The 237934-nt window shown below is 28.9% G+C and overlaps 3 protein-coding genes and 1 long non-coding RNA gene across 9 annotated transcripts; 2 read left to right on the top strand and 2 right to left on the bottom strand.

The window, feature by feature from the left end:
* Positions 1-13072: 13072 nt before the first annotated feature.
* On the bottom strand, positions 13073-26219 carry LOC107438010 (constitutive coactivator of peroxisome proliferator-activated receptor gamma). Its single transcript, XM_016050166.4, has 5 exons — positions 24970-26219; positions 22155-22386; positions 21807-22066; positions 18051-18257; positions 13073-13392 (listed from the first exon to the last, which is right to left on the bottom strand). Exons 1-5 carry the CDS (start codon positions 26041-26043, stop codon positions 13270-13272), a joined length of 1896 nt encoding a protein of 631 aa, XP_015905652.1. The 5' UTR covers positions 26044-26219; the 3' UTR covers positions 13073-13269.
* A 17701-nt stretch (positions 26220-43920) lies between these two features.
* Positions 43921-206169, top strand: LOC107438011 (uncharacterized). Of its 6 annotated transcripts, none has more exons than XM_071180331.2 (13): positions 43921-44139; positions 89424-89565; positions 148424-148462; positions 167938-168054; positions 183429-183716; positions 184330-184378; positions 191344-191601; positions 194782-194836; positions 197255-197385; positions 197975-198144; positions 201459-201672; positions 202040-202922; positions 204462-206169. In XM_071180331.2, the coding sequence occupies exons 4-13, from the start codon at positions 167983-167985 to the stop codon at positions 204589-204591; spliced, it is 2250 nt and encodes a 749-aa protein (XP_071036432.2). In that variant the 5' UTR covers positions 43921-44139; positions 89424-89565; positions 148424-148462; positions 167938-167982; the 3' UTR covers positions 204592-206169. The 6 variants fall into 6 exon arrangements, with proteins under 6 accessions (XP_071036432.2, XP_071036439.2, XP_071036424.2 ...); XM_071180338.2 differs by lacking the exon at positions 89424-89565 and adding an exon at positions 46900-47160 and having other exon boundaries at positions 44001-44139; XM_071180323.2 differs by lacking the exon at positions 43921-44139 and adding an exon at positions 46936-47160.
* On the bottom strand, positions 68961-156683 carry LOC122269130 (uncharacterized). The gene is made up of 3 exons (XR_006224994.3): positions 156544-156683; positions 137170-137230; positions 68961-69097 (listed from the first exon to the last, which is right to left on the bottom strand). It is a non-coding gene; the product is annotated as an uncharacterized LOC122269130 (long non-coding RNA).
* Positions 206170-222011: 15842 nt separating the features above from the next.
* On the top strand, positions 222012-233004 carry LOC107438012 (techylectin-like protein). Its single transcript, XM_016050169.4, has 6 exons — positions 222012-222166; positions 227904-228061; positions 228153-228325; positions 228495-228600; positions 229495-229659; positions 231236-233004. Exons 1-6 carry the CDS (start codon positions 222135-222137, stop codon positions 231532-231534), a joined length of 933 nt encoding a protein of 310 aa, XP_015905655.2. The 5' UTR covers positions 222012-222134; the 3' UTR covers positions 231535-233004.
* Positions 233005-237934: the final 4930 nt, after the last annotated feature.

Below are 237934 nucleotides of genomic sequence, written 5' to 3'. Positions count from 1 at the left end.
TTAGTCCTGTCACCATGCTTTTTATGCACATTATCCTTTTCATCATTAAAATAATGTTCAAGTTAACGTAAGTGTCTGAAGTTCTGATTAGTGAGTCCAATTTTGTTAAGTCAGTCTTCAGCAAATGGAACCCTTCGTACCCTATGTACTCTTCGCAATCAGAGCACTGATGTTTTTGGATAAAGCGAGAGACAAGCAAAAGAAAAACTAGTGCAGTGGGTATGTATATTATAATTTAAGTATTTTATTTGAAAACTAACCATAATAATATCATTGCAACATACTAATTGACAAGTTTTTATTTGATTGTTCAGTTAATAATTAGAATACAAAGATAAAATCAATCACATCATAAAATCAAAATTTTTAATTGGAAAAAAAAAATTTACATCACAGATATTAGTACAAAAATACATCAAAATCCTTAAATACATTTGCCCATCTAAAATACTAAAATTATGGAAGTTGAAAGAGGTGTTTGCTGTAACAACAGAAAGTAGCCAGTAAAACTGTTTGATAATATTCTTCTGTAGAAGAAAATTAAAATTTATGAAGCACAAATCGCTGATAATTGATTTTTTGAAAACTTATGGCATTTTTAAAACGGTTTCATTGGCTTTTTTTTTATTATAATCCAAAGCATTTTTTATTTCTTAAAAATGTAACCGTAATTCTTTTAAAACTAAATATTATAACCATTGTGATAATAACACATTTATTTCACAGCCAAGCCTTTAGAAATGATACAAAACTAATTAGTTCCTTATTAAATATTTCATTAACATTCTTCTTCCCTTTTTTGTTTTAATTTGAAAAGCGTGATAGGAAATACTGATGCTTCGAAATACTGTTGCAATATTTTATAAATGTTTAGTTTTTTCAAAATTTGTTCAGTATATTGTTATTAGAAATATTATTTTTTTTTAAAGTGCTTTTTCCATTTCATGGACTTTTTACTTAAAATAATTTCATAAAGACAACGTAAAGAGTAATTAAATTATGAATTATAAGTTGTATCTAAATATAATCAGAGGTTTCAAAACTCGTCACTAGTTATAAACAGTACTAATTCAAGAAACCTTCACTCTACCACGGGACCCTAGAGTTTTGCGGAACACCATTTTGGAACCGCTGGTTTAGAAGAAAGTAAACTCATAAATACGATAAAACATTTTTAAAAAATTCAATTGAATAAACTTAACTCTTTTAGTTATTTTTATGTATTACATAAAAACTATACATTTTAAGCTTTAAGATTTCTTTTTTTTTATCATATGATATTTTTTCATTGTAGCTCTTCACATTGTAATCATGAAACAAAATGCACTAGACTCAAAATATAAGATTTATGATACATATTATTGTATATGATATACATATTAAGATATTATTAAAAATAGGTCAGTTTTATGGCACATGAGAATTATGTGCCATAAAACTGACCATTTTGGAATAAAATTTCTTATAATGTTGGATTGCAATTACAAACTCTAACCAACTATGGTAAATCCAATTATTTTTTAAATGAGCAAAAACTATCGTTCCAAGAAGGCAAACAAACAGAAAAAGAAAAAAATTGTTAAAATATTTTTTTTTAAGTGACAAAAATGTATCAAATGTTGTCCTTATAAATTCCCTGTGTCAAGAGGTTATAGAAGAAAAAAAATGAATTCCTTGTACTAACATCTCAGACTTTTGCGACTCATTGGATGCGATGTTTTATGTTTGACATTGCTTACTAAATTCCTCTATCTCTCGGTTCTGTTTTATTAAATATAAAATTATAATTATACTATTTTTGTTTAATATGAAACCACTAAGTGAAAGATTAACGTCAAATGAAAAGAAAGTTTGAATAATATAAACGAAATAATTCGCACACACTATAACAAGATTTTTGTCAGGTGTAAGGTGATGGACCCGTTGTCTTCTTGAACAACACACCGATACTTCGTTAAAAATTTATTCTATACTATCAGAGATGTCAACATTGGTATTTACGCCCATCTCAGTTTTATGGTGATATAGCGAAATAACTATAAGGTCAGCAAATTTTTTTTTAAAAATTTTCTCTGTATTCAAAATTTTATAATCTCATAATCTGAGCTTTCATTTGGTTTGATTTGTTCATAAGTTGTGGTGGTCAAATTTATTGAACCAACAATCTAATGCTAAAGCAAACATTTCGCAACTACTTTGAAAATAGAAGATAGATCTCTTAAACTATGCCTTATCTGCAGAATAGAAGCCTTCGTTTTATCCATAATACAAAATCTATATCGTACACATTGCTAATTTAATTATTTTTACATGAAATGAAATTATCTACTTTTTTTAGTGTTTAAAATAATCTGAGAAGCCATTCTAGATTATCTTTTATGCTAAAATTAAATTGCAATTTTGGAAAGAATATTGCTTTGCCAGAATGAAAGGAATTTCTCTATCTCAAATGAAATAAATAAGTAAAAATAATATTGTAAAACTGAACAACATATTTTGACATGCTAGCAGATAATTTATTTGAACAATTAAAGCGCATAGTGAGTATCTAATTCTAAATGTTTTGGCAAAATAAAGATTTCTCAAGCGAATACAATATTTGAATCTCATTTAACTGTACAACATTAGTTTATTTTGCGAAAACTTGAAATGTCGCAAATCTCAGTAGATGAAAGTGCCCATTAAGAGATACAATAATATTTTTAGTGGATATTAAATTTTTATAATTTTAGAAAGGAATAAGTTCCAAAGTGAATTTTGCGGCAAATAATTAACGAGAAACCTTAGGAAGTCTCTTCTTTCACAGCTAATTCAAAAAATTCATATTAGCACTTAGGGATTTATAGATTTTGAGAAATTAAATACCTCCAGTAAAGTAATAACAAGTCGTAATTTTTATTTTCTATTGTCAACAAATAAACTTTAAAGCTAATTTGCACAAGATTTTCAAATTGTCACTAAGAACATTCATTTTCAAGTGTAACTTAGCTAAAGCTTCAAAGATATTTTAGTACATATCAGCTAGAAAGAAGGCCATAAAGCCAGGGACAATGCCAGATTTTGGTTACATGTTTGGGTTGGCGACAAAGCGGACGCGCAGTTGTCATCACATGGTCTCTATGTCCGTTAAGTATTGTTATTTTTATTTCTGACATATTAGCGTGTCAAAAAATTAAATATATGTAAACCAAATTCCTGATTTATTTTAATAATAATAAACTTCATCATACATTGGTATTCTCTTATATCATGATACATATTTATGAATAATATTAAAAGGTTATTCATTTCTTACTTAACTCTGTTAAATTTTTGATCAAACCTACTTTTCTTAAGGCATCTGGTGCTTTTTCAACTCCTTTTGGCTGTAAGCATGTTAAAAATGAGAGATAAATTTCAATTACATTATTATATTTTCAAAACTTGAATAAAGAATTAACAGCGTTGAACTTAATCGAATAAAAACTTAGTTATTATTTTTTGTCAAATAACTTGGTCATGACAATAAATTGTAACTAATATTTTCAATGGATTTAAAGCAAGTATTACCTTGCTAAATGATCTTTTTGATACACTTATTTGAAAAGATTGCAACAAATATATTTTATTAACTATGTTTGATTAAAATGTATCTACACACATTATTGTATGTCTATTAAATTAAAAACATTGGCATGCCTACTAAAAAGGAAATCCTTAACTTAATGACAAAAATTTTAGTAAAGCTAATTTAAAAAAAGTCTTTGATTGTTAAAATGTTTGTTCTATATAAAAAAAAAAATATTGTGTTCAGTTGGGGCAAGTTTGATTATTCTTAGATTTAAGCAGTTCAATTTTTTAAAGTGTAACTCTATCAAGATTAGTTTCTAAGTTACCATATTTAGATTTATCATTGCTGAATTAGACGATAGGATGTACAATTTCATTTTGCTGACGAATTTAAAATTTGACTTCCTTTGAGGAAACTAAATATAAATATTTTAATTTATAATTAATAGAATTTATATAAGAAGTTTTTGAAATATATTAATGAATGTAACATTCGCATTATTCTATTTTTTATTAATTTTTAGAGTGGTGGCAGCAAAAGACGGAAATTTTTGAAATGTATTAATGAATTTAAAATTTGCTTCTAATTATCAGAATTTGCATTGTTTTATTCTTTATTAATTTTATTAAATGCCGGAATGGTGGCAGCATAGGACTTCAATCTTCTCAAACATGTTTCTTTCTTAGAAGCTAACACTAAATAAGCAGCAATAGTTTTCTTTTCAAATATTACTCATTATTGTTTTGTACACTATTCAATATGTGTAAGGAAGTTACTGATATGCATGCAATGTAAGTTACCAATGTAAAATGAGTCTATTTCTTTTGAAAATTGGCATATAAACTAAATAAAATGTATCCTGTTACAATACCAAAGTTTAAATAAATTATCACTGCCATAAGATATTAATTTTAATGAAAATCTTTGCATTAAGTTAATTTGCAAAAAGAAAGTACAAGCATGGCATCTTCATTCAGTTCGAGAAATGCACCAAATGTTTATGGAAGAAAATTCAGAATGCAAAATTGGAAAAACTAAATTCTTTGAGCTCCGTCCAAAGCATGTCTTGCTTAATAACAAACTTCCAAGAAATTTTTGTCTTTGAAAGTATGATAATGTTCCATCTTTCGAAATTCTTTAGAAATGTATTTTATGTTTAGAAAAAACAGATGAGTGCAAGTCTCTAGAACAAATGAGTGGAGTGTCTAGTCTATTCTCAAAAGCTCCACAGGTTAAAAACATTTAACAGATCCACCATTTAAGAGTACAAGAAGGCATACCAGAAGGATTTTTTTTTTTTTCTTTTAGTGAAAGATGTTGAAAAAGATAATGATGAATCGAAAATAAAAGCTTGGGGTTGGTATATGGTTAGATACGAGGGCATGTTATATCCTGGTGTGGTAATGTCTGTTGAGGAGCAAGAAGTTAAAGTTAATGTAATGGCTGCTGTGGGAATCTATTGTAAATGGCCAGAAAAAAAAAGAGATTAAATATTTTACCAGAAGGAAAACATGGTGAAAAGAATTGAGCCCCCTGTACTAGTTAGTAACAGAGGACTTTAAGTTTGCAGTTATGTGTGAATTAAGTGTGTTAATCAAAAGTTTCTGAATTTACTTCATCTACACATTTTCTCTTTTGCACTATGCTGTTTAAATATCTTAATTTGCATTTGTACATTATTGGAATACAAGTTTAATACAAAGTGAATTTAATAATTAAGTTACTGTAACATAATTTATCCATTTAAAAAATTATATTTTATTTAACTTTTGAAATAAAATTTTAAATCTAGGCATAAAAAATATATTTACACGTCAGAAAAATGATACATATAATCTTAATCATGTAACATTTGTATATAAGAACAGAATGTTGCCTTCAAGCATATTGCAAATTTATGCATTCCTTTTTCGGTAACGTAAGTTACCACACTAATTATAGATTTTTATGCTGTTTAAATTGAAAAATATTAATTATTTTAGGTAGATTACTTTTGGTTTTGATTGTAATTTTAAGAAATCTTTTTATTTTAATATGTGTATTAGTATTATTTGTTTGCTTCTAAGTTCTAAGTGCAATAAAGTTTATGTAAATCTAACGTAAGTTACCGTGGAATAGCCCGGTTTCATATTCACGTGATTTCCAAATCCATTATCGTTATTTATATTAACAAGATTTTAAAATCCAAGATCGTATTTGTATTCATGCGACTTTAAGATCAACTATCGTAATTCTTATAAAAAGTAAGTTTTTTTTTTCTTGAATTAGTTACTATAAAGGTGACTGTTTTTCTATCAACAATTATTAGTGCATGTAGGCATTGCAACATCAGCACAACTCGAAGAGAATATATTCAAAACTTACATTCTGTGCTTACAAAGAAAAAGTAGGATTTGTCAAAAGATGTTTGAAGATGGGCTAACTAAATTAATCACTAATCTTTTTGTGTCTGTTTTGCTATTACTACTAGAATATATGAAACCTTTCCCTACTGAAGCAACCCTCAATCACAAGCTGCATTACATACAATTTGATCTTGTTAAAGGATTTTTTCCTTGCTTTGTGAAACATGAAGCATTTGCTGCAATCGGAAATTAAATAAAAATAAGAAAAAAGGATGTAGCGAACATAAAAAATATAGCAAACAAAAGCAATAATTTAAAATGTGATTCAATTTTTCTTGGAAAAAGAGTTAATTAACTCAGTAAAAAAATCCAAGATTTAAAAAATAATGTTGCTGTTATTTATGCTGTAAAATGCAAAATTCTTATCAAATGAAAAATAATTATCTAAACACTTGCTGATTAACATGTAATTTTTCAAACTAAAATAGCAATTTTCGTCTGTTAAGGAAGGAGTTAATATATATTCTTACATCACAGTTATTGATATGTTTCACCGGGCTCTAGCTAGATTAGATTATAATGTGAACATAGTGATTCCAATTCTAATTTTTTTTTTTTCCTTTTCTAAATAATTTAAAAAGTTATGTTACTGATATATTTGCTATAAATCACACATAACAATATTAATGAAAGGAAATGGAATCTTAATGTATGTTCTCAGTAGTTTTAATTTGCTAAATCAGGCAGTTTATCACGTAATAATTGTCTCTTATGTGAACTGGAAAGAAAGAAAAATTTCTAGCTTTACTTTTTCAATTGGTAAATGGTAAGTATTGATTCAATTGGTAAATGTTAAGTATTGATGTAATCATTTGTATAATAATAAATTAGTACACAATTTTATGTCAACACATTGTTATTTATTATCTTAAATTGTCTGTAATTTATTATTGAATGATTGCACAAGCGTAAAATTTACTCGCTTGGAAATTCAGCTTTTTTGGCCAATCTCATCCCTGAATTATAAAATAGCATTAATGGAAAAATTAAAGTTCCTATTCTTCTCCCTGCAGTTTTGACTTACAAATAAAGAAAAAAATGTGTATGTAGTAAAAGTAAGAGGTAATGGTAAAATCAATTTGAGGTTTGAGAACATAACTAACCTTAAACATAAATATATTTGCTCTTCTGTCTGTTTGTCTTGTTATGAAATTGTCTGTTTAATGGACTATATTATTTGATTTAATATTTTGTTGTGAAAAGATTTAGAGTTTGAAAAATCAAGTCATCACAATTATGGACCTCCAGAAATTGGAACAGGTATATGAAATGAAATAAAAGTTATGACTTACAAGGGAGACTAGGGAAGTGTGACTTGCCAGTTTTAAAATAAACTAGTGGGATGTATGCCTTATGAGGAATAATTTTAGGGGGCAACATTCGTTTCGGCCCATAAAGGGTCCTAGGAGAGAAAAAAATAATTCAATATATAGAAAAATCGGTATTTCATTACTTCAATGTAGACTATTAGTTATTGTAATTATCTCATAGTCCAATTAATTTTGTGGTACTTTCACGTACTATATAATGCATATTTATTCTCAAAATTGATTTCGAAAATTTTATATATCTGTAGTTTTTCAGAAAAACCTGTTAGATTAATTTTAAAAAAATATGGCATCAAATTTTTTTTTCCAAAGAATTTTCCAAATTAATTGGAGTATGAGATAATTACAATAACTAATAGTCTGCATTGAAGTAATAAAATACTTATTTTTCTATATATTGAATTATTTTTTATCTCTCACAAGACCTTCTATGGGCCGAAACGAATATTGCCCCTTAAAATTATTCCTCATAAGGTACACATGCTACTAGTTTATTTCAAAATTGGCTAGTCACACTTGCCTTGTTTCCCTTATTAGAAGAAAAAAAAATATTGTTAAAATTTTGGACCCCCCTTTTTTTTTAATTCTACCAAAAACATGTGATTCAGTAGTTATTTTTTTGCAGGTTTAGGACAAACTGTGCCAGTTCCTTATGGTAAACCTGCTCCAAGTGGCATTCAAGGAAGTGTACTTTTGCACAATGAGTATCCTTTATATAATTTTTAAATCATATAATATAAATTAAACTGAACTATTAATTTTTTTCAATATCCTATCTATATAATGAATATACTGGCTCGGAAATAATTAAAACAAAATATTGTGATTGTGTTACTTATAACTAAAATCACTTGATGCTTTTATATCAGTAAGTAAATAGTCTTCCAAAAATTAATTCTAAATCAGAATGTAAAAGTGTATCTTTATTTTGACTAGCCACATTCTATTTATTAATATTAGTTTTATTGTTATCTATTTATTAGTTTATATGTATTGCATAAGTTATATATATTACATAAATTATACATATAAACCTATGTTTATATATATATATATATATATATATATATATATATATATATATATATATATATATATATATATATATGACTTGTAGATCCAACAATGAGTTAAGAGAAACAGTAAGTACCAGATAAGATTCTAAAATGTCCTATTAAATAAGCAGTTCTTACATCTAATATGATAGCTTTAAATAAAATTATTGGAGTAAAGGGTAATTGTATTCCACGTTTTTCGTACCATTCTTCCGGTTTTAAAAAATAGGAGCAGTGCATATGACTTTTCCATTGATTCAAAAGATTCTTAATCAAAATCTTGTATCTGGGGTTGCCGTAGGCAACTAAAATGCGACTATTTGCAACTATTTTCGGCTGGAGGTGACAGGCAACTTTTTTTACCTGTAAAGGCTATGAAAGCAACTATTTTCGGAAAAAAAGACTTTTCGACCCTATTACCTATGCTTTGGGTTGATAACCTGTTATCCACGAGAGCTTCAGAACACTATGAGTTTTATTTTCTTGAAAAATAAAAATTTTTGAATATTTTAAATTGCACATTGGAGTCATCACTTTTGAATGTGCTTAATTTGCAGGGATTCCATAGTATGTATGCTTTGTTTCTTGATCGCCTCTTCAACAGTTATTGCTAAGAAAGTCTACAAGGTTTTAAAACCCTGATTTTTAATACCATATTACAATGTGAGCAGTTAGAATTTGAATTATCACTTTTCACAATATATATATGCATATTTGATAAATAAATTATTGATAAAAGGGGAAAATGTTTGTAAATTTATGTTTTTTTAGTGAATTCTAGTAATTAAAAGTATTTAATTTTCTGTAAATATGCTAATTTTTTTATATGAAAATTTAGTGCTAGGACACTAACATTTATATAAAGATTATCATATTTGCCACCAACTTGGTTAAATGGATCAGGGTATGTGACAATTAAGTCATATAATAAAATTTTAGTCATATTATTGAAAAAATTTTGTTCTGGCAACGATTTTCATGCTCTATGTAACTATTTTGTTCATTTTTTTCTGTGGCAACCCTGTGCATTCCAAAGAAATATCACAGAATTCTACAATTTATGTTATGAAACCTAAGCAAACTCATGTTCCTCACATTTATTCCTTTTGAAAACAGAGTGCAAAATTGATAGAATAGATATAGAGCTTTTTAAATCTAATATATTCTTGTTTCTTAATATCGAAGATCGAGGTAATAGTAAGTTTCAACGTCCTTTTTCTATAGACCACTGTGTTTTCTGTCCGTAGATAGAAAAACTATGGTTTTACTTTCATCTTATTAAATCTGAATTAAAAAAATAATTTCTTATATATAATGTATATAAAAAGAAAATTAATATGGTTAAAAAATGACACACAAATTTTGTTATAAAAAAAGTGAAGAATGTGAACAACCGCCAATTGGCCTTTCTGGATAAAACTCAAAACTTCTGTCTTCATGTTAGAAGAATGATGTATAAAAATAGTGTTAAGGCGCAATAGATTACAGACAAACTTTCTATGATTTTTTTAGAGAAAAAATAAAGTCAATTGATATTTTAATTTAGGGTCCCTTTAATTATTTCAATATTTTATGCACCTATAGTAACAAATCTTATATGATTTAAGTATGCGATTTAAAAGATTAATTTATCATTTTGTAAAAATACTATTCATATTATAAATTATATGATGGCAGAATTATTTAAGTAGTTAATTGAGCGTTAGGAACCATATACTTTGGCAAAAATGTTTAATGACACAAATGTTTTGTTCTTTTCCACAATTATTAATTCTTTTTTTTATTTTTCAATGAGTGAAATATTGAAAACAGTTACTAATATTTATAAGCTATTAAATTTTTAAACTAAAGGGACGTTTTTTATGTATTATTTTTTTTTGTGTATATGAAATTTCCCAGTTTGGTAACTTTTACTATTTAGGTCTCTTTGATGATTTGTATTGAATTAACAATTTAATCGTTGAAATTTGAACGTAGGACTAATTATTAATTTACCTAATGTGATTTTTTGTATGTTTCTTTTCTGTTTAATTCTCAACACATCTTTGTCAAAAGTAAGTGCTAAGATAAAATGAGAATCCAATATTTTTGTTGTTAAAGAAGAGTTAAGTATTAAATTTCTTTTCCAGTTATTTTCTTGTATTTTTTCTCTCATTACAATTTCATTTTATTTCTTTATTATTTGTCTTTAAAAAATTTAAGTATAAGATATAGTTTTTTAAAATATAGTTGATTCCCTCTTTTTTTTGTTATTATTTTAAAAGTGTTGATTCTGATAAACTTTTATATTTATACTGGTGTGGCACTTTTTACAGAAAATAAGGTACCTGAGATTTTCTGAGTGCTTGTAATTTTTTTATATCTTCTCCCTGTACATTATAAAGGGTCCTACTTCTATGATAATTGCTATGTGTCTAAAATTTCTAAGTTTGTTAAAAAAAAAAAAGCTTGGGACTTATTTAGAAAAATAATATTTTTTGTTTTCACAGCTCAAAATCTAAAGCATAACAAGTTATCTTAATCATTGATGTTCATATTGCTGTTTTATCTGATTATTGTTTTACTTTTTAAAAAGTAAGATTATTTAAAATGCTAGTTTTTACAATTTAGTTGAAATGATTGATTTCACTGTATTCATGTTGAATTTACCTTTCACTTTTTTAAAAGTTTATTAGTCTTTTTTTTTTTTTTGTACATTTATGTATATTGACCTGGAAAAGTCAAGGAAATAATTAAATCTTTTCAAGCTGAACCCTGTATAAAAACCCTCTTCCCTGCACAGAGTATCACATATAGAATTCAATCTTTGCATTTTTTAAAAAAAAAAAATAATTAAAGACTTATAGTTAGTCTTCAGTAAGAACTCCCTCCGCCACAAAGTCTTGAGGCTTTCTGCTGCTACGAAAACAAGAATAGCGCATTACAGAGAGCATAGCTTATCTTCACTCTCGGGTTAGCACATTAGACCAGAGAAAGAAATCACATTTCTCTTGCCGAACCGAGTCAAAACCTGTCCTAAACAGTGACCCCATACCTCTACTTGAAATAGTTATATCTCATTACCATAGTCACCGTCACAGATCTTGGCGAATGGCTAGGGGAGTTCTTACTTTAGACAAACTATAAGAGTGTGACCATTTAGTTATGGCTGTAAATAAATAACTTTTCCCCCATCTATACAAGTTTTCAATTTGGATTACAGAAATCAATTTGGATCCTAATTACATTTATAGAGATACTTCTCCTTTTGCTGTTATTTAAAACCATTTTAATCTTTCTTTTTTATTATTTTTTCCTTCATGAACAGTAGAGCAAATAAGTGAGGATTAATTTTTCCATGTGATAAATCTTTTCTTTGAAATGCTTGATAATTCCTTAACTTTTAATAGATATATTGTGTATAATGTCAACCAAGTTAACATCAAGTATTTGTTGAGTGTTGATTTCAAATGGAAGTATTGAGTTTACTAAACAAAATTTTATGAGTACCTTAGAAGAGAGACTGTTAATTTGTTGCAGATAGTTTTATTTGTGATATTGAAAATATTATCGGGGATAATTTTTTTTTTTACAGAACTGTGATTATTCATTATTATGGTTCATTATATGTTGTTAATTTGTTGCAGCTGTCTTTTATTTGTGATATTGAAAATATTATTGGGGATAATTTATTTTTACAAAACTGTGATTGTTCATCATTCTAGTTCATTATACGTCAGTGGGAACTACTAAAATTAATTGTTCTCACACTAAAGCATATGAAAATCATATATTCCCATTTTTTAGCATTCATACAAATAAAATTTAAAAAAAAAAACACTATGGAAATCTGGTTGTATCAAAACTGCAGAATCATTAGTTTTTATAATTAGTATTTCATTATTTCAAATTTAAATATAGATAAGCTTAATTGTGTAATGTATGGTCTGTCAGTAATGCCAACTGTGCAATCAGTGAACGTTATAAGCTGAAATTCTTGTTTTATTCACACCTGTATGCTGGAGGTACTGACAGCCACTAGGTAATGAGGTCATCAAACACAGCGTCATATTACATCTTTTTTTGTCATGGTTTGTAATTTATATGTATTTTTTAAATAAGAGATAATCACTTTACTTTTTGTTATGCTGTGTTGGCATAAACATTATGTGAGAGTTTAAATATAACTGTCACTCGTACTTTAGTATTCATTACTACCGTTCTTTTCCTGTTAATTTGTGTTTTCACTATGGTCGTCTTGTATTCATCATCCTCAGTTTATGATTTAGTCCTATCACCATGCGTTTTATGCCCACTATCTTATGATTAAATTAATGTTCAAGTTAATGTAAGTGTCCGCCGACCGGCCTGTGTAGGGGGCAGGGAACTGTCCTTGCATCAAAAAGGTCCTGGGTTCGAATCCCAGGCAAGCCATGGATGTTTCTTTCTCTCTGTGTGTTCTATGTCCTTTCTCCTTTGTGTGTGAGAATGTTACCTGCCCTATAAACGGGTTGTGGTTGTGTGAATGACGTGGCGGAGGTCGAATTCCTGGCCATAGATGACGCCACTGAAAAACAGGAACAATCGCACCCCACTGCCTAAACAGGCATACGACAAAAAAAAAATTTAAGTGTCTGAAGTCCTGATTTGCATAACATTAGATCTGTCTTCAGCAAATGGAACCATATGTATTCTTCGCAGTCAGAGCGTTCATGTTTTTTGTTAAAATGAGGTGAGCCAAAAAAAACTAGTACAGTGGGTATGTCATAAGTATTTTATTTGAAAACTAAGCCATAACAATATCATTGCAACATACTAATTGACAAGTTTTCATTTGATTGTTCAGTTAATAGTTAGGATACTAAGATATAAAAAAATTATAAAAATTAACTTTCATAAAATCAAAATTTTTATTTGAAAAAAAAAAATAATAAAAAATTACAGCACAGATGTTAATATAAATAAGATACATCAAAATCCTTAAAAACATTTGCCCATCTAAAATTATGGAAGTTGAAAGGGGTGTTTGTTGTGACAACAGAAAGTAGCCAATAAAACTGCTTGATAATATTCTTCTGTAAAAGAAAATAAAAATGTATGAAAAGCAAAGTTAAGATAATTGATTTTTTTATAACTTATGGCACTTTTAAAACAGACTGTTTCATCGGCTTTCTTTTTTTATTCAATTTTCCCTCAATCTAATTTCAAATTTCAACAAGTTTATTTTTCCAGTAATTCGAAGCATTTTTTGTCTCTTATAATTGTAACTATAATTTTTTTTTAAATTTAATCTTGTAACATTGTGATAATAACACATTTGTTTCACAGCCAAGACTCTAGGACTAATACAAAACTAATTATTCCCTTTTTAAATATCTTACAACTTCTCTCAAAATTCATAACTTTTCTTAACATTCTTCTTCCCCCCTCCCTTTTTTGTATCAGAACGATTCCCACAGTACTTGAAAAAAACATTGAATTTTGTTGAAAAAAAATAAGGGGCCAGAAAACTCATTGGAATTCTGCCAGTGGGTACTTGCAAAGAGCAGTAAAAAAATAATAAATAAACTTGAGCAAGATGCAACTTCTGATAGATGCAATTTTTAATGCTCGAAGAGTGAAAAGGGGTTCAAGAAGATGCAAAAAATATTTTCTCCTAGATTTTTTACACCAGACTATTGTTCACCTCTGATGTTTAGAAAGCTGAAATTTCTAGCAAATTTTAGTTTTTCGTCTTAGTCTTAGAATGATAACTAGTGTTTCGTCGATTTAGAAATATGTTCAATTTGTTAACTTCATTATTAGGTTAATATTGTTATCCTGTGATATAATATGTGATCCTATTTATTATTTTAGTTTTTATAAGTTTCATTAGTCTATTATATTGTTTAACGTATTTTTGGAGTTCTATTTTATGCATGCAGTATTTATTAGATGATATTCATCATCCTAACATATTAGCGTATTAACTTGCTGTTGGTATTTTTAACTGTATATAAATGTTTTAATGCATATGCAATTTTATTCAATTTAGCTAGGAACTTATTTGACTTACTTCGTGTATTTCATATCATATTCATAACTTTTTACTTGATTTCATTCCTACCCTGTTATGTGATTTTATTCATACCTTTTATCTGATTCTAAACTGCTGTTTGTAGAAAATGCAACACCATGAAGGAATCATCAGAATCAAATGAAATTCGCAGCAAATGTCAATTATAGGATATTATGCAAATTAATAAAGTTTCAGAGCCATCGCGCGTGCGTGGCGCGCGCAGCGCCCTCTGAATTGATGCTGAAAGCGTATAAATAAAGTGCTGTAGCGGGACGTTGAAAATAGTCTATGATTATTTGTTAGTGGCAAACGTTTAGTGAGACCTGAGTATGCCTCCACGACGGAAGAATAAGAAATTCAAGCAACTTACGGAGTTTGAACGAGGGAGGATAATCGGCCTTCGAGAAGGAGGATTTTCCTATCGCGCAATAGCAGCTCGTATGCAGCGGAACAGTTCCACAGTGATGCGAGTTTGGAAGCAGTGGACCGACGAGCACCGAACAACTCGAAAAACAGGCACTGGACGACAGAAGGTGACGTCAGAGCGCGATGATCGACACCTGCTCCGCATGGCGGTGAATGATCGCACAGCTTCCTCCAGGCAGCTGGCAGCACATTGGTCTACTGCTACAGGTGTACAATTGTCGGCTTCGTCAATTCGTCGTCGTCTGCTGCGCCGTGGATTGCGTGCAAGGGTGCCATTATACAGGATTCCCCTCACGGCGGATCATCGACGGCTGCGTCGGCAGTGGGCTCTTGAGCACAGAGACTGGCGAGCTGATTGGCACCAAGTTGTCTTTTCAGATGAATCACGCTTCAATTTGTGGACCCATGATGGCCGTGTTCGTGTTAGACGTTATGCCGGTCAACGCTGCCTTCCTGAGTGTATTATTGAACGACATAGTGGTCGAACACCCGGAGTTATGGTCTGGGGTGTGATTTCGTATCATGGACGATCCAATTTGATACGAATTGAGGGTAATCTCAATAGCAACAGATACGTCCGTGAAGTGCTACAGCCCGAAGTCGTTCCTTTCCTTCAAGGCATCCCTGGAGCTATCTTTCAGCAGGATAATGCACGCCCACATGTTGCGCGGACTGTTAGAGACTTCTGTTCAGCACAACGCATGCAACTTCTTCCTTGGCCTGCTTATTCGCCGGATATGTCGCCTATTGAGCACGTGTGGGATATGGTTGGTCGGCGTCTCACTCGTGATCCGCGTCCTGCAGTTTCCAAAGACGAACTTTGGTTGCGCATACAAGCGATATGGAATTCTCTTCCTCAAGCAGATATTCAACATCTGTTTGACTCCATGCCACGTCGTATAGCAGCACTTATTGCAGCGCGTGGTGGCTGCACCAAATACTGATTTCGGACGCTTAATTTGTTTCTTTTGTTTTGAAAATTTCATCATTTATTTGTATCAGTACAAGTCGTTTCTGCATTAAATTTCATTTGATTCTGATGATTCTTTCATGGTGTTGCATTTTCTACAAACAGCAGTTTATTTACAAACTTATACCATTTACAAACTTATACCATTTTATCAGTTGTAATTGTACGACAAATAAAGTGTTGCATGTACTTTGTCTTTTGAACTATTTTACTATTGTTTGGCTCAGCATGTCCTCTTTTGGACTTTGTGCCACTAAACCCTACATTCAATTCATTAGTTTATTATCATATTTTTACATTTAGTTTTTGCAGCTAATTAATAAAATTAAGTTCTAGATTTCATGGATTATGAATAAACATCGTGATTCACATTAAACTGATTCTTGATTTATAGATCAGAATCCATTTAAAATGCTTTATTAATTGTGATTCAAACGAAAGTGACTAAGATTCAAACGAAAGTGACTAATGAGTCAGATATCAAATGATGCTTTAGAGTGATTTGCAAATTACTCATTGGGGTTCGTATTAAGGTGTTTTATAAATCACACAGGATTTCAATTAAAGTTATTTCTGAATCATATAACATGATGCATATTTAAGTAATTTCAGAATCATTCATCACAATTCTCATTTAAGTAGTTTACAAATCCCACATTGGGATTGGTATTAAAAGGATTTAAGAATTACACATTGTGATTCACATAACTGAGATTTAAGGATTACCACTCATAATTTTCATCAAAATTATTTATGAATCACACATAGCCAGGGCCGGATTAACCTATAGGCACACTAGGCACGTGCCTAGGGCCTACGAAATTTAGGGGCCTACGAAAAACCTGGGAGAAAAAAATTGACTTGATTGAAAAATTGAGTTGACAAAAATAATTTAGCTTTAAAAACAACAAGTGTATTCTGCACAAAATTATGAAGATACAAATAAAAATATAATATTTTTTGGTAATAAATTATTTTGCAGAATCTTATGATCTAATATATTACTCTTTTGCGATTTTTGAATTCAACGAAATCTTGTATTATGCTGTCGAATTCCAAACTACGCAAAATGTCGTATTCAATAGACATAAGTTCGAGCGATGCCAAACGATCTTGATTCATTGTTGAACGCAAATAATTTTTTATCAATTTTAATCTGGAGAAAGATCTTTCTCCTTCTGCATTTGATCCAAGAATCAACAAATATATTCTTAATGCAATTTAAACGTTAGGAAAAGTATTCACAAGTTTATCTTTAATTTTAGCCTTCAACATTTCTTGTGCAGATTTATGTTCATATAAATTTGAAAATAGTAAAAATTCATCTACAAAGTTTTTCTCTAAATCGGATGAGTAAATTTTCACCAAATTTTGCGCTTTTAGTTTAATCTCAGATTCTGACAAATTTTTATGTAATTTCCTTGTAATTCGGGTTCGATAAAACATCGATTAATGACGCTTTTTGGTCGATCCAGAAAACTGGGAAATTCAGACATCCGGGATAGCGATGGTCCCGAGCATCCCAGATAATTGGTTCTCTACTGTATAAATATTTCTTGTAATTAATCTCACTATCAATTTCACTGTTTTCTTTGCTGGTTTGTTGTTGTATTGTTGACGTGAAGTGTTTATATAGTTATCGATCGAACTAATCATAATGGTATTATCGATATCAACTGCAATATCGGCAGTATGTCGGTATTGCAGATAAAGTTCAATAAAAAAATTCGTAAATTAAAATCCATATTTATAAAAATGTAAAAAAAAAATATACAAGAAAATTTTAGCATATATTTTGAAAAGAGGGGAGGAGTAGGGGAAGGAGGGGAGGGCCCAAAAACAGCTATGCCTAGGGCCTACGAAAGGTATAATCCGGCTCTGCACATAGCTGTTCTAAATTAAGTGCTTTTCGAGTCAAAAATTACAATTTGCCTCATAATGATCACTATTCATATGAAAATTATTAGGTAATCACACATCAGAATTTAAATTAAAGTGATTTATATATCACATATTATGATTTACGTTCTGCATTCAATTTCGATTTGCAAAATGTACACTGTTACGAAAAATGTCCAGATTTTTTCTAAGGCCGACTTCGAGACCTACAATACATGTTTTACAACAATATTGCACAATTACAGTAAAATTCAATATGACTTAAAATACATTATGTTTTAAGACAAAGTTTTTCCACAAAATAGTTGGGAGTTATGTGGTTCTCTATCCATACTTTTAAATAATATATTTATATACAGCATAGTTAAAAATGAACTTACTTTTTGGTTACATATAGTATTGACATAAGGCTGTTCTTTAACTTTGATACGATAATGATGAAATAATTTCCCATCAAAAAAATGCCAAGGCATTGCAAGTGCTATTGGAAAAGGATTACCACAAACATTTATGGCCATTAAAATTGTTGTTACTCCTCTCATAAACAGGGTTGACACATTGACTGCAGTTGCATCTACCCAAGGTGCCTAAAATCAAATTGAATTCAGATTAGACATTTTTGAAATAATGTATTTGTCTTTTTATTTATGCACTTTCATAGTAGTTTGTACTTAAATTTTAAGTTCTTCACTGAAGCTGGAATATCTCCTTTTATTTGGGACACTTTTTATTTTTTGCTTTAGCCTAATTAAAATAATTTTATTATTACTTAACACACAATAGACCACTATAAAAATGAAAAGTTTTAAAAAATACTACCAGAGCCAACAATTCTATATGGAACAATGAACAATATTGTGTATTCATCAGAGTGTATACACAATATTGCATATAAAAAATTTCAAAAATTTAATTTTTGCACTGAGAAGAATAGATTGCATTGAAACCAAAATTTTAAAATACCATTAAACTGAAATGTTTAAAAAAAATATTCAAACTTTATTAAAGTTGTTTTATAATTTGTTTATAAAACAAAAATCCTTTTAATGATATTCCAACTTCAAAAAAAAAATAATTATATTGCGTTATTAATTAATTAGCGATTCTAGCAGTATTCAGAGACATTGGTAGCTCCTAAAAATCTTGCAGAATACTAACAGCTTTTACTCTAAGTCCCTAATGCTTTTTATCTTCTCAATACCATGCACTTAGTACTTCCAAACCAATATTTTTTTTTTGGTCTTTCATTAAAAAGAGATAAAACTTTCCAATGAATGAAATGAAAGAGTATCAGGTTGCTGTGGTATATATAAATACTAAAACTTTTTGTATCCACATCAATCAACAATTTTTAAAAAAAAAAATCTCATCTTGAGACAATGTTATAAGCTAATTATCATCAAAAGTGTTTATAGCAAAAATAAGTGCTTCGATCATTTTAAGAATGATGCATTCTATAGATCCAAACAGACTTTGTTGAACAGTTCCACTATGTACTAAGGGAAATTTTTTGACAGCTTACATTAGATTCATTTAATGAACATATCCTTTCATGATGGTGATTTGTTTAAGCAAAATTTTCCTTTGCATTTATTACCTAAGATTAAAACAGGATAACTAAATATAAACTTTACCGGGATTAAAAAATAAATTTCAAGGTTGTTCATTTTGAATTCAAATTAAATTTCAATATGCGGTGTATGTTTTAAACTTTTTTAATTTGGCAATAATTAATTCTATGACACTATCAGTACTTTGTAGTACCTGCTCACGACTAAACTAGGAATATTAAATACATTTATTTCAAACAACATACATATCTACAAGGGGTGATCAAATGAAAAGGTACGAAACGACGTAGAAACGTAACAGTTAAATATTTGCATATTCCGTTATGGGAGAACGTAGCGAGACATCTCGGGATGCGACTGGGATCGGAGCATGCGCGGGTGCCCGCTTGAGCAGGAGAGAGCAGAGGCTCTTATCAAAAGCGGCGTCCAAATGATGCGGCTGTCCGTATGAGGACTGGATGGCGTTTGCGTTGCAAAATTCGACGATTGAGGAGCAGCGAGTTGTTATCTGATTTCCTCGAGCACAGAAAAATGTCCTGTGAGACACTCCGACGCCTGCGCATGGGTGCAAGTCTTCCGTCCCCAGGACGGATTTCCGTCTTTCGAAAATGTCCGCGGACGGAAACAAGACTGACTTGAAGACGGAAATCGGAATTTTTTCTTTCTGTCCTTAAAAATATTTTTTAGGTCTACGTTATTGGTCTACTTTCTTATGCCCTGTTGTTATTTTGTCAAAAGACAGATGAATAAATATTTTTTGTACAGTATTTAAACTTGATGCATTATGGTAAAGCTTTCTTAGATAGTTTGCATATGTCGAGGGGGTGTTGCGTATGTTAGGTATTTCAGTCAAAAAATTTTCAGTCTTGGCCTTTTTTCCAACTTGCACCCATGCGCCTGCGCAGGTCCATCAAGAACAAAAGACCGGGGCTGCTCAAGGAGGGTGTGGTTCTGCTCCGTGATAACACGCGTCCACACGTCTCCAGACTCACACACATGGAACTGGCCAAGTTCAAGTGGGAGACGTTGGACTATACGCCCTACAATCCGGACTAGTCGTCCTGCGATTTCCATGTGTTTGGTCCACTGAAGAAACACATGAAAGGGAAGGTCTTCAACTCGGACAACATACTCAAGGACGCTGTGAAGGACTGGGTCTCGTCAAGACCACAGGAATTCTGGGAACAAGGAATCCTGCGGCTTGTTCATCAGTGGGATCGCTGTGCACAGGCCTATGGTGTATATTTTAAATAAAGTCTACATTTGTACCCACCATGTCGTTTCGTACCTTTTCATTTGATCACCCCTTTTAAGTTCATAATAAAATAACAGATTTAAAATCTTTTTTACAAGAAAGTTGCTGGAGAATTTAATATAACACAGACAACTAACAAGCATGAAATTTTATTTTATATCATAGAAATGGGTGGATTTCAAATTTTAGGCACTTGTGAATATTTTTATTAAGGCGACTATTTGCAGACAATTGTGAAAATTTTTAAACTTTTTTACAAATTGGCTACTACAAAAATCTAAAAATCTATTTGCAGTTTTTTGTATTTGTTAATCTGTTGGATTTTAATAAAAATTTGGTTATCTTAAAAAGAATGTTGCAGATGTTTGAAAGAATGGGTTTGGTTGGTGGGGATGCAAACATAAACAAAACTCAATTAAACTTAAGGTGAAAATTAATATATATATATATATATAACATAATTATCACTATTGACCAACCATTTTTTGCAATTCTTGGAAAAAAATAATATTTGGAAAAGAAAAGTTTCAGTATACTCCAATTATTTTTGATTTCATTCATTGTAATTTTTAATTTGCGAAATTTTGATTCAACATTTATTTATTTTTGGTTTGGTAAATTAAACATTGAATTAAGATTTTTATTTTATTTTTATAAATTGCAATAAAAAAAACTTATTTTAATGGTCCTGCCACACATACTATTCATATAATTAAAAATTTTTTTTTTAATGGCAGGCACTTGGGGTTTGTCCCATTGGCCACAGAACTGCTACTCTCTTCCCGTTACCCAGTGGGCACCCGTGGTGGAGCAGCGTCGCCAACGTCACACAAAGGAGAAAGGACATCCATGCCCTGAGTAGTATTCGAACCCGTGGCCAATGGCTCCGCAGTCGGACACGCTAACCACTCGGCCACCTGGTCGGCATTCATATAATTTTAATAAAACCTGTTTCAGATCGTTTTTGACATTAGAAAATTATTGAGTATCGTTCAGAAATTCTACCGGCATTTAGAAATATCAAAGTTTTTTTTTTTTTTCATTTTGAGAAGAAAAATAGTAGTTTCTGATGCTCATGATGAAGAAAATATAATAATTTATTACAGTTTTGTTAAAATTTGTGGGTGTCAGTTCAAGTAACAGTTGCGAATCTCAAGAAGTTAGTGATACCGACAAAGAAGTTGCAACGGAACCACAACCAGAGCCAACATTTCCTGATGGAGCAATGAGCAACATTCTGTATTTATCAGAGAAAGGAATTGAGAAATAGAATGACAGACTGTCAAAGGGTTTAAAAAAATTACACTAACCTGTATTTCTCTCAATTCTTCCATATCTTTAAGGGATAAGGCTTGAATGATTAATGCTGCAATATCTAATGGTTCTAGCAATATATCTGAATTCACTCCATTTATTAGGCAATTCAAAACAGAAGCTAAAACAATTAAATGCTTAGGTATATTTAGAAATGTGTCAAATTGAAATGAAAGTTCTAAAATAGAATGCAGGACCATCATTTTTTCTTCTTCAGAATACTGAAACCATAACCTTTCAACAGAGAATGGATGATCTGAAAAATTAGAAAACAAGTATTCTCAAATTTTTTATTGACTGGTGTAGCTGTAAAAGATAAATTTAAAAAGGCATTAACAAAATACCTCTCAGTCTAGGTGGAAGATTTATCGGTAATGGCTGTATATATTCTGGTTTTTCCATGGAATTCCCATGATAAGCACACCATTCCCTTATAAGAATTGGTTTCCCATCTTTTGTTAAAGTATTATCTGCAGAGCCTTGAGAAGAATAATAATTGAATAGAACTCCATAACACTTTTGTCGAATTTTACGATACACCAAAGCTGATGGGAGTCTAGATGTATCTTCGAGAACCTAAATAAGGTGTGAAATATATTTACTATATAGATGTGATTTATAAGTTTAATTTACTTAGACTCATCAGTAATTTTAACTAACTAACATTCAAAGATTTATCAAAGGGTCATAAATTTAAAATGAAGCTTTGCCTCTGTTCGCCTTACTCCAGTATAACCCAAAGAAAATTTTTTAAAAAGAGTAGTTCCACTTCCATATTAATTTTTTAGGAGTGAATTGCAAAATAGTGGAGAGGTTCAAATCAAACATTATGTTTCTAAATTACAGACACTCTGTAAGCAACAGCAATTGTTCTAAAAGAACTGCAATATAAATTATGACAAGTAGATACACTAGAATTAATATTTGCATACTTAACTAAAAAAAAAAATCACATAATTTTTATTATAATTTACAGGTTAAGTAAACTAAGATTTCTATAATATCAATACTGTAGAAGATCTTTACAATCACAAATTTAAAACTCAAGGCTTTGAGTTTTATTGAATTTTGTGCTATGTAGATCTACATACCTTTAAACTTACCAATCAAACAAGTTGAAAATGGATTAATCTTGAAATGCAATAATTTTTAAATTCAAATATTAAAAAAACCCAATATGCATCTAAATATTTATTATTCACAAAAAAAAATTAGAATTTTCTTGAGTATTAGAACTAATAACAAATCAATTTATAAACTTTTGTTTGCGTAGCTTTCTAAATTGAAATCTCATTGCAAGTAATTAAAAATGCAATGTAAAGTAAAATAAATAAATCTTGCTTAGATACAGAAATTTCTTAACTGGAAGTTACATTGTTTTTTCGCACAAAATTATTATGGTGGTTAAAGGAGAATTCCAGTTTATAGAATTTCGTTATATAGATCTACTGTAAAATGCGTAGATTTTTTTTTTTTTTTGTAATTCTTATTGCTACAGTCATTTAATAGCATATTTGAAATTTATGTCACAATTTACATTTTCATTGGTGACATGAGAAAGGCATCCTTCACAATGCAATTTCTAAACCTCATCGGATTGCTCCAAACTGAAATTTTTAGATTTTATTATACATTGAATTACAATGGCAGCTGCATTTATTGGCATTGTTACAGCAATAACAATTAATATCCTAAACTCAGCATTCATGAGAGAAGTCATTTTTGCTCTTTTTAGGTGACTGATTTATTTTCTATAAGATTATCTTAAATCAAGAAAAGAAATTGACAATTTTAACCAAAGTTTTACGAAGAATATTTTCACTCCTGGGAAAATTTTGGAGGAGCAAAACTCACACCCTGCGCATAAAACAATTGCCTAGATCAGAGGTCGCCAAAGTGGTCTATATAGACCCCCAGGGGTCTATTTAACAAAAGTGGGGGTCGATCTGAATCGAAAGGGTCGATTGGGAGTCAAAAAAAAAAATTCTTTATACGCAAATCACACATACCTAGTTAAGTATGTAAAATTTGTAATTTTTTTTATAATAGACTTAATATCAGTTTCTTTATAGAACATAAATTAATAAACGTATATTTATTCGGGTGAAACAAGTATTTACGTACCAGCGTGCAGTGGCACGAACTCTGCACTTCTTGTTTATAAGTCATATGCATATGTGCGCTTGTCCAAATGTCACATGTGACGAGCATTGACATTACAAACGCAAATATCATAAGCAGTTTCAGCTATCTTTGCAAACTGTGAACAGTGTTGAATATTTGCAGTGTCACTATTAAAACTTTTATAATTTTGGATAATTAGTTATTGTTTTATAAAAACCATTCGTTTAGTTTAGATATCAATTTTAATTATCAATACATGTAAAAAAGAAGGTAAGCAATAATAATATGGATTAGTACTGCCCGCTACAAAACTATAGCACACTTTGTATTTTTTTACGAAAATTACAAAATTTTTGAAAATATTATTATTTTAATCTGATGTGTGTCTTTAACTTTCACGTAAATTCAATCTGAACTAAGTACAAAAATAAACTAAATGTGGAGTTTTGAGGAGATTTAAGATTAAAATTGGCCAATTTTGAACCCAATATAGCGAACCTTGCAAAAAAAACCCAGGCACACCCATCTCATTGATTAAGAAGTAATAAATCTGCAGTTACTTTACTTATTATTTAATAAATATTAAGGTATTTAAATTTCCACATTAATATATTTTTCGTAAAATTATTGTTACACAATGAACTATAACTTTAATAAATGCTTAAAATCATGAAATAAATGTCGAAACACAATATCTAATAGAGTTTTATTTTAATTAACAGAAAATTAACAGAAAATTACGATGGAGATTTCGAAAAATTACATAGGGGTCGATGATCAAAAAAGTTTGGCGACCCATGGCCTAGATGCATATACTCTGGTGACCATTGAGTAGTAAGATAAACCTTCATTTCTGAATCTAGTCATGGCACTTCGGTGCCTCGAAGATTTCACTCGGTGAGAACATAATGATTGTAGTTATAACATACATAGGTTACATAAATCATTATACAAAAGTGAGATTACAAATTTGTATTATAAAAAATAATAAATATTGTGAATAAACTAGTTTAAAATAAATGTGTTAAAGATTACCTCACTAGATTCATATTCTAAATTGCACAGTAAGTTGAACACAAAGGGAGCATTTACACACTGCAGATGCTTTGATAATACTTCACCTTCTGAACTTGGCTGCAGATAAATATTGATTTTATTTGAAGGGATATTATCATATCCTATCACGTAAGACGATAAACCTAATCGAATAAGTTGCATTAAGCTTGAACTACCACAGATTCGCTTTGAAATGGAATGTAACTCTTGTTTATTATTAACATCAGCTGACCAACCTTCTTCATTAATTATAGCAGCGAGATTTTCAGCAATATCACTTATAAATATTCTCCCTATTTTGTTGTTCGATAGATACCTATGAAAATAGTTTAACTTATAAGTAGGTATAATATCATTGCCAGCTAAACAAGCAAAAAGTGGTAACTGGTTTACATCTATATGAAGATATCGAAAAGCAAAGCAATCTCGATCATAGTGAGTTGTTGTCAGAGATTCTAAGTCAAGATGTAATAGAGATAGATAGGTTTTTGTATTGTAAATAATAAAGTCTGAATCTTGGCTGAGTATTGCGAAAACATCTCTATTATTGTTAGCATATTCAACAATGGATTCATCAGCTTCACGATCGGTTTGATAAACTTCAGCCCCGAGCTCTTTGAGAGCAAATCTCGTTAAGGTACCCATGGAGGTTGGAAGTTGAAAATGTTTCTGATCCGGCTCTCTATGATTGGCATGAATATTCGAAAAAATAGATTTGATTTGTTGGTATTTGGCGACACGTCGTTTTACCCATTCTTTGCGTTTGGCAGCACAAACAGTACCATCGAAAAAAAATACTAGCCTTACGCCGATGCTTCGAAAAAGAGAAATAAATTCTTCAAGCTTTTTTATGAATTGTAGCCATTGCCCTCCATATATCCACTCTAAATTCTTCGCATACAACCGATTTATTAAAGCCATGCCATCTACAACGATCACTGGTTCACAATTGAATCTTCGTCTGTGCTCATCTGCCATACGTTGAATCGATACTGATTTACAAGCATCAGGGCATTTATTTTCAATGTAGTACTGCAATCCTATAACCCCCATTATTTTATTATAAACTAAATATTAACTTTCATGCATAATATAGTTATCTTTGAAAATGATTATCATGCTTATTTGTTTTACTACAAAATCTAAATCCCTACAAAATACTTATTTGTTTACAAAAATTTGGTTTCGGTTTGCAGTGATGGTTGATAAGTATGTCAAAGTTACAGTGAATCGATCGTTCTCATTTAAAAAAAAAAACGGGACAGATAGTAGCCGAGAGACAACAGAGCTATAGAGTTATTCCTACTGTAGTAAAACTAGTTACGCAGGTTGTTGCATCTCACCAATCACTTTCTCAAATATTATTTTTTGGAAATGTTTCAAAAGTTTGTCGGAATATTCAGTAAAACTCAACATGATAAACTTTGTTTTTGATCTATAGAAAGGTAATTTAGAGTTAAAAAGGTTATTTACCTGACTTAAATTACATTGAATACCTACTAGTTGGAACAAAGTATAAAATCAGGAGAGTACCAGGAGTCATCAGCAGAGAGAAGCGTTGAGATAGGAGATCACTATCACTGCGACGTCCCAATGATTTTACCTATTTGACAAATTTTGCTTGACTATTCAGTATAGTTAAAAAATTATCTTCTCTTATTTAACTTAAATAACACAAATAAATTTTTATGTATTTCAACTTTAGTTGACTTTTTTAATGAAAGAATTCCTTCTTTCATAATAATAATTCATTTTATTTGTACAGAATTCATTCTGCATAGGTATCGTTTTTGGATTCCATTTCTCAATTCTTATATCTTCTTCAACAAATCCAATCCCTTCCTTCCCACTGAAAATTCCATCTGTCAATCACTCGTCATGGAGCTTCTAATTACACCAATGAGCCAGTTTCATCAGAAATTGTGAAATGCCAATGACCTTATCTTCAAAAACACTCTCCCTTTCTTTATGACAAATTAAAATTCAAATAGTGCAAGAGTGAATAGGTAAATAAAGTTAGTTTAGAACTATAGGTAACGCTGCATGAAGTTAAGGAAATAATTATCAATTTAGTTATGTATTGAAAGAAAACTTGAAAAAGTCGGAAATTTAAAATTCTATTTTTCAGGAACTATTTACCCGATTTCGCTCAAATTTTGAATTTTGATGCGTAAAATTGCATATTTTAAAATTACGTAAAAAATTCGATACCTTACGATTCAAAATATTTTCTATTGTTAATTAAAGTATTAAAAATAATAAATGTGTAGTAAAATTTATTTTTTTGCATGGAATTATATTTGAATAAGCGAATTTTATAATTGTGTGCAAAAATTTTTCAACTTGCTTAAAAAGTTCTCGAGATATGGTGAAATACGAAGAAAAGAAAATTATGAGGTCCGAACTTTGTTACACTCTCCTGACCAAACTATCAGGACCATATTTTCCAGATTGAGACTTCCCATATATTGGGTGTAGGAAATCCGAATCCCCTTTTAAAAAAAGGTATGTTTATTCCGAGAAAGTACGTTTTTGTGTCTAATTTCGTAGCTTGAAATATCGTCTGCTCTAACTAATTAGCAAAGTAATCCCCTCGAACCATTAAGATTGAATTCTAGAACGTGAAGATCCAATAATTATATCAAAAGTTACTCAAGGTAGTTCGTTTTTTTTTTCTTTTTGGAGCACTGTACATAGCTCGAAAAATGTGTTTATGAAAAATTTACATAGCTTAAAATGCGTGTAGTATTTGTTTGATTCCTTTTTTGAAACTTCTTAAACGAGCGTTGTACTTTTCTTTAAAAACAACTAATGAATCAAAATAAATATGTAATTGGGATATCGGCCATTTGCATAAATCTCAGTTGCACTTGGGGCGGTTTATTAAATTTGTCTGTTTAAAAAAAAAGAAGAAGAAGAAGACCACAAGTCAATAGTCGTCTTTATAAGGCTGCCCAGGACAAAATCACTATATAATAGTGTTATTTAATTGACGTTGCAGAAATTAAGAATTTTAAAATTCACTTTATTTTTTAGAGTTCTGAATACCGACGACAACTGAAAAGTTGCATTTGCAATATATTTTGTCATGCCGATCCTGAAGTCAGGGACAAAGTGTCTTAGATTATGCTTAAGTGTTCAAAATAAACAAGAAAAAGCTAGCGGGTGATTCTTCGTTTACTGTTAAATTTAGGTTGAAAACTTAAAAAGTGTATTTTTTACGGTGTCCATTTTCGTAAACACGCTTTTCGAGCTGTATAGTTTCAGAATTATTAAATTTTATTTATTTTATATACCTTGAAAGGTCAACAAAAATTCTATTTTTTTGTTCATCTTTTTTGCAGAACAAAAACAAAATATTCTCCTTAAATTTAAAAAGAAACATAATGATTGAAAACATTTTAATTAGGAGCTCGAGGTAATTATTTATATAAACTAATATCGAGAGTTTTTCGTTTCATTTTTCGCTTTCAAATCCTGCGTTTCCCTTTCCTTTTTCATTCATGTGACGTATGTGGAACGTCAAATTAATGGGATAGTAAAAAATTATATTTTTGTTTTAGCTGCGAATTTAGTTCTCTTTTTCTTAAAAAATTTATTTATCAAATGGTTCATCACTTATTTTACATATTTAACTAAAATAATAATAATTAAATATTTAACTATTTGCATTTAAACTGAGAGTAAAACATTCCCGCAACAGCTCATTGTTGGCCAGGGGGTTTATGAAGTTTAAGCTTTCTCACTTTTTGACCAATGACAAGATTGTGGTAATTTTGTCAGCATTGCGCATAGATCGCCTTTACTTACTTGATACGCTGATACACATCGATCTGAAGCTGAGTGGACACAAGACAGCCACTTTGTATTGAATCACAGTTCTTTACAACAGATCATTGCTTTACTCACTGACCAATCACGGCTCATTTACTAGAATTATTATGCAAAAAATCGTTAAATTAGTAACATATTGGTGGAAAATAGCATAGTAAAAATAGTAGCAACAAAATAATTTTTTTATTGAAGCAAATGAATTAAATACTTATTTATGATTAAGTCAAATTAGAAATTTCCATCTGCAGAAGGATAATTTGCCTTCTCCCAAAAATATAAGATCGCGATGACCTTGGTTATCAGAACTAGGAATCATTCAGTTCTAGTACCAGAAGTCAGAGGCCGGAATAGCCTGGTCGCTAGGGCATTGGGCTTATGTCCAAGAGGTCGGGAGTTCAATCCCTGCTGACCGAAGACCTAATCTAGTAAATGGTGACGGTACACGTTAAATTCGCGCGTGACACGGTCCTTCATGTTCCCATAACAAATCAGTGCTGAATTGAAGATTAATCGATCATTGTTTCAAGTCAAAATCTGTATACATTATATGTTTCAAATTGGTGATGAATGGGATTGCCCAATAAACAGGCTGTGACGTGTGTGTGGCTTGAAGTCATATTCTTGGCCATAGATGGCGGCACTGAAAAACAAGAAACGCACCATCTGCCTTAAAATTCGTTTAATATCATTGAGTAGGCTTGCTAGTACTTGGAAAGTGGCATTTGGAACAACAACAACCAGAAGTCTTTTATACAGACATAATATGATTGAAATTATATATATCCTTGTTATTTATTGACCGCGACAAGGTGTCAGAAGGAGGAAAAGTTAAAGCCAGTGAAACATGAGTGAATTGTGTTAGGAAAGAATTCCAAACTGGCTCATCATTCCGATTCTTTGGTTCACTACGATATGAAGTTCTTTAAATTAAATTTTTTTTTATTCATTTCCTTTCAATAATACGATAAATCAGCTATCTATGTACTCTTTTGCCTGTACACACTATATGCGCTTCAACTTTCTTTTTTTACTTTCTTTCCTTAAATCGCTGGAATAAACTCTATCGGTTCGTTTAGGTTCACTTTGCACCAGCCAACTTGTCGTGGTTGAAAAATGTATGTATAGATTTTAAAAGCAAATTTCTAATAGTTTAGTAAGTGCACAGTGTGAAAAATTAAAGAACAGAACATCAAATTAACTGTTCTCATATTTTGATTTCCGCCTATTAGGATGCTATCTAGATGGTTTGCTGAGCTTTGAATATGTTAATTAAATTGGCTCATATTTACATCAACAAAAACCGGTTTTGAATTGTGCGAATAGGTTCTTTCTTTCCTGAAACAAGCAAAAAGCAGAGTTCGTTATGTAATAGAATATATTAAACCTCTTTCCTAGCTTCGGAGATCTCCTCACTATGAGGCAAATGCTTACATTGAAAACAAATCAGTTAAGAGCTAGGTTAAAAGTACCGTAAATTCCTAATAAAATAATTTTTTTCAAATATATTCATATTAAACTTTTGATATAAAAGATACAAGGATTAAAGCACCATTTCTAATTTAAATTTTATTTTGAAAATAGCTGTGAATCTCAATCAATCAATCTATCTTTCTTTCGATTTCAGTTTTAACTGCAGGTAATATAAATTTTACTCAGGTTGCATATAAGGAAAGTTAAGAAGAAATGAAATTGGTATACATAATAAGTTATTAGACGCTATTTTTATTGAAATCACATCACCAGATCCAAAATTTGCATGAAAGAAATGTTATTTTACTTGTTGCATGGAATGAAATGGGTAACTCAATCAAACAACATTCATTCCCTTTACGTAAAGACTAGAAAAACTCAACAATCATATTTTTAGAAATATGTTAGGCTATAAAATGTCGCCTTACACACACTTTATTGCCTCAAAAACGGGATTTATCCACTAGGTATATTAATATATTTCATATTGCTAAAAAAATGAAATTAGAGCATGTACAACGATTCCAAAAAGTCATCGTCTACAGAACGCATTTCAAGAAGACCGGGAAACTAAAATTCTAAATAAACTCTTATGACTTTGTTCAATATCGAAATCTTTCTTTGGAATCATAAACAATTCATCGATTACTTGATTAAAAACTCCATTCGCTTCAAAAATATACAAATTGGAAATAACAATCGACGTGTTTCAAGCTCCCAAAAATAGGCAACCATTTTCGAGACTTACCAGACATGAATGAGAAGGAACAGAAGTGAGAAATACGAGAAATCATCAATTGCAGTACATTGCTGAAATCTTGGGCAGAAATTCAATTTCGAGAATGCCAAAATTATTTTCAATAAAGCAAGAATCCAGGTCATCATGTGACTGGCATGATGCCCTGGATTCTTGTTTTATTCATATGAATGCTGATTCCTTTGTTAAAGACATTAGTTCTTCACCATCTTTTCATAACCTGCGGAAATACATTTTAGCTAGATTGGCCCCTCTCTGCCATTGTGATTTTTCTTGTTCTGTTTTCCAGCTTTTTTCTCTCATTTGGCTACTGTGGTGTTTCTAATTTTGTTTTGAATCTTTATTTCTTTTCTTTTTTCTTTGCAATTTTACGTTTTATACTTCAAATAACTTGTGTTTCTTTTCATCGAGAAAATAGTCGTCTCCTTTGAAACATCTCGACTTTTATTTCCAATTTGTATATTGCTGAGGCAAATGAAGTTTTTAATGAAGTAATATTGTACCTCTTCAGTTTCATGGGATTATTTATTTAACATTTTTATTGTAACGCTTTGCTGCGGGTTTTAGGGCAATTTTTTTAAAATTCCATTATTGATTCTATTATTGATTGCCATTCGAATAGAGTTGAGTTATTGAGATCCAAAACGCAGCTATTCCTAATAGATTTCGTGTTTACAGATTTACCTAATATATTCCGTAGCAAATTTGAGAAAAGCATTATCAGATGTGTTTTTTAAAATACAATTGTAACGCCTCATCATTCTTTGATTCCACAATTGATTGTATTATTTATTGGCATTAGAAGGGCAATGAGATATTGAGATCCACAACGCAATTATACCTAATAGATTTCGCGTTAATAGATTTATCTAACAGATTTCGTAGCAAATTCGAGATATAATATTTCGCTTTTGCTGAGTTCCTTTTTTCGCTTTGAAACATTATTATTATTTTCCGGTTGTAAGAAAGAAAAAATAAAGAAACTGCTTTTGTTATGAAATATTTTATAGCAACAAATTGCCAGTTAAACAAAATTTGGATAGTAATTTTTATTTTTTGAATCATTATTCATTTATTTATTCAATTTGATGTCGTTGTTGTTCATTTACGTTGCACTAGAGCTGTTGGCGACGGTCTAGGAAGCATCCCTGAGGATGATCCGAAGACATGCCATCACAATTTTGATCCTCTGCAGAGGGGATGGCACCCCCCCCCCAGCTTTGGTAGCCCAATGACCTGCACGTGAAGTTGAGCACTTTACGGTAGAACAGTTTAACGAAGATCAATACCGCACACCCTCGGTCCCTTCGCAGGCTGATCCAAGTGGTCACCCACCCGCACACTGACCGTAGCCGGTGATGCTTGACTTCGGTGATCTGCTGGGAACCGTGTCTTAACGATCAGTCCACTGCGGGACTTATTCAATTTGAATGAAGTTCTTTTTCTTTATAATTTAACATTAAGAAACAAGACCCTTAAAGACGGAATCCTCATTGTATTTGTTTTCTTCACGCAAACACAAGTCTCACAATCCTAAGATTTTTCCGATATCTTTCCTCTTATTTACGTTTATAATTTATAGCACAGTTTGGATAAACTTATTTAGAGTTTGTATTACAGTCAACATTTGACGCGGCATAACAGATTCCGGCATTTTTTTTTGTTTTGTCATTAAATTTTTAATTTATCTCAACTCAACCCTTAAATACTGGTAACCGACTGTTTACAAACTTAAAAAATATATTTGGATGGTCGAAAAATATATGAAGATGTCGGAGGTAGAAGATAATAATCCACATTTTTGAAGATAAACAGATTCATATTTTCAGGAAACATATTTGCTACTGCATTTTTCAAATCGGAAAAATTAGTCAATTTTTGTTATTTACAATTAATAAACATCAATTAAGTCAATGAATTAACAATAACATCAATTAAGCAAATTAAGAATAAAAGCCAATGTTAGATACAACTATTTACAGCAGGGATGTGAAATTATTAGGTGAAGTTTCCACATCTATGAAGAAAAAAAAAATCACGAATACCACGATTTCTATTTGCATCTCTGAATTGAAAATGCAAGTACGGTATAAATATATAGTTTTAGAGAAATGTAAATCGTGAAATCGCGGTTTCAACTTCAAAAATTCTTCAGATTATTGGTCGAGTTTTACGTTGTGAAAATCACAAATGCGAATTATTATAATTTTTTTTTTGAATGGCAGGCACTGAGCTTTATTCGTTTCGCCTTAGAAGATGCCTGAGGAGTTACTCATTTCGCGTTACCCAGTGGGCACCTGTGAACCAAAGTCACGGAGGCGAGTAACACTGCCCACGCCATACTGCCACAAACCCGTTCATAGGGTGGGCCACATTCACACATCGCACACAACAGAGGACAACACAAGAGAGAGAGAGCGAAACATCCATGCCCAGAGCGGGATTTGAACCCGCGGCCATTGGCTTCGTAGTCAGGCGCGCGAACTGCTCAGCCACCTGGCCGGCACAAATGCAAATTAAATTGAAATGGAAAAAAAAGGGCAGATTTCTTGCTCTTTCAAAATTATGCAGAATATTCGAAAAAAATAATAATATAAAAAAATTACTGCGGATTTTTTTTTTTTTTTTTTGTAGATTAAATTTTAAAAAAAAAGGACACTTTCCGGAGTCTTCAAAAAATATGTAGAATTCGTTTTTATTTTCGACAGATTTACTGCACGCTAGTTTTTGCTCGGATATTTTAAAAGTAAATGCTAACTTTCATAAATTAAGAGATACCATTTGTCCTTTAACATTCTTATCACTAAAACTTATCAATACATTTAAGCGTAGCGATGAAAAAGAAGAAAAAAAAAGCAAACAACTGCATATTTTCACACCAATTAAAATGGTATGCGAAAGGGCTTTTAAGTGAAACTATCATTTTTATTTTAGATAAACCTCACACGGCTGTAATATTTCGCAGATAAACTCGAGTCTGAATTTGTAAAATATTTAAAGCAATCAGTTGTTTCTCAATCAATCCTTAGTGCCCCTTTTACACATGATAATATTCGCCTGATCTTGCAAGTGCGGCACGCCTATCCTAAATATAATAACAAAACCTTAAACAATTTTTCTCCTATCACTATTACACAAAAGAGACAAATTGTCTACTTATCAAAAATGATGCCGATATTGTTTGATAGAGTAATCTGTTCTTTATAAATCGTGGGAAAGTCGAAAATGTGTTATTGGTATTCTCTTTTTATTCTTTATTTTCTGAAGTGATAAGATAGCTATACCTTTCGAAGTGTTGTTCTTATCTAAATATATTAATGAAAAACGAAATCCTAGAATGTAGTATATTTTTCTTTACGTAAGCTTACACGGGGCAGTATTTTTTTTTTAAAATTTTTATATTCAAGTTATTATCACATGCTTTCAAAGACTATCATGTTATCGAAAATTTTTACTCACATTCACATTTTCCGAGAAAGTTGAAATATCAGAAAATATTTTTCAGTAGGGCATAAAACAAAACTAGTGAAACAAAACTAACCTCTTCACTACTGAAGTGTAAAAGAATATAGCAAAAAAATGTTTTACCGTTCCAAATTTATATTTTACTGCCGTAAGTCTTAATAAAATTAACAAAATATATAATATTAGTTTGCTTCGCAAACCAAGCTCGCTTCGCTCGCTACTAACTTAGGTACATTGCAAATACACAAGATTCTAAGAATTCAAAACAGTCATTCAAATCCATATAACAACTTTTTTTTTAAAAAAAAATTACATCTTTTTGGTAAATACTAAGTCATTAAAATAAATTTGAATTCAAATAAATGACATGTAATTCGCTAAACCTATTAGAAATGTGAAAATCTTAAAGCGTAACAGCACGACTGAGACTAATTTTTCAATGAATAACTAATAACAATAATAAAACAAATAAATTCGTCAAATCAAAAATCGTCAAATAAATTTGTAATATATAAATTCGCGAAAAAAAGCGCTTTCGACAAAATACTAAAATGAAGATCTATCGTCAAAGACTACTCACTTCTGCCTAGCTTAAGGTTATTTCAGTTTCCGTTTTTAAAAGCGCTATACGTTGAGCCATCTCAGCTAGATTTGGCATGTGACATTTTCAGCTGCAATCATTGGTCGATTTTCGAGCTTTGCCATTCGGGGAGTTGTAATGAGGCTTTTTTTTGTCGCCGTGTAAGAGAAATATATATATAGATACTAGAAAGAGGCTAACAATTTTAGGTACTCATACGTGGACCTCAGTTCTTAACTAAGTAAACGAATATAAATATTTCCTTTGTTAAATTGCACTGAAAGTTGTCATATTGTTACATTATGGTATATTTTAATACAATGATAGAGTTAATAATTCTTTAGGAAAATAAATAAATTTAAAAAACACGAAGTTTTATTTAAGTACAGTGCAGTACTGCATTAAATACTACTTTCAAAACTATTTTAATTGAAAATAATAATTAAAAATAATCTAACATTGATTATAAAAAAATATTACATACTTGGGGGGGGAGGGGTAAAATTTCAAAATTATGAAGAAGAGAAACACAAAAAAGTTAAAGTTATTAAATGTATGTACCTTAATCTGAAACAATTAATTAATTTTTTATGTAATTAAAATACACATAAAAATATTACTAAAAAGATATAAAATTATAATACTATGAGATTTCACTTGACTACTACGCTGTCATAAATTTCGTTATACATAAGGCTCCTCTATTAGGAATCATTTTGAATCTTGGGGATAAATTCAATTTCAATAGTGGCAAAATTCGTTTCACCCTAATCACATCAGATATTCTTGATTTACTCAGGTATCATGTTTTGTTTTTATGAATGCCGATTTCCTTGTTAACGATATTTAGTTCCTCTCCATAATCATTAACTTCTAATTCCATACTCTAATTTAGGGGCTCTAGCTATACGTACCGAGTTACACATAAGCATAATGCACCCTGCATTTTTTTGACTGTATTATTTTTAAATATTAATTAAATATAAATTTAAATGATTCATACAAATCACAGAACTACTAGGACAAAAGAAAAAGAAATATTTTCAAAAAATACTAAATTTTATAATATTTAAAATTACGTAAGTTTTCAAGCACGTGGACTTGGCGTCATTTTTCAAAAATCACTTCTGTTTAAGTGGAATTCTACCCAAATACTCGTTCGGGATTTATTAGAATCCCCAGAAAGCTTAAACGTCTACGAATGTTTCAGTGAAGGTAAAACTGTAAATTTTCTTATAGCGTGTTTTTAAAAGCTAAGAAGCGAAGGTTCACTTATGCGAACCGAGGTAAAGAAGAGGCTAAATAACAATTTAGTTAGTTGTTATTTTACCATATTCAATCAAAACAGAACAAACATGGTATTCAAACTCTTAACGAAAAGACTCTCAAACTCTTGTTTCCACCTAATGGGGTTAAACAACCAGAATTTTATCTGCTCCTACTATACCCATAATTAATGATAATCTTGGTTGTTCTTTGAAAGCTGAAAGCTATGCCATATAATAAGAATTATGAATTTATATTATTTTTCATCATCGGATGTCTAACACAACAACGAATGCCTAATAATCTTGTAGTTATAAGTATGTGATGAGAATCTTATAAAGTCAAGTAGTTCCTTGCACATGGGCACATACTGCCCATGCTAAGCTGTCTGTGACATGATCGGATAGTGCTAAGCTGTCAAGTGATATGATCGGTTCAACGAGGGTTCAAATCCCAGCATTGACATCACTTTTTTCACCCCATTCCTTCAACACATGATGAGTTTCCAGTGCCCTGTACTTTTCAATTGAGTACAAAACACTCATTCAGGTACGAATGGCAGCACCACAGAGCTGCTTAACTCTAAAAAGCCTAATATCTCTCACGGATGATGGCACCGCATTAAAGTGGCACTAATTAAGCCACGTTCCACGGTTCACTACAGAAAACGCAACTCTACAAAAAATTAACTTCAATGCCCAGTACCAAACGAAAAGTCTAACGTAACAGAACTCTTACTTCCAGTTAAAATTCATTTTTACGGTTATCAAAGCTTACTAGTTTAAACTGGTTTCAAAACCGTATAGTTTTGTATTCACTGTTTTTTAACCATACAAGTTGCAAACGTTATCAAAACCGCAGAGGTTAAGAATTGTTCCGAACCGTAAAATTTACTGTTTATTTTGATGTACAACGTGCTGCCGGTTATTTTACCCTAATTTTAGAAAGAAAATTCTAACAGTGCAGAGGTTAATTTAAAAAAATATAATTAATAAAATGTTCTGGAATATTTCGTATTATTTAGGAAATAAATAAATAAATAACAATTATCTACACATGCTTGCAATTTGCCTGTAATTTTAATAGGAAATCGTTTCAAATCAGCAACATGGAAATTAAATGAAATTGATCTTAGTTGCACAGCTCACCGTTACAAAAATTTTACTTTAATGATTAAATGAAGTAAAGGCATTATGACACAAAAAAAAATTATTTTCCCTTTTTTTAGTTTTTTCTTAATATCGAATTCTAGATCAGGTGTCGTTAACCTTTTTACGGAGAAAGATAATTTTTTTCTCAAAAAATTACAAAATAAGTTATTCGTATCACTCTTGATTATCAAGTATTTTTAAAGTTTTTTATTTTTTTCGGATTTCGTAAAGCTGAATGGAAAAAAGCAAATGTTTTAATGATTTTTCTGCAGGGAAAATAAAATCAATTTTAGTATTGTGGTTAGAAGAAAATTTTTAAAACCATTTTTTTATTAGCTAATTTTTAAATTTACCAAACAAAGGGAAATTTTAGAAAGTTGAAGAAAAAACTTTTTAAACAAAAATACTTGTAGCAAATAGATCTTTTACATATTTTCATGTATAATAACGAGCTTTGACTGACAACGCTATGGAAATTTATAACTTAGCTATACAATACCATTTTACAGATTGAAATTCGCAGAATTTGTATGCATTAAAAAATTATAGATTTTGCACTAAAAATATGTAACATTGATTTCTAAACTGCCGTTTGTAACGTTAAACGTGTATTCTTTTCCCTTTCTTTTCCTCTTTTTTTCTTTCTTTTTTTTTCTCTTGCTTATAAAATTTAACCTTCAGCTCCAGAGAAGATGACACCAATTTTTAGAGTACATAAGTAGGAGTTCATTCATTTTAACTATATTGTTTCGCGGTCAAATATGCAAATTTAATTTCCTTTGTAGTGTTAAACGTGCATTTATATTTTTATTCATAAACTTTTTTTTTTTCTTTTCTCCTAGCTTTGGACATGTACCTAGGTCATTATGGACCCTTTACCATATAGCCCAAAGCTTGGCTACTGGTCCGGCTCCACTCCAGCCTAGGAACGAGCCCAGTCAGCAAGAAGTTATTGAAAGCAAAAATATTTACAAACTTCTAAATATAATTTTGGCATAATTTTACAAAGTGGTAAGAATGAATAAAATAGATAGAGTTGTTGACATTTTACAATTTAGATATGTTTAACTAAGCAAATATCCAGGAATTCCAATTTCTTTTTGAATGTTTATGAGATAAATTTTTTACGGTACGGTAATAGTTTAATAATTTTGTTTCTTTTTTTTTTTTAAGTAAATTTAGTTAAGGTTAATGTTCCAAAAGTACAATGAGGAATTCATAGATATCCGTGAAGTTAGAAGAGTTAGAAAATAAAATACAATAAAGAAAATAAATAAAACATAGAATAGAAGTCTTCCAAGCAGTTACAAAAGAGCCTGTAAAACTTAAGAAAACAAAACATAGCATAAGTTATTTTGAGTTAATTTTTGTTCTAGAATTGTATGTGGGGACTTGTAAAGTCTGATTTTGGATAGGATTGGGAATTATTTCGAAGATTTGAGAACAGTGAAAAAGGTTTGAAAACATATGTGAAGATAATCATTTTTTATGATTGTTGGCAATCGTTTTACGTAGATGTTGGAGATGATGAATATATGTTGGACATGTCGGAGAAGATGCTGCGTGGTTGCAGTTAATGGACATGTTGAATTCAATATTCGAGTTGTAACAGTTGATACAGTAGTTGCTGATCTCCTTGCATTGGGAGGAGTCATGTCCTTTGAAACCGCAAGCTTCACACTCACTTGTGGGGGCTGAGCAATTTGCTTGATGGTGACCAAGTTCTTGGCATTTATGGCAACGGAGGAGAAGGATTCTTTTTTTTTATAAAGCATCTGAAAAGACCTATATAGAAGGAATTTAGTTGGAGGAGTTGATCTGCAATTTTTTTGTTGACTTTAACTATTACGTGACGTTTGTTTACATCTTTTTTATGTTCGATGTCTTTAATATGTAAGATGATATCTTTGTCGTTGTCGAATTTGATTTGATCTCTTAGAGTTAGAAATAATTCTTCGATTGAGTAGAGATGAGGAACGTTGAGCATAATAAGATGTGTTAATTTTTCTCGCTTGTCCTTTATTGTTAGACCTGAATTTTGTAGTTCTGCGTTAGCCGTTTCTCTTTCATGTCTGTTGTTGAAAATTAGTTCGATGTATTTTTTGTTTTTGTGGATTTTCTTTACTTTTAGTTTCGGACAATTTTGTTGAAGTTTCGAGAGGATGAGGTCTGTGTTTTTGTCTACTGTTCCTTCTATGACTAATGGTGTAGGATGTAGTTCTTTTTCTGTAGTTGAGGAGGATTGTTCTGGATTATTTAGGTTGTTGATGTTTGATGTCGTTAAGGATGATTCGTGTTTTTCGAGGCGTTTGTTAATTTTCTCAAGTTTTTCATCAAGTGATTGAAGAAATCCTGGGATAAGATTATTTTCGACTAAACTGTCCTGTTGGTTACCGAAAAGCTCTTCAGTATTAGTTTCCGTTGAAATGGAGGTTTTGGTTGGTGAGACTTGTACTGAAGCAAATTGTTGAGACGTTAGCTTACGAAGTTTGGTGAGTGCTGATATGCAGTCAAACCTGTGTTTGGATGGGAGGTAGTATTTATTGCAATTCATGGAGACTATACTCTTTTCCAGGAACGAGATAGTAGAACATATTTCTTCTTGTCTGGTTTTCCTTAATGCCTCGGAAGAGAATTGATGGTTGTTAGGTTGTTCTCTGGTGTCGTGTAGGGGGAGAGTTACACCTAGTGACCCTTGCTGGATTTCCGAGGAAGTGGAAGACGAAGATAGGTGGAGGTTCCGTTCCTGATTTCCGAGTGTTTGCGGAATAGTGAAGGTTGGTTTCTCTTGTTGGCTGGTACTGTTACAAGCTATTGGAGATAGTGGCTGAGAATTGAGCGATACTATCGATTCTCGTTCGTTGACGTTCGAGGCATGAGAAGGTTGTCGTGCACTGTCAGGATGCGGAGGTGGTTGATTTTTTGGAGTTGGTAGAAATGTTCGAGTTCTATTGATTGATGGTTTTGGGAGATGAGATTGTGCGATGGTTAACAAGGTTGTTGGACATTCGTTATAATCATGTTGGGCTCTTGGAGTCAGTTGGTTGCTGCGGTATGAACTCCTTGTCATGATGGGGGTAGTAGGAGTCTGGTGGTTTTGAGGAAGTGGTTGGTTATGATGAAATCCCCTACTTGAAGTCTGTTGCATGCTGCGGTAATGATTAGATCCCCTTCTTGGAGTTTGTTGCATGCTGCGGTTTGGACTCCTTGTTGTTGTTGGTGAAGTTGGGGTAAGTAAGTCCTTATTTTGATTTTGCGAATTCCTTATGGGTGAATTCATTTCTTGGTTTGATTAATGTCTTGATTATTCATAAACTATTAAATTCTAAATACACGAGTGGGCGACCTTTGTGCTAAAATACAAACTAAGGTAAACAACGTTTAAGAGCACAAAAAATATTGGCCATTGCTCTAACCCCCCCTTGTGACGTCACCTTTCTCTATATATTTACCCTGTTTTCTCTCATTTCTTTCTGTTGCACTGATGAAGGTTGCCCTTTGAGCATCCGAAACAGCTGTCTGCATTTATAAATATTTTTTGTGCTCTTAAACGTTGTTTACCTTAGTTTGTATTAAATTCTAGTTAAGGCTGCCAAATCTAGAAAAACTTAAAGGTAATAAACTTCAGGGTAATAAATGGGGTGATTTTTCAAAATTATTATTCGATTAGACTTAAATAATGTTTTTTGTTAATATTAAATGATTTAAATTAATATTGAAATTGCATCTAATACCATTAAAAGTGTAGTCATATTTCTATTTACAAATCCGAGTTTTAACGGGCTTAGCCAGAAAAATTTTAACATTAGCTTCATTTTTAGGATGATGACATTCGTAGAAACTCTTTCAATTTATATTATTTCGCGGATGCAGATTCGTGAACTTAATATTTAATCTGCCCCTGGTAACGTTAAAAGTGTCATATTTTCATAGATAAACTGAGGTTTCTATTGGCATTTGTAGGAAAAGTGAAAGCTCAGCTCCAAATTATGTGGCACCATTTTATGTTACACCTCGTTATGTTACAAAAAATGCATGTTTTATGGTGCAAATTTGTAAATTTAATTTCTAAGCTGACCCTAATAACTGCAAGTCATTATTTCATTTATAAACTCCAGTTTTTACTGGTATTTCTAGAAAAATTTAAAGGTCAGGGAGTATACGACGAAACTATTAAAATATTCTAATAGCAATATTGACATACTTGTGTAAAAATGTATGTAAAATTCGAAATGAGAAATCGGAACTGATATTTACAGTAAATTTTATTTTCTTCTTCTTATTATTATTTTGCATCATTTTCCAAAGCAAAGTGTTGTAATCCAGCAGTGTGACTGAAAAAAAGAGTGATTTGAATCATGAAAAAATGAATATCTTACCATTCTGCGTTCTCTCATAGGACAGAAAATATCATATGATGTGATTATTAAAGAAACGCAAGGAAGCCCCAGATATATTTAGTTGTCATCAGTATAAAATTAAAGTCATAACAGTATATATACTTTTGTTATCTCTTTTTCGACGGTATTTACCAGTAATTTGTTTCTTTATTTTATTAGAAGGTAATCACGTAACAATATTTTATTATGTAACGTCTTATTATAAAGATGTTTAATAAGGGTTTACAAGTATTTGCATTTATTTTTATTTAAAAATATGTGTAAAACTGGGATTACTCATTGTAGTGTAAATAATGAGCATAAAATAACTATTTTAAATTCTAAAGTAGTGTTAAGACTTAACGTTTTGTACAATTGCAAAATAATCTTCTTTGTAAAAAATATTTAATGAGATTTTATAGTAACTTAAACAAAATTAAATAAAAATTTATGTGAAAAAAAAATGTTAGTGTAGGGTGCCCTTGGATAGGGCAATGAAACTCGAAACTTTCACTGTGTATAAAATTTCTATTTCCCAATTATTTTGAATTTGATTTCTTATTGTTAGAAAATCTCACTTTTAAGTCATTTTTTCCTGTTTTCTGCAAGAACATAAAAATTACTAAAAAAAAAAGAAGAATAAACAGAGGCATGATATCGTAAATTTTTGCAAATGAAAAAAGAAACAACTTTATGTAATCCATAAAGTTGTTCTTTTTTTTTCCGAGAGTAACCCAGAAAAATTATTAAGTTTAAACTTTATCCTAATAGAATTGGAAATTAAATCTATGATACTAAATATATGTTAACGTAATAAAAAAATTTGGGATTTAGGGGAGTTTTAAGACTTTTATTTTGATGTAACCATTTGTTTACCATAAAAAAAAAATGATATCGAAGCAATAGAAGGGGCTAATAATTGATGTCTTCTAGCATAAATATATTTCTGCTTTTGTCTCAGGCATTATTGCATACCTAAGCCGAAATATTTTTAAAATTTCATCCATTACTAAAACCCCTTTTCATTTTTTTTAAAACCCTTGTTTTTTTTTAAAAAAAAGAATTTTTTTTATTGCGTAGTTTTTGTAATTCAATAGTTTACATATCTACATATTCCTCTTCACTCCGAATTAAAGCATAGGGCTTCAATCATAGCTTTCCATCTCACTCTATTTGTGGCCAGATATTTTGCCTTTTTCCATGATTTTTCTACTGTTTCCAATTCCTTTACAATCGTCCTGCGCCAAGTATTTTTGGGTCTTCCTCTTTTTCTATTGCCCTGAGGGTTCCACTAAAAAACTTTTTTTACTTTAAATTTTTCAAGTTTGCGTAGAAAATGAACAATCCATTTCCATTTACTTTTTTTTCAATTTCCAGATCAATTGGTTTCTAACTCAATAGCTTAATGTTAACTAAAATTTTGAGTAAAACTTGGATATCCCAATTTAAATGCGTATGTTTCGTTCAATGGATTGTTCTTACAAAATTTAATTTTTGGTTAAGAAATTGAGGAACTATAAATTTTGATTTGAACTCACAAATGATTTTTCAAAAAGGAGTTGATCTCATTCCAATTTCTCTTTACTTAGTAATCGAATAAATACTCAACCTGCAATTCCCCCTCTTTTATCTTATGTACTCAGGTTGAAATCTCTTTACAAAAAAAATTTGGCATTTATTTTGCTGATATAGAGAAAGTAAATGGCTTTATGATCTAATTAAAAAGATGCAACAGAATTTGATTTAAAAGATTAAAACATTTTGAATAAAAAAGAGGTACGATCTTAGGCATCTCAAATTGCTTCTTTTTTTAATTTACTTAATTATTATTTTATTTTCTTACTTTTGTTATAGCAAAATGCAGTTTTAGGGACTAAATTGCTGTAATCAAAATGAGAAATATTTTTGTCACTGATTAAGAGATATCCCTCAAAGATATTTGCTGATAAGTGAATGTGGGTGATATCTTTTGACCACCCATGAGTTTTTTTTAAAGGAATTTATAGTCCGTGATGCTATTCTCCCTATGAAGTAAATATCAAGACCAGTGAGATAAGATCGAATATTTAAACTACTTATTTAAATATAAATATTTCATTGTTCGTGTACTTTTGTAGTTCTTGTTATTTTAAATTAACTTAAAATATCTTCTTGAATATATACGTATTTCTCAGATTTTTACATTTGGTCGTAATTCTTGAGATTAACTTTATTTCCTGCTCCATTTTAGAATTTGTTTGAGTAAAAGTGAGTATAGAATATTGAAGTTGTTTTTGAAGTTGTTTTAACTTCCCATGCTTTTTTATAACTATTTCTGCATAAACTAATTTGAATTGTCATTGAAACACGTTATATTGTTTTAAATTATTTAAATTAATTTAATAATAGCATTGTACAATTAAAATTATCCATAATTATGAAGTGCTATTTGAGAAAACTAAATAAATAATTTAGATTAGTAACTATTTATTTATTTGTATACTAGCTGCCTTACTAAAATGCGGCTGAAATTAAAATGTGTTTATTAAACATATGTTTCAGCTAATGTGTTTACAGTCTTTGGTCGTTATTTTTCCAAAGAAAGGTTTTTTATAGAAGAAGAACTTCTTTGATTTAAATAGTTCCTTTTTAAAATTAATTAATATATTTATTTTATGAATAATTGTAATATTTGTATCTTTATGTATTAGACTATATGTGGCGTATAATGGTAATTATGCTTTGTGAATATTCAAAATTTGCATACGATTGTAAAAATTGTATGTTCTAAAACAGTTCGACTAATACCCATTTTGACTAATTCGTCTAATAGCCCTAGTTTTCTTCAAAGATCTGAGTACGATTGTAAATAATTTGAAAATTTCTTCAATGACAATGTATTTCGCAAAACGTACAAAATTAAACAAGCACTATTTTTAAAGAATAACTACAGGTAATGTGGAGTTATACCTTGATATTTTATATCCTTTCAACCGTGAAATGTTTTTAAAAGTTCTATGACCAAAATCACAAATATTCACTTATACGATATATTAAATATAAAAGAATTTTCTTGCACTATAAGTTAGGCATCCTTTATTAAATAGAAGCATAAAAGCAAGGGTAAAAAGTGTGAATTAATAAAAAGGAAAAAAAAAGTCAAATGATTTATAATTTATTTTTAATGCTGTAGAGTACATAATATTGCAAAAATGCGCAATCAGAGATGCGATATTTTAACAAAATAACTAAATAAAATTGTCAAGCATTTGCTCCGTTATTCTAGATTGATAAAGATAAAAAGTTTAAGTGTGTTAATTTTAACTGAATTTACCCAAATTATTCTTATTATTAAAAACGAAGCTTTATGAAACAATTTTATCCTTTCGATTTATAGTCGATTGGTATATAAATGTAATTACTATGAGTATAGCTTATTATTTGGAACAAATGGGTTAACTATGAATTTTAGTCACTAACATTTTAAAAAAACTGCTCATTTATATGTTCTTTTATAAATTTGTTTTTTTTGTAACTATTGCATAAGTTTATTGAAGAATTAAAATAAATTTTAAAGTTTACTGTGCAATTAAACAAATATATAAATTAGTTGCTTAGTTAAACAAACACATAAAATTGTTGCAGATTTAAAAACATGCATAATTGTATCTTCAAAAAAAAGTAAAACTTTTCTTAAACATCTTCCTAAATTTGCAACATGCTGAACTTGCAAGAAACTATTAAATTTGCAACACACTTTAACCAATTTAAAATTTCGAATACTCATTGAGGTGAAATGTCCCCGTTGAGTGAAAAAGAGCTAATAATAAAAGAATTTTAAGTATTACTGAAGCTTATACATGGTTAAAATAAATATTGACTGTATTTTTACAAAAAAGTTTTCTTTAGTTTTTTGCGGAAATGTTCATCACTCCTTAGCTTCCTTAGACTTATAGGTGTGTAATTTAAAAATTTTTCAAACCAATTATTCACAATTTAGAAAACGCAAAGTTAAAGTAAAACAAATTGTTTTTATGTCAATATTTCACAAAAAAAAACCAGTTTGGAAAGCAAATTAAAAATGATTTAGAGATAGTGTATCTGTCAGCTATTTTATAATTTTAATACATAAAGAAAAGACATAACAATATTTATACCGGTCAGATTGTTTCTTTTTTCTTAAAATATCTTTTCGATACCTGTGGCTTTGTTTAGGGTAGAAAAGTGAACATTTTGATTGGAAAATATTTGACCGTTAAGCGTAAACCCAATCAAGCAAAAAAAAGTGTTCTAAAAAGTGTTTAAAAAATTTAAAAAAAAATTATTGCGTTTAAAGTTTTTTGACTGATAAATGTTGATGAATGAGGTGACAATGGTGAGTGAGTTTTACATTGCATAACTATATGATTTGACAACGCAACAAAATAATGAGACAGTTCAAAGATTACAATTTCTTCTTTTCTTGACAATTCTCGTTAATTCATATTTCTTTTTTTAAAGTTATAACTTTCGAAGCATAAGTCATTCAAAGTTATAACTTTAGAAGCTTAAATCAATTAAAGTTATAATTAAACAGTAACAAAGTGAATGTGTATTTTTTGCAAAATCCTTTTGATAAAATGTTTAGTTAATCATACAATGATACACTTAAAACTCAATAGGAGCAAATGTATTTTAAAATTGTTCCTGTAAAATTTGCCTAGTGTTTCTTAATAAACATTACGATATCATCCAGAAAATGGAAAGAAAATTAAAATATCTCTTATAAACACAAAGAGAAATCCTCAAACGATATTTTTTAATACTGATAAAAATATCGCAAACGATTTTTTTAGAAGGAAAACTAAGAGCATAAGTTTTAGTGTATTAATGGCAACGATAACTACAAATGAGCATAGTAATGGAACAATTTGTTTTAATTTGTTCACAGCCCCATAATGTGATAAATTTTCACCCACCACATTTAGCTACTGTTATGATTACGATAACTGTATTTACCTGCGGTCTCTCTCAACATTACAATCCTAGGTCGTGAGAAAAAGACCTGTATTGGAATGAAAAGAAGATAACACATTCGATCCCACAATGATGACAATCGAAAAAAGAAATGTTGATTCACCCGAGCTGTGCTTTTCTCACTATTCTCCATGGCAAAGTAAACTGTGCCTAAAGGATTAGTACGGATTATGCTTCGAAAATACAAATAGGATTTAATATAAAAATGTTGTTAAGAAAAATGACTAATGTCGCAGGCTTTTTCTTTATTTGCATGAGGAATACTTTTTTAAGGTAAGATTTTTATATTAATTTTAGACAAATTGAAACTTTTAACAACCGCAACTTATAAATTAAGCATACTACAGAAAATAATCTTTCACAAATTAATAGTTCATAGTAATTGTTTCTCATTTGAAAATAATATTATTATTTTTCCCCAAATAAAAACTTTCTAATTATTTACATAGATGGACAGCTTATTTTATCTAGTTTCGTATTAATGTATAAAATTTTAATACTTAAATGATTACATACTTTCTTGGAAAGAAAATACAGCCATTATTTTTATATAATAAAGCAATAGAATTTACAAATTAAAAATGCTGTATAAAATGAAAAACAATAAAATTGAAAATGCAATATTTAGATTGCATTGAATGCATAATTCTTTTAACAAAAATGCATCAAGCATATGGTGCATTTTAAAAGATATCAAGTAACCCGATTAACTATGCGTCCAGAAATACTTTCTGGTATTGGTTGAGTTTAATGAAATTTGTTATATTTTTAAAAATTTAAAAACTCCAAAACTTCCTTACTGAGAGGATTGAACAACAAGATTAGCAAAAAACCTACAAGAATCGAAATTTAAGTCATCATTCATGATATTATACTCAATCATTAAGTTCTAGAATAATTTAATTAAAGAAGCATTTCTGTTTGCGTCAACTGTAAACGTTAATTTTGCTAGATTACAGCAATGACATGCTAAAATTTTTTGATAAATTATAACTATTGTAAAGTAAAAGTTATAAGCAATGTAAGTGCAGATTTTCAAAATTTACATTTTTAATAAAAAATATTACAGAGTGTAAAGTAACTGTAAGAATGGATTCGAATTAGTTCAAATATGAATTTATAAATTTCTGAATTGAAAAGATTGATGTATGAATGAAAAGATTTTTAAATGAATTTGAGCAAATTAGTTTTGTGTGATGTAAACAATCAGAAATAAAGATTATGCATTGATTTTATTTCTTCAATTTGCTCTTATTTCTTTAATTTAAGCTTCAAATTGTTGAAATTTATTTGTTCCCAACACTTATTCAAACTGGTCGCGTCATAGCTCTCCTTTGATGCTTAAATTTGCTTCTATCGTTGCTTATCGACTGTTTGTAGCTAAATAAATGCCTTTGGAACTCTTCCACTCTAAAAAAGACTTTAAGAAATTATTTTTAAATTATTTTTATTAACCGCTTTCTAATCAGACAGAAATGTTAAATCGATTTGGGGAAACTGACTATAATGCTTAGTTCTAAAAGCTCAATAGGGGAAAAAATTTAAAACCCGGACGTTATTTCAAACTATTCTACTAAATAAAAATTTATTAGTAATTGAGTTTTACGGTAATTTTATTTTTATTCACAAATATTTATTAAAAATGCGGATATCTTAAATTAATTAAATTAGTAATTAGAAAATTACATTATGTAACATTTTTAATCTCTCCATTGGATGTTATGATTGGAATAAACTAATGTATCCAGATTTTATTGAAAAAAAATTTATACATAAAAGTTAGTTTTTAGATTTAGATATACATGGATTTAGAAATATTAGATTTAGAATAGGTAGATTTTAAAAGAAAAAAAGGAAGCTTCTAATTTAGATGTATCTCCTATCACTTTTTTATAACTGGGTTATTCTTTTATTTCCTTTCAAAGGTTTCTATAGTGAATAATTCAATACAAATAAAAGAAATGAATTATTTTAGAGAAAGAAGTAAATGTATCGAAGGTTGCGTGTCTTCTTAAAAGTAGATCATGTCTTACTTATCTATCTTACATATAGAATATCATCTATTTTTAATACTGCAATGATATTTCTCCTGTAGTAAAAGTGTTGTTATAAATACACTGTTATCTGGAAATAGAATAAAATCGAAATAGAAAAAATGGAAAATTTGCTAATTTTTTTTCAGAAAAGACACAATCTTCTTTATGCATCACAATTTAAAAATCTCATTGAAGGGAAATTTCATAATGTGATATGCTTAAGGATTTTATTATTTATTTTCAGATGTTATAGACAAAAATGTACCCAAATTTTTTTTGTTGCTTATTCTCTTCACAACTTGCCTACTTTAACGTGAGGTCAATTTCGTTTTTAGCTATTTTAACGCCCCCTCCATTTTTTACAATGCAGTATGAAACTTTTTCAAGTTATCGTTATAAAGTTTAAAAAAAAAACTTGATTGGAAGCTTTTCTTGACATAAGTAAATAGTGTATAACTTCAAACCTTTGTAAAAATTACTAGTTGAATGCTCGTTCTTTGTACGGGGTGAATAAAAAAAATAAAGTAATCAATATATCAGTATTCAACAATACTACTAAATCATGCACAAAATTAAAAGGCATGTACCGATACAATTAATAGAGATAATATAACCTTAATTTCTTTATTTATAATTACTTGTTGCCATTCTCAGATTCTTTTCGTTATTAAATTAAGCAAAACACGTTTTATGTAGTTCATCCCCTCATACTAGAGATTATTTGTATTCAGCATTACTTAACACGATGCTTTAGCTCACCGCCAGCTCATGATATTAAAAATTTATCTCTATCAAGTATTTTTTTCTTCGGTACGTTATACTTTTTCAGGAACCAATGACACTATTTTCACATAATCGGTATTAAATCTCCTCAGTATTGGTGCAGTTTTAATAATTACCAACTATATCAATATAGTGCTTTATACCTATAATAGTATATTTAGTATCTATTATTACATTACCTTTCAATATTTGATTTTAGAGCTAAATATATTCATCAGTAGCATTCCGTTAATTTTGCGTTTTAGAACATAGCTTATTTCTTCTATTTTAATATGCATATATTGTCCAAATTAATTAATGGTCAATAATAGTATGGCAATTTTTTGCGTTTCTCCAAAACGAATTTGCACGTCATCTCTATTAATTTTGCCTTTCAATATATAACTGCTTTTTTTTTTTTTTTTTAAATTTTAACTACCGTTGATTTAAAATTATTTATTTTCATGGAAACACGTATTAAAAGTATTACTATAAACAAAATAAACACATAGTTTCAGATAACTTTAAAAATACTAATTAGTGACGTAGTCCTCCGATGCTACCAAGTTAACGTTGTTAATTTTACAACAGGTGTTGAACAGTCAACCTAATTCTGGGTTTACGACTATCAATGTTCAGCTCCGTAACCTTTCAATTTTGAACCCAACCCAAAAGACAATAGAACTCATGGATCAAGCAGTGGGATAAAGTTGCCTTCAGGGGGAAATTTTTGATGGAATTAACCCGCATTTGCGTTACACGGAGGGAAAAACCACGAAAACCTTACACGGTTTGTCCAAGAGCAAGGGGATTCTAACTCATGATTCGTTTGCTATTGAGGATATTTTACGTCAGCACCGTGGTTGGTGCAAGCCGGGTGCAGAATTAGTATTAACTAGCCACCGCACGGATTCGAACCTGGGTCCCGCATTGGCAGGCAAACACTATATCCCCTGAGCCAACTTGGCTCTAACATTGTTCTGTGATATGGTTAATAAAAAATATTTCAATATTAAAATACGTGGAATAAACTTTTTTTGTTGTTAAAATAGAGCTATAAGCTAGTGAATATCACTGCTATCTTTAAACTATCTCATCCCACTCAAATGGTACGCAGTGAATTCTTCTAATATCGACAGTGACCTTCCCCGTGTTTTGAACTATTATTAGTATCCCAAATTTCCTCGCTTTCGCTCAGGTGGTTGAGATGTCTATATCGACGGACATTCATTATATAGATAGTTGAGTAAAAAAAAACAAACATCTTAAGTGAGGTATTTTTTTAATGGATTTGGTAAGTTCTTGTCTTCAGATTTATCATCTTCGATTTCATCATTAAACATCATTAAACAATCATTAAACATATGCAAATAGAAATATCTCAATTGTATAAACAGAAATATTTAACTTTCTTCTTATTCCTTGAACCGTCTCCCCAGATGTAAAAACTTCGGAGACTTTCTGAAATAATATTTATTAGTATAACTTAATCTACCTTCATACAAAATTTGATGCTGTTATAAAGCGATACACATAAATTATTAATATTTAAAAAAAATTATGCTCTTATCTTTGTGTGCACATTTATGAAAAAAGAAAATCAAATGCAATGTTTTTCGTCCTGAAAAATATGTTTAGTAATATACCTATGTTTAGTATTATACATATTGGCATATTAAATGCGCACTTTCAAAATTTTATGTGTGTTTACATTTTTGCCTCTTCAAACTGCGTGATAAAGCAACTCATCGAGTCAAACAGTCTCTTACTTTTTAAATAAACAAAAAAGTATCAAACAAACAAACCAGACTACTCTATTCGAACTTCATAATAACGGAAAACCAATACGTGGGAATGAGCGAAACATCCGAAATCACAGCCTAGTCGCTTCACTGACATGTAGAAGATACATTCAAAAGAGGAAAGAGAAGAAAAAAAAAGCAGCTGGGATCCTTTATGGGGAAATAATAACCAATTGTACGAAGTAGACAGCTTTTCTGACCACTGGACTCCATAACAACAAAATAATCTATTGAGAGACAATTATGGAATAGTACACACCTGTCATAGATAGGGGAGGGGAAAATAACAATCAATAATGACTGGTGTATTCTGATTTAATTTTTATTAGGAAGGTATTCATTAGCGGTAGGTGTCGTTTTATTGGATTGGAATTTCATTCGAAAAGGGAGTTATTCAAAAGAAACGCATTATTTGATTTTGTGTATGAAAGTTACTCATAATGTTAGAATACAATAGTCACTGAAAAAGTGGTAAAAAATATATAAAACTTTCTTTTCAAAGGTTCCATGGAAAAATAAAGAAAGAAATCTATACAATGTTCACACGTAGAATATGTAAATCTGGCGATATAGTAATTCAATGTTGTTTTTTTTTAATGTGACATTATGTCTGTTCAAAAATAATGTATTTACATAGTAAAAATCACGTTGCATTATTGGAAATATTATTTGTGTGACGATGTAAGCAAGTTTAAATGTGTACGATGAAAAAAGAATAAATAAAATGAAGAATAGTTAATTTTTTTAGTTGGTGAGTTTTCTGTTAAGGTTATCTTAGTTTTATTTGAAATTTAAAATTTTTTACGCCTTTAGCCGTAATAATAAAAGGAAGAGTTTGCGTGTTTGTCTGTGTCTGTCTCTTATAACACCAGTATCACCTGTGTTTGCGTCCTGAAATTTGGACAGTGGGTCAAAAGAGAAATTTTAGTCCCCACAATTCAGAAAATAGTTCCAAAATTTCACTTAGTTCGGGACAATCGGGTGAGACGTTTAAAAGATCGAATTTTTTCATCGGTTTAGAACCATTCTTTTTTTTAAAAAATATTTTTAAGATATCACAGGAATTTCGCTAGCTTATAGCTATATTTAATTAAAAAATGAGATTATTGCACGTTTTTTAATATTTAATTATTTTTTTATTCATCGAAAACGATGTGCTTATTTGTTTATAGTAACAATTTTGAAGAGTGATAAAGCCAAAAAATTTAAAATCATATGTAATTGAAAAAAATTATAAGTTATTTAACTGTTATTGTCTTAATTTTGATAATTCGGGCTACTGACATGATGGTAAAAGGTTCTATTTCCAAATATGCAAAAAGGGCCAGCCTTTTTAAATAAGTAGAATTTTTTTTTTAATGGCGGGCACTTGGGGATTGTCCCACTGGCCACAGGAATGCCAGAACTGCTACTCTTTTCTCGTTACCCAGTGGGCACCTGTGGCGAAGCCACGGTGGTGGAGCAGCGTCGCCCACGTCACGCAACCACAAACCCGTTTATAGGGCGGGTCACATTCACACAAAATAGAAAGGACATAGAACACAGAGAGAGAAAGAAACATTCATGCCCTGAGCAGGATTCGAACCGGTGGCCAATGGCTCCGCTGTCAGACACGCTAACAACTCGGCCACCTGATCGGCAAATAAGTAGAATTTCAAGTGCTTCGAGATCTAAAATTGTACAGTCAAAAATCAGGACAATATATAAGTATAACAAACTCATATTGCTCAAGTGCTAGTTTAAATTTTGACACTTAAATGTTAGATCGCGGTAAATTTGTAATTAAAATGTTTAGCACAACATACGATATAATTAAAAACAATATGCTAATTATCTCAACGGTACCTTTGAGAGATAATAAATAAAATTAGAAACTTCGTTAAAGTCAAACTGCACACTTATTTGCTATTATAAATTATGCAAGACAATGAGTTTCGTTTTTAAGGGTTTTTTGCCAAAACGAAAACAACTGTTGTTACGAATTTCTTGAAGCTAAAAGGATACATAGAAAGTTAAGAAATACAGAAAGCTAACAATTAAGAAAGAAAAGAATACACAGAAAGTAAGTTAAAAGAATACATTTAAAATTGTAAACAATTCATTTAATGCTAATAATAAACTTTAAAAAATAATTAGCTCAATGGCGTCGTTCAGAAACTAATAGACATCATAACCAAGTAAATAAATATTTGCATTAATAACTTAAAATCACAGGAATGGATTTACTTGGTTATGTAATTTAACAGGTAAAATCTACATTGGTGTCAAGATTAAGTAACAATTAAGCTATCACGAAAATATCTTATTCAATAATTATCGCTTTGTATAATATTCACAAGATTATCATACTCGTTACGCCTCTGTGTACTATCTGTAACCGGTGACTAACGTATTCAGGACCTGGCTTTGTTCTACTTGTTGGCGTACTTTGCTTTATGGTACCAATAACCAATAAGTACTGATTTTTTCTATAAAGTTTATGGTATTTTTATTTAAAGGATAATAATATAAAATTTTTGAATTTAAAATACATGCTCAAAGAAAAGATGTGAACATTTAATTATTATTAATAATGGTTGATATTAAAATTCTTTTGTATTAGAATTCAATAAGTTCAAATACCTTAAATATGAAATGAATGCAGTATGGACGAATAAAAATTAACATGTTTTTTTTTTTAACATTTACCACTGATAGTGAAATATAATATTTCTTTAATTTTCGATAACTTATGCTAGCCTAGACATTCGTTTTTATCACACTTTACTTCTGCCCTTTAACTATGAGTTAGGAGAACTTAAGGGATATTTAATTTTTTCTTGTGGTTTCGTCTGCTTCCGTTTTTTAAATATTTTGCAAAAATGATGTTTCCATGACATAAGGTCCATTTAATAGGTTATTTATAAAAAAATATAACAGTTGTATTATTTTTTATAACAAGTTTACTGGTGCAATTAATAAATTTAATATTATTTATTGTTATGTTTAAAACAACTAATCTATCTATCTATATAAAAATGAATGTTTGTGTGTGGGTGTGTTCTATATAGACTCCTAAACCATCCGACCTAAAGCAATGAAACTTGGCATACAGATAGTTTGAAGCACGATATTAGATTATAGATATTAGAGCATTCTGCGACGAGTAGTTCGAGCGGGATGAAGGAAAAACTAAATGAAATTTTCTGATTGGTTAAACGTTATCCATTGCTTTAAATTTAACAATTAAATTTTTCACATATCTTAAAGATAACATCAGTGATAATTCCTAGCTTATAGCTAACTAATGTGGATTAGTCACGTTAAGATTAAAGTGAAAGGATGGTATGTTTAATGTAACAGTTCTGTTACATTAAACATACCCATGTTGATGCAACCACTTTATGTTATTTTCTCTGACTCATTAATTCCCCGAAAAATGTCACTTATACGGTTATTTCATCAGGCTCTTTAATTGTGTCGGTATATGCCTTTCTGTTTAGAGCATGATTTCGTTACTTTTCTCAGTACTGATTTAGTGATTCTTTAGCTTTTTTTTTTATTCACCCCGTACGAAGCAATTTTTTTTATAAATACATATTCAATATTTTTGCCTCACAACCTTTAAACAATTTATGAATAGACAATTATGAATCTTCATTTATAGTACTTCATATATACTGTACTTCACTAAAATTTCATTTATTCTTTATTTATACTGTTAACTGATCTTGAATTGCTGTTTACGGTATTTTGCCGTTATATCACGTGAAAAAAATAGCTGAAGCAATCAATGTAATGTGGGGCCAATATCAGGTTGTTATTTATTAATTTTTTTGAAGTATAGTTGCACAGTAAATAGAATAATTTTTTAAAAATTAAGCTTCATCTGATTTTCTGTCCCATAGTGGACTACAAGTAAGACGCGGTGATCAGTAAATTACCAAAGTCAATCACCACTGGCTGCTGTCTGTTAGTGAGCGGGTGGGTGAATTTCGATCAGCCAGCGGAGGGAACGAGGGTGCTCGGTAACGGTCCTCGTTAAGCTGTTCTACCGTAAAGTGCTAGATTTCACCCACATGTCATCATTTTACCAAAATATGTTGAGTTTACAGAGGATCAAAATTGTGATGACATGTCTACGTCTCATCCTCAGTGATGACTGTCACCGATAGCCCATTGTGCATCTCTAGTGTGACGTAAATAAATTCATACTACTTACCCGACTTTCTGAATTAAAAGCACAAGTGCGAAAAAGAACATAAAAGCGTTCAAATAAAAACGTTCATTTCAAATCAGATCAAAACTTTCACAGTTTTCAGTCGTTTTAATCTATGAATAAGCTTCAAATTCCCAAAAATTGATTAACACTCCAAAAAACTTTATTTTATAATATGTTAAATCTACAACTTGGTGAGAAAAAAATGAAAACCTTCTTTACAACTACTATTATATGTTAAAAATAAATGCCACATTTCTATTTATAACTTAGAACTAGTTTCAACAGTTGGTAACATGAAAAAAAAATTTAAATTCAAATTATAAAAGATTCGGTGTGTATGAAAGTTTTTTTTTGTTTTTTCCAGATGTATTTCAAACAAGCTAGAACACCAGTTTAACAGTATATTTTTATTATATTTTTTATCCTTATCCTTTTAAATTAAAATTATCCTTAATTATCCTTTGACATTATCCTTTTTCCGTAAATTATCCTTTCAACATTAAAGTAGTTAATCCTAACAGTACGAATAAAGCTGCCTCTTTTTTGCTTCACTTAACTAATTTTTCTTTGTAACGAAAATAATTTTAAACATAAAACAGTGAATTATTATTAGAAGGTAAAAAAAAATATGAGTGTTATTCAAACCAAGTTCTTAAATTATTTAAATTTTCTTTTGTTGATAAAAGTAACATGCTACTTCAAAAAATTTTTAATTAATAAAAGCCTGTATCTTTCAATTGCTTTGATTCTTGCTAACAGGCAAGATTAAGAATCATGAATAGTGGCTATTTACTGTTTAAATGAATAATATAACAGGAAAAATGCATTAGTTAAAAACTGTGCTAATAATTTGACTCCTACAATGTGAAAGACTGGAGGACAATTAATAGTTTGGCGGATCTACTGTCGGGATTTCATCGCCTTGTTGGCGTCGCATCCGGGGAATTTCAATTGGAGTATAGCCAGCTAAGATTTCTAAAGTCATTCAGAAAAAAATGACCTCAGAGAATGAATGACTAAAAGACAGGTTATTAGAACATTTCAAAAATGTATGGTAACCATGGTAACGGTGATCAAATGTGAAAATAACAGTTTTTCTAAAAAAACGATTCATCTTTTATTTGAGAATGTGATTTTTTTATTATTAAATTTCCTTTTGGATTACAAAAACTCGAGTCCCTCGTTATCTTTATGGATATCTATATGAAAGGTAATATTTTACTTTCTATAAAATAACTTATATTTGGAAGACTGCGTTTGCAAATTCCTGGAAGTTCATTTTTGCGTTTAAGCAGTTAGCTGTGGATTTAGTTCCATGTTAAAGCTGTCGATGTTATTTCGTAGTAGCAAGCAGTTTTTTTTAAAAAGTTTTTACAAGTAACTTTAAGAAGTTTTTTAATAAAAATTGTGATTTATTGATTTTTAAATCGATTTAATATTATACTGATAAATACTGTATTCACAAATAGATTAATGATTATTCACTCGATATGATGTTACTAATTGTTATATGCACTTATATTTCTAACAACAAATTTAAAGGAGAATTTTCAGAAATGTTTCTACTAAAGAAGATCCTCTCTTATTTAGTTTTCAATTACGTAACTGATTAATCAAATAGTTAATCAAAGATCAATCAAACTTGAGTTTAACTATGAATCAACAGCATTCTTCATGAGGTTTGAGATATTTTTTAAAGTTCATCATTTTTAAATGGTTATTCTCATTTTTAGTTCTTTAATATTACAAATTATGAATGTTTTGATAATTAATGATGCATATTAATGTATTTATTTCCAAGTTAAACTAGATTACGTAGACTCTAATAACTTGACCAAATGTAAACTATAATAGTTAAAATATCGATTGATGCTGCTTTTCAAAATAGTTATCCCTGTCAGACGACAATATATGTGCTTGAGCTGCTAACCCACTTAACTTTCACACGACAATAATACGATATACTTCAACTATATTCATTCGACGTGCTGTTTGGAACGTTGATCAGTTTCAGTTTCGAACTTACAACCATGTGCTTTTAATGAAAGGTGTAATTTGGGTTTCAACCAATCATAACTACTGTTGCGTGAATATTTTTTGGATAGTTAATCAGTAGCTATAGATTTTTTTTTGTATGTCTGGTAAACATTACCTCTAGTTTGAAGAAGTGCTTTCATCAGGTCTTTTGAGTCCAAGTTAAAGTAATATTTAAGTCAATAATTCAAATGAATTATCCTTAGCCCCTACCTTTCTCTGAAATATATTTAAAATATATTAATTCCTAACTTATTTCACACTTTTCTAAACTTGAGATCCATATGAATAAAATCAACTTCAATTTTCAAATGTATATTTTTTATCAACTACTAAACACACTCCGGTCTTTTCCTTTCCAATATCTCATCCGTTCCCGTTGCTCCTTGTTTTTCTTTTAAATATTTAAAAAAAAAAAAAAAAAGAAATCTTACTTGTCGTAGAAAATTCTTTTTTTATTTGCTTTGAATTGTGTAAATATAAAGATTCAGAATAATTTTAAACAACATTCACTAATACTTTTATAAACTTTTGAGGACAACGGATACTTTAAGGAATTAGCTTTTTTCATTTAAATATGGTCCTTATAACTCCATAACATTTTAGTAATCGTTTCTCTTTTTACTGTTTTTCTTTCATTTTGTCATTTTGTTTTGCTGTCCGTGGAATATGCTCCTTAAGCTTTGGAAATTAAGAGGTAGAAGGTTCGAGTACCATCGTGTAAGGTGGAATATTTTCCTCGCTGTTGCTTCTCTTTCTGGGCCGGCATGAATCATTTGTACTGTGTTTCAATTTGATTTTAACTTGCAAGCAGATCTCGATCACTTAGGAGTAATAATCCCAGTGTTTGCATAAGCGAATAGCATGCGGGCGTTTACTTAGAACTAATAAGAGTTTTTAACTCTAAGCTTTTGAGCAACTTCATACAAATATTGCCAATTTCGGTGGAACCGATTACTCGCTAAACACAGATATCTATCTGACGATCCCGAACTCTGATGGAGAAGATTTCGTGCTTATTTACAGTCACTAAAGTTTAGTGTTTATAGGCAAACAACATAAAGATGCATTTTTTATTTTGATTTATTAAGTTTTATTTTTATTTATTATTTACGGAAAGAAGAATAATGAAAATTTTTTGAAAATTGAACCCACTGTCTGTAATGTTTCTTAATGATAGGTCCAAAGGGCAATTTGAGCATAGAAGTCACAGCTTCACTTAGAATCTTGCGACCTACTCTCTACTGTAATTCTATAATTTGGTAAAAGACTTTAGTCATGAGTCTGAAACACTCTTTCTTCCATGCACCTCCACTAATCTCTATAGTGAGTCGCGGTGGTTCAGGGGTTAAAGCGTTCAACTTCAAATTAGGTGACCCAGGTTCGAGTCCCAGCGGTGGTTGGTTGATACGAATTCTGCTCCCATCTCGCACCGACCATAGTTCTGACATAAAATATCCTCAGTGGTAGACGAATCATAGGTTAGAATATTCTTGCTATCGAGCTAACCGTGGGAGGTTTTCGTGGTTTTCCATGTAATGCAAATGCGAGTTAGTTCCAACCAAAGTCCTCCACGAAGGCTAGATTGTTCCTGGAGTTCGCTTGTCTTAGGGATATTGTTCAAAATTATAAGGTTTCGGAGTTGAATTTTGATAGTCGTAAACTCAGAATTAGGTTGACTTTTCAACACCGGTTATAAAATTAATAACGCTAACATGGCAGCATTCGAGGGATAAGTCAGTAAATTAATAATTAAAACCTATTATAAAATAAAATCTTTACGTTTTATCATTGGTATTTTTTATTATTGGTATATATTTTTTATCATTATTCATTGATGTTCCTCAGATGGCATATTAAAATTCTTGAAGATTGATTATCTGATTAATTTTAAATTTTTTCACACAGACAAAATTCATACGGAATTTTTAATTTCCCAAGTGACACTAACCTGTGATTTTTCCTGTCTATCACTACTATTTGTTAACGTCAAGAAAAGTTGATATCCGAAAAATTGATGAGTTAAAAAAAAATACGAAATTAACAAGCACGCGTAAGAAGTGCTATGAACCGGATGTGATTTCAGTAGTGAATTAAATATAAATTAATTTAATTTTAGTGAAATAAGTGATTAATGATCTCTTATTCATAAAATGTGTTAAATTACATGAAATTTTAATTCGATTCTCAGACAATAATCAATTCTACATTGAAAATGTATTAATGACTATTTTTATAAAGTTAATTCAAATTTTCTTGTAAATTGAAAAGTGTTTTTTTTAGTTATTTAATTATTGTTACGGTGTTGCTGAATTTATTATTTTCTAAAGAAATGATAAAATAATTTGTATTAGATAAAAATTTAGTTGAAAACGTCCAGCAAAAACTTTTTCAAAATAATAATTTCGTTTCGTAGTTCTTCTATGCGATCTGTTTGGTTTTTTCTAAATTTTAGAGACTTGTGAACAAATTTAAAGTGTTTTTATTTGAATGCGCAAGTTTTCACCTTAAACTTATATTTTATTAACTAGAAAAATATGAATTTTTAAATTTAAAAGATTCATCTTCTAGTCTACTATTTCTTCCGTGAGGAAAAATATGGTGTCGAATTAATCGCCAAAAGTAATTCTTGTAATCCTAAACTGCTTACAGAGCAACACGGTGAAATAAATTTGAGTTTGTTTACATTGATCATGTACACGCTAAAAATGATAGGAAAATAATTTTTTTAGTATTGTATAATCCGCGAAGAATAGTGTTTACCATTGCAATATTAAATTATTATAGATTAATTATTAATTTGTTGAATGTCAAATCTGAAGGAACATTCGTGTTTATTAGACCTAGTTAAAAATTGGTAAGCAAAATTTCGATCCTTTAAAAACTATGTTTAATAATTTGCAAAAATGTTAATTTTTCACCTTTATTGGGTAATAATGTTGGATTTAATATACTTATATTTTTATATCTTAGTGTAATTAGCTTCATAAGAGTTTGATTTATAATTACTTTTGTTCCATTTCGTGTAATTTCAAATAAATATTGTTTGATGCATTTCTAAACATTTACTATAGATTTTTAATGTAAGAAAAGGTTTAGAGATTTGTTGAATTATTTTTTTATTACTATATAAATTTCTTAAATATATTTTTTTACTGCAATATGTTCCTTACTACTTTCAACTCAACACTGAAATGTGTGCTGACCTAATTTGGCGATAGTGTCGTAATATTAGAAAATTTAATCTTTTTATGACGTAGTTAGATAAATGTAAAGTAGATATGAATTATAAATTTGAGTATCCTTAATGCACAATAATTAGTGAGAATTTATGCTGTAATCTATAATTGAATTATACATAAATGCTAAGTGAAAGTAGCATGTTATATTTTTACTGACGTCATTGCATATTATTATAAATAAGGTTTTGGAGTTAAATACCGAAAACTTTATGCTATTCGATTCATTTTTTTTAAAAATAACCTTTTTCGACTTCTTTAAAATCCTATGTCTTAATTTTAAAGCTAATTAGTTTGATATTTTTCCAATCTAACAAACCAGTTTTCTTATATAATTTAAAGGGGTTTAATAAAAAAAAAGTTTTGCATTAAAATGGAGTGTATTTGGTGAATAATTTTAACTTAAACTTTTTCAGTTAGTTACAGGTTTGATTGTAACTGTATCAGCTAAAATTTGACCAATTAACCTTAAATAGTTTGCAGCTTTTAACAATAATGATTAAACAAAATAGTTTCATTAACACATTTTAGCTAGTCTTTCACTGTCCCCATAAAGTTCATCTTATTTACAGAAGCTCGGGTTGCATTGTTACGTTGCTAGTAAAATTATTTCCTCTTTTTTACTATTTGTTTTTGCGTCAAACCAAGTTTCTAGCACCATTTGCTTTCCTTGCTTTGAGTATGAAGCGCCGTTAATGTTTTGCGTAGCATAGTCAACTCTGTTTGTTGTGCTGTTAAATTCTACATTCAGTTCAGTCTGATTAACGGTACTACCTATAACTATAATTTGCATATTTGAGGTGTTACGTAATAATTGGTCTTTGAAATTTGTCGATAAAGGAAAAAAAAAGAGTACATATCAGTGGGCACAAATTGAAGTTTGAGGGAATAAAAGTCATATGAAAAGATTAAAACCAGTTTTATTGCCTGACGAAACTTTGAGGTATTTCTAATAATCGCCTTTCAATACCTCCAGTAATCAAACAAGTTAGTACCTCCTTCCAGAGTAGTGATAAGATATATTTTGAAGGTACTTTTTTCTTTAGCATGAATAATTATTTACGATCCCAAATGGCTACGCTTTCTTAACTTCATTTTTTCGAAGAAGTTTTGCGTATTAAAGACGGTCTTCACGGAACACCATATAAATTCATGAGAAAATAAATTTTTATTTAAAGTGTCAGAATAAAAAAGTCCCTTTCTTAAATATGAAATAATAATTTTTTGTAATGAGATATATCTTTTTACTTTTGATATTATATTTGCGAGTGGGAACATAAGTAGTATAACAGTAGAACAAAGCTACAGATTTAAATTAATTTTTGATGACCCAGTTTTTTTCCCGTCAGTTTCAATTTCTAGAATTATAGAGCTCACTTACGGCTATTTATAACTAGTAATGACGCAAAACTTAATTAACACATGTAGTCAAGCCCAAAAAGTTATTTTTCTGGCTTAATTTGTATAATCGGACAGAGTTGTGGTTAGCAAAATTAAATTTTTTCTACTATAAAATCTACTCAATTTTGCAAATCTGGTACTCTGGTCGAATTATCACTTCATATTTGTGTACTGAAAATGAAAAAAAATAATATCGGATTCAAAACTAATAATGGATGCTGAGCATATGCGTCGCATCGGGGAAGGGAGGAATAGGGGGACGGGCTATCCAATTTTCCTGAATTTCAGAATTTTTCAAAATTATTAATTTCTTAAACCCCAAAATCCAAACAGCTACTTTTTTATTTTAAAGTTTAAATCCTTAAAAAGGAGTTAGGCATTTTTACAATTCAAGCAACAATTCAAGCTCAATGAAACAAAATTTATGAACAATGAAACAATTTTTCAATAAATGTAAGTATTTTAATAATTTTTTTTATTTTAGCTTTGAATTGTAAAAAGCGGCTATTTTAGTTTATGCACAATATAATTTTTTCAGTTGTAATGAAAGTTTATCAAAACTTTACATTATTGTCAAAAGTTTATTAGTATCATTTTAATATACTACTCACCAACTCCCATAGTTACCTTTGAAACATCTCTGTTTTTTTAATGTTATTTTTAAATGTCAACACTTCCTTTTTTAAAAAAAAGGATGATTTATTTACATAATATATACTAATTGTAGTGTTTTGTTAATATGTTAATCGTATCAAAATGAAGGATCACTTAGATTTGAAAAATGTTCAGTTGTATTTGAAAAAAAATTACATTGGAATACAGAATGTGTGCCATAATAAAAAGAATACGTGTAAAGTAATCTTACTTGTTAACTATGTATAACGATAACCTACAGAGGTTGGACTAAAATATGGAAATACTTTTAGACTAAACTATCTTCCTTTTAGCAGCAAATATTTTGGAAGGCTTTCCGTGGCAAAACTGTGGACACAATTTGAAAGATCATGTATGAAGTTTTTAGAAATGGCGTCTTTTTTACCCGAGCAAAATTTGGATGGAACAAAAGAAAGTTAAAACCTTTTGTCTCTTTTGAGAGCACTGTAATTTTAAAAGCATTCTTATTAATATCGCAATATTATAGAATGATTTCAAAATTGCTGATATTAAAGCTAGAAGTTTCTTCATTTTGATCAATCCAAATTTGACACGGGTAAAGAGGACATATCTAAAGGCTTCAATCTCTGAAAGCTATAAAATTGTGCCAACAGTTTTGCCATGTGAAATATTTCAAACAATTTGCTGCTGAAAGAAATATTGCTTACTTAGTATAGATTAGTTTCAAATATTTTTGCTCCCTCCCCTAAAAAAACTTATATTATATGACTGTTTAAATTGGAAACGGTTTTTGTCCCAGACTTTCATATTTTAAAAATTTCGAAACAAATTTTAGGATTTACATTTGGTAACATCTGATGTCTTCTCCACTTATTTTTTTAAGAATTTTATTTATTAAATTCTTTTTGTTGCTTTTGAAATCAAATCAAGTGTGAGCTTATAAAATGAAAATCTCGATAGATATATAAGTTTTTCTTCAATAGTAAATAAAAAAGCCATTATTTAAAGCAAAAAAAGAGTTAAAAATTCTTTAAATAAAGGTCTTAAAAATGTAATAATTCCCTAACAAATGGGAATTTCAACAAAAATTGCATTAAATTCATAAGGGAAATTAAATCTTTCAGCTTGTCAAATTTCAACTCTGTACTTGTGTCTGATTCTGCAAATTCGAATTTAAAAGTTGATAATTCTGGAACTAATAACTGAATTCTTTTTCTTAATGCATCGTACTCTTTGAGTAATTTTTTGCACGAATTGAATAATATTTTTTAATGTCGAGGTAGTTTTGTTTCATAGCAAATAACTTAAGCATGTTTTAAGCTCGAATTTTGTAATCTGATTCGTTTTAAGCCTAAATGTTTGCTTAAATTTTGAAAGATTTTTTAATATTCATATAATTATTACCGATATCCATTTCACATAAAATATAATTTTTTACTACCTAATTTGAATGTAGCGTACGTTTTTTTTTGGGGGGGGGGGAATGTATAATTAGAATGTATTCTGAACTATTTCATTTCTTTATCAAACAACTCTTGAAAATCTGGAAGACCAGATTGCTTTTTATTCTTTGGATTTATTCTTTACATTCACTTATTCCTAAAGTAAATGCCTCCTTTAGGTAACACGAAAACAAAGTTTTTATTTCGTTCTTTCTATTTTTGAACGAACTTAGTTTAAAACGTTATGTCTATTTTTTCAAAATGGCGTCGCTTGCGTTTGGTACAGAATAGCCGATTCCAGATAATGTGTCATTATGTTTAGCAGTAACACAATCCAAGCTTTGCTTCATTTTCCGGCTTGACCTTAACAAAGTAATGTCTAAAGTTTGTAACAGGCCTATAAAAACATAATTCATAGACCAGTTTTTGGTTTCATTATTTTTTTTTAACTTTATAAACTTTTATATAATATTGTTGGCTTAAACTAGTAAAGGTAACTTTTTCAATAATCTAATTTTATTTTTGACCTAAAACAGGAAATATCTGATTTTCTCTCTAGGTATCGTTAAAAAATGTAAATATAAATGCAAATTATATACAAATATAAAAAAACCCGAAGTTTGTTACAGTTTTTATTTGTTACTTTGGTTTTCTATCTGGCATTTAATTAAAAAACACAATAATAACCATACGTTTTAATCTGAAAAGGAATAAAAAGTAAAAGCGTATTCTTTCTCTAAAACTTACGTTTATTCTTTGTTCGATGAATATTAACTTCATCTGGTAACTACGCGACTGAGAGATAAACTATGGGAAACAATTCTTTGTCACAGGTGCTACTCGTGGACTTGTTTTAGTTTTCGGTAATAAAAAGGGACTAAGAAATAATGTTAACGACATTAATGATGTTGTTAACAGCATGAGATTTGAGAGAGGCTAATTTTTTCTTTCAACAGAATTCTACCCCTGCTTATTTTTTCTAATGAATATGTATAATGAATACATAAAAGTCACGCGGGATAATGGGTATGAAAGAAAGCTTTTAATTTTCTCTTTTCTAGTAATTGAATTTTCTTCTGCAGTTCGTGGTTGAATAATCGGTTTCTGATTGAACTTTTATGCACGCTTTTGATATTCTTAAAAATTGAAACAAAGATTAAAGAAGAATTTTTAAATTTTTAAGACGAATTTAGTTAATTAGTATATATTTAGTTAATATATATATATATATATATATATATATATATATATATATATATATATATATATATATATATATATATATATATATATATATATATATATATATATATATATATATATATATATATATATATATATATATATATATATATATATATATATATATATATATATGAGTGGAATGATAACACATAGCCAATCACAGAAGACTTCTGGTTAGTAACACACAAAACAGCCAATCAAAATTGAGAACGCATATATGTGAAAAGTTAATAATTTTTAATAATGCTGTCAAAAAATACAAACTGACCTCAAATAAAACTCAGAGGACTTCAATGAAATAATTAAGAAAACTCTACTATTACGTTTATAAAAAGGAAGATTTATTAACTCAACAACAAAATTATAGCATCGCCATTCCAAAAAAAAGAAAGAAAAAAAAAAAAAAACCTCACACTTGTATAAAAAGACCGAACGATTATTTATGCAAACGATTATATATGATTATTATGAACTAAACTTTATGCAAACGATTGTTTATGACGTCATTAGATAAAGTGTCATTAACGCAATATTATCCAGTGTTTATTAATAATTTTGAGTGGCAATGTAAAAAGATAGTTGTTCTAAAGTCTTATAATAAAATGTTTGTTTTGATGGAACGCAGTTATTTATTTTAGAATTCCAATATATTTTAATAGCTTTGATATAAATCGGGTAGAGTTATTGGAAGCACGAATTAACACTCTCTCAAAAAACTATTTACATTCCAAATTATCAAAATATATTGAACAGAGTTTACTTTGAAATACTTATATCTTTTATAAAAAATGGATCGCCGTGAATATCTTAGGCGATATCAACAGCGACATAGGGCTGAACATGATTTAGCTGCACAAAATTAACTGGAAAATAATCGTAGTGCTATCAATACGCGATGGCGGAATGCGCGGCGAAGAAACGTTGAAAAGTCAAGACGTTTAAATGAATACCTTGGTGTACTTACGAATACTTCTGATTGAAACTAAAATATTTTGTCAGTTGACAGTATTGAAGTTAATTGAGCAATTACTTGCAATGGTATTTGCTTTTGAAATATTACTTAGAATCAACTTATTAATATTACATGTTTTAATTTGTTTGTAATTTTTGTAAAGTTTTTTTTCCCTCAGGTTTTATTTGTTTTTAGTTTTAAATTTAATTTACTGGGGGGGGGGAGATAAAGAACCATATAGGGAGCGTCCGGCATCCTATAAGATCAACAATGATTTGAGTTATGCTCTATCACGCGTGCTTTGGATACGGAGATTAATCTCCGGCTAATGCCCTATAGTAATGTGTTAAATAATATAAGTTTATAATATTGTTTGTATTGAAATTGCGTTATATAAGTTTATAATGTTGATAATAAGTTCCTCTGACATTTTACAATCCTATCATATTCTCTCTATGTGATGTTGGTGCAGAAAAATTGCCAGCTAATCTCCAGAAAAACGACTTTAAGTTTTTTCGCGAAGCGAACGAAAATGTAATTGCGTAGCAATTATCGGGGGTTGGCGAGCGGTAGTGGGCAGGGAGCGGAACGCTCTAGTATATATATATATAAGAATAAAAACAGGTCTTAGGCATGGAAAGAGGGTACAATATTTATTTAATAATTCTAAACACGAGAGGAAAATAAGAGCAACGGTAACTATCCTCCACTCTAAAAGCGATTTTCCAGTTCGGAGTTGCCGATAGGGTTGCTTAATTGCCCGAAAAGTTATTCGTAATGGGTTACTATTTCTTTTTATTTATCTTAACGTTTGACTAATATTTTATTTTTTCATAAGATGCTATCATCTCATAGTTTTTCATCGATGAATGTAAGGGAAAAGGAAATCACAGACATTGTAGAATATTGATTGATTAATTGATATTCATTTAATTTTGTGCATTTTAAAGTCTTCATTCATCTGCAATTAAAATTCTGAACACTTCATTTCCCCATTGGTGAACTAGTATAGTGTAAAAAGGATTGATTTCTAACTCATAATATGAAATGATACTAAGAGATCAATGAATTTCATGTTGCATTTGTAAAAGGATAATTGGATAACATATATATAGGTCTAATATTTTTACAATTTTTTTGATACATAGAATCGAGTGCCTAATATTATCGAATTCATTTATGTTTTATGAGTAAAAGTAGTTCTTTTATTCATATTTACTTATCTAACATTGCTAACTAAGCAAATGAGATATCATTATCTATGTATACGCTTAATCAAAGGAGAATAAAACCAAGCTGTGTGATTTAATAGTTTAGCAGTTCAAAAATTTATAAAAGTTTCATGTTCAGAAAATAAAATATTTTGATTTCGACTTGTATCAATTTATCCAACTGACACTGTTATCTTGACAACTGAGGCAGTGCTATTTAATTATTGCAATTATTACAGTTTAATTTTTTATCCATAATCCAGTAAAATAGTCCTTTAACATAATTCTTTAGAAGAAATGAGGGCTTAATGCATGAAATGTACAATTTTTGACTTACCTTTTACTCATAAAATATTTATAACATCAAAACTATTAGATCTATCAAATCAATTCCATTTTTTTTTTGAAAATTTAGTCTAAAAACTACATAATAAATATTGTCTGACTTGCCTATACAACAATGTCTTAGAATTTTATTCTCGTAAAATTCCTTTACATTGCATTAACTTCAATTATTGTTAGGAATATCACTTTTATATGAAATACCAATTGTTTTTAACACTAGATGGCTCAAGGAGGTAATTTTGACTGCTTTTTAATATCAATTAAAAAAAAACAATGATGTTAAACGAGTATAATGACGAATTTCTTAGAATTTTGTGACTTTTTGTACAACATATAATTTTTTTATTGTTAATATTTACTAATAACTTGTTATACAACTGTAAATAATATAAAAAAGTATTAAAAATTAATTTTAAACAGATTTCTTTACACCTTAGTTATTCTTTCACAATCCAGTCTCTTTGACTGCTTTTGGGGAAGATAGGTATATACTGAATTTCAGTCTTTCTAGTGTTAAGGAAAAAATTGTTTTTTAAATACAAGAGGATATTCAATGTGATACTTACAATATATTATTGAAAAATTTAATTTAATTAAAAATTACAGGACTTATTTTGGGGCAAATTTATTGCAACATATACTGCATAAATTAAAATTTATTAATAACTAGAAAAAAAAAACATTTTATTAAAACATTATATTTTATTAAGAGCACCCATTTCATATACCCTATTATTTTTGTTTTAGGCTTTAAACGTATTTTGAATTTTAAATAATACAGGAATAAATTTAAAAAATAAAACATATAATATCAAGTGTAACATTTAGAACATTATTCATTTACATTTTTAATTTCAATCATAAGAATGATATTGCATCTCCTTCCTTCTACACTTGACAAACCATACAGGGTTTCACAAAATATCTGAAATAAAAGAAATAAATCACTATTAAGATTTAAAAAAAAATTATTAAATTTTATTAACACATTATTAGAATAACGGAGATTAAATAGCATTCATTTGAAAACAGTAAAGCCTTCAGGTATTCATCAGAAACTTATTTTAGGTTTGATAGATATTTTGATTATAGCTCTAAGATTATTCTATACACGAATGAAAAATTGGAGGTATATTTTGTTTTGTAGTTTTTATATTTGGACTGAAATTCGTTTTTAAAAAATGAATGGTATTTATAAATGAAGACTATTGAAACTGAAACTATATTGAAAAATTAGTAAGGTAAATTTACATACTTACTACCATTGTAGAAAAGTATAATATCAATAGATAAGTATAAATAATATTTAATGAAGTAATAAAGTAAAGTACCAGTGTAAATTTAAAAAAAAAAGGTAAAGTACTAATAGTTAACTTTGAATAATAATAAACAAAATATTATGCACATCATCGTTCACCAAATAAAATAGGGTATGAATATAGGAACAGATAAGAGGATTGTTAATTTGTATTTTTAAAAATTACTTCTTATATATTAGATTATCTTTTTTCAAAACTTTTGTTTTCTGAGTTTTCATATATATATATATATATATATCCACAAAAACAGTGGATTCTAATATTGCATTAATAATACAATAGTGTGAGGAGCACCAAAAAAATTGAAACGAAAATAAAATATATTAAGCAAAAAATAGGAAAAAAAAATACACAATAGAACACAAAATGTCACATATAAAGCGAGTAGCGAATTCAAATGTACTTCCACTTACCGGTACCTTACGAAAATGATTTAGATTATTTTCGTAATAAATTTGCCAGATTCAGAATATGAAAATGAAAGCGTTAATAGAAGATAGTGGTATGGATTTAATGGCCCCTTCTTACTGAAGTGCAGAACCACATTTGATTTATCAATTACCTAGGATTAGCCTGAAACTGGATATGAGCAAAGTAATAATATTATATTGGATAATTCAAAGTTTATAATTAATAAAAGTTGAATTTCAATTATATAATTTTAATTTTGGTAAATTTTAGAGAAATTAAAATTTGTTCAAATTTTTTTTTATTGAAAGTAAATTCTTCATTAAATATTAGAAGATCTTTACCCACGGATTTGACCGAATTGAATTTGCAAGTGGTAAAAATATAAATTCAGTTAAAGAAATTTTTAATGAATTTTTTAGTAATTATAACATACAATTAACACAATGATTTTATGTAGAATTTAATTACATCAGTTGGGTATCCATTGTTTTTTTTTAAACAAATTTTGAAAGAGTTTGTCGATTTGTTTTTTGAATAATTGAACATTACTGCTAATTCTTTTAATTCTATTCATTTCATTAAAATTAGTATTTAAATAAATATTTGTAGAAACATTAGAACTTTATTCAATCAGTTTATTTATATAAATTTAAAGTCGTTTCTTTTTTCGTATAAATCAACATTGCAGATATTTTTTTCTGTTTTAATACTTAAATCCAATAGATTAAAATTAATGTTATTGTCTTCATGACATTGTGAATCAATTTTAATTCCTCGGGGTAAATACTATTTAACAATATTGCATAATTTTGAAAATTAAAGATAATTGAAATATCAATATACCAAAAAACAAATTTATCATTATTAAAATTTTTTTTTCAATAAATGTTAATAATTTCTCTAAGAAACATCGAACCTAAAACTATCTAATAAAGCTCTACATTTTTTAATTATAAACTTTGAATTATCATATATATTCTTATTCTGTTTTACCTTATCCAGTATTATTACCTTAAGTACATCAAGTTTCGGGACAATCCAAGGTAACTGACGAATCAAATGTGGTTCTGTACTTCAGTAATCCATAAAATACATCTCACTATATTCTATATATGCTTTTATCTTTATATTTTGTAATCTGGCCAACTTGTTACGAAACTATTTTAAATCTTTTATGCAGGATGCCGAAAAGTGGAAGTACATTTGAATTCTCTACCTGCTTTACATGTTGCATTTTGTGTTTTATTCTGTATTTTTCATGAATTTTTATTTTCTATTTTTTGCTTGAAATGTTTTATTTCGTATTTTTTTTCGTTGCTTAATATGTTCTATTTTTGTTTAATTTTTTTGTGCTCCTCGCACTATGCTATTGATATATTTTGCTTTGGCTATATTAATAAAATTTAAAAAAACACTCTTTTTTCCCCCGGATATAATCGTGTAAGTTGACAACCTGACAACGAGAATATATCTTTTCTTTATTTTGCCTTCCTCCGGCTTTTTAATTTTTAAATACTTTTAAAAACATTTTATTTGTTAATGATTCTTCTCCTCTTCAACTCGCATATATATATATATAATATAAATTTTTTTAAATCGAATGTTAGAAGCAGTTTTATTATAAGATGTTAGTATAAAAGTAGATATATATTATTAAATACGCACTATTTAACTAAACTATCCATAAAAAAAGAAAGAAAAAGAAAATCATTTATCAACAAAGTATAAACTTTTCTCCTGAAGAGTAAACAGCATCTTCCTTCCTTCCACACTTTCCACCACACATATTTCAGAGCATTATTTGTCACTTAAATTCTCCTCTCCCGCCATATCGTTCATGACGCAATTATTTGCCGGATAACTTAATGTGCCATCTTTGTTTTTCTTCCGAAACGTGCCGCCAGTCTCGGAACTGATCTGTTCCGTTACATTTCTCAGCTCTGAGGAACACACAGCGAAAGTGTCCTACAGGGGCTGTCGTTTTTTAAGAAGAAAAGAATATGGTTGGCGATTTGCCCAGTGCTATTTTCATACTCATATCCATCGTTGTGAGTAAATTTAGAAAGGTAAGGAAAAAAAAGCAGTGGCTTTAAGCAAGCGATGAGTCGCAATGTCGCCGGTTCTACTTTTCAATGACACGTGTTTTTCAAAACAAAGAGAATTATATATATATATATATATATATATATATATATATATATATATATATATATATATATATATATATATATGCATTATACAAAAAGCTATATTAAACCATTTATGGCTTTGAATTTTCCTCAGTCAGATTTGACGTATATTTAGTTCATTTTACGAATTAGTTTTTATCATAATAAAATAAATACTTTATCATTACAAATTAAAAATTTTTCTTTAGTTCTTAGGAGATTATTCCTAAGAATTAAAAAAAAACTGTTAAATTGATGCAGATTCCGTTTAGCTTTTTTTAAAATAGTTTTATAAAACTTTCTTGCAAACAAAGCAATTAATTTATGTTTAATTGGTTATTAAAAATTATATGCATTTAGAATCTGAGGGAAAATATAGTAATTAAAATTGAAGCTTTCACAGGAAACCAGTTTTGCTAAATTGTTGAATATAGTGCTGGTAAGAAACCATGAAGAAGAAAGTGTAAATAAAAATTTTAAATTGAAACTAAGTCTTTCCAATGAATTTTTTTTGTTGTTCAAATGACATTAAATTTTATAATATGCAAGTAGAACTGTTATTAAAATTATTACAAAGTGTCTCTTTCGCTGTCCAATAGAAAAATCAACGTATGCGGCAAAAATTTCGAAATTTCGAATCTTATACATTTGGAGTCTATGTATGATAAGCAGCATATTGCAAAAATATTTTTTCTCAAAAATAAATTTTGTTCTAACAGCTTTCTGAAACGCTTTTTAAGGTTTTCATGGTATTAGCAATGAAAAGAAAATAGTTGGAAAGCCACTTTTCACGAAACGTGTCATGAAGCCCTTACTTGTTTTTTTTTTTTTTTAATTGCAAGGTAGTATTGTAAATCTTCTAAAAAAGATTATCAAGTTTTAATAAAAATAAAGAGAGACAGGAAATAAAACAAATATAGCTCTCGTATCTTAGTTGAAACTTGCTCGAAAAAGTGTTAAAGCCAGGTTTACAATAAAAGTAAAACGCAAAATAAAAAGAAATTTAGTCAATTTTTATTTATATAGTAAGGAAATTAGTAATGCGAGACTAGCGAGATTAATATTGTAGTTAAAGCAGCCTTTAAGTTTTTAAACTCAAAATAAATTTAAATATTTGCCTTTAAGTTACAATTTAGTGACATTAAATGAATTCATCACATTTTTTAATTTTTTAAAAAATTTTTTCCTCCTTACATGCGCCTTTTTATAGAGAAGCAAATATATCTGTTTGGATTTGTTCACTGCGTTTTAATTTAAGATTTTAAATGAAAAAAAAAGCTGTTAAAAGTATTTATATGTTATGTTATGTTATGTTGTTATGTGTTTGTTGTGTTTCGATAAGCTTTAAATAAAAAAGGCTGTTCTATTTAAATAGTTTAATTATTAACTTCCTATACTAGTTCGTGTTTAACAATTCGAATATAATTAAATAAAAATGTTTGATTTGAAATCAAACAGAACTGTAATTAAAGTTTGTTTAATACAAACTTTTAATTCTCTATCTTTTGAGTTTATACAAAGAGATAGATGCATTATTATTTATCTTAAAAAAAGGAGGAAAAAAAGAACTATTTTAATATTAATTTAAGAGTTTTTTTTTTTTGAATAAAATGTGTAAGCTAATATCTTTATCTAAAATATGCTCCTTCCAAAAAATTATAAGATTAAAAAAGCCTATTTTAATAAGATTTCTTTCATTTAAAAATGTTTTTATCATATCTTTTCAGTTATTTAATGGATACTTAATATAAAATTATAAAACTTAAGTTACTGATCAGAGGAAGGAGTGATCATTTAGGCAGAAATTTAAAAGATTAAGATTTGGTAATTGTGTAACAAAAGTTTTCTTTCCCATCAAATTTACATTGTAAAGTAAATACATTTGGAAAATAGTACACTATTGCGATTTTTTTTTCTTTTTCTTTTAATTTAAGTTTTTACATTTCCGAAAAAAGGTTTAGAAAGGCTTTTCTGTTAAAGTAAATATTTTTAAAATACTTTTAAAAAATTTTTATTTTTGCTAGACTCATTTATAATAAAAAAAATTATTCTTGGCAGCAAAAACAAAAAATAACTAACGCTTATTTTCATGCCAGCAGTTTTCCACCTATTCATGCGTATACTCCCATAAAATCTCCTCTAATGTTCATTTGGATATATTTCATTAAAACGAAAAAAAAATTCATCTGGCTGTTTTTTAAAGTTAAGCAGCTGTTTGAAATTAGGAGATCGCACAAATTTCAGTCTCTCGATTCCTCAGTAGCGGAAGTCCCTTGACAGACCAATGACATCAAGGCACATGTGCATCTTCGAGGGAGACGCATGTCGCCTGCCACTCAATTCACTCCCACATGCGTGGCATTGCGACACTTTTCTTATGCGAGCCACATACACGGTCAGTGTACTACCTGGATCTCGTCTTGTTTTTATATGCTCTTTCTGTATCTGTCCTCCTCTTTGTCATTCAGAAAGAGGTTCGAATGGTAAATAAATAAGTACATTCTGAGGTAGAGACAGAGAGGATTTACTACTCTTGTCTCAAATCGCTCTAAGCACCCTCAGCACTTAGTATTTTTCTGCTTTATTTACTGCAATAGAAATATATCTATTGTAATAAATCTATTGAAAAAAAATTTTTTTTGCATATTCGTAAGGTTGAAATATGTAACAAAGAAATTTTTTATTGTAGTTTGATTTGGCACATTGTAGATTTATTGTTTTTAAAGTTAGCACGAATTTCACTCTGTAAAGCGTGATTCGGAAACGGAGGCAGGCTTTATCCTTAAATTCAATATTTTTGAGCATTTCATCAAAATTAAAATTTGAATTTAAGAATATCCAGTGTGGTTGCACTTGATTTTTTTCAATTATTTTCTGAAATGCCATACTGGCAAAATGCTATGTCGTGTAATGAAAAGAGAAGTTAACCATGATGGTTTCTGAAGGTGGCGAGTAGATCAAAATACCCATTAATACACTTAACCCAACTATTAAAGGAATTATTAATTGAATTTTTTTAAAAACTTTTTATTAAGTTCAACGAATAGTATCTTTAGCTTTGCACAATAAAGAGAAAATGACATCATCAGACGTTCATTTAAAGACTCCGTTACATGTAAATTATTCTAAAATCTTAATAAGTGTAATAAGAATAAAAGGGTGAAAAATGAATAGCTTATTAAATTAATGAGTGATTAAAAGAATAAAATTAATCATTAAGTAAATGAATGTATCGAAGTAGAAAAGGAAGTAAGGAAATCAAATAAATATGCCAGTTAAAAAAGGGGAGAGTGAATCACATAATCAGTAAATAGATGAATCAGTGAATATTCAGATTGACGAATCTGTGAATTTAAGAATGGGTAAATGGATGTCTGTTGATTCATGGTTTAAAACCTGCCAATCATGTACGGAATAAAAGACATCAATTTCTCTATGAATCTAAAAAACTGCAGGGCAAAATTAATTGATGCTTAAACTGTAATAGTAACAAAAAGTTCGAAAACTTAATATTATTTTTATTTGAAACTTATGTTTATTCGAAATGGTTTCGATTCAATTCTGCAGATGCTTAGAGCACTTTGAAAACGAAAATTTCAAAGTTTAGCAAGCCATACTGAAAATCAATTCAATTACATTCAGCCGTATCAAACATTTCATTTTCAAATGCCCTAAAAGTATCAGTCTTTTACCAAACAGTGTCATTGTTTATATTTTATTGTATATCAAGATACTGTATTATAAATGTTTACAAATATAAATAATTCAAATAATTGAACAAAATTTGAATAATTTTTTGTAATATCTGTAAATAACGCTCTATTACACTTCTTTTGCAATTTTTTGAAAATTTTAACGTACATCACTTCTATTTCAAAAGCACGCAAAGTTATACTTTGCAAAGAACAAATATATATAAGTAACTTTTTCTTCTAATCACATACAATGTTAATATATTTATATTAAAAACAAAATACCTTTTGACTCATTTTTTGAAAACAAATTCTTAAGATATTTAAAACTATTCAATTTTCACGATTTATTTTGCTGTCAAGCAGGCATTTATTTCAGAAAAATGTTATAGAATGTGAAATGCATAAAAAATACTTTCGTGGAAAAGCTCAGATGTTTTACAAGCCGCTTCTGAAATTTGTAGATAAGAACTTTTGCCGATAAGAAATTTCTTAAGAATTCGTCTTTCTATTGTGCATGATTGCTTTTTACAAAATTCATGAATCTCTCTTTATCGCATCGGACCAGGAAGAGGAATTTCTTCACAAATAAAATATTTCTTAAAAAATAATTGTACTTGGTGCGAAACATTTCCTAACTATTAGTAATCTTTACTACGCGAATTTAGAGCGAAGAAGAAACTAAGGCATAAGGAAAACTGTTTCTTTTCATCGTATATTTCCCCCCCATTAAATATAATGTGTGTTGTTTAAGTATGATAAAATAGTTTTGTAGACACTGGCGTACTTTTTCATCCTTTTTCGTTTTTTTAAAAAAATGATATTGCTAATAATTCATAGAAAAAGATTGCATAAAATGTGTTAAACTACTTAGAACTTTTTTCATAACATTTGCTTTGATTTTACATTGTAATATTTCGTGTATTTGTTAGTTATTTGATAGTTTTGTTTCACAATTTGTTACGTTAAGAAGCAATCTGTTATTCACACAATCTGTTTATGTTCATGAAGTTTAACAGCCCCAATCTTTTAAAATTATTAATAGTTTTTATTGATAGCTATTCTGAACTATTTCTTTTTAATAAATGACATATTAACTAATGTATTTTTTATTTCGGAACTTTTAAATTGGGCTTTTTTTAGATAATACACTAACAAAAGGTATTAGTCGAGTGATTCTGAAAACATTAAATATTAAAAGCGTAAAATTTCCCACTTATGCATTTATAAGTAAAAAAAATCTCTTAAAGACTCTAAATCATTCAAGAATTTTCTTATAAATGCATCTGAGAGGGCAATTAATGATAAATCTCGATAAACTAAAGCTACTTTCCTATATTAGTTGATATTGAGCAAGGTAAGTAAAACTAGTTTAAAAATTTATTAATTTCAAATAACTAGTTCATTGATCTAATAGTAAATTTTAAAATGCTTGTATACTGAAATATTGACCATAGAATTATATAAAAAAATTCAATTGCTTGAACATTTTAAAGATATATAATTGAGAGTTTCGCAGAAATATTATATCATATATCAATTCATTATTAAATCATTATTATGAGATTAAAAATATATCTTTTATGCCTTTAACTCTAAATCCTTCTTAAATGTAGTTTTTTTCTCCATGATGTTATTAGAATTCAAGTATTGATATAACTTTAAAGAATCAATGACATTTTAAGTAAATTTCAAAATAAATATTAGATAATATTTAAAAATTTAGTTAGTTTACTTTTCCTCTTATTTCAGGCCATACATGTTAAAAATAACTGTTGATTAATTAATTCTATAAAACACAACGTTTTTGTAGAACTTTTTAATTTATATTTTAGAGCAATGTAATTATAATAACTTAAATGTATTATTTTAAATACTTCACACCCAAATTTGCTCAAATTTCTGATTTTTATTTTATTTATGTATTTTGCACGTTTATCTAAAAATTCATAAACAACCATACATATTTCATGCATTTAGAATATCTCTAAATTGTATTACTCTGCATCTCAGTCTTTTTCTGAAACAAGATATGTTGTGACGTTTATCGACTAGTGTTCCCTCGTAGATAAAATCTCCTGTTTTCTCTTTTTGGCATTTCCTTTTCCTTATGACTTACGAATAATTCGGAAAACAAATTACACTTGTGTAGTTTGTGACTTGCGTTTGGTGTTTCCTATCATCGTAGTGTAGACTAATTCTGCATTCACGTTTCATATAAGAAATAGTTTGAAATCAGATTTCATTTCTTTAGTCTATTTAGGGGAAAATGGAGTAAGAACGGGTAGCTAAAATTTCAAAGCCTGTTAGTTAAAATGTTCAGGTTTAATAAAGATATTCATTGTGTAGTTGTGTACAATATATCACTGTGAAAATTCTTAGATACACTACTTTTTTTTAATAATTGATTTTTTCTAGAGAAAGTCAAATAATCCTATCTGACCCCACTGGACCGAGTGCACGCGTAAACGTGATAAAAAAAATTACAAAAGTATCAGATCTTTTTATTTTGCATGACAATTTAAAGATATTATGTGCAAAGTTCACATGAGAAATAATATTCCTCCTCTGCTCTATTGCAGCTATTGTGGGCCCAGCAAAGACATTTCACATTGTATACACCTTTCTTCTTTTCTTTTACTTAGAAAATACATCATTGCAATATAGACAATCAACATCTAGTGTGTTTTTGTCATCATCATCGATAAAAACATCAATCAAAGATTTAGGTGTTTTTGATAAGACTGTTTTGTTATATTGGATCTTCAAACACTCGTCTTTTTGGTAATTTTTTTTAAAGTTTTTTTTTTTTTTTTACTTTCTGCAAAACAGTTTTATTTTCCTTGATAGCCGATTCTTTTTTTTTTATTTCTTTCACCGGATATTCTAAATCAGCTTTATATGGTGAGGGTGGTTCCCAGTCTCATCCAGACAGCAACAGCAATATTCCGTGATGATATTGATTAAATTGCATTCTGTTTAAAAGAAAATAATTATTATTTGAATATGATAAGAAATAGTTGCTTTGAAATTCCTTTAAATATTTTTTTATTTATTCATAGTTATGCTTCCTAATGAAATGTAAATTATCTTCAATGAAATAAGCTTTAGAATAAATAAGTAATTATAAATCTTGAGCCTATGTAAAATTGTTCATCTCTCAGCAGAAGAAGGCTTTATATCAACATTGACGTTGTTTACACGAAAACTCATCTTGAATGAATGAGAGCGATGAGGGAGGGAAGGAATCCGAAAGACAGTGAAAAGAACCGTTCATCTTCCATCCTCCCTAAAATGTGTAAAATCTTCGCGAAATCGAAATGAAACCGTTCCCCTTTTCTGCATGGGGCGTGAGCCCGCCTTGCAAAAACTCATAAATGAAAACAGAGGGGCCCTCTGTGCCACGTGTGTCATAAGCAGCGATTAATCATAGTTTGACCGGCTGGAATGTTAACTCCTTCTCGACTGCTATACGAGCATCTGTTGTGCGATATTGCACTGCCCATCTTCATCTTCCACGGAGGGTTTCTTTTGGGGGTAAGAGTTTTTGATGACTTCCGTAGCAGGTGATCGTAGTATAAGCTAAAGGAGAGGGCAGGTCTTTTCCCACGCCTGCAGTTTCCTTTTTCGGTATATATGGTCCTGGAAGTTCCCTTCCTAAGATGATTTTTTTTGCTTTGCTTTCTTTTTTAAAGTCCTTCTACTGTCTTCAGGATCGGGGCTTGGTTTTGATGGAAGTTCGCCTCATCTAGCGACTGCGGATGTTTCTCACGTTTTTTTGTTCTACCTACCCCCTTTCTATGTTTAATTTCAATGTTTTTTCTTTTCTTTTTCTTATCCCAGAATGAAGAAGGAAAAAAAAATATTCGAACGTTCTGCTGTCACACTCTTCACTGTGCCAGAGAAGACTTCCGTCTGAAGTCCAAGGTACGACGATCCCTCACTAGTGACTTGAGTTTTGTTATTGTCCCGTTCATTGCTTATACTTGGAATATATTTGAAATCTATTTTGATGCAATCGAGTTCCTAAGACTGATGGCTTCCGCTACATTTTTAAAAATTTAGATCGATTTTTTAAAGCTTTTTTTATGAAGGATGAACCAATTGGGGTATTTAGGATGATCAAGTGGATAGGCGAGGGTTTCCTTCTTTCCTAATATTTATTTTTTAGATAAAATTAAGGTAGGGCTGCAAAAGACACCTTAGATGATAGATATCGTCCGTCTCATTGTGCTCTTTATGTATTTCATTGTTGAGAGAACTGTTGTAAGGGCAACTGCTAAAAGGAAATTGGTATTATAAGTAAATTTCATCTAGGGCTGATAATTTTATAGAACTAATTCCATCGTCTTCGCTAAATATGCGACCATAAACTGCTTAATCAAATATCAACCAAATCTTACAAATTTATTATAAATTAAAAATATTTAATTTAACTGATTTTTTTAAAGTTATAAATCATAAAAAAATATCCGAAAATGTTGCTTATAAAAAGTTTAGTTTTATTAGGAAGTTAATGTTTTCTTTCAATTATTTTAAAAGGATGCTTTCTTAATTCAAAAAAGAAAAAAAAATGCTTTTCCTAATTGATTGTTTCATTTCTGGGACTTATTTTACACATACAAGATAGTTCTGTCTAATATAATGTAATAATGATAAACTAAAATTTGGATCTGTATTTAAAGCATTTTAAAGGTAAAATAGTAGATAACATGAAACAAGCATCAATTTAGTATAAACAAACATTTATTACCATTTTTTCACACAGTTTTTTTTTTTGTTGATACATAGACGAGTTGTTGTAACCGGGCATTAATGCGTTAAATCATGATTCGAAAAAGCATTCACAATAAAACTTAATCGAGCATGATAACAAAGTTACTACTGAAGAAAATTAACATTACAATCAAATCTTGATTAGGTGCTGATATTTTCCTAGAACTATTTCCTCTCATTCCTATTTATGTTATATTTCGATTTTTAACCAATTCTCCGCCAATTTTCAGAAAATTATGTATAAAAATAATAGATTTATATTCAAACAATATTATTTGATGTATATGGTAAGTAATGGCACTGAAAGCTTGTTTCTAAAAACTTTTTACTAGGAAGACTTTGTTTCGATATTTTCATTTAATATGCTTTTGTGAAAGGGCTTACAATAAAAGTTAATTGAAGTTTGGGAAAACTGAATTTTTAGGCTTTAAGGATAAATAAAAGTATTTAAATTCAATTTTACTCTTCCTTTTTTTTTTGGAAAACTAGAAACTTTAATCATTTGATTCTTATCATTCAAAAGGCGAAAGCAACTATACTGCGCCAAACAGAAATATTCTTATAAAATCATGAGCAAAATTAAATGGTGATTTGAGCTTAGTGTGCTGCAAAAATAAAAGGAGTAACGTAAAAACAGCACATAAAAGTACTTTAAATTTTTAAAAGTAGAATTAAGGTGATCAAACTTGCAATCTTTCTAGAGCTTAAACTAGATATGAGCATCGGGGCATTAGTTATACGATCAAAAAAATATTTTTTCATTAGTACGAAACTTTTTGCTTGCTTTAATTCTTAATCTTATTAATATAGCATATATATTTTTCGAAAAAATATGTTTTTCCTTAATTAAATTTGTTTTAATTTTGAGTATTTTATAGTTGCTTTTACATTTAATTCAGTCTATCATTGATACTCTTTGAAAACATGAACCTTATGTTGATTATCAAAAACTGAGACAATGGACTTTTAAAATGATTTTATTTGTGTGTCTTATGCTAAAAATCTATTTTTTTTTGTCTGATTTATGCATTTAAACAATACTTAATGTACAAAGTTTTAGAAGAAAAAAAAACTTGGAAAAATGCATAAAATATTAATGTTTAATTAAGAAACGGTGTTTTACGTTACACTTTTTAAAAACTTAACTCCAAGTAAGGATTAACATTTGTAATTTGCATGTATATTTTTTGAAATAAAAAAAAATTTTCCGTTAAATTTTAAGAAATTTTTAATTTAAATATTTTTTTAAAGTTAGCATGTATTTTTGAAAGCCTTTTATAAAAAACATTTGATCTAGACTTTATTTGTGACCAAAAATTTAAATAATAAAATTAGTTTTGAAAAAATTGCTGTTCATGTAAAATTAAGAAATTCTCTTAGTAAATATCTGATTTAATTTTCGATTTTTTTTCTATAAAGCTTGGTGTTTAAGGTAAAGTGTTATATAATAGTATAATTCATATAGAAATCATGTTTCTAGCATTTATAAATCTATTAAAATATTAACAATAAAGAAAAACATAATTTTTTAAAATTTAAAGGATCCATTTTCTTCTTAAAAATTGACGTGAGAGCTTAAGAAATTCCTTTTTTTTTTGCTTTATTTTTTTGTATTTAACTATTGAGTCTTTAAAATGCTCAAGTTCTGAAAAAGAAACAGAAGAGCTTTACTTTATCTAAATTCATTTGTTTAAGAAAAGAAACAATGTAAATAGTGGTTCAGCAAAAAGTTGATACTTGTAACTATTTTTATCATTTATTATATCTAAATTGATGAATGAAAAACCACTTTGGTCTACGTCCAAATGTTTTTAAAAAGAATATTTTCTTCAGACAGTCCTCCAGACAACTTAAAAAAATAACGAATTTTCTTCCCCCTCTTTTTTTAAAAAAAAATGAATGCAGAAGTAAAGTTTCAGCAACTGTATTCATGACTTCTTACAGCTAAACTTATTAAAAAAAAATCAATTACTAAAAATATCAGACAGTGAATACCAACCGAAAAATGCACATTTTTTCTTTACTTATTCCGTTTATCTTACAATATTTATATTATGTGTGAAAGCAATTATCAATTAAAACAAAAACAGCAATGAATGAGTAAATTTTTAACTTCTGCGCATAAAATGGTTAAAAATTGTATATTAAATATATATATCCTAAAAAAATCGTAAAAAGTAATTTAGGATATCAATTTAAATTTTAAATTTAAACAATGTTTATTTAAATTATTTTGATTTATATAAATTAATTTGCCAGTTTTAAAGATTTAAAAAGAACTATTATTCGAAGGCAGATTTTTGCATTGAAAAGTAAATTGTTATAATTAATTTTAAGAATCTGATTGCTGATCAGAAATTGTGTAAAAGTTCTAACTAAATATTTGTTTTAAATTTGTATTGAAGTTTTTATATTACATAGTCTTTAACTCCTTCCATTTTCGTTTATGGGTAAATCATTCAGTTCAAATTATGATACGTGAGTATATATTTTTGTAAGTCACTTTTCGTTGTGATCGAATAATTTTGTACTACAGTAACGGGGACCATGGTCCCAAAAGTGACCTCTTGCCCGTGCGGCGGTTGCAAGCAGTGACGCGTTTCTAGCACCTGGTCCTTCTCTATTGACTTTCTGTTATATTCTGCAAAAAACGTCATTAGTATTGGTGAACCACACGGGACGTATCAAACAAAACAACAGCGTGCATTGATTGATTTAGAGATATTATGCTAGATTTCTTCCTACCCCCATATTCACTTTCCACCACTCTGTTTCGTAATCGTGAACAGTCACGTCAATATTTTAGTTACTTGGAATAGGGCGATATAAATTTACAGTTGGTTGAATATAAACGTTATTTTTAACCGATATATTAATAAAATATAAGAATTAAACGTGTATCAACTTTGCATATTGTTAATTGTTAAAAGAAAAAAACTCGTTTTATTTATTTAATGTTTTGATTTCATTAAAAACAATGTTTAAAGTCACAAATAGAAAAAAAATTATTAAAAAATATACGAGTTTCATTGGTGCACTTTATCAGTTGGATAAATTATTAGTAGGATAAATAATATTTACATCCTCAACTGTAGAATTTGACCCTACTAATGAAGATATACCATTGTAGCACCGAAGCATGCATAGGTTTTTATAAAAAAAATTTCTATTTGTGATTTTAAAGGTTGTTTTTAATTAAATTTAATAGAATTACGAAGAATTACTCTTTCAATTTTAATCAAAATTTGTAAATTTAGTAAGAAATAGATAGGGCAAGTAACATAATTTATTTCAGGGCGTTAGAAGTTCTGTTATTCATTTTGTAAACCTTGCATGCAACGCAACATATCCACTTGGGTATGTTATGAAGGATCCTGGTACACAGTCGATTGGAGGAAATTTACGCCTCTGGTAATATTATGGGGATCGAGGGTTTAATCCCTATAAAGAACCAGTGCGTATGCAGAACAAGGAGATTGTTAAATTGGAATTGAAAAGCCATGTTCTCTTCAATGGAAGTAAAAGATGAAAGTTCAGTCGCTTTCCATATCGTCTGTTTAGAATCTAAATAAGTTGGAGATTATACTCTAGTCCTTAAAAGATGAGCCATGAAGATTGAATAAGTGCTTTGTCAACATGCGTGGCTGGGTTGGCGAGAACATGCCTGCAAAAATATTCAATCAATATCTTCAAAAATATTCAATATTCAATTAGAGAATAATTTATTAAATCATTAGGAAGATTTTTCAGATTTACATTAACTTCCGTACGCTCTCGTACGTAAGATTTCAAGAGATTGCGCGTTGCGCATGCGTTAGTTCTAGTACAATACCCATGCGCCCACGAAAAGTATCAAAATTACGTCAGTGAAAGTAAGAGATTGGTTATTGGTTATTGCAATTACATAAATTTTCAGGCTTGTGTGCTCAAAATAGGCTTATTAACCTTCGTCAAGTAGAAGAGGACAGATAGCACAATAGGAGAGACCGCACCAAGTAGTACCGCCTCTTCAGAAAATATCTAACTCTAAAAGAGATTTTGTAAGTTAAAAACGCTATCGTAGTGGAATATAATTTTGACTTCAACCACAAAACCAAACCGAAACAAACATTTACAATGAACGTTGACTATTTCTTTAAAGCTGTGGCATACAATTCAAAATCATTGATGCCTGATGAATATTGATTTTCTATTGATTATTTAGCTTTTTTTAAACTAAATTGTACAGTTGAAATAAGTATAATTTATAATTTTAAAATAGCGAAAATATACTTAGTTTCTTATGGAACTAGTGCAATTAGACAACCATAATATTAAACAAAAAAAAAACAATAAATTTTTTTTTATTGAGTGAACCAATGGTTATAAGATGACACAATTCATTTCTAAATTTCATCAATACGTTTCGTCAAATTCTCATTCCATGTCCATATTTTTTAAGCAGGCTTAAACAGAAAACAACTTCCTTTAACAGCTATAAACCAAGAGCTTGTAGCTTAGTCTTCGTAGCGTAAATCATGACAACATGACGTAAAAATACGTCGCAGTTGCAACATTCTTACGTACGGAAGCTAACGTAAAAGTACGAAATCTCCCTAATTAGTAAAAATAATGACGTGGCATTTTTGTTTGAAAAATTTACCAAACGAATTTTTGGGTAACTTTTTTATAGTAATGGTTAACTAATTGGTAAAATCTTCGACGAATAATTGTAAAATATTTGCTACGAAAATCTAAATATGAAGTTTTTTTTACGTTACATGAACATTTTAAATAAAATAGTTTCAAAATTAATAAAATAAAGCACGCAATTTCAGTGAAAATATGGCTATTCTATGACCATTTCTTTCTTCTTTTTTTTAAAAGTAATTTTCCAAGTAGAAAAAAAGAAGGATGTAAATATATTTGTTAACAGATATTAGGAAATTGCTTTGCTGTTAAGCACGGAGCAAAAAAGTAGAAAGGTTTCTCTTATATGCAACTTTCCTGCATTGAATTACATCGAAGAAAATGGGTTAGTGATGTGAAAAATCAAATACGTTGCTGAGTTCAAATTCGGGGTTTATGTTTTAAATGCACTTTATAGATTCAATTCTTTAGTGTGTTCAATTCTTTAGTGATATACGCAGAATGTCTCCCCAATTTTTTATGTCAACAAACACTTAATAATTAACTATGTAATTATTTAAATTTATATATATTTTTATATAATTTCGCAAATATTTTCTTATATGTTCTAATTATATCATATTTTAATTATTGAAAAATTTATAACTAGTTTCCTAGTTTAAAAATAATGAATGTATAGCGTAAATTTATTTGCATTTGAGCTAAAATTATGTAAAATATATATTGTAAGTAAGTAAACAGCAAGCAAATTTTCTTTGTTGTTTTAGGACTGGGACATCTTTTTCTCTTTTTGTTTTATATGCACATTTTAAGCACAAGGGAAAATATTGTGGAATAAACTCGGAGAGTATGATTAAGTAAGATAATACTAAGTTTCTTATACAACACTTTAAAAATAAGTTTCTAAGTTTGAGGAATTTAATGTTAAATAATGATGCTGTCTTAAGAAAGATAATAAAAGTTTAATTTGTTTAGTGATAAAAAAAAAATCAATGGTGCCTTTTTGAAACAATAAATTTGCAATAAATTATCTCTCGGGTGTAACTGCCAAAAAGTAGGCTAAAACTACAAATTTTAATTATATATATATATATATATATATATATATATATATATATATATATATATATATATATATATATATATATATATATATATAGATATAGATATAGATAGATAGATAGATAGATAATAACAAATTTATTCTTCACTTGCTTAAACCTTTTTATTTTAATTTGTCTTGTAATGTTATTTTTTCTACCGTCAGAAGAACATATAAAGAATTTCCACTTTTAGGATTTCATGCGTCAATGAAGACTATATAATTTTTTCTTAGCACCTGAAATAAATTACGATTTATTTTAAATGTTTCTCTATTTTTTATTTTTGTATTGAATAAAATACATATTTATGAATTGATATGTGCCATTAACTCCATTAAACCTATAGAAGAGTACATATGGATAGTATTTATTGCTTATAATTCGTACGAAAGTTTGATAAATTATCAATACTTGTTTTCTTTCCTCTCTTTCTAATGAAATTTGTCATATAAAAATGAAAAAAACAGGAATAAATGAAAATGAATAAAAACACTAATTACGAACCATGGAACTTAAAACTTCATAAAAGAAAATTTTTTAAAATTTTAGGTTTCTATATACACATGTACAATATGGAAAAAAAATAGAAACTGTCACGCAAACTTCGCTCAAATATTTATTTGAAGGAATTCTACCAAAAACTATAATTTATAGAGAAGTATTGTTTTTCCATATTTTAGCCAAATAGAAAAAAGTGAAGTTAGGTCTTTAAGTCCAAAATTATTATATATTTCTAAATAATATGAGTCGAATTTTGAGTTATCAAACGACGATAGCTCTTGTTTTAATTCTAGTACAAGGAATCACTATTAGCTCAGAGCTTCTATGTAAATAATATAGTTAACCTGAAAACTGAAAATTGATCATAAATTATTACTTTGAAACTTGTTATTGTATTCCTTTTATTAGTTCTAGTAAAAAAAGAAAGAAAAAAGAACTTAATAAATACATTATTCCGATTCCAAAAAATTAAACTCTTTTAGGGCTGTGACTTCCCTGGAATGAAAACGAAAACATCAAATTTATCATTATAAATCAAGGAATTAAAATTATCAAAAACTTTAATTTGGTGCTAAATGATCCACGTACGAAAATGTAAAATAGTTAAATGTTTCAAATATTCCGCTAGTACTACTAACTTAATGTAAAATTATTCCATTCCAATGTGATAATTCTTTGCAAGAATTAGTACATAAAGTATAAAAAAAGGGAAAAATAATTCAACTTAAATGTAGAACAATTAAAATGCCACCAAACGCTAGAATTTCATTCAAAATCTTTTCATTGAACACATTTAGCCCTTCTCAGAGCGGAAGGGCTTGTTTACTCCTATGTTTCTTCTTCCGATTCCTAAAAAAATATTTCCCCTTATTACTTCCGCCGCGCTGTGTGATTAGCATGCAATGCGTGCTATTGTGAATAGTATTGATTTATCAATGAGTTTTATTCTCTAGGTCAATTGTACGCAATTTTACAAACAGATTTTAAAAACCGAATTTATCTTTATAGTACGAGATACCATGCACAAAAATGCTCTACTCCTATTTGTCTTTCTAAGTATTCTAAAGATTTAATTTTTTATTTCTGTAATAATGCGATATCAATGATTGTTCGTAATTAAATAAATTTTCAAAAAGCGTAATCATAGTTCAAGAGTCAAGATGCAACTGAAGTACTAAAGGTACAATGTACAATAAAGGTAGAATGATTGTATCTGTTATTTCGTACTGTTTATTTAATTTTTATATAGTAATCTTTTTATCATTTTTCTATTAAAATATTTACTTTTTATAATTACTTTAAAAATATTTAGTAATAATTACTAAATGAAATATAATAAAACGGCATTAACTAGTTGGTAGGTTATAAGGATGTTAACTAGTTCGACTTTGACCAGTTGATCATAAATTAAATTAATTTCCAAGTGATAAATGTAGTTATTTTGTAGGTATTACATTTTGCATTTTTATTGAATACTAACGTGATAAACACTTGTTATTATTAAAAATCACACTTCAAAATTCTTTTCTAGTTAGCTGTCTTTAAAGCGTGTTATAGTCATATAAATGTTGGACTGTCCCATCAACTCAGAAGCTTATAAAGCTGTGTAAATCAAAAACATATGGCTTTTTTCTTCTTTTTATTAATTGAAGGTTGTATTAATGCATAGATTCAATAAAATGACTTTAAAACTTAAGTATTTTAAATAACGCAAGTTATAATTTAGCTAGTTCAATATATGAATAATTTTGTTAAAATTAAATTTTTCAGATACAAATTTTTTAGTGTATTATTGTGTAGACTTTGGGATAAAATTATCTAAGCTTCTTTTTATGAATTATTTTCCTTTTTTAATTCATTTTATAATTTTTTTTAACAATTGTGACCAATTTGCTACAAATAATCTTAAAAAATGCTTTATATTAGCATTTAGGTAGATCAAATGTAATATATGAGAAATTAGAAATCTTAAAAATTTTAGGTGTCTCAATTAAAACTTTTACATATAACCTAGACCAATAAAAATGTTGTAAGCCATTAATAATTTTTTAGTATATGTAATTTTCAGTCTTTATAAAGAACTAATATTAAAAAAGGCAATATTTTATAATTGCGAATTTAATAATATGCAAATTTTTCTCATTTTTTCCAAAAATTAGAAAATATTAGGAATAAATGCAAAAAATGAAATTTTACCGTGTTCATACTTTAAAAAATGCTTTAGTTAATGTTAAACACGTTAAGTAACGGAAGTAACGTTATTACAGGTTATATTTGCTTGCATTGCTATAAATTATGTTGAACTAAATATTTCGGTTGCGTGTAAAATTATTATATATTTGATTTTTATGCATGAAATTTTAAACATAGTTTAATAAATTTGCAAATTATGAATCATTTTGAGATTTTGTTTCCTAAAAATTACCAATATATAAAAATTAAAAGCCAAATGCAATTGTGATTCTTGAAATAGTTTCAAAATTAATGTTTAATGAAGAGCTGAAATTAGTTATTGTTATCTTGATTAAGTTCATTTTGTTTTATAAATTCTGGAGTTGGAATGTTTGCTTAGTGCAACTCTGCTTTGAGAATATTCAATTAAAATGTTCATAATATAGTTTTAATTCTAACAAAATTTTTTTAACTTTACAGGTCCTTTTTTGAACATTTTTTTTTCGGTTCCTCTATGGATCTAATATGAAAAAAAATTTACAATCTTCAAAACTTATTTTTTTCATACGTTATTCTCGTCATCACAATGCTTAAAGTTTACAACATAAAAAATTATCCGAAGGTAAGCTTTTACATTAATATTACCTGTTTTATAAACATGCAAAAATGATTTAACTAATTTATATATGAAAGAGATTGACTAAAAAAATAGATTCACATTACTATTAACTAAAATCAGAATTTTTATAAAGGCAGAATAAATTTCTTTTCTTTATATTCTTATGCAACCAGAATATCTCATTCTAAAAAAATAAAAAACTTCTAATCAATATTCATACATTTGTTTCTACTCATTATTGTATTATTGTATATATTTCTACTCATAAGTTTAAATTTTTAAATATGTTTTTGCATAGTAGTATCAGATGTTAGAAAATCAAACAAAAAATTACAAGAAAAGTCCTGCCTGAGTTTTTATGTTTTTCTTGTTTAACTTGAAAAATCTAATAATTTGATTGATTAATTGTATAACTAAAATAAAAACTCAAAAGAAGTTTGAAACGTTAAATAAAATGTCAAATTACTCTAAATATTTTAATTTTTGTAATATTCAAAGGAAAATATTATAAATATTATAAAATTTGTGATTATAAAATTACATTTTGAACATAAAGGAATTATTAATAAAAAATTCAACATTCCTGGCAAAAATTAATTATCCACACTGAAATGAACGAAAAATGTTCAAATCATAAAGATCAGTATTAATCACTTAAATTAGGGGGCTGCGTAAATATGCGACATGTCTTCTAGGGGAGATCAGCAGGATTAAAATTGCAAAGGAACACATGCGGAGAAATGTCATTGTACGCGGCATTGGGCGCTTCCCTATTATGACCTATTAAGAAGCACATGAAGAAGCATTTCTTAATAGGGGAAGCACCCTCGGTGGCGTATGACGACGTTTTAATGCAGTTTTAATCCAGATGATGTGCCATAATTCCCTTAGAGATTTTTCGCAACTTGTTTTATGAAACGTTTTTTTTAGCTTGTACATTTCAACGGAAATGGACTAAAATTGTTGCTTAAAAAACTATAGCTTGGAGAGTGAAACCGATTTCAGATTTAAAATTAGCGATACAAAAGTATTTAAGATCCATTAAATAACCTCATTCAGCAGAAAACAAAAAAGAATGTTCCCTATTTTATAATTAATACACACTTTGTCTTCCGAATTTGCTTAGCTGTGCTTTGATGTTTGTTTTGTATTAATAGTAATCTAATCAAAGTCGTAATGCAAGAAAAAAAGTATTTACTGCACTCATTTATTTTCATGAGAGTTGTGGTTCGTTTTAAAAAATTTAGTTTATAAATTATGCTTGAAAATCTAGTCCAATAGTTCAGAATCTTATTCGGAAAATATGCACTTCAATTATTTAAATATCATAACATAGACAGTCCTAATAAATTATTTTCGATCTTGGATTCGATGATTTTTCATAACGTTTTGAAGGGATGTAGGGAGAATAAAAAATGCATCTTTTGTCCAATTTGCTAAGCACCTAATATGAAACTGCAACAAGGTCAATGAAGTGTCATATTAAGTACAATAGTCAATGAAATGCTAAAGATGTGCAAACGGTAATGGCTTATTTCGTTATGATTTTGCAATTATAATAAAACCATTCCTTTTACTTTTAAAACATATATTTCGATTGTATGCAAAATCATAACTTAGTCTTTAATTAATATTTTTAAATTTTTAAATACATTCAGACTTTAAATTTACTCTAAACTATTTCTTTCTTTAATTTTACTGATTAAGAAATAACAATAATTTTTACTCCACCGTCATTTCTTTAAACGCCAATTTAAAATACATTAACACAATGAGCACTAAAATAATAATTCTCTTTATTGCATGATGCGAAATTAAACTTTTCCAGATAAAAACAGTCGTTTAAAGGAAGAAGCATTCTTGTTTTCTCAGAAATCGTAGGTTCCATTATCTAAGTAACTGTTTTCCTAAACGACACGCTATGATTTTTCCCAACAAAGTGAAAAAAGAAATCATTTCATAATGTTCCATATTTTTTTTTCACATTTCCGTTTTGTAGCTATTAATTTAATGGTAAAATAGATCTTTTTGCGGTTGACAGTCACGTAATGCAGTTTAGTAGAGTTCTGGCTCAGTGTGACTTTCCGCTTCGTCAGTATAGGTTGCCAAGAAATTTCGGGTCGTGTATTATACTTATCTTTGCTAACGCGGATCACGTAGAATACACCTTGGAAAAAGCCATTTACGTAAATGATGGTTAGCTTTATGGTCAAATGCGCCCAAGGTTGCCAGTGTCTGACGTGGTCAAGAAGAGTCTGGTTAACTTTTTAGAAGTAATATTTCTATGCGATAGCACTAAAAATACACTGTTGAAAATTAGGCGAAAATTACTTAATCCTTCCTTTCGGATAATCATTCATAATACCGTAAAAATTAATTGAAAAAAGAATTATGTTATAATATTAATTAATTGAAATAAGGATTATGTTATGTTAATAAAAGATTAAGTTAAAAAGTTTAATAATTGAATGATCATGTAAAATATTTTTTAATAATTACTATATTGAAAAAAAAATTAAATATAAAAAATGTACTGAATCTGAAAATTAATTTGAAGTAGTATAGTAAAAACAGGGGTTAAACTCGAAATAATCACAGTAATAATAAATTAAAAAACTATCCCCCAAAAAGCCTGATAAGTTGTTATTAGTAAGTGGTTAACAGTTATAGGACGTCGTATGTAGGGTTCTAGGGAAATGTGTGAATAGATGGGGGAAGCTTAATTATTGCTAACTAGACAAAAGAGGTATTGTCTCTAGTGTACTCTTTTACGTTGACTTTTTACGCTCTCTAGTGTACTCTTTTACGTTGACTTTTTTACGTTCTCTGGTGTACATTACGTTGACTTCTTTGCGTTCTCTAGTGTACATTACGTTAACTTCATTGCGTTCTCTAGTGTACTCTTTTACGTTGAATGAGACTAAGTTCGAGGCTATAGAATAGAAGTTTTGAGGACTTTATGCGCAAAAAGCGCGATGTTTGACGTATCGGTTTTTGTACAGATGTTGATTTTCAACTACTAATGAAAAAAAAAAGTTCTGCTGTTTTGCTCCACCGGTGTTCGCTTTTTCAGCACCCCCTCCCCTATGGTTGCTTCTTGAAATTTATAATTTTTTAAGAAAATAAAAAAAAGACGCTTTCTTTATAAAATATATAATTAATAGAACTTAATGTAAAGACATTTAATATGCTAATTGAAGCAAAGTGAACGAATAATCTACTGTTCTTACTTCAATAAAATTTAAAATTAGGAATGCAGTTAGCGTGTTACAATAAGGAGAAATAAAGGAGATGTAATTTTATACGTTAAGGATAAAAAATGATAATCTTGTATCGATGCTACAGTTCAAATCGGAAAAGGCTTTTAACTCTCAAGTCATTTATATTTTTTAAGATTTCGGTATAACTGTAACGATTTATATCTTGCAATATCTCATAACTCTCTCTTATTGTTTTTTTTATTTTATTGATAAATTTTTTAAAAATATTTTTGACATCAATTCAAGTGCAAGCTTATAAATTGAAGATCTCGTCAGAAATAAAAACAATCGATCCTTAAAGAAAAAAAGTGAAAAGAATTCGTAGATAAAACACTTAAAATTGCAATAACTTTTGTACTGATTAAAATTTCGAGAAAAAAACTATCGTTAAGTTCATAACTGAAAATTACCCTTTCAGCATGTCACATTTTTACTTTATTGCTACGTTTCAGTGGGATGTAGATCGAACCGCATGCTATTTTTTTTTATCTACAAGTTTAACTGTCAATAATTTTCGAAATTGTTTTATTTTTGTTCCATCCTATGCCTAGTACTTTTGTCTACTCACCTTCGTAATTTCAAATTTCATTGTATTATCAGTTTCGTTATCTTCATTGGCTTTCAAATTTCATAGATTTTGCACAGCAAAACAATATGTTGCGTTGAACGGGAAATGAGAAAAAATTCGAAAAAAAAGAGAGCGGGAAATCGCAATAACTTTTAAAAAAAAAATTGAATTTTTTTTTTTTTTTTTTTTTAAGTTCAGAAACGAAAATAGTTCTTTCGGAGTGCCAAATTTTAACTATGTCGTTGCATTTATGCAGCCTGCATTACGTCCTACTTATTATTTTTTGCAAAAAGTTCATCAACTAATAATTCTTGAACTAACAATCGAATGTTAAATTTTTTTATTCCATCGTACTCCCCGTGTAGTTTTCTACACAGCCCCGTAATTTCAAATTTCATTCTTATCTTGTACAGTAAAGTTTATAGTTGCAAAGCACAGTTATAGATTTTGTACAGTCTTATAGATTTTGCACAGTAAATAGCTGTAGCTCTTATGAATTTTTAATAACGAAAATTATAAAGACATGATTCGTTATAACATTCAATAACTAAATTGTTCCAAGTTTTCAGTTACCATGAAATTTGGAACGTTATATTGCAAAATATCAAAAAATCTGTCTTAAATAAGTTATTTTCGAAAATAAGTCATACACATTTCAGAAAAAATGATATTGGAAAATTAGAAATAAATATTCTTAATGTTGATCAATCGTTACTAAGCACCATCAATAAAATAAGAATAGAAAAGCAATGCAAGCCATGAAAGCTTATTATGCAAGTAAAATATTTAAATTTAATACATTTAAATTTATTGCTAGATGTTTAGAATTTGCTAAATAACAAGTAGGATCGGTATTTTACTGCTAACAGATGCTTCTCACTTTTTGAAATACGAAACAAAACTTATCCTAATATATTCTTAATGTACAGTGAGGGAAAAAAAACCACCCTGAATAACTTTTGATCTAATGATCGGATCATCATGCTCTTGAACTCATTCTTAATGATTTGAGGGGTGACCTTAAGCATGCTAATTACTTAGTGCAGATGGTATTCTATGTTGCAAAATCAGGCACAGAAACGTACTTTCTCTGAATAAACATACCTTTCTTCCTATGGATTCGGATCTCTGACCCCCAAAATAAGCGGGGTAGCCACAACCTGAGAAATTTGGTTACTGTAATTTCGTCAGGAGAGCGATCCAAAGTTTGGACCCCTTAATGTTAATTTTATTTTTTGCGTATTTCGCCATATCTCGAGAATTCTTTAAGCGAATTGAAACATTTTTGCACATTTTGCATCCCGAGATAACTCTATGCAAAAAAATAAATTTTTGTAAATATTTATTATTTCTTATTGTTTTATTAAATAATAGTCGAAAAAATTTTGAATTGTAAGGTATACAATTTTTTACATCATTTTAAACTATGTAATTTTGCATGTCAAAATACAAAATTTGAGAAAATCAGATTTTGATTAAGCTTTGATTTTGATACTTCTTTAAAACTCAACTTCGCACGAATTAATCTACCGATTTCGCTCAAATTGTATTTTGCCATGTAAAATTATTTACTTTAAAATTATGTGAAAAATTGTACTCCTTACAATTTAAAATTTTTTCGACAATTACTTAAGAAAATAATGAAAAATAATACGAACTAAAATTTATTTTTTTCCATAGTTCCCTGTTTATCCTCGGATAAACGAATTTCATGACTGTGTGCAAAAATTTTTATATTTACTTACGAAGTTCTCGAGATATGGAGAAATACGCAAAAAATAAAATCAACATTAAAGGATCCAAACTTTGGATCGCTCTCTTGATCAAACTATGGGGTCCATATTTCCCAGATTGCAGTATTATGAGAAATCCGAATCCGTTGAAAAAAAAGCATGTTTATTCAAAGAAAGTACGTTTTTGTGTCTGATTTCGTAACTTAAAGTATCGTCTGAACTAATTAGTTAGCATATTTGTGATCACCTCCTAAAGTCATTAAGAATAAGTCCTAGAACATGAAGATCTGATCATTAGGCTGAACATTGTATTGTACAAAAAAAGTTTATACATAATTTAAAAAATATGTATTTTACTACGAAATCTTTTTAAAGTTTCAGGTTCCCAGGAATAATTTAATAAATTCATTTTAAATTTGTCAATGTCAAATTTCGTGTTTTAACATTTTATATAGTCTGTTTTTTTTTCTAGTAATATTGTCTAAAAATATTTTTGGGATTGAGATTGGTTTAGAAAAAGAAATTCATTTAGTTTATTACCGAAAATTTATTTTTATTTTTAAAACAATTCTTTGTTGTGGGAAGGTAAGTGGGAGTTTGATAATTTCTCCTACTGTAATTGGTTTGTTGGAAACCTGAACTTCCTTGCTTATTAATAACTGAATTTATAAATTATGTGTTTATTCCTTTGACGCAGAATTTTCGTTAACTAGATTTTCCATACTTGTTCATTATTTTGTATTTATGTAGGACGCAGTAAAGGGAAAATATTATATTTAGCATTTTAATAATTTATTGATATGAAATACAGCATGATACAACAGTGTCTTTGCGTTACCGGTTGAATTTTTCAAACACGGCTACCTCCCAAAAAAAATAATTTTTCAAATTTGAACTTAATTATAGTTATTTAGACCTACGAAAACATTTATTCATAATTGAAACTTCTTTAATTTACGATATAAAGTATTGATAATTTTTTTAAATATGTATAACAAAATAAAATTAAATCTTTTTTTATTTTATATTTTAGTACAAATATAGTTCCGATAATCTAACCGATTTTTTTAATAACTGTCAGATTGTTTTTTATACTTGAAATATGCTAAAATATATATTAGTTTATAATCAAGAAAAATATACAAAAGAGAGACACCGGTTTTTAATCTACGTCAAAGTGTTATGACTACAAATAATTTCGATGAGAAATGATCAACTGAACGAACACAACACTCAATAGAAAATGGCACCCCATTGTTGGCTTCACTTCTTGTTCCCATTCTAACCTTTACTGTTACCCACATTTAAGTAAACAAAGTCTTTCATTTTCTTATTATTTTTTTTTCAATTATCAGCTGATAGCTGCACAAATCAAGTTGAGACAACAACTGCCCATTGACATTTGAAAAAAATAATGAAGTTGGCGGGGGTGTATTTACCATGGTCTTACATCATGTTAACTTTTTAGAGTTAACAGGATGATTTTACATGATATATTTCTAATCCTACCTGAGAAACTTCTGTTTACTGCGAAAGTGATAAAAATAACTAAACATTAAAAGTGAAAGGCGAAATGAAAAATGGAAAAATTCTTAAATGATGTGAGGTTTTAATAAACGAAACATTCTTACACTTATATTTAATAAAGTACTTGGAAACTTCAAAACAAAATTCTTTATAGTTGGTATTCAATATAAAAAAAGACTGTGCAATCAGCTGAGCGCTTTTTAGAAATGAATGCTTAAAAATAATTTGTGATAAAATTATTCCTGTGACTCCTATGGCTCCTCGAAATATGAAATATGTATCTTTAACACGTAAAAAATCAAAAATGTGATAATTTAAATAAATGTGATCAACATATTTTTTTCCCTCTTACGCACTGTAGGTATTGCGCATCGCGTGATAGGTAGCCAGCTCAATCTTACTTTCCTCTGTTTACGACGACGCAAATACTTTTCCTTCTTATGTTTAAAGAATCTTCTCAGTAGAAGATGATGGTCTTCTTCCTGTAGAAAACGGGCTTTTCGGCCGTAAATTTTATATTCCTGTTCTCTCTTATATTTTTCTGCATGACCTCCGAACGGAAGTAAGCGCAAGAAAAATGTCCCACTTTCTAGCTTGCAACGCTTACTTTTCTATTTCGGTCTCCAAAAGTGCCGACGCCCCTGCTTAGACAGAGGGGTAAGGAGAGGAAAAAGAGACTTAAAAAAGAAAAAAAAAAGGACTCTTCCACGATGACAACTTGAGACCACGTTGAGGGGGTGCAGAAATTAAAAATATAATTAAATAAATAAATAAAAGTAAAGTATCTAGCACTTCATTACCTCAAACCCTCGCCTTGATGATTATTAGTTAAAAGATTTATAATAATCGTGTCATTAAGATTAGACAAGCAGGGCGTCCCGTCTTAAATCTTCAAAGGAAAGAAGCTACGCCCTTCCGATTGGTTTTCCAGAAAAGAAATTTTGAATAGTTAAGATAGTATCCAATAGAATACTAAATATTTAAAGAATGTGGCAAGTAGTCAGTGTATAGTATATTTGGGTTGTAATATTTACTTTTATGTTGAGTTTTCGTGACCATAATGTTTCCATCAAGATTGAGGAGGTGTAATCTGCATATGATGACAGTACACACCCATACTGAATCATTGTTTCACGAAATCGAGTAAAACTCATTGATTTTTAATAGTGAGAAATTTCGCTTTTCCATGTCGTTTTTTACAGTTTAAGTACATAGTTTCAATTCATTTTATCCCCAATAATAAATTGACTTCGTGACTTTGTAATTTTGAAGTCAAAAGACAATATGAAAATTAGTACTGATTCAAACCAACATACGGACTCTTGGAAGAACATTTTTTTTATATGAGTCTGTTATTTTAACATTTCTGAAGAATTTACCTTTGCCAAATACTTATAAAAATTTCAGCCTACTCAAAAAAGACTTTTTATGTCGTCACTCTTACTAAAGGATAGAAAATATTCCTGAAATCAACCTTTTTCGGATCTATACCTCCTTCTTAAATTTAAATAACGGAAGTCAGCATCATTTATATTTATATTAGCTCATAGCTGGTTATAAACAAAACTTGCTTGTTATAGACAAATTTTACTTACTTTCTAACTGTAACAAAATCCATTTAAGTTGGATTAGTTTTTTGTAGCCACTTTCTTCTTCTTCTTCTTTACTGGCTCGACAGCTTCAAGAAGTTCTTCCTTGAGTGTGAGTTACCCGGTATTTTTGTCCCCGAAACCAGTTAATTTTTTCCTAAACCATCTAACCATCTCAAATTTAGGCTGTCAGCTGCTTACTGTCGGCAATTTTTTTCTGCATCTTCTGTTAGTCCGGGAAAACATATCTAGTTGTTTCTAATGCCAGTTGTTAGTAACAGAAAGCTTATTTGGTGAAACCAAGTGAATTTAAGGCAGGGGGTGCGTTCCTTGTTTACCAGTGGCGTCATCTATGACCAAGAATATGACTTCAGCCGTATGCACATGTCAGAGCCCGTTTTAAGGGGCGAGCCCATTCATACATTCACCCACAAAATGTGTCGAAATTACAGATCGTAATTTTTACCTGAGCCAGAGAGCGATCAATCTCCAATTCAGTACCCCCAGGAGTATTGATTTGTTACGGGAACTCGGCGGATTTTTTGACCCGACAGATTTAATATGCACCAGTCATAATTTACTACACTGAGAGTCTTCGGCAGGCGGGAATCGAACTCGTGACCACTTGGACATGGGCCCAACGCCCTACCAACCGGGTTATTCCGGTTCTACTTGTTTCTGTTTTTTTTACAAATTTTATGCTTAGCATTTTTTTTATTAATTTAAATTCAAGCATTCTCTTTTTAAAGCGGGATGAGAAAATTAAAAAGATTATAAAAACGACAGCGAATCTTTTATTCGGAAAGTTATTAAATATTAAAATAATAGATAAAATTTCGCACTTTTACGTTACGTTTCATAAGCTTCCGTAGTAAGATTTGAGTAATTAAGCAAGATCACTTGACATGCGCATGCGTCAATTTTGGTGAAATGCACATACACCCGTTATCTCCGTATACCCCCCTGGGGTGGGTCGGAGTTCAACCTTACTTACTTACACCCGTGAAAAAAAGATTTCTCTGAAAACCTTCACATTAACCGCTAAAGCAGTGGTATATCATCTTATCTTCGACCACAAAATCAAAACAAACTTTACAATGGACGTGGATGTTATGGAAGTTTAACTTCTTCCTACAAAATTTTGTAATTTAAGTAAATATATACTTTAATTTTAAATAACAAGAAAGATAAATAGCCTCTTATGCACCTACACCTATTGCAATAAGATCATAATTTAAACTAAAACCAATAATTCTTTACTTTAATACATCAACCAATTGTAAAATCGCCCAAATTATTTTAACATTTTGTAATAATAAATCTTCCATCTTCATTTTGTAATGTCGTTCATCTTTATCTATAACATGTCCAGGATGTTAATTCGACGGTACGTTAAAAAAATAATAACAATTAACAGCTATGAATATGTTACTCGTAGCTTTGAAAAACTAAGCAGTTTAAACGAAGAGATGTGTGAAATTTAAACAAATAAAGAAAAGGAAAACGCGAGTGTGCGTAGTTGCTTCAAATCTTAAGCATTGGCGCGTACAGAACCTAATGCAAATTTGCAAAATCGCAATGATTTTCAAAGTAAAATATTTCTTTTATATGGATATTTTATCCTAAAGTGAAAAGAGAAATTAGTGAGATTCCACAATGAGTTTAATTGAAAAATTACCAATAATAAATGTACTCTGTACTAGTGCGCATTATATTCCTTGTCGAATATAAAATGCTTTTTTTTAATGTACATTTTTCAGCAATTAAATAAAAAGTTACTCTGCGTTTTTTTAATGCGCAATTATTATTCAATTTCTATTTGCAATTGATTTGTCATTTCTGAGAGCATTACTCCTCATAACCTTTCAGTCTTTACAATATGTTCCCTGTCTACCAGAAATGAATTCGTCATCGTCAGAGGAATGACAAATAGAGTTGAGACAGTGAAAATGCCAACTTTCTTTTCATTCTCTTCTTCCCCTTCTTCAGCTTTTGACTTCTAGGCGAAGGCAGATGGATCGAAATTCAAAACCCAAGCTGTTGTGTACTGTCACAAATCTGACGGCGTTCTTTTCCTCCCCCTGCTCTTCCTGAAGAAAAGAATATACAACAGATAGAGTTGGTGATATTTTGGAAAGATGGATTGAGGATTTAGAAGAATTTGTTCGCCGCCTTGTGTGTGGGTGTGGGAAAAAAGATGTAACCGGGATTCAGGAGTTTACTGTGAAAGGAAAGATCTCACTTCATGGCATTCACTCAAGTTTTACCATGATTGACGAGTTTTCTGTAATTTAGTTTTTATTTGGCTAAGTGAGATATTTGCGGATGCATTGACTCACTGCTTGTATTGGTCTTTATATATGTACTAAATTATATTTATTGGCTTGAATACATTTTATTTACAGTATATATATATATATATATATATATATATATATATATATATATATATATATATATATATATATATATATATATATATATATATATATATATATATATATATATATATAGCATAATAAATAAGAACAAAAAAACACGAAGAAAATTAAGAAAAATATTTTGTGTTGGCTATATTGATGGAATATTAGAAAGCCCTCTTTTCTGCGGATATAATCGTGTGAGCTGATGAAAAGATTATATCTTTTATTTTCCGGCTTTTTAAATTTCTTTTTAAAATTTTGTTCTTTTTTTCCGGTTCTTTGCTTATTAAGTCTAATAGGATTTTTCATTTTTTCCCCTTTTTTCATTGTTCTGTAATTTTCCCTTGTTTTCTCTACATTTTGAACTATATATATATATATATATATATATATATATATATATATATATATATATATATATATATATATATATATATATATATATATATATATATATATATATATATATATATATATATATATACATACATACACACTTTTGACTTGGGTGATAGACATACATGTTCGAATTTCCTTAAACTTAGCCTTATCTCTATGATATATATATATATTTTCTAATTTCATTAACGACATTGAAAAGCCCATCAATATCAAATGCTCAGCTCCCAACCCAGAAGACAAGGGACTAATTTGATCAAGATAGCATTATTTGATTTTGTAAAAATAACTAGCAATTACGTTGTACGGAGATGAAAACCTCCCACAGATAGCCCGACGACCAGAGAATCCATGATCCGTCTACATTTGAAGATATTTTTTGCAATATACGCGTTGTGTTTGATAGTATTCGAAACCGGTCTTACGTCACATCACAATGAGTCGAGCGTTCTACCCCCTAGAACTATTCCAGATCAGCCTCTTTGACTGACAAATATCCCCAATGTTTAAATGATAATAAGCTTGAGTCTCATTTTTGCTGCGTTAACCCTGTGATTTAATAATTTTGCTCGTTTTGCAACGACAGTGATGTTTGGTTTTATTTTAATTAGTCATCCTTTTAGGTGAGATTGTCACAGTTGGGGTATTTTCCATACTCTTTTTTTTCTCTTCCTACTACTTTTCATATTTTGAATACTATTTACTATGGGAATTTATTAAACTTTTTTCCTTAATTATAAGAAAGTTTTTATATGTCTAATAAAGTATATAAATCACATGGCAGCAGTAGTAAAAACAGCAACAAAAAAAAAAACTAAAAAAACTATCAGAATGAATTTTCTTATTACGCAAAAAATAGTGTAAAAATGGAGGAAAAAAATCAACTAATCGTAGGTACATTAATAAAACTAGAAAACCTAATTTTGTTTTTTTTTATTTAAAATTATTTTTTTGATTAGTTTCGTTAATTTTAGTTTAGAAGTGCTATAACTAAAGAATTCAGCCACTAATCATACGCGTCTCCTAGCAGTAAGTGCTAAGACAAGACAACTAAAAAAAATATAGCGGAACATTCACATAAAACACTTTCTTCCGAACTGTTTTATAATTATTTAATTTTAGTATTATGCACACGATATAGAAACTTAAAGGCGTATCAAGACAAATTTATTTAAATGATGAACGGCAATCTAGCTATATGATAGAAATTTAATTCTAATGCATAAAATAAAAAATAAAGAAAACAATATAGAAATAAATAAGCAAGAAAATTTTTCAACTAAAATTGTGATACATAAGTCATAGAATTAAGTTTTTTCTATATAAAATGAACTAACCGAAGATAAATGCTAAATGATTTTTCTATATAAAATGCTCTAACTATTGTGGTATCAGTATTAAATTCATAAAAATTTATGAAAAAAAAAATATTTTATTGTTTTAAACTTTTTATTTTCCGTATTGAGAAAGCATTAGCTTTAAAGCTTACCTTCTTTCATCCGACATTGAATAATGTCACCAATGAAACTGAAAACATCATTTATTAAAAACGTAGAACCTTTGAATTACTTTACAAAATAAATACTTCGTTAAAAAATATTTGTGTCCAAAGTAAAAAATTTACATTTTTTTAATTTTTTCAGAATAGTTCCTTTTTATTTGGTAATGGAACGTAAACAAGAGTTAATGAGCTAAGAATGTTTTTTTAAAGAATAAACTAGAATATATCGATAAAAAATAAATATAATCGATTTAAAATAATGCATCGTAATTCTGTTCAATACCACTCAAGTGTGAAGTGAAGTTGATTTTTCTAATAAGGCATTTTTCTCTATTTAAATGATTTAATATTTGTATTTATAGACATATTGTTAAATAAAAGTTTCTCTAAATGCGATGTGCTTACGAATATAGTTTCAAACGAATTGATTGACAGAGGATATAAGCGCCATCGAATTTGTTACGTAGTACGTCTGCAGGTGGAGCTGACTCTGCATGCATGGTTACTGGAGCTTTCTGTCAAATTAAAGTCAGGATTTGAATGGTATTAACTACTAACACCAGATGGGGCACTAAAATATCAATACATTTAATAAATTTCATAAATAATCAGTATGTAAAAAACAGCAGATTAGTATTATCATTTCAAACATTTTTTCAGTTCATTTATAATGTGGACTTTTGTAGTTATTGTCATAAATATTTTAGTTTTTTAAATTTATTTTCAGTGTTTTAAACCTTTTTTTTTGAGTCCATATAATTAAAACAGCGTTGATATGCGTGTGTGTAATCTTATATAAATACGCAATTCGAAACCGATCCGCAACACACTAGGTGTATATACATTGAGAAACACGGTAGACCCATCTGTCTACTTCAACACTTACTGGTTCACGGGTTACATCCCAAAGAAAGAATTTTCCATAGAATTTGATAAATATTTTTTGATATGAGTAATTTGCTAAGCTACATGTATATGTGAAAATGTTATTGACCCAAATTCTTATTTATTTAATGCCCATTGACCATGGTAAATTTACCGAGCAACTGTTCATTTCCTGCAAATGTTGACTCATTGAAAATCGTATCGTAAAAGCCTACATAGATGTTTTATATCTACAGATTTCAAAGAAATCAACATTATCGTGTCTTTAGAATTTTGCATGAAGGAGATTTCATTTAACGGTCTCACGTATAGAAAACTGGAAAAAATAGTTGAACTAAATAAAATGTCTTTCATCTAATTGTTAATGAAGTAAAACTATAATTATTCAGAAGGTTAAAGTGGTTAAAAGCAATTTTTAATTGGTCTTTGAAATGTTTTTGTCAGTATTCAATAATATTTACTTTTATTTCAAACAACTTCATAGTTGTTAATTTTGTCATTTTGCTAACCGTTGCGCAGAAGAATGCCCCGAAATGCTTTTCTAAGTTCAGGTCAGTTCTTCTTGATAGCTATACTTTTTGAATATTTAGTTTAAAACAAATATTTACAGACATTTGTAGAACATTTTACAGACATTTGTAGACATTTGCAGAAGACATTTTTAGTTGTTAACAGAGTTTTTTTCCCCGAGAATGTGATAGTGAAGTTTCTAAATTTAAATTAATGATTGTTATTTGTAACCAATTCTAAAATTTCTGATAATGAAATAAAAAATTAAACAGTAGCATATATATCATCATGTTTCGTCTGAAAAAATAAATTTTTTTATGTGTTTTCAATTATAATACTTTTTTGAGATTTTTAAAGATTACTCCTAATGTTTTTTGCTTTTCTTTTCCCAAAAGTTACTTTTAAGTTCAGGCAGAACATTGTGTTGGATTATGAGGTTACATAATGAGTTCAGATCATTCACAATTTGTGACACATAATCTTTATATTGCGTACATAAATAATTAAATATCTTGTTTAAGATTTGGGCAGAGTACAGAAACGACGGAAACTTTTCTGTGAAGGAATTCGTCTCTACTAGCTAGTAATACATTTATTATAATCTCTAATCAGCTAAATATTTTAAATTTCGCTTGAAATAATTTAAAAAATTTCGCTTGAAATTGAAGTTTGTACTCAGTTTGAAATGTGTAAATTTTTAATTCTTCCTATTTTTTAGGAAAGAATTAAAATAAAGCTAAGATGCAAGCTGTTCGATTCGATATATCTTCAAGAATAGTGATATATTATTCTACAAATTGAATAAAATGTTTTATTGCCCTTAGAAAGTTGGGTTGTCCTTATTATGTTTTTCAGATACCTACCAGTTGAAAAAGTAAAAAAAAAGAAAGGAAGTGAAATAAATTTTTTTATGTATAATACAGATCTTTCTAAAATTACTGAATTTAATTTGCACAAAATTTCAATTGTAAAAATACATCAAATACTTTTTTAGCCCTATTTTGTTTTTTAATTTAGTAATCAAATAATAAATTTCTATTCATTAAAGTTAAAATAAAAAATTTCAGTTTTATTTCAGGGTGGCATTTAAATATTACAAATTTTTTTTTTAACAATTTCGAATTACCCCACTACTCCTACACCCACGTCTGTAAAAAGGAACAAACCATGGAACCCTTCCCATGCTTGTATAAGAAAGTCACTCTTCCCTTCCCCCTGGTTTGTACTTCGACTTATATTGTAGTAATTTGTTGTAATCTTATTTTAGGATTAAACTCGTTGGATGTAACTTCGCATTAAAAAAAATTTAATTCCTCTTATAAAATTCTGAGTAAAATATTCTTTAGGAATCTTCGACTTTATGTTCGAAACTCTGGAATTCCGAAACTCTTTGAAGAAATTTTTTTCTCCAATTTTTTCCTTCCTGAGTTCATATTTTTTTCCATGTATATTATTTCATTAAATTTTTTTTATTTTTTAAGAAAATTTTGGAAATAAAGGGATTTCAATGTCTTTTGTAACCATTGTTTTTGTCCTTCGTCTCTCATGTCAGCAAAAATAAGCAAATCACAGACCCTCTCTTAATCGTAAGGTGCTTACGTTACATTCGTAAGGCCTCACTTTTATTATTCTTTTGAAACTACTTAATATATATAATAATTATTCAATGTAATTTTTGATTTAATTGTAATTCGCTATCTGATCTGGGAAACAATTATTAAAAGTAAATGCAAATGTAAGATGAATAATTAAAGTTAAGTTCAAAATCAAAACATTAATAATATGTATATAATACTATAGTGTTAATAATAACATAGTTGCTTTGGTACATGTCGGAAAGATTTTTGTTAAATATTATTATTTCCTACTTACACTAGTGAATGTCGACTTTCATCATGTATTCGAAATTCATATTGCAAAAAAATTATTTTTAATCATCATTTTTTAAAATTATATTTGTGTTATCCATGCATTCTGAAGGTCTGTAATTTGATGAATGTTGATAATAACATAGTTGTTTTGGTACACGTCAGAAATATTTTTTTAAATATTCTTCTTACTTACACTAACGTATGTCGACTTTCATTATGTATTCGCAATTAATGTTGCAGAAAAAATTCTTTTTAATTGCTATTTTTTTTATTTACATTCCAACCATCAATGCAATCTAAATGTCGATATTCGTTGATGAAAATGCAAAATATTGATGACTAAAAGAAAGTTTTATTCAAATTTTAACATCGTAGCATGCTGAATATCAGCAAATGTGAGTGATATATAATGATATTTATGAAAAAGAACTTACTCAACATTAACTTTTAATGCTTTCAGATTTTAGACATTTCTTAATGTAAGTGAGAAATAGTGATACTTAACACACATTTTTGACACTCACAAAACCGTCTATGTGATTTTTAACATCCACTATCGACTGTGCTCAATTTAAGTTTTTCATATTTCAAAAAAGCCATGAAGGAGCAGCAGAGGTTGCTTGGACTAATTACTATTCAAATAAATCATAACATCTAAGGTTTATTTTGATTAACTTTCAATATTGATGGTTAATTTATTAATATGAATTTTTTAACTGTAAGAATACAAAGAGAAGAAACAAAAATTAATTTTTTACGTCTATTTTTGAGTGAGATATGTAACTTTGAACTAAAGCAGTCACGTTTCTATGCAGAATTAGTCAAAAATAATATGCTATTTGTTGCCTTCCTCACGTTAGAGTTATGATTGATGACAGATATGTGTGGAGAAAACCGGAACGAAAAGGGGGGATGATGCGATTACCTTTCAAGCAATAGTACCTACAGGAGAAGAGCATCTTCCTTTCAAGAAGCTCATTCATTTTCTCCAAGGGTATCTCAAGATAATCCGAGCCCATTCGTATCCGTCGTTTTGAAGATCTTGATACAACCATTTCTTTCACAGATGCCATTTACAAGGAGTGAAAACTCGCCAAGATGCATGGCGAGTTTTTTCCAATCACTAGTTTTTCGTAAAGACTGCAATCTTATTGTGCATGACCAAAGAAAGAGTCTTGCTAAGGCATTTCCGGTATTCAATGGCAATTAATGTTTTGGTCGTGGGGGCTTCACGGTTCGTTCTTCATGAGTGAACTGCACTGTGCCATCCTACAGAACATTCATATACTCTTATCACTTTTTTGGACGTTTGACTTGACTTACGTCATTAACACCAATCAATCTGAAAGCATCATTGATCAAAGCTCATGTGCATGGCTTCTTGAAAATAATATATCGTCGCCAAATGTTGGTTAGAATGAGCTAAGAGCAAAGCTTGACCACACTCTATGAATGAATTTTATTTTTCTTTGAATGGATTTAACTTTTTTGACTTGATTTAGGCCATTAAAAACCAATCATTCTGAAAGTATAATTTATCATTGCTCAGCGGCAAATTTTCGCACACTATTTGCCGTGAGACAATTTGTCCATGGAGGGTATAAAGCGTCGCATAGCCAATTTGCCATGAGCACGATTCGGCACGGACACAATTCGTCTCAGTGGCAGTTCGTCGCGAACACAACTCGTCGTAGTAACAGATTATCGTGAGCTTAATTTTTCGCTAGTTCAATAAAAAACATCTGTTTACGATGACAAACTTCTTGCATTGTCGTTAATTAGTATTTGTATACGATTATCAAGTACTAATATTTCAGTTAAGATTTTAAAAGGAGCAGAAGATAGCTTTTCAAATTATTATTATTTTTTTTTTTTACTGTAGTGCAAATTATTTAAAGAAACATAAAACTCAAACAATATTTATTTCATTTGCACGTCTTTCAATGATAGCTTCTTTTTCGATTGATATGCGGTTGGTTGAACATTTCAATAAAGTTTTTGTCGCAAGGAAATTAAGGAAAGTAATATAAATAAATACGATCGAAAAATTATATTTTTACCCTATGCCGTAAATTTTATTAATCAGCAAGTAGTTTCAAACGTGCAATTACTTATTATGTGCAATGCAACATATTCGCTTTCATAAACCTAGCTTAAAAACCTGAGTTCTTTTTTACTCTGATCCCTTTAAACTAGATTGTTATTTCGGTTTTTATAGTTGTAAAATTAAAGATTACTTTACAGTGGTCACAGTGCTCTGTGAAAAATTAAAATGCTGCTGCTAATTTAATTCAAAATAATATAAATTTCAAAATTATTTTAAAACCAGCAAAATATTCCATGTGGGGACCATTCAAATACCGCGTGAGTGTTTTACATACTGTTGCTACCAAGGGTAAAGAGGGATATAAGCAATGCTTTCAACTACTAAAATTTCCTGAACTTTAAATTTTTCTAATGCGAAGGAAATGTAACAAAATAAAATAACACATCAGACGTTGAAAATAAAATAACACATAAAAAAAATCGTGTTTGAATTACAAAAAAATATAGGAAAAATGGTCAAGAAGAGTGTTCATAGATGAAAAACTAAAATGATACTGCTGGTTCAAAACTTCATAAAATAAATTGGAACGTGAATTTTGTTACATCTTTTGTTTGAATTTATTCCTTAAATAAGAATGTTAAAGTAAAATTCAAAGCAATAAAGCAAAAGGGTCCTGCGATTTATTTACGCAAGCGTGGGAGACTTTGTTTGTAATTCGCTGACAATTAGGAAAGGGTCAAGAAATGCCAAAAACACACTTACGTAATATTTAAATGCCCCCTTTTTACAGTTTGCTTTTTCACAATAGCACCGTTTTAAGATTTAAAATTTAGAATCATTACCTAAAATATCTCATTTGATCCAAAAAATAGGCTATTAATATAATTCTCCTTCCTTTATTATGTATTTTGTAAAAAGCTTTAACCACTTGGTTAAGCTTTTATCTTTTAATTTAAAAATACGAAATAGCTAATAAATGATAGTAAAATATTGCGTTAAATTTCGATGGTACGACGAATTGTGGCAGTGATGAATTGTGCCCACGATGTATTTATGCAGTGACGATTTGTGAACATAACGAATTGTGGCCACAACAAATTGGCATCGATAAATTATCCTATAACAAATTGTATAAAACGAATTGACCCGACACCATGCTCAGGGGCTGTATTTCGAGAAAATATTCTATCATGCACCGAATTTTTGTTAACAATCTAGAAAAATTAAAGCTGGTTTTTGTTTTTTCGCCTTCACTTAAACACAATTTTTCACCCAGTGTTATTTAAAATGACCTTTATTATAACTCAAGGAAGGTTTTATTTTTTTAAACATACCCATTTACATTACAATAACATGAAAAATGAATCTCCTTAGTAGTTTGAACATTTTAACAAAGCTAGTTAAGCAGAGATAATTATGCTTGACTTTTAAAGATATTCTATTTACACCAAATATTGGTAAAAAAGGGAAAAGAGCAAAGCTCGATAGCACTTCATAAGTGATATTTGTTTTATACTTTTTTTAAAAACCTTTTTCATACAGTTTATGTGACTTTATTTATTATAACTCAAAAACGGCTATATTTTTAACATTGTTTACATCATTGTTAATTGTTTACGTATAATGTGAAACAAATAATTCTTCTCTATAACAAACAATTTGAAACTTCTCAACAAAAGTTTAGGGAAGTGTTTTTTTAAGAGTATTTTCGGAGAAAAATACCATGATTTTCATGTAGACACTGAGATGTTTCTGTGTTTTGGGTTGTTGTCTAGTACAAATTTTAGAAACTTGTAAAGAAAAAAAGAAAAAGAAAAGAAAAGAATATATATATGCGTATATATATATACCAAAGAGCCATTACATTATGACCACCCTCCATCTATAACAATGGGCTCGCCCAGGTTTTCATGGCATCTCGCCCAAGAACAATGTTTTCATGGGGCACATTAGGACCCATAATCCTCATAGAACAATCCCTGACGTCTGTAAGCTACTTGAACATAGTTGCAGACCAGGTTCACCCATTCATGGCAACAGTTTTTCCTGCGGGGTATATATATATATATATATATATATATATATATATATATATATATATATATATATATATATATATATATATATATATATATATATATATATATATATATATATATATATATATATATATATAAATAAAGTACCTTACTGAAGTAGGATATGACATCTTTGGGGGGGGAAATGTGACTTATCACTGTAATAATTCGCGCTCCTCTTTTAATAATTTTATCTAGTGTGTTTCTTTAAAAATTAATTATTTTTATGATTATTATAAACAGTAAGATATTTTTTTAAACTAAAACTAACTAAAAATGACTTGTACTGAAAAATTTAAAAATATGCACGTAAAAAGGAAAGTATATCTCTCACATCTTTTGACATCCTAAATCACACTATTAATTGATGTATAAGAATTATGTTAAGTTCTGTAGTCGTTCATTAGCCCGGGGTGTGGTCGAATATTAAGATTTCGTAAGATCCTCCTCCTGGATGCCTGCCAAGCGTTGAATGGAAAAGTTTATATCTTCTTGAAAGTCATAAACTGAACACCGTTCGTCCATTCAATTTTCTGAATGATGCTACCTCTAGACATAAAAAAAAGAGGAGACTCTTTAAACATTTTTTTTCTCCTTCGTTTTTCCTTTCCATCTTCTTCTTCACATTTATCTTTTTTATCACTTAAAAAGATGTGCAGAACTTCCTTTTTTCACATAGTAACTGTATGTATCGGGCTACGAATGAGCTAACTTCCGCTAGAAAGACTTATGTGTAATTAAAATTAGAAAATACGCAAATTTAGTGAATTTAAAACGCGAATTTGATCGAAAAAATGTTCCAGAAAAATATTTGAATTTTGTATGGCAGCAGGTATCCGGTTAATATAATATTCGAGTTCCTGCTATTGATTTACTGTCTTAGGTTGGCATCTGCCTTTTTTTTTTTTTTTTTTTAAGTATTTTTCAAATATAATAATGTTTTTGTTTGCTATAAAGTTTGTTAAGATAATAATGCTTAATTTTTTTCAGTAACTATTAGACTGTTTTTTTGTAATTTAAAAAATACCGAAACATATTATTACTAGCAATAGTGTGCCACAAATATAGATATAGAAAAGATACCGGTGTCAAATCTCAGTTAAAGCGGTAAATAATATGCTCCTACGTGAACCAAAACTATGAGGCATTTCGGCAGTACTCGAACTGAAAATTTATTCGTCCTAAAGTTAAGGAAGGCAGTGATACGTAAAATAATAGTAAAAATAAATGCATAGATTTCCCTTTTACGTAATAGTATAATAATAAATAACTAAATATATATACAGAAAGTTTGTAACCCTAATCGGTTTCCTTGAAAAAATTGAATTTACATGGAGAAAGCTTATTTTCAATTACAAATAGTTGTTATGCTGATGTTTTCTGCGTTTAACTAACAGACGGTAGGCATCGGGAATTAAAATTTAGTGCAATATATTAAACATAAACAAATGACTTTATGTTTGTTTATCAATAATTGCATAATCATTTATAGTTTGACACTGATGACTGGCTCTTGCTTTTGATCTTGTGTATCGCCGAGATTCGAGAAAGCTGATGTTTCACAAAATGGCATGCATGTGGATTTAAAATACCATAAATAAAATTAACCCACTTTTTCAGTATCTCACATATTTTTTATTTCGATTGCTTGTCGGTAGAATATTTCAAGAGGTCATTTAAAAAAAATTATAGAAAACCTTTTTTAGAAATTTACACAACAGTTTTAAAATAAACAGGACATTAAATTTAAAAACTCCAGGTATCTGGAATGAAATAGTTAGATACTAGCAATAAAATAATTTAGAAAATAAAAAATCATCCTAAATACTTAAGACTTAAATTATCGATTAAATGAAAATTCTGCATCAAAGGGTTAAGAGCATAAAAGTTCGTAATTGGATGATTTTGAAATTGGAGAAATTTTGGAAATCGAAATCATTTTAAAAGTAAAATTAAAACTGATCATTGTTGGTGATTGACATTTATTCTGTTGTATATGTCAGCACATATTTCAATCAGCAGCATCAAGATTGATTTAAAATTTAGACCTGTGGAGATTTTACAAATCATCAAATCAAAAAATACATTAACAGTTAACAGATCATTCAATTTAAAAAAATAATATTCTTTTTTTATTTTATTTTTCTATTGAGTGTAGATTTTTTAGACTTAGGGTTTTATAGCTTAAATGTGGTTAATAGGCTGACTTTATATACGACAATCACTTGATAAAGTTTCATTTAATAGCTTTATAAAGCTGGTAACAGACAGGGCAACATAAAAAACTACTCACCTTTGGAAAAATCCAAAACTCTTAAAGGTAATCTTTCATCTCAACATTGCTTATTTGTAATGATTATTCTTAAATACTGAATCATGAAAGCAATATTAAAATGTGGTAGTATTATTTACTGAGTAATTTTAAACATTATTATCGTTGGTAAGAGACCTGATACTTCTTTTGACAACACAAAACAATTAATCTACAGCAGGAAATTAAAAAAAAATCAAAGGTATCTTCCAGGCTTATTTAAATTTTGTAAAATTACTTTACATAACTGAAACTGGAAAAATGTAAAAAATAAATTTGACTTTGATCTTATATGCACCCTATGTTCTAGGATTGCTGTTTGTTAAGCATTTATTGAAAGTAAAGCTTTTGACAAATTTTTATATTATACGTAACTTTTCATCGTATGTATTTTTGGGAATCACAAACATCTAAGTCACCAGGCAATAAAATTTCATTAGATGAAATGTTCTGTTGTCAGACGTTAAAAAGGCATTTAAATAGAAATCCAATCAGCTCATATTAAGTAAAAGTTGTTGCTGTTGTTGTTAGATATGCCACTTGGCAATATCAGTAAGCCTGCTAAAATCAAGCGTATTTTTAAGACAGCAGATGCGCTTGTTTTTCAGTGGTACCATCTATGGCCAAGAATATGATTTTGCCACTCACATACGTCACAACACGCTTCACAGTGAAGACTCATTCACACACCTCAGAGGTACTGGTTTGTTATGGGAACTTGGAGGACTTTGTGACTCCGGCAGATTTAACATGCACCAATCACCATTTAATATACGGGGCCGAGTCCAATATCCTACCAACCAGGCTAATTAAGTAACTTGGATTAATTAAACACCTCTGCTTAATTAAGTTATTCGAATTTGCTATCATTAGCTGCATTTTTTTTCTTTTTAAAAAAATAGTTCTATTAATAAAGCAAAATCCACAATCGCCATTCTCAATGCTTCTCAATTTCCAAATCCTGATAACCAAATTCTAAATCAAGTCAAACACTATTTGAGTCATTTAATCTTTATTTTTTTTTTTCAATCTCGGAATCTATATTTAACAAATTGAATTACTGAATCTGCTAGTCTTTAACTGGATTACTATATCACTCACTTCCATTGTTATTTTGTTCATTATGCATTTAGGATATTGTTTTTAGATGGTTGTTGGGCAATGTAGTCTTTTCCATGTACCGTAAATTAGCTCTTACAAAAATTTCAGGAATTTCTTAGGTGTATTTGAGGTGTCAAGGTTGATTTGAGGTTTATTCGAAGTTGACTTCAAAAATATCCTTAAAAGTTCTGCATCCCAAGGTGTGTAGTTAAGGTGTATGAAGTTGTTTTATTCACACATGAGTTTGTTTTGAGATTGATGTCAATCTGCTTCAGAGCAACCAGCTTAGGAAAGTTGTTTTTGAGGAGTACGGATTAATTTTTCTTTACACTTCAAGCAAATACGTATATTTTAGGTGTGAATAATTTTATCTGATCTAAGCTAAAATTATTTTTGAGTTATATATGTGGTTGATTTTGTGAGGTGCAAATGAGGTTGAAATTGAGATCTATTATTGTGGTTATTTTTTTGTGCAAAACATTACCTCATTTCCCCCCCCCCCTCAGGTGTTGTTTTTTACATTTGTCAAAACAACCTCAAAAACTCCTTATATATTTGTAAGGAAGGACACCAATTTGTAAACCAACTGAAAATAATAATAATGAAAGCAAATTTAAAGATTACGTGTTAGCAACTTTTTTCCAACCAGGAAAATCTTTCCAATATCAGCAACCCTTTATTAAAATAAAAACAAAATCCGTTTATTTTTATTAGTTCATGTTTTGAACAAAATAAACACCTACCCTGATCAAAACAAACAAGGGATATTCTTTCTGTTTTCTTTAATTTTTCGCAACTACTCGTCTTACGCTTGGCTGGTCTTTGTTTCCATCCTCAGGCGATTTCTGGAAGACCCTTTTTCTTATTTTGTACGATAGAGAGAGTGAAAACGGAAAAGAGATCACCCACCCGAAGAGCCTCCCTTGCCACCAATTTCCTCCCTTTCAACGTTGCCGATCTCCCACAACTTAATTTACGGCATTGTAGTTTTTCGTCTCTTTTATTTTCTTATATTATCTTTTCTGCCTCAAAATTCACTTTCTTGGTCTAGGTGAAATACTCGGTGTGTGACCTTTGCGGTACTTAATGTTCGCCTTAAAAATACTAGGCATGGGGAAGATGAGCTTACGGTGCGAAACACTTGACTTCCTACGCTTGAGTGGGTTCTTCACGCCACACGTGAACATTTAAAAAAAATATGTTTACGTGCTTTTTTCTATACTGCCTATTTCGTTTAAAAGCACTGTTGTGAAATGGTTTGCCTTTTACTGAAATTATTATTATGATAATAATTTATTAATTTCTAGGAGGGGATGCTCCATTACGCTAATTTGCAAAATTGGTTTGCTTAGAGCAGCGGTTCCCAATTTTTTCTACTATGGAACCCTTAATGAACAACTTTCCTTCGGCGGAAGCCCAACTTGATAATTTAAATATATAAAGGCAATTATGAACGTATTAACCACTAAAAGATTGATTTATTTAAAAATATTTAATGGGAGAAATGAGGGAAAATATCCTCAGTGGTTGACAGATCATGGGTTAGAGTCCCTTTGGAGGCAGGATAACCGTAGGAGGTTTTCGTGGTTTTCCTTTCCATGTAACGCAAATGGAGGTGGGGGGATTGCCATCGAAAAGTATTCCACGAAGGCAAATTTCTCCCATTACTTGTTCTAAGAGTTCTCTTGAATTTTTAATCAAAATTAAAAGGCTACAATAAAGTTTAAAAATATAAAAAAATATCTGGCTTGCAAAAGCACGGACAAAAGAAAGAAAACATATGACGAGATAAATAAAAAAAAAATAAAGGCAAGAGATTTTATGGAACAACAGAGAGTTGTTGATTTTTAGAAGATAGTTTTTTTTATTTTATTATTATTTTATTTTTTGTTTTAGAAATTAGAGATTTATACAAACCCGTAACGATTTTTTCTACATTTTCTTTTGCAAGATTATTACTAACCCGTTACTGGTGCTTTAATTTCGTTACTGTATTTGTTGTTGTGAAATAAATGTCTCTTTTGGGTAGACTATATTTGAGGGTGTCCCTTGATTCTCGCCAAGTTGTGATCGCGGTTGATCGCCAAGCTGGGCGATGTTGAAACCCAATCGTGATTCTGATTGGTTTAGATTTTAGCGCTATTTTTAAATGTTCAACGGTATATGTAATTTCAGAGGTCCGTTTGTTCTTCGTTGGATACTGGCTGGTAAGGTTACTTTTGAATCTGGTCTATAAGATCGAAGGTATGTGGGCAGTCACAAAAAGAGATTTAAGAAAAAAATGTCACAACTAGTCCGGTTTTACAGACGCAATTTTCGATTCGTATTTCCTCGAATTTATGTGGTGATGGAAGTACACAGATTCTATTCATGATAAATTTAGACAGTATCTAACTGTTATTAGATAATTTTGTGCACCTAAATCAGAAAATATTCAAGCTTAATGAAGAAGTGAGTTTTTTTCCCCCTTTCTTTCTGCGCTTACCCAACCTTTTCTTACTGCGCCTGCTTCGATTCAAAATCCTTTTTATTGGGTTTATTAATTTTGCTTATTGCAAGTTTTGGCCGATGTTTTGTTGAAATTTTCCAATGTTTTACTGTTATATCATTATGTTTGGCCGTATTCCTGTTACCACGGTGTTTCGCGCAAATAGGAATAGCACCAAACATAAGTCGCCAATTTCGCCAAGGGTCACCCTCAAGTATATTTTTCCCTTTTTTTTGGTATTATTTGCATTTAATATTTATTATGAAGCAGTTACTGTTATTATTGTTAAAAATTTCTCATGAAAAAGGGATAAATAACAATTTATTTGTTATTTTACCATGTTCAAACGAAACAGTCAAATAACCGCAAATAAGATGGTATTCAAAATGTTAACTGTGAGAAAAACCGTTTATAAATTGCTTTCCCTTAATACGGTTAAACAACCAGAATTTTATCACACCAACTAGGCCCACCTAAGAAAGCCACTTAGTTCCTTGCAGTTTTACTGGGTACATGTTTTAGACGAAAGGGCTAATATATCAATCTCATGACCTGTAGAGGTTCCAGTAACAACGTTGACACCACAAATTTCTCTATTCCCTACAACACATGAAGGGTTTCCACTGCTCTACATTCCCAAATTTGTGACCCTGGACTATTAGAATATGATATTCTCATTCACTCACAGATAGCAGCACCATAAAACTGCTTAACTCAAAAAGTCAAAATTTACTATCTCTTGCGATAGGTGAAACAACCAGATAAACTAATTATTTCACATTCCGTGCCTCATTTGATAAAACACAACTTATCCGGAACCTAATTTCAGTTCCCATTACTTAACTAAACGCTTTACTCCAATGACCACTTAAATTTATTATTTAAGGTTTTGAAACCATGATAGAAAAAATCCGTAAAGTTAAAATATGTTTCTTACTGTAAACTTTGAGGTTAATTCAATAGACAGAGTGCTGCTCGTTATTTTACCGTAATTTTGACATGAAAATTCTAACAGTGTATAATGCTGTATTCTAATATTTTAAGGAATTCATTTTTAGCTATTTTTTTTTAATTTTCTTATTTGCTAAACGTTTTTCTTATTTTCCTTATTTTTAATATTTTTTAAAACTTATTTTCAATTAAAAAATTTAACCGAAGCTTATACTATCAGGTGGGGGAAAGTGGTGGTAAAATCAGGCACTTTTGAAACAAAGCTTAAAATTAAAGATATTAAAGTTTTTGTCTAAAATATTTTTATTGAAAATACTTACATTTGAACATTTTAGAATAAAATTATTGCAGTATTTTTATTTTTACCTGTGTGATATGTTTACAGTAATATATTTAATTAGGCTAGTATATACACCACCACTTTCCCCCATGGTGGGGGAAAGTGGTGGTAGAGCTAAAAAATGACAAATTCAAGTAATAAATTAATTGTTATTACTCTGTATGAAATAATATACTTATTTTACTTATTATTGAATATATTTATTAAAAAAGTGTACATAATTCAACTAAAAAAATAATGTCCTCGATTGTCAAAGTTTGGTTCGTTCAGTTGACGACAAATGCTGCTGTGTTCGACATAATCGTCATCATCAATTTCAGGGAATGTGTAATAATTACCTATTTTAGATTTAGTAAGATATTTTACATGGTAAAATTCATCAATATCAATGACTTGACCTATGAATTTTGAATTTTGGCGTTTGCATTTATACTCAACTTCTACCCATGAACCTTGCTTTATTTCTTTCATGTCTAGAGGCTTTTCTTTTTCATTAATCTTCATTTTATCAATAGGCTTTTTCAGTACCTTTCGTTTTTCAGATTTAAATTTACGATCTGATTCTTCTGCAGCCAGTCTTTCTAAAACTGATTCAGTTGTCAAAACTTCACCACACTTATTTTGAACTCTTTTCCTTTTTCTTGTTGAGTTTGCCATTGCTAGAACAGTATTTGCTGATGGAGGGGGTGAAAGTGTATGCAATATAGCTTTTTTCAAATCTTTTAGGGGCGAGTTAAGGAAATATTCACTTTTTTGTGTGTTTTCTTTACTGCTTCCTGGGATTTGTTCTGGGTCATTTTTTTCAGTGATTATGATACGGTGACTAATTGCATTCTTATTTAAAGGATACAAGCCAGTTCCTTTAAAACCACTTACTGCATTTTGCGGCTTCATCTTCTCAAACATTTTCTTCATCAAAAATGGAAAGGACGCTTTGGTAACATTTTGTAGTCTGCTTTCCCGATACCAGTTCTTAAGGATGTCTCTCCAGACTTTTTTCATTGGTGAAAATACACCGACGTCAAGTGGTTGCAGAGCATGACTACAGTTTGGTGGAAGGCATAAAATAATAATTTCATTATCCATAGCGAGCTTTGCAGTTTTATATGTTAAATGGCTCCCATGGCCATCATATGTGAGGAGCACAGGTTTCTTCCTTTTTTTAACATAATTTACAAAGAATGCCATCCATGATTCGAATAAGGAATCTTGCATCCAGCCTGATTCGCTAACTCCATACAAGGTTCCAGGAGGCCCACCAACTGTCCAAGATTCATAAAGATGTTGACCTTTGTACACAACAAATGGTGGGCAGTATACTCCTGTTGCGGAAACACAAAATAGAACTGTGTATGTTGCTTTTCCACAATCAGCAGATTTTAAATATGCTGTGCGTTGGTTTTTTTTTCAAAAATACTTTGGATGACCTGGAATCAGTTGACAAACCTGCTTCATCCAGATTAAAAATTCGATCAGGCTCATTTATCAAATCGTTTTCTATCAGTAATTTTTCATACAGATTAAAAAAAAATCCTGATGTTTCTTCATTCAAATCTGATGCTCTAGACTTTGTCAAAATCTCTGCTTTTCTTTTACCAAGCTCCTGTTTCCATCTTTTTTCAAACCCTCGAACCCATTCAATACCAGGCTTTCCATTTGGAAATAGCTTTTGAGCATTTTTGTTTTCAGTTAAGTAACTTTTAACTAAATTTAAAACATCCCTTCTGTCGAAAGGAAAACCACACTTGCCCAAAAATTGCAAAGCTACAACTATGCAATTTTCTTCTTCAGTAGTCAAGAAAGATTTCCTTCCTGGTCCTGCATGCGAGGGTTTTTTAATCACCCATCTTCTTACAGTTTGCTCTGGAACACTGTGTTTTTTTGCAGCAGCATACACTGAAGATCCTTTTTCAACCTCTAGCAAAGCATTTTGCAGGTCATCTTGAGTGTACTTTGGACCATCAGTTTTTTTCACATAATGCCTAGGCATTGCCAAACTGTAATAAAGAAAGATAAAATGTATTATATGCAATAAAGCAAATTAATAATATTTTCTAAACAGATTAATAATATTTTCCTAACTTACAGATAAAAAAATAACAAATAAAAAAAATAACAAATAAAAATAATTAAAACTTAAAAACTATGTTTATACTTGATGTAAAAGAATTTAATAGTTTTATTACTAAATTCTTTGAAGAAATATATTTAAAAAATATAATTGTAGAGAGAAAAACAACAATATCATACAGTTCATAATTAAGCCTAACCATACCACCACTTTACCCCACCTTAGAAAATCAACTATAAATAATTTAAATATTAATATTTTCCTTACCTTTTTACGTGAATGTGTTCCTCTGATGTTCCTCTAGAAGTCTATATAAAAATATCAGCGTTAAATAAATACAATTAGGTACTGTATGGAAGTTTGTGAGCATCACATGTAAGCAATCACATGGCAGAGAACATAAACAGTGTAATTTGAAAGCATCAATACTGTTGCCAGCTTTTTAAACTAAAATAAAAATGACTCACAATCTCAAAAATTATTTACAATACTTTTTTTAAATAAAAATGTATTAATAATAAATGAAAAGAGGAGTTTTTTAATATACCACCACTTTCCCCCATCCCACCACTTTCCCCCACCTGACCCTATGACAGTAATTAAGATCAAAAAATATTTTACAATTCTAGTTTAGAGTTCAATATGTTAAATCGTAGAAATAGATAAACTTCCTTTTTAGATTATTTTTTCCCTAATAATTCATAAAAGCAGTATGCAATACTTTACATCTTGATGATAAGTTATTGAAGAAATCAGTATAATAATATTTCAAGAATTTACTCTTTAAAATTTATATTTCCTTTAATTGAAGCTCTGTGCTAGGTAACAACACAAGTTTTAGTTTTGAGACTGCTACGAACAGACTTTTTTTTAAATCAGTAAATTAGATCTATTTTAGCATTTTATAATGATATAACAATTTTATAATTCTTCGATTTTTTTCACTAATATTTATAATATTCTACACTTAAAAAATCTGTATTGAAAAAATTTTGATTAAAAAAACTGGCTTAAAAAGATTGAGTTTAAATTTTATGGTTTATTAAAAAAAAAAACTATGGCTTAATTAAGCAAATAAAAATAGAAATCAAAAATTTAAATTCATTTCAAGATGATTTATCTTCATACAACATTATACAGATAAATTAGTATTAAATTCTTTCTCCTTATCATTAATAACCATTTGAAGTCGTTTTGGCACAAATTCAACGAAAAACTTGTGTGTATCGAAAGTTGTTTCGTCCCATTTATTATATCTTATTCAATTCGTCAACTGACTTCTCTCCTGATTTTTTTAAGTTTATTTTTCTTATTCCAGTATCATTAAGCCATTTTGTGGTTTGTTTTGAAGTTGTGAGAAACTTTCTATGTAAAAAAAAAAATCTTCGGTAATAATTTTTCTGAAGAAAAAGTAGTTTTTAAATTGTAGGTCTTAAATATACAGGGTGTTTATAAAGTCCCGGACCCATTTCGATGTTTAATAACTCATAAAATAATAAAGATAGATTAAAATTAATAACATAAATGGTTAGATAGACTCGAAAAGTTTCATGACCCTTGTCAGTTAATTTCCACGTGTGCCCCCTTCGTCGCAAGGAGAATATCAAGTCGATAGTCAATTTCCCGCCAGGTAGCGGCAAGCATGTCGGCATCCACAGAGGCTATTGCGGTTGTAATTCTGGCTTTCAGGTCATCAATGTTCGACGCGATCCTTCTGTAAACATTGTTCTTCATAAATCCCCAAGGAAAAAAGTCCAGCGGCGTTATATCAGTTGATCTGGGTGGCCAAGGAATTGGACCTCCTTGTCCAATCCATCTTCCCGGTAAATGGTCATTCAAAGAACTACGAACGATGATACCCTAATGAGGTGGTGCACCATCTTCTTGCAAAAAGACATGTGGTTAAAGCTCTTTTAGTTGTGGAAATACGAAGTTTTCCAACATGTCTAAGTATACGACTGATGAGACCGTCTTTTCTGTAAAAAAGAAAAGCCCAATGACTCGGTCGTGCATTAGTCCACACCACACATTAACCTTTGGGGAATCCCTTTATATCTCACGGTATTCATGGGGGTTTTCAGATCCCCATATGCGCACATTATGACGATTAACAATGCCAGGCCTATCGTCTGGTTCCAAACCTTAAACAATTTGAACTTTGTATGCATGCAGTCTTAATTTTTGTTTAATAACCTTGTACACCGTCGAAATTTGCATATCCAATTCTCTTGCCTCTAATCTCACAGATCTTCTAGGATTGCCTAAAAATGACTGTCTGACACGCTCAACGTCAAAATCACTTGTGCAGGGACGTCCGGAACGTTTTTTATCTGCGATACTTCCAGTTTCTACAGAATTCTTTTTCCACAACAAGATACTGCTTTTGGATGGTGGATCTTTTTGGTAAATTCTTCAGCAATTTCTCTGTGTTTGCACTATCGATTTCGTTTCTATGAAACGCCATAAAATCTGTGCTTTCTTTTGTGGTGTATGCATTCTCCTTAATATCCGCTCTAATAAAACATCACATAGAAAAGTACTACATAGAACAAACACATTTACGTAAGAGGGAACAAAAGTAAACCTAACTTTGCAATAGTTGCCAAAAACAAAAGAGAGAAAAATGCAATTAATAAGCAGACGATATTTAGACTGGAAAATGAAATTATCTGAAATTAACCACACGCGCAGACGATATTTACAAAAGTAGAAATATTCAAACCTGAAAAGGAAAGTATATGACTTATTCCATCAATAAATGCCATAAGTTTGTTTATATCTTCATTATTTTATTAGTTATTAAACTTCAAAATGGGTCCGGGAATTTATAAACACACTGTATTTTCTTAACGAGGGAGTTTTTGTGTGAAGCAAGCAGGTGAAGCTTCCTTGCAAATATATATAAATATATTATTGAATTTTATTTTTCTCGATTAATTTCAATAAAAAACATTCGCTTAATTTCTCATAACGAACCGTTAAATGCGCACTTTCTTTTTCTCTATCCTCAGAAACGATCAGAGATCACCATTGATAAAGTCATCTTTTTCTCACCGGCAATTTAACCGCATTTTGAGATATATCTGTAATTACGATTGAATCCGAAATACCCCGTTACATAAATAATCTGATCGTGGCTTACTTGGAGGTGGTGCATCTCTCTGTTCAGTGTACTGTGACAGAAATTAACGCCACAAGAGACAAGGAGAGACTTCCCAAATCGACAAATAATAGCAAGAAAATAAAGAAAGAGAAAACACACCAGAAAGACCAAAAACTCATGAGATCTTTCCCACGTGAAACCCATCACCGTTCTCAAACTCAGCATTTCTCTTTTGATTGTCATCCTTATTTCTTAGAAATCGAATGGATAAGGCGTTCTTTTGATTGAAAGTTCCACACACAAAAAAGAAATGCTTAAATATACTTTTTTTTTTGTTTGGAAAAGTTCATAAAAAAGTGTTTTGAAGAAAGTCGTTGGTGAATTGAAATTCCAAAGATTTCTATTTATAATTTGTCCCACGACTTGATCGAATGATGTGACATCCATTGTTGCTCTGTTGGATTTCTTTAAAATGCGTTGAACTTCTGTTAAACATGTTATTTTTATCTATTTTTAAGTTTCAAACTTTAAAAAAAAAACTTAATAATTTTATCATCATCAACATATAGTCTAAACCAATAGAGTTAAGAGGGAATATCCCCCTGTACTTTTTTAATAATAATAATCTTAAATAAAATTAGTTTTTAATGCTTTATTGTGTATAAAACCATGTACTAGACATAGACTAGCGATTTGAAATTTAGAAATATTAAAAAAATGATTCCGAGAATTCCAATTTCAAATCAAACGGATAAACTGAATTAAAAAATATAATAAAATAAAACATTTACAGTGCATACCTATTAAGATTATTTAATGATTTTTTAAAAGAACCATGTCTCTGCCTAGTTCGGCAAAATAAAGGGATGAAAAACAAAATCTGCTTCGAATTTAAGAGAAAACGTAGACTTCGACTGCCATTCAAGAAATTGTCTTATAAACTTTTTTATTCTTTTTAAAACTGATTCTCTGATTTGTCAATTCATTATAAGTTAATTCACTGATTTACCAATTTCCTGATTCGCTGCTTTTTTTTTACTCACACCATACATTGTTTCTTTAATCACACATTAACTATTAGGGTTAGTCTAGGTTACATGGACGCAGAGGAGAGATGGCCAGTTTAAATATCTCCAATATTTTTTAGTGATTCGTCAAAATAAAGTCACATTTTATATTGAGGTATAGAATCGATTCCAATAATCTAAGTTAAAAGCTTCTGCTTTTATGCTAATTCTAAAGATACAGTTTTGTTTCTTACGCTAAGCTATTTTGGAATTCAAGTACTTATTGTTGGACATCAGTATAATGACAACCCAAATTTTCAAATTATTCAAGAGAGTTTTTTTTATGGAAGCACCTGTGATCTCATGCAGATAGAATTTTTCATGCAATAAGATTTTTTGGTCAATTGTACTGTTATCAAGAGGAAATTCCGGAGTAATACGTATTATACGTGCAAAAATTAAGGAATAAAACATGCTTTTATTAGAAAAATAATGCATCATCGTTTATAACCAATCAAATTTTTAAATTCTGTGTTTTAACTACAAATAAACTCGATGGAAAATGATTAAATAATCAAAGGCATAATACGCAGGAAAAAAATAGCTCCTCAGTGTAGGTCTCTCTTCTTGACCCCACGCAAACCTTTGCTATTACTCACATTTATGGACACAAAGCCCTTCATTTAAAAATAAATAGTGGGACGTATTCTTACATAGCCTTATAACTCATTTTATTTGGGAAAACTTTATTTTACACAATTTATTTGATGCATTTGAGTAATTTAAATTCTTTCGATGTTACATATTTGTAGCGCTATAAACAAGATAACTAAAGTTCATAAGACACTTTTTAATTTTTAACCAGCATAACCCTTTTTATAATGTTTCTATTCATTGAATTGTTTGTACATTTACAAGATTAAACTGAAGTTTGCCTTTTCACGGAAGTCTTCGGAAGATCTATTTTGCTATTTCGAAATATTTCTGTTTTCTTCCGCAACCAAATTACAATTTTTAGAAGTTGCGTCACCATGCACCTACCTTCCCCCCTTTCTTCCTGTCGGTCGTCCCTCCATGAATGTCTGATGAGTATTCTATCGAAAATCCAGGAATAAAAAAGGGAAGCAATCGAAAAGGCTTTTGTGTGTCGTCACGCAAATCCTGGGAAATTCTGGAAAAAGTTCTCACTCCACTGTACGTTATCAAATATTTAGCCTTTGATTGCGAAAGGATTTTCATCTCCACCCTACAAGCGCAAGGTCGGTTGGGGAGTTGCCAAAATTGGGACATCTTCTAGGTTATGTCGGAGACGCTAAAATTGTAATTCTTATCTAAATACAGAAGATCGTTACCTTTATGTTAATGCTATTAAAATACATTATTATTTAGTTTCTTAAAACTATTCCCGCGAAAGATGTTTTTTTCTATTGAAGTTGTATTTACAGTAAAAATGAAATCTTATTGAAAGAGTTTTTTTAAGTTCTGCGTCAATTTGAATTAGAAAATCGAATGTATTTAAAAATGGTACTGCATTCTGTTTTCCTTATTATTTTTAAAAAAAAATTGAATTATTTAATCAATTATTGTACGGTTTTCGAAAGACAACTGATTATACATTGTTTTCCCCAGAGACAAAAAGCGGTCACTCTCTGAAAAAAGTGGTACATGTTAATTTATACCATGTGGATATTTTTTTCCTCTTGCCTATCACTTTAAAAAAGGAATGTGACAAATCCAATTATAAAATTTTATAGTATAAATATATTAAGATTAGTAGTGACCGACCTATCTCCGGAGGAGTTTTCGAATAAGGGTTTGACCCGTTGCCACGTGAGAACGAAACACTACAAAATTACAGTAAAGTAAAATTAAAACCAATTAAGATTGATACACATTAGAAAATATCACTATATCGATGACGTGTAAATTTCCAACAATAAATCAAGTATTTTAAACCATGAAGGAAAGTACAAAATAAGAATGGTTAAATGAACGCAAAATGTACCCGTTCAAGAAAAGATAGTTCAGCATCCCCAATGAGATTTATAAAATTTATTAATATATATGGGTAAACATTTTTTCTACAAAATTAATCCTATGAGTGAAACACTTGTGCTACCGCTTTTTTCTTTTTTAAAGAAATGTAACCGCTTTTTAAGAGAATGGTAGGCACAAATGGGTTAACAATATATACAGCCTCATGCTATGGCTTAATTGATTTGTATGCTTATTTTAAACTAATAGTTAGGCTAAAAATATTCTGAAGCTTAATATGAGAATTAAGCTAAATACTTAAGCTGAATTTATTGAACTAGTAATTTAATACAAAAATAATGAAGTACAGTTCAGCCACTGTAGAGACAATTGGACTTCGTAGAGTGCCTTTCAAAACAATTCAGTGTTCTTTCGAAACATCATTGGTGCGAAGTTTTTTTTTTACTCAATTGTTTTAGTTAAAAAGCATTCCTACGTAACCGCTTTCTTAACTATTAGACTCATACCATTATTTGGTTTCCAATCATCTTTGTACGGTGGGTAGACTACACTTTTGTAACAATTTAAAAGTTTATTGTTATCTTGTATGTAAAAACAGAATCGACCTAATATTTTTGTCGATTAAGTTTTGCTGCAATTAAATTTTTTTCTATGCATTAAATTTTTCCTTCTACTATTTTTTTTATTACTGTAATGGTTTATAAATGGTGGTTTGGAAAATTAATTCGAAAAATAACTAGCAACAAGAACTGATAACATTATCAATGATAAATAAATACTGTTTATTGTTTCAAATTCTGTTTGATTTTTTGTACAAACACTTAATTAAATCACTTCTCGTGTGTTTGTGAAATGTAATTATTAATATGTTCTAAAACAGCATAAAACCTCTTTAATTACTAAAAAAAATATTTTGATAGTATTGGTTCTAAATATTTAGACGAGTTTTCAATAAAAACAAATTACTCAGAATTTATCTAAAGCCGATTTTTCCCTCCTACCGATATTAAACGTTAGCGGTAGCCCTCACATTAAAGAAAAATTTCGTGGTTTAAAAATACGTTTAAATTCAGTTTCCGGTAAAAGAACTTGAAAAGAAATTATTCTTATCATGAGTGTTTGCTTCCCGGCATATAGACTGTTTTTGCAAGAAAACAATTTTACAGACGAAGATAAAATTTTTTTTAGCTAAAACTTCTAGGAAGATACCTCGATAAAGTTGCTTTATTCCAAACTTGCTCGAGTTAAATTTCGAAGCAAAATGGGAATAATAATAACTATGTATTGTACGTTATTATACCAATATGCAGTTCTTTGGAGCTAAGGAAAATGGAGAAAAAGGATTGCAAAATGGTATAGTGTAAGGAATACGAGAGTTATTATTTCCGAATTACTTTCTTCGAAAATTGAACTGTTTTATGGCTTATACCATTGGAAGAAAATATTTGTTCACTTATTCACATAAAGAATACACAAAAAAGTAGCCAAAAACATACTTTATTCTCTTTTTGTTTAAACTATACTTAGTTCTTCAATAACTCAGGCTTACAAAGATTAAGTCACGGAAAGTGCTTACAATTTAATTACTGATTTTTATATGGTTCGCATAGTTTGTTATATTTTTTTGTGTAGCTTGTATATTTTAAATAAAGTATCCAATTTTTCGAGTCACAAAAGATTTTTTATAAACTGAACTTGAATATATGGAAAGAATGTCTACTTTCAATATTCATGGGTGGGGGAAATAAACATTTATTGCTTTGGCAAGTGAGGTATTGCTTCCAATGTCTATTTTTACGCTAAATTAACTGAGGTCAAGCTCAAGTCGATCAGACAAATTATTTAGAAATTGCATAAATTTTATGTATTTTAGGTCAGTTTGTTCTGTATTAATCTATTTTACCGTCTGTCGTTGCTATCTAGACAGGTGAAGGGACTGAAGAAATATCAAGTTTAATCTCTGTAATCATATGAATGATTGTGTTTTACGTTTTAAGACTTCTGTATGCGATAAATTTTACAATTTAAAAGTTTTATATTTTAAAACTTAAATGACTGATTTTTACTGTTTTGCAAATTATTTTCTCAATTAATTCCAAATTCAGCATCGTGGATTGATGGTGCAATGTAAAAAGCTGCACTGTGGCTGTAAAGTTGCCTGAAATTATTCGTATGCAAGGAAAAAAACATGTTGAGAGTAATTTCCTGTAACAAAACAAATATCTGTACGAACCAGATATTTTCTGTACCCCGTACTGTCCCAGGAGTGACAGAAAAATTTGGCATGAAGGTAGCTGTATATAAGTTTCTAAACTTTTAATCCATCCCATGTTATGTTCATTATTTTGATAGTCATTCCACTTTTTTGCGTGATTTTTCATGATTTCTGATGTATTGAAAATCATCAAAAAAAAATTTGAAAGAATCCTTGTAGAATTTGTATTTTTTTCCATCGTTAAGATCAGACGTTCCGAAGCGGACCTTCCTAGTGTAAGGCCAACTCCTTGTCCACCATACAGCCGGTCGGCGTCTATTTCTATGCATCAAATTATTTATTGCCACTTTGATACCAAAGTTTTTTATTTTCCAAACTGAAAATGCCGGTACCCAACAGATACAATCAGTATCAATAATTACAGCCTTAATTTGTTTGCAAAAAAAAATTTATTTCTTCACGGACTTCGATGTAGTTTAACAGAAAATTTCTGTACGGAAGTTACAGAATTAGCATGTTTTTAAGCCAGTATTAGTCATAGTACATCCTGAAATTTTTTTACTATGTTTATTCCTTGAATAATGAAGATTAAAATTTAATGAAATATCTGATTACATCAATTGGATGCTTTGTGCTCATTTATTTGTCATAATCTACCTTCTGTACAAGACATGAACACGTTATTGCCGTTACCATCCATACAATTTTTTTATCACCTGATGCAATTTTTCTGCAATTTGTGCAACTGAAATCTCAATGTAAGAAAACCTGGAAGAACAAATTACTTTTCTTTTAAAATATAAACTGGTATAAAGATCAAATTCCATGGTATGATTCTTTTTGTTTTGATAACAAAACCAGCTTGTTTAGAAAGGCAGTAGCGGTTCAGTTCTCATGTAGACCAACAAAGCATTTTTTTTAGATTTCAATCACGGGAGCTTTTCCTTCTTCGTTAGGGTAGCCTGTGACAATCAGTCAATTACACGCAGAGATGATTTCTTTATTTTTCTATCCCTCTCCTCCCATGCATTATGTAATTCCACTTTTTTGTTCTGTTATTTCCCCTGCACTTTCTCTGATTCAGCGGAGTGTTATTTCATCTTTTAGTATTTTTTCTTTTGAGTACCATATATATATATATATTTATATATATATATATATTATATATATATATTATATATATATATATATATATATATATTATATATATATATATATATTATATATATATATATATTATATATATATATATATATTATATATATATATATATATATATATATATTATATATATATATATATATTATATATATATATATATATATATATATATATATATATATATATATATATATATATATATATATATATATATATATATATATATATATATATATATATATATATATATATATATATATATATATATATATATATATATATATATATATATGAAGAAAAATTACGTCTTACAGTACTGCGCGACACTTTTATAGTTTTTTTCTCCAAAACATTATACTTGTATAATTTATATATATTTATTAGTATCATAATAGAAAAGAATTAATAGAACGTCTGAAATAAATAATAAAATTAAACAAAAGAAATTAAACTGCGTTTTTCTAATGCATTTAAAACGAGAAAATATTTTTGTTTTTGCTTCTGAAATTTAAAAAGGAAAATTAAGGCACTTTTGAACTAAACTTCTCACATTGAAACATTGAAAATTCTCCTCAAGTTTTTCAAGAGTGATGTGTTCAACATTTTTCAAAAAGAAATTCCAATTTAGCAAAAAAACTCCACCTAATTTGTCCATTTGAGAAATGTGGTTCTTAAATTTTTTAAAACTTTCTTTCGTTACTTACTGCAATTTAGTTTCTAAAGAGTCCCTTTGCCTTCAGACTAACCGTGGGAGGTTTCCGTGGTTTTCCTCTCCATGTAACGCAAATGTGGATTAGTTCTATCAAGATATCCTCCACGAAGACAAATTTCTCCCAATACTTGATCCAGGAGTTCCCTTGTCTTCTAGATTGGGTTCAGAACTTTAAGCTATGATTCTCAAAATTGGATCGGCTGTTCAACGATATTTACAGAAAAAAAACCTTTTTTAAGTTTTTTGCTTGTTATTTTGTTTATATTGAGTTTATGGATATTATTTAAGCATTTGTCTAAGTGGTGTCAACTTGGAATTTATATCAGGAAGAACAATAAAGTTGGAAAAAGGAATATATGAAGACTCACATGGAGACTGGCTAATATTAGTGCTATCTTCTAATTTTTTTTTTAAAGGAAAGACGTTTCGCTGGAGAATAATTGTCTTTTCGGGATAAATTTTGCTTATAGTGGCCAGAAAATGATAACTTGTAGTATTCTTAATCATTGAGCTGCAGTTTTCATTTGATCCTTCTAGCTATTTGGAAAGGGATCGAAATTTTTATTGGTGATATATTCTACTATGCAATAAAAATGTTATAAATTATACATTTAACGATAAAGAGAATATAGAACCTTTTATTGACTTCACAGTTAAAAAAATTGACATTTCACAGTTGAAAAGATTGAACTTTTTCAAGAACTATCTGGATACCCTTGTAAAGTTAACAATTGCCATTTTTAATTCAAATCAATTCTTAACTGACATAACAGTGAATGTTTTAAAATTCAATGAGAATGACAAAAAGATATTCGAAGCCATAAAAAATGCGATTATATCAAGTCAAGAATTCATCAAGTTTTTTACATAAGAATTTTTATTATAAAATCTTAGAAGCATATATAATATCAAACATTAAATTAAGATAAAACAAATAACGTTAAAAGTTAAACATGAAATATATGTAAAAAAAAGTGCAAATAATGTCACAAATTAATATTTTTAAAGCACATTGTTTTAATTTCATTCCTATAAAACACGAGCATGACCTTCATATATTTTGATATGAAAATATTTTGGTATGATTACTAAGCGAATCACATCTGTTAAAATGGATCTCTATTTTACAATAAGAATATTTGGGGCATTTTCATATGGTAAATGCTGTTCTTACATAAGTATTTCAGACGTTAAATAAATATAAATAAATAAATTCCTTAAAACTGATAAATTCGTTATTCCGTGCCATTCAACCTTTCAATTTCATTCTTTCTTTCCTTATTAAATGAATCACTTTCAATAATTTATTTGTACCTTACTAACCTTGCCATCATTATATGCTCTGATTGATTTGCCAGACAAAAGGAATTATTAATGTAAAAATCGAATCATATGGAAGGGCGAATGTAAAATGGAAACTGAAACCATAAATCTCATCGAACATTTAATAACACACGCTCTGTTGAACATCATATACGTATACTTTCATATTTTAAGTAACTATAAAATATACTGCACTTCAACTTATTAAGTTTGTTGGGGTGTAACAGATAAAAAAGAATTTTCTTTTTTATTATTTTAATAGGTATTGATACTTTTTTGAGATTCAAAAATGTATAACTTAACTATAAAAAAAAAACTTTTATCACCAATAAAATTCTAAAACTAAATCAATAGGAAAATTTTATTAAGTATTAATAAAAATTCAATTAATAAGAGCTATTGGATAAGAGAAACTATGCCCCGGATTTTTATATAAATTCATTTTTAAAAATATTCTTGATAACTTTTTCTAAACTATAGCTTTCAGATTCAGTTAAAACTTGGCGGTTCAATGCATGATATGTTGAATTTTTATTTAGCATGCACATTCTCGTTGCTCATTGTTTCAGTTAAATTGATTTTTTACGAGTTAATTGTTATCGTTTTTTAAGTTTAATGTAGTAAATATTCGTCGCAACATTATTTCATTATTGTATATGAAATTTGTTGTTACAGTTAACTTTTCGTTTTAATAAAATACAAAATTTTAATTTTAAAGTTACAAGAAAAAAAACTAAATAATGAAATAGACATATTTACTTTTTTAAGTTTGTACTACTATTTAAATTTGAAATACATATCTCTAGAGTACATTGCTTTTTCCTACAGACGAAGATTAAATTACCTAGCACTGTGTTTTATCAAAAGTAGATATGTATTGGACAAGAATATTTGAACAACTAGATTCCAGTTCGTAACAACTTATAACAAGAGATTAATGATATGAAGTGTAATACCTTTTGACATAACGATAACATTGAATGTTGATTTTAATAGTAAGTTGTCAAGGGAATAAGCGGATATGATAAATATGTGGTCAAGAAAAGCACATGCTTTTAAAGTGCGTGGAAGGATTTTAAAAATAGTGCAAATACTTTTCCCTTGTTGGGAAGTAGACAATTTTGTCAGTTGTCTTGTACATATTGCTTCTGAAAAAGAGGTTACAATTGTGAGAAAACACGATGTTCGGAGTTTTGCTTTTTTGTAATGATACCAGAAATAAATATAAATACCCCATATTTAAACTTCTTTCATACTTCTTTCGTTAAATCAAACAGAAGGAAATATATTTCTCGAAAAAAAAATTTCGTAATAGCAGAAGGTCACTAATTTTTAACTCGTTAAAAATATACGATTTTCATATCTTTAATTTTAACGGTGACTTTGAAATTTGTCTTAATAGTAGACTGTATTCGTACTCGTTATATCAAGCTTTTACTGCATTTAAATTTTTGTGCTATAAAAGTGCTCTAATACTATATTGTACAAATTTTTATGCTAATTACATTAATTAATTATTTAATATTTTGCCATTTATGTAATATATCCTATGTATCCTAAGAAAAATTTCCTAAAACTAATGTGAGAAAATTTAAAGAAGGCGCTTTTGGTAGTAGCTCAGGTTTAAGAGATTATCAGCAACCCCAAGTTTGAAAAACTTCTTCGAAGTAAAAAAAATATTTTATGGGATGCGCTTGGAGAGTACTAAGCAGATTAAGACATTCCTCATATTTATAATGTCTAAGTGCATTTATACACCTATCTAAACAATGGGTACGCATTACAAAAGAAGAAAAACGTAGCCAATTTTCACCTGTTTCTTTGTTATGTTCTTTTGTTTTCTTTAATTTTTATATCTGTGTGTGATTGTGGGGAAAAAGATGGAATATGTTCCGGCAAGAGAAATGTTCTTTTGGCAAAGTACAAACATAGTACCAAATTGATGACAATTGTAATTGATTCAAGTATTAAGTCTGAACCTGCCAGACAATTTAATCATATTTCATTTTACAATATCTAAATAAAATTTTAAGCATATATTCAAGAGGTGTTGTAGTAATGACCATCTTGTCCAATGCTCATAATTTATGAGCATCTCCATGGAGCTTTTTTCGGGAAACATTTCATGGACAAGTTCAGCCGCAAATAAAAAAAAATGCTATCAGCTTCCAGCGCATTTTGTGCAAATCTTCACGTCAAGTTGAAAGAAATTTAAATATCTATAGCACAATAGTGTGAGCAATGAAGGTTTACACAATGCAAAAGAGTATCATTCTTTGAATACTGAGTGATTTCAAGCCGTCTGAGTTGCATTCTATGCATATCTATGTCCATTGTTGAGGACGAACAGAATTGGTGCGGGTATAGAAAGTTTGTTTCGAAGCAAATGCGTCTTCTTTGATTTACACACAACTATGCGTGCATAAATTTCCTTTTCAATGCTCCATAGTTTTTTTTTTGTTCTCGATTGTCACGTTATGATTCGATATAGATTACAGAAAAAGTAACTTTTCATCCGAAAAAAGAAAGAAAAAAAAGTTCGAACAAAGGATTCACAGTGACAACCTTAATTCAAGACTCTTTTTCTTTATTATCTTTTGAATAATCAATGAACTGTTTCATAAAATAGTGCAAAAGCTGATATTTTACTTAAGCTAATGGATAATTCTTGTCTCGCATTTTCTTTAAATGAATTAAATATCATTTTAAGTAGCTTTAAATGGGTCATAAATTGATTTTAGAAAATGATTTCAATAAAGGTTACATCTAGCTAAATTAAATTATCGACAATTTTTATTCTTTAAAAATATAATACTCATATTTTGTTTCGTAAATGTCATAGCAATTAATAGAGGATATAAACAAACTTATGACATTATTTTTTTTTTTAATTTGAAAATTGCAGGAATAACCTAATCAGGATGGGAGCATAATGCGATTCTAATAGCCGGTGCTTTTATGTTTATTTATCATTTCTGAGCTGATTATTCCTCACACTTTAGACAGAATTAGCCCGAATTTTATACGTTAAAAGGATAATACTCCTTTATATTTTGTTATTTAAATGTCTTTGCGTTTAGTAATGAATATAAGCAAACTTATGACACTAGTTTTGTTTTTTAATGTGTGAAAATTGCAGGAATAACACAAACTAGTGGGCTGCGCCCCCTGCCCGCTAACGCTCGCCAACCCCCAAAAATTGCTACGCAATCTTGCATAGTTTGCTTCGCAAATCAAGCTCGCTTCGCTCACTACTAACTTATGTACATTGCAAATGCACAAAATTCTAAGAATCCAAAACAATCATTCAAATCCATATAACAACTTTTTTTAAAAAAAATTACATCTTTTTAGTAAATACTAAGTCATTAAAATAAATTTGAATTCAAATAAAGGACATGTAATTCGTTAAACCTATTAGAAATGTGCTGTAGTATAAAATCTTAAGATAAAATTTCTAAAACTGATATCTCTTTAAAAAGGTTAAAATTTTGGCTATAATTAAGTCTATTAAAAATTGAAATACGTGAATTGCAATGGAAAAACCTGCATAAACAAATAAGTTCCAGTAAAACAAATAAATTCGTGATATAAATCAAAAATCGTCACATAAATTCGTAATATATAAATTCGTGAAAAAAGCGCTTTCGACAAAATACTAAAATAGAGATCTATCCACAAAGACTACTCACTTCTGCCTAGCTTATGCTCGCTCTGGTTATTCCAGTTTTCGTTATTAAAAGCGCTATATGTTGAGCCATCTTAGCTAGATTTGGCATGTGACATTTTTAGCGGCAATCATTGGTCGATTTTCTAGCGTTGCCATTCGGGGAGTTGTAATGAGACTTTTTTTGTCTCCGTGTACGAGAAATATATATATAGATGGCACAAAGATAAGAGTATAACAGAGATGCCAACTTGATCCGGACAGCAAATAAATATTTTAAAGTGGTAGTTTATCAATTGTGATTCTTGCTTTAATAAATTCAATTTAATAGATTTTTATCCACCACTATTTCTAAATAATTAGTAGGCTTATATAATTCACCACTTTATAGTAGTTATATCATGCTATACATTTTAAAAAGCAAGCAAAAATAGTCAAATATTTGCAAAATTCAGTTTGGAGTTATTTACCATTTTTTTAATCATTTTTCCGTGTCCGGAGCGATTGGCATCTCTGGTATAACTTTTTTTTTAAATGCAATCCTAATAGATGGTGCTTTTTCGTTTATTAGTTTATTGCTTCATTACTGAGCAGTTCATTCCTCACTTATTAAATAGAATTAGATTGAATTAATTTCGTTAAAAAGATAATACTCTATTATATTTTGTTTTGTAAATTACTTATAGCGAAAAAAAAACAGACCTTCGACATTAATTTTTTATAGCGTTAAAATTGTGGGAATAAGCTAAGTATTTTTTTAACGCGATCCTAATAAACGGTGGATTTGGGTTTATTATTTCACTACTGAACTGTTCAGTCTTCACACATTTGACAGAATCAGGAATTTTTGATAAAATAAAATTTGTTACAAGAATCCTTTTACTGAATTTTGATCAAAAACAAAATTTTTTTTTAAAAAAAATTAAAAACTTAAAAATTGTAGTAATTTGAAATTCGTATTTTGCACATAACTATGATAAACGTATTTAAAGTTCGTGAAATGAATATCTTTGAACATTTACTCATATTCCTTAAATTTTGTATTTTTTAGTTATTTTTTAAGATGTATCATAGCAAAGTAGGTGGTTTGGCTTATAACATATGATGAATCGTAAGAATGGCTAAAAATATAATAATTGTTAAAAGTCAATTCTGAAAGTTTCGTTTACATGTCAAAGTTACTCAATTTGGAGCTGGTCTCAAAAAAACTATTTTATAGAATACTCAAAGCGTATTTTATTTCTCTCAATTTATTACTCTCAAAAACTGCTTTTTTTTGGTACGCATTTTCTCAGGAATAAAAGTAAAGACAAAAAGCCTATTATTTATCTGTAATAATATTTAATAAGATAGTAATTAATTTCAATTAATATAAGATACTAGGCTAAATACCCGCTCTTTGTACGCGGAGAATAAAAAGAATACTACGTAATCGTGCACAAAACTGAAAGGCGTTTACCGACTCAATTAATAAAGCTGAGATTAATTTTCATTTTTTTAAAAAATTTATTATTTGTTTCCCATTATTTACTTAATCGAATTAAGCAAGGCACGTTTTTTGAGAGTTCATCACATTAGATTAGTGATTAAGTGACGTCTTTTTTGGCACGATGATATTACTCGCGGTGATTCATGATTGTCAAAATTTTCCACTATCAAGTAATTTCTCCGGTACATACCCCTTTCAAAGGGTCGTAAGATACTTATTTTTCCAGTATTGAGATTAAAACTACTCAGTATAAGGGCAGTTTTAATGATTACCAAATATATCAAAAAATACTTCATACCTATAGTAGTATATTTAGTCCTTATTGTATAACTTTTCAGTACTTGAGTTTTAAGCGAAATGCATTTATGAATGGTATCAAACTAAAGTAAAAATTTCAAAAACAAATAGAATTCTTATAAGACCTTGATAAGGAATTTAGAGCATTACCATTCCTCTGTCTGATTTTCAATGTACTGCTTAAACTATTTCTACTGGGTGGAAAGTAGAGGTAGAAAAAAGTTTTTTAATTCTAATTCATTAACATATCAATACAGTATCTTTCCTACCACAGGAAAAAATTTCTGAAAATCCACTGTAGAATTCTTATTAAAACTTCACCAATTACCATAATGCAGTAGTACATATTACCAAAATTAACTTAGCGTCATCCGCGCATGACGATTTTCTACGGTTCCTTTAAACGAATAAGTATTTTTATTTCATGAGTTTTTTCTTTAGCACATAGCTTATTTCTTTTATTTTAATATGCACCCATTGCCCAAATAAAATACCATTGGCATCAATAATAGTATGGCGATTTTTTATGTTTCTCTTATACGAATTAGCATTACTTTTCTATTGATTGATTTTTCCTTTCAATATATAACTAATTTCTTTAATTTCAGTTTTCATTGATTTTAAATTATTTACTTTTATATAAATATTTTTCAAAAGAATTACTATAAATAAAATGAACACGTTTAAATAACTTCAGGAATACAAATTAGGTGACATAGTCCCCCATGCTACTATGTTAACGTTGTTTATTGAATTTATATGACATAGCGAGTAAAAAATAATTAACCATTAAAGTAAGAACAATAAATTCTTTTTTATCAAATACAGCTATAAGCTAGAAAATATCCCTTATGTAATTGTCAAAATATTTGATAAAACAGAATTATATGTAGTTTAATATAAAATCAGAAAATTCCATTTCGTTTTCTGTTCATTCCGCTCGAATGGCTCATGGTAGAATGTTCTAATGTCGACAGTGACTTACCCCGTGCTTCGAACTATCAGTATTCCAAATTTCTTTGCTCTCAGTCCGATGGTTTGGGAGTCTGCAAAGGACAAACAGACATTCATTTATTAGATTTACACTTATAAAACTTTAAGTTTAACTAATAACAACTATCTATATCAGGGAAAGTTCTTCATGTTGTATATTTTGTTGACTAATAATTAAAATTATTATCTCATTTTATTACATTCACCGTGCATTTTTGAACTTCAGGTTATAAAAGTATTTTATATTGTTAAAATTTAGAACAGCCTTTCTTCATACCGATAATGAAAATTCCAACTATTATATTTAATAAAACTGTAATTAAAAAGTACTTACTCAGGCAAAAGTGTAAAAGGAAATGATTCACGAACGTGAATTATTCAAAGCTTCTTTGGTAACATTCTTGAAGAAACAGCAATTCCATCATACATTAACTCTCTAACATATGTTAAGCAATATTTTCTTAACACATAAACAAAATTCTTTCCAAATGTTTTAGCTTGCTTATTATTTTTTTGCAATGCGCCGTGAAACAAAATTCCAATAAACACTATTTTAAAGATTTCGTCATCTAAACTGATCGATTTATTGTTTGTTATGCAATGGTCTTGAAAAATGTACATACTTTCCCTATCACGTCGAAGTATTACTCATAGGAGGTCATGTTGATAAAGTATAAGATTTTAAGCCCCAAAATGGACACAAGCTTCCATTCTTGGATCTTCTAAGGCTATTTGTGTAATACAACGTAAACAATTTTCAACTTTCCGCCGATTTAGAGAAACATAATTAGCTATTGCAGTAGAGAAATTCTGAGATTTTTGCTCTTGGCGATAAAAATATGGGTGTTGAAGACAATCCACAGGCGGAGTGTTGCCGGGAACGGTAGAACTTAGATGAACGCTTGCCTAAAAAATTGCCAAGAATTCCTCCATTTAAAAAGTTTGTTCCAAAACCTTACTCAAGAATAAATATATCTTAAGTATCAAATAAATTTAAAACTCCATTGTAAGCATTTATAAATATTTTTTTCGTAATTTGTACTAACTAAAAGTAAAGGTTTGGCTTTGCACTGTTGAATTATTTATTTTTAACAATGTTAAATTATATTGCTAAATTCTGTAGTTTTTAACTCATAAGATCATATTAGTTATAGTTATTTTGAAATTATAGTTGTAGAAACTTGTTCAAGTACCCTAAAGCAAAAAAAATATAACACGATGCGAAAAATAAATAAATATATAATAAAGCCTCATTCCTTCTCAAGGCCTGATTTATTTTATTTTCTTTACTCATTTTTACAAATTTTTATTTATTTATTTTCATTATTGAAAGCATTATTTTGAACTATTTTTGGAGGTATAAAACATAATTTAACTGTATTTCTGTATTTCTATGCTATCTTGATATAATAAGAAATCTAAAAACATAAAAATTAGAACTAGATAACTAAACTGAAATCAGTTACTCCACTTATATACCACGAATTTTTTTAAAAAAAACTCGCCTATTTTTATATTTTCTTTATTTATGTCGACAACTTAGTGTAACTGAAAGGAACAAGTTTTATCAATTAATTTAAAACTTTCGTTAAAAAATAGATAGTTGAAAAAATTTAATATTTTCGATCGTTTTAGGTATAAACGTGTTACGATAACCACTATATTTCTCAAAACTAACAAAAGTATATACCCTATTCAAAGAATAATATTTAGGTTAAAATAAATTTAGAATTTTTTCCCTATGATTGACATATTCTTCAAAGTTTTATTTTTAATTTCATGCTTTAAATTTATTAATTTTATGGCAAAAATTATTTTTAACATTCTGTTTGAAGTCAAATGTTTGACAATTGGACCGCAAATATTTGTTTGTATTCCCTTCAAAGTATAGAAAACATACTTTCATGTTATCTTTTTCACTTTTTTAAAATTTGATTTTATGTTCTCATTGGTGAAAAATTTGAACACATTTTATTGAAAAGAAAAGGGGAGGCAAGAAAGTTTTCAGTAATTATTTTGTAAATTTCTGATTTTTAAATTATCTAGCTTTGTTTTATATACATATATAAAAATAATTAAGGGGCTCTTTTGAAATTTGTTGACTCAATCTGCTTTCAACTTCGATTTGAATTTTCTCCTTTTTTTATATATATAATCTTGACAAATAGTTAAGACATCAGAAGTAACAGCTTGTTTCTCACTCTCACTAAATGACTGTTGACAAAAAATACAATTTTGGCTCTACTACTCAAATGCAACAGCTTTCTTGAGAATCAGGTTGATTAAATTTCACTTGATCGTCAATTCTTGAAATTACCACCTTTTTCTAAATCCGGTGTCAAAGAGTGTTTTCTTCACTGGCAATTAAATATACAACAACAGCAATTAAGAAGCCTTTCGGCGCCTTTGCGAATCCACAATTGAGACAAGCGTCAATGTCAGTGATGTTTGATTACTTTTCCCGGTGGTTCCAATCTAGGTGTAAGCGTCTCCAGTTGTTTTGAAGACACAGATTCCTTTTTGTTTGTGATAAAACAGGGTAACGCGTTAGTTCATCGTGGGTATATAGTTTTTCTCTACCACAATGCATTAGAAGTACAATTCATTTTGGGCACAATTGGAAACGTTGTACAAAAAAAAAATTTTTTTTCCAATGAAAAGTGTATTTAGAATACTTTTTATGTGATTTCATATGGAAAACTTCACTTATAGAACTTTACTTAAACGCGATTTTCTCCATTAATAAAATTTTATCTTACTCAATTTAATTGGCAAAAACAACAACAATTAATGCCTAAGCTTGAGCACGAACTTTACATTTCTATATTAAACTATATGTAATCACCAAATCTAAGAATATACCTGACTAGTTTAAATAAGAAATTTTGTGTATTCTATCATAAAATATTAAGAGAATAGTTCATTTACCTCATTAGATCCCATTTTATAATTAAAATTTTTCAAAAGGAATTACTAAATTTTTCAAAATTGCAGACATTTTCTAAGTCTTTCAGCAGATAGTAAATGAAGATCATGCAATAAGTTTTTCCTTACAAACAATATCTTTCATGGAAATATTTTTGAAAAAACCGCGTTGAATTAGGTTTTGTGATAATCTTGTGCATTTGATTTATTGTAAGGGAAATTAATTTGTGGCATGGATTTCCTTTTGATATCTTTAAATAAAATAAAAAATGCTTTTTTTATAATTCTCACATTCTTAATATTTTTATGGACATAAATTGTGTATTCAATTTGAGGCAACACACCCTGTTCAAATTAATATTTTTAGCTCTAATCAAAGAATTGAATTAACGAATCGCCAAAGAATTGAATTAATCTGGGATATTCTGAATTCGATTGTCACTCGATGAAGTGGGAGACTATTTTTAGTGATATTGCTTAATTAAAGAATCACCATATTTGAACTTGACTCTATTAAATCAACCTATTTTTAACGTCAAACAAATTTGCATATTTCTAATACTGTAATTACGCTTAATACTTCGTAATATACTTCGAAAAAAAATAAAATTTTAATTACACGTTTTAAATTAGAAGTGTACTGAAATTACTAATTTTTCCAAAATTGATATTATTACCTTTTCATTAACATGTTCTCTTAATGAATTATACTTAAACCTTTTCAGATTTCAATGATATTAAGCGTTTATGAGTTTATTAATAAAAAAAAATGCTTGAAAATATAATTATTTGTTATGAGATCGCTTAAAATGAGTATGCATAGTTCTCCAGATTTTTTATATAGTTTAAAACATGCAAAACTTCTCCAGTGGTTAAAGACATTATAGTCCAAAATAACTCGTACATTCTAAAAGTTAACCATAGATTGTAATTATTTATCATCATAAATAATTTCGATTTTCTCAATGGGCAACAATTTATAAACAGTTTTCATAACCTAAATTTCGAAGCTTTTATTATGGACTATTGCATTTAAATTTTAATTACCTGAACTAAAACTGGCTTTAAAGTGCAAATAAAATATATATAAGTAAGATAAAAGTTTAAACTGGAAGCATTTCATTATCGAAAAATCATATCAGTTCTCGTTTTAAAAGCGCAGAAGCAGCTTCAAAATACTGACGTAAACAGTAAAAATTTTATGAACTTTGTCCATTTTTAAAACGTTGTTGATCATTAGAGTCATCTATTTCTTAAAAGTATGCGCCAGACTGCGTGTCTTCAGTTTTCTCTTCATCCAAAAAGAAAGAATCTCTTCATTACTTTGCGCAGTCGTTTCGAAAATATGTTGCTTACGTGCACCAGATGTGAATTTGGCTGTTAACACAGGAAGGCAAGAAACAGTCATCGGCCCTTCTAAATATACGGAAAAGTAAATAAAAGTCTATCCTATGTCCCTCCTAAAATATAAACGAAGTTTGTTTAATGTTTAAAGACGTATACTTGATTTTATACCTTTGGAGTAATCATCACAATGGTGCGATAGATGTATTGAAAGAATGAATTTTACATGTAGTACATTTTTTTCTCCTATCGGGTCTCATTAACTTTAAAGCCTTTATAAAAAAATCTTTATGACTGAATTAATATATAAACAAAAATGTAGATTTTCAGACCTTAAGAATTGATACTAACCCTCATAATCAATGGGAAACATAGAATAATTTTTATCATTATTACGATTAATATTATTAACACGGACGACTAAGGTATTATTTCTAATGATACAACTCTCGTTTACGACGCTAAAAAATTCCGATGCAATTCCTAAAAAATTCTGTTACACTAAAAAATTACGGAGAAAATTATCGTATAAAGTACCAGCTACTTTGGGTGCATCAACCGTAAAATCCATTTAATGCAAAATTTTATACCTTACTTTTCACAGTAATATTTATTAAATTAGAGTGATTCAATGATTTTACAGAAATATTACTGTAAAAATTACGGTGTATCAGATTTTCTTGCTTCCTAACATGTTCCGATAATTTCAAGCAAATACACGAATTTCAAGCTTCCAAACCTGCTTTATTTTCCCATTTAAAAAACAATGACTTACTTTTAATACTTTTGTTTTGAGGTATATTTTATTTTCTATTTGATAAATTGTATCTTTGTGATTTGATGTATCTACATAAGATGAAATGATTAAAAAACTATACTTGTTAAGTATTGTAAATAAAAAAGCTGTTCGAAAGCACAACACAATTAGACTTGGCGTAAATGTATTGTAAACAGCTTTTATGGTTAACGTTACTGACTATATGATCCAAGATAAACCGAAATGTTTCTGTTTGTTCGATTTCTTGCAAATAATAATAAATGTTTTTATGAAGAAAAAAATGTCGGAATTCAGGAAAAGCAGGAAAGCATTTTCTGTCCCGCGAGCATTAGTACATACTTTTCAATTTTCTCTTATGTCCTAAATCATAGATGGTGATTATTATTTTTTTTTTTAAAAAAAAACTTCATAAAAATTTCAATCCATCAGTGTGAACAAGGCAGTCCATCATCCCGTAACAGGTAAAAGATGGTTCAACTTTCATTTTCGTAACATTCCATCAGAAAATTCGCACTTGGCATATCTTCACTAGGTGAGCACTTTTCTCCGGAAAAGAATGCAAAATGTCAGGTTTATATCATTCGTACACCTTTTGTTCTATTTGGCGGGATCCGGATGTGGAGGAGATCAGCTGCTTGTGCCAGAACAGCTGCCTACCCCTTCTTCCTTGTCACCTGGCTTACACCCACATTCGGTCTCCGGGTCACAACATAGTTCTCCTATTTGGGATACCTAAATGTTTCGTTTTTTGTTTGAGGAATACATTTTAATTGTAAGAATATACGGAAAAAACAATTCTGATAAAATTACTATACTATATGGTAATATCATTTCTTGTAAAAAAATTTAAAAAAAAAACACCTAATTTATGTAAATAGAACTAAATTATACGGTATTTAAACATCTCGTTTAGTAATTTTTTCCTTCATACTGTAACGGTTTACCGAAAATTCCGGTTCTCAAAATTGCAGTTCTTATTAACACATTTTTCGAACAAAAATACCAAAATGAATAGTAACTTTAACCGAATATATAATTTTTATGCCACGAAATTATGATAAAATTACTAAATTCTACCACATTTACCAAATTTTGTAACATATTTTAAAATAATATTTTATTGCCAATTTAACAAATTCATTACCAAAGCGCTTTGGTAAAAATTACGGTGCTTTTATGTTGTTCCCATTGAGACAGAAGCACAGTAAATTCTTGCCATGTTCTAGAAGTTTTGACAATGCTACTTTTTCTTAGTGCAGTAAGTTCAGAAATATATTTTTCTATTGCATTAAATAAAACATTTAAATTTTATGTAATAGAAAAGTATTAAAAATATTTTAAAAGTGCTAGATATATAAAAATACTTTTTCGCGATAAAATTTTAATTTAATGGCTTTAAATATCAGTTATATTTGGTTATTATTACTTATACTTTGAATTATATGCTTCTGTTAGAATAATATATAACTTCAAGCTATTTGAGCATTTATTAATTTTGTTGTTCACTTATTTAATAACAATATGCATACTTTAAAGTTAATTTCCCTCACAAGACTAATTTTGTATATTGAGTATTTGAAAGTAGTGTCAAAACGAATCGCAATATACGATGCGTCCGAATAACTACTTTCTGGAGATAGGAGAGTGATTGCGAGGAGGGAGTGGTTGACTCTTAGCAATTTCGTGTTTTGTAAGAAGAAAAGGCAAACAATGACAAACGAGCAGAAGATTATCTAGGTTTTTTGGTAATAGTAAGTAAACAGGACAAGGAGTACTGTGCTCTAGTAACTTGGTGCCTAAATTTCATATTTTTGAAAGTTGTTCTAGTTATAATTGCATGTGACTTTCCAGACATATTTAACTAATATATACTATATACCAGATATATATACCAGACATATTAACTAATAATATATGTATCAGTGTCTATTTTTAAAAATTATCCTGCTTTTTAAAAATTATTTAAAATCTGACATCAAAATGATTATTTAATTTTAGGGTTAAGATTGGTAGGTTTCGAAACCAAAAATATTTATGTAAGTTTTTTAAAAAATCACTAAATCTCTGAAACACGTCATTTTTGGATCTAAACTTATTATAAAACTATATTTAATTTTCTTAAACAATTTATATTTATAAACTAAATGAATTATAAGTCAAATTGGTTAGAGTTTTTTAAACGAGCATAATCGCTTGAAATTTGGTAGTATAAAAATTTTCTGGTGTCTAATATATTTGAGTAACTTAACTCCTGTCTTTTTATGCGAAATGAATTAAATTATAGCAATTTATCTCAAAAGTGAAAGCTTACCATTAAGAAATCATAGAGCATGAGAATTCGAACAAGAGTACAAAAGTTATTCACGGAGTGCAACTTTTTTTATAAAATGTATTAATGGACAAATCGTTAAACATTCTGCGCAAAATAAAAATATTTCGATTTTTTCTAATTTTCAATTTAAATATATTTGTCAACTTCAGAAATTCTTTTAAGTATTTAATTACAAACAAATTAGCAAATATTTTCATGGAACAAAAATTTATCGAATTTTTCACTTCATTGCACTCACTTTTGTACACGAAATTAGCCCTATCTTTGCCGTGCTTACTTGAAATTGCAATTTCATTCCTTGGTTAAATAAAATTGCGATATAAGAAAGGATAGGAGGGGGGTGCTTTTTTTTAGTAACCGACTGTAAAGCAGCAGTGTATCGGAAACGCTTCAAGCGCGAATTTTTTTTTTTTTTTGAATATCAAGCAATGAACTAATGCTATTAATTCTCTTACACACATTTAAATGTGAAATTAAAAAAAAAATTTTGCAGCATAGATTATAATTTTTTATTATTTCCTATGGAAGTATTATCAATACATACAGTGCACAAAATATAAAACGTATCACCTAATTTTTGATTTAATGATCGGATCTTCGTTCTAATTCTGAGTTAACGGTAAAATTTTCTAAACGGGTAAAATTTCTGAGTTTTTTCGAGCCCTGAGGCGTACCTTTTTGTTAGATGGATTCGGATTTCTGAACCCCAAAATATAGAGGATAGCCGCAATCTGGAAGATATGGTCCGATAGTTTGGTCAAGAAAGCGGTTCAAAATTTTAACCCCCAATCTTAATTTTATTTATTTGCTTATTCCCCATACCTAGAAAGCATTTTAAGCGAATTGAGAAAGTTTTTGCCCACAATTATAAAATTCGTTTATCTAAAATTAATTCCATGTAAAAAATAACTTTTAGTAAAGATTTAAATGTTTTTTTTATTATTTTGCTTTGAATTGTATGGTATAAAATTTTTTACATAAGCTTAAAGAATTTAATTTTGCTTGGCAAAATATGAAATTTGAGGAAAATCGGTAGAATTGCTTCCGAGAAATCAGATTTTAAGTATGCGACATTTTTAAAATTCGACTTCTCAGAAACTATTCAACTGCTCACACAAAAATTTTGAATTCCGCCATTTAAAAATACATTATTTAATATTATGTTATTTAAAATGATGTAAAAATTGTATACCTTACAATTAAAAAAATTTTCGACCAATGAAATAATAAAAAATTATAAATATTTACTAAAAGTTATTTTTTGCTTGCTAATATTTTCGGATAAACTAATTTTATAATTGTGTGCAAAATTTTTTAAATTTGCTTAAAAAGTTCTCGAGATATGGCGAAGTACGCAAAAAGTAAAATTTACAATGAGGGTCCAAGTCTTGGATCTCTCTACTGATCAAACTATTAGGATTATAATTCCCAAAATGCAGCTCCCCCTTACATTTTGGAGGTCAGAAATTAGAATCCATAGAAAAAAGGGTATGTTTATTCAGACAAAGTACGTTTTGGTGTCTGATTTCGTAGCTTAAAATATTGCCCGCACTAATTAATTAGCATATTTTAGGTGGCCCTCTTAAACCAGTAAGATTGAGTCCTAGAACTTGAGCTACCGTGCCATTAGATCAAAAGTAATTCAGGGTGGTCATTTTTTGCGCTCTGTACAATTTTATATAATTCCTCTAAATATTAGCTGGGTAACTGAAATAAATGTAACTGTTTTATACTAAATTTAAGTTGATCAATAACAGAAACTTGTCATAAAGCTAAAGAATCGTCCTTACTTGTAGAAACCCGGATGAGATGACACATGCCATTCCTTCTTGTCACACTAGTATTGGTATCCACCCGGAGAAAATCCAATAATTTATTCAAATTAGTTATGGAAATTCTTTTTGAAATGTTTTGGACGAATACTCAAAGAAAATCTAACTTCTTTCCTCCTTTTTTTTATGTCTTACAAAACAGGCCATGTGAGACTTAAAGCCAGTGACAAAATGGTTTATAGTTTTACGTAAATTTTGTGCTGCCTTGTTTTATGACTTCCTTGTCGTAAATAATTTTACTGACACCACCCCCCTCTAAAAGGCAATGCTCTAACGCTTCCAGATGTACAGCTCTCAAAAATGTTTACATTGATTAAGGGCATGTGTCGCAACAACAGAACGCAATCATTTTCGCATTTGTCTCGTAATATATATTTTTCTTTAAAAAAATTGGAAATGTAAATATTTAGAATTTGAAATTATTTTTTTGAGCCGAAATTAGGTTTTAAGATGCTTAAAAATATAGTTCTGGAATAAAATTTACAAAAGAAACTCTTAACATTAAAAAGCATGCTAAAGCAAGCTAACATGCTATATTCTTCACTTAAATTTTGAACAACTTTTAGCTTTTTGCCTTTTTGTCATTTACCATTAATCTGAGATATTTATTATTTTAGTCTGAGTCGTTTATTATTGGTTATAATACTTTCACGAGATTTAAAGTTTTGCATTAAATAAAAATAATCGGTTGTTTTTATTTATTTATGGCACACTATTTAAAACACTTCACGTCTGTCAAGTCTTGAAAATGGGAGCCAAATTTTGAGCACTTGAAACATGTCGACTGTTATTTCCAATTTGTATATTATTGAAGCGAATGAAATTTTTAATCAAGTATTATTAGTTCCCATAGCTTCAGTTTCTGGTGATTATTTAGTTAATCATGACGCTAGCTTTCTTTTACAAATATGTCAGATTGAACATAGTTGATTTTTAAAATATCAATTTACCAGCACTTGAAACATGTTCACTTTTATTTCCAATTTGTATATTTTTGAAGCGAATGAAATTTTAATAACCTTATTGTTATATCTTACCATTTCAGTTTACTTGGGATTATTTATTTAATTATGGCACTAGCTTCTTTTTCAATATGTCAATTTGAACACAGAAGTTTTTTTAAGAATATCTATTCATAATTTGATATTATTATGGATCATATTACAAATTAAAACTGTCTGAAAAAAGTTTAAACTTTATATGTGTTATTTCTTAGATCTTAAGTGCAACTTCCCTTCAAATTGTTTAGAAAACTAAAACTTTACTATTGCGTAATTATACGAATTAAGCAAAATTTCAGTTTTTCAATTAAGGAAAATCCCTTTAAAGCAATTTGCATTTGCATTGCTCATAACTGTGATAAATATGCTCATAATAACTATAACAACTACAACAGACATCTTCAAATTATTATTATACATTACTTTGCAATTGAATTTAAACAAATTACTTAAGTTGAAAGCTTATTTAACCATTTGAAACTTCATTAAAATGCGTGCATTAATTAGATATTTTTTTTATTGAATTGAGTAATATGAAGCTTTTAAAATACGTGAAATAAAAAGATATATTTTCTCCGAAAGCATAGTGTGATTTAAATTATGGGTGTGTTTTTATAATTTAATTTTGCAATAACAAGGTTTATAACATATAGAAGCCAAAATTAAATGTTCTATTTAATGAATTTTAACAACATTTAGGAACTTCTTTTGCGGAAAGCTAAAATTAAAAGTTTCATTGAAATAAAATGTTGAAATTTCATTTGTGCACTAGAGATATTTTTTGCCAAAGATATTAGAAAAAAATCATTTTCAAAAGCATCTATTTGATCCAATGAATCCTATTTCATAAATCTATAAATCTTTTTTTTCTTTCAAAAATGCTGTTGTTACCGTTATTGTAAAGGGTTAATGGTGATAAAGCATTCAGATACAAAGTAACAATTTATAATTGTGGAATTATGTAAATTATGTAAACGAGTGTCACGACATTTGGAAACTACGAAATATTTAATAAGTTATTTTTACATTTTCAGGTGATATTAATGAAGTTTACTCTATTACTCTTTGGGTTGGTAAGTGACTTTATACTTATTTTAAAGTATGATTTCTAGCTAAATAGTACTTTATTGTAAATTCATAGAAAAAAAATCAAATTTTGATACACGATAATCGTGAAAAACTTTAAAACATTTTATTTTTAGGGGTAAACATTTTCAAATAAAGATATGCTTATTGTACTTTATTAAACTGAGGTATTATAACATTCTTTCAAATGCAATGTTTTGGTCTTAAATTCAATTCCTACGAACTGAATTAAGCTATTTGAATATTAAAAACCTCCTTTAGTGAGCAAATTATAATAATGTAAAAATTAACATTAAAAGTAAAACTGGAAATAGTTAAAGTAAATGAAAAACAGTAGATGAGTACAATCCATTTGTGTTTAGAGCATAGAGAATTTTTCTTTTGTGTTGCTTTTAAATTTGAACTTAGAGTGCAATAAGATATTTTCTAGCCAAATAGTTTAATTTGAAGTAAAAAACTTCCATTTTTTCTCAATTTATCAGTATTTGCTTCTATTTGTTCAATTGAACCTTAACGCACCAGTGCCGTCATATAAGCAGCATAACACTTAAACTTACTGCTTCCAATGTCGCATATATGACGGCAAAAACCAATATTTTATTATTTTGGTTGTCATTGCCATTGCTGTCATAATTTAATTTAACTATAATTAATTATTGTAATTTTACTTGGTGGGAAGTAAACTTGAAATATATCCGGACCGTTTGAATAAAATGAATAAAATAAAATGAATACTTAATTAAATTCTCGTTTAATTCTATTTGTGAAAGCTCAGCGCATCAATAACAAAAAAAATTCACCTAGTTGTAACCTTCATTCAGCTAATAAAAATTTTTTTCAGTAATTTACATTTTTTTGTTAAATTTTCAGAACTTTGGTGTGGAAAACTGAAGTTTCTATTTTTTTTAAATTTAAAGGAATTTTTTAATGTTATAGTTGTAATAAATTTCATATTTTTCATTTTTAGAAAGAGATTTCATTAGGTTTTTAAACGTATCTAACATGCATGCAATATTCATTGTTTTTATACAAAAAAAAGCAGAAAAAGAATGGGTTTTTTTTCTGTTTGATGTAAATATTTAACAAAACCGTTATCAATAAACAAGTTCCAAAATTTGTCAAAAAAGCAAAAAAGTTTAAAACTTCTAAGGGGTAAAAGAAAATTATAACTATACTTATAAATGCTTTTACTAGATTTTTCACTTTTCAAAACCAATTGAGCAGACATTTTTCGAAATAAAAAGGATTTGCTCATCAACAGTTCGTACTCGGTGTATCCTCTAACCTGTTCAACCTGTGGACGTGATATAGAACAAAATGATCTGACCTTGAAAGCGAAATAAATTCTTCCATTGTTTTAAGCGTTTAATCTTTTTTTCATTCATTTTTACTCTCAGCACAGTGCCTCATTTAGGCACGCTAATGTGTTAAAGAGGCTATATTTTAATATACAATCCCTTTCATTGTCACGAAAGGATTCATTCCTTTGTCAGTTTGTTTTGGAAATACAAGGGTACGATGAATTTCCTCTCCTTATTCTGACGATATTTCTGTACTTGATAATAATTTTTTTTTTCCTTCTTTATAAATGAGAAAACACTGACTTCTTATACCCGCCGGAAATGTCATCATTGTCCACGCTCTGTTGCAAAGCAGAACGGAACATTTTCTCTCGGTCTTTCTGAGGATTACAGTGTTTCTTACAAGCAAGTAGTTAGTAAACTGTACATCTTCCACACCCTGCTTCTCGCAATTCATGATTTTTTTTTCCTTAAGTGAAAAAAACAAAACGGTTAAAGATAATACAAGCTGAGCAGCACGAAACAGTTATTTTATATTTCTTCTTCTTTCTTTTTATCATCGAATAATAACAACTTTGCATTAGATCCCTAATTAGAATTGGACTGCATTTATATAAAGGAATAGCATCCACCAATTGAAAATACAAGTGTGAAAATATTTTTATTTCATATTTCGCAACCGTCGTTGAACATCCGACCCAACTTTATGGTTTAATATTTATTATTTTTTATTATTTTATAAGGTAATAGTCAACAAAAATTTAATTGAAAGGAATGAAATTTCTTACATCATTTTACAGAACGTAATTTTATATAGCGAAATACAAAATTTGAACGAATTCGGCCAAATAGTTCCTTATAAATTGAATTTTAAAAACATGACTTTCGTAATATTGAATTTTTCAGGAACTATTCGAACAGTTTTGCTCTAATTTAATTATTCCTTCTTATTAAATTCATCAGGGCTTTCTTAAACACTGTACTACAGAGTTAACTGACCTGCAAACCAAACTCATATTGTTAGAAATAGTGCTCCCATAGTAACTATTAATTTCTGTCTTAGTTTGCAGACATTCTTTCAAAAAGAGAGCAAAACTTGTGATTTTGAGTTTTATTTCTTTTTTATCAATATGTTAGAGAAAGATATATTTTATATCCGCCATTGAACAACCGACCCAAATTTGGGTTTACGACTACTAATGTTCAACTCCGTAGCCTTGCAATTTTGAAATAATCCAGAAGACAAGGAAACTCCTGGATTAGTACCCCAGTGGCATTGATTTGTTATGGGAACATGGAGGACTTTGTGACTCGACAGATTTAACTTGCATCCTTCACCATTTTACTTCGGCCGGCGGGGATCAAACTCACGAACTCTTGGACATGAGCCCAGCGCCCTACCGACCAGGTTATCCCGGCATTAACCACTAAGTGTGAAAATATTGTAGATAAGGTGATGAAAAAAATTTCGAAAATTTATTTAATAATTTCTTAGAAGAAGGACTTCAAAGTTGATCATTTTAACAAGGGCTAGACACATCGTTTTTCAGAAGACAGCCACATAAAGGAACATTTTTGGTCTTCGTGGGCCACAAAAGGTTCAGCTTCTCTATCAATAACCAAATAATTCTTTAGTGTGATTTAACTCACAAGTGAAAATTAAGTGTAATGGTGTTATTGATAAATTATTACTTAGTTAAATAATGATATCAATTAAATATCGATTTTTCCTAAGTCAAAGACGAAGCATGCACGCCCATTGACCTCAAAAAAGTATTTAAAATTTTGCATACTTTGCTTTTTCAAATAAACTTAAATTGCAGCAGACTTTCAACTTTCCCTGCTATAGATGCATTATTGTATTTATTGGAAAACTTAATTTTATTATTTTTTCTGCATATAAATTACTTGATCTTTAATATTTTAATAACATCTTTATTATTAAATAATCATTTATTAACATACTTTTAATAATGCAATGAAAGAATTATATTTTTTAATATGTTAAATTTGCACACCTATACAGCTTGAAATTTTAAAATTATAATTTTGGTGGTTTTCAAAGTTGAGGTAAAATAGTTTGGGAAACAGTAATAAATTTTTTTAGTTAGTTATGTTACTTTCTCTCTCCACTTTCTGGCTGACATTCAGCTAATTATTTATTGAGCATTCAGAGATAGCAGCTGTTAAATACTATATTAAACATTAGACTTCTCTTAAACTTTGATAAAAATCCCAGAGTTTTGTTATAATATTAATTTGTCAGTTTAAATTCAAATCTATCAATATAAATGTAGAAACACTGTTCTCAACCTTTTGTACAATATCTTATTTGAAAGCAATTAACCCTTTGACGAAGAATTTTATTAAACATATTTTTCATGCTTTTTACATTAATTAGTATTAACTTAGGTCAAAATAAGTAAAAAATATTATATTTAGCATTTTAATAATTCATTGTTATAAAATACAATCTGAAACACCGATGTCTTTTTCTGCATTAAAGTTAGAATCTTCCAAACTCGACTCACTCCCAAATTTGCATTGATTGGCCGTTTTTTTAGATCTAAGAGAAACAGTTATTCATCTCTAAAAGTTTCTTTTACTTAATGAATAAATTATTGATAAGTTTTTGAATATGAATGGAAAAAAAATCCAAACTATTTTTGGATATTATATTTTAGTACAAATTTAATTCCGATTATCTAACAGATTTCTTAAGTAACTATTAGACTGCTTTTCATAATTAAAAAATTCCAAAACATATTTTTTCTTGTAATTAGGGATTCAGAAAAAAATATACAAAAAGGACACCGGAGCAGCATCTGAGTCAAAGGGTCAAAAAATGTATCGATTCTAGTCTTATTGTTCAGTGCAAGACTACTTCTTTCTCAAGAATAGAATTTACTGCTATCATTGATCATAGTAATAAACGGATTATTTGAAAAAAGAAAAATTCAAGGTCTTAAACAGAAAAAATTTAATTCTTGGGCATGAGAACAGTTGCTTGTTGGAGCGTTTAAAATTTGAAGAAGCCCTAAGAACGGATGCTCTGTAGACTCATTCAACTATCTATATTCTGCATTTTTCGATTTTATCTATTTCTCCTCATGTGGACATCAGGTTACAATCTTTGATTTATACTTGATCTGTAAGAGCTACTGAAATAAAAAAAGATGGACATTGATTGATTTGCTGTATAACCTTGAAGGAGTTTAGTTCCAGTTTAAAAATAACTTCACCTGCCGAGGCAATTAAATTCACTTGAGCATAAAAAGGTTTAAAATTATTTATAAACACTGATAAAAAAGCGTGGTCCTGTATTAAATTTTACTAATTTTTAATCACGATAAAATAAATCAGGCTGATTGTTTAGTTAATAATAAATTAAGCTGTAAGTTAAAGTGAACTGAAATTAATTTCTACCATTAAAATTTTGACGACTTGGAAAATCACCATACGCATAACATAAAATTTTGATATTAAACAAAACTTGTGCTGTATACTTAAGAAGGTTAGGAAACTCTAGCGTTGAAAAAAAAGCATTGTTTACAACAGTTTTTCAGCTGGGCAAATGAATAAATCAAATTCTGAAAAATACTATTTTTTATACAACCAGTGAGCTTTATTTTTTCAGAACGTTTCAAAGCGAAACAAAGTTTAGCAGATTTATTTTGCAGATTATTTGCAGAAAGTTTAACAGATTATTAGCACCATGAATTTGTATAAAAGGGTGAAAAAGCAAACGGATTACATGAGAATGGCTAGAGTAGCAAATGAAATTTCTTAAGACTAGGAGGCTTCGCCCCCTGCTCGCTGGCTCTCGCCAACCCCCGGAACTGCCTTCGCAGTTCATAGCGCTTAAAGGATGTCTATTTTATAATTCCAATAGAAAAAAATAGTACCAATAGAACGCACAAATTATGCTTTTCAGATTGTTATGGAAGTAATTTAAGAGAGTGATTTGAGTTATTAAGAGAAATATTATTATTTTAATTTATATATTTCAAGAAGCTTCAATATCTTTAACTTGAGCAGCTCTTTGACCAAATTTTGCTCAAGTCGCATTATGTATTCGTCGGTCAATTATAACGATACTGATGTTATAATCAGTTTAGTCTACTTAAGTGTCGTAGAAAAAAATGCATTAAAATTTTTTCTCTACGCATTTTTTTTAATTAGTTGACGTAGAGCAGATACCTTTTTGATGTTGCAATGAAGGCTGAAAAATTTTATTCCAACCATGTTCTGATTCGAAAGTTAGGAATTTATTCAAAACTTCTAAGAGGGCAAAAACATATTGTATAATCTAAATAAGCTCAAAGCACAAAAGTTAATTTCCAAGAGAAATCATGAATAATATCATTGAATACCATGTAATTCTGTTTCTAGACTTGATACCCGCTTGAATTTGATTGAAAAGTTAAATCAATGGGTTTCGCAAATACGTCACATATGAAAATTTTGTCGTCTCTGATCACAACCATCCAGCTCGATGATCGCACAAATCCATCAATTTGAGAGGACGCTGATTTTGACGTATACTTCCTGCTCCAGTATGGCCCACAAATTTTCGATGCGGTTCAAATCAGGTTATTTTTCAAGCCAATCGAGATGTAAACAAGTATGGGCATAAAACATAAAACCAGTCATACATCTTCCATCCAGATTAAATTTGCTGTTGCTGCCTTGAAAACATTTAGTATCACGGAGATGTTGACTTGACTAAAAGCATTACATAATCCTCTGGAATGTTAAAGTAAACATGCTAATTCCTGTTAGAGGCTATCTCAGCAGCAAGCCCAAACCATAATAAGAAAATCATCCTCAAAGCTAAAGCATCACAGACCTATCTCCGACATTTCATGATTTTCTAGAGGGTTGCAATTTTGTCATGTGTACTTATAATCAACAAATGAACTGATATTGCCAACAAGTTAACCAAATTTAATTTTTTTATTTATTTTCTTTTACTTTTAAATCTGCAATTAAATCTGTCTTATAAATATTATTTTAAAAGTATTCTTAGAAACCAGTTTTTCGCTAAACGATTAACACAGTTATTCTTCATTATAACCTTTATTTAATTTTACTTTATAAGTGACGTTAAACAGCAAATATATATCCAAAATAGACAAATCTCCATTTTTAGTCTTGTACTATAGAGCCCAATCCAGATGACAAGGGAGTTCCAGGATCACGATCGATTTTGTGCTTGTCTTTTCTAGAAAAGTAGCCAATTGTTGTGTTACATGAAGTACAAAACCTCAGAAACTTCCAACGATTAGTTCGACCTCAAAGGGACTCTAGTCCATGATCTTTACACTTCTGGAACTTTTTTAAAATAAATCATTGGTCAGTGGATGCCCGGAGGAGGGGAGAGATGAGATAGCCATTTGCAAGAATTAAAAGGAATAACTTTATCTCCATTCTATAGTATTTATTCATGAAATATATTTTATAAGAGCAATTGAAAAAGAATCTCACACCAAGTAAAATAAGGAAATAAATTTCTTTAGAAATATTTTTTAACGTAGTGTTTTTGATAAAATTATTTTTGAAAAGTTTGAAAACTTTTGAACTAGGTCCTGTTTTGATAATCTTTCATTTCATCCGCATTTCAAGCCAGGTAATCTGTGCACATATTATGGGAAAGATCTTATCTACCATGTCTTATCTATTCATTGCAAAAGTGTTTTCGCAACTTGCATACATATTTCGAGATTTTCAAACTTCACATATCTGAATAATACTTTATCCTTTACTCATAAAAATAAAATAAAATTCGTTCGAATTATTTTCAAATAATATATATTGAGACTCGTTTATAAATTAATGTTTATTAAAAAAAATTAATATTTTAAATGCACTTTTTCTATTAAACTGTTATTGAACTATCTAGTAGCAATAAAAAGCTAATCTTTAAAATTTTATTTCTCTTAAAGACGAGTTAAATACACAAATTTATCTGTGAATAAGTATAAAATCCAGATAGTTTTTAATTGTTAATAAATAGACTAATAAAAAAATAAGCATTTTTGATAAAGTTTTTTATCTGAGTAATGAATACTTATTAATTATTATTAAATTTATTAATTATCTTATATTTATTAATTATTATTATATTTATTAATTATTATTATATTTATTAATTATTGTTATGCTTATTAATTATTATTATATTTATTAATTATTATTATACTTATTAATTATGTACAAGCTGATATTTTCTTTTCTGAGGAGAAATAAGTTCAGTAGCTGAGAGATTCAGAAGAGTAAAAATTTTACAAGGATTTATAAGGCTTAAAATGTAATGCTTCATCACTTTTGGGACAAATGTTTTAATAATTAAAGTAACTGTTAGTTTCATCAAATTGGCTATCTATTTCAATTTCTGCATAATTATGAAATTCATGTAGTGTCGCTGATATATTATCGGAAACAGCGGCTTCCCCTTCATTATTCATAGAGTCTTTCATCCGGGAGTAAACAGCCTTATTGGATGATATGATGAGAGGGGTGAGGATCTAGATCCGGTGTTCAATTTTTCCAGGGACTCTTGTAAGTTTTAGGGCTCCATTCCACACCCTTAGAGAGAGAAAAAGGAAACTTCCGAACAACCTTAAAAGAAACTTTGCTGCTCCACCTTAGAGAGGATCCGGTAGAAGTGCTTGTCTCGCCTTATTTCTGTAGACATAAAAATTTCTATCTTCCCCTCCTCACTAGTAACTCATACGCAAGCATAAAAGATCTTAAGACGAACTTACCTGAAAGGTGAGTTCTAAGGTGCGGAGCATCCTTAAACAGTACCTTCCCTACAAAACCCGCCGGTAGTCAAACCCTCCCTTTAAGGGATATTTCTATAAATTTGAGTTTTACTACACCGTCAGTCCAGATGTCTCTTTTCTTTGCCACTTGTTCCACTCAATTAGGACGTCCTTTTCTTTCTTATAAAAACGCTAGACCACGCGATGGTCGCGTGTTATGCCCCTCTCCCTTCCTCCTTGCCCATATCCTCTGGTTTCCATAGCAATACTTAAGAGGAGTTAGAAGATCGTGGACTATCACACCTGGAGAAGAGCCAAAAACTTTTCCAGGGCGTCCTTTTTCTCTTCCTAGTTTTGATGAAGGTTTGTAGTTGTATCATTGTCCTTTCCTCCCTCAAACCCCCATTTTTAAAGTTCTCCTGAAAAAAAAGGCCAATCCCAACACTAAAACGAAAGGAGAGATGAAACTGACTGTACATTATAGATGATCAGTTTTATATCTCAAGAGAAAGTTACTTTTTTATGTGCTACAATGAATGGTGTTTTTAAAAAATAGGAAAGTATTATTTCGGTAAATTTTACGATCATAAATATTTTCTTAAACGACCCACAGATGCTTTTAATTTTTATATTTAATCCAAAAACGAGAATTTCATTATTACAAAGTCTTGTTGCAATAATATTAGCGAATAATGTAATAAGATGCACTTTATGAATATTTATTTTGCAGTTGTTATAAGTAGAATGAAATAACGAATGACGAACAAATTATTATATTTTTCTCTGAGGCCGGGATAGCCTGGTTGGTAGGGCACTGGGCCCATGTCCAAGAGTTAGTGGGTTCGATCCCGGCTGACTGAAGACTCCCCGTGTAGTAAATGGTGACTGATGCACGTTAAATCTGTCGAGTCACAAAGTCCTCCATGCTCCCGTAACAAATCAATACCTCTGGGGGTACTGATCCAGGAGTTTCTTGTCTTCTGGATTGGTTCAAAATTACAAGGCTACGGAGTTGAACATTGGTAGTCGTAAACCCAAAGTTGGGCCGGCTGTTCAATGACGGATATAAAATACATATTTCTCTAACATATTAATAAAATAAAAGAGAAATAAAACTCAAAATCACAAGTTTTGCTCTCTTTTTGAAAGAATGTCTGCAAACTAAGAGAGAATTTAATAGTTACTATAAGAGCACTACTTCTAACAATTTGAGTTTGGTTTGCAGGTCAGTTGAGTCTGTAGTACAGTGTTTAAGAAAGCCCTGATGAGTTTAATAAAAACGAATAATTAAATTAGAACAAAACTGTTTAAATAGTTCCTGAAAAATTCAATATTACAAAAGTCGTGTGTTTAAAATTCAATTTATAAGGAACTATTTGACCCAATTCGTTCAAATCTTCTATTTCGCTATATAAAATTACGTTCTGTAAAATAATGTAAGGAATTTCATTTCTTTCAATTAAATTTTTTTCGACTATTACCTAATAAAATAATAAAAAATAATAAATATTTACTAAAATTTTTTTTGTGCTTATATTTATCTTTGGATAAGCGTGTTTTATAACTGTGTGCAAATATTTTTCGATTCGATAATAAAGCTCTCGAGGCGTACCAAAATACGCAAAAGTAAAATTTACATTATAGGGTCAAAGCTCTGGGTCGTTCTCCTGACCAAACTATTGGGACTACATTTCACACCTTCCATATCTTGACGGTAAGGAATCCGAATACGCCGAAAAAAAGGTATATTCACGTCATAGTGTCTGATTTCGTAGCTTAAAATATTGTTTGTACTAATTAGTTAGTATATTTCAGGACCTCCCTCTAAAAAATTAAGATTGAGTTCCATTATGTGAAGATCCGATCACTAAATCAAAAATTGTTCAAAGCGTTCTTTTTTTCTTCTTTTTTTTGCGCACTGGAAACATACAAAATAAAAAATGAATAAAAACCAACCATCTTTGACAACTCTGGGTCTAAGGATGTCTGGGTCTAAGGTCTTCAAATATACTAAATAATTCGCATATGTGACGATATTTTAAGTTACGAAATCAGACGCAAAAACGTACTTTCTCTGAATAAACATACGTTTTTATTAACGGATTCGGATTTCTAACTCCCAAAATATAGGGAATAGCCACAATCTGGGAAATTTGACTTTTTCCTGAGATAAATCATTTTCCTGAGATTCGGTTGATTAGTTCCTGAGAAATCGAATTTTAAATATGCGACTTTCTTTTAAAATTCCATTTTTCAGGAACTGTTTACACGATTTCGCTCAAATTTTGTATTTTGCCATGCAAAATTACGTACTTTAAAATGATATAAAATGTTCTATACCTTACAGTTAAGAAATTTTCCTACTATTATTTTATAAAATAATAATAAATAATAATAATAAATATATATGAAAAATTATTTTTTACACGGATAAAATTATTAATTTTAAAATTATTTTTTGGATAAGCGAATTTTATAATAGTGTGCAGAAATTTTTTCAATTTACTTAAGAGCTCGAGATATGGCAAAATCCGCAAAGTTAAATTAACATTAATAGATCCAAACTTTGGATCGCTCGGCTGACCAAACTATGAGAGCCAAATTTCTCAGATTGCGGCTACCCCGTATATTTTTTATGGTTAGAAATCCGACTCCATGGAAAAAAAGGTATGTTTATTCAGAGAAAGTACGCTTTTGTGCCTGATTTTGTAGCTTAGAATATCGTCTACACTAATTAATTAGCATGTTTGAGGTCACCCCTTCAAATCATTAAGAATGAGCCCTAAGACTTGAAGATCCGATCATTAGATCAAAAGTTATTCAGGATGTCTGTCTTTTTTCTTCTTTTTTTTTTGGTGCATAAAAAATTAAATTCAATTATTGACGTTTATTTACCTAATTTGAATAATAGGAAATATCACTTAATAAGTGCTTATTTTATAAGCTTTGAAATATTAATTAAAAGGTTTTATAAATATATATAAGAGATTATTCTACTAATATCTTCCCTCAACTATTAATAGAAATAATATACAATATCTATTCACGATCCTTTATAGATAAAATAAAAGTTTGGTAGTAATCAAATGTGTAGAATAATAATAATGTGAATACGCAAAGTGTTTTAAAATTCTTAAGCACAATTCAATATATTTTAGGATAGAACAACATTTTTAGACATAAATCAATCAAAAAATAATGCAATTTTCCTTCTAGTTTATCGACACTTTTGATCAAAGTAAAATATTTAGCAAATTTCAATGATGTTTTAAAAGGCATAGCTCTTGTTTAAGTAGTGTTTTTAATTCAATTTCTTTTGCAGGATAGTTTTTTTTAAATTTAAATTTCGTCTTAAATCATAACTGTTAGTAAGCCATTACAAGTAAAAAGTTTTAATGAGCCTTTCAATAATATATCATGAGTTAATATTTTCTTATTTTAAATATTTCAGATCCTTATTTCATATCAGGTGTATAAATTAAGGTTTGCTTTAATGACGTTGAATATTTTTTTCCAAATATTGGACAATTATATCTATTTATTAGATGAAGAAATATTTGACCGTTCCTATGAAGTTTGTTGCTTACTAAAAGAAGAACCCATTTACCTTACTTTTAATAATTTTCACATCATTTTCATTTTACTATTATAGCGCCACCTGTAAATTAAAAGGCATCAGCATGTATGTCAAATCGGGGTACATTTAACTGAAGAATCCAAATCTGCACTTAAAATTTTGAAAACTTTTAAAATTTTGAAGTTGATCCTCTCTCTTCCATAGAGACGAAGGTTTGGGAGTCTTGTTTAGTATCAGGAAATATATTTTTTAAAAATATTTCACTTTTGTATTTTAAAATGCTTCATAATATGAGATATTTGCCCATTTCCATACACTTTGGACACCCTGCATACATACAGACACGTGCAAAAGGACAAAAATATTTATTTAAAGTGCTAAAAAGAATTTTTTTAAATTTTAACAGCTTTTTTACCTTTTAATTTATTTTCTTAATCATATATAATTTACGAAAACTTTTTCCTTAAGAAGCAACAACATATCAATACCAACTGGATAAATAAAAAACTGCACGCTATATCACATGCTCAAATGAGGCCAATTTTGATTTATTAACTGAAGTTCTTACAACTAAACCAAAGGGTATAGTTACTGATGCCTGTTACATATTTTTCAGAATATTATTTTCACATAAATTTGCTTAATAGTTTGTTAAACTATATTTATGTTCAATTTAAAATAATATTGTGGATTTAACTGTAAATAAATCTCACTCCCGCAGCAGAAACATATCATATTCTTAACGCCTCATAACTTTAATTGAAGCTTTTAATGTTTTAGTTCGTTCCTGTAGTTCAACGTATCATAATGAACTATCTCTGAACGCAAAGGACCAAAACTTTCACTGAAAGAATTTTTTTGTGTAAATATAATTGTAAATTTCTGTTGCAGTGTGACAATAATTGAAAGTTAAATTATTACCTTTTATAGCGAAGATTAGTGAACACTCTTCTTCGGGCAAGAGACTCTCGATAATAGCTGTCAGATTATCTACACAAGTTGTGAGACTAGCAGAATTATTTTTTGAACTACACGAGACCATGAAACATATAAAGATTTTTGTCGAAGTCTTCTCACACAGTCATAGAGTCACTCTATAAATTAAAATAATCAATAATTAATAAATTATCACAAAAATTCCCTTCTTTCTCATTAAAATATGAAATAAAATACACTTTTTACAGTTAATATTCAAAATTTCAAACCTATTTAAAGAAAATTAAAATTTTTATTTTCATGAGCACTTTTTCGTCGATTGAGTAATTTATTTTCTTCTTCCTCTGCACTGCAGCCTTCGTGGGCCCAGTATAGATATACGTCAAGGCACAGGTAGTACCTGGTTTTACTACTTTGGAGATCCTAGATTATCGAAACGAATCAGAGCAGTGCTACTATTGGACTAAATATGTATTGTTTGTTAGTGTATGAATCTTTGATAAACACGTAATAAAATGAAATAAAAATAATTTTTATAACTTTAATGACAAATAAATGGGTATAGTTTAAAAACAAATAAGTATTAGAATGTTGACGGATTAAAGCAAACTTTCTTGCACAAGCGCCGTGAACTAATGAACAACACACATATATGGTTGGTCCTTCTTCTTGACAAGTTAAGTGTAATTCAGAATTTGTCCACTAGAAAACAAAACTAGTACTTTCAAAATCGAAGTATCCGGTTTTACCCGACTATCGAGTTTTACCTGACTTTATTATACAACAAAATCCAAATACCCTGAATACATAAAAAGGCTTGTGATAATGTTGTAAAAGTTGAATGAAATGAATTTTAGTATAAACTCTCTAGTTGGTTTAATGAGGTTCTCATTAAAAGTCTCAACGAAAAAAGTGCCTTGATTTAAAAGTTTAGGGTGATACATTTTTCAATCTAAAATTTCAATTTGTATTTTCTTCCTCATTCACGTCGTTTGAATTTCATTCTTTTGTAATGGGATACCTGCAAGTGACGTAGTTTGGGTATCTGGAACTTGATTGGTTGTTCAAGCTGGGCATTTGTGTACGTTAGCAACTGCTCTTTTTATCCTATTTCGAGTAAGCCATACCCGTCAAGTGTCGATTCTCTGAGTTCGAGTGTCAATTCTCATGGTCTATATTCTTTTACAACGGTTTCAATTATTTTGCTGTATGTCTCTGACTTAACACAAAGACAGGCATGAAGCCATTTCAAACATAAACAAACTAATTTTACATCGAAGTTGCCAGGTACACAAAACAAATATATATCATGGTATATATAAAATGCATAAACAAAAAATAAATCTAAATTAAGTGAAAGACGTAGGCGAGAAAGAATAATATTTCAACAAATTCGATGTTCGATACGGCGCTGTTATAAATTAACTTCACGTTAATTAACATCTCATTTACGTAGAGAAACTTAGCTCAAGTTTAACACTCCATTATGCTTATAAACGAGCAGCTGACGCTGACACCATAGGTCACATAAGTGAGTATCTGTGATCTTCTTCTTCTGGTAGTGCAAGTACCCAATTGTCTACATCAAGCGTATTATTTTTATTTAACGATTTGCTTGTACTTTCTTTTTTTATTTATTTACACACACACACACACACACACACACACACATATATATATATATATATATATATATATATATATATATATATATATATATATATATATATATATATATATATATTGCCAATCATATGGCATCATTGCGCGACATTGCGTGTTAGCAGGTTATTATTAATCGTCACGAAAATGAATTTCCGGTACTTAAAATTACTTTAATGACAATAATGATTGAATAATGCTTTTTTTTTCAAGCTGGATATGCTTTAAAAGAAATTTCGTAAGAATTTTAAGCTAACTCTTTATAACATAAAGGTACAATGCAGAGAAAACGAAAATCTGAATTACTTTTAGATGAATGATTGTATTTTATGCACTAATTAAATGGTTGAAAAAAAAACGAAATTTCATATGCTAATTTATTAATGCCGGCGAAATTTTAAGATACGAAATCAGACACGAAAACTTTTTTTCCTTTCGAAATATCTCATTTGCATTTTGGTACAAAAATATAAAGCATTAGAATGTTTCTCCCTCAAAAGAAGATAATTTTATTTTCCCCCTTCCCTTGAAGCGTTGAACAGCCGACACAATTCTGAGTTTACGTCTATTAATATTCAACTCCGTAGCTTTGTAATTTTGAACCCAATCCAGAAGACAAGGGAACTGCTGGATTAAGTATTGGGACAAACTAGCCTGTTTGGAAGATTTTTTAATGGAACTAACCAACATTTGCGTTACACGGAGGAAAAAAAACCACGAAAACCTTCCATGGTTAGCCCGTTGGCTAGGGGATGTGATTTGTCCCATGATTTGTCCATCACAGAGGATATTTTGCGTTAGGCAGTGGGAGCCGAGAGCATAATTCGTATCTAGCAGCCACCACTAGGATTCGAACCTGGGTCACCTCATTAGAAGACGAAAGCTCTATCCCCTGAGCTCAAAAAAAGAGGGGGATTATCTATCTGCATTCTCTAAAATTTGTTCCAATAGTTCAGTCAGATGAGCGGTCGAAATTTTAGTCAAATTTACTTTACTCGTACTTAGTCACTTATCAGGAGAAGCTGAAGCTAATCAAAATATATTTGCCCTCAATTATAAAACTCGTTCATCTAGAGTAGGGGTTGCCAAACTTTTTTGATCATCGACCCCTACATAATTTTTCGAAATCTCCATCGACCCCCATAAAAGTAATTTTCTGTTAATTAAAATAAAACTCTATTAGATACTGTGTTTGTACATTTATTTTATGATTTTGAACATTTATTAAAGTAATAGTACATAGTGTAACAATAGTTTATGAAAAATATATTAATGTTGAAATATAAATACCTTAATATTTATGAAATAGTAAGTAATTATAGGTAAGTAGAAATAATAAGTAAAGTAACTACGGATTTATTGCTTCTTAATCAATGACATGGGTGTGCCTGGTGTTTTTTTTTTTTTTTTTTCTTTTTTTTTTTTTTTTTTTTTTTTGCAAGGTTCGTTATATTATTTTCAAAATGGGTCAATTTTACTCTTAAATCCCCTCGAACTTCCACATTTAATTTATTTCTGTTCTTAGTTAAGATTGAATTTACGTGACTGAAACCGGCTTCAACCATATAGGAACTTGGAAATGCTATCATAAATGACTGAGCTATTTCGTAAAGTCTTACATATTTTTTGCATTATATTTATATTTGTCCAAAATTTGCTTATTGTTAAATTTTTAAAAAGCGTCTTTGCTTCAAATCCCCATAATAATTCAGCAAGCTCATCTTGTAGGTTGATGTCCACGTTTTCAATTTGAGCAGAAAATGGCACAATAATCCAATCAGGGATGTCAATGTTTTCCAAATCAACAAAACGCAATTTAAAATTGTCGCTCAATTTTTGAAGATTACCTGTATATATTTCCAAGTCTTCTTCTTTTATTTCTAATTGTCACATATCTGAAAAATACTGATAATCCTTCGACCAATCGACCCTTCCGGTTCGGTTCGACCCCCTGGCTCAGATCGACCCCCACTTATGTTAAATAGACCCCTGGGGGTCTATATAGACCACTTTGGCGACCTCTGATCTAGACAATGCATAATTCTATGCAAAAATAATTTTTTAAACTGATTTTATATTTTTTATCATTTACTCAATTTATATATTATTTCATGCTATCATCACATATCATTTACTGATCAAAACATTTTTTGAACTATAGGTTGCAGAAATATTTAAGAAAAATTTTTCAAATTTTGTAAAAAAAGTCCGAAATTTTATGAAAATTGTTGAAATAATTTCTAAATCAGTTTCACTTTTTGAGAAACACTCGTACAATAATTCTTTTACTGTGGAAACATTATAAAAAATATTTTTTGCGATAAATTGTCTTTAAAAAGAGAGTATGATAATTGAATGCAAACTTCATTTGTGAAGAAGGCGATCTATGCAACAAAAAGAAATCTAAAATTTTCTAAGACTCGGTTCGTTTGTGGATAAAGCGATATTGGCATCCCTTACAACTTTTCAATACATAGATATCACCATACTTCTGATATAATGATCTAACTTTGACGTATTAATATGTTAATATTTCAATAGCTTAAAATGAAGACCTTTAAGCCTGCCAATTGGTTTGTACTCCCAATGAATTATCTTATGAAAACCGAACTTATTCTTTTAAAACATTTTAGACCAAACATAGAAATTTTATAAGGAGGTATTTTCATGGAAACATTCGTTAATTGCATACATTAAGACGCAAAAAAAATTTCGCGAGTGAAAAATATTATTTTATTTGAGAAATAAAATGGTGCTTGTATGCACAATTGACCAATGAACAAACTATTTAATTAAACATTAGTTTCTTTTATAAAATTTGCTTTATCTTACTTTATTTACGGAACTTGTAACTTTAATCCAGCATATGGTTAGTCATTTCATAAAAACGTATGATTAATTTCAAATGGAATAATTATGCAGTTTCAAAATGTCGAATTTGTCAATAAGTGTTTCAACTTAAGAAAATAGAGAAGTTTAAAAATTTCTTTACAAAAAGAGTTTACTCCAATTGAGTCACTAATATTTTATACATATTTGCATAACTCTTGACAATAGCAGAAAAATAAAATATGTGAATAATATACGTCACACTGTTGATAAAATAATATTTATTGCAATGGTGCGATTGCGCACCTTTGGTCGAAAATGTGTTAAATAAACATAATTTTTTAAACAATGGCAGTACAACTGATAAATTATGTGGAGAAACCAGACACGAATTCACAGTTTCTATTATCAAATATAATCTTTTTCCCAGTGGATTCGGATTTGTGGTTCTTAAAATAAGGGAAAGGGGTTGTCGCGATTTGGAAACTTTGATCCTAATAGATTGACGAGGAAGGTAAACAGTCGAAAGTATCCTCTTAAATTTACGAAAATATAATTTCTTGCAAAAATAAATTTTAAAATTATTTAATTTAATAATGATCAGTACAATTTTGAATCGTGAGATACAGAAAGAAATTAAACGTTTTCTTAATGCTTTGGCTAATAAAAAAAAAACGAATTACATATCGGCTGAGTTATCGGTCAATAATTTTAGAGAAAAAAAAGTAAAATTTCCAATTCTGAATTTTGCCAGCATGCATTACTTCGAAAAATAAATATTTTTGCTTAAAAAGAAACTAAACTTTCATTGTTTCTTGTATTTCACGATTTATAAATATTTCAGACACATAAAAGGCATAATTTGTAAAGATCTGGGCCGATTCTTCTCTGGCGATCTGAAAATGAGAGAGCACAAATTTTCCTTATGATAAGAAAAAGAAAAAGAAATTTTTTTTTTTGATCATTGCTTAGCGAATTGATAAAAAAAATATATATGCGACCCGACACCAGTGCTCAAATAAATCATGATATTTCAAAATATACAATCAGTTTCGATTCCTATAGTTTCATATTGAAATTTCATAAAAACAAATTACACACGCTTCATATTTGATCACCTGTATGATTTCCAGATCTAAACTTCAATTAAAAACTTTAGTATACTCGTACTATATTAATGAAAAGCTATATATTTTTATTTAAAAATATTTTGATTACAATTAGTCTAATCATTAATTAAATTATTGATAAAATACTATTTAGAAACGTTGTTTCATTCCAATACATTGTGATTTTAAAGAGCTGTTCTTAAACTTTAACGGATAACTGAAGTTGTAGATATTCTCATTTTAAATCAAATTCGAAAACTTATTTTTGTATTGCTTTTAAGTTTGCATCTAGCATTGCCATCTTCACATCAAGGTATTACTTTAAAATATGCTATTATTATTACAAAATGTAAGTATTAATGTTCTACTAAAAAAAAATTTTCTTCAATTTTAAGGTTTTGAAGATTTATTATTAATAATCAGTTCTCATATAATTACAATACATGTCAATGATCCATCATTTTCCATAATATATTGATATTGTATCTTTAATCACAAGTCCTTACATAATTACGATAAATGTGCATGAACACATTTTCGATAATATAAAGGTATTAAGATGTATGTGGCCCTAGTTCTACAAAACAATCGAAAATATCTTGGCTTTTTCTCTCCATTTGGCGCCAGTATTATCCGCCAAAAAGACGCCGCGTTCGATCGCGCTTTTTCCGAATATTCACCCTCACTAGAGCGGCCACATCGGTCGTGTTGAGCGGATGTGATAAGGTTAACTTTACTCTCTATCGTTACCATGGAAACGACCAACGCGGTGCACCCCTCTGGGAGACTCCGTGCGGATGTGGCTCTTGTCGGCATCTCTACCGATTCTCTCTATGCTGGATTATCTCATTGTTGGAATGTGATGAGGCGCTCTTCTGCATCATCTTCCCTCCTCCTCACACTCACTGCATCCACCTCTCGATCCTTGTGATTATCCTCATCTCTTCTTTTCATGCCGGATTCTCAGGTGAGCCCAGTCAGCAGCAGAAGCGTTGGTGGATGCGAAACTTCACTTCTCATCTTCCGAGGGATATTTTTTTGTTCACCTTGCAGGATCGAGAAAAAAAGAAAGAAATGCACATTTTTCTTTTCCTATTGCAAATGAAAAAACGATAGATCATTAGCGATGTAGTTTTATTTAGTGATACAGTACTTTAACCAAAAAAAAAGGAAATTATTTAGTGTGTTGTTTGGATTATAAGAGAAGACAAAAAAAAACCCGATACATTTGAAAAGCTATGTGGAGAGTAATTATTACAAGGATTTCCATGTACTTCGCAGGTGATTGGTGGCGGTGATCCTCTACATTTTGTCTCGTGAGTAGGAATGGGAATCGCCCATTATACGTGCACTGCAACAGCCTTGGTAGTATGCATTGTTATGCTGTCTTTTTATAAGGTAAGTACTAACTTTTGCATTTCTAATTTATTTATGCTCTCATTTTCATCTCCCAATAAGCTGAAACCTTAAATTCCATTAGAATCAAATGAAATTTGCACTGTATTTTGATTTATAAGCATTATAACCACAAAAGCTTTCAAATATTTTTTATAAAATTTAAGATTCTTCCTGGATTAAAAAAGCCATAACGTTTCAAATAGCTATGCAACATTTAAGTGCATAATTTTAATTTTTTTCTTCAAGTGTCTTATATCGTGATTTTAATAAAAATTATTCTCAGATATATTATTCCTTATTATATTAAGAAAATGCATATGGTCTTACATTCCATTTTGCCGGTTAAAGTTTTCGAAATAGTTTTCGAAATTTTCCTATATATTAGTTAAAATCGATTAAAACGCGAATCTTTTAATCTACTTACTTTTATAGCATCATATGAAATTCTCGCTTAAATTATTTGAATAACAATTTCCCTCGAGGCCCACGATAGTTTTCAAAACTCAAAGAGATTGCAACACTGATTATTTTTGATTTTGATGAATTGTTTATTGTTTGAATTTTATGCAGTAGTGTTTAAAGCTTCTGAAAAACAATGGAATTGATTTTCATACGAAAGTCATGTTTAAAATATGTATGCATTTTCCTATAGACTTCATTTTTTGTTATGAAAATTATTAGTCTGTTTAGCTTTTTGTGATTCCCTTAAAATGTTGCTAATAATAATAATATCTAGTCAACTGATGCGCTGAAAACAACTTAAGAATAACCATTCACAAATGTTTTCTTGCCGAACATTCATTATGACGGCACATTCGGTTTAATTTTACTCTTGATAACAACATTTCTACAGACAAAGCTTGAGCTTAAGTGTCTCAATAAAATTCAATTTTAACATACAGAATAAATATTAGTTCAAACGTTTTAGTGCCTATTGAGGGACAAACATATTGACAGTTTTTTGAGCAGTTTTAAGACATTTTTTTAAGAATAGCTGAAATTTCATTTCAGCTGAAGTTGGCAAAATAATATGTAACTTTCAAACAAAAATGTTGCCAAAATTCGGTAATTTTGATAAGTGAAATTCGGTAAATGAAACTTGACAGAAACTACACCAAATTGAAGTTTTATTTACTGTTAAAACCCTCATATATATAGCAACATGATTTATTTTTCTACCTTTTCAATTCCATGCAACCATCGTAACGTCACACGCAAAGCTAATTATTCCTTAAAATTATTAATAAAAAAGTAATATTTCTATAATTTTCATGCGCTCATACTATTACATCTTCTTAACGAGCATCAATGTTTTTATGATTACTAAAAAAATTTATTGATTACGAGATCATATTCTTTCATTACTTTTTTTTCTTTTTACTTATGTGTTTCAGTAGTTGCAGTGTTCTAAATCTTGAAGTTCAAAATTAAAAATGATAAGCTAGGTTCTTAACAATAACAGATTTTTCATTTGCCTAAAAAAACATGTCAAGAATTTCAGAACACCATGTTTGGTGCTCTTTTGCTAAGTTGAATTAAGTGTGTTTATTATTTGTGATATTATGTTAACGATAGTGAAAGAGACTCTTTTAAAATAATTAAATGTGTGAAACAAATAAAGTTGAATAAGACTTTTTCTCTTTTTCCGCAATGCATTGCGTTTATACATTAAAAAAATTCCTAAAATCATTTCTTTTATCAGTATTAAAAACTTTAATTTAGCAAATTTGAGATAATGTATATTTAAAAAATACCATTTAATTAATTAAAAGGTTATGTTTGTATAAAATAAATTAACATAAAGTCTAGAATTAAGCAATTCTTTCAACTTATTTTGAACTATTCAAGTGCTGACTTTCTCTTTAATTAAGTGATTTTAATTTAATTGAAACCAGTGCATATTTTTTATGAATAAGATTTCATGAATTAGCCCTTAATAAAACGGAATAGGTAAATTACTTGAAATTGTTTTCTTAATATAAGTTCAAAATTTAAAAATAAAGATATTCTAATTAAAAAAAGATAATAATGCGAAAAATAGTTTCTTCTTTATTTTTGAGGCAATTTAAAAGTAATGAAATTTATTACTCGTTTGAAATTAAATTTTACATCAACAAAATGTGATATTTTTGAAAATGTTTTTTGTATTCCATTTTATCAAATTTAATAAGATGTATTTTGTCGGACGACTCGATTAAATTGTAAGAGTTTATATTATAATGAAATCTGTTTCAAAGATACCGAATTATCTTGTAAAAATATAAATTATTTAAATGTCCTGTTTAAAAATATTCTTTGGAATAATTGTATCATGTCTGTTACGGTAGCTTGCGACTCTTTCAATTTTTATTTTGAGAACTAAATATCTATCTTGAGGAAATTACCATAATAAAGATAAGCTTTCAGTAAATGCTAGAAATTTATTGCTTTTTATTTAGAAAGAAGAATTATTACCAAAATACCTTAAATCATCACAAAAGTGATATTAACGCTATTAAAATATTAAAACATGTTTGCTCAGAAAAAGATTCCGAACCTCGATACAAAATCAACAATCATATCAACTTGGCGACCTTCAGAATATTTTAATTTGCTATTGTGTTAATTGCAACAAAATTTTGGGACTTCGAAACTAGCCTCACATTTATGTAAAAAGTTGATTGATTCGGGATATTGCATAGTTTACAATAATGTAATTTTATCGATATTTAACACAAATTTACAGAGTTTTGCGAAGTAAAAATATCAACCTTTCATCTTTTGATTCAAATTTAACCAATTAATCGTGCAGAGTGAGCAAGAGTAAAGATAATGAAAAAATATAATAATTTGCACTTTAGAAAGGTTGGTTGCCATCCTTATTGTAACTGTAATTTTAAACTAAACAGTTGTCAAGTAGCGTCCCAAATTTTGAAAATTTTACGAAGACGAGATGTTACGATAATACTTTAAATATTTTGAAGTTTACAAACGCTAAATTTCTTCGCTTTTTTACATTTTAATAAGATATTATTAATAGTTCCCATCATCAACGATAATTTATATGACACAAATGAAAGAAAAGTAATAAGTTCATAGTTTATAAATCAAATGATTAACTTCTGATTGTTTAAACAATAGATTTAAAGGGTATTATGATTCAACGTAAAACAAAAAATTTTAGCAGATCACTCAAATTTAACGCGTTCTACGTAATGTTAAATACCAAAACAGCGTAAAAATTTAGAACAAAAAATACGTTAAATTTTCTTCAAAACTACTCGCCACTTCAATTAAAATTAAAATGATTGATCATGGCAAATTTTATTTCAGGACGCGAAAGAGTCATTTGAATTAATTAATGCTATTTTAAATTTATTACTATTATTTTATTCTCCTTTTGCCATTTGCATTATTGTTGCAACCATCACAGTGCAACCACTAGAAATGACGCTTACGAAGAAGACGTAAATAAGAAATGTACCGATTCTTTATTAGATTTGAAATACGCTTTTGCTAATCTATTTTAATTCACTATAACTTTATATGTATTCTAGAATTGCTAAACGTATTTTCTTTCCCATTGTAAAATTAGTATCAACCCTGCAAAGATAATGAGAGAAATGAAAAGAAAAAGAACTAAGTTCCAGAATGCTCATTCTAATGGAATTGATAAATGTAACATATAAATAATAACACACGTACTTCATTTTATTATTATATTTAAAAAATGCATATAACATACTTTAATTCAAAAAGGAACGGTTTTTACCGTTTCTGGGATTGTAAACGTACTGTCGCTGGTGCAGTTCCAGTTCAATTTCTTCGAACAGTTCTTTTTGTATTTAAATATTTCATGATATTATTTTTAGTTTTTTTAAGCACTGGACTTACATTATGTCATTATTATCCGTTACTTCTCAACCATTTTGGTCTTGCGACTCCAAAATGAATAAAAAGATGCGCTTATGGTCTTTGCGACCCACCTAATCGAAACTGTTTAAAAATGGAGTAGAAATTTTTGATAAGAAATGAAGGACTATTATTTATTATAAATTTATATATCATTCTTTAGACAAATCTTAGCTTGCCCTTGTTTGGGTCACGGAAGCCTTAAAAATATTAGTTCCTTAATTTCGCGCCTCCCCTTGGGAGTCTTAATTCCTAGGTTGAAAGGCGCAGATCTAATTAACATTGTTTTATACAGCATTGTTTTATGCTTTAAAAAAGTAATGGAAATCTCAAACTTTTTGGTCTAGCGAGTGACCACATAATACATAAAATAAAAAAAATTTAAAAAATAGAAATCATTACGACCCTCCTGCCCAAAACTTGTCCGATATTCTCTAAGTAAGCTTTAATATTCTCTTCTACTCCTAATTTTAATGAAGATATTTTGCGGGAAAACCTTTTGGCGCTTATATTTTACGGCGATTGACAAAATTGTTCGTAAATCACAATGATTTATTCTTACGAGTTCATTCCATCGAACATGATTTATGCTTAGCACCAAAAATATATGCAGTCAAATACTAGAGCAGATTAGTTTTGTTACTTTTATTTTTTTCTGTTTTTTGTGAAAGAAAATTAACTTAACCGGTGCATCAGTATTTTTCAGTACTAAACACATTTTCGGATGTGGTTGTTACGGCTTTTAAGTTTCGACTAGAAATAATGATAATGATGAAAGTCACTCCAATTTCATTTCCCGTTCCGTTTTGCTTACCAGCTTAAATTCTGAATGATATAAATACAAACCATTGCGTGAAACAAGCGTCAAATTTTTTTTTTAGATTCTAAAATTTGTTGAATATAAAAGTTACAATTTTAAATAAATTTAAAAGTTGTTTTTTTTACCTATAGGCTTGGTTTTTGCTCTTTGAAATATGTTGTTTCGATATTTGCGCTTTACCTTTGATCCTCAACAAGCTTTTTGGTTATTTTAGTTGATGTAGCAACAATTTTGCTATTCGGCTTTGAATTATGAGTTAATTCAATGCCATGCGTAACTATTTTTTTATGCTGGTTTCTTGAATTAATTAATTGAACTAAGTGACAGTCAATCTATTTTTCAATCGACTTCTAATTTTTTTTTCAAATGAAATTATAAAACTTCATTTAAATTAAATTTAAAATACATCTTGTAAAAATTCTAGATCAAATTACAGTATAAATTACCGGCACTTTAGGTGCATCCGTAAAATCCATTTTTACCATAAAATATCATACCATAATTTTTATAATATTTATTTCATTAAAGTGATACAGGGATTTTACCTTAATTATTACTGTAAATATCACTGCACATCAGATTTTTTATTCCATGACATGTTCCAGCTGAAATAGATTTTACGGTAAAAAGTACTGCAACCCAGAGTGCCGGGACTTTTTACCGTAATTTTTTTTTAGTGTATGCGTTTAACGCTGAAGATAAATTTAAGAATGAAATACTTAACAAATGGATTAAAGCAGAATAGTATAAGTTTTAATATCTAGAAATTTGTTTATAAATAGTAAAATTTTATGAAATCAGGAGCTATCTAGGTGATTGATCAGTTTTTGACAATCAGTTTGATGAAAAATGAATTTTGTTTCGAAAATAACAATATTTACAATACCTGTTTTATCCAAAAATCATAATAAAAAGTAAGTTCATTTCGATTGTATAGGGAAATGGCGGTACTTGGGGGGTTTTTTGACTTGCTAATTTTTACAAGTACAGTAAGTTTTTTTTTCTTAAATCTTTTTTTTTAGTTTTTTCAAAATTTCCAGAACAAATCCGCAGAAAATTATTTATAGCAAAATCAATACAATAAAATAATGAGTATCTTATTTATTTTTGTAAAAGAATATAATGCAGTTAAAATTTGAAGTCAGTCGGTGAAGATTCATTCGACTTCCCTAGCAACTCAAGACCTGTTAACCTGAAAGAAAGGCTCCGAGGTAAACGTTTTCTATACGCATGCAAAGATAAAGAGTTCCGTAAAATTTGGGATACTTCTTTTTTTGGATATTTCTTTTGATTCCAAACCTTTTCACTCGTCATTTTAAAGAATAAAGGCACTTTTTAAGCAAGAAAAATAAAAATTTCTCCAAAATCCTAGAGTGATTCTAGAAATCGGTATTTGCGGAAGCTTGCAAAAAAGTTAAATTTAATTATATCACATAGTACAAAAATATTTTACATTAATGTTTTAATTAAAGAAAGCTAAATGAATATTTCTTATTATACCATTTTTACAATTGTTTGTACAAAGAAATTAGAAGGTTATTTTGTAGTGAAACTGAGTTCCGTAAAGTAAATGTATTTATTATTTAGTCCATATAAGCTCGAAACATTACCTCATTCATTAAGCATCACCATTTCAGCTTCATAAAGCAGCTTGGGCTCTAGCTATTTTAAAACACATTCAAGTTTTGCTCTGGCTGTATTATAATCTTCTTACACATTTTAAAATCTCTTTTTATTGCAGGATAGCAATGCTGCTTTTTCTACCTTTCAAGTTATTTATTCTTATAAAATAAAAAAACGGCACAATTTTAGACAAGGAATTGTTTTCTAAAACTACCCAACTAATAATTTTGGTATGCGCATATATACCTTATATTAATCATCCAATTAACTTACTCAAAGCTTTTGACAAAATATTTATGCAAATTTAAAGCGCATATATATTACTAGAGAAAAAATATAAACTTGTGTACATTGTCAATATTTAAAAAATGCTTCTTAAAAATAATACTTCTCAACATTGCGGATATTTGGAGCTTTGCTGTGACCTTCTAAGATTTTCATTTATGCTTATTTTTTATTTGTGGTTCATTTAAAATAGAGGGAGGAGTAATATCGTATCCATATTATGAGAATGAATCTACTTGAGGACATTGAAATACGCCTTTGATAATATTTTGTGTTGTACCCCTCTCTGTAATTCTTATCTATTTTTTTCCTCTGCCACTGCTATATCTATTTTTATTCTGCTTTGCTTTTTTCGGCTTGATCTATTTTTAAACTTCATAAATTTTTTTTTTCTGCTGGTTTTAATTTGTTTACATTCGCTTTAAAAATTGGTAAGATATTAATAGACATTGAATTTAATTGGAACCTTATATTTGACATGTTAAACGAATTCTTCCCTCGCTGAAAGTTTATTTTATCTATAATTCTTTTTTTTTTTTCTCAATATAATTCTTAGCAGAAAAAAAAATGTCTTAAAACATTTGTTCGTACCTCGTTAAAGAAATGTATGGCTTTCATGCTTTAAGTGATGCTATTCCCATCTCATGATAAAATCTATAGCTACCCGTGGCATGGGAACGTCCTCCTTGCACGTGAACGAATGTTAAGAACAGGGAAAATGTTTGCTTTGGGAACCCCCAAAAAAGCTAGGTGCGATTTTTTTCCGTGACGCCCATTCAGGAAATGTCATTCCGTTGCGGGACCGGAAATACGGCATGGAGGTCCGGAACCCGGTCTTCGACACGATCAAGCCTTTTTGAGGCACGCTAATGGGTAAAAACAGTAAAATAATCACAACTTTATTAGTTGAAATTCTCGTGATTTTTAAGAGTTCGTTTATTTATTTATTCGTAGTTTCATGTTGTTTATAAAAATATAACTTTTAATCACTTTTTATTAATTTAAAGTCTAAATAAAAATGTATAAGTTTCTTTCCAGAAGTAAAAACGGCTTTTTTTATTGTTAGTTTTTTTAAAAAAATTTTTTTTTTTTGATTCATGTGGATGAGTATGTATTTATTTATCTAAATAATAACCCAAAATCGAGCTGAATTTTAGAATTTCCAACTTGGAAGCAAAAACTATGTTTCAATTGATGCGTTTATTGCTCATAAATAATACATTACATTTTAAAATTAGCTCTCTAATTTTTTATTTACATAATTTTTCAAACATCTGTAATAGTATACCTAATTTAAATTTCGTTTTTCCCATGTAAGTTTCATTTTAAATTAGCACATTTGTTATGTAAGCTGTAGTAGTTCTGTAAAAAAACTAAAACTTCATCAAAGAAATACTTCTAGCCATATCTATTGCAAAATAGAGTAATTGTAACTTTAACTTCCAAGAGGATTCATATTGGTATAATTTAATTTAACTACAATGTTTTTAATTTTTTATAAAAACCATCAAAACAAAACATTTTGTTTTAATATCGAAATTTACAAAACTTAAAACGTCTTGAAAGTTAAATTGTAAATAAACATAGCGTCGTGGTTGATTTCATCTTAAGATTCAAGAAAATTCTAAAAATTCTCTATCAAGCAATCTTTTTTGTGATTTATCTACTCTTGCGTAAAGATCTTCTGTGTACAAAATGCCAGTAAATGCAGTTTTTAAATTATATTACTGTTTTGTGTTATGTCCTTAATAGTCCGTCAGCGCGAGATTCCGTTACACAAAATTTTGTGTTTGTCAGGTTTTGTCCCATGACATTTAACCGGATCTCCTGCGATCTTTCTTATTTTTTTTTAACATTTTTAGAAACGATTAAGGATTTTTTATTTGCAAAATTTTGTTCGAAAATACTAATTGCAAATAATTAAGAGCTCATATGAGATGATAAAACTTATGGACGCGCCATATTCGCGCCTACTTAAATATCCACTAATTTATATCCATCTAATTTCTCGGATAATTAGAAATACTGTTTACAAATAATAATCAAAATCTTGATCGGAAATTCCAATGAAGTGTGTACAAATAAAAAGAGTTTAAATCGCACTTTTTTTCACAGCATACATCCTTTCAGATGAAAAAACAAGAAAAAATGTATAGTAAATACATTTTGCAGATTTATACCTGATCTTTCCTATGTGCTCATTTTACGAATTTGAGTTTAATGATGATAAATTCCTTATTTTGTTCTACCCAGTAGTCTATTAAGTTATCTGTTACCGCTGTTGTGCTATAGCTGCTAATTATACCTTTCATTTAACAATTTTTCCAAAATTGACAATTTTGCTTAAACATAATTTCTTAGTGTAATTTCCGAATAAGTTGCAGTAACATGTATGTTTAAGTAAATAACGGCAGGATGTAAGTTTAAGTACTAGTTTTAGGAATTATCACTCAGTAACAATACAATCCGCAGAAACATCGTATTGCCTAGATGGAAATCATGATGTTTTTCGTCAGAAATGATCTCCAGAGCAAGTGATGAACGTTTGGCTTATCATTATATTGCCCAAGCTCTTTATATCCCCCCCCCCTTATTTTGTCTTGCTTTGTATGCTGCCCACATTTTTATTCACCAAATGAATTTACAATTTCCAGTAAATAATTCTATACCATCGTTTACTTCCATTTGAATTTTGAAGGAGGAACGGGGGAATCCTGATGAACACATTACTTACCTACACTTGTCTTGACTTCCTCTGGCGAATTGGGGGGTAAATGTTGAAGGAAAAAATGCAAACAGAACGCACGCGAAGAATGTGGGGATCTGAATCAACTAGATACATAAGGAGAGATGGAGTGGCTGATTTCTTCTTCGTTAGTTAGGTATAGGTTTCAAAGGAGGCGTCCTCCCCCTTCTTCATGCATGGAAGTCTTGAGGAACGGATGAGGGAATCTATTGAATAGAGATTTGTGCAAGGGCGGAACTCTTCTGGAGATGGCTTCGACCTCATCTTCTCTTTTCATATTATCGTCCTTGGGGGTGTATTTAGTTCAAGGATCGTATCCCAACACACATTTTTTAACACTCCTTTGTTGGATAGGGTATTTAGTAGGTAACGTCCTGTCGAATGGTAATCTTTTTTTTATTTTTTTATTAATACCAACATTGGTTATGAAAGTGATGAGAAAAAAAATTACACGCTTGCGTCTTAATAGATAATCTGGAACGCGTGCCTCTATTTAACGGCGTGTTGGTCCCGGAAGACAAGGACATGTATACAAAAAAAGAACTCTTTAACACGTCGTTTAGGAAGATGTATGTATTGATCTGCATTGTATAGGTTTAAGCTTTTTTTTTTAATGAGTAACTAGTGCTTGACCCTGACAGCATAAAACGAGCAAATGTTTCCTGTTATGAATGTTGCTTTCATTTTTTTTTTTGTCCTTCTTAATAGTATTACCTAAATGTTATCTAAATAAATTTTGAACAACAGCAATTGGAATAAAATTTTTTGGATTGGATTTGATTTCTCCGACTGGCTACTTCTCCGTCATATAGGGGGGCACAGAAAAATGGTAAATCTCTAAGTAACGTAATTTTCGCTAACAATGATTTTTTTTTTTCACTAGCTAAAATGCATCGATACAGTAGGTCATTTATGTTTTCACAACAGAACATGTCACAAACTGTTTTCTTCTTAAGGATGTCTGCGTTCACCTATTACGGAATGCATGGTATATCACATTTTTCCGAAAATCGAAAGATCAGGACATTTTTCTATAAAAGCATGAGTAGCATGCTGTATACACGCTCTTTCATCAATTAAATACTCCTTTGTTTATTGGTGCAAATTAAGTTACTTCAAAATTTCATATTTTCTTGAATAACCATATATCTGCTGATCCGCAAAGACGTAATATAGATTAGGTGCCTACATTCTCGTCATGTGTGCATACGCTTACTAAATTGCTGTTGTAACACTTTTAAAATAGTGACAGCCAGTACATTTCAAAACAACAAGTTTGCAATGAGGCATGTTAAGTAAATACATTCAATACATAAATGATTTTTGAACTATTATAATTTCTATTGTAAAATGCATTATATTTAAAAGTGTCAATTTCTTAAAAATATTAGCGTTGCGTATTGTAAATTGATAAGTGAAAATCGAATATTGTAAAAACTGGAGGGAAAAAATTTACAGTTTCTAGCAAATTAAAAGGAAATAGTAAAATATTATTTTTTTTTAAAAAAAAAATTATACTAAGCGATTTACAAATATTTTTTTAATTAAAATCTTTCACTTAAATTCTTTGAAATTTTATTAGTCAAATTAATTTTTAATATTTCAACACCTTTATATTATTCTCTTTTTAAAAAAAAATTCATTGATGTGAACCAAGAGTAAAAGGAAAAAATAAATAAACCTATTTAAGAATATCAATATTTTGCGTAACGATTTTTTTCCCTTCTTTCAATCGTGTATTTAATCTGCAACTTTGAACAGGGCAATTGCTTTTCTAAAAAAGAAAAGTATCTAGCCATACTTCTGCTTCCGGTTGTCCATTTCCGGAGTAATTCAGAAGAATTCCGCCGGGGAAACTGTTTGGTAGGATAAAAAAAAACTACCAATTTGTCAACAAAAGCATAAGTGGTTTTTTCCGCAAAGACCCTGTGCCGTTATAGTACTTTCATTATTGAACGAGCCGCTTATTTGAAAAGCATCAATACCGTTATGGACATGAACCTATTTTCTTCCAACACCGTTAATTTTCGTCCTTACTAATCCGTACTTTAATCCCCTGATTAAAACATTTTGCTTTAAGCAAACATTAATCTATTTTCGGATATGTGTATAAAAATTTAAGTTAAGAATTTAGATAAATTTATTTTTAGGAAAATATGCCATAATAAGCGACATATTTTAACTGACTGAATAGTCCAGTTTGACTCTTTTTAGATTGTTTGTGTTTAGATCAAATAGACTTCTAATGTCATAAAGCATAATCATAATTTTTTTTTAATAAAAACATATAGACATCTATTATCGGACTCTATGAAATTCGATTTGGTTAACTAAAATATTTGAATAAAAGGAGCAATGGTTTTTCGATTAAGCATATACATTTGTTTCTTATGTAATTGAGATTCCTTTTCTGTATAAATAATAATAATAGATATGTAGAAATACTCTTGTTTTTTAAAATGAAACTGGGGAACTTTATATACCAAAGAGTACCTTTTTGCTCAAAACTACCTGAGGTTATGGGATATCAACCTAAAAATATCAACCTAAATATATAACTCTGGCCTCTTCTGTCACTTTGCTATGGAGCAACACATGAATGATTTTATGGTTCCGTACATTTCTATAGGTCTACACAGGAATAATTAAATAAACACTTAAATTTGATCGAATTACGAAAAATATAGAAATGCTCAAGACTTCCTTAACTTATTTTTTGAATTACAGGGAACGAAAAACAAAAAGGGCCAAAATCGTCTTTCTTGTGTTAATAAGTATTATCGTAATGCAAAACAAAATGAGCTTTATAAAGGAAGCCGGCATCCCTAAAAACTAAATTTTTTAAATTAGTTTTTTAAGTTAAAAAGCATTATCTCCACAAAATATATTTTATGAATTTTTTACTTGAATATGTTTATTTTATTATTGATTAATGTCGAAAAAAATTTAACGTAAAAATATATATTGAACAAATTCTTCTCAAAAAAAAGAAAAAAAAAAGTTTTATTTATTTAATTTTAAATACAAAATTTTATAAATTATTATATGATTTTTTTCCTCTTTTGGGGAATTACAATTATTTCAGTTATTGTAGAAAAAATGACGAGGATTTACAAAATTTAATCCATAGAACTTTCTTTAACCGGAGAAGCATTACAATCATTCTATAAGAATTCGTATCTTAGAGTTCATTCCTGTAAATCTTGTTTTTCTTGCAGATTTTATCGATACCTCAAACTATTACCCGATTCCATTCTCTATTTTAAAGAACTAACTCATTAAAAATTTTGTGTTTAAATTTTTCTTTGAATATTTTATAACCTTCAAAAATTTATTCCATTTTTTTTTTCTTTTTATTTATTTTTTTATGAAAAATACAAAATTTGAAAGTTCGTAATAATTTAATAACGTCAAAAAAATCTATTTTACATTAGTAAATTTAATTATTTAAAATCTTCTGAAAATGAAATGGAAACCGGGGGAATATTTAATGAGATAGCAAAAGGTTAAAAAAAAAAACATGATTTCTTTTAAACAACTAACTGAATTGGCTTATGCTACGGAATTTAAAATTTTCCTTTATTTTGTATACTTCACGACTCTGTATTGGTTGTAACTTCTCTAAAAATATAAGCTTAAAAAATAATTTTAAGAAAATTTTTACATAAAAATAAGAAAAATTCGCCTTTTCGTCAAATTTTTTTCATCGAATCGTTATCCAAATCATCGAAAAAAATTCGATTCGTTCGAAAATTAGAAATATCGAGATTAAAATTCAATTTTTAGTGAATTTTAAAGCGTTGCCTTTCCTTATCAAAACAAAAACTATAAATTAACTCACTTTGTTCCGTAACATCTCTACAAAGCTCAAAGTATGAGAAAAATTCTATTTACCTAGTACATTTTTTTAATTTCTCATTACCTGTAAGAGATCCATTTATCAGAACTTTATGTTAAAACAGAAGGCAACCAACCAGATTATTTTTCTAAAAGACTATGAGAAAACGCTGAGGTAGTTATCATAAAAAAAAGACAAAACTATGCAATGCTGAGCTCAACAACTACTAAACTTGGTCAGTTAGCCTAGAAAACTTTCTGATTAAAATGTCTTAACTAATAGAAAAATCTTCAATATAGTTTCTTCTTCAGTTTTTGTGTTTTTTTTTTTTTTTTTTTTAATTTTGTATTTGATTTCGTTTTTTTTTTTTTATTGTTATTTGCTAATTTTCTAGAAAAAAAAATTTCTATCTGTCTTATTTTTCAACTTTAGCAATTAACCGATAAATGCACCACTAGGGGCATTGGCGCTCGGTTAAATGTTGGTGCGCGTGTACTTTTTTTTATTAATATTGTTTTAAAATTTTTCTCAACCGATTTTATAAAAAAAATTTATCAATAATTAATATTTGACATTCTTTTTCTTTCTTGGTTGACCTGATAAGTAGTTAATTTTTAATGAAACCTTGCATATAATTTTATTAAAAACTAAGTTTGCAAGTTAGTTGTCCGTCATCAAATATTATTTCATCAAATTGACAAATCTTAATTGGTTAAACTAAAAAAAAAGCATCCTGAACTTCTTGAATAATAATTAAATAAACAATTATTTTTTCTTATAATGTAATAATGTAGATTCTGAGTTTGTCACATTAAGAGCAATTCTGTCACATTACAACTTAATATGCTAAATTAAATATATATCCTTTTACGGACCCCATTCTAATTTTTTAATAATCGGTAGTTAAAATATGCTTCTAATGCTTTCAGGAAGTTTCAAAGAAAAAGTAAATATCTCACTTTTGTTACTTATTTTTAGTAATGAATGATTTAAATACACGCAAAAACAATTCTCATTCCATCACATAAAATGTTTCATAAATTACTCTCATTTCTTAACTTCTTAGCAACGTAAAAGTCACGTTTGTCTTGCAAGTTAACAGATGCTTTTCTCTGAAAGACATCTTTAAAATCTTTAGAAAAACGAAACAAAAGAGATAACATCAGACATTCTCAGACCGGAAAATGAAAACTTGGAAATGAAACTTCAACTTAATTACAGTTTAATTTTTTTTTTTAAATATCCACTTGTAAAACAGGAAAAATAACTAAATAAATTATTTTTTAATAAGTATTACGATACAAATTAAAGTGTTTGCAGCTGGTAAAATGGTTAAAAAAATTAAATAAAATAAATTACTTAGGGTGCAGACATAACATACTTTAATTTAACTTACAAAAATTATAATTGTTTTAAATAAGCAAAAGAAAAGAAAATAATCTAGCTCTTGAAAAATTTAAATTTCAAACATGCGCTAAACAATTTTCGTTAAAAATCTTTTGAAGTCCGAAGAGATTTGAACGAGAATCTCTTAAAGCTGACATGTTTGAATGCTTTGCCAAATACACCGTAGATCTCGTTTTTGCAACCAACTCAAACTTAGTTCATTTCTTCCGGGTGATATATTGGGATTCTGCCAATTATTTTCTCAGTCCTTATATTAGGTACATATTACAAAGTCTCAGTACTTTTTTTAAAAGCATTTTTGAAGATAACGCCTCTTTTAATAAGTCGCTTGATCCCGACCGAACTCAACTGTCAAAGGGATGGAGATGGAGGGGGGAAATTCTAAATATGCTTTTAATCATTTTATTTAATTTTCACTACTAAATCGATGTTAGATATTTACTCTACTCGGCAGTATCCTGCGAAACGTTTAGGCTGTCACATGATCACAATTTGATAAATATAGCTCGTGATATTTTAGATTTTTTTAGTGATTTCTTTTTCTTACAAGTTTATAGCAATAGAGTCCTTTAATCACCAGTTTTTGAAATTTCTTATCTCAGTCTCTTATTTTCCTATACCAAAGCATACCAATGTATTACGCAGTATTCGTCGTCTTTCTGTTCAATTAAGTTTGCATTTCTCGAGTAAAAAATAGCTGTGGGTGTGACTATTATTGATTTTTACTACTGCTGGTGTCTTTAGGATTGCTTCTTTTATTTTAGGTGGAATCTACAAGTATTTTTCAACTGGATATTTTATCTTACAATAACCCAGAAGGACGAGACATTTTTGGAGGCTGTTGCAGTGGTCGGCGAAGGGCTGACGAGTCCTGCCAAGGAAACTGCTCTGTCTATCTCAGGTTCTGCATTAAACATTACGAAGTGAACGTCGATTTGAAAGGAGAGTGTACTTTCATTGAATACCTTACTCCTCTTCTATCTACTACTTCACACGCTATGGATTCTCAAGATCAGTCAAAGTTATCCTTCGATCTCAACTTCACATGGCTGGTAATACCCTTTTTCTTTTAGAATATTTTCCTTTCAAGGAAACTATTACTGCCCTTGCATCAGAAAGGTCCTGGGTTCGAATCCCGGGCAAGGCATGGATGTTTCTTTCTCTCTCTGTGTGTTCTATGTCCTTTCTCCTTTGTGTGTGAATGTGACCCGCTCTGTAAACGGGTTGTGGTTGTGTGAATGGCGTGGCAGAAGTCGAATTCCTGGCCATAGATGGCGCCACTGAGAAACAGGAACAATCGCTCCCTCACTGCCTAAACAGGCATACGACAAAAAAAAAGAAGAAAAAAAGGAAACTATTTTTAAATTAATTGAATTAAATTATTTTGTATTAATCTGTTCATTTTCATCTGTTCAATTTTTTTGTATTAATCTGTTTAATTTGTGTAATTAAAAGAGAAAGATTATCTGTTTAACACTTACCTGATATTGCTCTTATTCTATTTTTTTTGCCTCAATAAATAAATTATAAAAACTAAAATTCCATTTCTGTCATTCTTCTGCTTTGCATGTCATTGAGAAAAAAATATTGTCAAGACTCACTGGTAATTTCATGTTTAATTTATAAAACGTAATGATATGTATTTTATTTTCCTTTTATTTTTAGGGAGAATTTTCTCTAATAGTAGAAGCATGGCAGCCTTCTCAAGGAAAAGGTAAAAATTGCTCCTACTTTATTATTTTTATTTAATTTGTATTTTATTGCTGAAAATGTTAAATAGAAGTTACCAAATGAGTAATATGAGAATTATGATCATCGAGTGTATATAAAAATACTTAAAAAACGGCTTAATAATATTAAAAATAAAAAAAAAAACTGAAACGAAGAGTCCAGAAAAAAGTTAGTAATAGGAAAAAAGGAATATTTTAATTAAAACTTCTTCTGCCTTGGGCGTGGTGATTTAAGAGAATGCAAAGTTATCATTAGCATATTCATAAATTTTTACAAAAAAAATATTTTTTATTTTATTAATGTATAAATTCATTTAATAACAATGCTTAGCAAAACTTATTTTAGGTATCAATAAGCAAAATTTATTTATTTATTTTTTAATTTTACATAGCTATTATAACAAATTGTTTGTTCGCAAAGTTACTGTTTTTATTTTGCTGCTTGTTGTGTACTTTTATATTCGATATTGTTTTTTTTTTTTTTAAATACTCCAGTTTTATTGCATGCAGGTTTCTGGTATTTTTCATACACGTAGATAAATAAGTAAAAATCATATCCGTTGTGGATATTCATTTAGTTTGATATAAGGGGAAAATGAAAACTTATGATAAATTGCATTTTTCTCTTAATGATTTTTATTTTTTATTAGTTAATCAAAACACTTATAAAAATGTTTTAGGAAGAAAGAAAAAACATAATTTACGCTATTTTGAACACTACTACAACAAAGCCGCTCAAAATTCAATTGTTGTCATTCCTTTAACATATTTTTTTTTTTAAGCTACAAACATAATCCGGTCTAGTTTTAGGAAGTTACGCTTCCTCCGATCATCAAATACTAAACCATAAGAAAAGAAAGCATACTTGTTTCAAATTTTCTATACTTACCGCTTTCACCCTATCCCCAGTTACAGCAGAATATCTGTATATTCTATAAAAAAAAAAATGCTAGAGAAATAAAAAAAAATCTACGAAAAGAGGAAACTCCTTCAGAACGGGAACGCGAAGAAAAGTGCTTCAATAAATATATAATATAAAAATCTGCGTCTTTGGGTGACGCGAGCGTGGGAACTTACGGTGACTTTGACCACCTGGTACCTCAAGGCCGACTCGGCCCCTCCCCACTGGAGCGGACCGTGGGAAACTTCTTAAGAGAGCAGAGATCCCCCTTACGTTTTCCCTCTTCTTTCTCTATGCCTTCTTGATATTTTCATTTCTTACTTCTGATTTCTTTTTAAGGTTTTTGAGATGAGCTTCTCTAGTACCGGTTGTTTACACGGAGGCGGCTACCCTCTTACTCATTTAAGGACGTTAACCTGCTAATTCTCAATGAATATATCTTTGTTTAGCTTCCGTCTGTCTCTATACCTGATGATATTTAATCGTGTGACAGTGATTTCAAAATGTGTGAGAAACTATTTCTCCTGACCGAAGTTTCAATACCTGCTTTGAATAAACTAAAGGGATTGTAAATTAGCTTATGATGCAATTCATTTAAACAATAATATCGGTCCTATTAATCAGACGTTTTTAAGCGAAATTTTGTAAATTTTGTAACTTATATTTAATAATTTCATAATTCAATAAGTTTTTTTGTTAAGTATTCATTGTGGATTTTCCAGTTAATAAGGAATTCACATATTTCATTTTAAGATTTAATGTTTTTAAATTCATTAAATCAGTAATATTGATATGTAGTATCTTATTAAATAAAAATATTTAAAAAATACCATACAACTGGATCAGTGCTATATTAAAATTTGCACTTATCTATATAAACATAATGATTGTAAAAAACAAAATTAAAACTCAATGATTCCAAAATTAGAAAAATTTCTAAATATTTTATGACTGTTTTACTGATTTTTTAAAGTCTATAAATATTTTGCATACACATTCTCTATGGTTGTATTAAAGGTTACCTTTTTTTTAATTTAAAATATATTTCTATCAAATTAATTTTTTTACCAAAACTTGCCTTGGCATACATTATTCTTTTAAGCAATGGGGAGGAAAAGAATTCTGCAAATGATTTGGATTTAATAGCTATAATGTACCAAAGTACTTCTTGAATTTTTAATTTATAAATTAATGTACAACAATACTTTAGATGTTTTTTAGTATGGAAAATAACAAATTATACTGTTTTCAGTATGGGTTTAAAAAAATACAGTTAGTTTATTTTCAAATTTATGAAGTAAATAACAATATAAAACATTAATGGTATAGTTTTCAACAGGAAAAGCATTAATAAAGGACAGGAAATTTTTTGTTGTATATTTATGAAAACAGATATTTAAAGTGATATATCACAATTATCTACAATTTTGAAAAAAATTTGTTCAATAATAATCTTAAATATAAAAATATAACTTTGTATTTTGCGGAAGATGTCTGAAATCAATTTTTTTTAAATTCATAAACTCTAATCTGAAAGTTAATTTTGACAAGTTTCTTGTTGAAAAATTGGAATCCGGAATTTGCATGCATATTATCATTAAACAATGTTACCTTAAGGTAGACAATATTAAGGAAAGACTTCTTATTTAATAGACTCTCATCTTTTTTGTATTTTCTGATACCTGTAATAAATAATACAATGTATTAAAATGATTTTGAAAAATTCAAACTTTTTGAATGATTACAGCAAATACCTGAGTTATGCAATATGATAGCATGTTTTATGAACTTGAGTCATTTTTTAAACCAAATAAGTACGATGTTAGGTGTTTGCTGCATTTTACAATACTATAACATCCTCCAAAAGTTTGAATCATTGGAAATTGCTGCAATTTATTATTTTACTTACCGTAGGGTACCAGATAATACAAAAAGGAAAGAAATTTAATTTTTGAAGGAAAAAAAATGAATTTGAAAAATTAATTTAAATTTTCTAAAAGCATGTGAAAATTAATAATTTATTTTCGAACATTTCAAAGTATAGTCCATGACGGAACCTATCACATATAAAGCTGTAATTACGTAATTCATATTGAATTTGAGCATGAAACACAATAGTTTTCGATACCTTTATTTCCTATTGTCTACTTCTTCAGCTATATTCGCTTTAAAGGAAGGCAATTTTAATGTTTCAAGTTTGGGTAGAAAAAGACACACTTCATCCATTCTTTGAAATCACAACCAGTAAAAATTATAAACTAATTGCATTGTCTCTCAATTCTTGGAAAAAAAGAAAACAACGCAGTCTTATTGTCCCAGGAAAGGTTATGAACTGATTAAATTGGGAGTGTCCATTGTTCTTTAAAAAGACTTTTCAATAAGATGAACCCTAATAACCACGGGAGCGATGCCAGACCTTTACGCTTTTGACATTGCATCTAGATGTGTTTAGCTGAAACTATGATAAATACATCCTGTAATATTTTTTATATACTCAGTGGACACTGAGAAAGACATAGTTTCACGGAAGCTGTAATTCTAAGTTATCTGCTGGTCATTACCGAACGCCGCAAACTAGTTTTCAAATTTCTGAATCCTCTCTATTGTCTTTCGGGTGGACCCATTGTTCTTTAATTTTTTGACCATGCTCCGAGCTTCGACCCCTTCTTTCTTAAGGTGCTGATCTTCCAGTCCCTGCTTCTTTTGTTTTATTTCTTCTTCTTTTTTCACCTTTCCGGGCATTTTAACGCTCCTTTTGTTTCTCTCGATTTAGAAGAAAGAATATGATGAAAAATAATCTCAAGTGCGTGTAGTAATTTTAGTCATTTCTTTATTTCGAATATCTGATAAAGTTTTGAATAGTTATTTTATTCTTTGGAAATTTTAAATCTGGCCGGAATTAAGATGTCGTAGATTGTATGATGTTTGGAGTGACACAGCTTGCTCACTTACGCGAGTAATCACGTTAATTAAAACATTGTTCCTTGTGTTTATTTCTGGAATATTCCGCAGAAGATAAAAAGGGTCTTTTTGAAAAATGAAACACAAAGTTCTGGTATGATGTTTTTTTTTAAAAAAAATTACATGAATTTAATTATAAATTCTATTCGGGATTTTAAGCCTGCTTTATGTGTAATTGAATATTAATTCGAACCAATATTGTAATTAGTTTTGTTTTTATTAATTAATTAGGATTTATTTAAGTTTTATAAAAAAAGAATTTTTCATATTTTACATTTTTTGATTTGTTTAATTCCGATAGTAATATTGAATTTGAATGAAATTTATTCTTATATATTAGTTGACGTTTGAAAAATACGTAATTACGTTCTAATAATTATTTTTAATTGGATCTCATGATTCTGAATCGAATTGATCCTTACATTTAATTTTTAAGGCGGACACTAGTAGTTAATTGCTATTACATTGTGCGTTGTGATCATAAATAGATTCTTTTTTCTGGTGCTTACTTTCCTTTTTCAAATTTTTTTTATCCGGACTTTTTGGATTTTTTTCTTTCCTTTTACTTTTAAGAATTTTGCTGCTAAATTTCTTCATTCTTTTCAATCACATTTTAAATCCTAATAATCATATTATTTAACAAATTTTTAAATGGAATGCTTGTAAATGCTTGTAAATTTTTTTTTGTTCTAACCCACCCAAAATTGTTCTTTTTTTTTAGTTATTTACTATGTTGTGAAAGTTTAAAGAATTGACCTAGAATTAATATTTGCAAATAAACATGAATGTTTTTGTACAATGTTGTGAAAATTTAAAAAGATGCTATATAGTGGAAGAAACTTTTTATGGCAAATTCTGCTTCACCTCCGTTTGTAATTTCAAATTTAGATAAACTTGAGTTCAGGTAAACCTAGAATAAACCATGAAGTTTCTAATGCTTAAAAAAAAAAATTTCGAATATCAAAATGTAAACAAATTATGGCAGAATAACTTCTTCACTGCGTAATTCTAATTTATCTAGTCATTATTTGTTTGCATGCATTTTGATATTTTTGAAAAATAATTTCAGCATTTGAAAGTTCATGATTTATTTTTGGTTTACTTGAGCTTACTTTTCTCTAAACTTAAAATTTTAAATTACTTGTGATGGTGAAAGCGAATTTGCACCGAAAGTTTTCTCTCGTGGTATAGCGTCTTCTTAAAAGAAATTGTATAATTTTGCTTTATACTTTATTGTTTATCAGTTAGAGTTGGGGGATGTATAATCCTAGTTATATATCAGTGTAATTTGAGAAAACTGTTGTACTATTTTAGAGAATCGCGAGAAATAACTGTAAAAAAATTAATGAAATCATTAACTATCCGAAGTACTAGTTACAAATGGATAATATTGCATCTAGAAATCTAAAATGAAAAACATAAAGTCAAAGCTTAATTTTTGTTTAAATTTGAAAATAAAATAAGAGTAATTGATTTAGGTAAATATATAATTTTTATTAAAAAAATGACATTTTTTCAAGAAATTGAGTATTTTTACCATTCTGAAAAATTAATTTTTATGACGAACTTAATTGCGAAATCAACAATTTTTGTATTAAATATTGATATTAGTAAAAATTAAATCGCACAAAATACCCTTTTCTTGATCATCTATGACTTTTTTCTTAGTAATTTTTAAAAATATCACGCACCTAATCTTATTGTGTAAATGTTTGAATTTCGGAAGGAAAAAAAACATATGTATCTCCATTTTTGATCAAAAAGAAACAAAAGAGAAACTTTTAGGGTTATAAGTCCTCACCCCCCGGGTTCATCTATGCTCCTGGAGGTCTAAAATTGATGATTCTAACAAAGGAGTGGGACTCATCAAAAATTGCCTATTCTCTTTAAGATCTGTGAACCGAAACGGGATTGTTAAGTGTGATAACATTTCTTTGAAGCTTCATGCCGTAGCATTTGGTGACGTGACAGGGTCGTCACTTTTATTTTTCTAACCGTGACGTTAATCTTGTAATATTTCAGTCACGTCTCTTACAGCAATAATATCTTTAGGATGGCGCCAGAGAAATATCAACAAAGTAATCCTCTTTTCATTTATTAATTTCAAACTTGTAATCTTATTTAGCATTTTATTATTACATTTGAGACAATTATATCCTGTTCGGAATTCTTATTTGTGCAATACATTTGTAAGTGATATGTGTTTTAAATAGGTGTAATCAGAAGATAAAGAGTTAGTTTAGTAAAAATATCGCCACTAGCGTGTGAAAATGTGGACTAACGGACTTTGCTAAATAATTTTAAAAAATTGTGAAATTTTAAAATTCAAATCGTTTCTAGTGCGAGTGTATATTACATTTTAATTGCTGCCAACAGCATTTATATGTCCTAAATGTGGGCAGGAAGGATACTTAATAACTATGCTTTATTTGAAAAATAAAAATGTCGTGAACTTAAGCAGTGTTAAAAAAATAGTTTCGCTCCTTTATCTGAAGATTGTAATTTTAAAAAAAATAAAAAATCCTTGATATTAACACATTATTGACCGGCCAGGAGTTAACTCATTTTTTCATGCCCAAAGACTGTTAACCAATGACGAGTTAACTCGTCTTAGCACTTAAATAATCTATTTCAATTTATAAAGCCCAGGAAGATTTAGAATATTGTCCAAAGTCTAATTTCATTTCAGTCAGTAATAATACATGAAAATAAAATACTCCAATAAATAAAACTTATTGGAGTTCGAATGTTTTTTTTTTAATTCTTATATTCAAGTGTAAAATAATAGCCGGTGTCATGGCTGAATAAAATTATTGGTCAACAAAGTGTTAAGATAGCTTAAGCTGGAAAATTAACTGTTCAATTTCTCTTAATATTGTAAAAAGCATCTAATGCGTATTTAATGTAATGTATTTTAGTTAACGCCACAAAAAATGACTAATGAAACGTAATACACTGCAACATCTGTGTAATATCTGGCGAAAGTAATACAAATTTCAAATAGATATTCACTTAGATGATACGCAATTTTTGTGAAATTCTTGTTACATAAAATTATTTATAACTTAATCTTTTGTGTCCTTACAGGCAACAATAAGGTGCTGATATCCCGATTCATAGCCCAGCGAGCACTTGAAATCGGGTTAGAATGGACCTCGGATAAGTTGGAATCAGATTACAGCTCTCTGGAGTTGAAATACAGGGTGATATGTGCGGATGGATACTATGGACCGAAGTGCAAAACGCTCTGCCGACCTCGAGACGATAATTTTGGACACTACAAATGTGGAAAAGATGGAACAATGATTTGCATGCAAGGATGGGAAGGTTCCTATTGCAACTCCGGTTAGTTTCTGTCTTTTTTTTAAACTTTATAAAATCTTAAATATTTTTGTCATTGTAATTCGTACATTTTTTTATGTATTAAATTGGGCTGAATCTAGTTACTCGACATTAATAACATTAATTTCTTAAGCAAATTGAAAGCAATCGCATACCTTTCGTCACTTTAATCATTTAATTAGTTATGAAAATACTCGCTGTGAAATCGGACTTTAAATCAGTTTAAAAAGTTTTTAAAAGCTTTATTCTTCACGTATTATAGATTTTAATAATAACTTCGGTGTACTGTCATACTTTTTTTTTACATCTAGCTTTGATTATTGTCTAAGTGACTTTCTTTATTTTCTTTTTAATACAGTCACGAATATAGTTAAAACAATATTAATTTTTCATTACCTTGGGATTTGTTCTAATGTTGCTTAACTAGCGAATATATCGATTTTTTCAGCATTGAAAGCATTTATTTCTTGAATTTGTGTACAGTACAGATAGTATTAATCCCGAAAATACTTTTTCAAGTCTTTTTTTTTAATTTCTTTTTCAATATTTATCATGCATATTTCATTACTATCAATGAGCCATTTAAACTAGTATTGAATTCAAGAAAATATCGTTCAGGCTCACCCTTTAATCCTTGTCCTTTTGAACCAAACTTAGAAGACTAGGGAACTCCCGAGTCAAGCATTGAAAGAAAATCAACATCTAGGTAACTTGAATGAAATTAACCCACGTGTTCGCTACATGAGGCAGAAAACCACGAAAACTTATTTCCCTCACTTACCCGAAGGCAATGGGACTTGAATTCACGGTCTGACACATTTGTGTCAGCATTGTAATGAGTATGGGTCTGGGGCAATATTCAAATCAAATAACCGAGACGTCAATCAACCTGGGTCAAAAGCGATCTCGCAAATTTAAGCGACCTCAGCCTGTCGGATTTTTTTCCAACAAGATGTAATGTAATGTAATGTGTATGTTAATAGTTCGAACTTAATTTGGACAATCGTATACTTTGCAACATCCTAGTGCAATCGTAGGAATATAGTGGGCGAGTATTGTTGTCTTTATTGGTTTAAAAATTGAAAGATATTTTTATTCCTGATCAAACGCGCTTTCATTATAAAAGAACGTCAGATATCTTTACTGTCAATGAAATTAACACTCACCGAATGAAAAGTTCCTGAAATTGGCAACCCTAATTGTTCGCGTGCCGCGTGTATCCGGTGTAAAAGTTGCGTGTGTCTTAGAGATTGTTATCAGGGTCCCCCTATCTTTCTAGCTTTTCACGGTCATAACTCAGAAAGGAATCAGGCTCCACTGAAAAGATGAAGAGGGTGGGGTCCAGTGGCTATTTTCTTAAAGCTCCCTCATTTTTTTTTTCTCTCTCTCTCCCTTTCGTTCATTGTATACAATCCATGATGTTCATTGTTCTTCAATTGGTTGACAATGAATGGAAACAACGTTTTTTTGTTGAGATAGCGGAGCTGAGTTATCCTCTCTATTAAAGATGATGCGGCCATTTCTATTGAATGTCGTGAGAGACGTTCATTCATAACATTCAGCTTCAGAGTAGTGTGAGCAGTTTATAGTCCATTGGTTTTGGTCAGACTAGGGAAGAAAACTAAACACTATATTTAAGTCAAGCGTGACAAGATTTTGCTTAAACGGATAAGAGAAACAAATTTTCTTAATTATTTTTAAAAAATAGCCTTTAAAATTATGAGAATATTTTTCGAATATCTGTATAGCCAGCATACAAAAATACAACAAATAAAATGCACGCAAAAACGTACTTTCTTTGAATAAACATATTTTTTTCTCCACAGATATGGGTGGGTTTCTCATTTATGAATGATGGCCACAATCTCATAAATATGGACTCAACTTAGTCAGGAACTTAGCCTTTTTTGGCTGTTTTTGCCTTTTGTACATTGCAAACTAGACCTGTAAATAACCACTCGTCACGTGGCGTGTCAAAAAAAGAAAAAAAGTGGTGACTTAAATTAAATAAATAACCGGTAATTCTGCAGAGAGACTCTAAAAAACGGAACTTTCATTAAAATGTCCAATGTCACCATTTAAAATTTTAATTCTTGAATCCTACAATTTGTGATGAAGAGATTCATGTAAAATGAGAGTTCTTTAATAATTCATATATTTCAAAGCCGTAATCTATACATTAAATGTATTTCACCTCCCTAAATAATTTTAAAGTCAATATATTAAACCAAATTTCATCACATATTTATGTTACTTTTATCGTTGAATTAACTTTTTACGCAGTAGATTTTTCTAATATGATTTTTTTAATATATAATTTTATCCGAGCAAAAAAGTTACTACTAAGGAAAAAGTCGCTACTTTAGTTATTAGTCTACCGGCCACTTGCTACTAACTGAAAATTTAAATTTTTAGGTCTAATTTCAATATTTTTAGCGAAATTATTTGCTCGGATGAAAAGTAAAAGAAAACTTCGATTTCTAAAACTCACTTACTCAAAAATAAATAAAAATAGTCGCTAAAGACCAAGTTATAAAAATTACTTATTTTTAATATACATTCGAATTATTACTGAAAAATTGAATTGTAATGGATAAAAAAATTTTACATCATTTAAATTTTATAAAGAAATTTAAAATTTAACCCTTACTTTAAGCCAGGTTTAGTTAAGCGCTGTTTCGTTATTATTTCCACTTGTTTTAGCTTGCACTTTTAGAAAAATACTTATGTACGTTTTAACTGTCGGAACATTTAAACTAAATAAACTATGTTTTAAAGATTTCAGTTGCTTCCATTGTTCTAATAACCGACATAAAAAATAAACAAAATAAATTTAATAAACAAAGTAAATCTCTTAAAAACGTTATTTAGAAACACAATTTGCTTCTATTTTTTCTTAAATTTTTCAATAAATCCATATGGTGAACTCTGAAAATTAAAAAAAAAAATGGTATAATTAGTTGCAACTCTAGGTAGGCTGTCAGTCTGAGTAAAACATTCCGTTATCTCATTGAACTATTGTATAAAATAGTTATGAAAGAAAACTGTACAGGATAATGTATTAAAAGATAAATGATTTAATAATAATTCAACAGCGTGAAATGAATGCTTTTAACAGTTGTGAGGAAAAATAATTGTAGTCTTTTCTGTAAAAATTTATTTTATAAATTTTCTTTTTTCCAGCTGTTTGTGCTGCCGGATGCCATAATGGTACATGCCTCAAACCTGGAGAATGCAAGTAAGTTAAAGCTTAAGTTATTAATTAAGTAAGTTATTTTGCTTAAAGTTAATCAAAATGAGTTATACACAAATTTATTTCAATATCAAACTTATAATTTATTTTTCTATGACAGTTCAAACGTAATTAGTTGAAATATTTTAACTTCTATTTGTAGATATGAAGTACAACTTTTGGTCAAAATCACTCAAACACCGTTGCATAAATATTAATTCCATAATTACAATTTTATTAAAGGTAACCATAAGAATATACAATGATACATAAATAGCCCCATTTATCATTAGTAGGCAATTGTACAGTGCAGAAAACAAAAGATATCACCTTAAATAACTTTAATAGCAATGATTGGATTTGTATAAACTAAGTGCCAACCTTAATGGTTCAAAAGAGTTATTTCAAATATGCTAATTAATTAATCCGAGTTTTATTAATTTCATAACAGAAACTAATACAAATCGTACTTTTCTGAATAAATATGTCTTTTTTTTTCAACGGGTTTGCATTTTTGACTATCAAAATATGAGGTATAACCGTTATAATGAAAAATATGATCCCAATAGTTTCGGTGGGGAACTGACGAAAGCTTGGGCTAACACTCAAGGAAAGTTTGAGCCTCTTAATGCCACTTTCTGTGTATTTAGCCACATCTTAAGAAGTCTTATAACGAATCGAAAATTTTTGCTTACAAACTTTTTAGAATATTTTTATTTTATTTCATAAAGGTCGAAAGATATTGATATTCAGGGCATACTAATTTTTACACCATTTTAATCTGTGTAACAGTAAATTACAAAATATTAAAATTTGAACAAAAATCAGTTAAATAGTTTCCGAGTTAAAATTTCAGAAAAGTCACATTTTAAAAATATTATTTCTTAAAGACTATTCGACCAATTTCCTTTTTTATTTTCCAGTTTCGACCTTTATTATAACCTTATCATTCAAACCTATTTGTTCAAAATGTTTTAGATCTTAACTAAATAAAATAATAAAAAATTTAAACAAAAATCATTTTTATTTGGTATTTTCCTTGGATAAACTGAATTTATAATTCTTCGCAAACATTTTTAGACTCAATTAAGTTCCCGAGGAAAAGCAAAACACATAAAAAGTGATATTAACATTAAGAGACCCAAACTTTTAACCCCTCTCCTTATTAAAATTTTGGGACCTTTTTTTCCAGATTACAGCTAACCTCCCCATTTTGATATTTAAAAAATAAAATCCGACCTAAACAACTCGTTTGTAATCAGAGAAGATACTTTTTTTTGTCTCATTCAACAATTCATTTTATAGCTAGTACTAATTAATTAATATATTTTAGTTTTGTCCTTTGAATCTCTATGATAGCCGCTTAGTTCGTGAAAATCTGATCATTATAGAAAAAAGTTATTCAGGGTGATATCTTTAGTTTACGCACGTCTCTTTCTGCTAAATAAAGTAAAAGTTTAATATATAAGGGTATATTATAATTTAAAAAATAGACTATTGTTTTCGTTCTGTAATAAGTAACACTAATGTCAGAAAAAAATCACTGATGGAACTTTTTATACTAGAGCTAAAACGACAGTTTCTCTCAGTTAACTAATTTCCTTGCTTCCTTAAAAGTTGTTGATATTCTTTATAATATTTTTTATAATGCAGTTTCTGGTATGTATCCCCTACTAATTGTGCAAATAAGCATTTTTATGAATGACAATATAATCATATAATTTGTTTAAATCACCATTTCTTGAAAAATAGTAATTATTTAATTTAGAGTAATGAAACAATTTCAAACAAAACATATCCACATTTTATTTGTTTTTTAAAATTTATATAGCATTTTTTACCTACAAAATTTAAAATAATTAGGTTGAATAGAAGAAAAAATTAGTAGTAATTTTAATTTAACAATAATACAACTTTAAATTACTAATATCATTACTTGATTGAATAATAACATAATAATTGACTGAATAATGATATGAATAATTGACGAAATTCTAAAATTTGATACACAGCTGTTTTTATCTAATTTGAGAATTTCTCCACTTTAATGTTGAATACTAGTTAGAAAATCTAAACAAATATAGCATTTAGGTATTTGAAGTCATTGTAAGGAGGTAAAAGGAGTAATGGTGCTACCACTTTTGAAATTTTTTTCCTTAAAAAAGATAAATCTTATTTATTTCAAAAACTTTAAACTAGCTTTTTAAATTGAAAAAAAAACTAATAATAAATTATAAGGATTAATGATAAACATGTTTTCAAATATATTTTACGCGGTATATCTTAAAACTATATATTTTAAACAGAAATATGATTGTAGTTTCAGTTATTATATAAATTGTTGTATATAAATTACTATACTATAACAAAAAGTAATATAAGATTTCAAAAATAGAATAATGAATTTATTTTTTCCATAAATAGTTGCAGATTTGGATGGGAAGGTCCTTTATGTGATCAGTGTAAGACCTATCCAGGCTGTGTACATGGTGGTTGCAGAAAGCCTTGGACCTGCATCTGTGATGAGGGTTGGGGTGGTGTCTTATGTGATAAAGGTGATTATTATTATATCTGCCTTTGCATTTTTTCATATTGGTATCTTTATTACAAATTCTAGTAAATTGGTATATTTAATACATATTTACTATACTTCCAAGACCCTCATTTATATAATATTTTATAAAACCAAGCATTATTGCTGAATGTCTTTTTCTTCAGGTTATGAAAAAGATATTTCATTTAGATTAACATATTGGAAATTTAATGCGAAATTTATTGTGAACAATGTAAAATATTTTGTGTAACTGTACAAAACAAATAACAGTTTTATTGAATTTTTTCTTAAAAAAACATTAGAAGTTTCAGAATGTAGAAAACTGATGGATTTCAATTATTTAAAATAGGATAAACTCTTTTTAAATATACTTCATTAATTCATAAAATGCTCTTTTCGGATTTTTTTTAAAGCATTATTATAAAAACGGACTTTGTAAGTATTTTAAATCCAAATTTCATTTGTGCTAAGAAATGGCAATTATGCTCTAGTACTTTTTGTCTTGGTTAAATATTTTGCTTATTTTCACATTATTAATTTTTATTCATTTCATAAAAAAACTAGATGCTTATTATAATAACTTTTTTCAGATCTTAATTACTGCACCAATCACAAACCTTGTGAAAATGGCGGCACTTGTACTAACACAGGACAAGGGTCCTACACTTGTACATGTTCAGATGATTACATGGGAGATAATTGTGACAAATTAAAGAATCCTTGCATGGACAGCCCCTGTTTGAACAATGGCATATGCAATGTAAATTGACATTTTATTCATAACATCATTTTTTGTTTTGTTATTCTGTGTGCTACGTTTTTTATTTCGTTATTATTATTTTATTTGCTTATATTATTACTGTATTTTGTTTGATTACTAAAAATGTCTTTAAATTCTGATCTATATATTAAGATAATAACTTTAATTTTATATTAAATGATATAAAGAGATTTTTCTTAACTTCTAAGAAGTTTTAACTGTAATTATTTGAGAAATCTAACCTGATTTCAGTTTTATTTTACAATATTTTTTTTAAAATTTATTCTCATTTTACTTCGTTAAAACTATTCAACGTATAAATAGTAAAATAGTGGAATCATATCAATAAATGTCAACTATAAATTTTACTATACGTTTTGAGTTTTTGCTTAAAAACTAATTCAAAAATATGAAGTTAATTTTTTTTTAAATTTAAATTGTATGAAAACTTGATCAATCTTAAATTTTTCCAATATTAATATTCTTACTATTTTCTTTCTATAATTTTTGTGCCTTACTTTAATTTTATACTTTAAGTTAATTTTGTAGTTTATTAGATATATTTATCTTTTATAAATTAATGTATTTTGTGTTTATCATATATAAATCCTATTTATATGCAAAAAAGAGTACTATTTCTACAATATTTATCTGCTTGGCGTTCTTTGCTATTTATAAGTCCAATTTGAAGTAATTTTTACTTTTTTTAAATGATACTTCTTTTACCTTATTTGTTTTAGTAAGAATTAAAACATGAAATAAGCAACAGTAAATGTTTGGCTAACTATTTATATTAAAACTACTTAAAGTTTTCGCAAACATACTTCTTAAAGACAAATTAATTCTCTTTTTTTTAACATTTTAAGTTTTTTTTTATCATGAAGTGATAAAATGTGATTATAAATGAAAGGATAAAATGATGAAAGGACTGTACTACATTCATCCATTCGAACATGAATGAAATGTTACATAATTACTTAAGAAGCACAAGGACCACCAGGTAAAGCCTTTAACTCAAAACTACTTTTCTGTTAATTATAAAAACTAATGCATTAATTTTTAAAAATAAATATATCAATTTTTAAATATTAATACAATCAAATAAAGTGATGAAGATTATTAAATAATTGTAATTATTAAAATATTTTTAGAAATTAAATTCTCAAAAGTAAAATTTTAAGTTTAAATCTTAAATATAGAAGCTTGGTATAAAATTGTATTTGAATATAGAAGATAACTTTAATTACATATATTTTTATTGCTCTAAATACACGATAATTAAGAGCACTTTTTTTTCTTCAGAAAGTATATTAATTTAATCAAATTCTTTGAAAAACTTTTGATCTTTCATCTGAACTTTCATGTGCTATGATGCAACATTGCTATTCCTATACCGGTCGGATAAAGAATAATTTTAAGGACCTAGTTTCTTTAAAACTACTTGACTAATGCATTTTAAATTTTGAAGTTTATCATTATAATTGTTTGTGTTAAAATAGATCTTGATTACATGATGTTTAAGTTATTGTTTTATCATTGGAGAATCTCCAATCGTTATTAAATTAAAAAATGAACAATAATTTTTAAAATTCATTTTAAATCACCTATAATTTTTAAAATTCATTTTCTGTGTAAAATTATCATTTGGTAAAAGAGTTTTAATAACTGTGTGCTGAAACTATTTTTTTCCTTTTTGTTGTTTAGTAATACGTTTCATAAATTGTATTAATTTTAATTTAAATTTTCAAATTTATACACCATATTATCAAACATGAGTATATGGTATACATATTTGCTCATGTGTTTATATGTAGAGAGTTTGTACTGTTTAACCTATAAAATTTTTCTCATATGCGATTTTAAAACTATTATATCCTTTTTTTCCTCACTTGATAACTGTAACATAACATTTTTAAAATAACCATTATCTTAGTTAATGACTATATTTTGATGCTTTGACTTCTGATCTAAGTCCTTTAACAGTTACTTTTCCTAACTTATTGAATTTTCCATGCAATTTGAAAAATCCAAATGCAAGTAAGAGTTCAAATTAGATTGTTCATTATGAAAACTAAACTAAATTTTTTTTAAAATTTAGCAAACATCTTTAAAAGTCATAAAATGATTGAAAATGTTGTTTTTTTATAAATAACATAAAACAAATAATTTTCATTAAAAAAAAAGTTGAAACAACACCAACAAGTTGAAACTTTTGTTCAATCGCTTTGCTAAATTAATTGGCAAGGAATATACATTTTTGTACAGGATTTCATAAAAATCTAAGACCAGGCAATTAATGTATTTATAGTCTTCTTTTTAAAATAATTAGATTTCATTACACGAAATTTCCACAACAAGATCAAAAGTGATCTTTGATGTTTTGTATTTATCTTGTCCTTACATCTAGTCAAAAATAATTAAAGTGGATATTATTTTATTATTTTATTTTTTTAGTAATAAATTTCTAAAATAATATACTTTAAGAACTTGGACATTTTGCTAACAAGACTTCATACTATTATTTTATTTTAAATTATTCATTTAGTATTCTATACCGTAAAAAATGGTAATTAAAATTTTATACATTTTATGAAAGTATTGTTCAAATATTATAAAATTATTACATTTCCATTGTGAAAATCATAGTAAGTGAATATAGATTAAAACTGTAATCTAAATTTCTTTAAAATATTTCTAAAGACAATTCATTCATTTCCATACTTAATGTCATGTTACTTAGTTAGTTAGTCATCAGAATGTTGGACTTTTTTATGTATAAATATTCTTATTATTTTATAAATAAGAGCAATAACTATTTATGAAACATGATAATAAATTTTATTATAAAGCGATATTTAAACCTATTTTTAAAGACCCTGAATAATTTCTTGTGGTGATTTGAAGGAAGCCTATAAAAAAGGAAATAAATTTTTATTCTTTATTTAGTTCTTCATATCTTCACACAACTCTTTTGGTTCTTGAATAACTGTGATTAATTACTACTAAAATAGTTGTATATTTTCAGGATTTTTAAGCTTGTACCATTTATAGATATATTTATTTTCAGATGAATTAACTGAACATAGTTTTACTAAAAGAAGCAAATTTATTGTATTTTGTTCATAAAAGTATCTCAGTTCACTAATGAAATTGCTATTTGCTAAACTCAAATATTTCCAACTGCATTTTTTTAAAGCTTTTATTTGGATTCATTTTTCTAACATTGAAATAAATTCAAAAATAAATGTGCTCACTTAAAATTATCTTTCTCATATCTTTTTTTTTAATTAAAAATTTTTATTTGTTCTTTATAGAGTCCTAGTATTGGTAAATACGATTGCACATGCAAACGTGGATATTTCGGACCACATTGTGAGACATCAGCAAGTATTTGTACAGAAGGTTTATGCAAAAATGGTGGCTCCTGTATTTCAAATCCAGACGGATTTTTATGTTCCTGTCCAGCAGGTTTTACAGGTGCACTCTGTGAAAAAGTCCAAACCTGTGATTCAAGTCACTGCTTAAAAGGTAGGGAAAAGGAATGATGAAAAATATTTTTTTTTATTGTCTTCACAAAGCATCCACTTTTTAAACTTGCTAATAAGATAATAAGATAAGATGCTAATTTTTTTTTAATTTTAGTAATTTCAACTTTTAGAAACATATGCTTATATGCAACTTTGAACCAGTACCATATTTGTTTTTCTGTGATTATAACTTTGCCAATTTCTTAGAATGCATCGTTACATGTATAAAATTGAATTTTCTTTTCCATTTTGAAAATGGCTTTATTTGCTTCACTACTTTGCAAAATGTAATAACCTTGTTAGTATTTATTTTATCTCATTGCTTTTCTGCTTTTTTAATATAATATTATATTAATGTTAACTTGTAGGTGGCACTTGCATGACATCCTCCGATGGAATACATTGTATCTGCCCTCATGGTATCAGCGGTGATCGATGTGAGCATGACAACAGATGTACAAACTTGTGTAAAAATGGAGGAATCTGCGTGGTCATCTCCGGAAATGCATCATGTACTTGCCCTTACGGCTACTCAGGAGCTTTCTGTCATATCAAACAGACAGTGTGCTCTGCAAATATTTGTGCCAATGGAGGAACTTGTCGCTTCCTTGATGAAGCTTACTACTGTGAATGCAAACCAGGATTTACTGGAAAAAACTGTACTCAGCCTCAGAATACCTGCAGCTCTTCGCCATGCTTGAATGGTGCTACATGTCATGTGACAGAAAATGGCTTTTCATGCCACTGTTTGCATGGCTTCAAGGGAAATAGGTGCCATTTAAGTTTAGATGGAATTCCAAACGATTGGAATGAAGGTCCATCTGTTGCTTCGAATGTCTCCCACCGCATCTCTGAGAAAGAGAAAGAGACTTCTTCTGCTTCTCAGTTATACCTGATTATTGGTTTATCAGCCACCTTCACTGTGCTCATAATTTTAATTGTTTGTATTGTAGTCAGATACAGAATCCGACGTCGACGGCCGCAGAAACCTGTTGACGAGCACCACAAAGACTGTGACTTTGATCTAGTAAATGAGCAGAACGAAAGAAATGCCATGTATATGAACAATAAAAATTGTGATATGCCTCAAAAAATTGTGAATGAATTGGACAGAATACCAGTTATAATGCCACACGAGGCTCCTCCTAAAGTGCTTAATAGTGAAATCAGCAACAAAAGGATTCCAGATATGATGAGCACATCAAGGACTTTACTACAAAAAATAGATAATATTAGTGGTAATTCCACAAAGTGAGTATCAATTCCTTCATATAATCCTATTTAATTTTCCTTTGAATTGATTGGCAATTTTTTTTCATAAGAAGGTGCTAAAAGCAATTTATTAATGCAATCAACTTTTATTGCATTGGCCTGTAGTTTTCACGCTTGTCATACCATTTCTGAAAATCGTGGCATGATTTTTATGTTTTTCCCTCCTGGAGCATTGTCTTGGTCATTTGGTATAGAAATTAGTCATACGCGCGTTATTTGCATTTGAGAAAATACATTCTTAACCTTTATTCCTCTAATATTATAAACTTAAAACTAAATACCTATAAGATCCAAATATTATAATTCGTCTTATATATTTAGTACTTTTTTTCTGACTTGCCTATGTTCCATTGCTATGTTCTATAAATGTGGCGACATAACTTTATACTCAACTTCATTTTTTTATTGTAATGCGCACATAAACACAATACGTTTCTGCAGAAATAGTACTAACTAGTATAACTATGAAACTATACTGCAAACTATATACTTCCACTCAAACACTGGTATGTGATATTTAGAGGTAACCAATCTAACTAAAACGGATTTCCCTTACTGCCTTTATACAAAATATCCCACTTATTTTTCAGTCTCATCTACGATTTCGCCATGATATGTGTTCAGAGAATAAATAATGAGATCCCATGATGAAGAATGATTGCAAGTACCAATCATTCTAATATGTTTACCAAATGTGTAGCTTAAAAAAAATTGCAGTATTTTTCAAGTGAACAAAATTAATACAATCTTGTAATTGCTTGATGGAAACTTGTGTATATATGATAATTTTAACTATATATTAACGTTTTCTACTTTACATAAATATGAATCATTCAGAAAAAAACTTTTAGCATAATTGCTTTACTATTTATTTAATTTTTTTTTCAATCGATTCAATATGTTCGTAAAATTGAGTAATTCTTAAATAAAAATTAATTTTTATCAAACGCAGTCTTCATTTTTAAATTTATAATAGTTGTAAATAAAGAACAGGAACACCTTTGGCTGCATTTGCCCATTGTAGTAGATTAATTCAGTTTTTCTAACATCATAAGCCTCACAATATCATACGTCTCACATTATTTTTCAGTAATAAAAGTAAGGAAATCAAATTATCACCTGTCAACCAGAATAAGCTACTTTTTTGTAAGCGTTGATAAATTTTTTAATAATTTTTAAGGAATATTGTACATTATATTCAAAGGCAAGTAATACATTTAACTAAAAAATAATGTACATAAATTAAAGTGCATATTTTATTAGTACATATTTATTTAATTTTAATTGTTTCTACAATAAATTTATTTAAACAACTGAATGTAGTATCTTTTTTTTAAACTAGAAAAAACTATCATTTGTAATATCTATCACAAAAATAATTCTTTGCTGTTTGCCTTAGAGTTTAAAGCAATACGATGTGATTAAGATAAAAATCTAACATAAAAGGATTAATGTTCTGCACAGATGTTGTGAATGCCCAATGATTGTCTTATATCTAATTACTGTTCTTTATTTTAGCTGCCACTCACCTCAGGGTCATTCACCTTGCAGTAACAAACCGATCTATACGATTGAAGATCATCTCAGGCCTTGCCCAGACAAAGGAGTATTCCTGAATATGGGTGAAAACCTAGGTACTGATGTTTAATGATTGGCACATAATTTAATTGTTGTACAGTCTCTCTCAAAGTGCCTTTTGTATCATAGTTTCTATTTGTACAAACCAGAGCTTTCTACAGAGAATCATAGTTTTATGTTTCTATTTATATTGTGTAGTTATATGTTCCACTGTTCAACTGTGCGATTGAACAGATACTTGTTTCAACAAACATGGGGTGCCTGTACTCTTTTTTTTTCTTTCTTCTTCATTTCAACCAAGTTGTTAAATTTGTTTTATTATAATGACCACTGCATTTTTTTTATAAGTTTAAAAATGGGACCTTTTCTTTAAGTAAAGGATGTCTCAATTTTTCTCCTGAAAATCAAAATTGTATGTAAATGAGTTTGAATATGAAAGTAATACTTAGCTGAATTCCAAATTGAATGAGAAATGTCTTGAACGTTAAAATCGGTTTGATGTAATGTTGTTAGTATTTTGTACCTTTATATTTGACAAAGTTCCTATTCAAAGGAAATCATTTCTAAAAAAATATTTTTAATAAACAAATGAAATTGTTATCATTGTTTAACCAAGGCTCAACAATGTGCCTAAGAATACTCATAAAATGTATTTAAAATGCACTTTGATAAGCTCTCTGTGCTAAGAAGGAAAAAAATAATAATCACGCTTTTCAGGCAATAATTTGGATTTAGCTTTTAATCTTGCTATAGTAATTCATTTCATTATTTATATGTATTCACATTTGGTAATAGTTCATTATTTTATTTCCGTAATTTATGGATTTAAATGTTTAAAAGAAGTCTTTTAGATAGCAATAGTCTCGAGTAGGGATATTTTTCAGATATTGCTTTGGTTTCTTTCCAAATGACAGGAAAGAAAATTAGTTTGTAAATAAAATCTTTAAGATATTTATTATTTTTATGATCGACATTTATCTTTTCGATTGGATGCAAAAAATTGTTTATTCTTGCAAATTATGTGCCATGTTCCATATCGTTTAGAAATCACATTAAGTAAGTTATCTTCTAAAACTATACTGTCACTAATGCACTTGTAATTCACTTAAATGCTCTAAATAGAACTTTTTTATAGACTTCCACGTTAAATAATAAAAATTTTTGCACTTTATAGATGTGTAATCTTAAATGTATTGTAATTATTTAATAGTACTTATATTTTTAATGCAGGAACTTTTTCTAATTAATATTTCGGAACTTACGAATCAGTATTTACATGAATAGGACACTAATAGAAATTGATAGCGGTTTACATTTAGAGTTATGTTTACCACAATTCATGTTTGTTTAGACATCAAACTATGTTTTGTGATTTTTGGTAATTAGTTTAATTTTGCTGAAGCATTCGATATTTTTTAAGGAAGTTTAGTTTCTTGAGATTACATCATAGTGTCGACGAAACTAAGGGCAGTTTTTCCATTTCAAGAGCTATTAGTTCTCTACAATAGTGAAATGTTGAACTAGTAATGTAAATAGAACATGTGTACATTTTAGTTGGATCTCATCTTGTATATAAACGGAGGCTGTTTTTATGTCTGTTTATGCAGCAGCACCTTGTTCCAAATAAATTCATAATTGTCTATTTTTGTATCTTGTGTTACGTTTTATTTGTTTGTTCATTAATTCATCTTGCATATAAACTAACGATTCACTGAAAAAAATGCCTCTTATACACAATTGTAACTTATCTCCAATGTATACCATTTACACAAATCCTAAATATCTTGATGAAAGTCTTACTAAAATTTGATAAATGCAAAAAAGTGTGCGTAAGGTGTTATATCGTTAAATACATACTTACTTTATAATGTTTTTAAAGATATAATAACTTGATAAAGTTCAGAAAAATACACATTTTACATTTATGAAAAACCCCTTATGTTTTTCTTTACTAAAGAAAAACCTTGTAGCTAAACCTCTTTATTAAAATAGTTACATAATTCAAACTTTGTCATCATAATATTTTTTATTCTATACTAAGCAATTTTTAATTGAAACAATAGTAAAAATATCCTTTATTTGTTGTGCATTTAATTACATTTAGGACGCTTGAGTATCCACTGGAAAAAAATTTAACACTTACCTTTTCACATAAAATTATTTTTAAAATATCAACAAAAAAATCTGCATTTCATTTATAAGTATAAATATAAGTTAAATTCCATAGAAAAGACTTTATTCTTGCTTTATTTGGGTAATAGCTGAATGACATTTCCTTTATTGTGATTTCAGTGATTTATGAAGTGGATTAGACATTCAATCAATTTTCAGCAAATTTATGAAACAACTAACAAAATGTTGGAAAAAACTTCATGATTAGTTTATTAATTTTAAATAGTACATTATTTAGGATAAATATATTAGTGACTGAACACTTCCCAGTAAATGAACAGTTGAATAATATTTTTTTTAAAGAAATAAGATTTTCAAAGTTTTTCCATATTTCTTTTCAACAGTAGATTATAACCTTCCAATAGGAAAACAAGCCAATTAACACTGTATTAAATGTCTTGGGCCACATGGTGTTATCTTGGGAAAAAAATGAATTTTTTGTATCTATGAAGCATTTTGTATCTCTGATAAAATTAAACCTGAAAGTTATGTAGTTCCCTGCTTTAGGTATACAACTGATCGTCTTTAAAAAGATTTATTTCTTACTTATGTGAAAGTGAATTTAAATATGGTTGTTGAAGCTGGTGTTTTTTTTCTTTCATTTTTAAACATTATAACATATGTAAATTCTGAGTTTGGGGGGGGGGGGTTATTAACTGGTTAAGCAAGTAGTGGAAAGCCAATGAATGAGCACTATTGATCAGTCTCATTATATATTTATGAGCTTATTATATCTTAAATAGCAATTTTAACTGAAATATAATGTTGCTAATTATTTGCATTTAAAATATGATAGCAATGTAAATGTCTTAATTGTAGAAATACATAACAAGTGTAAATTCAGAAGCAGAATAAATAATAAAGATGTAACAGTCTACAATGACAACTTGACAAACTACTTCAAAGCTAACAATGTATAAGTGCCGTGGTTTAAACTTATTTTGAACAAATGATGTTGATTTCTTTTCAAATTAAGGTATCATCGTAAGTTTTCAAATATAAGAGATTATTTTAATTCCTTTTGTGGTAAGAATAAATTTACGATGTGTTTCAAAAGCAACTTCCCTTATGAACAGAAATCTTCAGAGAAAAAAAGTATGAGAGGTTTAGTATTTATAAATAAACCATGACAAGGTTTTAGAAACCATGAGGTGAAAGTCACAAGGTATCTACTTAGTTTACTATTCGAAAAAGCATACTCTGAAGAAGTTGATATTCGAAAGCAGTTTCAAAATTTTGGGTGCATCTTGAAATGTTAAATTTTCTTTAAAAAATAGAATAAGCACACTGGAAATATAACCCACAAATCAACTGGAAAAAAACTCGATATTGAGGGGAAAAAAATTTTATTTTCAGGATTAAATTAAAACGAAATTGATATTCCCCAACCAGTCTCTGTCAGATCTCCCAGGTCTTTTTGCCATTCTAAAATTTAAATAGATAAAAGATGAAAAAAAAATTTATATTTCCTTCACTTTACTTTTAGATACAGACCTAGAGTAAAGTTTACACTAGGACATAACTTGATCAACTATTTTCATGACCTACTACAAAAGCTTTGAAAATATTCATAACATCTCATTCTCCAAGATAAATTTTGTTTTCAGGCATTTGCATGACTTATAATCATAAAAAAATTATAATATAATCAGAAAATCAGGTATTAATTAACTGGAGAGTTTTATTTTATATACTGGTTGGAGCTGTTCATTTCATTTGGTTATAATTCTTAATATTTGAATTCCCAAAACATTTAAACAATTCTTTATAAATTCCTTCTCAGTTTTGAAATAATTTGCATTTTACAACAAACATGTTGACATTGTAATTTACCAAAAATAACAGATTTTACGAACGTTAATATTTTAAAAACAAGTTGCGCTTAGTTTTTCTTTCACTGGTTGGTCAATTCAAACTGCTAAAAATAATGAGTAGCTAAAAAAATCATAAAAGATGTTACCATTTTGAAAAATTCATTAAACTTCATACTTATACACTTGACCGATTTATACACCTGGCATATAAAGTTCACTTAAGTGTTAATTAATACATTTAATTAAAAAATAGTTTCCAAGTTTAATTTGGGAAGGTGAAAAATATTATCAATTTTAATAGTTAAAAACATATAAACCAAATTGAAAACTATTTCTGTTAAACCTGTGATGCTTTCTAAAATACAACTTATATCATTTCCATCCCTAGTCCCATTCCGAAATTTTAAAGAACAACTACAAAATTTTTAGATTTATATTTTTCATACTTTATGATTATATTGCTTTTAAACTAAAAATTTATCAAAAACAACTAAAAGTCAATGTGTTGTCTGCCCTTTTTTCAACAAAAAAATTCACTTAAAAAGAAGTATTAAATATAACTTGAAGGGTCTGCATGTCTTAGTCAACACATAAATAAAATTTATTTTAAATGAAGTATACAGTTATTTATTTAACTCACATTTTATTAGCTTATAAAGAGAATTAGTGCTACATTAAAACAAGGGTTGAAGACTAACTGACGATACAGAACACAAATAAGATTCACTTTTCAATGTGAAAGAATGTTACTTTTCCTGCACTTAAAATTAAAATTTTAGAGTAAATCTGTTTAAACTAAATTTTGACTCTAACATTTTCGAGCACTCAAGAGGTATAAGATATTTCGCTAAAAGGGTAGAAAAATGCTTCGGACATTAATTAAGAAAATAAGTTTAAAACGGTAATTTTTTTATTCTAAAAATAATTAATCAAATTACGATTTTTTAATTTTTCTGTTAATGAAATATTGTTAACTAAAGTAAAAATAGTTTACATAGTATAAAAATTATGACTATTCGTAAAGCACTTGTTTATTAAATGTTCTCATTTTCTCAACCGCAAAGAAGTAAATAATTAATAAAATAAAATTGTGGCTGGAGAAATTTGCATTAAAAATTAAATTAGTTACAAATCTTAAAATTAAATGAAACTTAAAAAAAATTTATAAAAAACATTAATAACCAATATTTTACGATTTTCATAAATTGATATTTAGAAAGAATTTTCTTCCGTTATAGTTTTCATTAAAAATAACATGAGAAATGTGTGATAAGGAGCATGGAGTTTTTGCCTGTAAAACTGTTTCTCTGCATTATTTGCAATATGCTGGTGGGGGAAGGAGAAATGTAAATAAAATTTTGAACGCTCGGTTAAAATTAACGTTCGGTTGTTTCTTAAAAACCTAGAAAAAATTGCTATATTAATAATATTTTTAAAATTTGACTTTCAAAATTTAGTAATCAAATTAAATTTCTAACTTTCCTCGTAAAACGTATTTAAGAGCTGAAATGAGAGAAAATGAAATTCAAGTTATTTATAAGATGAACTTTTTTATTATTTTAGTAAATATCTACAATTAATAAACCACGTTCTTTTTAAAACTTTCATTGAAAAATAGTTTTTTTCTTTTAAAACAGTCTTTAGTAAAAATAACATACGAAAAGAGCAAGCTGGCCACTAACAGACTAATCCTATTTGTAACATTGGTCAATTGTATAAGTAATAAAAATATCATTTGAGAAAAAAAAGCTGCATTGTTATTAGCAAAACAATGAATTTTGGAGAAAAAAAAATGCGTTGCGATCAAATATTTTTAAACATTGTCACTAGATGGTGCTGTTGATTGTAAACTGAATATAAATACTGAATCTTCACAAAAGGAAATCGCAAGTATTCCAATTATAATTTATTACTTCTAAAATAAAAGTGCAAAAAAAGCATTTTTTTTTTTAAATTACAAAAAGAATTCATGTTTTAACGATTTACGCTCACTTATTTCATGAAAATTCTGTAGGAAAAAAAATTGTAAACAGAATTATGATTAAACGATTGAAATATCGTTTGAAAATAGAGTTGACGAAAAAGAATTCTAGAACTAAAATTAATACTTATAAACTTCTGAAATTTAAATACAGTAAATGACTATTTTAGAGCAGTAAAAAGAAGAAATAGAAATATGTTTGTGTTCAGGTTAAAATTTTGTTGTTAGTAAATACCACTAATATTCAATATTTTGCGATTTTTTTTACGATGTGCGATATTATTCAATATTTTACCATTTATATAACAAATAATTAGTAATGGTAATTACACATAGTTTACTCATTCCAAAGAAGGAAAAGAGGTAAAAATAAAGTATTGCCTTTAAAACTGTTTTTCTTGTTCAAATTTCCTTTTTTTTAGAAAAATTAATACCCGAACTAAAATTAAAAACAATACTTTTTTCAGACGGGATATAAAATTTACTAATTCAAGTTAATTTTTTTTTTACAATGAAACTGTTACATTAGATTAAACGGATGTAAAAAAAAAAAAAAAAAAAAAAAAAAAAAAAAAAAAAAAAAAAAAAAAAAACTTGTGCTTGAAAAGAAGCATTTTTTTCCTTTAAATACCTATCATTTCTTTTTCCCATAATTATCATTTAAAAATACTTTGCTATTTGAAAATACTTTTATTAAAAATATTTTGACAATTAAAAATACTTCAATAAAAAATAACATCACACGATATGAATAATTAAATGCAATGCAAAATGTTTGCCTGTAAAACTGTTTCCCTGCCACTATTTAGCAATCGACCGTGAAAAAAACTTTTGGAAACTAAACATTCTAAAATAAATGTGGTTTTACATAAGTAAAGCTTGTGTTTAAAAGCGAAAATTTCTAGATCTTACAAATAATACTTTTAGACTTCTAGATTAAAATTTTAGTAATATAAATATACAAATTAAAATTTTAGTAATAATTTATAAATTAAATTTTAAGCGCAATAAATAAAAGTAGCGTTTTGAGCTCCGAACTTCCGACTAATCTCCTGACTAAACTATTGGGACCACATTTTCCAGATAGCGACTGACGTCATATTTCGAGTTTCAATAAGCCAAATTCATGGAGGAAAAGGTATGTTTATTCAAAGAAACAACTGTTTTGTGTCAGATTTTGTAACTTAAAATTTTGTCTGCTCTAATTAATCACCATATTTAAGGTTAGGCTTTCAACCATTAAGATTAATTCTCAATACGTAGATTAAGTCTCAATACGTAGATTGAGTCTCAATACGTAGATTAAGTCTCAATACGTAGATTAAGTCTCAATATGTAGATTGAGTCTCAATACGTCAATGATTAAATCAAAAGTTACTGAGTGAATTTTTATTTTGCTCACTGTGTGAAAAAATCGTCAACTTTCGGGTTCAATTAGTAAAATGGCTTAGCAAACTATCTGCAATAGCTAATTGTCTGCTATTTCTAAACATGCTTCTATTAACATTTTCGGGCGATATTTTTTTCATATTTTGATTTATTCTTATTCTTTAATTTCATAACATTTCAATTAATAATATATCAAGAACTTTATAAAGTTATATGCAGCTGCTTTAATGTTTTGTATGATTATCTGTAATAAATATAAAATTATTAAAATGCATAATGATCTTTTTTAATTGCGATTTTCCAAATAGTTATATTTATGCCTTTTTTAACCCAGAACACAATATAAATCTTTGATGGTAACTTCTCGATTGAATATAGAGTTAACTAATTGCTAAGCATTAAACTTTTGAATTATATTTTCTTTCCTCTGAAACAAAATTCCTTTGAGATTTGTTAGCTCTACTATGTAAACATTTGTTAGTACTAAGTTAGTCGGTTAGTACTCTAGTGGTAGTTATAATAAGTTAAAATTTTTGGTGCTTTGTTTTGGGTGAAGGGGAAAGAGATGTCCTCAGGATCATACATTTTCCATAAAATTTGGGGAGAAAATTCTGAATTGCAATTTTCTGCTATAATTTTTTCCCATTAGAGTTTGCTTTATGATGTTTTCCTAATATTGTAATTTTATAGTTTTTGCATACAGGTACTGAAAAAGGATCAAGAGCATCATTACTTTTTTCTGAGATACCTTTTTTTTAAGAACAAAAAACAATCCACATAATAGTGAAAAAAAATAAAAAAACATTTCACCAATGTAAAAATATGCAAGTTATTATTTAAATATTATTAATCATTAATGGATCAATTCATATCTATATTTCATGATGCTAACGATATTTTAAATAGCAAAAATAAATAAGAGTTTAAATTATTTAATGATTGAATTTCGGTTCGTAGCTACATAAAATGCTAATAAATATTGCTATATAAAACTGTTGTTGTAAATTGTTTTAAAAGATACTGCGCATTAAATTATAATTTTTAGATTGATGGAAAAAAAGTTTTCAAAAAATTATATATGCAAGAGTACAACTTGCTACTATTTAGTAAATTATGATTTTTATACGATCTGTTTTCTAAAAGATCCAGTTAGATAGAAATATGAATTTTTATTTACTTTTTTTCAGATGAAAAATAATTAATAAATAAAAAACTTGAACTAAGCAAAATGCAGTTTTTTGTCTTATGCTAATATATAAGGACTAAGGACAAGTTTGGACAAATTGCGTATAGTAATTTTTAAGATACTTCTCTTTATTATTAGAATACTTTTCTATTATAACCCGGCAGCTGATCTTAAGATAGCCAATTTCTATAGTTAGGTATATTCCTGTTGAATCAAAGGAACAATGTTTCACCTTCTGGTATAACTTTGGAGCTATCTCTGATTATTTCGGAAATTATTTCATTTCATTTAAATCTCAGTGACACGAATATTAGACACACTATAGTGTTAATCAGTATATAGTTTAGAAAAACGAAGAACATTAAAAAGCAACATATTAGGTCGTTAAAAATGTTCTTGCAGCGTCCCCTGCTGAACACCCTTGCAGCATCCCTTGCTGAAAGAACTCGTTTATAGCAATAACGAATCAAGCCCCGAAGTTCAGTTTTATCTCAAGTTATTAAGAAGTTATTGATGAAATCTCATAAAAGTTAAAATTTTCGGAGGTGTAACAGAATTTTTTACAACCTTATAAATTAGCATTAAAATTCACCAAAAAGAATAAAAAATATTGTACTTTTAAAATTTTTCAAGTAAATTTAATTCCAAAGATATGTGGTGGGGGTTTTCCAGGTTTCTTGCACAAAATTATTTAAATAGTAATGATTCATAACAAAGCAATTATAATGAACTGATGATTTTGAGATAATGATAATATTAAAATAGTATTGTATATAAAGGTACAACTGTGGTTGTCTGAAAGAACGATTGTTTTAAGTGGAAATTACATGAAAAAAACTCCATTTCATATTAAAAAATGCATGTACAGCGTAAAATGAGTCATTCTATTAAAATAACTATAGAATTGGAAATCCTATTTAAATGTTAATAATATGCCTGAAATAAATATCTATACTAGAAAATGGTGGACTCAATGGTATTTTAATTTAAGGGTAGGCGTGTTTTAACTTTATAAATCCGCTACAGCAGCAAACAGACCTGGAGTATGCAAAAATAACTGAAAATGGTACTGACTTTCTTATATTAATAATCTTTAATTTCTTGATTTTTGATATTATATTTAAAATATAGGGTTCCATTAAATATTTTGATTATATATAATTAAATATGTTATGCAACTTTGTTGTAAAGGAGCAAAAACAGCTCTTAAGACAATTTGAATGGCAATTGTAGATAGTTATATCTACCACTACAAAAATGTAATTCGAATTCATTAGTATATTAGACATGCTAACTTTATTCAATCTTGAGGTACCTTTTGATAGATGAAGGTTGGCATTGTCTAACGGTCTTTCCCCCACACTGGTGACCCGGACGTGATGTGAACATGCCTACTTTGACAGAAACACCCACTTCGGTTTAAACACGCCTATCTTGACAGTAACTCCCACTTCGATTTGAACACGCCTACTTCAATGGATGGTGTCCACGTTGAACAGTTGACTTGTGACCGATAGATTAACCAACTCCTCGCACTGTTGCTGCTCAGTCTCGCCTCGATCATACACAACGGCGGCTTGTACACACTCGACTGCTAAAGACAACACAGGGAGCAACCACGTTCGTGAACTTAATACAGCTCTCACGATCAGCATTCAGAAAAGTACGGTGATCTTAAAACAGTTCTCCCGGCTTCTCACAAAAAACAGCAATGAATCAATTGGTGGTATCCTTTACTCGAATTCTATCAAAGATATAATTCTGTTAGAGGAGTACTGTAACGTATCTACCACTAAAAAATATTATTCCAATTCACGAATATGTAAGACTTGTTAACTTGATTCAATCTTGAGGTACTCTTCGATGGATGAAGGTTGGCATTGTCTAATGGTCTTTCCCCCACTGTAGCGTATCTACCACTACAGTAATGAACATGCTGCCATGCTGGGAATTGAATTGGTTGGTAAAAAAAACAGTTCTGAAAGTTAATTTCTTAATGCTTGTTTCGATTTCATTTTGCATATTTTCCTTACTCCGTTTACTTAACCCACCGACGGTTCTGCACGTAGAAAGTCGTACTTTTTTTTATGCTCGCAAATGGTCGTGAACGTAGAAAACCTCCCTTCATTTTTCCCCTATAGATGGTCCTGCACGTAAAAAAAGCCTCTGATTTTTGTCCGGCGAAACGGCCATGCACGTGAAAAGTCGCTAATGCTTTCCCCCTTACTTGCGGAAATGGGCGTGAAATTCACTCCCTTCTCAGCTATGGTTAATTGATGTCCACTCCATCACCTGAAGGGTAGAAATACTCAATACACAATAGAGTTTGCTTTCGAAGAAAATGCGAAGGGATTTTCGAATATATTTAACTGAAACATTTTTTTTTAGTATAAAAAGGAAAGAAAAAAAATAAAGAAATCGGTATGGGAAGAGAATTACATGACAAAATAGAACTAATTTTCATCTAATGTTAATTCGCAAAGATTAAAATTGATTTTAAAAAAAAGTAAGAGGTTAAAATTGACTCAGTGCAGGTGATTGATTTTAATTTTGAAAATATAGTGTAATAAATCTCGGTAAAAGTGATTCACCTAAATGTATGAAAAATAAGAAAATGATATATTTGAAAATAATGCTTATAAATGATTTACATATAGTATTGTCTTCAAATCTTTAAATAGTTTTCCATTTAGTTAGATTTCTTTTTTTTTACAGAGTATTTAGCGAGTAAATAATAGTAGCTTTTCCCGTTATTGTTTTTCTTTTTTTTTTTTTTTTTTTTTTTTTTTTTGCTGGTTGAAGGAGCATTTTTTAATATACAATGGAAAAAAAATATACATATAAATTGCGATTTTTTTTGTTAGTGATTAAAAAACTAATATTTAATATTCAGTTTCAATTTTTATTCTTTCAAAGTATTATAAAGTTTTAGAGGAAGGCATTAATTATTGAATTAATGATTCAATAGTAGATTTAGTTAAGGATGTAATTGCTGGTTGGTTAGCATCATCTCACTTAACTTCGAAATGCTTTTTTTTTCATATGATCGTATGTTAATTTTTTTACATTCTCTCCCTCCCAAATCAGTTGCCACATTTCCAGAAAGTTGAGTTATAAATAACTTTCGATGCAGTTTAATAGAACAACAACTGTAAAATTATACTAATACTGAATTCACGATTCATTTACTAAAATATCATTTTATGCGATTACCTATGGAAGAGTCCTAACAAAAATGGGATTTGTTTGACAGAGTGAGAGCAATTTTGTCTAGCACCAACTTTTTTTTCAAAATTAGCTTCGAAAAAGAATTTGGAAACTAATTTGGTGCTGATTTAAGTAGGAATGATCGGTATGTAAACGCTGTAAACTGATAGCATAGCACCCTGAAATCTCTGAAAAGTGTTTAATCAAAATCATAAACTCATCAGTATCAATAAGTAGTGTAAAAGTATTTAAACGTAGAAAAGGGAGTATATTATTATTAAATGTCAATTATCTGACAGCTGGGCTTTTAGGTTTTTCTTTTTTTGTTAGAAATTTGTGTATATATTTAAATTATATATATGCACAGGTTTCATATGAAATGTAATAAATTAATTAATATTTTAAATAATTTTCTAAAATTTTTGTAATAAAATTTTATTTCCTTTGAAAGGTATTCATACTTTTCTTGGGAATGTACCACCTTAAAAGTATTATAATATCGAATAATAAGATGAATAATACGATGTCGAATAAACTGTCGAATAATAAATGTTTTATTCTTTCTTAAATCGATGTAAATAAATGATTTTGTATTTCTCTTAATTTGCTCTAATTAAGTTTATACAAACACATTGGAAATTTGCTACTTTAACCCTTTAATGGGCCATTTTTGTAGTAAAGGTAAGTTAAAGTATTCTTAGAATTGAAATTGACAAAAAAATAGTAATTGATATAAGGAAAAAAAACTCATTTAGGTTAGGTAAATATATTTACCACGACCTATTAGGAACTCATTGACTTTCATTTTTCGTTATTTATAGAATAAATTTTATAAATGCTACTAACTTTAAAAAGAAATATGTATTTTATAACTTTTATACGCTTTTTTAAACTAATAAATGGTTTCCAATTTTATTCAAACGCGCTTCAAGAAAGCTGAAGTTGTTAACGAATGGAAACCTAAATTGAAAGTGGTAAAAAAAGTTAGCCATGGACTTTAAAAAGTGGTGTTAAGTATACTTATCACGGCCTTTGAAAAAGTTAATAAATATTTGCCTTGGAATTTTATATAATAACCAGTATAATAATATTGTGACGTTGAAGTTTCAAAAAGTTTCTGCATATCTAATATTAGGTGAAATGTATCGTAATTTGTTTTTTCGCATTTTGCTCTTGAAGATACCCCCCCCCCTTCAGTTATGTTATTTTTGATGTTTAAATTTATTTATCATACCCTTGAAATGAAATAAGCAGTTCTATAACTTTTTGTGCAAACTCTTGAAATAACATTAGAAAAAAAAATTTTTTTTTAAATAATCGCTTATAATTTTTAATATATAATAAAAAAAAATAATGTGACATTTTAAGAATTGTAATGTACACAAATTTGTTATAATTTTATAAATTATTTAAAACTAACAAGATCTTATTTTTAGAATTCGTTTACCCAAAATATGCTCTTAATATTTATAATACTTATTAATTTTAACACTTATTTATTAATAATAATAATTAATTAAATCAAGTATTCAGCAACAGTCTGCTGTGATCCAGAGGTTCATTGAAGTTAAGGCTCCACATACAATGACATAATTGTGACGGGATGATCTACCTTACGCACAGGCAACCTTTACTTCCCTGACAAGCTAGTACCCATCGAACTGAAGCTGGGATGGCTGCTAGCCGAAAAGCGAAGCTTAGTACTTCATAATGATAGCTCAGTTCCCTAAACCACTGAAAGTTATGAGCCATCATTGCTCAATTAATTTAATAATAATAGAATAATATACGAATTTTAGAGTATGATTTTTTTTTACAATTTCTTAAATTATGTAATGAATGACGAAATCTGAAAATGAAACGAAAGCCTTAAAATAGTTTCCGATAAATAAAGGCGATAATATTTTCGATTTTTTTTTCTTTCTTAGGGACATTTTCAACTTATTTCAGCCAAATGTAAGATTTTTTTCATTTCCAGCTACTATTAAAAGAGAATATATAATTATGGATACAGTGAGTACAATTCAAAAACAGGTATTTTTTATGGCTTTAATCATTGAAAATGAATGTTATTAAACTTACACAAATTTACCCAACGTAAAAAAATTTTATAAATGAATTTAAAAATTTCAAAAAATTTAATTATTAAAATCTCAGTTACTTAAATTTCAGAGATACAATAAAAACATAAAAAATGAAAGTAAGATACAAACTATGAAACTAAGAATCAAATTAAAAAAATTAATGAATAAAATGAAGCAAAAGGTAGTATAATCACATCTTATCTTAACATCGTTGACTGAAGATATCCCGTTAAGTATATTATTACTTTAAGTATTTTCAACTTCTATAAATTATTTTGTCATTTTATATAATCTGTTTCTGTACTCACCTTTTACTATTTTTTTTTACTGACATATATTGCAAATTTGATATATTTTATAGCAAAACGATGAGAAAGAATTTCGGGAGACAAAAGAATTAAAATATGGAAGGAAAAAATATCCTTTGATGTTTTGACAGTGAATTTGTATTGTATTATTTGCACTGTTGTATGAGTGTACAGTTGCAGTACTTAATCATTTTTGTCACCTTATGTATGGAGCGAGATAAGGAATAGAAAGGTGTTTACTAGTAACATGTATCAGTGAGTAGAAGGAAGATTTAGTACTGTCATCTTACTACATACAGACATTTCGCCGCACTGTAATTTCAGTACCATTTACTCTGATAACGAGGATTTTTATGAATAAGTTTTTGAACTTGACTAGAATGAATAAAATGAAGATATCATGCAGCTAACATTAGAAATCGAATGAATGGAAAAACTACTCATTCATAACTATATATCACAGTAACGCACAATTTTTGAAACCCTGGGAAACTTTAACAATGTGTAGAAAACGATAGAGAAACGTTCTGGAATAGGTTTCTTAGTATAGAGTATTCGGGACAAGTAATAGTAAAAAAGTTTTACAAAAATCTCAAATAAATTATTGCGCATTATTTTTTTATAAAAAAATAAAGGGATGTGTTAAGAAATGTAAATTAAGCTTATTTAACTTTCAACTCTAATTGCTCCCTAAGCTTTGGGATTTATAATATATAGTCAATCTGATGTCCCTCCCTGATTTACAAAAATATAAGAGAAAATAAGGGAGCTAAATGTTAAAAGTAAAGTCTCTACAAATTATGTGTTGATAGTAAATTTATAAAAATATACCATCAACTTCTGATGATTGTAACAAACTCTAATAAAATAACTCAATTAAGGTAAAGTGGACTTAAATTACACAAATTAATGTGCTGGAGTAAATATAAAAGTATTATTGAATAGTTATAATGAACGAGATATAGTTTCATGAAATATGCAAAGTTAATAATTAAAAGAGTTAAAGTCTAAACAGCTGAAGAAACAAAAACTAAATATTTAGTAATTTTTATTTTGCTACTAAGTGTTCATACGAACTTTCATCATATCTAGAAATTAAATAGATAATTTCAAAATGAGCATAAGTCACATATTTTACTAAATCGAGTTAGCATTGGCTTTGCTATGTTTTTAGGTATAAATTTAGATTTGTACAGAAAAGAAATGAATTGCATCACAACTAGACTCTTTATTCATCTGTCATAACATTTATTTAATGTAGAAAAAACGAGAGCCGTGAATTGATATCATTATTTTAAACTTTTATTAAATGAATTTTTGTTGAATGGACTTAATAATTAAAATAGATATTTTATTTTCGTTTTACTACTATTTTTATAACTTCGAAATAAACCTTTGCATTGTTAAAAAAATAAAAACCGAAATATTATTACCATATTTACTTTATCTCTAGAATAAATACTTATTATTTCATTCTAAAAAAAAAAGTTAAAAAAAAAATACCCGTGCCATTTTTTAAATAACCGATTTAATGCAAATGAATTATTAAAAAAGGTTTGTTTGAAATATTTCGCACAACTTCAAAGAATATTTCTGTCTTTATACTATTAATGGGAAAGTTGATTACTCCAAATTAATTAAACACTTGCACTTCTACATAATATGCCGGATTATTTTTAGATACATCTTGATGTATCCTATATAAAATACTCTACGTTATCCACAAAAAATACTGTAATAAAATGGACAATGATATGATAAAGAGAAAAATATTGATAAAACCAAATTTTAAAACGCAACACTAGATTTTACTTGTTTCTTTTTCTTTTTTTTTTCCGCAAGAGATTCTATGCTCACTCACAGATCATATGAAATATTTTCAAACAGGTTGCAAAAGTATTTATTTCATGTTCAAAATGACCTCAGCAAAGTGGATAGTGCGGACAGTCTATAATTACAACACCTCAAGAAGTAAACCACCCCACCTGTCAAGTAAATAATAGGAGAAAAATGGCCCTTCAAACCACCGTTTTCCATTGTAAGGGGGGAGGAATTATCTCTTACCGTTTGGCAAGGGGTTTTAGAAAAGGCAAGCGGCTATTTCAGGAACCGCAGTTTCTAAATATTGCAACCATTTGGAAGAGGTCAAAATTAAAATATCAAAACCGTCAGTGGGTTAAGCAAAATTATAAAATCAAATAAAAATTTACTTCACAAAGGATTTTTCAAATAGAAGTAAATCAGATATAGGACTATCTATTATTTCACCGTCTAAGAAATTTTATAACTATTAATATAGAAAAGGAGAAAATCAATTGTAAAAGAATTACCGATATAAAATAAGCTTCATGACTTTTGTGTTTGAAATTTAAAAATACATGTTGTTATGTTGTTTCTAATTCCAATCTGCTGAATACCAGCATGCCTGCTTGGTGAAAAAAGCAAATTTAAAGCAGAGGGTGCGTTTCTTGTTTTTCAGTTGCACCATATATGGCCAAGAATACGATTTCAGCCACACACACGTCACAACCCGTTTTAAAAGGTTGAGCCATTCATTCCTCCATTCATAATATTTTTTACTTGAATCAGCGAACGATCATTCGCCAATTCAGTACTCCAAAAGATATAATTTGTTATGGGAATTTGTGAGACTTTGTGACATCGACAGATTTAACTTGCCCCATTTGCTACAAGAGGAGCCTTCGGCCGGCTGGGGTCGAACTCATGACCACTTGCACATGGGACCAATGCCCTATCAACCAGCCTATCCCTACCCCTTAAAAATATATTGTACAGCCATACTACTGGCTCGAAGAAAAACATTACAAATCCTTTATTTTGGAATGTTTTATATACACATATTGAATCTACAAGTTAAAATAGAACAAATTAATTAAAACTGTTACGAAAAATACCACCGCCTGTGCAATTTAAATGTATCGAATTTTAAAATGACTACTCTCTCTCTCTCTCTCTCTCTCTCTCTCTCTCTCTCTCTCTCTCTTAGATTTTTATTAAACATATTTATTTTTTACATTAAATTTAATTGTTAATTTTGCAACTAATTAATTAGATATTTTCATAAAGCTTATTTAAACAAGTAATTGATGTAACATATATTATTTTAATCATCTTAGATTTGAAAAAAATAAAAATGGGTATTACTCAGAAACAAATATGAGATGTTTTATTAGCTAAAAACGTCTCATATTTTACCATTTAATTAAATTGGGTGTTCCCTATTAAAAAGGTGATAAATGATTGCTTTATTTTAATATTTTTAGAGGTCCCGAAACAAGGAGTTTACTGTATGATATGTTTGTCGAGCATTGCAATTAATTCTTTCATCGGACACTTTTTAAAAAAGTTAACTGGATTTGCGTAGAATTTTAGGAAATACGTCATAGTACACTGGATATTATTTCGATCGAAACTATAAATAAGGAAATGTCAGAATTATACATTTGCAGAAATGGTAAGAATTGAAGAAAATCTTCCAAATATGTAAGTTTTTTTCATCCTCATTTAATGTATTTTGTTATGAAGAAATGATTTTTATTCGGAATTAACAGTTTCAGTTACTTTTTTAGAATACATTTATGCAGTTAAAAATATTTATATAAATATTCTGAAGTCAATGTTATTAATGGTGCTCCAACTAAATTGACTCTATTTAATACAGTTAAAAAGATATTTATTTCAAATCATGGGAAATAGAGATATTAAAATTAAAATAATTATAAATGATAACAAAAAGCAAAAATTATAAAAGCAAAAAGTAGTTATTTTTAAATTTTTTGAAGATCAAAATTTATTTTGGGGGGAAACAAAATACTATGAAATTCATTTTAATACAATAACTTTGCTTTCTTAACTGAAAATATATTTTAACTTATACTTTTAAATTCAGAAGACATGCTGATATTTATCTATTTTATGTATGCGTGTCACTAGTTAAATGTAATAAAAATTGAAAACTAGTGACAAGTATTTAATAAAGTTAAAGATAAATGTGAACAGTTTAGTTTTAATTGGAGATTTAATAACTCATTTCGGAAATTTTGCGTACAAATCGCAAATAAGTCAAGATATTTCTATTTTTCGTAATTTTGTAACCACTTTTGGTTTCATATCCAGAATCATGATAACATGTTTATCAAGAAATAGCCAAGAGAGAATAAATTGTATTAAACTCCTCAAAATTATAGTAGAAGAAATATTATTTTCAAGAAAAATAAACTACTATTATAAACTAAAATAAAACTATAATTTTTCAAAGATTGTATCTATGATAGTAATTGTATCGTAAATATTTTATAATAATTTTAGCAGAGAATATTGATTTTCTGTAAATAAACGGAAAATTGAGTTAAACATGCGAATTATAGTAAGTACAACAGTAATTAATTTTATTTGATAACAATTAAATGCATATAGCATGACTTAACTTTAATTTTGAATAGGAAGATATATCGCTGGTTCAAAACTAAAACAACACTTCTGCACTCACTTCTCATGTTATTTGAATGAGAAGTGAGTGCAGAAGTGTCGTTTTAGTTTTGATCTAGCGATATGTACAGTGACCTCTCACTTATGCACTACCTTTTTTAAGTGACTTTCTCATTTATACTACGATTTTCACAAGCCCCTGCTCATTATATAGTTTAAATAATGACAATTATCATTCGTTTATGAGTCGCTCTAAAAATGAATATTTCAATTACGCGCCAAAATTTTTCTTAAAGCAAAAATTTTAATTTTTTTTCTGTTCAAAGAGAAATAATCACTTTCAGGAAAAAGTTTCTGAATTAAGAATTAAAGTAAATAAGCAGTTTTTGTTACAGGTAAAAAAAATAAACACTCGTATGTTTAGTTACTAAAAAAGTATATTTTTGAATTTTTGCAATTGTAAAAACAGTCTAAAAGTTACTAAAAAATTATCGGAGTTTAATTAATTTGATTACTTACATTATTGCATTTAAAACATTATTACTTTGATAATTGGAATCATATCTGTACTATAAAATATAAAGTCAAAAAAAGTAGTTCAAATTTTTTTTCATTCATATTCAGAAATTTATCAGTAATTGACTTCGTAAATTAAAGAAATTCAATGATGAGCAACTGTTTCTCTTAGATATAAATATTTACAAAACACTGCAAACTTGGAAAATTATTGTTCTGCAGTGAGCCGTGTTTTGAAGATTTTACCTTTAACACATAAAAAGACACCGGTATTTCATGCTGCTTCCTAACCATAAATTATTAAAAATGATTAATATTATAATTTCTTTTATTTAGACCAAAATTAATACAAAACTATGAAAAAAGTATGAAAAAAATTTTCATTAAAATTCTGCCTTAGAAGGGTTAATTAAGCATTTCCATCTAACTCGTTTATATTCTATGGTTTTCCAATACAGAGAACTCCAGATTTTATTATCTTATAATATGCCAAATTTGAGAAACTCTACATACAAGACGCAACTGAATCAAATGTTGTTATAAAATAAGTCCATTATAAAAAGACGAAAAGATCACTCACTGATTTGCTCTGAAATAGTAGGTCCTGTATTTCCCAAAAGATGGAAAATCATACAACAAGATTACTAACTTGATAACTAACCAGATCACTCACTGTTTTGTCTTGAAATAATAGATCTTCCATTTACCAGAAGATGGAAAATCATACGACAAGAATACTATGATCAATATATATTAATTATAATCAATATATAGTAATAAATCACTATATAACTAAGGATATCAAGTGAATATGAAATGAGAAAATGTAGTTACCATGCAGGTTAATGTATTATTAAAAGTTCACCTTAGTCCTCCTATAAGCTATATTTTTGCCTTCAGAATATGGACATAGCTTAATACTTAGTTTAGCATCCTTAAAAAATTACTTGACTCTATCAATATTCATTTTTTTCAGAATGTTAATAATATTAAGATTTTGCTGAAGCTCATACTTTTTAGGGTTCTTCCACCTAACTTCTTTAAATACAAAAAACTTGTATTCATATTTGCCATTCAAAAAAAGCGATAAAAGTGACTAACTAATTTGGAACACCTTAAAAAATCATCTTTAAACTTATGGAATAATTTGTTACATACAAAGTAAATTAATATGTATTACTTTATTTATCAAATCAAAATGATTTTTAAAAATAACTATCTATGTACAGTGGAGCATCGTTTATACGACGATCACTTATACGACGTTTACATTTATACGACGTTTTAGTGTGGTCCCAAATCATTCCTATTCATTTTAATGTAAAAATATATCGTTTATACGACGCGCAGAATCGGTTATACGTCGGTTTTTAGATTTTGTTCACGTTTATTTAATTTTTTATTTTTTCTTGTGTATTTTAAAAAAGGGCGACATTTGCCAACATGAATGATACAGAAAAGGGTGTCAACAAGAATGCTTGGATGACGACCGTAATTTTTACTAGATGACTGAAAAAACTAGACAATGTTACGAAGAGGCAAAATCGAAAAATTTTGCTATTCATCGACCTATGTTCAGCGCACCCATCGATACTAATTATTTTGGAAAATGTAAAAGTTATCTTTTTTCCCGAATTGCACAAGTGCGCTTCAGCCATTATATTTGGCTGTGATTAGAAATTTAAAATAGCATCATAGAAAGCAGTAAGATCAACTCGCTACTCAAAGCATTGCAGAGACTAATAGCAAGAAAATATAATTAAAGGTAACATACATTCAAATTGCTCACTGCAATTTTTCTTCTTTGGTTATTTGTTTGTTTTGCTTTGTCTAATTTAGAAATTTATGTAAATCAACACGTTAAACATTAAAATTAACTGAAAACAGAGTTAGTTTCAGTTTTAGAAGTAATAATCGATTATACGACGTTATCGTTTATACGACGTTTTACGGTGGTCCCTTCGGCGTCGTATAAACGATGCTCCACTGTATTTGGAGCAATAGTTTTTCTCTTAGAAACATCTTACTCCATTTTATTTTCTGACACAAAAAATTTAATACCAGAAAACAATTCCAAAATTTCGTCAATAATAGATTCATTTTAATTTTACTTATTTCAAAATTATTATCTTTGAATGAAAAAAGGGCCACGGTGTCAAAAACATTTGTCAAACATTTTAGCAGTTTAGTTTACTTTTCTGAAAATATCACTTACTATTGAAATTTTTCTTGAAAATCATAAAAAAATAATAATTAAGTAGTTCTTAATTTAACAAAAAAAATAGTACTAACAAAATTTTACTTAGATTTTAAGAACAGCTGCCTAAATTTCAAACAAAGAACATTTTTAATTTATCAAAATTGCAAAGGCACAGACAGAGTTTTCTGTAATTAAGATGTGCGATGAAATTCTGAAATTTTAATTTAACTTTGACTAACTCATATAAGATAAATGTGGAAGTACTAGTGGGAATACTTTTAAAGAATAAGATATTTCGTTCGAAAAATAATTCGTCTATTGGAATGGGATAAAATACTGTATTGTGAGCAGCAACTGCGTAGTAATTGGCGTAGAATTTATAATCACGAACAGTGTCTACAAAATTCGAAATAGCTGTGTGATTTTCAAATTTTTTTTCTCCAATTTTCAAGTAAATGCATTCGTATGTATAGTTGGTTATTAACGCCTAATTAAGGCAGATCTTGGGGATACCAAAATTTCTTAGCAAGAAAAGAAAATTTAAAAACTTCACTCAAGTAATTTTAAAATTAAATAACAAACTCTTACTTTGGAATATTATCTAAACAGATGTTTCTGAAACCGTAATGTGTATCGATTTTTTTTTTAATTTCCAATTCCCATCCTTGTTGTCATTGTCAATTCAGGCATTTACAGGGCAGATTTGTTGGCCACTCTGAGGAACACACATGCCATTCCGGCAAATTTTGTGTAGACTGATTTGAATTCATAATGCATTGAATAGTTTTCAAAAAAAAGTTTGTCAAAATAAATAATAAAGTCACTAACTGCTATTCAACAAAAAAAATCTATTTAAAGGGTCACAGTACCCAAAAAATGACAAAAATACCAAAAAAATTTTTATTACTTATAATAAAACTTCAAACTATTTCAAATGTACAGAAAAAAATTCATCTCTCTATCTACATTTTTAAAAAAGTTATGAATGATTTTAAATTGTTCTAATACAGAAACTTGCTCAGCAGTCTGACTTCAAAGTGCTTTTTCGCATAGATGATAATTTTGTGTCTTAATCTTAATTAAATCCCTAAGGAATTTTTTCTTTTTGAGATAAAGCTTTGAAGTAAACTTTTTTATCTTGAGTATAATACTCTTATTTAAACTGTGCATGGAATAAGCATTTTATGAGGTATTACAACTTTTACGGCATGTTATATATACCTAACAGGAGTTTTTACCCTTTTTTCCTACTTTTTTACAAAATAATCTATAAAAAGTATTCTAATTGATATATCAACAAATGAATGCACAAAATTGTTAAGATAAATATTGCAAGCACTCTGAAAAAAACTTTTTTTGAAAATATGTTAAAATAAAAAAGCCTTAGGGATTTAAAAATTTAGAATTTTTTCGACTTTTTTTAAAATTTAAAAAAAACTAAGCAGTTTAATCATTTTTTGAAGATAAATTATTGATTATAACTTAAATGAGCATGTAAAGCATCCTCAAAATTAATGATTATACCTTTATTTTAAAAAATTGTTGCAAAGGTACTGTGACCCCTTAAAGCTGTGAAAATATTCTCACATAACAGTGAATACATTTGTTCTGATATTCAGTTAATTCCGATAGCTAAAAGACCTTTTAATTGCCAAGTCCCATACCTGCCAACTTTCACTCTTTCCGAGAATGGATTTTCAGAGTGGTTGTAAAACAATGAATGAAAAACAGTCTGACTCAAAAATATATTTATATTTCGATCCCGTTGAAATTCACGTGAGCAAGAATAATTATGCTTTCATATATTGTTTATAATTATTTCTATGTAGTGGTAGTCAAACTCATTTATAATTATCATTATAATTCAAAAAATTAATTGGAATAACCTGAGTATTACCACCACTTCAAATATGAAAATAAAATCTTCCGGAAAATCCGGAAGAGTTGGCAGGTATGCAGTCCAATTGATTAGTTGATATTGAAGGCATTTTTTACGATATTCAGTTAATTCTAATCATTAAAAGACATTTTAATAGCCAAGTTTAAAAAGTTAATTTTTGACTTGATTAATTTTAGGAAATCATTTACAGTCGTTACAATTATCATATTATTTCTGTCTATTTGCAATGGGAAAGAAAATATATCACCTGCATGTCCAAAGTATCAGAAGACAATTCCATATTTGGATATTGCTGTGGAAATGATAGATAAAGCTAAGGAAGGTTTTGTTTCAAGTAAGTGTTCTTTATATTTTTAACAAGACTATAGTCGAATTTAAGTATCCAATGTTATAGATCTTAGATACCTAAAGCGTCTACTTTACAGATCTGAACAATGAGTTGAATCTGCGTGATGCCAAGCCAGTGGATTGCGAAGAGTTGCTAAAATCAGGGACCAATAAAAGTGGAATTTATGTTGTTTGGCCACGAAATCGAATAATACAGGAAAAACCTCTAGATGTCTATTGCGACATGATAACCGATGGTGGAGGATGGACAGTAAGTTAAAAAGATACCTTCACACGCGTGTAATTAAATTATATTTAACAATCTAAGATCTAAATTAAATTTGCTAATGCTTGTTTCTTATGATTTAATTACATGATACTAATAAATATATTCAAATCAAAGTATTGCTTAAATTTTAATATAGTGCTCGTATTTTTAGGTCATTCAAAGGCGAAAAAATTTTTCCATGCCTAGAGACTACTTTTTCAGAGAATGGTTAAGTTATAAAACTGGATTTGGCGATATGGAGAAGGAGTTTTGGCTGGGTAAAATTTTTGGAACTTAAAGTAGCTTTCTAACTATGTATAAATTGCGTTTTTATGTATGTCCCAGTGTGTCTCACCAAATAACTTATCCTGTATTGAACCTCAGCCGTAAGTTATTTTACTAGTTTTTATTTTTCTTCATCACCGATGTTAAAGAATCAATTTATTCGGTGATTTACTGTTATTTAAATAGTGTTGTTCAGTTATTTCATTATATTGTGGTAATTTTAATATATTATTATTATTATTATAGTTGTTGTTGTAAGTGAATCCCTACAAAGCACTTAGTCTTTTTGTCCTCTAGTAGGGCTCTTTTATTAAAGTTAACCCACAATTGTGTTAAATAGAGTGATTCGCTCTCATACCAGTCATGATTAGTTTAACAGCGATGAAAATATAACCCACAATCTTGTTTACCACTGAGTATACTTTATGGTTATGGAGGTAAGATCTCAATGCTTTAGATGGACAAGACATAGAAAGTCTAACATATTATTATTTTACATTAATAGATTCCTTCTTTTGCAGTTTGATTATTTTTTATTGCTAGATACATACTCTTATTGAACATTAGACACTGTAATTTCCTTACTACAAATATGAAATAGTTTGATTACAATTGGTTATTTTACCATTGTTAGACAACTGCAACTTTTGGCTTTGATTAGCCAGCTAATTTCTCTTTCTAAAATTTCTCTTCGTCCAAGCCAATTATTGAGCACATATTTTTTAACATACAATTGCTCAATTAAACGCTTCAGTTATGAAACTTGAGATACGTATCTTACAATTGTTATTTCCATTTTTGAACGACGTGTTCTTTAAAGTACTGTAATTTTTTTTCCTTAAATATTGAAACTGTTTGATTGTAACTAGTTATTTTACCATCACTAGGCAACGACAACATTTTCGGTTTGACTAATCAGCGACTGTATTCTGTTCGTTTTGACCTGAAAGATATGGCTGGGGAATCGAGATATGCACTCTATGACAGATTTTGGATAGACGATGAAGATCACTTTTACACGCTCCACATTGCAGAGTACAGTGGAAATGCAGGTAAAAAGATATACTTATTTAAATCTTACAATTCGGACTTAAACTGGAAATTAAAAATAACAGAATTTAAGTATCTATTTCAGCTATTTTTTTTTAATTGAGATGGAGCACTAAATTAAAATAAAATTTCTTATATCGCCTTTTGAATATTTTTTTTTTCATTTTAAGTTAATTATTTCTTTAAAATATTCCATTTGCACAGTATTATTTATTTTTTACTTTATTTTGCTCCCATAATTATCTGTTTTATTAATGTGAAAAGAAATTAGAATAATTTGATTGATAAGTTATGGTGAACATCGTGAGATGAAATTTTTTGATACATCTACGCTACCTGTGAAAATCGTGGGATAAATATTCTAAGCGATAATTAAATTTTAAAATCCAACTAAATGTAAGAATATTAGACTAAAAAGGTACGCATTAATCTCTCAACTTACATCGAGATAAATAATCTCATTTAAACAGCATCTCATAGGACAGAGAATCACCAAAACGGAGTATCTTGCATCAGAATCTATGCTAAAAAAATATCTTAAGACAGAATCATGGGACAAAATATCGTGGGTCAGAATCACGCGCAAACTATAGATCATGCTAAATTACCTCAATTAGACAAAATATTATAGGACAGAAAATCATTTAGACGAAATATCTTTGCGTCAGAATCTCGTTTGGTCAAAATATAGCAGAGATCAATGTAATAATTTGTATCCTGTCGTATTATCCTTTAACCAAACAAAGGATGAAATGCAAAGTGGGAAGGACCCCTCACAAATCTTATGGAAATTCATTCTCTGTCAAATTGGCTGAAAGTTTAATATAGTTCAAAACATTCTGATCGAAAGTCACCATTCACATGAAGTTCAAAAATGGATAGTTTCCGAGATACGGAAACCCCAAACCATAAATTTTATTTTATTTTATCATCGTCGTTGAAGAGCCGACCCAATTTTCGGTCTACGACTGTTAATGTTCAACTCCGTAACTTTGTAATTTTAGACTCAGTCCCGAAGACATAGGAAATCCTAGATTAAGCATTGGGACAAACTAGCTTTTGTGGAAGACATTTTGATGGAACTAACTCGCATTTGCGTAACATGGAGAGGAAAGCCACGTAAGCCTCCTGCTGTTAACTCGACAGCAAGGAAACTCTAAGCCAGAAACCGTCTACCACTGGGGATATATTACGTCAGCGCTGGTGTTGCTGGTTGGTTGCGGATTGGTGAGAGCCACGTACACAGTTCATAACAAGCAGACATTGCTGGGATTCGAACCTGAGTCACTTCATTGGGAGGCGAGAACTCTATTACCTGAGTCACCACTGCTTAATTACAGCATATTAAATGTTCAGCTAATTTGACAGAGACTTAATTTCCATAAGATTTATGCAGGGTCTTTTTACGCGTTTCTTCATAGTATAGATAAGGCCACAGGCATAACGACAATAATTTTAAAAGAAAATTAGATCATTTTTATGTTTTGCTTATTATCCTTAAAACTGCTTATGAGTTTTAGTAGCAATTAATTTTTTGCTGGTAAAATGCCTTAAATGTATACCCATCATGTATTGCAGGTGACTCCATGGTAGAAGTACATAATAATATGAAATTCTCAACGAAAGATAAGGACAATGACGTTCATAAGGAAAATTGCGCTCAAATGTTCAAAGGTGGATGGTGGTATGGTGGTTGCCACCATTCCAATCTGAATGGACTTAATTTGCAAGGAAAACACGACAGCTATGCAGATGGTGTCAATTGGAAAAGCTTCAGAGGGCACAACGAATCTTTAGAATTTACAGAGATTAAAATAAGACCGAAAAATTTCATGGGAAAGCCATCCCCAACAGAAGATTACGAAACACCTAAATAGCTAGTTTGTCAAAAGAAATCTCAATGATGAGGCAATGCAGAAGCTTCAAATAGTTTTTTGTAAATTTTGACCCATTTCGCTTAAAATAGCTCAAATGATGAATACTTTGTGTATATGATGAATAATCGATTACAAAATTTGTCCCGTTTCGGTTGTTCCTTCCGAATTTATTGCTTCGTTTATATCTATTCTTCAGAAACGAAAACTCGCTAAATTTCAAACACAATTTCAAAACTGATTTTCCATTTAAAGGAAAAGAAATTTCAAGATAGGTTAATGAAGATATCAAACATGACGTTGCATGATTTAAATTATTTAAGAATTTTACCTTACCTATATTACTCTGACTTTATTTCATAATACAATTTTTTATCACTAGGGAATTAATCTATAAATTTTGTTTTCGAAAAATTATCGCACCGTTCTGTTATGAAAGATTTAAAAATCGTTACTACTGATTTAAAAATGGAAGAATAACCAAAGACTAATAAGAGATATTATTCTGAAAATAAGATTGATAATTCGATTTGTTGATGTGTAGAAAGTTATCACTTGATGCTCGTAGCGTAATTTTTCATTTTAAACTATTGAAAATAGAAAACAAGGTATAAACAATATTTCGTTTAAGTAATTAATTAAACAGATAAGTAACAAAATAATAAATAATAAAATAAAACTTATCTTATGAAAAATAAAGCCTATAGCTTTTCTTAAGGTAGCTACGACAAAATTGGCTGATCTTGTCTGAATCAAAATAAATGCATGCATATGCAGATATCACATATAATGAAAGGCAAATGATTAATTTTTTCAAGCGCAATTTAAATTTTTTTTAAATTTAACTCATTAAAATACTTTTAAATATTTTTTAAATTATCACAAACTGAATTAATGAAATTTTTTTAGTAAAATTTTAACTTTGAGTAAGATAGAAACTTACACGTTGTTTTACGCATTATATTTTAAGCTTATACGTTCACAAAGCGAAATAATCATTTTGTCTTTCCTTTATTTCTAGTCTGAGAGCTTGCAATTGGAGAAATCTCAAAGACTTTAATTTGCTTCATGGCATTCACACGCTTGGTGTTTTAATTTGCTGTCAAAAGAGAGGATATCTAAGGTTACAATTGATTATTAGTTGCTAACTACATTTGATCTAAATTCCTCTATTACAATGGCATGTGAGAAAATAAATTCCATTCTTACAAGAAAAATGGCACATAAAGTGACTAACTCATAGTATAAAAATTATAAAGTGTACCTCTGCAACTTTGGAAAGCAATAAAATATTTAAATAAAGCATAAGTTATGAAATAATGATTTACGCTTTTTTAACATTAAGCTGCTGACAAATGAAGTTTCAATCCTTTAGGTAATACTTAAAAGTTTTTCTCCTGTTTTGTAATTTTATGTATTGTTTTATGTTTTAAAGTATCGTTGTATTATGTCACAAATAAAATGGAACTGAAATTTGCAACAAATTTCACAAAAAATAACATTGTGCGATTACTTTATTTCATTTACTATTTTAAAATTATATGAGTGACATGTTTATATTAATAGCATTTTAATTTATGAATTAACTAGGAAGTTACTGCCTTCTGCTCTCTATTGCTCACCACTTCATAACAACTTTAGTAGTTCCATCCAGATTGCCTGTTTTTTCTTTGTATAAATAACTAGCTGAATACCCGTACGGAGTTTATAAAAAAAGAAAATAATCAACAAATCAGTACTGAACAGCATTACGAAATCATACACAAAGCTGAAAGGCATGTAACGACATAGGCATATAAGGCATAGAACGAAGCTAAAATAATTTCGATTATTTTTTTATTTGTTATTTTTTTCCGCCCGTCTAGTTGGTTTTCCGTAAGTAATTTTATTTTATAACCGTCGTTGAGCAGTCGAGCCAATTTTTTGAGTTTACAACTACTAATGTTCAACTCTGTAGCCTTGTAATTTTAAACGCAATACAGAAAACAAGGGAACTCCTGGATCAAGTATTAAGAGATATTTGCCATCGTGGTGGACTATTTGATGGAACTAACCCTCATTTGCGTTACATGGGGAGGAAAACCACGAAAACCTTCCACAGTTAGTCTGACGGTAAGGGGACTCTAACCCATGAATCCGTCTACCACTGAGGATATTTTACGTCAGTTTTACGTCAGCACTGTGGTCGATGAGAGACGGGTGCGAATTTCGGATCGACCAGCCATCACAGGGATTCGAACCCGTTTGACCTCATTGGAAGGCGAACGCTTTATCCCGTGAGCCACTATGGCTCAGCCTTATTAATTAAGTAAAACACGATTTTTGTATTGCATCCATCAGATTAGAAATTAACTGATTTGAGCATTGCTTGGCAATACTGCTCTCGGCCAACCAGCTTACTCCTCCTGGAAGAAGGAAGGAATCAGGACGGATCAATTTAGCAATCCGACTTAACGAACTCAAACTGAGCAGTGGAGGAAATATAAGAAAGATGTCACTACATTCGGTTATTAAGCCGCTTAGTATTCGAAAATAAGAAAGATGTCGTTACTTTTTTACTACTAAAGGATCAAATTTCTTGTTTATGGTAATCCGTGCTGAGGCCTCCTCTCTTCTAGGAGAAGTTGCGTCTAAATTTACCACTATAAAGTAATATTCTGCCTAATATATCCATTTCGAGGATTCGAGAGGAAGTAAGACACTTTTTTCCACAATATAGGTATTAAAACTGCAGTGTTAGTGCCTTTTTAATCATTATCAAATGTATCACAATAATTCTTGGTATTTATATCACTATACTTGGTCCCTACTACATACCCTGCAATATTTGAGTATTGTGTTAAGGCAGTGGTAGCAAAAGAAGCTGAAATTTTTGAAATCAAATAAAATTCTTATAAGATCTTGACAAGGAATATAGAGAATGGCCATTCTCTATCTGAATTTTAATATACTGTTTAAAATATTTATAAGTAGTGGTTGAAAAATGTTCTTTTAATTCTAATTCATTAAAATATTCATTTTCCATCTTTGCTACCACTGGAAATATGTTGTCTGAAACCACTAAAATCCTTTTTTTAGAATTCTTATTAAAACTGCACCGATTACCACAATACCAATAGTACGTAGTATTACCAAAATTAATTAAGTTAGCAATTTTCCGTAGTTCCTCTAAGCGAATAAGTATCTATTCTATGCTAACTTTGTTTTTTAATACATATACTATTTTTTTATTTTAAATAATGCATATTAGCAATTTTAACTAAGCATAGGTGTCAATAATAATATAGCGATTTTTTAACGTCCCTCAAAATGAATAAATATCATTTCTCCATTAAGTTTTTTTTTTATAGTACATAGCTTTTTGATTTGATTATGCATATACATAAATTATTTGAGTTTAGTTGGAGTCCTAAATAGTTTGGTGATTTTTTACGTTACTCCCAAACGAATTAGTACAACTTTTTCATTAATTCCGTCTTACAATACATAACTATTTTCTTTTTCATTTAAATTACCGTAGATTTTAAATTATTAACTTTTATAAAAGCACATTTTCCAATAAATAATACGAACAAAATAAACTCAATGTTTTAGACTACTTTAGGAATATTAATTTGGTGAAGTAGTTCACGAATGCTACTACGTTAACGTTACTCATTGAATTTATCTAACGTAGAGAAAAAAAATAATTAAATATTAAAGTACTTGCAATAAACTATAAGCTAGAAAATATGACTTTAGGCTAACGAATATCACTGACGTTATCTTTAAAGTACTTGAAAAATTGAATCACAGTTGAATTTAAGACAATGGCTAACACTTAACCTATCAGAAAATTCCTTTTAGTCTTTTGCTCATCCCGATTGGACTGTTCGTAATAGAATGTTCGAATGTCAATTGTGACCTTCCTCGTGCTTCGAACTGTGCCAAATTTCTTAGCTTTCGATCGGATGGTTTAGGAGTCTATAAAGACAACACAGACTGACATTAATTTTTATGTATATATACAGTATTTGGTAATAGTTTTCTCTATAGGGTGCCTCTCTTATTTTGGGTGATTTTTATGTCGCCAAAAATGGGATCGTCATGCATTTTACAAATCTTTTGAAAACATTTAAAACACGAAATTTAACATTTAATATTAATGTAAATTTATCAAAAAGAAATACTAACATTAACTAAATGTTTTAACGTTCAGTATTGATGTTAATTTATCAGCACTTAATTTAACATTAGTCAAAACATTATTCTGAAAACCTTATTATTCAAAACATTACCGTTTTGGTCTAATTAAAAACATGCATAATTATTTTTCTGAACGTTTTTCTAAGGGAGAAATTCTGACGTTAAATGGAAATGGTAATGGAAAATGGTGAAAGAATAATGGTTGTTAAAACTTTAAAATAAACCAATTTATATGAAGTAAACTATGAACCAATCGTATAAGGATAAAAAGAAAAAGTTGTGGTAATCCGAAAGTGACGCCAATAAAAGCGAAGAATGTCATAGTAATCAGAAACAGAGTTTCAGCAAAACTGGACAATTTACTTACACTTCAAGAAGAAGATCACAGATATCCACACATGTAACCTATGATGTCAACGGCAGCTGCACATTTATAAGCAAAATTACGTGTTACAGCTAAGTTTCTCACATAAGTTAGAATATTAATTACCGTGAAGTCAATTAAATACGGCAACGTATCGCACATTCAATTGGTAGAAATACAATTCTTTCTCGTTTACGTCTTTTTCTTAACGTAGATTTATTTTTTTTTTTTTTATGTATTTTATAATAACAGTGATATAGTTTAGTTTTGTGTATCTGGAAACTCGATGCTTAGTTAGTTTGTTCGTGTTCTACATTGCTTCGCGCCTGTATTGTGTTAAGCAAGAAATATATAGGGAAAAAATTGAAATCTTCGAGAAAGAATATAGAATGTGTAACTTTAGAGAATTGATACTTGACGGCTAATAGAATGGAATGTATATTATGTATGACGATGAGATTTATGTATAGATTAGCGATACTGAACGTTGATTTAAAAATTGTACTATATATAATAACTATATAAAATAAATATATATAATACTATGTAATAACTACTCATAATAGCTATATGCAATAACTAAATTTAATAGATTATAATCATAAATGATAATAATATCTGCAAGAGGCACACATAAATATTATAAAGCTTGAAATGTAGTTCAACAGCAAAGTTTAAAAAATTTCTAGAACTTTCCTATTAATAAATATACATTCTAATAAATCTTGTTAAAGAAAGAGGTGCTTATTATTTGATTATTGAAAATCAGGAAAAGGATTGAATAAAATAAAGCTAATATTGACACTAGATCATAGCTATTTTTTAGCAGATGTTATGAAACGCCATTATTGATATTCAATTACAGCTTTGTAACGAATATTTCCATGTTAGGGTGTTAGGACAGCCTTACACGTAACAGCTATTTTAGCTCAGCTTAGTTTAGACATTTGTATGCTTAGAGTTTTAAAGGTTAGTAAATTTTAGCCAGGTTGCGAAATTTTCACTCGCTAGTTCACCATTGGCGACCGAATATTTAGGCCTAGCGATAAGTTTTGTCTTATAAAATCTTGTTTCTAATCAAACTGCCATTCATATTTTTCCCAGAGTTAGCGTTTACGTGCAAAATCTGGGGAAAATCCGAGGACGCAACTTCGGCAAAATTACGAAACTTCGGAACTCGCGAAACTCGCTAAATTAATGAACTCAGAATTTCCGTAAACGGCCCCTCTAACCTATTCTGACCCTTTTTAGTGCAGAAAGGTAGCGATATGCAAACACGAAGTGTTTAAAGTATAGTAGCTAATTAATGACTTTAATGATGTGTGGATAATGTTGAAATCGTTGAAACTTTATGGCAACCTTATTTAAAATATTTTTTTTCATTATTTTTTGCAATAAATATGTTTCAATTTTTCTACAGCCTTTTATAGTTTTGGTAACCAAAAGTTCGTCAAAAAAATTAAAAAAATCGCTTGTATTTTGCGGGAAAATATTAGTCATCAAGAACTTTTGTCTGGCCTGGAGCTTTAGAACTGAAATTTTGCGTTCTGTGTTAGCTTCCAGATAACATCGAAATAAAAAAAAAAACTAACCAATCAAAATTAAACTTCGCAAGCATTTACTAGAGGCTATCAAACTGCACGTTCTTGCATTAACTCAAATTGAGCTATTGCTAATAAGAATTACCGACTATTATCAAATTCGGTACCAAACAATACGATAATTTATTTATGATTTTATCAAAAGTCATTACCAAAGAGTTATCATAAAAATTACCTTACTTTTTGGTGTTCCAACCTAGCTATAAAACACGTTAAATTTTACCGCATTCTTGTAGTTTTAATTTAATTTTTT

Source organism: Parasteatoda tepidariorum, chromosome 3 (genome assembly GCF_982258835.1).
Source record: "Parasteatoda tepidariorum strain Cologne lab strain chromosome 3, Ptep-v5.0, whole genome shotgun sequence".
Taxonomy (NCBI): domain Eukaryota; kingdom Metazoa; phylum Arthropoda; class Arachnida; order Araneae; family Theridiidae; genus Parasteatoda; species Parasteatoda tepidariorum.
The sequence above is the reverse complement of the archived record's forward strand: the minus strand, read 5'-3'. Positions and strand labels throughout refer to the sequence as shown.

What these genes read in the sequence shown, in the direction of transcription:
- LOC107438011 (XM_071180331.2), top strand. Translation starts at nt 167,983, where the DNA reads ATGGGAATCGCCCATTATACGTGCACTGCAACAGCCTTGGTAGTATGC. An exon ending in CTCAAACCTGGAGAATGCAA is followed by an intron (nt 194,837 to 197,254) that starts GTAAGTTAAAGC and finishes TTCCATAAATAG; the next exon opens with TTGCAGATTTGGATGGGAAG. An exon ending in ATTAGTGGTAATTCCACAAA is followed by an intron (nt 202,923 to 204,461) that starts GTGAGTATCAAT and finishes TCTTTATTTTAG; the next exon opens with CTGCCACTCACCTCAGGGTC.
- LOC107438010 (XM_016050166.4), bottom strand. Translation starts at nt 26,043, where the DNA reads ATGGGGGTTATAGGATTGCAGTACTACATTGAAAATAAATGCCCTGAT. An exon ending in AAGAATTGAGAGAAATACAG is followed by an intron (nt 18,258 to 21,806) that starts GTTAGTGTAATT and finishes ATTTGATTTTAG; the next exon opens with GCACCTTGGGTAGATGCAAC. An exon ending in ATACTATATGTAACCAAAAA is followed by an intron (nt 13,393 to 18,050) that starts GTAAGTTCATTT and finishes TTTCTTTTACAG; the next exon opens with AAGAATATTATCAAGCAGTT.
- LOC107438012 (XM_016050169.4), top strand. Translation starts at nt 222,135, where the DNA reads ATGGTAAGAATTGAAGAAAATCTTCCAAATAT. An exon ending in CCGATGGTGGAGGATGGACA is followed by an intron (nt 228,326 to 228,494) that starts GTAAGTTAAAAA and finishes TCGTATTTTTAG; the next exon opens with GTCATTCAAAGGCGAAAAAA. An exon ending in AGAGTACAGTGGAAATGCAG is followed by an intron (nt 229,660 to 231,235) that starts GTAAAAAGATAT and finishes CATGTATTGCAG; the next exon opens with GTGACTCCATGGTAGAAGTA.